At 45.8% G+C, this 245,156-nt stretch overlaps 20 protein-coding genes and 2 long non-coding RNA genes across 49 annotated transcripts; 11 read left to right on the top strand and 11 right to left on the bottom strand.

Annotated features, from left to right (window-relative positions):
- The first annotated feature begins 22,269 nt into the window (after nucleotides 1-22,269).
- On the top strand, nucleotides 22,270-34,052 carry gpr146 (G protein-coupled receptor 146). 3 transcript variants are annotated; one of them, XM_076038624.1, is made up of 3 exons: nucleotides 25,168-25,500; nucleotides 28,873-28,946; nucleotides 31,510-34,052. In XM_076038624.1, exon 3 carries the CDS (start codon nucleotides 31,550-31,552, stop codon nucleotides 32,552-32,554), a length of 1,005 nt encoding a protein of 334 aa, XP_075894739.1. In that variant the 5' UTR covers nucleotides 25,168-25,500; nucleotides 28,873-28,946; nucleotides 31,510-31,549; the 3' UTR covers nucleotides 32,555-34,052. The 3 variants fall into 3 exon arrangements, with proteins under 3 accessions (XP_075894740.1, XP_075894739.1, XP_075894736.1); XM_076038625.1 differs by lacking the exons at nucleotides 25,168-25,500; nucleotides 28,873-28,946 and adding an exon at nucleotides 22,270-22,304; XM_076038621.1 differs by lacking the exon at nucleotides 28,873-28,946 and having other exon boundaries at nucleotides 25,169-25,504.
- A 4,523-nt stretch (nucleotides 34,053-38,575) lies between these two features.
- Nucleotides 38,576-43,224, top strand: gper1 (G protein-coupled estrogen receptor 1). Its single transcript, XM_076038815.1, has 3 exons — nucleotides 38,576-38,816; nucleotides 39,917-40,204; nucleotides 41,302-43,224. Exon 3 carries the CDS (start codon nucleotides 41,685-41,687, stop codon nucleotides 42,747-42,749), a length of 1,065 nt encoding a protein of 354 aa, XP_075894930.1. The 5' UTR covers nucleotides 38,576-38,816; nucleotides 39,917-40,204; nucleotides 41,302-41,684; the 3' UTR covers nucleotides 42,750-43,224.
- A 2,632-nt stretch (nucleotides 43,225-45,856) lies between these two features.
- Nucleotides 45,857-59,384, top strand: unkl (unk like zinc finger). Of its 6 annotated transcripts, none has more exons than XM_076038808.1 (16): nucleotides 45,857-46,016; nucleotides 46,714-46,923; nucleotides 48,439-48,615; nucleotides 48,817-48,950; nucleotides 49,036-49,171; nucleotides 49,253-49,370; nucleotides 49,497-49,581; nucleotides 49,687-49,853; nucleotides 50,363-50,551; nucleotides 51,256-51,306; nucleotides 51,399-51,576; nucleotides 51,671-51,760; nucleotides 52,035-52,271; nucleotides 52,809-52,999; nucleotides 53,082-53,339; nucleotides 59,280-59,384. In XM_076038808.1, exons 1-16 carry the CDS (start codon nucleotides 45,952-45,954, stop codon nucleotides 59,289-59,291), a joined length of 2,298 nt encoding a protein of 765 aa, XP_075894923.1. In that variant the 5' UTR covers nucleotides 45,857-45,951; the 3' UTR covers nucleotides 59,292-59,384. The 6 variants fall into 6 exon arrangements, with proteins under 6 accessions (XP_075894923.1, XP_075894920.1, XP_075894921.1 ...); XM_076038805.1 differs by lacking the exon at nucleotides 59,280-59,384 and adding an exon at nucleotides 53,539-59,062; XM_076038806.1 differs by lacking the exons at nucleotides 51,256-51,306; nucleotides 59,280-59,384 and adding an exon at nucleotides 53,539-59,062.
- A 352-nt stretch (nucleotides 59,385-59,736) lies between these two features.
- On the top strand, nucleotides 59,737-113,507 carry mrtfbb (myocardin related transcription factor Bb). 4 transcript variants are annotated; one of them, XM_076038804.1, is made up of 16 exons: nucleotides 59,737-59,965; nucleotides 65,510-65,667; nucleotides 97,451-98,825; nucleotides 101,904-101,969; nucleotides 103,523-103,578; nucleotides 103,686-103,761; nucleotides 104,004-104,165; nucleotides 104,270-104,484; nucleotides 104,859-104,888; nucleotides 105,837-106,081; nucleotides 106,508-106,649; nucleotides 106,800-107,555; nucleotides 108,677-108,763; nucleotides 108,860-108,988; nucleotides 109,752-109,815; nucleotides 109,947-113,507. In XM_076038804.1, the coding sequence occupies exons 3-16, from the start codon at nucleotides 98,726-98,728 to the stop codon at nucleotides 110,339-110,341; spliced, it is 2,523 nt and encodes an 840-aa protein (XP_075894919.1). In that variant the 5' UTR covers nucleotides 59,737-59,965; nucleotides 65,510-65,667; nucleotides 97,451-98,725; the 3' UTR covers nucleotides 110,342-113,507. The 4 variants fall into 4 exon arrangements, with proteins under 4 accessions (XP_075894919.1, XP_075894917.1, XP_075894918.1 ...); XM_076038802.1 differs by having other exon boundaries at nucleotides 59,738-59,965; nucleotides 104,859-104,969; nucleotides 109,755-109,815; XM_076038801.1 differs by having other exon boundaries at nucleotides 59,739-59,965; nucleotides 104,859-104,969.
- igfals (insulin-like growth factor binding protein, acid labile subunit) lies at nucleotides 60,454-62,797 on the bottom strand. The gene is made up of 2 exons (XM_076038811.1): nucleotides 62,644-62,797; nucleotides 60,454-62,544 (listed from the first exon to the last, which is right to left on the bottom strand). Exon 2 carries the CDS (start codon nucleotides 62,537-62,539, stop codon nucleotides 60,806-60,808), a length of 1,734 nt encoding a protein of 577 aa, XP_075894926.1. The 5' UTR covers nucleotides 62,540-62,544; nucleotides 62,644-62,797; the 3' UTR covers nucleotides 60,454-60,805.
- On the bottom strand, nucleotides 69,009-77,865 carry shisa9b (shisa family member 9b). Of its 2 annotated transcripts, none has more exons than XM_076038813.1 (4): nucleotides 77,002-77,865; nucleotides 76,358-76,464; nucleotides 71,225-71,359; nucleotides 69,009-70,313 (listed from the first exon to the last, which is right to left on the bottom strand). In XM_076038813.1, exons 1-4 carry the CDS (start codon nucleotides 77,526-77,528, stop codon nucleotides 69,928-69,930), a joined length of 1,155 nt encoding a protein of 384 aa, XP_075894928.1. In that variant the 5' UTR covers nucleotides 77,529-77,865; the 3' UTR covers nucleotides 69,009-69,927. The 2 variants fall into 2 exon arrangements, with proteins under 2 accessions (XP_075894928.1, XP_075894927.1); XM_076038812.1 differs by having other exon boundaries at nucleotides 69,009-70,316.
- Nucleotides 82,425-84,817, top strand: LOC142896753 (uncharacterized). Its single transcript, XR_012928388.1, has 3 exons — nucleotides 82,425-83,163; nucleotides 83,440-83,813; nucleotides 83,920-84,817. It is a non-coding gene; the product is annotated as an uncharacterized LOC142896753 (long non-coding RNA).
- LOC142896861 (lipopolysaccharide-induced tumor necrosis factor-alpha factor homolog) lies at nucleotides 111,475-112,592 on the bottom strand. The gene is made up of 4 exons (XM_076038817.1): nucleotides 112,444-112,592; nucleotides 112,294-112,380; nucleotides 111,857-112,004; nucleotides 111,475-111,767 (listed from the first exon to the last, which is right to left on the bottom strand). The coding sequence occupies exons 3-4, from the start codon at nucleotides 111,994-111,996 to the stop codon at nucleotides 111,659-111,661; spliced, it is 249 nt and encodes an 82-aa protein (XP_075894932.1). The 5' UTR covers nucleotides 111,997-112,004; nucleotides 112,294-112,380; nucleotides 112,444-112,592; the 3' UTR covers nucleotides 111,475-111,658.
- On the bottom strand, nucleotides 113,374-114,888 carry snrnp25 (small nuclear ribonucleoprotein 25). The gene is made up of 5 exons (XM_076038816.1): nucleotides 114,357-114,888; nucleotides 114,139-114,229; nucleotides 113,951-114,056; nucleotides 113,756-113,830; nucleotides 113,374-113,665 (listed from the first exon to the last, which is right to left on the bottom strand). Exons 1-5 carry the CDS (start codon nucleotides 114,558-114,560, stop codon nucleotides 113,608-113,610), a joined length of 534 nt encoding a protein of 177 aa, XP_075894931.1. The 5' UTR covers nucleotides 114,561-114,888; the 3' UTR covers nucleotides 113,374-113,607.
- Nucleotides 114,889-114,926: 38 nt separating this feature from the next.
- polr3k (polymerase (RNA) III (DNA directed) polypeptide K) lies at nucleotides 114,927-115,847 on the top strand. Its single transcript, XM_076038830.1, has 3 exons — nucleotides 114,927-115,199; nucleotides 115,326-115,395; nucleotides 115,517-115,847. The coding sequence occupies exons 1-3, from the start codon at nucleotides 115,089-115,091 to the stop codon at nucleotides 115,615-115,617; spliced, it is 282 nt and encodes a 93-aa protein (XP_075894945.1). The 5' UTR covers nucleotides 114,927-115,088; the 3' UTR covers nucleotides 115,618-115,847.
- Nucleotides 115,848-116,665: 818 nt separating this feature from the next.
- Nucleotides 116,666-120,954, bottom strand: cdip1 (cell death-inducing p53 target 1). 3 transcript variants are annotated; one of them, XM_076038826.1, is made up of 5 exons: nucleotides 120,751-120,954; nucleotides 119,348-119,480; nucleotides 118,820-118,978; nucleotides 118,054-118,327; nucleotides 116,666-117,608 (listed from the first exon to the last, which is right to left on the bottom strand). In XM_076038826.1, the coding sequence occupies exons 2-5, from the start codon at nucleotides 119,421-119,423 to the stop codon at nucleotides 117,497-117,499; spliced, it is 621 nt and encodes a 206-aa protein (XP_075894941.1). In that variant the 5' UTR covers nucleotides 119,424-119,480; nucleotides 120,751-120,954; the 3' UTR covers nucleotides 116,666-117,496. The 3 variants fall into 3 exon arrangements, with proteins under 3 accessions (XP_075894941.1, XP_075894940.1, XP_075894943.1); XM_076038825.1 differs by having other exon boundaries at nucleotides 119,348-119,493; XM_076038828.1 differs by lacking the exon at nucleotides 120,751-120,954 and adding an exon at nucleotides 120,107-120,735.
- Nucleotides 120,955-121,900: 946 nt separating this feature from the next.
- On the top strand, nucleotides 121,901-128,751 carry mgrn1b (mahogunin, ring finger 1b). 2 transcript variants are annotated; one of them, XM_076038824.1, is made up of 17 exons: nucleotides 121,901-122,255; nucleotides 123,089-123,207; nucleotides 123,302-123,390; nucleotides 123,475-123,621; nucleotides 124,231-124,348; nucleotides 124,434-124,500; nucleotides 124,581-124,624; nucleotides 124,727-124,774; nucleotides 124,871-124,939; nucleotides 125,040-125,199; nucleotides 125,293-125,402; nucleotides 125,778-125,992; nucleotides 126,218-126,329; nucleotides 126,435-126,480; nucleotides 126,575-126,679; nucleotides 126,906-126,951; nucleotides 127,090-128,751. In XM_076038824.1, exons 1-16 carry the CDS (start codon nucleotides 122,168-122,170, stop codon nucleotides 126,944-126,946), a joined length of 1,578 nt encoding a protein of 525 aa, XP_075894939.1. In that variant the 5' UTR covers nucleotides 121,901-122,167; the 3' UTR covers nucleotides 126,947-126,951; nucleotides 127,090-128,751. The 2 variants fall into 2 exon arrangements, with proteins under 2 accessions (XP_075894939.1, XP_075894938.1); XM_076038823.1 differs by lacking the exon at nucleotides 126,906-126,951.
- Nucleotides 128,752-138,474: 9,723 nt separating this feature from the next.
- On the top strand, nucleotides 138,475-139,904 carry aanat2 (arylalkylamine N-acetyltransferase 2). The gene is made up of 3 exons (XM_076038691.1): nucleotides 138,475-138,645; nucleotides 139,078-139,232; nucleotides 139,317-139,904. The coding sequence occupies exons 1-3, from the start codon at nucleotides 138,489-138,491 to the stop codon at nucleotides 139,620-139,622; spliced, it is 618 nt and encodes a 205-aa protein (XP_075894806.1). The 5' UTR covers nucleotides 138,475-138,488; the 3' UTR covers nucleotides 139,623-139,904.
- A 606-nt stretch (nucleotides 139,905-140,510) lies between these two features.
- Nucleotides 140,511-172,715, bottom strand: rhbdf1a (rhomboid 5 homolog 1a (Drosophila)). 6 transcript variants are annotated; one of them, XM_076038683.1, is made up of 20 exons: nucleotides 172,635-172,711; nucleotides 168,922-169,103; nucleotides 148,314-148,458; nucleotides 148,050-148,192; nucleotides 147,528-147,635; nucleotides 146,035-146,248; nucleotides 145,694-145,900; nucleotides 145,481-145,603; nucleotides 145,165-145,328; nucleotides 144,759-145,010; nucleotides 144,568-144,679; nucleotides 144,402-144,476; nucleotides 144,144-144,305; nucleotides 143,937-144,037; nucleotides 143,791-143,854; nucleotides 143,512-143,606; nucleotides 143,330-143,405; nucleotides 143,141-143,241; nucleotides 142,127-142,280; nucleotides 140,511-141,559 (listed from the first exon to the last, which is right to left on the bottom strand). In XM_076038683.1, the coding sequence occupies exons 3-20, from the start codon at nucleotides 148,428-148,430 to the stop codon at nucleotides 141,140-141,142; spliced, it is 2,688 nt and encodes an 895-aa protein (XP_075894798.1). In that variant the 5' UTR covers nucleotides 148,431-148,458; nucleotides 168,922-169,103; nucleotides 172,635-172,711; the 3' UTR covers nucleotides 140,511-141,139. The 6 variants fall into 6 exon arrangements, with proteins under 6 accessions (XP_075894798.1, XP_075894799.1, XP_075894797.1 ...); XM_076038684.1 differs by lacking the exon at nucleotides 168,922-169,103 and having other exon boundaries at nucleotides 172,635-172,715; XM_076038682.1 differs by lacking the exons at nucleotides 168,922-169,103; nucleotides 172,635-172,711 and adding an exon at nucleotides 167,415-168,079.
- An 849-nt stretch (nucleotides 172,716-173,564) lies between these two features.
- On the top strand, nucleotides 173,565-175,511 carry mpg (N-methylpurine DNA glycosylase). Its single transcript, XM_076038690.1, has 3 exons — nucleotides 173,565-174,053; nucleotides 174,158-174,362; nucleotides 174,758-175,511. Exons 1-3 carry the CDS (start codon nucleotides 173,781-173,783, stop codon nucleotides 175,141-175,143), a joined length of 864 nt encoding a protein of 287 aa, XP_075894805.1. The 5' UTR covers nucleotides 173,565-173,780; the 3' UTR covers nucleotides 175,144-175,511.
- A 370-nt stretch (nucleotides 175,512-175,881) lies between these two features.
- Nucleotides 175,882-183,905, bottom strand: nprl3 (NPR3-like, GATOR1 complex subunit). Of its 4 annotated transcripts, none has more exons than XM_076038689.1 (14): nucleotides 183,887-183,902; nucleotides 182,926-182,995; nucleotides 182,467-182,505; nucleotides 181,382-181,514; nucleotides 180,992-181,066; nucleotides 180,050-180,203; nucleotides 179,851-179,932; nucleotides 179,613-179,750; nucleotides 178,980-179,136; nucleotides 178,531-178,637; nucleotides 178,156-178,285; nucleotides 177,236-177,425; nucleotides 176,963-177,155; nucleotides 175,882-176,258 (listed from the first exon to the last, which is right to left on the bottom strand). In XM_076038689.1, exons 4-14 carry the CDS (start codon nucleotides 181,466-181,468, stop codon nucleotides 176,093-176,095), a joined length of 1,479 nt encoding a protein of 492 aa, XP_075894804.1. In that variant the 5' UTR covers nucleotides 181,469-181,514; nucleotides 182,467-182,505; nucleotides 182,926-182,995; nucleotides 183,887-183,902; the 3' UTR covers nucleotides 175,882-176,092. The 4 variants fall into 4 exon arrangements, with proteins under 4 accessions (XP_075894804.1, XP_075894801.1, XP_075894803.1 ...); XM_076038686.1 differs by lacking the exon at nucleotides 183,887-183,902 and adding an exon at nucleotides 183,304-183,767; XM_076038688.1 differs by lacking the exon at nucleotides 182,467-182,505 and having other exon boundaries at nucleotides 183,887-183,905.
- A 629-nt stretch (nucleotides 183,906-184,534) lies between these two features.
- Nucleotides 184,535-185,390, bottom strand: LOC142896790 (hemoglobin subunit alpha-2-like). Its single transcript, XM_076038694.1, has 3 exons — nucleotides 185,232-185,390; nucleotides 184,874-185,081; nucleotides 184,535-184,780 (listed from the first exon to the last, which is right to left on the bottom strand). Exons 1-3 carry the CDS (start codon nucleotides 185,324-185,326, stop codon nucleotides 184,652-184,654), a joined length of 432 nt encoding a protein of 143 aa, XP_075894809.1. The 5' UTR covers nucleotides 185,327-185,390; the 3' UTR covers nucleotides 184,535-184,651.
- A 1,898-nt stretch (nucleotides 185,391-187,288) lies between these two features.
- Nucleotides 187,289-188,878, bottom strand: LOC142896789 (hemoglobin embryonic subunit alpha-like). Its single transcript, XM_076038692.1, has 3 exons — nucleotides 188,721-188,878; nucleotides 188,326-188,533; nucleotides 187,289-187,508 (listed from the first exon to the last, which is right to left on the bottom strand). Exons 1-3 carry the CDS (start codon nucleotides 188,816-188,818, stop codon nucleotides 187,380-187,382), a joined length of 435 nt encoding a protein of 144 aa, XP_075894807.1. The 5' UTR covers nucleotides 188,819-188,878; the 3' UTR covers nucleotides 187,289-187,379.
- On the top strand, nucleotides 187,504-188,433 carry LOC142896791 (uncharacterized). The gene is made up of 2 exons (XR_012928390.1): nucleotides 187,504-188,103; nucleotides 188,170-188,433. It is a non-coding gene; the product is annotated as an uncharacterized LOC142896791 (long non-coding RNA).
- A 3,666-nt stretch (nucleotides 188,879-192,544) lies between the features above and the next one.
- kank2 (KN motif and ankyrin repeat domains 2) lies at nucleotides 192,545-210,717 on the bottom strand. Of its 2 annotated transcripts, XM_076038530.1 has the most exons (13): nucleotides 210,606-210,717; nucleotides 203,102-203,187; nucleotides 199,190-199,260; nucleotides 197,563-198,936; nucleotides 196,767-196,976; nucleotides 196,560-196,665; nucleotides 195,757-196,308; nucleotides 195,540-195,627; nucleotides 194,626-194,845; nucleotides 194,402-194,544; nucleotides 193,645-193,845; nucleotides 193,460-193,558; nucleotides 192,545-193,286 (listed from the first exon to the last, which is right to left on the bottom strand). In XM_076038530.1, exons 3-13 carry the CDS (start codon nucleotides 199,224-199,226, stop codon nucleotides 193,230-193,232), a joined length of 3,087 nt encoding a protein of 1,028 aa, XP_075894645.1. In that variant the 5' UTR covers nucleotides 199,227-199,260; nucleotides 203,102-203,187; nucleotides 210,606-210,717; the 3' UTR covers nucleotides 192,545-193,229. The 2 variants fall into 2 exon arrangements, with proteins under 2 accessions (XP_075894645.1, XP_075894646.1); XM_076038531.1 differs by lacking the exon at nucleotides 203,102-203,187 and having other exon boundaries at nucleotides 210,606-210,673.
- A 920-nt stretch (nucleotides 210,718-211,637) lies between these two features.
- Nucleotides 211,638-236,358, bottom strand: dock6 (dedicator of cytokinesis 6). Of its 5 annotated transcripts, XM_076038818.1 has the most exons (50): nucleotides 236,132-236,354; nucleotides 233,979-234,066; nucleotides 232,579-232,757; nucleotides 232,259-232,327; nucleotides 231,972-232,098; nucleotides 231,348-231,560; nucleotides 230,521-230,606; nucleotides 230,332-230,398; nucleotides 229,952-230,101; nucleotides 229,767-229,847; nucleotides 229,468-229,624; nucleotides 229,230-229,360; nucleotides 228,789-228,882; nucleotides 228,472-228,634; nucleotides 226,111-226,228; nucleotides 225,822-225,892; nucleotides 225,573-225,711; nucleotides 225,307-225,408; nucleotides 225,101-225,187; nucleotides 224,557-224,788; nucleotides 224,243-224,407; nucleotides 223,973-224,145; nucleotides 223,270-223,371; nucleotides 222,865-222,951; nucleotides 222,038-222,133; nucleotides 221,803-221,943; nucleotides 221,150-221,263; nucleotides 220,888-221,058; nucleotides 220,649-220,788; nucleotides 220,323-220,492; nucleotides 220,043-220,194; nucleotides 219,517-219,699; nucleotides 219,176-219,302; nucleotides 218,958-219,042; nucleotides 218,700-218,796; nucleotides 218,447-218,581; nucleotides 218,157-218,309; nucleotides 217,854-218,012; nucleotides 217,674-217,774; nucleotides 217,386-217,578; nucleotides 217,135-217,278; nucleotides 216,872-217,003; nucleotides 216,734-216,748; nucleotides 216,243-216,368; nucleotides 216,046-216,135; nucleotides 215,634-215,870; nucleotides 215,169-215,312; nucleotides 214,182-214,288; nucleotides 213,911-214,084; nucleotides 211,638-213,065 (listed from the first exon to the last, which is right to left on the bottom strand). In XM_076038818.1, exons 1-50 carry the CDS (start codon nucleotides 236,179-236,181, stop codon nucleotides 213,035-213,037), a joined length of 6,348 nt encoding a protein of 2,115 aa, XP_075894933.1. In that variant the 5' UTR covers nucleotides 236,182-236,354; the 3' UTR covers nucleotides 211,638-213,034. The 5 variants fall into 5 exon arrangements, with proteins under 5 accessions (XP_075894933.1, XP_075894936.1, XP_075894935.1 ...); XM_076038821.1 differs by lacking the exon at nucleotides 223,270-223,371; XM_076038820.1 differs by lacking the exon at nucleotides 222,865-222,951.
- On the top strand, nucleotides 226,717-228,489 carry angptl8 (angiopoietin like 8). The gene is made up of 3 exons (XM_076038829.1): nucleotides 226,717-227,081; nucleotides 227,623-227,772; nucleotides 227,876-228,489. Exons 1-3 carry the CDS (start codon nucleotides 226,785-226,787, stop codon nucleotides 228,023-228,025), a joined length of 597 nt encoding a protein of 198 aa, XP_075894944.1. The 5' UTR covers nucleotides 226,717-226,784; the 3' UTR covers nucleotides 228,026-228,489.
- Nucleotides 236,359-245,156: the final 8,798 nt, after the last annotated feature.

The raw sequence follows: 245,156 nt of genomic DNA on the forward strand, positions 1-245,156 counted from the left end.
AATTACATTTCAGGCGTGCTGTATAGTCAAGGCTCACTGATTCGCTGCTGCCATGGCAACGCAGTTGAGCAAAGTCTGAGTATTGAGAGAGAAACAAAAGGTGTACAGTTCTTCTTTCTCCATGAGTGGAATTTGGGGGCGATGTTACACCTGCGTTATTGACTGTTCATCGTTGGCCGCAGTGACACAGCCTCGCTCCATTGAAAACCCCAAACAAAACGGCACAGATTTTTATAAAACATGGATGTTTTATAAACTTTCTGAATGAAGTAATGCCTTGTTGGACCTTCACATATCCGGAAGGTGACAAAAAGAAGGCAGAGCTCAAAAAACAGAACCCAGCACTTTGTTGTGGGTGTTGACGCTAACCCAGGAGAGGAACACTCCACTTTGTGACATCACAAGCCTCCAGTTTCACTGTGAGAAACAGACTTGGAAGCTGTAGCAATGCACTGCACCTCTTTGAATTGTCTGAGTGACCACTGGGCAATATGTTTGTATATTTTTTGAGGTGTTTGTAGCTATCATGAGCTTTTGTCCGCTGCAGGTGTCCTCCAGGTCAGAGAGGTGGGAGTCTTCGGCTGGTGTCGATCCTCAGAAATATTGGCAGTGGCTCCTGTCGTGTTGCCTTCCTGCTGCTGGCTGTGGAAGACACATTTAACAGCGCTGTGATCATTCTGTGTTGTCTTATCTGCCTTCAGACAACCCTAATCCGCCCTACCACACACACACACACACACATAGAAATATTACACCACAGAGGCCTGGCCCCTCCCACTGCAGCAGCCGAAACTCTTTCTACTGTGTGTGTGTGTGTGTGTGTGTGTGTGTGTGTGTGTGTGTGTGTGTGAGTGCGCACGTGTGTACGTGTGTGTTTTTGTAACATTTTTGATTGCACACATTCTGTGAAGTGGCACTGCCTGCCTCCACTTTGAAGACGATAAAACTTCCCTCAAAACGGAATTGTGTCCCAAACACCTGCCAAACCAAAAAAAAAAGGCCTTCAAGATTCAGCCTCACCGGGCCATCAAGTGCACGGTGTGTGCGCTTGTGAAGCTGCATGTGCTTGCTTGCTTGTGAGCGTGAAACCGTTTCAAGTGTGTTCAAACAAGTTTGCGGGGTCGTGGGGGAATCAATACTCTTGATGCACTTCCAGGGCCGGCTAATGGGTTTGATGGGCCGCAGGCAAGATATTTAACCGCAGCCCTTGTGGCCCCGCGATACGCTGTGCTGTCTCGCTAAACTCCTGCCAAAGACTCTTTGGAGTGCAGTGCAAGTACGTGTTCCACCAAGAAAAGCCATTAGCGCTCCTCTTTGGTCCTTTTTGAATGTGAGAATGCCGCCCACTTCTGACAAAACTGCTCTCACTGCAGCGTCTGTGCTAATATTGTTAGCACCAGCTAGCTTTTATCACTTGTCTCCCAAGTGTTGCTTCCTGCTTATTGAATCCAGTGCAATTCATGCTTTCTGCTGTAAGTTAGCAAGGTTACGAAGCATAATTTCCAGGTTGATTTATACGAATATTCGCCTCGCGCTAGCTCTGTAGAGGACAACTTCAGCCGCAAAAAAATTGCATTTTCGCGTTATTCGCGTCGCTTCGCTTATTGACCTGTGTGTAAGGACCATTGGAACACTTCCTAGGCTCCACGTAATGAGTGTCTGCCACCTGCACGCCCTGCGCTGTTTGAAATTAAAGCAAAGCCACACACGGAAGCTCCGAGCACCTGTTGTCTGCAGGTGCATCCTGCGCTGTAATTACGCGCCTCAGAAGTCGACCCTCGTCAAGGCCAGGGTGAGGAGAGGCCGGCACAGCGGGTCCTTTGTGGCTTCCGGGAGGCCAAAGTCGGGCCGGGCGCAGATAACACTGGACAGCTCAGGAATGCAACGCAGCGCAGCGTCTTCTGAGCTGTCTTCTGAGCTGTGCTCGGCTGTCACACTCACAGTGTGACAGCCGAGCACCTGACTGAGCAGCCCAGTCAGAACACATCTGCACGAGTTCAGGCTGCCGACTTGAAAAAGTCACTCACTGCCCGGGGGGGGGGGGGATCTCCCCTCGATTTATAGCTGTGTTGCATTACAACATGGAATCACAGGGGAAGTCCAGACTTCTGCTGGAAAAGGCTATTGCAGGATGAGACACATGTCGTTTGCTCCCAGTAAGACTTGAGAACTTGTTGAATCACTTGTTCCCATGTTCAGCTCAGATGTGAGATGGAAAGATGAGAAAACAAGAACTGACATTGATGTTGTTTGTACTTTGCTGTCTTACCATTAGATGTCGCTAAATCTTGCAAAACGCTCCTTTAAGGCCCAGCTATGAAATCTATTTTAGTATTTCGCGTGCAAAAACTGTCAGAAGACACAATGCATCCTGGACGCTCTGCAGGTAGACGAGCGTCTCAGTCTTGGAGCAGGGCGACATTCTGCGGAAAAAGAAAATGTAAACTGCGGAGGTCGACCGCAGCCGGGGTTTGATGTGGGGCGAGCTGTGGGACTTCAGTGAAAACATAATGCTTTCCTCATGGACTGGCCTTTGAAGAATTCATTGTTGTGGCAGCGAGTTGTCCGCATGAATCCTCTGTTTATCCTCTCAGCTTGGCGAGGGCACCGGCCATGGTCGCCGCGGTCTGTCCCCAAACCCGCTCGATATCGTTGCTTCTGACAAGCACTTCCATCAACCCCCGGGAGCATGTTTTCTGCTGCTTTCAACAAAACAACAGATAACTGGGAAGAATTTTCATGATTTCCCCTTCAAATTCACATTTTCTTCATTGGGTTCTGCAGAAAGTGAGGCGTCTAAATTGGAGATGATAGCCGAAGAATCTGCAACTTCTTGTGTTTTTTTTTGTTTTGTTTTCTTTGCTAAGAGAGACTTGAATCGGCATGGTAATAATAAAGCTTCTGGCCTATACAGCTAAAAACATCCAGCCTGCTCTACGTGCTGAGTGCCTCCCCTGGAGCTCCCGATTTTCCCCAGCACAAAAAGGAGGTTTTTACTAGAACTTAATGCCGCAGCGGACAATGCTGGGGCCGAGTGGGAGCTATAAAACTCTCTGTAAAAAAAGTTGAAAAAACGAACTGCATGGGAACTTGCACGACTCTGTGTACATGGAACGCCAGAGGAGGGAAGGAAGGAATCGAGGGAATGTAGTAGTGCGAGGAAAATAAAGCTACCGTCAGAGCTCGTTGCGTGCGTCTACGACGACTCCGCATGAAATGCGTGCCGACTTTAGCGAATGAAAGACTTTCTCTCATCCAGAGCACCTCCACAACACCACTAGCACACTGGGTTCCATCCTGAGCATAAAAAGTGGGACTATATCAACACTTAAAATGTGAGCCTTTTCTAGAACTGCTGCGTCTCGCTGTTTTCTCTGGCACGGCCAACAGCAAAAGTGGCAGAGTGGGAGGAAAACTGAATACAGGGATCGTGTCAGTCAGTCGCCTGGCCTCGACAAAAGATTGGAGGTTATTTTTCCTTCGGTCTGTCTATTTCTCATCAGAGACTTTTGCCTTTTTCAACACTTATATAAGCAAATAGAAAATAAACATAAAAGCTCCCATGTTATTCAATAATTTTTCGCCACTTTTTGTGGGGTTTTTTCATCCCAAACCACAATCGAGTAGAACATGCAAAAAAAAACAACAACTCAGTTGAACTCTCCAGAAGACAGCAACATTTATCCTTCTGTTTACAGAAAATCTGCCCTTAAACTTCCTGCTAAAACTGACACTTTGCTGAACCTTTCACCGTATTGGAAGGCGACAAAAATCTCAAAAAAAAGCCAACATCTGGCTGTGGGTGTCGTGACTAACCTGGGGGGAGGTCACCATGAGGTGTCAGTACCTCTTGTGACATCACAAAGGGCATATTTCTAGAACTGGTTTATTAACAGGTTTATAGTAGGGTAGTAACATGTATGCTGTTAGAAGACATCCATCCATCCATCCATCTTCAATACCCACTTCTTCCTGAGCACAGAGGATGGGGGTCTGCTGGAGCCTCTGCCAGCTGTCATAGGGTGAAGGCAGGATGACACCCTGGACAAGTCGCCGGTTCTTCGCAGGGCCACACAGAGACAAACACACAGCGCTAACCACTGCACCACTGTTGTTAGAAGACACGAGTCACTAAAAATTGTTTTAAAATCCGTCGAGCTGTTTCACTGGGGGTGTAGCAAAAGTTCAGGAGTGCGACGGGAGGGGAGACGTTGAAGTGATGTGGTGGTGGTGGTGGGGGGGGGGACCTCTAACGCTAATCAAAGCCTGCCCTTCATGAGTGATGGCGATGACATTTGGAACAGAGGCGGCGTCGCCCCTTCGCCATTAATCCCCCGTCACTAGTGCCATTTCCAGCGAAATAACAGCCCCCAAAGTCTGCAGTAGCTGCCAAAAGTAGCGGCCGCGCCACCCAAAGTCACTATTAATTGAATCTTGGAGGAACACCGCCCTGGACTTCATCTCTGAAAAAGGCCAGCGAGGTCCTTTCGTTAATATCCTTCCGTGCTCCCCCGCTTTTTTTATTCAACCCCTTGACTGATTGCGGTGGGAGTTCATTTCCTATAGCGATGCTTTGCACATGCGGGGCCGTGCGAGGGTCAAGTGGTCAGCGGTCGAGCTAAAGTCTCCCCGCTTCTCCCCTTTGAAGTCTTTGAAGGGCCACAAACTAACAAAGGCCACTGTATCCATGGCCACCGCTGCTTTAAGGGGGAGAATGCCACCAAGTTGGCGGCGATTAAAAACTCCTGGTTCACTCCAAGGTCAGCGAAAGAAAAAAAAATGTTTCCCCTGGTTTGCCCCCAGTAACACCTTCCAAACACTGTCGGACAAGGAAGACATTCTGTACCGGATGCGGCTGCACCTTTGAAAAAAAAAGAAATGCCGATGTTATGATTGAACACAGGAAGCCCTCGCTCGGGCCGGCCGGCCGGCGGCAGTGCAGACTTCCACACAATGTGCTTCCTCTGCTGGGTTTTGGTCTTCTCAGCTGGAAGCTTTCCACCGGGATCACATGAGGAATATCACGCTGCCTATAATTCCATGCATTAATGTGCTTTGCGCTGTCGACTCGGATGTAAGAAGTTCATTTTCTTTTCTTTTCTTTTTTTCTTTTTTGTTGGCCAACAATTGCTGCAGTCAGGGTTTCCCAGGCCTGGGAGGTAGAGCTCTATGAAGCTCTCTGTCTCTCTCCCTGTGGCCGACCCTTTGCATGGAGGCTGTGGGAAAGGGCGGAAGCAATCCTCCCAACGGGAGAAAAAGGGTGAGAAAGAAAAATCCAAAGGGAACCTCTGTGGTCACGGGCTCGCCGGGTACAGTTTGACAGGATCGACGCCACCCTCTCATGCCCTCAGACCTTCGTACGAGCGGCTGCAGCCTTTTGTGTCAAAGCAACCCTGGCAGAGAGAAAAACACGCTGAAAATGTATTTGGCCTTTAGGTTTTTCCCTTGTTTTTCTCCCCCTGGACAGGAGCAGCTGTTAAAACGTTACTCCATCCTCCTGTCCCGACGCACACTGGTTCACAAGCAGGTCAGCTGACCCGTGTTTTGCTTTTGCTGTTGTTTTGCTGTGTTCCTCTCTGAAAGCCAGTTTAGCCTCCTGGAAGTGGATGTGACACAAGGAACTCTGTTTAGATGCTGAGCTTGGAACTGGTCAGCATTATAGAGGTAATTTCCATTACCTCTATAATTGTGCAAAACCTAAATATTGCAATAAAAACTGGCAATAGAAACACCTAAACTTGGAATAGCCTCTCAGATATGGCTAAAAGGTTTTGACGCTCTGGTGGTTTTTCAGACGTACCCATATAGAGGCATATCGCAAAAGTTATTTGTCCTGTTATCGCAAAAGTTTGTTCAGGACTCAGTAACCAATCATCTTGACCAGGATCTGGAAGAAAACCTCAGAAGACACAGAACAGGAAGTAGCTGCTGCTCTTTGCATGCCATATAGTAGTCAATGTTTTATCATTTTCACATTATGGTAACAGTGCTAACTCGTTTTTGCATTTGTTTATTTAAACACTGCCCACCACACCCCAAAAAAACTGGGTCACATGACTGTGATGCATGGCCAATGTCGCTCATTGCGCAATCAGAGCCCCAGAAGCTGCGGCTACCTGGCTGAGTGAGCTGTGATAAATCTCCCTCCTAACCTCCCAAACACTCTCTCTCTGCGCACCAGCCTTAACCAGATGGATGGAAGAGACGTCTCCAAATGATCCACAGAAAGTTCCATCCGTCCTGCCAGGTTAGTTGTGTATGTCTCTGAAATGTATAAACAACCCTCGCGAGCCAACGGGCGTGATTGCCTTGTTTTCATTTCACCTCCTCAGCTTTCCCACGTCTTTGGCGGAATAATCACAAAGCCCTGACTAAACATTTCTTGGCTAGCACGATCACTTAGCCGCTGGAATATGCTAGCAGGCCTGAAAATAAACTATCATGTTCTCCTCGTCTTTCACGTTTTTCCACGGCGAAAGGGGGCGGCCATTCAAAATGAAGGCGACGCCTCAAGTTTAAGGTGAAACTGTGGAGCGTGCCCCTCCTCCACACCTACTCAGGCTCCACCCCCTTAAAAAAAAGCATTGTCGCTCCCCTTTCAGTAGTGTTGTAGTAGTCATCGGTCATCATTGGTCTTGGTCTCAAGACCACTTTCTTAGGGTCTCTGTCTCATCTCGGACTCGGAGGCATTTTTACTGGGTCTTGTCTTGGTCTCTGACTGGACAGATTCGGGATTTTTGATCAAGACCAGTTGAGACTCAGCCAACACTGCAATGACACGATAATAACAGAAAAGAATCCAGCTGCTGCTGTTTTACGCTCTGCTTGTGGCACCCAGAGTGATACAACCCCTTAGCAAAGCTGTTTTTTTTGTTTGTTTTAAAAAAACAATCAGCAAATTGGCAACTCAGCCAAATGTTAAAGAAAATTATTTAAAGATACCTTGCTGAAGGGAGATGTTGCTGTTCCATTTAGAAGCAAACTTGAATTAAAAAAAGATACTGGTCTTTTTTTTTTATTTTGTTGTTATTTTTCTTTGATATATAAAGTCTTGGTCTTGCCTCGATCTCGATACTCTCTAGTCTTGATAATGTCTTGGTCTCAGTCGGTGCGGTCTTGACTACAACACTACCTTTGATCCTGATGGATATCGCTGACCAGTCTCCAACCCTCAGTGCTTTTCAGCTCTGACGTGGCTGCTGGCAAACTCTTCAGACATTGTTTTTTTTTCTTTCCCAGTCATGTGGACATCATGTGGTAAGGCCTTTTCAAAAGAACCTGCCGTCCTGCATCCCAGCAGAACAGTAGCTCAGCCTCAACACCTCCAGCCTCCCTCACTCCCTCCATCCCTCCCTCCCCGCCTCTCCTTGCAAAAGGATCCAGGAGCTAATGCCTGGTAATTTGAGGGGTGCACTCAGTCTGGGTGAAAAGAGGCTTTGCCAGCTCACAGCGAGGCAACGTCTCACTCTGGTGTCACCTTGCACTTGTTTGCTCTAAGCCCGGCGAAATGCCACAAAGCCTTTTTTTTTTTCCTTTTTTTTTAAACTAGTAGGCGCTCAAGTGTTTACACAGCACCATCTGCCCCAAACCACCCCCCCCGACCCCCTTTCCCCATCCTCCCATTAATGTGTAAACAAATTGGGCACCTCCATTCTGAGTACAAATGGTACCAATAGAGAAATTAATTAAGATGCAAATTACAGTGACAAACTGATGCACTGGCAGTCCCTCCTTAAAGCTACGAGAGAGCGCGAGAGAGAGAGAGAGAGAGAGAGAGAGAGAGAGAGAGAAGAAACGGCGCTGAGCTCCGTCTCTCACTGCTAATGATGCTTTTCCTGCTGCCAACCACAGCCCTCATATACAGTGCAAGTGATTAGAACTGGCCTTTTGACAAGCACGCATGAAATGAGCGCACATGTGCGCAGGCGCCGACCCCCCCCCTTCACCCAACCCCCACCCTCTCTGGTTCCAATCAGAGTTGTGTTGCTTGTTTGGCGAGGCACCATCTGCCGAGGACCCCGGCCCTCAACAAGGATGAAACTCGATCCAGATGCCGGCTCTTTGGCAACGCCTGCCGCTGCCTCGTCCTGTAGGCCTCCACCGGCTCCCATAAACACGGCGGCGTCTCCGCTCGTGGCATAAGCAATCTGTCATTTGCACATCTTGACTTTGGAAGTTCATTGAGACGATCTGTCGGTTCTCCCCCTCCCAAAGAAAATCCTGAGCGGTGTGACGACAAAGACCGGCTGCACGCACAGACATCAAGCACTGGAGGTGTTACGGGACATCTCGTCCACAGCGTAAATATGGATTTTACAGCCGGGATACGATGGCCCGTCCGCATCTGCTTCTCCCTCGTGTGACGCAGGTTGCGGGTTCTGTCAAACTCGGCAGTGTGCTCCACTTGTCATAGTTATTTATTTATGCACATTTAATGCTTGCAAGCCTTGATTGCTTGTAATTTAATTTCACTGCAGGAAACCAAGCGAGCACGCAGTCCCACCCTGACGCAGGACAACTGTGCTTCCTGCGAGATTTCCTCCTCGCCCCTCCCAACCTATTAAATTGTGTTTCTGATGGAGCGTTTCCTCATCTCGATGAAAACACAACGGGTGTGTCCCCAACGGCAACGCCATGTTTTTGAGCACAGTGCACTGATGTTGAAACTGAGTTTTGTTTTTTTTAACCCCAGATCCTGCACTGAAATTTTGCAACAACCAGTGGTGATTATTTTTCATTTTTATCACCACTTCTTTTTCCACAAGTCTTTTTCGCAATGTTAGCTTGCCCGCGAACACCACCCAACCATTTCCTCTACTTTAGTGATAAGGCATCTGTCGGGTGTGGAAAGTGTTTCACACTCTTTCGACGCTGTTTTGAATGCGTAATTAGTTCACTGCATGTTTTTCCCGACTTATAAAAGAATGCACGTCTAGAGTCAAGTATTAACCAGGAAGTACAGAATCTCAAAGCGCAAAAAAAATGTGCAATGGAATAAATAATAATGTGTTCAATATTGAGGCTTTATTACATCAACTGCCAAAAAGATGATTGAATCCTTGTATCCTGTTTACTGACAGCAGCTGTAAACCAAGAGCCAGACATTGACTTGGATACGGTGACCCAGAATGTGACCCAGTTCACATTGTGGCGCAGTCTACATGTCTCCCTCAGACTCTGACCTCAGTGTCGGGATTCCTCGCACGTTCACGTGCTCGCTGTGACGCAAAAGTTATCAAAAGGTCCCATGCACGCCGCGCCTAAACCCGTCAGAAAGCGCCGCGCGGATTAGCAGCGCCTTCGTGGAAAAAAGCGCCACTTTTTATCGGATCAAGTGCGCTCACCCGCGCACTCCAACCTTTCCTGTCGAAATCCTCGAAAACCCCCCTCCCGCTCCCGTTACACAAGCGCAAAATCCCGCGGCCCACCCCCCGCAGAATGCACTGCTCCCTTTGAAGCAAGGAGTGATGTGCTGCGGCGTCTCGGGGAGAAGCCCAGCTGTAATACCAAGCTGTCTGTTTGCTGGTCTCTCTATATGTTTTCAGCCTGGCCCTCCTCCTCCACCCCCACCATCTCCTCCCTCCGCCATCACTTAGATTTGTAGCTGCAGCAGATGTCTGAGAGGCAGATGACATATGGGGTTACTTTAGCCCAGCTCAGGTTTTAACTACCCAACAAACATCCCATATCAGTTGACAAATACAAGTTGGAAAACTCTGCCATGATGTAACCTCTGGCAGCCCCTCAGCCCTTTGAGGCATTTTAAAACAACTTGGCAAAACCATCTTTGGTATCTGAACCATGTTTCAGTTTTATTAGCTGGTCATTTTGTTTTCTTGGATGCACTTCATCATCATATTGGAACTTCAAGGCCCTGTGTTAAACTCACTTCTCTTCAAACCTTCCATTATCCAAAAACCTCTATAGTTCTCGAAGTAAACTGATGCTTTGCTGGGACTTCCACATGATTGGAGGAGGACAAAAACAAGTCTCAGGTCTCAGGGGGTGGAACACCTGGCTAAGGGTTGGAACTTAACAATATGGAATCAGCAGATGCTTTCTGGTGAAGGAAGAAAATTGGGAACAGCTTCTGGGTTTTAGAACTTGCTGCAGTTCACCTAGGGGCCACTCTGGGAGGCTGTAGACACTTATCCAGGATAAACAGAGGTCTTCAGAGGATTCTACATTTAAGAAGGCCAGTGATTTATTTTTTTATTTTTTTGCTTTTGCTTCCTTGATGTGTTTGATAGAATGGCCCAATACAGTAAACACTTCGGTCGGCTCTTTCCTTTTTTAGCTTTAAACCACAAATGTATGGTGTTAATTACACACAACACGTTTTCCCTCCAATAGTCTCGAAACAGTCATGTGATTAGATCGGACATGCGTGACGCCTTCCTGTGTCACATTTGTCACGCTGCGTGGTTGTAGAAACACAAGCACTGGGGCGGCTACCTCAGCAGCTTCCTTTGATTCCTGATTTTGAATTGCAGGACGTTTAAAAAATAATCAGCGCCATTAATCTCTGTCGCCGTGGCCCAATGGCTGGATTGCAGCATTGTAAACACATTTTAAAGAGCCATACATCAAACTCTGCGCACACACGCAACCACTGCGAGTAAACAAGCTATTAGAGGTAATGAAGTATCATTCATAGCAAGCCAACTTTGGAGGGGAAATTAAAAAAAGGCAAAAATAATGATGGAGGGTACTAATGAGATGGAAACACTTATTTTGACATTTTCATACATCAGCCAAACCCCAGCAGGGCGGTGTCATAAACAGGGAAAAGTTGTAACAGCAACTATTAATAATAAGCAGATCGGAAACAAGCGTGTGTAACCCTGAGAGCCTGAGCGTGTTTGCAAATGTGGATTCATCAAATGGCAATTGGGGGGATTAGGTTTCTGTGAGATGAGAACACAGAAAAATTAATGGCACAGTGGATAATAAGTTTAAGTCCTGAACACCGTTTGTTTTAGTTTGAAAACACCGCCCAGCTCTGATAAAAGTTCCTGTTCATCCATTCTGAAAACTGACTACTGGCTGCTGAAATGCCCTTGACTGGAGGCTGGCAAGATGCATGTGCAAGATTGAGTGACTTATAGATCCTCCTGGCGTGCATCGTTTTCCGATGGCTTCAAATGTTGCTGGCAGACAAAAGCCGCCTTGTGCAGCAGCAGCACAGCAGCAGCAGAGGTGGTGGAGGAGAAGGTAGGAGAAGAGGGCTAGGTGGAGGACGAGGAGTAGGAGGAAGAGGAGGAGGAAGGGGGGAGGAGGAAGAGGAATGCTCGGGGAAGTCGGCGCTTGCTCCCCGGACTAACCCCTTATCTGATTGAAAGTGCAGGGAGGCTCGTGCATTTATTTAGGCTTTTCTTACACAAGCTGGTTAAGCCAGAAGTCTGGCTGTTCTGCTGCAGCTGCAGCTCAGAGTGAAGGAGGCAAAGAAAAACAAACCCAGAGGTTTGGAGAACATTGCGGTGACTCTCACTCTGGCTTTGTGTCTCTGGACGGAGCTGATCCGCCGTGTTTGCATTCTAGTCATGTGTTTTTGGGTGTGAAGGAAATTGTGGCTGATGTAAGAAAAGCAGTGTAATGACGCCCGTGCACGGTTCACCGATCTCACACAATGTCCTCCATGTGTCGGCTGTACACACACACCTTCACGCCACGACCCTCAACCAACGTGATCCTTCCTTTAAACGCATAACAGAACGTGATCGTGAAGCTCGTGAGGCTCGCGAGGACGATGGCTTACACACTGCTGCTTTTCCCCCCAAAAGAAAGTCTGCATGCGCGCTAGAAAATCCTCCTGCGGTGGATGCAGACCTCCCATAAAACAGGGGCGGGCGACCACCTCGGCTCTACCTCCACGCAAACCTCCCACAATGCTTTAAAAAGGCCAATAAACACAGCCGCTGGCAGGCCGAGTGGGAATTGTCCGGGGAGTGAAGATGAGAGCGGCAACATGAGATGGACGCAGGCAGTAATTTTGCTGCTTATGGCGTCTCAATGCATGTGCGTACGTGTGTGGTTGTGGTTGTGCGTGAACAGAGAGGTTGCGGCCCACGTATCTAAATAAGGGGAAAAGGCCTTCCAACACAAAACGCCAAACACAAGAACAATAGAGAGTTGGAGGGCTCTGGATGAGGGGACAGGGGCCCCAGAGAGGGGGAGGCTGAAAAGTCCACATTGGAGCAGCACAGAGTGAGCGGGGGGGGCAGGGTGGGAGCTGCACCATGCTGACAGCAGCTCTGGAAACACAGCAAACACCGACGTCTGTCAGCACATCAGCTCGCCCACTTTGTTGTTGCGCCAACGTTTTTGGGACCCAAAACATGAACCAGGAAAAAAAAAAACCTGAGAGAAACGTCCCCGCAGGGCTGAAAAACATGTGAATGAAAACAACAAAAATTCCAGAGTTGCACCCACGAGCTCGCAAATTCTTTTTGCAGCCTTTACCCACTGGCTGTTCTCGTGGCTGCGCTCGCTGCATGCTTGCTAACAGCAGCCGAGCGCTGCGTTGCGTCGTGGTCCTCGACGTCAGCGCCGAGGCAGCCTGAGAGGATCCACAGGTAGAAACACTGCAGGAGCCATTGTTTCCATGACACTGGGGGAGAGCGAGAGGAGGTTTTGTGAATGGGAGGCCGGCCCGGGTTGACAGGGGCTGGAACTGGAATCTAGAATTCTTTTTCCATTATTTGGATCAAGTCATTGCCAAAGTGAACCACGTCTTTGGAGAGAGAGTGATGATGCAGATCAGTTCCTTCAACTTTCTGAAAATGACCAACAATATTTGGGCAAGATGTCAGCAGGTCGATGTTTTTCTTAGATCTTTTGTTTTTCCGCTCCCAAGGGACGATTTCCCCAGAATAGAATCTTATTTCTCGAGTTGACCAAACTATCCAATTGCGTCTTCCAATGTAACAAAACGGGTCTTATTAGTGGTTGGAGCAGCGATCGAGGCTGATTTCACATCACGTCCAAGTACCGGCGGCCAAGTCTGTCGGTGTCCTCCTCCCAGAAATACATTTGACAACTTTACGTGACACTTTGAAAGCGAGACAGGGCAGCGTGTCCTTTCTTCGTGTAATAACTGTGATGAACGCGAGAGAACCTCTGACTTTGGCGGCCAGTGAATGTCAGCAATCTTCTTCGAGGACACGAGGAAACGTGGTTTCATCCCTCGTGTTTGTGGGATTTCTTTTTGTTTTTTGTTTTTTGTTTTTTATTTTCACCCCAATGTGACTCAGAGCCCCATTGTGTTCCTTGCAGTGGAGGCAAATGATGATGAGTCTTTTGGCAGCTTGCAGCAGGAAACCCGCCCATTCTCTAATGAATGCTAGCCGATCGCCTTTGTCCATATTTTTGCGTCAGAGCAGCCTCCCTTTGGGAGTGAGACAGAGAGAACGAGAAGCAAGAAGAACTCTTATGTGCAAATGTGAAAGTTGTTTTGTTTTTTTTCACTGACAAATGCTGGCGAGGCCGTCTGTTCGGCGTCACGTCGCTGCGCACAGCATATGTTTTAATTTGAGGGTTTCTTTCTCTCTTTTTTGGTGCAACTAATAAAGCCTGTTAGCTCTCAAATGTACCGAGAGATTTCTTGCAGCCAGCCAAGCATGTGATTTGCATCAGGGCCAGATCGGCGCGGATCACGGTGCACGTCGCTTCGTATTCTCCACAGCGCCACAACAGCTCAGGCCCCGGTGGGAGAAGTGGCACACTTTGAACTTTAGACCAGCACGAGCAGAGCAGCAACGGATTACCGCCGCTTGAAGCCGGTTATGTAAAGCCGCGCGTTTTCTGGCCTGAGAGGGTTGACAGAGTTTTTTCTCCTTCACTTGAAAAGGCAGCTCAAGGCTGAGAATTCGCAATTGCCATTAAGGGTTATTGCATGGTGTGTGTGTGTGTGTGTGTGTGTGTGTGTGTGTGTGTTTGTCGAGGGCAAAAACGCGAAACGCTGGAAAGCAAAGGACAGCGCACTTATAAGGCTCTTGAAATGAGAAAGTAACTCTCGAGATGGAGAGAGAGGATTTCTCAACAATGCGCGCAGTCACTCAGCTTGAATAGCGACGTTTACCGACACATTTTTCTTTTTTCTTTCATTTTTTCTTTTCTTTTTTCTTTCTGTCTATTGTGCAGCGACATTTGTGAACGTCAATATTTGACACCTGCTGGCCAATGAAGAGAAAAAGTACACAGAATAACCTTGATGTTGTGTTTAGTGTGTGTGTGTGTGTGTGTGTGTGTGTGTAAAATGTTTCTTTTTTTTCCTCCCTCTCCCTCTGACGTATGGCTTCCAGACCTGGCAGGAAACAGTTAAAGTCTGAAATATATTTTATATGTGAGCGTTACTGCATAATAACGTGTGTATTTTGCTGCACTTCAGTTGCGGTCTCTCTCCAAAGCCTTTTTTTATAATACGGCGTATATGTTCCGTAGCTAGAAAAATCACCGATGCTTATAACTTTCAAGACTTACACACACCTACTATAACTGTGAAACATGTGGTGCTGCTCAACGACTTTTCTTTCTCTTGCACACACACACACACACACACACACCCTCTCTCTCTCTCCCTCTCCCTCTCCCTCGCCCTCTCTCCCTCGGCTGGTTGAACTTGGCTCCCCCGCTGGTTGCCGTTTGGTACGCCACAAGGCTGTAGAAAGATAAATCTCCTGGAAACTGCGGCTTCTATGTCTGATCTGGTGGTGAAAAGACAACATGAGCCAGAACCACAACAAGAAGATATGGAGCGTTCTTGATTTTTATTTTTTTCATTTTTTACAAAACATGTGGGCATCACGTGGAAGGGTGACAATATGAAATGTGCTGCTTTTTATTTTCTTTAGAAAACCAAACCAACTGGGTTATTGAAAGGAAGGCAACCGCATAATAGAAAAACAAAAATCAACAGGTGTCAGAGGCACTTAGTAATGCAGCAGGGATTCCGAGACAATAACACACCTCTCCAAGCTCTGGCAGGCTGAATGCAACAAATCAGCAGGTTGGATCGAGCTGGAGATGGACACACTTCTTGTGAAAAGCTCAGGAAAGTTTTCCTGCGGTGATGGAAAAGACGAGTCACTGCCGCTTTAAAAGTAGGACCTCCCACTGGGAGGCAGGTAGACAGACCTTATCAGTCACAGTGCCTGGCTGTCTGCTATCTCCCAAAAGCCATCTCATGAGTCTTGGCTGTGGACGAGGAGGCACAGGAGGGGAAGGAGAGACGCTGTTCTGGCCCATTAGAGGGCTGCAGAAGGAGGTCTGGTTCCTCCTCCTGCCAACTGTTGCCCCCAAACCCAAACCCCTGCCTCCTTTAAAACCCAGAGTGCTGTTGTCTGCCGACAAAGTGCAACATGGCCTGCGCGACGTGATTAAACACACACACAGGAACACACACTCACGCACAGGTCAGTGGCTGCGAGATAAAAGAGAAAATCGATACCATGACAACAGATAACACACACACCCATATGTCTTGAATGAACGTGGGAGTGCGTCACCACGGCTGAATGTGGAGTCTGGACACTATTCAGTGACCGGCGCTGTTTCAGAATCATGGCGAGCACAAAACATTCTGGTTTCCTGGAAGAGAATAAACGACCAGGACGAGGTTGTTTTAAATAGCCAGAGCCAGAGAATCTCACCACTTCTGTCTTCTGTTCTTCTTCATCTTGACCTCTGCACACACACACACACACACACACACACACACACACACACACACACACACACACACACAGATTCCTAGTGTAACCGAATCGCCCCCGGAGGTCATGCACGTCTCTCAGCTCGGAGATATATGTCCTGTTTATTGGCCATAAAAGATCATTAGCATTTCCTCCCCTGCTGCCATCCCTTTGCCCTGTGCAAACACTCGCACCGCTCCGATTCTCCACGCTCACAGGGAACTGACCTGATTCACCGAGCCGCTCAGACAGCCATGACGCCGAGACCAGCTCCATGTGCAGCCCAGAGAGTCATCAAGTTCCAGGTCCACGGGCTCTATTGTTCTCCTCTCCAACGTGGTCCCTGACTGGTTGAAACACTCTGAAAATGTTATTTTTTCATACCCCCCTTCCTGCACAGAATTTGGCACGTCCTTGAACATGTGTGCTTTAAGTGTCAGCACGAGTAAAATATGATGGCTCTGCGTTTTTGGAAAAGCTCGGCTGTGTCAGCAATGGTGATAAATTATTCAGCGCTCAGGCAAGATGGTGGAAAAAACATACGGGGAACGTACAAGATACGACGTAAGAGTTCGTTGAGGCCGAGACAGAACGCCGGCGGCACTGACGCTTGTGTGAACACTTTGACGGTATGCGGCCTGCGCTGATGTGAAAGTGATGGCCTCGTTCTTCCAGAGGCCCTTCGGCTCTCAGAGTCGTTCTCAACGCAAATCACCACGAGTGCGTCGATGCATGAACGTTTTGAAGATGAGATCACAGCATTCGACCGACCGAGCAAGTTTTTCCAGTTTTAAACTGATAATCTTGCATTTAGAACCCTTATACAGTTGCCTTCAAAGCACAACATTAGTTTCCAAGGTCTGGTATTGTGCAGAAATTCATTCCAATGGTAATTAGGTTGTCAGGTTAGGGGCTAAATATTCTGTTTTCTGGGTCTGTATTGTGATTTCTGATGATTAATCCTGCAGGGCTGCTGCACCAGAGGTTGAGATGAAAAGCAAAGAATCTGAAAACAGGCTCAATGTAGGACCTTCAACCTATTTATAGATATGGCGACCTTGGCGGTTAGTACTTCTCTATCAACAAGACCTTTACTGTCAGAGCGACAATAGATCCAAAAGTGGATTCTGGCTCAGCTGCCGCTGGGGATGCACACTGACTTCACTGCTTCTCTACCATCAGCTGCAGCTCTGACTCTTCCCGATGGCTCCCAAAAGAGAGCCATGCACAAGTTCTATACGTGGTCATCGTCCTCGGGCCGGCTAAGGCGTTGCAGCTCACAATGATCAGTGCCGAAAATCAACAATTAACTGACAGAAAGTTAGTCGGCGGACCAGAGACTACGCTGCATGCTTCGCCCGGGCTGCCGCAGAGTGCAGAGGCCCGAAGCAGTCACGCAGAGAACAACATAAAAATGTGGCAGAGTTAGTTTACTGCGGGATCGAGAATAGTTGCGCGCAGTAAAACAGCGTGCGGACGGAGAGAGAGAGAGAGAGAGAGAGAGAGAGAGAGAGAGAGAGAGAGAGAGAGAGAGAGAGACACACACACACACACACACACATCAACCAGCAGTTATTGTAGTGGATGGTAGACCGCAGGGTGTAGGCAGACAGCCAGCCAGTCACAACCAGGCCCGGGGTAACCGCTCCGAAATGAGCGCTTTAGAGGACAGCCAAAACCACGACATCAAACACACACAGGCAGCCAGAAGGAGAGACACTGCTGCCGCTGCTGCTGCCGCTGCTGCTGCTGCTGCTGCTGCTGCTGGAGATGTTGTGTACAGGCTGCGGCCTTTTCGAGAGAAAAACATTTGGGACGGGCAGCATTTATTTTTTTCCCCCTCCAAATTGTTCCACATCTTTGAGGAAAAGTGTTTCTAGAGAGAGAAAAAATTTTGCAGCAGCCCAGGTTTAAAAACAAAACGTCTGCTCGGTGAGGAAAATAGGTCAGGTGCCTTGGAGGCTGCAAGTTATTTTTTTTTAATCTATCTATACTTTATTTTGTTGTTATTCTTTTTTGAGGGTGCTTTTGTAAAAAATAAACTAAACACAAGGAGTTAATTATCTTCATATGGAGGTCGGATTGAAAATGGAGAACCCACATTGTTATGTTACGAGTCCCTTGTTTAGTTCATCTGTCACAGCCAAATTGGTCTGACTTGGTTTGACCTGACTGAAGCTCAGAACAACATCTTTAACAATCTCAATTTCAACATCTCTATTTCTGTGAAAGCAACTTGTTTTATTGCTAATAATGAAAAACTGCTCCGATATCTTTGTTGTTTTTATGAGTGAGACATTCATCATCTAACGTTTTCCATCAACTATTTTGTTTTTTCCACATGGGGATTGTTTTCCATAAATAGAAGCTGTCACCTGGTAACAGCTGCTGCAGCGGGACTTGAAACGGAACCAGAGAATCCTGAGAGGACGTCAGCAAAAGTTGGTAGCGTCATCCTGCACAGAAGCAATTGTCGTTGCCTGCGGTGACACCGGTGCATCTCCGAAACGTATTTCTGTCCGTCTTTAATCGCTGCCAATAATCTCACTGAATTGCTGTTTCCCGCAATAATAAACATTGGCTCGTATCCCTTCCTGCGCAATCACATCTCGTGCCTGCTTGATGGATGCCTCGGATGCTCCAAGCTGTTAAAAGCCCCAAACAAACGCAGCTGCCGAAATGAAGACAACGCTCTCAGACCGTGCGGCGCACTCTTCCGAGCGCTTCCCGCCCCCAGGTCTTGGGAGGAGGTGGGCGGGAGGGGGGTGACAGGAGGGAGTCGTGTTTCTTTGAAAAGCTTTCATGTCGTTCCAGAAATTTTCGGAGATTCCCGCCGCCTGCGGTCCGAGAGCTCCCCGAAGTGTGAGGTCAGCGGGTGGGACAGGGGGGGGTTCAGGTCTGGAGCCAAAGCCGTAGACGAGCCGGAGGCCAGAGCATTATGAAACACACAAACACACAGCTGTGTGTGGACAGCGTCCCACTGTTCGTTGCCGAATCCACCGCAACAGGCCGCTAATCCCTCTTAGATCTGCTCGCTGGGGCCAGACAGTGGCGCGGCCGCATCTGGTGGAACCAAACAGTGGAATAATCTTGGCTTATGGCCGGAGCAGAATAGAGCACAGGGCCCCGAGAGGCAGGAGACCTGGGGGCCCTCACCGGGTCCCCTGCTGCCCTCAAACCACACACACAAAAAAAAAAGAGTCAGTCTGCACAAGGACATAAGAACCTTGTAAAAGAGTCCTCACAACATCACACCCAACACTGAAGAAATAAAAAGGAAGCAGGTCAGTGGAGGTCTCTTTTGAAAGAAAAGTCTCTAAATTCAAGTTACATTTGCAACAAATACATTCATCACTATAACTGACCCCACCAGGCTGACACATTTAAGTATCACCAGCGAGTAAAAAGAAAGGAAAAGGCTGCCAGCAATCTGTCCAGAACTCCAAATCACAGCGACGACAGCAATGATCTGCGCAGAAAGATGGCAAACTAAAAATTAACTGCCGTCTACTGGCTTGCATTCATTTCCAGAGGACTCGCACCAGCTGGGCCGACTCAAGCTCCTCTCCTGTGACAAAGGGCAACAAATAAATTTCCCCGGAGAGACAAAAGAAAGTCCCGGGAAAAATCTTTAAAACGACTGTGAAAGCGTACGGCCGTGGTGGATGTTATTGAAAAGGGTACATTACAAGGCTGACCTGAGGTCAGTGCTCATTCTTTCTCTGGGAGCATGTTAACTCCAATGCGGTAGGTGGAAATAGCTTTCCCCGTGTTATTTTTTTTTTTTTTTTCATTTTCCTGAACTTGAGGACCACCTCGGTAACTCAACTTTTTTAAGAGGTCGAATTAAAACGCCAGCTATCCTTCCTACCGACAGTATGAGGGTTATTGATGTGCAGGCCTTTCTGGAGCTATGCGCGCTGCTGGAGATCATTCTAGCGGCATGCTGACCCACGCAAGAAGGAGGTCAGCCATGATTTGTGCATTGAACAGACCACCAACGAAAATGCACAGCGCGTTACAAGCTGCTTTAGATTTAAAAAAAAAAAAAAGGAAACCGTAGCTGGAAAACAAATCCTGACGACCACAATAGACATGTTTGAATTCTTCCTGTAGGTTAGTTGGAAACATATCTCACTTGCCAATTGCTTTTGTATCATAAAAGGGGGGTGTTGCATAAGAGGAACCCCGATTTGTGTTCCGTTGCTCTCAGCAATGTTTGATCAACCAGTGTCCTTTTAGAGGCACTGAAAACAGGAGCTGCCTTTAATAACCACCGAAGAAGACGCATATGCATGAGAAGGCAGCATGAGGCTAACTGCTGCTAGAGAGACGAGCATGAATCCTGCAGTGGTGAGAGAGTTGATTGGAATGGATGGGATTAGAACATGTTTTTGCTTCACCCCCGACTGGCATGTCTGGTGTCAGCCCGCACGCCATCAGAAAGCCGGGAACTGGTGCTACCTGCCTCAACTGGCAGCAAAAATCTGATTGACTCCGACAAGGCAGAAAGTTGCTCCAATCACATTCCATTCATCATCATGAGCCTCACCTTTCCAAATATTTCCAAAAAGACTCTTTAATGGGTGAATAAATGAAGTTGTTCCATCCTGGGATAAAATATTCCTTTAAAAATTAAACTCACCCAGAATAAAAGAGAACTGGATCTCCAGTACGGCCTGGTTGCAAATGTACTTTGATGTACTCAGAGGGGCAATAGAAAAAAGTGCATCATTGCCTGCACGTTGCATTACTGTTGCCTATGAAATTTGTGTCTGTAAGTCTGTGTAATGCCTCACAAAACCCACCCAAACAGTATCTCAGGCGAATAGAGAAGAATGACAGATGGGAGGAGAATATTAAAATTCATCATCAAAAAAACATTTCCAAAGCATCATTTGTTCCAGCAGGGAAGCACACAAGCGCATGTGGGCTAATGTGATTTTAATCCAGGCTCCGCCGCTGTTTTTTCCTTCCTTTTTTTCCACTCTGTCTCTGCGAGGACACCGTTTATCTGTTTACACGGTCGGAGCCACATTTAACCTTTCCACGTTGCAGGACTCTAATCCACTTCGGGTGACACAAACACTTTTTGAATATTTACTGAGAACCTTCCCACAGGAACCTGCCCCGGCGGTTGTCGGCTCTCAGCGTGGTGCCGAGTTGCTCGTGATGCCAAAACAAATAACTGAGGTATCTCCTGCTGGAGACAGTCTGCCTGGTCTGCACACGTCTGGCAACCCCCAGCTCTCTCCCCTGGATAGAACATCAGCTTTTCTCACACGCAGTTCCGGGACTATCATGCATTTTGTTTTGGATCATTGTGCAAAGTGTTTTGTCTGCACACATCTCCACCAGTGCAGTTAGCAAGACTTTTCTCCCACTTCCCATGAGGCTTGTGAGAACGAGGAGACGCTGCAGCTACTGGACGCCGGTGCCCGGCCTACAAAACACACCATAATCTCCGCCGCAGACCCTAATGAGCTTAATGTGCACTCTCAGGCCTCAAAGCTGAAAGGCATTTGCACACCGTGCACTGTGCTGCTGTGTTGCGCTGTCTGCCTGTTTGCATGCGTGCAAAGCGATGTAAAAGTCACAAGAGCGAGGAAATGTTGAGTGCATCTGGTCGTGAGTGCATCTGGTCGTAGCCATGGGACAGCCTTATTTTTCACACAGTTGCAATTGAATAGTTTAGTGGCAGTTCATGGTGAATAAAAACACACACTTTAAGTGATAATATGATTTTTTTTTTCCCTTTAAGATCAATGTGATCACGAAACACTGCAGTTTAATCATGAAAATTAAAACCCACATTACGTGTCCGGGACCATCTGGTGCCAAGCTGACTATGCAAACAGCTGACATGCATCCAGGGCTGAGCGAGGCTGACCGTGGACTCTCATTTATAAACAAGCCATATGTTGTCATGCAGCAGCAGCAGCAAGTAAATGCAGACCCAGAGTCTTACCCTGTTGCCCAGCGGCTTCCAAGAATAGGAGCAGATTTGAGAGCTTGATTGGGGATAAAGTGTGGTTTAGTCCCTCCGGGCCCACGGTCCACTCTGCCCCCGACCTCAAATGCCCACTTTCTCTCTCCTCCAGCAAAAAAGGACCACAACACAGGCAGGCACCTGGCATGGAAAGCGACATTTGCAGTCGAGAGTCCTGGTGTGACTTTTGTTGTTCAAATGGACGACAGACCAATGAAACTATGATAACAGTTCTCAGTAAAAAACAGTGCAGTGACTGTTATAAACAGCAAAAGTGAGATTTCTTTCTGTTATTATTGATAAGAAATGTTTATTTTGAGATGTAACTTTTGATATGGGGAAGAAGACTAGAGAGCTGAATCCTTAAATTGCCTTGAAACTGAATTCCTCGGAACAACATTAAAGTTGCATTCTACCTTTGCAGGCTTCCTTCCTGTATGTCTGCTAGGGAGAGCCAAGAGATAAAAGACACAGGTGGAGACAAGCTAGCCAACGACCCCAAAGATTTTTCCATCCAGCTGTCAATCTGTGTGCTATTTTGTCTGGCTTCGCTAAATCTTTTTCCCCCTCCTGTCTACTGGATCCTGTAAGACTTTTCAGCACAGATCAAACTTCACATGTAAGTGTCTTCTGTTTGTAGTATCTGATGTGCCCTAAAAACCTGACAATTAAAATTGTTTTTTTTTAATATTGTTGATTGAAATACAGAACAAAAGACGTGCAGGGTCTCCCAGTAAAGTGCAGTTTGGTGAACATCTCCCACTTCCTTCTTTTTTGGCTTTTTTGAATCAGCCTCCCCCAATGATTGCAGATGGGGAAGTGTAAGAGGTTGCTGCCATTTCAGACTTACTCCCGGGAGGTGAAGTACTTAAACTTGCATTAGTGATCACTATAGCACATGTAAAAGGAAAGACTGCACATTTCCACTTTAATAATGTCATTGCTGAGGACCGATAGGACATAAAATTACGCCCGGAATGGGCAGAGTGGATATCACAGAGCTCAGCGAGATCTGCAATCGATTGTTTATCCACAGAAACACATCTAGAGGGCGTAAAACAACCAAGTGAAGATCTGGGAGGGAGGAGGGGGTGAAAAGCTGTTCCTGAATTATTTCATAACTCTCTCTTTGCTCCAGTTCTTTCATAGTGGCACAAGGGAATTCTTTTTGCGGCACTCCCACACACCCTCGACACAGCTCGAGTACTCTCGCTGAACCGCACTCAGACATTTTGTTTTGGAACTACACATTCCATGAAAAAAAAAAAATCTTTTTATTGCTGTTTTTCATTTTCATTGCTCACCTAGAAATCCATTACTCGCAGGAAGAGCTGACGGGGCACAGATGCATTTCCTGAGACGGAGGGGGTTAAATGAAATATCTGCTTCCAGATTATATATTATATATGTCTTTCTTTCTTTTTTTCTTATTTTATCACTGTCGACCTTCAGGGCCTCACTTGAGGGCCTGTCGCTGTATTCCTCTTTTCCCTGCGGCACTGCACAGGAAATTAAGGGAAGGATCTGCACACTGCAACGCACTGATTAGTACCTGATGTTACCATCCAACATGTGCAGCCTTATCTTGGGCCTCATGCAATGATTAAATAAGCCTTTTGGGTTTGCTATAAAACTCAGGATGATATTTCCTCGCTATCTGCATGACTCACTCGCACCTACTAAAAAAGTGGATGCAGCCCCGTCAGGGTCGTGGTTAAGGGTCCGTGACATCATTGCGAGGAGGTTGTTAAAACTGCACTCAGGTTCAGCATCAGAGAATTAGGACAAATTAGCTGCTGCCCAAATGAGACACACACAGACAGAGAGTTACACACAGTTCTCTGTGTCAGGATTACAATATATGCGGCGAGAATTTACATCATAATCCATAATCCTCTTAGCGAACTTGGGCTGCCTAATTAAAGTCTCCAGGCAGAGGAACAACACAAAGACATGTCATTGTTGCAAGGCTTTGTGTTTTCCCAAAGCAGCGATCAAAACAGCCTTACTGAGAACCGAAGTGAGCGCCATTATTTTTTTCCACGCCTGACATTTCAAGCCCTTGTTAATTTCCTTCCATCGGCGAGAACAGAACCTTCTTCGTGTCTTTCCTGAAGACACAAAGAACCTTGAGCTTATTAATTTTGCATTGATTTGTTCCCTGTGGGGCCATATTAAGTTAAATGCAATAAATCTCGGGCAGATAAGGAATGTAACTCATGAGCGCTTTACTTAAACAGGTCCTTCATTGATCATATTTCATATCTCACTGGACCCTGAAACCACATGAACCAGCTAACCTTGGGGAAGGTTTTAGGGCAGGGCCACAATTCAGTCTGAGCTTATGTCACAGAGAGCAGCGGTGAGGTGAGGGTTAGAGAGTAGGGTTGCAATTTAGGATGTCTGACTGACTTTAAACATGTTGGCCAAGTCTGTGCTTGCAATGGCAGGGTAGAGCAATGTATTGTTGTTAGAAAACATTGGCGGTGTTATTTTGCACTATATTTGGAACTCATCTGCGTAATTCTCAAAACTACTTTGTTGAAGATTTTACTAGGTTTTACTGCGATGAACTGGCCACTTGTCTAGGGTATCACCCTGCCCTGCACCTTGATGGATGGAAGACTATGTTTTGGCTTTGATCATCTTACATAATAAAACAGAACCTGCATATTAATTTAAATAAAGCTTACGAAAACACAAATCCTGATGTGAATTATATACCCATGAAAAACAACAAAGGAGCTTTCCAAATACTAGTGTTGTAACACTCAAGATTGGTCGAGGTCTCCAGACCACTTTTTAAGGGTCTCGGGCTTGGAGGCATTTTTACTCTGCCTTGTCTCTGTCTCGGACTGGGTGGGACTCTGGATTTTTGATAAGACCGGTCGAGACTCAGCTTGCACTGCAATGACAGAAAATGAAAAGTAATGAATGTTTGTGACACCCAGAGTAACACACACCCTAGCTGTTTTGTTTTGTTTTGTTTTTTTGAAAATGATTCAAAATAGTTGGCAAAGTCGCAAAATGTTAAATTATTAAAATATACCTTTCTAAAAAAGAGATGTTACTGTTCGATTTAGAGGCAAACTTGAATTTAAAAGGGTACTGGTCATTGTTCTGTTTTGTTGTTATTTTTTCCTTGATATGTAAAGTCTTGATAATGTATTGGTCTCCGTTGGTGCGGTCTTGACTACAACACTACCAAAAACGCAAGCGTCAACAAAAGCATGAAACAAAACAAAAAAAAGCTCTTTAAAAAAAAAAAAAAAAAAAAAACATTCGCTAGTAACGAGGAAAGTGCAGGCGCGTGCCCGTTGCTTCCTCACTCGCCCTCCGTATCCTTTCGTCGCCCCACCCCTTTTTCCCCTCTGACCAATCAGCTCGCGCAGTCGCCATTCGGGCCCCGAGAGGAAGAGAGAGAGAGAGAGACGGAGGCGGGCGGGGAGAGAGCTCGGAGGGCGAGGGGGAGGGTCACGTGTGTACACAGTGTCGGGCTCGCGGCTCTCCAGCAGTAGTAAAGTCTGTAACGGACGCCCCCCCACCTCCACATTACTCTACTGTGCAGAGAGAACGAGCGTCGTTCAGAAAAGTTCGGAAATGAACTCCGGCCAGTGAAACCCGCTCTTTGTCGCCGTGCCGAAGGCTTCGAGAAGGTGCCGGGAGGCGCAGCCCGCAGCGTAGTTTGTTTTTTTGTTTTTCCTCTTTTTTTTCATGTTGGACATGTTGTTTCGCCGGACGAGAAAATGCCCGTGGAAATGCTAAACACGAACCCCATGCCACCGTAGGGGTTTCGTACGCCGAATCTATACGCTTCTGGTAAGTTCTGCGCTCGTTACTGCGTCACTATCTGTCCGCACCGTCCGTGGATGGGATGTTTTGCCGGGTTTTAGGACGGTAAAGCGGCGGCGGAGTGGGTCGGTTCTTCCCTGTGTGTGTGCGTGTGTGTGTGTGTGTGTGTGTGTGTGTGTGTGTGTGTGTGTGTGGCCGGCCCCAACAATAGCCCGCAGAAATGTCTGAATAACAGCGGAGCCGTGACAGCAATCCGCGCTTTAATCTGTGCAGCCGAGTGTGATGGAGACACACAATGTCCGCGCCAACAAACTCACACACACACACACACACACACACACGCATACGCGCGCGCGCAGCGCCGCGGAAATTAGGAGCGAGTGGCTTTTAAAGCGGCTCTCGTAATGTATATTAAAACAGCGACGTTCCTCACGAGATGTGCTCCAGTGAAAGAGTGGGGAAAGTCACTTCAGTCCGACTGCATCATCAACATTGAGAGTCAAAGAGTAGTTGGAGCGATAAAAGTCACGCTGCCCCCTTACATGAATTAGAGCCCCCATATCAGTTGGCGTGACTGCCGAGGGCACCTTTTAGCTGATGAAATGCCACAGTCTGTCGTTGTTTTTGTTTTTTTGCTCTGCGGAGTTTCTCCCCAGGTAAACACAGGCCTTGTCATCCCTTATTCCACACTCATTACCCATGTATTAACTCACCAGATATACACTACCAGTCAAAAGTTTGGGTAAGCCTTCTCATTTGGTCATTTTTCTTTCATTTCAATGACTGTTTACAGAGATTCTCACTTGAGGGATCTAAACAATGAACAAATCAAATGTGTATGGTATTATGGAGTAAACAAAAAAGTGTGGTGGCATAACTCGAAAACGTTTCATATTTTAATTTCTTCTAAATAGCCACCATTCACATAACAGTTATTTAACAATGTTTTCTTTGCTACACAATTTCATATGTATTGCCCATGTATTTGAGGTATGTATCTACAGTGTGGAAAGGAGTGAAGATAAAGAAAAAACATTGCATGAGAAGATGTGTCCGAACTTCTGACTGGCCGTTGCACTTTCTCCAAATCCCAGGCCAGAAATCAATCTCGACATTTCAACTTAAAGTTGAGTTTCAGTCAGAACATACAGATGAATCCCTACAATGTCCAATTTTAGATCTAGTTGTTCATTAGCCAGATCTCTCACTCGCCTAGTTTGGCTCTCCCAAGTTCAATGTCTCTAGAGATTTTAGGCTTTGCACTTGTTGTCCTCGTCTCCCCTGCATGTGACACAAGGCCAGCACAGCCATGTGTGCCCTGGCTTAATGGCAGTAAGCCTGCTTTGTGGCGACCACTGTGTTCTGACCCTGTTGATTCCGGTGACAGTTCAACACGAGGCGCCAAAAGACCCCACGGTGGCCGCCGACACGCGCGCTAACCCTCTCTCGACCCACCGCCTCTGCGATAGGGAGGCGCTGCGATTGGTCTGGTCGCTCTCCCCACCTTAGCTCATGAGTCGAGATTAATGAGTTAAGTTTTAGTTGGCAGGTACATCGTTAAACTTTTGGGTAAATATTTAGCTGGCAAGGAAATCAAGGCTGTGATCTGTGGGGAAGGTAATTATTTTGGATGCATGTTCTGGATTATATCAAAAGCCCTCCGCGGAATTGCAGTTAATGGCGGAGTTTTGGTAATCACCCCCGAGAGCTTCGTCATTTTAGCATCCGTAATGTCATGCAGCACACTCAGGCAGTCGGATCTGTTATTAATAACCCAAGTCTGCTTTCTAACAATAAGAAGCAGCTGAGAAACCTTTACTAAAGCCTGGGCTGCACCATTGAATGTCCTCATGTTCTCAGACTGTAGTTTCAGAGTTCTGCAATGGTTGAAATGAACTATGCCGTACTGGTAATATGTAGCCACAACTTGCCTAAATGTGAGGCTTGTTTCCTTCCCTGCACTTATTTCTCCTCCGCTACACGGTGCACCTCTGCAGATGCCTGTCGTGAGTGAGTCATGTGACATCATTTTTTGCTTTCCTAGAAGAGCCTGTACATTCCAGTCAGCGTATATGAGGGGCGTGGCCTTGCGATGTCACACTACTCCCATCGGCCTGTGAAATCCAGGCCTCAGAACGCTGAGACGCCGAGCATGTGGGCGTCTCTCTGACGAGATCGTGTTTGGGAGGGCTGCAGCATGCCGAAGCAGGGCCTCCTCTCCCTCTGGAAATATTTAACGTATCGCTTTTGACGTGCAGCTCAGATGGGACTTTTATTAAATCTGCAACTGGAGTCAGCGTCATGCAGCAAGAATCAAACAGGCATGTTTTCTTGTGATTTAGGGTTTCGACTAGCTCTGTTAATTCGAAACATTTTAGATGCAGATACAACCTCCAACCCCCTCATTTTTTTTAACTCGTAAAGGACCAATGAGATTTGTATCATGCTGTGAGTGTACTGTTATTAGTACGTAAGATGAATGACCATTACTATTTGCAAAGTCCTGACAATTGTTGATCATGTGAAATGCCAAACAATCTGGCACACCAAAAATAAAATCTTGCCGGGTCGGATAAGATCCAACTGTTAAGATTCCATTCTAGCTGCACTACCTCAGTTTACTGCTTTGGGTTTTTCTTTTTTTTTTTACAACTTGGGCCAAAAAATGTGAACGTCGTAGCAGCTGCATTAGTGCATGAAGATGAAGAAGCATTTCCCAGATGATTTTAGGGCCTTATTCCACTGATGTATATGATTTTTGACAGAAGACAGGATTAAGTGCACTGGCACATGAGGTCGTCTTTGCCACTGGCGTCATCAGACCAGCTTGTCAGAGCAGTTGGACACTGCACCAGTGCCAGCCTCTGCTGTAGCCTCAGGAAGAACTTGCTGAAATGTAAATATTGACCAGGAAGGAATCTGAAACAGTTTCCTTCACAAAGACTTTGCCCCCCCCTTTTTTTTCATTTTAAATTCTGATTTGCAGTGGAAGGGTAGACTGTAGTCATTAGAAACAACACAGGACCCAAGGTAATTATATAGACAGTATCTCGAGGAATCAATGTCATAAATGATACATCAGTAATGAGGCGGATGCTGGAGAATTACATCGATTCATCCAATCGATTGTGTCCATTCCTGACCAAGACAAGACAAGATTAATGAAAGTGTTGCTCTTTAATCTGGTGACATGCGGAGGCGACTGACGGACAAATAGCGGAAGGAACTTCAGCTAAACACATTTCAGATTTCCTTTGACCTTTTCAAGTATCGAGTCAGCGTTAAAGTGCGTCAGCTCTGGAGTGAAGTCCGCCTCCCAGAAGAAGCTTGTGTCTTCTTACAATCATTCACTTTTCTGCTCTCGGCCAAAACCTACAGAAATATCCTCTGCTTTACCAGGAAGCAGTAGCTAATCCCAAGGTTTTTTTATCCATTCCACTCCACTTCGGGCTTTCACCTTGGCTCAGTGGTAAGTATTAACAGCAAAAGTTATTTTCCTTTGAGTGCGAATAAACACTCTAATGCTATGTACGTTGCTCTCAGTTTTGCTTTCTCCAAAACGAGAAACAAGCACTGCAGCTTTGTGTTGCTGGAGGTCACACTTAGACCGTACTAGCAAGTAAAAGCAGTGTTTGTTGGCTTATCGCTAAGCTTTTCCCAGGCTCGACCACATCTCAGGATCTGAAAGAGGCGAGACAGGGCGAACATGTCGTTTCACTCAATTTAAAAACAACATATCAGTTTTATGCAACAATTACATTTCTTCCAGCCGTGGTGTTATGATTTGTGCAGAACATGTTTTTATGCCCACTTTTTGTGTTGTTGTTGTTTTTTTTTTTGCCGTTTCAAGGCGAGTGCTTGCAGCAGGAAACAGGAAGCGAAGCTTTCAGAAAGTCAGTAGTTGGAGTAATTAAACACCGGGGCGTCATAAACTGATGACTCCTTCTCTTGCCGACTTTAAGGCACCCTGCAGCTATGGCACGCTACAAAGGGAGCCAACGCTGTAATGAAAGGGTGGCTGAAATATCAGCACACAACAGGTGCCAATGAGTGGGAACAACCAGCCACAATGCGCCGCGCTCTCTAATTATCGCCAACTTCACCGAGCCATTTTCTCATTACGGGATCAGAGGTTGTCCGAGAAGTGCAGGTTGAACAAAAATGATGTAAAAGCCCTTATTGTACTGCGTTGGCCCATTTTGTCAATTATGCAGCTTTTTTTTTTTTTGTCAAGGCCAGGTTTAGTCAATGAGTCACCGAGTCGCTGGTGTCAGACAGGATCGCGTTCACAAAACGGTCCGACCGGCAGCGGCCGTCGGTGAAAGATTCTTTGTTTGTCGAAAGTATCTCTGCACTTTCTTTCCCCCCTGATCCGCTTCCAGTCCACCTCTGAGCTGCAGAGCTTCCACTGTAGTCTCATTACAGCCAATTGGATTAGTATAGGGGAGGGACTGAGCCCTTGTGTGTGTGTGTGTGTGTGTGTGTGTGTGTGTGTGTGTGTGTGTGTGTGTGTGTGTGTGTGTGTGTGTGCGCGCGTTTGCGTCTGTGTCTGAGGCTCGGGGCCAAGCAGACCCACTGTAGTGGTGTTACGTAAGTGGCCGGAAGAATGTTTCCTCTCCGCTGGCACCATTACTCACTGTCCTCAAAACAAAGCTGCCTCTTCCCGCACACGCAAGTCACCAACCGTTCAACGGACACTTCCTTAGAATCATCGTTCATCAATCCGAAAAAAAAAAAAACCCTGTGTAGCACAGTTCACCTCCCTGACTTGAACCCGCCGTCGCACTGTAGCCGTATGATCTTTTCCCCACCAGCTCTGAATAATTTATGTTAAACGACCTGATTTAATTATGCATGGCTGCACCGAGCTCTCGCCGTCCCGCCGCGCTCACATCACAAACACTTCTGAAGTGTGCTGCCCTGAACTCCAACCCCCGCAACCCCTCCGTGAGACTCGGTCCTCGCTGACCCCTTTTGCTGGGGCCTGACTCACATTTCACTCTTTATAAATCTACCCATCACCACGGCCCTTCCCCCTTACTTCCCCCCAGTCCTCTTGGCAGTAACCTGAACGTGGAGGGTGCGTTGCTCTTGACTGGAAGCATGAACGCCCCAAATGGTCGGCCAAGAAAATTTCTTTCTTAATCTGGCTGCTTGACCGTGAGAAACATCCAAGGGCAGGACGGTCTGTGCGGCCGCGGTGTCCCTGTGTCCCTGTGTGAAGGTGAAAAGTATTGTGTTTTTTGGTCGTGCTGTATTGCTTGAGATTGGTCTTGAGCTCAAGACCACTTTTTCTGGGTCTTGTCTCGGTCTCGGACATCTTTTTTTTTTTTTTTTTTTATCAAGACCAGTCAAGGCTCAGCCAACACTGCAATGACAGATAATAACTGCAACCTGCAACCATAATTTATTCTTTCATTTCTGGAAGCAAAGTTGTTTTTTTGAAAATTGTTCAAAATAGTTGGCAAAGCTGCAAAATGTGAAAGAAAATTTTGGACAAAACGTTGCTGTAATCATCATCTTTTTACATCCAGGTGGTGGTTTGAAGTTTGCTTTTTAAGAAAATAATTGTTTTCCATTTTACTGCACAGACTCTTTTTTATATGGGTTTGAATGGACTTCCTTCTACTTCCTTCTACTTGGGCTGAAAGACAGTAAACCAGCAGAGCAAAGCGTTGCAACATTGTTGCCTGTGTGTAGCGTATTGATTCAAGGGCAGTATCAGCGGTGTCGGTATTGTGTTACGTAAATTCCCGGTAAATGTTGCTGACACATATTCTATTTTTTACTGCGCTAATAAGATTAACTTCGGCACCCTATGTGCTGCTAAGTGCTCGCTGTCTGTTTAGGTGGGTTACATAAAGCAGTTTAACGTGACCGTGTTTGTCTTTGGTTATTCTGTCATTACCGGCTTGTTGTTGTTTTTTGTGTTATTTCTAATAATAAACCGCTCTAATGAGGATTCACCTTTGCAGAAACCTGGCGGTCAGTCTTTGATCATCCCAAATAACAACTGGTTTCCTCCTCTCGCTGCAGTCGGCCTGTGGAGAGACGCCCCCGGTGTCCGCGCCCAGCGATGTGGATCTGCATCGTCTACAATGAGACGGACACGAGCGTGGACTTCCGCCTGTGCCAGGACTACGGGCTCATCTTGTCTATCCTCTCGCTCGTCTACCTCCTGGTGTGCTTCCCGCTGGGCCTGTGCTACAACGTGCTGCTGGTGGCCGTCAACCTGTCCAACAAGGTGTCCATGACGATGCCGGACGTCTACTTCGTCAACATGGCCATCGCAGGCCTGGTCCTCAGCCTGGTGGCGCCCGCCGAGCTGCTCAGCTCCACCTTCACCCGCTGGCACGCCTGGGAGTACAACAACGAGGTGTACATCACGCTGCTCATCCTCTTCAACATCTCCTCGCTGGTGGTCATGTACTCCACCACGCTGCTCAGCCTGGACTACTACATCGAGCGGGCGCTGCCGCGCACGTACATGTCGAGCGTGTACAACACCAAGCACGTGTGCGGCTTCATCTGGGGCGGCGCCGTGCTCACCAGCTTCTCGTCGCTGCTCTTCTACGTGTGCAACCACATCTCCACCAAGATGGTGGAGTGCTCCAAGATGCAGAACAAGGAGGCGGCCGACGCCATCATGATGTTCATCGGCTACGCCGTGCCGGCCGTGGCCGTCCTCTACGCCTTCGTGCTCATCCTGCGCATACGCAAGGAGTCCACGCCGCTGGACCAGGACTCGGCGCGCCTGGACCCCTCCATCCACCGGCTGCTGCTGGCCTCGGTCTGCGTGCAGTTCGTGCTGTGGACGCCCTACTACATGACCCTGCTGGTGCACACCGTGGCGGGCGCGCCGGGCTACATCAGCAACGCACATTACTTCCCCACCTACTACTTCCTGCGCTGCGTGTCCAAGCTGCTGGCCTTCTCCAGCAGCTTCGTCATGCCCCTCATGTACCGGCAGATGAACAAGAACTTCTCCAACAAGCTGCAGCGGCTCCTCAGGCGGCTAAACTGCAGCAGAGACCAGTCGTGTCCTCACGAACACTCCACAGTGCAGCAGGTGGTGACGTGAACCCCACCCCCTTTTATTTTCCACCTCCTCGACCCAGCTGGCACTTATCCCTCCCCTCCCGATCCCCACACCCCCACCCATGGAGCCAATATCTGACTGGGCTCCCGTCGCTGCTCTGGACTGCGTTAAGAGCGACATAGCTGACTATGGAATTTCCTGCCGACTTCCTCAACCTGATCTGATCTGTGCGGCGTTCCAGAGAGGACAAAGCCCCAGCGAAACAAAGAAAAAAAAAACAACAACAACAAAAAATTAACCAACAAAACCACTAAGTGCTGTTATCGTGTGTCACCGTATGACGTTCTCCACACGGATATTTCAGCCTCTCGTTTGGTAGAATGTGGTAACAATATGTGCGGTAGCTACCAGATTTGCTCCAGACGTTGCGTCGTTGAGATGTCGATATGGTGGCAGAGTGTCGCTGCCTCCAGCGTCGGGTTGTGATGAGCTCTCTGTCCGCAGCACGCTGCTCCGACCGATGTGTGTCTGGCTGCTTGGAATTCCCCAAATATTTCAATAGAACTAACCTGCAATACTTGCTAAGAAGAAAAATGAGGTAATAATTGCAAAGTGGGGGACGGTGGCCGGTCCTGCAACATCACACAATGCACTGCTGGAGCACATCCGCCTTTTCCGCGTTACTGGGCTGCGCCGCCGATGGTTCCTTCCTGTGAGGGTCAGCCATAGAGCTGCTCCCGACACCAGAAGCTACGAGTGAAGGGATGCTCTCATCCCACTTTTATCACGTCGACGGGCTTTGATTCACTCGCAGCAGACACACAAAAGTCCCCCTGCATACATTAGAACGCTCCACAGTCAAACTGCATTTTATGAATAATACATCGGCAGCGCAGCGGCGCCGACACAAAGCTCGTATTCAGGTTCCACATGTAACCGGTAAAATACCTCTTAGGATCCCACTGCTGAAATCACGTCGCCCCGTCGTTCAGGGGTCAGAGGTGATCGACTTCCTTAAAGGGTTAGTTCACCCCAAAACTGCTCAGTGCTGATGGAGACTCTGGGGACAAGTTCAAATCCACCTTCTAGACTGGAATTTCACCCGATGGCCGTGCGTTGGGAAAAACTTTCGCCACACTGTGGTGGGTTTTCATCAAGTGTATCAAGGCTCGGCGGTCCAGTGCGACTTTGGACAGCGGCCTTAGCACCGTGTTTGTGGCCTCCCAGCCAGGAGGTCGCATTCATGCCGGCCCTGAGGAGAACCACACGGTGTGGTTGTGTGTAAACTACCAGCTGTGTGTGTTGAGTCTGACAAAAGAGCTAAAAGCTAAGCAGAAAACCAGTGTTAACGTTGCTGTTTTGAGATCAGTCAGACTGCAGAATGGAGCAGCAACTCCACAACACTAATGTGGATTTTAGAAAATGTGACCAGAGCCTCCATCCTCCAACACACCGGTGTGTTGGAGGATGGGTGTAATTTTATTTTTGGGGTGAAGTAACTCATAAAACAGTTATGTAACAGTAACTCATAAAACAGTCATATATGTGTGTATATATATATATATATATATATATATATATATATATATATATATATATATATATATATATATATATATATATATATATATATATATATACATATATATATATATATATATCTTTGTGTTTGGTCCAGCACGTGATTGTTGATGGTTCAGCTGTGTGTATGGAGAGTCCTGCCTGGTGTCAGTGAAGTCCAGCAGAGAGGAAGAGGGCCCTGCAAAGGTGGCCCGCACATTCCCTGAATTGCATGAGCGCTCATGAGTGGTTTTATTATTTTATTTTATTTTTTATTTTTTTACAGCGTGACTCCTGACTGCATCCCTCTCACGGCACTGACAAACAAAAGATTCCCGCGAAGTATAACAGAGCCGCCTGCCAAGCTGGTGTATACAGTGTGTTTGAAGCGTAACGCTGCTCAGATGCGTTGGCAGAGCTCTCTCGGCTCTCTACTCCGGCCTCTTGGTGAACAGGCAGAAGAAAATGTGGGCGACGCTTCGTGATATAAAAACAACGGCAACACAAAAAAGAGATTCTTAAAAAAAAAAAAAGTTGCTTTTGGGATCAGGCCAGTCAGATGGCCGCGTTAGCGTTGTTTTCTTTGTAAAGGAGAGGGGCCAGGATAGTAATCATCAGCCTGTGTGCGGTTACATTACGTGCAATGAGTCAAGCTTTGTGTTTATTGTTGAAGTTGAAGACGGTCAAATACACCAACCTGTTCTGAGCTTCATCTGGCAGGAACAAAACGGACCACGCTGTAGAATCCCAGCCGAGTCAGACGTACATTTACACAACAGTCACTGTTATTTTAGCACGATTCCACTTGCAGGCCATGCGCAGCGAACCTGCTGCACCTCAGTGCACTCCAGCTATCGGAACAAGAAAACCTCAGAAGTCCGGCTTCAAATCCGCCTCTCGTGTGTGACGCTTCTGTGACCGCGTGTGTTAAAGCGAGCCGCGCAAAATGATGTGTGTGTATATATTGAATGTGAGAGATTTACGAGAAGCTGTCGCGCGCTCTTTCAAAAAAAAATGAGAAATTAAAAGTACAGTATTATTTTCTGAGAGATATATATTAGATGGTGTAAGCTTCACTATTGTCATCTGAGTCTGACAGATTAAACAATATACTAACATGCCTGTGTGCTGAGCCTTCTTTGCCGTATGTATATTTTTTTACTTGATACGAGGTTATTGGGCATTTTATATTATATTCATTATTTTTATTGTTAAAGTTTAATATTTTGACTCAAGACTTAAAGGGCCAATATTATAAATTTGGTTAGATCTGTTTTCATTCTGGACTTCTATGTTGCAGCACCATTACACATCAAAGCTTCAAAAAACAAACAGCATACTTAACCCTCTGTTTACAGCCTCCCCTCCCTTTAGCTTCCTAGTTTTATTAACACTGATCTGAAAACATCAGCGAATGGATTTGCGACCTTGCGTTTCCAGCAGGTTGCCGAGGTTCAGCCCTCCCTCTTGTCTGGGAGTGAAAAGCGGCTCTAGTTTTTTTCTTCTTCCTTGCTCGCCACACTGCTGACAGTGGGTCGCTTGTGGCGCGACCCTTCAACCGCACCACTCAGACCGGGGAAACAGCGGCATTCCAAGCATGCTGCGAATTGTTCTGTCCTCTGCTGATGTGACAGCCGCTCTGCCCTTCACTGCCGCCCGGGCTCAGTGACAACAGTGTTGTGTCGGCCACATCTGATTCAGGGAGGGAGACGCACACCGGGAAGTGGGTGACACTGCAGAGGTCCCTGTCCAAACGACACACTTTTTAAAATTGGATTCCATTTAGAGTTTTGTGGAAAACAAACCAAACACATTAGCAGTGTTGCTAAACTGCTACATCATGATCGCACAATGCTGTGAGTGTTTTACAGCCAAAAGAGGACAGGTGACGGCCCGGAGTTACGCAAAGAGGTCTTGAATCCTTTGCAGCGTCCCTGGAAAGTAAATGATTATGGACTTGATAAATACTGGCCCGACATAACTGACTTCTGTCCGCCAAAATAGGACCCATGACTCAGAGAGAAGTGCACAAGTCCAGCCTGAGCACTTGCCGTCACGCCGCCACATAATTGTGTCCGGAATGCACAACATTTGCACAGCTTTGTTTTCATGCTATTTGGGGTAATCGCATAATTCTGTAAGAACAATAACGACAACGCAACATGCAGAACAACATGATGTCATGGTGTTTTCCATCGAGCTGGACAGAGAAAAGCAACAATACAGCAATTTATGATCTTCATAAATGTTCCAAGAAATAGACATTAATTAGCTTAGCTAGCTTTGTACTGAAATGACTCTTAAAACACTGAAAAAGTGGATGAAATACAGCTATTTTATGACTTACTCACTGTTATATCATTTCTTCCAGGTCGGCAGGCCAGATTAAAAAGCTTAACCCCAGGCCATAATTTGCACATGCCTGGTCTATGGAGTAAAAGATTAGGCTAAATATGAAGCTAATCTGGTAGCTGCTGTCAGTGATGTGTGTCACAGCCACCGGTGTCCACTTATCGAATGGTCAACTTTAAATTTAGAAACTATCTGGAAAACAGAGGGACGATTCTGCACAAGACACTGACATCCTTCACAGCAAATTCCCGCCGTGCACCCCAGCAGTCAACCCTGGCTGCAGACCAGCCACTATCAAAAGCTCTTAACTGTACAACATCCGTCTGGGAAGCGTTTATTGCTGACCGAGCACGCTTTTTTTGTGTCTGCGCCATTAGTCTTAATGCAGTTTTCTCCATTAAGACGCTCAGCCAGACCAAAAGTATGAGGGTCAGCGTCAGTCAAACGGCCCCGGCGTTGCACTTCAGACCACCTAAGAAGCAAGGAACATTTGGCCTGTGGCTTTAAATGTTTTATCTGGCTGTCAACCAGATGTAACGCACTCTCGCGCACATGCCAGCCCCGCTGTTGGGTCAGATTAGGATGCGGAATGTGAAGGAGCAGCGCGAGACAAAACAACAAGACAGGTAGGTTTGTGCAGCGTAGTTCAAACACACACACACACACACACACACACACACGCTCAGTTGGTGATCCAGGAATGTTCCAGGAGGGGGACACCATGATCCTGGATCTTTGGGAGTCTTGAACAGTCAGAAGTCAGTTGCAATGACATTCAGATGACTGCACACAAAAGGAAAAACAGAGTGAGTGATTCAAGTGAAAAGGTTGTGGCGCTGCAGGTAAAAGCTGGTGCCATCTGTTTGACCGAACTGTTCCTCTTTTTTTTTTCTCTGTACGCACTCCTGAGAGTTGTGAAGGAACAACAACAATTCTTCTTCCTCTACGTGATCTAAAGATGTCCTCAACAACAGCTCCCACCCTATGAGTCATCCGGCACCGAGTGGGGACCCTCGGAAAGGAACGTTCCTCGTGGAACCAACACGTCACTTCAGCTCCGGGGAGTCAAGTGTACCGGGGCTGATACTTTAAAAAAAACAAAAAAAACAACAACCAAAAAAGCAAAAACAGCAACCCACCTCTCTCTGCCTGCCAGTTTCCTCCTTCTTCCCCTCTCTCTGGACACAGAAAACTGAGAATTCTAAAGGGGGAAAAGCCAGGGAGTGGAGAGGGGAATAGTCAAACAATGAAATCTCAGCATCAGCCAAATATCAAACACAGGCCCTGGAAGCGTGCAGCGCTGGATGTCTCAGGCATTTGGCAGTTGTGGTTGCGGCTGCTGGAGATGGATGGATGGAGCCAGGAGCACGACTGACGGCTAAGTGGAGGCAGATGATGGTCTAATAATCTTCCTCTGCTCCAGACCTCCCATCCTCTACCCGGCAACAACTGCTCTTGCCACTAAATGAGATGATTAATAAAATATATATATATATTTTTTTTTTTGGAGGGGGGAGGGTATTATAAAATAACATCAAACCTCTTTAGGTTTGATGAACATCTCCTACTTGTGTGGCCTCAGCTTCAAGTTAATGCAGAGATTTTCTCTGCAACAGACCACAGACATTATTACAGGTTTATGCCAGTGCGTCATCCAGTGGACATGATTAGGAAGTGCATCCTCTCCAACAACAAAAAAATCGCTGTCTGAGGAACGCATGCTATATTTAAAATAGTAGTTTTGCAGTTTTCTCCAGTAGTTGTATAGAGAATAAAGGGAAGGGCGTTTATTAAATAATGATGCGGCTTTAATTATTTCCACTTTAACCTTCTAACCTTTGCAACTCCGACTACACTTTTATTGTATCGCTTGGCAGGCTTGTTTGAAACAAGTTCATGTGCAAGTTCCTGCACGCCCCCCTCCTTCCTCACTATCTGTCGCACATTTCCCCCCACGCTGACCTACACACACACACACACACACACATCTCTTCTTTCCCCTTATCTCTGTGCAGTCATGTGTGCCGAATGATAAAATCTCACTGGTGCATCTCATTCTGTCTGCCGTCCTCCTCCCCACCACAACTTCCCTTCACAGATCTCAGAAACCGCTTTCTGATTCTTCGATATCAATGTTTCATGCAGCAGGCTCTGAAAGCAGCTGTTTGATTATTTTTGCATCATTGTTGCAGCAGTTTCTTGACGATTTCTTGAAGATGCAAATAATTTTGTCACGGTTATGGAAAATTTGAATCCAGATATGATGCTGACTTTATGCAGATTTTGCTGTGTATATCAGTCCAGTGCACACATCATTTCTAGAACCCTGCACGCTACGGCAGGACCGTGGACGCCACAATCCTGCATTTAACCTCTAACTGCCCTCTGCCAAGTAAGTTTTGATGTTATTACTGAGGTAAATGCATTTTAACTAAGATATTGAACTTTAACTCACGGCTGATTAATCACATTTGCTAATGTGTATTGGATGGGTAACACAATTTCTTTTAACATTTTGGAGGCTGCTCTGCCGTCATGCAGCTCTTTCTGCCCTCTATCTATTTTCTTTATGTTTTTATGTTATGCAGTTAATTCCCATGTTTTTACAGTAGCATCCAGAATTTCCAAGGGAATTTCCAAGGAAATCTTTACGGAAAGTTTTCCTTTCCCTCAGCAAATGGTGCTTCCCTTAAGATAAAACTGTTGTTCACGAGCTGACAAATGCATTTAGTTCACTGTCTCTCAGTTAAACAAAGCTGCCAAATGAGCTGCAACCGGGATGCCTCAAGGCCTCGACTCCAGCGTTGACTCTGGCAATGACTTCTGTCTGCCCCCTGGCTGTCAGCGCAGGAAGTGACCTCCTCACCCTGACAGGACCTCGCTCATAGTCCTGTCTGTCTGAGGCAGGACAGCACAGGCAGCTGATTAAATCAATAGACGATGTCGGCATAAATGAGATCATATTATTTTCTAACAGGATTTTGTTTCGTAATCTGCCTTGATGCGGCCCAGTCTGCTCAGCATCAGGGCGCCGCGCACGGCTTTGCTGTAGCAGGTGGTTATTGGATGTCAGGCATCTGTAGTTAATGTAACCATAAGACATGACACTGGCAGATATACAGGATATATATATATTTCAATGCCAGGCCCTAATGGTTGCAGCACAGACTCATGGACAAGTTCAAATTATATGACTGCATCTCCAGGGGCAAGTCGGTTCTGTTTCCCCCCATCAGGAATGAAGCATCACACTTTGAGAGTTCATCTAAAGAGAATTAAAATATTTTCCACAATAATATCAGTTTAAAAGTTGTGCATGCAGTTGATCCAGAATGTTCAGAATTAGAGGACACGCTATTAAAACTCAGGTGGACAAACACCATTACAGAGAAAAAAAAAAATGTTTTTGTTCAAGCATGCCAGCTGGACAGGGCAAACCCATCCTTCTGTCCAAACTCTCCTTTGTGTTTGTGCTGATTGTTCTGATCCCAGACCTTCACCGATGCCCAGTCAACACCTGGAATCACAAACTGAGGCTGAGAGGAGGGATTTTGATGGAGCACAGTGACAAACCGAGGGCGACAGATCGTCTCTTCCTTGCCTTGTCGGCTCTCCCGCCCCTCCCCTCCCACTCTTCACCCCTCCAGACAGGGTTGGGCCAAACAGCAGGTGGTGCAGAAGAGGAGCCCGGACATGGGACTTAGAAATCTCTGTCCCTCTGACATCTGCACTGGACAAGCGGTGACTGCAAACCTCAAATTTAAAAAACAAAAAGTAAGTGTTGCTGCTTTTGACTCCAGTTTCTCTAGTGCAATGATGATCTTTTTTGTCAAACAGTGCTTTATATTGATGCAAGTTAATGTCCAGCACAGGGAGCGATGGAAATAAAATCACAGGTTTGTTAGTTTGCATTTGATGTGGTGTCTGTTAAATGATATGAAAAATTCATGTCACTTCCCGAAGACACTGTTAGCATGAAATCTTCAGCTTAGTTGCTCCTCAAAGTTGCACCTTCTTTTGTTTCGGAAAATGATACAATAAGAGCCTATGTGTTATCTTGTGGTCTGGCCAATGGAGTCGGACTGGATTGAGTAGGAAATATGTAGGATTTCCCCATCATACAAGAATGCAGAATTTAGATTGCAAAGCGGGGGTAAGACAAATATTTATGTGACCGGAAACTTTTGTCCTGATCCTCTAAATATAGCAATGTTTGGCAATAAATAAATACAAAGACTAAATAAAAAAAAAATAATGATGTGACTCTTTGTAAAAAGTGTTTTTATGCCTTGTATGTTTTTCTGATATATGCTGGTAAAATTGAAGGTTTCCTGCGTGTGATGGAGATCGAACCCTGCGGGCTTGAACGTCTGCTGAAGGTCATGTTTTCCAAACAGGCTGCGATCTCTCCATCTCCCGGGAAAGTCTGACATTTTTAGGGGGCCCCCCGAAAAATTGTTGATTAAGACGAAAGGATTGTTCCAGATGCAACATCTTCATAGTACTATAAGACATGAGTGAGGTGGTGGCGGGTTGGGGGTGGTGTGTTTGGACTGAAAAGGGTGGTTAAATGTTAATGACCTATGTGTTTTTCTACGTCAGTGATGAATAAGCCATCCAGACTGGAGAGAGCTCAGATTGGCCTAGGATTTCAAAAGAGGGATTTCAATGCATCTCTTTAAGGCCGGCACTTGAATGTTAATGTGTTATTCACTTGACTGTCGTCTATTTTGGAGCCTTATGGGGGTAAACTTTCTCCAAAATTAGACCACGTTTTCACACGAGGCCCCTCAATGAGTTGTACAGACGCCAGCTCTGATCAATCTGCGTATTTAACTTGTTTTCCTGCTATTGTCTTCTCTTTCTCCGCAGATCAGGTGTCGCAGCGTCACAGCCCGATGCTCTACTGAATAAAGACGTGCAAGGGCCGGGATAGACAAAGAGCTTGAACCAGATTACTCAAGAGGTGGAGGTGGCGTCAAATATCGGGATCTCGCCGTTTGTTTAATAATGTGATTCTTCGGGTCGTTGAGGTCAACAGCATGGAGGCACGTCTCGGCTTAGAGAGGATTCCGCCCGTCTGTCCCTGAACCTCGATGACAGGTCAAGCTGACCTCTGAGCGAGTGGTCAGCGCGTCACGGCGGCATACATGGTTCACCCCTCTGGGAGACGCCAGCGGGAACTACCAGGCTCCAGAGATGTAGACGCTGCGGGCGGGTTGCACGTGGCCTCCGCTGACACACTCCAACCTCAGGCAGTATGGAGGTGCAGACGACCTCCCTGGTGTGGATGTACGCAAACAGTACTGATGGACTCAACGTGTCCATCGAGGACAACACCACAAGTCTGATGGAAGAGTCGGAGAAGTACCACTCATACATCATCGGACTCTTCCTGTCCTGCCTCTACACCATCCTGCTCTTCCCCATCGGATTTATCGGCAACATCCTGATCCTGGTGGTCAACCTGAACCACCGGGAGAAGATGACCATCCCGGACCTCTACTTTGTCAACCTGGCCGTGGCCGACCTCATCCTGGTGGCCGACTCCCTCATCGAGGTCTTCAACCTTAACGAGAAGTACTACGACTACGCCGTCCTCTGCACCTTCATGTCCCTCTTCCTGCAGGTCAACATGTACAGCAGCATCTTCTTCCTCACTTGGATGAGCTTCGACCGCTACGTGGCCCTGGCCAGCTCTGTGAGCAGCAGCCCGCTGAGGACTATGCAGCACGCCAAGCTCAGCTGCGGCCTCATCTGGATGGCCTCCATTCTGGCCACGCTCCTCCCCTTTACCATCGTGCAAACGCAGCACAGGGGCGAGCTGCACTTCTGCTTCGCCAACGTCTTCGAGATCCAGTGGCTGGAGGTGACCATCGGCTTCCTGGTGCCCTTCTCCGTCATCGGCCTGTGCTACTCCCTCATCGGGCGGATCCTCATGAGGTCCCGGAAGCACCGCGGGCTGTGGCCGAGGCGGCAGAAGGCCCTGCGCATGATCGTGGTGGTGGTCCTGGTGTTCTTCATCTGCTGGCTACCGGAGAACGTCTTCATCAGCATCCAGCTGCTGCAGGGCACGGCCGACCCCTCGCAGAGGACTGCTACCACCCTGTGGCACGACTACCCACTCACGGGCCACATCGTGAATTTGGCGGCGTTCTCCAACAGCTGCCTCAACCCCATCATCTACAGCTTTCTCGGAGAGACCTTCCGGGACAAGCTGCGGCTCTTTGTCAAGCAGAAGGCCAGCTGGTCGGTGGTGAACCGCTTCTGTCGCCACGGCCTCGATTTGCGGCTGCCCGTCAGGAGCGAGGTGTCAGAGGTGTGATGGTCAGTGAAGAGAGACGACCTTCGCCAAGTCGTGCGCACAGAAATGGCTCAGAAGCATCAACATCAGCTCTCTGCCTGTCAATGAGCTTTACTAGCTTTTTAGCAAAACAAGTGTGACAGTGGCAGTCCTGTCGCAATGCCTCCAATTGATCATGCACCCTGGCTACTTGGCCAAAGGGATATCCCTTTGGCTGAATGGTTAAGCGCGCATGGCTATTACCCGCGAGTCTGGGGTCCGAAGCCCGCCCAGGCCCTCTGCCCCTTGCCACACACTCTTTGAACAAAGACAAAAAAGCTTTACGAAATTTTGCTAAAAAAAAAAATTCAAAAATGGTTGAGTGTGTGTGGCTTTTTCTGTGTTCCTCTACATGGATATTTCTTTTTCTTCAAGTATCTTTTCTTTGAGAAGTGGATGCATGGAAGAGCTGCTAACAGTTAATGAAATGCCATTAAAAAAAAAAAGGTCAAGTTCAGCTGCAGAAGAATGTTCATTTCCATCTGAAGCAACATGTAATACCACAACATATTCACACATACATACATGAAAAAACACATTGGAGTGACTTAAAGATATTTACATTCTAAATCCCTGCTTTGTGTGCTGCATGCTACTGAAACGAGAGAAAATGGACCTGTGTGTTACAACATTAATGAGCTCACATATAGTTGTTTGTTTTAATTGTTTTTTTGGATTTTTTTTTAGAAATAAAGGAAAAGTCCCATTGTGTAATTTTGCCACTTCCTGTTGTCATGATAAGACAGAGAGGAGTCAGCCATTGTCTTGCCACCTGGAAACCGAGGCAAACGCATCATTTGTATTCAGCAACATCACGCTGCTTTATTTAACCTGCTGTTTCTTACCTTTAACACATGCTAAGATAATAAAACAACAACCTGCCAAACAGAGTCAAGCAGGCTTGCGTTAGAACAAAATCCTGCATTTATTCCTTTATTTATTGCACCTTTTCAGTTGCCACAGTGGAACATTCCCACCCAGCGAGAGAGTTAAATGCATGTTGAAGAGCCTGTTTGTGCAGACATGTTTGCATCCAGGCCTGAAGATTTTACACCATTATATAAAAGCAGTATATTGCCAGTGTGTGGTAGAGCTAAGCTATGTACGAGCCAGGCAGAGATGTTAGCACGACTGGGAAAAAAACAGGAGTCCAAACCACAAACTGTTATTCCAGCTGCGACTGTCCCAGCAGCCTGGGAAAACAGCGCCGAGGATCATTTTTCCCTCGTTGTTTATTGGAGGTCGGCAGAAATGCAAAACTTGTTGTGGAACACGATGCCAGAGTTGTTTGTTTTTTGTTTTCTTCGGCTGTCAGCTGCACAAATTGTTTTGTACCACGTTGATGTGACGGCAAGAGACATCCTTTAATTTTCAGAGTTCAAGCTTTTAAACCAAAAGAAAAAAATCTCTGAAAAGACAGGTTTAAAGACATGTTTTCTGCCTGTGGTTTGGACTGTTTGGAGGCTGGAAACTCGTGTAAACAGTAAATTGCTAGATCCTATGCCAGAAGCACGTGTGATACAATACACTCACGTGGCATTTCATCCCTAGGCACAAACACCGGAGCAACGAAACTCTCAAATTCATCACCGAAAGAGACAAATTGTACGTCACACAAACAGAAACACACGGGATGCTGCGTGAGAAGAGGTGGCCGACAGCTTGTGTGCACAGCTGAGGAGGCTGAGTTGAGGTGAAAGGTTTTAAGTGACTGACGTCACAGAACCAAGGAGGGTGTGACTTTTCCCTCTGGTTTAATACAGTAGCTCCACTAAATCATGCTGGATTAGGCAACCAAACAAACCAATGATTTCTTGAGTCTGAAATAGTCAAATATTTAAAGAGAAGTTTGGTTATTTTTAAGTAAGTATTTTGGGGATTTCTAAAGCCCATGTTTTGAACTCTCAAACTACTTTTTGCAATATTTCCACAATAACCTTTATTTTAAAAGCCAGTTCACTGCAAATGGTGCCAGAATTCAGACCAGCTCAGCTGGACCATGCTCGACCTTCAGCTTTGGGTTCACTGATTTAAAGAGCACGCAAGGTGCTGAACCCCAACCCTAGGCACATTTGGCAAACCGCGCGACACTAACTTATCTCTGTTTGTCAAAGCGCTGACCTTTACCTTGTATCCCCTGATGTTTTAACAGAGTTTGGAAAGTGTTTGGACTCGCAGCAAAACCTGACATGTGTTTGAACCTCCCACCAGACAAGTTCTGATTGCGTTCAGGTTTCTGGACATCCTTAAAAGCATCTATGAAGTGTTTGAGCAATCACTGCTACATCATCGTAACGGTTGACCAAATTCTTAAGGTCAACAGACATCCAAGAGAAATGATGGCATCTTAGTTTTTCACATGGTTTCTTGCTAAGATGATTGTTAACAGACCTGTGGCACACCCCACCTTAAGATGTGTTTTATGTAAGAACGTTGTGAGCTGTTTTCTCACTGTGAGCTAAGGACTTATCAAAGCAATTACAACTGGTTTATGCATAATTACATGGCAGCGCACTCACCGGACCTCTGTGGCTGAATAATGGATTAGACATATAATTGCATTTGTAAATGAAAATCCCTCAAAGGAAAAAAAAAAAAAAAGAGAGAGAGAGAAACGTACCCAGGAAAGACTGTTGTACCCACAGCCGCCGAGGGAAGACAGAGGTTGTGTTGTATAGATGAAGTTCTTATTCTTCATAAGTGCTTATCATACTTTCTGTACATTTACAATTGTTTTCATATCGCAGGAAATGGAACAGCATGGGGACAGGATTGGAACTAAGTGCCACAAGGGCTTCTGTGAAAACAGGGACACACAAATAGTTTTAAGAGTTACAATGTTCACCTGTGAGGAGTTTAAACCTAAATCCATGACGTAGCTGAATTATAATGGAGTATAGCTAGCCTTGGGTTAAATTAAAGGAGTAATTATTATTACATGCTGCGTCACGAATTGAAATGTGGAATTCGGAAAAATGAAGGAGACATCTCTTCAAGCCGTAGTTTTATTGACATACAACACAACATTAACATACAACGCAACAAACCACAGGAATGAACCTCGGGGCGACAGTCACTGAAGAGTGTCTCCTCTTCCAGCTCCAGCGCGCCGTGCGTGCCGACGTGCACGCGGCTCGAGCAACAGATCCGGCGGCGCATGCGCACTGGATTGTTTTGACTGAAAATGCCGTCGGTTTCGAAAACGGCGGCCAACGCGTCCCCCCAGACGGAAAAACCAACACACTATACGTGAGTAGAGCCGCGGCGCAGTAAACGGTGTCGCCGCGTCGCCCCGAGAGACGTCGTGTTCGCCGCGCACGTCGGCTGCATCTTTCGCATTCCTCAACTCCTGTGCGTGCGTGTGTGTGTTGGTGGTGGTGTGTGTGTGTGGGGGGGAACATGGGTGCTTTTCCTGGCTTTGTGACTGGCTGACGTTACATTTAGCCGAGGCGACGCTCGCTGAGCTGCTGGACTTTCCGCAAAACCGCTCGATTCGGCGCGAGCAATTCGACGGTGGCGCGGTTTTTGTTGAGCCGCGAGCTCGAGCACGAGACGTCCAGCCGCTGTGCTAAGTGATTAGCCCGGGAAGTCGCTAACCAGCCCGTGCTTGTAAATAGCTCGGCCTTATTTTTGAGTTCCCCCCTTGCTACGCACATTTATAGACGTACGCTCGGTCGCTATCAACAAGTGTTACGTCGAAATATGTGCGTAGCTGACTCCGTGCATGCCACGCTTACGCTGGTGACCCAAAAATAAACAGTATGCTAACAGCGCTGACGCAACAACTTGACAATTAAGTGTCCCGAAACTTTTTTATTATTATTATTTATTTTTTTTACACTTTTCGTTTTTCAAATATTTCATACTCTTTTGCCGTTCTTTCGGTAATATGTATTTTATAAACAGCTCTTGGTTTTGTGCTTTCGACATCTTATCCCTGTCGCAGATACTTGAAGGAGTTCAGGACCGAGCAGTGCCCGTTGTTCCTTCAGCACAAGTGCACGCAACACCGACCCTTTACGTGCTTCAACTGGCATTTTCTCAACCAGCGGCGGAGGAGACCTATTCGGAGGAGAGACGGCACATTCAATTACAGTCCCGACGTGTACTGCACGAAGTACGACGAGACCACAGGCATCTGCCCCGATGGAGACGAGTAAGTTGTCAGCCGCTGTTGAGCTTGTTAACTAATGCTTTGTCTGTGTGCTGCCTGCGGCCTCGAAACAGTTCCAGTGCGGTCATAGAAGCTGAAAAACAGACAGTTTTGGGCTATGTCTCCCTTTCACAAGAAACACTGTATACGCCCAGAATATTTAGCCCTTTAGCTACAGCCTCCTACAAAAAACACTGTTGTTGTTGTTGTTTGTTTTTTTATTAGCTTCTGTCCAAACGAACGTGTTGAAAATAATTGGTTTGTCATGTTTAGAATGTGACAATTGCTACATTCCATTCCGTTTTCTATTGGGGTTAGTGTTGTATTGTCTTATGAAATTAAAAAATAGTTTCAATTCAGATTTACTATGAGTATGTACCTTTCCCAGAGCATTGTGGGAAGAGAGTGTGATGGATTGTTGAAGTTTTTATACTGTGAAAGAGCAACGTCAGCTAAGATTTTCTCTTGAGCTGCCATTTTTTCCCTGACAATCAACTTGGAGATGACTTGCACGTAGTCACTAAAATGAACATATAATTAATGAATTGACTTTGCTTTATTGGGGACTTTAGGATAGTTTGTTTGTTTGTCTGTTGTTGTTGTTGTTTAAGCGATCCTCTACCTGACAGACTAAAAGGCAAATTTGTTTCTGCAAATGCATGTTCTGTGGTTGAAAGGATGAATGAAAAAGGCCCAGATGCTCGATGGTAAAGTCTGAAAAGTGATGCCACTGTCTCTTCCGTCTTGTTTGCAGCTGCCTCTCAGTGTGACTCTGAATGGCATCGGGTTCTGTTTTTCCTATGTATTGAATTAAATTTAAAAAAAGAAAAAGCAGAAGTAGTATTATGAACTTAAGGGAAAGCGAATGACTGCAGTCCTTGGAAATCCATTTTTGCCAAAGGCAGCTATTTTAGTATGACATTATGTGTTGCCATAGCAACTGTTGCTACTGAAGAAAGGAGAAAATGGTTTATTCAAGGGGCTCATTGGTCTTACAGTTGTTCTTTTATCATGAAATCTATCAACTACAGTGGTTCCTTTATTACAATGTAATTCATGGGGTTTATTAATCAATTCGTTTCTCTACTCTTTAGTCTTTGGTTGGTTAAACCAATTCAGACCTGATGCTGCCTATGAGCATTTTAACAGTTGTACCCTGATGTGCCGTCTGACTCTAATATTAGTGCTGGATGCTAACTGTGGAATATTGTTAACTGTGTGTAAACACTGTCACTTTGTTTTCACTTTGTTGTACATTAATGGAGTGTCTGTTGACTTTTTCTGACCCACATAATGATACGGGTGGTTCACGGAGCAAAAGAATGCCACCCAGTCCAGTGCAGTGTTGTTTTTATTTCCTTCTGTCAATGGTTAACTTCATTAAAATGTCACTGGAGACTTAATTGACACTATTAAAATAATTAAAAACAAAAAACATATTTTAAAGCATTTGTTTGCTGTGTTCATATTATATGTTCGTTATTTTTTTAGTGAATATTCTATACCTCTCTTCCCTAGCTGTCCCTATTTGCACCGGACCACCGGTGACACGGAGCGCAAGTACCACCTCCGCTATTACAAGACAGGCACCTGCATCCATGAGACAGATGCCCGAGGGCATTGTGTGAAGAACGGCCTCCACTGTGCTTTTGCTCACGGTCCACATGATCTCAGACCACCAGTATACGATATCAGGTGACACGCAAAGCAAATATTGGCCCGTTGCCTTTGGCTGCCATGGTTTTCACAGAGCAGCTGTGTAATGGAAAAAAAGCAAATCAGGAAGTTGAATATAACAGAATATAAAGAAGAAAATTGAGAATATTGTAACATAATTATATATTTAATTGGTTAAATAATTGAGTGTTAACTTTACGGTATTTCTACTATTTACAGAGAGATCCAAGCACAGGAGGCTCTTCAGAATGGACAGTTGGGATCTGGAGAAGGTATTCCTGATCTGCAGCCTGGGGTATTAGCCAGTCAAGCAATGATTGAGAAGACTCTGACAGAAGACCCACGGTGGCAAGGTGAGGAACCTCTACTTCCAGTGATACTTCAATCAGGTGCAGGGCTAAAAAAAAAAAAAAAAAAACATTTTTTTTTTCTCCCCAGATACAAATTTTGTTTTAGCCAATTATAAAACAGACCAGTGTACAAAACCCCCAAGACTATGCAGACAGGGCTACGCCTGCCCTCACTACCACAACAGTCGAGATCGAAGACGGAACCCCAGAAAGTACAAGTATAGGTGAGTTTTGTCTCATTTTAAAAGCAGATTTTAAAAAATGATTGAATTGCACAGATTCAAAATGTTGAACTCTAAATGCAGGTCAACTCCCTGCCCTAATGTGAAACATGGCGATGAATGGGGCGAGCCCTCGAAGTGTGAGAGCGGAGACAGCTGCCAGTACTGTCACTCACGCACTGAGCAGCAGTTCCACCCAGAGGTGAGACGGTCTACCATGGGTTGTTGTTCAAGGACAAGGGAGATGAAAACCGTAGGAATTTTGCAATTTACTCGCCACCAAAACAGCCATGATAAGAAACTTTTTATCACTTGTTTCTCCTTTAAGATTTACAAATCAACCAAATGCAATGACATGCGTCAAACTGGATACTGTCCCAGAGGGCCATTCTGTGCTTTTGCACATGTTGAAAGTAAGTGAAGGTTTATCTCCACGTTTCAGAGGTGGGAAAAAAAGAGGATCGTGAATTTACACATACTGTCTTTTTTTGTTTTGTTTTATTTGTTTTGTCTTTCAGGAATTCCTTCTTCCGAGGAGACGATGAGCTCGCTGCTGACGGTGATACAGACCAGCTCACAGTCTCAGCTGGGCCCACAACAGTACTCGGAGTGTCCAGTCAGCGAGTGGAACAGTGGGGGCAACTCCACCACCAACGCAACAAGCTGCAATGGACAAGTCGGCAGTGTGAGTTTTCTGTGTTGGTGCTGCTGCCTTTCAGTAGGCCGTTCAGTCCATAAAAGGCGTTCAGTCCATAAAAGTTAAAAACAGGCTTGGACCTTTAGAATAAAAAATACAAAGCACTGGTATGAAGCCAGCTGGCGTAGTACCACTGATAACCAAAGCAGGAGCCAAAAAAAAATGTCCAATGTTGTAAAATACTCATCAAAAATTTAATTTGTCCAATTAGAGTTCTTTAAAGAATTAAACCTATTCAGCTTTATCCTTCACTGGTCCGTTCCTCAGCGCTCTAACTTGTTGCTCACACAATCAATTTTTTTTATTTGCCAGTTCTTTTTATTATCATTAATTGTCTTTACTTGGTTTTAATAATGCGTTCAAGAACAGAATAACATAATTACTGGGGGTTCATAGGCTCCACTTGTGCTGGGTCATCCTCATCGTCCACTTACATTTTTTTTTTTCCCCCCACCTTCATCTTTTTTCTCAATCTCATGTGCGCTTCTCTTTCCCAGGTGTCATGTTCTAATAGCGCTGAAGTAACTTCGAGCTCAGGATGCAACACTTTGTTATCCCCTGTGGGATCCATCAGCAGGCCCAAATCCTTACCTAGCAGTAGTTTATGTTCAGAGTCCAGCACATCCAGTCTGTCACCTCTGACGTCTCACTATCCCAAAGCTCCGGGCTTTGAACGTGACGATCAGGTACACTCGGTGCTCTCCTCAGAGCTTCTGTAACACCACAACACCTAGATGACTTAGGGCTCTGCGCTAAACTTATGATTATATGATCATATTAGTGCCAGTCACACTTTTGTTTGCCTCTCATTCATTTTTTTGTTTTTTTTGGTGCCATACCATTTTCATTTTATTATATTTTTAACATGTTTTGGCTAATTTGTATTGTTTGTCGGGGGGATTCTTTGGTTTACCATTCAGTTAGATCATGTTGCAACAAAATAAATCAAAATTGCGGGGTGATTTATACCCTAAATATAATTTCATTAATATCAAATTAGGTAATTTATATTCAATTTATACTCAAAAACGTTTTTCTTACCACAAACCTGTAATAATCATAATCATAATGAAATATTTACTATAAAATATCTTATTCTATCAATTAAGTCTAAAAACACAGACCTACTCCAAAACATTGTGAGGTTGCACAAAGCATACATTTGGTTAATGTGAAGGGAACCGGTGTAATTTTATCTGGAAAAAGTGTGCCGGGGCCTTTTTAAACTGACTATAACTGCAGAAACCAATAATTAGAGTAATGAGACACGACTGGAATAATTCTGAAAAGTGTCAGAGTTGCATCCAATATCAATAATTTTAACTTTAATCATCAGCGTTAAAATTTTATTAGATTTAGCTAAAAGAGTGCTGTTTCTGTGTGGTTTTAGATCAAAAACAAGTTTTCAATGGAGCAGAAATATGTGGACCAAGACAAGCAGGTTTGTGTTCTTGGTACGTTACTGTGACTTCACTGGGTGCACTGGGACTTACACATCGCATCTTTTTTTTCTTTTTTTTTTTTAAATTCCAGACACAAAACAGCGTCTTCTCTGTGGTGAACCCTTTGGCATCGAGCTTTACCTCCAGCATCACGTCCAGCTTGGCCTCCAGCATCGGCTCAGAGAGCTCCTCACCAACCACCTTATCAACCATGAATGCAAAAGCTACCCCCTTTTATCCCGGGAGCAACACGGTGGAGTCCGTCATTGGTGCGTCCCTGTAGAGTTGTTCTGTCTGAGTGAATACATTTGTTTTTGTCGCTGTTGTTGTTAACTGTCTGTGTCGTATTTCCGTTCCCGCCAGGATCCGCTCTGGATCTCAACTTCAGCGACATCAACGTTGCATCTCTCGAGAAAGAGCTGGAGGAGCAGGACAACAGTGTCGGGTTGCCAAGTGAGGACATAGATATTTTCTGCAAATGTTCTTTGTCCATAGAAATCAAAATCTCACAGTACGATGATCCCTTATTAATATATTATTAACAAATAAAAATCCAATATTGAAAAAAAAAATAGTGCTGTTTGCTTCCGTTAAACAACAACTGAACTTTGAATATCACCCCTCATATTTAATCTCTTTTTGTTTGTTGGACCACTTGACCATTAATTATTGATCATTATGTTTGGACAGAAGTTATTTGAAAAAAAAAAAAATTCTCTCCCTGCAGGTCAAAGGCTCCTCGTTGGCTCTGCTCCTGTCAACATTCCCGGCTCGCTGGCGCGATCCTCATCCTTCAACTCCTCGTCTTCTCTCTCCACGTCCCCGCTCAGCTCCCTCTCCCAGTCTCTGTCACAGTCGCTGCTCTCGGCAGCCGTGTCACAACACAACCCAACATCAAACATGCTCGCCAAGCAGGAGCACGGCCTGCTGGGGACGGCCAACTCTTCCTCCCAGAACTCTCTGGGTAAGCCCACAGCTACATAAGCTACGTTTCCGTTACAGTTTTTTCACAAAATAAAAGCGATATTTCTAAGATTTTGACAAAGTGCAGTTGCAATTTGCAGGTGTTTCCATTTACGAGATGTACCAGAATTACAATTGCTTTTGTTTGTTTACATTTGTTCGCTGTCAAGAATAGTTGTTATATTTTTCTTTGATTACTTGTAAAAAAATATTCTCCTCCTTCGTCCAAACATAACGTGGCATTTTGACTTGAAGTGAATTGGTCATGTGACCCCCATACCGCACGTCCACTGACGCGTCAATGTCAGTGTTTCCATGACACTTTTGTGATATGCCTCTATATCAATCCACCTCATGAGAGCGTCAAAACCTTTTAGCCATATTTGAGAGGTTTTTCCAAGTTAAGGTGTTTCCATGACAGTTTTTTATTGCCATATTTAGGTTTTGCGCAATTCTAGGGGTAACGGAAACGCAGCTAGAGATTCTCCTTGGCCGGAGAACATGTCAGTCACACTGACTTTTCCTTTTCCCTCACCAGGATTGAATGGAGGTGCCGGCAGTATTTGGGACTTTGTTAGCGGCAACTTTTCCCCAAGTCCGTCCCCAGTTTTCAGCAGCCTGGCCTCGAGCGGCGGCAGCGGAGGCGACGTGGCTCGACTCTTTCGAGAGCTGGACGAGGCCAAGAAAAAGATCAAACAGTGGGAGGAGGCCTGGCACCATGTCAAACAAGTAAGTCACAAAACATTTCCTCCCTCTGGCAGTTTATCCCTCCTTTCGGGGTGAATGACGTGAAGGATCGAACCCGTTCCAGGCTTGCGAGGCGTGCCAGAAAGACGCGCACGAGGCGAAGGAGCAGGCGAAGATGGCCGAAGCCGAGCGGCAGCTGGCCGAGCAGAAGTGGGAGGAGTCGGAGCGCAAGCTGAAAGAGCTGCAGGGGGACTTTGACGCGCTGTGTCGCGCCTCGGGCACGCCCCTCCTGCGCAGTTACGGCGACGTAGACCAGCTCCCTTTGTCAAAGCTTCACTCCATCCAGAGTCAGCTGCGTAGTGACCTAGACCTTGTAGACGGGGTAAGAAAGACTAGACCACACACGGCATTTCATTTGTAGCATGTGCATAGTCGGGCGAGCATCCAGATCTTGTGCTAAGCCATGAAGCATGCTCACCTGCAGAGAGAGAGAGAGAGAAAACACACAAAAAAAATCTGCATGAAGTGTCTTCTTTTTTTTTATAAAGGCGGCTGATACTCATTCTTTTCTCCCCCAACAGGTAATTTATCAGCTTCAGTCAAAGAAATGTATAGTTTGCCAAAAGCATGATCGTTGCATTATCCTGCAGCCTTGCCAGCATTATGTGCTATGCGAGAACTGTGCACCTAGTCAGACAGAATGTCCCTACTGTAGAACAAAAATATTGAAGTGGTGATGTACACTTAGGTGAGGTACTTATTTAAAGATTTAGCCTTTTTCTTATTTTTTTTACATTTTTAAAAATCTAATTGTAGAGAATACAATATTTCTAAAAAAAAAAAAAAAAAAAAAAAAAAATAGCAATGTCTGTTTCTTAATTTGATTTCAATTTGTTTCAAATGATGTTTGACTGACAAAAAAAACAAGCAATTGTGATGGTTAAGAATCTGATTCAGTCTGCACGACTTTTGCTCATTTCATGTTTTACCATTACAGTTACAGTCAAATTCCTGAATGACATTTCCAGCCCAACGTAGGCATAGACCAAAAGTTAAAATTAGAAGGGAAGCAAACCAGGCTGAAAAAACAGGAAGTGGTAGACAGACAGAACCACAGCCACAAAGAGCGAGTTTTGGTTTATGCATCTTCACAAACAGGACAACGTTGCACTTTGCGAATCAGCGTGATCAGACCTCTGGCCTGCTGCCGCTGCCTCATTAGGATGATGGCGCTTAATTAATACAGAGGCCGCAGCTTTTGAGACGTCTCAGGTTTTAAGACGAGAGAGAGAGAACTTAGTTTTTCATCCTGGACAGATAAAGTGGCAAAGCTCCCCTAGTGGTGATGTCACAAAATATTCTGGTTGATGCAATAAATCTTAGTACAACTAAAACTTTGATCTGAGGAAATGTGAAATGGGCAAAATTCTTTTCGGAACGAATCCAATATCTGAATGTGACTGTCTTTATAATGACCCTATATTCTTTTATTGTTTACCATTTATTCTGTATTTCCAGTAAATAATAACGTATGTACTCATTTTTAATTAGCAAAGTCTACAACCCCAGAAGCACTTAGAGACTCTAGACACTAAGGAATAGTTGCATAATCACACGTAGGAATTGAAAATATTATTGGAGAACATGATATTATCCTGCAATACAGACTATGTACTCAGTGTGTTCTAATCAGGTATTATTGCTAACCCATTGAAAAGTTTCTCTTTATTATCCAATCAATATTGGAATTTGTAGGCCACATGACCAGTCAAACATCTTTTTTTTTTTTTGCGACATAGAATTTTTGTTTTCTTACTAAAGCACTTTGTTGACCTGGGACTTTACTAAAGGGTAAATAGAACTTTGCTTTAAGCTGCTTTGTAGGTATTCTTATGTGTCTTTTGTTTTTTTAATAGTTTCTTTTTTCTATATGAAGCTTTTGTCTGAAGCTTTTGTGCGTACTGTGAAACTGAATCTAGATATTTCCTGTTTCGTATCGTCAAATCATAGCATGGTTCCATATATTACCGAGGTTTCACGGAGAAGTACTTCATAGTTTCTACTTTCATAGCTAGATTTGTAAGAAAGGACAAAATAAAATTTCAATCAGAGTAAAAGTGCAAAACTTTTCAATGCATTTTTAGGCGTAACCAGCAGCTGTACCGTCGTTAAGGCACACGCTTCGCGTTACGGCTGGTGTTCGATCACTTCTGTTCAGTTTGCCTAGTTTTTAATGTAGCCTCGCCAGTAGAGAAGCATGTATTGCATTTAGCGAAAGCCTGATTTGTTGATCGTTTGTGTTAATCTTTGAACTCAATGTTCCATTTTGTAGGACTCTAGCCTCTCTAGAACATATCGGCCTCTAACTCTAAAGTGCCTTGCCTTAGTCCAGAAGGTTATGTATAGAATTTTAAAACGCAAGTAGGCGGAGCTTGCACACAGGTTTCTGCATAATGTGTCTTGTTTTAACTATTGCAGAGACCCACTTACGTGTATGACTACGTATGTATATACATAAATATATATGTATATACATATACATATATGTCTATATATAGGTTGATTTTGCGGTGCATTTGGCCCGATCCTATAAAAGTGTTTCTGCTGAGGATAATTGGAAAACAAACGTGGTCAGTGCCTGTGTCCTGACTTCTTGTCCCGCCCATTCCTCAGCCGTGGTGCTCTTTTAGTGCAGCTGCAGTCTCAGAAATTAGGCTCTTATAAACTATAAACACTTGGGTGTATGCAAAGAAAGGATGCAGGAGTTTGTACACAAACACATTTAAGAAGAAAAAAAAAACGTGCTTTTATAAATTAAAACTAGTCCAGCAACTTTGATTTGTTACGTTGTTATAGCAGTTAATGAATTCTCTGGTTATCTTGTCAGCTGGATATTTGTATAGGAGTTTTGTGTTTTAGGTTCCTCTAATTGAAATGACCTTCTACTGTGTCAAAAGGTTTTAAAAAAAAAAAAATCATTTTATTCTCGCTTTAAACTGAATAGAGACTAGTGTATCTCCAGGTTTTTGCTAGATATAAAGATAAACGGGAAGATGCATTGTTTACATTCACTATTAATGGCTATTAAGCAACTCAGAGGAATAATATTGAAATAGTTTATGCTACTTTAGTGTTTTCATGATTATATTGCGCCATTCAAAGCGTACCTGGCATTGCATGTCATGCGATTAAGTAAACCAGCTACAAAACAAGAGATAAAAAAGATAAAAAGGTTGCACTGTGTATCACTGCCAGAATATTTCTATCAACTTACTTTTTGTGTAGTCAAGGCTTAAAACAACTTCTGCAAGCTTTGCAGCAGCCGGGTGAGGTGTTAAACGAAGTAGGGTTTTCTTTTTCTTGTGTTAGACGTTTAGATTTTTGAATGTTGTCGTTCAGCCACAGCTCAGCTTGGCCTCTCTTGACTTCAGTCTCATTTTGATGCAACAGTTCACAGTCGTGAAAGAGTCGATGCTTCAGTTCTTTGCTCAAACGACGTCTCAAGCCTTTACTGGTGTTGGTTGATCCTTTTCTTTCTTTCTTTCTTTCTTTCTTTCAAAAAGTGATTGAAGGATTTTGTGTTGGGACTTGTGTTCTCCACTGCACTGGACGGGGGCTAAAACGAAGCAGCTAATTTCACAGGGTTCGTTTTTTTTCTTCTTTTTTCCGATTCGCCCGTGAAGCCAACTGAATTAATGATGTCTTGTAATTGTGTTAATCTGTGTTGAAAACCAAAGTGGTGTTCTAGTACATTAGCTGTGCAGATAAGTTCCATCAAAGAAAAAAGAAAAGTACCCTTATTCAGCAGTCAGGCTGCTGCTGCTCTTAATGTTTGAAATGTCCGAGGCCGTTGAGGTGGAAGTGCGCTGTGAGCAGGAGTTTTTCTATCTTTATTTCATTCACTTGGTTAAAAAAAAAAAGAAAAAGAAAAAATACTGTAGATTCTCTAACAGGACTGTGCTGATATTAATTCAAATAGACCACATTTTTCTTTTGAAGTACACTTTTTCTTTTTGTTTGTTTTTCATATTTTTTTTAACCAAAGACCTTTTCTGTCATGTCTTTTTTTGTACATTTCATAGTTTGTTTGATTTTTACCACAGAACCTAAATTAACTTTTCAAAAGTAAATCACCTAGTACCTTAAATGATAATTTTCTAAGTTTTGTCTTTGTCTAGCTTTAGAGAGATGATATGCATATTTCTTTCTTTTTTTTAATGCATGGGTCCTTAAAAAGGTTTTTTGATTTTGCGCTAGTAGACGTTGATGGGTAGCTTGTGCAATCGTGGCTCACACATGCTGCCCTTTAGCGAGAGTTGTAGTCGTGTTTTTTCTTGTCTACAGTGAAGGAATGTCAGAGCAAAATGACATTTGTGCTTCTGAAGTGGCCATAAAGACTTCACTACAGCTACTGTTCTGAAGTGTCATCACTCTTTTTCATGTTGTTTTTGATTATAATAATTTCACTAAAACACTCTAGTTATTGATGGTTATGGATCCTATGCTGTTGTGATAGGCCTGCAGGGACTGTGAGGTGCTCACTTCCTGTCTGTTGACTTAAAGACGTGGTCCACATTTTTTTTTTTTTTCAATTATTGTGGTTGAAAATAAAAAGATGAAATACACACGGACAGGCGATGATTGTGACAAACACTAATGGCAGATACAGACTTGATTTTATTGTTCAGACAATTTGTTTTGGGTTTTCCTAAATCAAGATTAGATTTTTTTTTTTCTAAAATAAGTCAAACATAAGCACAATTTCATGACAATTCTTTGAAAAAAAATCTGTTCTGTTTTCAGCTGCATCTGTGCCTTTTTATTAATTGCATTATCATGATTAGTATTCAGTTTGTCAGTTTGTGTCCATCCGGCGACGACAACATTGTGATAAAAATCAAATTAGCAGTGCCTTACAGTATTTTTGTGGACCATCATGTGATCGCGATACAAATCAGTGCATCCTACTGGCTGCAGCTAAAAAGATTAAACATAAACCTCATTTGCTTCAACGGTTGCATGGCAACAGATCACGATTATAATTGTCTGGTATTTGGTCAGTTTCAGTCTGTATTTGCCATGATCGTAATTTTTTTATTGCAATATTTTCATATTAAACGCACATTGCCCCGATTAGTCATTTGGCACCAAATTAAATATTTACACGACAGTAAAAAGCACCAAACAGGAAGAATCTTGTATATGACCTGTAATTGATGTATCATTATGCTCTGCATATGCGTTGGAGTAGTTCAATCTATTTTGCATTAATGTTAGTTGTTGTGTTGTCTTTTTTTGTTCATCTTTTTTTTTTTTAATATTGTGAAATGGATCCTGAAGATTTATGCAATCTTGTACATGTAAATGATTATGACGTGTGAAGACTCAAATTAATTTTAAATGCTATTGTGCATCAAGTGTTGTCTAAAGTTAATGATCTGAATGTGGAGCCAGCTGTTCCATATGCATATACAGTATATTTAGAGAATTTAAGTAGAAATGTTATTTTAACATAAAAGCCCTGAATTATTGAATGTATTATCCTAAATTTAGATATTCAATGAATAGGTCACTGGAAGACGGAGCAAAGTTAAGTCATTACGATGTAGCATCTAGTTGTGAACTGCTATCCAACAAAAACAATTTTATTCGAAGGAAAAACGTATTCAAGTTTGTACTTGTCAGCAGAGAAATGTGCTTTTCTCAGCGGAACAAAAAGGATGTGTCCAATCTGAGGATACGAAATTTCGCGGTTCATCCACTCACTGTTAGTGGCTTTATACACAGTAGATTTTTCCAAAAACATATTTCCCTTACTTTGTGAAAACTGTTTGGTTCTGTATTGAAATTCTCTACTGATAATTGTCAAAACAATTATATTACGATATTGATTTTGTTTTTTTGTGTTGTGAACACAAAAATAGGTGCAAGTCTTATTTTTTTTTCCCTTTCTTTTCTACATTAAGGATTGTGTATGCATATTTTCTGTAGTGTATTACTAGTTTAACACTTACAAATTGTTACACTGCAGTTATGCAATGGTTTACAAAGTTCACAAAGTTATTTTTATCATCTTGGTAATTAAAATAATTTTTTCATCTGAAATGTGTCACTACTGTTTGTCTATCTATCTGCCTGTCTATCTATCTCACTTTATTTCAATTTCAAATATGATCATTATATACATCATCAGCCAGAACAGTATAAAACTGCACATATATATAGCAAGACAATGCAATCACAATAGAATCAGATAGCAAAAAAAAAAGGCAATGAAATAAGCCATTTCTTCTTTCTGCTATATCTTACTTTCTGCCACTAGGTGGAAGTCTAGACCTCCGCAGCCTTTTGCGTCTCCTGGTGCTTAGTTCAGGGCCGGATCTGTGAAAGGAACTAGCAGCCAGCTCCAGGAACTGTGGAACTAGTTAACACACAAAACATCGGTGTTGTCCTGCACAGTTGTCTAGTAATCAGGAAACAAGACATTGCTGATCGAACTTTGCCAACTACAAGAACACATGAATAAACAAACACATCTTAAAAGGTGAAACTTGAATTTGCAGTACTTTTTGTTGTTAGTACGACAATATTAGTCGCGGGTTTAAAAACAGAGAAATTCATTATGAGAAATTATTCGGGTGAATTAAAGCTGAAGACAAATTAAGTTTGTCCATTATCGGTTCGGTCGAAGTTGCCACGGGCAACAAACGCCTTTCCCGTGGCACTTTCTACAAAATGATGCCTTCAGGATGATGCGGAAGTTGAACAAACGAACGTATACGTAGCATAGCATGGGGCCAAAATTGTGAATGAACCAAACGATTTGACTGCACAATGCAACAACAGTATGAGTGTGACTAATGATAGTCGACGTTAATAAACCTTGATGTTATGATTTATGAACACGGCAATCCTCTTTTTATCCTATATTTGTGTAAATGACTAAGCTAATTGGGAGAGTGTCGTCGACTCGATTCAGCTAAACGATGCTGAAGTTAATTTACTCAGGTAAGTTTCATCGTTTGTCATCAACTATTTTAACGTTAATGTTAGCGTAGCATGTCACTGTAAATGTAACTTGTGTTTTATGAGGAAGTGGTAGATGAACAGACAAACTGATTTAAGTCAAGTGTGGGTTTTGTGTGTGTGTGTGTGTGTGTGTGTGTGTGTGTGTGTGTGTGTGTGTGTGTTTCGGGAGGTTAGGGGGAGCGGTTTCAAAACACCGCTAAAAAGCAAACGTCACGGCACACAGATTAAAGAACATTTATTGCACTGTTTCAAACATTTGAGCTACCAAACCACCAACCAAATATTACACACGTAAATTGATATTTTAGGCATTGACGTCAGAATGGCTCACACATTTGCAAACCATCCACTATAGCTCATTTTAAATAATTGATTAGCGAACATATGACTTACAGATGAAATTTAATGAAGTGCTTATTTCCTTTTTTTTTTTTCCTTTTTAGATTGCAAACAAAGAAACAAAGCATATCTTGGTTTTAGCAGTTGAACAGTTTGGTATTAAAATTTTGCTTCACAAATTTTCTTCACTTCATGCTATAAAGACACCTATATTAAATATATGTATAGAAGATACGGTTGCTGTACTGTTCTACTATTAGACAGTTACAGTACTATTAGTATGCATAGATCCATCTGGTTTAAGGAAAACAAACTTGTGTAGGTTGTTTATCATTGCAATTAAAAAAAAAAAACGTAGAATGAATGGGTGGAATATATTTTGTGAATATTGCGTAGTACAATTATCTATAAGTGAACTGTGAACAGCTGAGATAATGACGATGACATGCAAGCTAACTCCCCTAACCCCTTAGTGATTGCTTAGCAGCTTTGGAAGGTTGCACTATCAACATCCCTCAAGTCCTGACCAGCTACACGTAGTGGGCCTATACATGTAATATTGTTGTAGATGGTTATTGTTGTGTCCGGCTCTTCACCCTCTGCATGGGTCTCCACCTGGCGTGGCGTCACCATTGGATAACCCAAACTGTAGTTTCTGAGTGGCAAGGAACTGCAGTCACATTTCCATCGGTTCCCAGACAGCAGAAGTTTTTCCATACCTTCAGGGAGATCGGGGACAAAGCTAGACAGTGAATTAGCTCTTATGTCGAGATAACGCAACCTGGGCAGTATCTGCTTTGTGCCGTTGTGCAAAAAATGGTGACAGTCATTGTTGGATAGCAATAAGTACTCCAAATTTCTGAGTCCAAAGAATGTATGGCTTGTGAGAACCTCCAGCTTGTTGAAACTCAAGTCAAGTCCCACAAGGCCTGCAAGGTCTGAAAAGCTTTGGTGTTCCACCACTGAGATGTTGTTGTGCTGCAAGAAAAGTCTCCGTAGAGAGGAGAGTCCACTGAATGCTTGAGTTGTAATCCTAGCCAGACACCCTTTATCAAGATGAAGGCTGTGGAGCTTTAACAGACCTCTGAAAACTTGGTCTGGCAGACTTTGGAAGCAGCTCCCTGCCAGGTTGATGACAGCTACATGAGAAAGGCCTTTGAAACTGCCTACTTGTGCCTCATGCACTTGGTTGTGCTCTAGTTCTAAGACTTCCAGATGACCAAGTCCCTCAAACATCTTTTCCCCCAAGACTCTGATCCTGTTGTGGCTGAGTCGGAGCTCTTCTAAAAACTGCAGGTCACGAAAAGTCCTGGGCCTTATCCTAGTAATTGAGTTGTTGGAAAGCCGTAGCACATGAAGATTGTGAAGGCCCAAGAAAGTGTCCTCATTCAAGGAAGTCAGTCTATTGTTTGTGAGATCCAGCCATCTTAGTGACTTCATACTGAGAAAGGCCCTCGGTACAACTGTTGTGATCTGATTCTGGGCCAGGTAAAGCTTCTGCAGTTTAATGAGCTTAACAAACACGTTTGCTTTGATGACCCTGAGGTAATTTCCACTTAGATCCAACTCTTTAAGCTCAACAAGATTCTGGAAGAGTGGTGCCTGCAAGTAGGCAAGTCTGTTCCCTGCAAGAATGAGTTCCCTCAGCCCATGCAATTCATGGAAAACCGTTTCAGGTAAAACTACAATCGAGTTCCTCCCTAGATTGAGTAGCCACATGTGTGAGAGTCCAGCGAATAGTCGATCCTCAATACGACTGAGATGGTTATTGTGCAGACTGAGGGAAGCAAGATTTGATGTATTCTGGAAGACATTCCGTGGTAACACCCGCAGACGATTTCGCTCAAGATGGATGTGGGCTACTGACCTAAGTCCTTGGAATGCTTGCGGGTCAAGTGTCACTAGTTGGCCATTCTGCAAATTCAGAAAGTCCAGGTTGGCAAGATCTTTGAAAGCACCTGGGGGGAGCGAGGTAAACAGATTCCCGTCCAGCCAAATGGAATGGGTGGATATTGGAATATCAGCTGGAACTTGGGTGAGGTTACGGCCACTGCAGTACATACTGAGCTCCAAGCTGTAGTCATCATGCAAGCAGGTGCAGCCCCTAGAGCAAGGGATGGGTTCCTCTGTTGCTCTCTCCCCAGCAGGGTCCGGGTCTGGCAACACCGCAGATGTTCCCAGGACCCACACCACCAGCAGTGTAACGGTTCTCATAACAGCTGTGGATGGAAAAGTCTGTCAGATGCTCCACAGGAGACACAACTGTTCAAATCAAAGGCTTCTAGTTTTAAAACATTCAGATTGTTTTAATTGCTTACCTCAAGTGTGAGAGGTCTGAATCGTGAAAAAGTAAGGCTGCGAAATGCCGGATGACTAACCCCTGTGCAAATGTTTGTATGTGGAATGGAGTCTGCCAAGCCCCCAAAACCTCTTTCAACCCTGGTGTACTGAATATGCACTTTAACCCATTCTTGACCATTTCACTGAATTCTCCTATAAAATTTGACGCACTGAGGTAATTTTAAACTTCTACATCAACTTGAACAATTTAATTTTCATTATTTTCATTTCTTGTTTTTTCAGTGTTATCTCTCTCATTTGTAAAAAGCACCGGTGGAGAATCAAATTCATGTTACATCAATTCAGTTTTATTCACAATATTTAAACTAAATTTTGAGCATATACAGCTAATTTATCCTAAAAGTATAGTAGCCTACACTTATTGTATTGTCAACATATTAAGAATCAGCGTGTTGAAAGTCAGGGCCCTGTCACTGTGTGCAACCCCCCCGCTCACTGCTCCCTCAGGGAATGGGTCACCAGTGCAGAAAACAAACTTCACATTCTTAGGTATGGGACAATCAGTGGGACTTTAATGTTTAACTTTACAGTGGCTTTAATTTAAACTCTTGTCTAATCTTATTTAAGTTTCATCAGAACAGCTGGTCGTTACCGGATGTTCTTAAATACAAAAGTCCATTTCCAAATCAAATATGTGAATGTAATGACTAACTTTCTGTTTACTCTTTTTCTTGGTATCTGGGTTTGTTTGAACATCCATGAACCGGCTGTGCTCCTAAGGACAGTCAAATGGAGATAACACTGTGTACACGCAATCATTTTGATCGATCGGCTTCACGTCATGTTTAACAATATATGATTCCTTTAGACACAATCTCATCCAATCAAATATGCTCTTGCTCTGCTGTGACGGTAGTCAGGTGTGCAGTTCAGGCTACGTGATGCATGACACTTCCATGACCCCCGGTCTCAGGGCAGCCCCTGTATCACTGTCACCTAAATATTTTCTAATTTCACCAGAAGAGGGCACTGCAGGCAACTTGTGTCTGACCTCCTCTCTTCTGCTTGTCAATGTCAATAAGTGACCATAAGTCATGTATGGTTGTCAATATCAATAAGTTACCATAAGTAACCTTGCATGACATTCAAAATGATTGATATCTTGGAAAAGCACATAAATTAATTTGTGAAACGTTAAATTGCGAAATTAATATAATTTTGCTTCCTCTGTAGAATGGCGGAATTAATTCTCTTACATGCAGAAATATGACACCCTGAAAGTCCATCCAAATAACTGCCACATCAAATGTTGGCTGTGGTAAATTGTTTTACCACTGCTGCTCACTGGAAAAACAGCTCTAATTGGCTCATTATGTGGCTCTCAATCAGCCGCAGAGGTTTTCAGCTTTGTCATTTGTTACGGAGGAAGAGGAAATTTCATGGAGTGCAGCCGAGCCCACTGCTGCGGCTGTAAATGCTCAATGGGGCTTTTCCCAACTCCTGGTAGGATAATTTCCTCAGTTAATTGTAGATAATTTTTACGCCTCCTCATTGGTGGAGAGCATGTCTTCAGGGCCACACTGATGAGTGTTTAAAACTCTCATATGTCTCCTTTACTCTATTACAGTCTGTACAAATAAGAATTTCACAGTCTTTTAATTTGTTCATTGCAAACACCTCCATTTGCAAAAGAATATTTTTCCATCCCAAGCAATGTCACAAAAAAAAATCCTTAGGCTTGGCTTCTGAATTAAACTGTCAATAAAGTTAACTTTGAATGATGTGGCAATGTGGGAACAAACAGGTAGATGTTAAAGTCCACCTTTTTTCTTGTTAGAAAACCAACGGATGTCTCTGTCGTTTTATTTGTTTTGTGCTAATTTAGGCTCCTTTCCATTTGAAGCCTACAAAATTCGGATAAATCATCCCATTATCTCGCCATTGTGAAAATAACCCATCGTTCCAAAAACATCTAGCAGGGCATTACGTCCAAGACAGGCTGAATGACCCAAGAGCATTCCTGAGTGACTCTCAAGCAGGAATCTAAAAGCAGGTTGCATGCAGTGAGAACAGATAGTCAGCTGACAGGACATGCATCCTGGGCTCTGAGGCGGCCTTCACATCTCCCTGATAACATACAGAAGGAGCAGGATAGATCGTCTGTTATTTGTATTGGATTTGTACCGTCTGCTAGTAAATACAAATCCATAAGAGTTAAGCAGGAGAAGTTGTCAAAGACAAAACACAACAACAGCAACAACCTGTCAGACACATTCAGGCATGAGTTCTGAGACTCTGAGCTCAGTCAGCAGCGCCATCAGCTGGCTGGCTACTTCTCATTCACTGTGTGGCGTGGAAACAGCTGAGTTTCCTCATGGAACCAAGTGATGATGTTTCAGCACCATCCTGCGACTTCAGCATATGTCCGTTGCCTTTGACAGCCAAATGACGCCCATGCATGAGATGATGAAAGTGATTGAATTAGGCAAATTTTGTGGGTTTTATGAGTTATTGAATTATTTCTAAATTATTTTTTGTAAAACTGTGCAACACTGGCTGAAACACACACTTATTGTGTCATTAATCGGTAACAATATTTTGGTTGCACCTGTTAATTTTGATTTCCCTCAGGGCACTGTATCCCTCAGTGGCTGGCTTTTAATATTTCATCCCAATTTAATTAGTTTTCTTCAGCCCCTCTACAAGGTTTCCATCCGACAACTTACTCTGTTGGATTGAACATTGATTTTTTTTTTTTTTTTTCAAATGCCAGTTTGTTGGCTGTCAAACACAGTGTATTTGTGTTGTCTTTATTCTTTAATTTAACTCTAAAATAACTTTGTTCAACTTTAGTTATTTGTCTGTTTGTACCCTGTGAAATAGATTCATCATGACTGGAGCAAACCCAGGCATTACTTTCTAAGGTTTGGAAGAAGACAGGTAAAAGACGCCTCATGCGCTCTGATGCACTGTGTCAACTGGCTGCCAGTCCTCTGAATCATCGAGAAGACCTGGATCCCATTCAGAGCAGGAAAGAAAAAGTAAGTGATGAATCCCAGGAGAAGGCCAGAAAATATATCTCAGCCTCTTTTTCCTCTCTCTCATTTTTTTAATTCATGTCAAATGGCTTTTAGAGTAATGGCCAAACTTCTTCAGACAAAAATACACAACTAGTGTATGTATTTATTTGGTGTATATAAATGGATAAATGGATTTTGACCCAAAAAGTAGTTGCAAGTCCACTGCTCCAATCTAATTGTTGTTTATACGCGCTGCACTCTTCATCCCAATGTCATTCTGGAGGCAGAGAGGATTTCTCATTTTCTTGTGCAGCTGTGTCCAGGTGAGGGAGCGATCCAATTCTGCAGGGGACTGTCATTCACGTCTTCTTATAACTGGGGCAAACAGGAAACACATTTATAGCAACAGGCTCCGCTAAAGCAAAGTCACTAAAGCTCCCGTCAGAGTCCAATGACACATATTGAATATGCATCAGTGTCACACTGCCGCAAGTCTTTTCCTGACGTCTTCAGCGCTTTGTTTGTAGCAGAGAAGACAGACGTACCTGCACTCATCCAGCTGCACTTGTGTCTTTTCCTTATTTCCGGCTGTGTTCCCCACACTGAAAATGCACAAAGTCAATTTAGTTAAAGATACTTCGTATTAACTTAAGCTTAATTTTAGCCTCATAAGACAGGCATGAAGTAACATGTCATTTTCCCCTCACAGTTTAGTTGAGAGTTAGATAGTTCATTATAAAACTGTACATTTTGTTCTGTCAGGTTTATTTTGGATAAGTGTTTCTTGTCAAGAGCTGCTGGGATTTTAACGCTTATTTTGGCTTTCGCAACCGGCCCCAAAGTGCGGATACGCCTTTGATTAAAAACCCTCCACGTCTTAATTTGCTTCTCATTTATTTGCTGCGAAAACGGACTGAGATTTCCATTCTTGTTTTCTCAGCTCACACTGAGATGCCAAGTCCCCCTAATGGGATTGTAATGTAATTTCAATACCCAGCGTCTCTTCTATAATAACAGCCAAGACAGAAATAATTCATTTTCTCATCTATGGTGAAAAAACAAACAAAAAAATCAAAAATAAAATCAGCAGCAAATGATTAAGCAGGCTGAGGCATCTAAGCGTGTTCTTTTTTTCACTGATCCTTTTTATGAGCACTCATCATGTACTTGTCCACTTGTGCTGCTACTTCATTACTGCTGCATTTCATAGACCAGTTTTCTCTGTGTAACCCCCCTTGACCAATGTCTCGCCTCATGCATTACAACCCCCCCACCCTAGACAGAAGAAAGACAAACTGAAACTTGGACAAAATCAGGCCTGCCTTCTTAACAGTCTTACTCGGAAGAGCTGCGAGGTCTGCCTGATCTCTGCAGCTTTGGAGTGGCTGCCAAACCAAAGGTGAGAAGTCCATTATTAAAATGGATAATGGCGATAAGGAGGTGCAGCTGGTCCGAAAGCACAAAGACGAAGAGGTTATTAGCTACGTCTGTGGCCTGAATGTATAAGCGATGATTGGATAGAGAGACAGAAAGATGAATGGTGAAATTAAACTGATACATTAACATATACCAACCTCAAATTTTAGAGCACACTACTGATGCACAGCCTCCTCTTTTTTTAATCCTCAGCAACGACAACTCCGCCTGTTCTGATTTTATATTCCAGCCAACTTTTTGCACTTCTGTTCCTGTTTATTTTTCTAACTTAAAAATGTTATCAATAAGAACAATTTTGCACCTGCTAAAAAAAAAGGAAGAGGGGAGTGGCAGTAAATATAGTTTTTGTTTCTAAAGCGGAGTTTCTATATTGATCTACGGCGCACTTCTCTCTATTTACTGTAGGATCATGATTCTCCACACTGCGGGACACGGCTGTATCCCGGTGTCTGACTGAATTAGGTTATTGTGCCAATTTAATTTCCAGGGGGAACCACCCCAGTGGTAGGAAACATCGTTTGCTAATTAACAAGAATGTCTCCTGGCGTTTTTGTGAAAATGAGGCTTGTTAATACCCAAGTTCTGACAGAAAGCACAGCTGTAAACAGGAGTAACTTCCAAGGGACATGGGAGGGGTATGCGGGGGGGGGGGGGGGGGGGCTTCAACTTGGACAAATTGCTGTTTATGGATATAAGTGGATATAGTTTCATATTGTTAATCAACAACAACAATCTGAGTCAAAAATGATTTGGGGGTTATTTAAAAAATAATTTAATGTTAGACACTAATAATAACTTATTACACTTTTTTTCAGTACACTGAAACCAAGAGTGCCTTTGAGTGAAGTAAGTTTAACGGAATGACGTCCACATTGTCATAATTCCATCAGCTGCGTTGAGGATAGGATCTAATAGAATCATAAATGATATTTAACCAAGAAAAACAAAAAACACCAAGAAATGATACAGACAGCCCACCTCTGTATTCAACAGTCAGATTATACAACACTGCTCACCAACCATTTTGGACTCTCACTGAAACCCAGCCACATGCAGTAGTTCGCACTGACAAACCAAACACGTGAACATGGGTTGCCAGTAACAGGCTGCCAGAGAGCCTCCTGACATTCAGAGGCCGCTTCGTAAAACCTTGGACTTCTCCCGAGTGCACTGAACCATCGGCCCCCGGTGAAATTAGAATACTGATTGAACTGTAAGTCTGTGCAGTTTCGCTGTAGGGAAAGATGCAATTGACAAAGTAGAACACATCAAACAATACATTTCCATAGTGCAGAGGCGGGTTGATGCAACTTTAACAAAGCAAACCTTATTGGCACCAAGGGCCACTGTGGCTTCCCTCAGAGGGCCAGCTGTGACCTTAACACTGTATAAACATACTATGACATAACTGTCTCTGCATTTGGTCATTATTTATTAACGTTACCAATATTGTATATGCATTTGCATGGATGTAAACAATATGTAAGCACGTAGTTGTGTTCTTATGACTTAAATTATTTCAAATTGTCAGGTTGCGAATCCCACATCACTCCAGCGATCACCAATCACACTTTTAAAGTCAATAAGAAAGACAAATGTCATCAAACACAAGTTATCACTTTGACTTTGATCAAATGTTTCATGACAATTTCCCTCATTTCGTATAAACTGTTCTCCTCTTGGACATCTTTTGATTATTCTCTCGCATTTATCAACTCCACTTGTTGGAGATTAAAAAAAAAACTGATGTGGAGTGGTTGTCACTTTGTGGGTCACTGAATCAACATGCATGCACATCAATGTTTTGATAACCAGTGTTATAGGACTTGACATCCATCCCAGTCAACCGCATAAGTCCTGCAATCGTGAGCTGCTGCTTCCTTTTTAAGTTCTACCAAAACAAAGAAATATGACATACACTCTGTTGTGTGTGTGTGTGTGTGTGTGTGTGTGTGTGCGTGTGTGTGTGCGTGTGTGCATGTGTGCGTGTGTGCGTGTGTGTGTTTGATCCACACCTGGGAAAAAATGTGCAGCAGCAATAATGTCCTTTAGTTCGTTTTTTTTTTTGTTTTTGTTTTTTTTTTTACTCGAGGTTCTCTAACTAGTTCTAACTTTTACACCGACAACGCAATAATTAATATTTTGTCACAACACAATACTGTGTATGGATTTTAAAATTTCCTCTGTACCTGTAACTCAGTGCTCATACGGTTTTATAGGTTGTTTTTTTTATACAAGTGCAACGCTGGATACTACGTGGTCAGACGGTGCGGTGCACGTACATGCACATACTTTGGAAGGTTGTGCATAACGGTTGGTACGATGTGTGTGTGAGCGAGCGAGTGAATAAATGCATGTGATGTGATGCATTCCAGAATACATAAGTACACATTGTGTGTGTTGATATTGTCCACAACTTGTTTGTGTCTCCCCGTCGTCCTGCCTTGACTTTTTTCCAACAAGGCCAAACCAAAGAAACAACAACCATTCACTGCGCTTTCCATCAAACTGTGTCTCAATTTAAAACAAAACAAAAAAAAACCCCACTAGATGTGCACCTGTTTGTGTGGTTTTAGCTGAAGTACTCTCTTAAGTTTAATTGAGGTTGTGGCCCCTATCAGTGACAACACAGACCTTTACACTCTGTGTAGACAACTCAAGACGCCATCCAACAGTCCATCGATATGTCCAGTAAAGACTTGATGCCTTGTTGGTACTGCACTTCATGCTGAGTTCTTGCAGTTACATTGGCAGCGCTGATGCCCCGCCCCCACGGCCTCAGCCAGTCAGTCCCTGTCCGCTCAACCAAGACTTCTGAACGCTGCGACCCGCCCGCCAGCAGCCTCATACTGTCACCTCCGTCTTGCTGTTGGTGACAAAGTATGGCTGTGGCGGCAGGTAGCGGGTGGTGTGCACCTCCTTCTCGATGATGCAGAGTTTTTTGGGGACGTAGCTCTGGGGCCGCAGTCCCAGCGAGTCTTTGCTCTGCCAGGATCTCACCGGCGCCGCCGGGCTGGCGGCCGTGTTGAAGCTGTAGCACAGAGACTGCGAGCTGTGACTCCGGGGGCTTTTGTACTTGTGTCCATTCTGCTTGGCGGCCGGCTGCCTGGCTGGGCTGTAAGGGTTGCTCGGCTCCGGCTCCATGTCCAGGGCTTCCATGGGGAGGCTGCCTTTCGACGCCATGGCCATCATCTGCCGCCGGTTGCTGTAGAAGCTGTCGTTAGCTTTCTCTGCTAGCAAATGCAGATAAACAACGAGGTTATTAAATATAATTTGTCCTAAGTTCAATAGACAAGAGAAGTCAATCTAATAGTATTGTATAAGGTGATCGGTGTGAACTTTCTGCAAATACACATTGATTGATTGATTGATTGATTGAAACGTTTATCATCATCATCAACAACTTTATTTATGTAGCACATTTTAAAGTCAGAAGAAGCCACATCATCACATTGCTTGTCATTCATGGACTGCAAATCTAAACATCCTTGTCCAAAACACGCTGGGCTTCTGTTCTGCACCATATGTCCCACTAAACCACTGGGCTTTACGTTCTTTATGTTCACTGTAGTTCAGTCGTTGCGTCTCCCATCAGGCGCAGGCTGCAAGTCGACAGTATCCGCCTGAACAGTAATTTGCGCCTGAGCTCGCTACGTTGCAGCCGTCCGCTCTCATCTCTCTCAGGTAACCTCTCTCCAGCCATTTCCTCATTAGCAAGCTGGTCGTACTCGTGCCTCAGCGTGAAGCTGTTCAGGAAGGAGATGATGAGCGGCGCGTCCTTCTACTTCACGACAAAATGCATCTGTGCGAAGGCAAGTGGACCTCTGAGGAGCACACAGCCTCCTCGCACTTCTCGTGCTCGTGATTGTCTCACGTCCGCCATCTCATTAGGGAAAGATTTGCTCTCTTTTTATTTTGGGTCTAATTATCAGTTTGTTTGAGAAGCAGTCAGCTGCCCGTGTACATCATAAATAGTAAAGGGCTCCTTGGATCCACTGCAGTCCTGCTGAGAGCTGTCACCTTTCCAAACACAGCTTGCTGATGGAGACTGAACGTATAAAAAGCCTCTTGCCAGGCTAATAATAAGGACCAGTGATTCTGGTTGTGCATTTGTAAAGTTAAAAAAAAATCTGATTCTTACCCACGGCCTTTAGTGTGGCATAGGTGTTGAGGTCCTTGGCAGGCTGCTCGTAGGGGCTGCTGATCTGTCCCACGGCAGGATACGGCTGCGCTATCATCATAGACGTCTGGGCCATGTTGTTCAGGTGCTCACTGTCTGAAAAAAACAGAGGTTGGTCATTTAGGGACTCAATTTGCACTGGCTAAAAACATTTGGGAGAGTTGCATCTAAAAAAGTCATGGCAAAACAACCACTTTTTGTAAAAACACAGTGATCGAACACGTTACTAACGTTATTTTGGCAATATTCAACCAGTTATAACCACAGTTGTGCATGAACCCAAAGTCAAGTGTTTCTATTTATTAAATTAATTTGTAAGTAGCCTTTGGGGCCTGCCAGCCAATATAAAATATTGCCCAGTGAACATGATGGATGGATTGTCTCTCGCATGGTGTCACTTTCCCTGAAGTGATTTTCTTCTTCTTCTTCTTCTTCTTCTTCTTCTTCTTCTTCTTCTTCTTCTTCTTCTTCTCTTGGGGAACCAGCTGGGGAGGCATGGCTGCTTTGCACTAATCCCATAGCAGACATCTGGTAAATTAAAGGGTGCTGGGCAAATAGACTGGCCTCCTGCCTCCTGGCACGGCAGAACAAACAGATGTTCGGAGTGTCGTCGCTCTTGTTTAGGTGGGAGGGGATTATTAGAATACCCATTTGTATGCGGCAGACTGGAGACTGTTACGTGGTCGCTACGCTGAAGACAATGTAACTCACAATGTAATTTTGATCACAATGGAACAATGATATCAAAACATACGCTTGCCAGTCGTCGACGTGGACATATTATTTATTCATATTTGTAAGAATGCACATTTGTATTCCATGGATGGAACCTCGCATAGATTTATAAGAGTTTTTCAAACTCTCCACCACCTCGTGGGTCTGTCATGCATTTGATAAAAACAGATCATTAATATGGGAAATAGGTTAATTAAGCTCTTATTCCCCGCTGGTCAGCAAGAAACTTTGATACTGTGCTAATTACTGTGGAAAGTCTCAAAGTATGATTGATGCCGCCCCATGAAAACATGCGAGAAACGGCTTTGATTTCAGGACGGCGCAACACGGGGGAGGGGTCGTCGGCGAGATCAGATGTTGAGGTTGTGAGTGGGGAGGCGATTGAGGGCGCCGCTCCTCAGATGTCTTCAACACCAAGTTCCTGTTTTTCCAGATCAGATTGAAATGGTTTCAGATGTATAAATAATAACTACTCAAACCCAGTGATTCCTCTCATGACATGCGAGGCATACGATTGTGAAGTTCATTAGGTTTTTTTCTGCAGCTGGCCAAAACACTTCTCTATTGGATCTTTCAGAAGGTCCCACTGACCACCTTTGGCTGACGTGCCAATTGGAATAATGCAGAAACAGGAAGTCACTGACTGTAACCAGTTGGTGTCTTACTTTGCGATATTCCTTTTTCGGCGAGATGACCTGTTTCCGTTTCCCACAATTGAACACAAATGGGCCACACGCTCTTTCTCACCGCCATGTCTCTCATTTCTAACACTGATCTAATGTTTTGACACTGTCTACTACTCTGTTCTAAGAACTACAAACAATTTTGGAAAATAAATAAATAAATATACATATACATAAATGTGTTTATGTACATAAATAAAGTATGTTGTAGTTTTGGTGAGAGTAAAAAATAAGACACAAATGCCTTTGAGAAGGCAGTCATGCTTTTTCAAAGATTAGCTTCAAAGTTAGCTCTAATTAGCTACCCATGGTACTGTTCAGCTCACATGAGCTGCACCTATGTAGGTTAATATTGCATCAGATTTAACAGACACAGACAGTGGCCTTCCTGGCTAAAATCTGGCAAAACTTAAAAGTTAGATTTCGTGAAGCATCTCTGTGTGCTCGTTTATCTCTGTCTTCGCTCTTAACCGGACGCTGTGTCTTTTGTCCTGGTTTCATTGCCAGAGTCGCCACTTGACTGTCCGCAGTGGAAAGAAAAACAATGATAGTAAAAAAAAAAAAAAAAAAGTAGGTCACTCCTGGAGAGTATTAAGGTTAAAGACTCCACAGTTGTTGCAGGAAATAAGCAATAGAACGCTCCAGACACAGACACCTCGTCGGAACTCATAAAAGATTTAACAGGGTATTTTGGGAGCTATATGCCCCCGAAATAAACGGTGCGAGGAGAAGGCCGCTTCTATTTACAGGCAGACTACTTTCAAGTCCGTGATGAAATATTCTGTTGAATATTTTCAAATTGCTGTCACTCTCAGGGAAGTGTTGACATCAAATACAACTTTTGTATCAGAAGGGGCTCTCCAGAGAATATATTGGGTATTGATAAGATTATCAACTCGCTGGTTTGCAGAGGAATGATTGAAACATTATCTTTAAATATAAATATACAACATTTTTTTTAATCTAATAATAATCATTTCATTTATATAGATGAGTTAGCATTGCACTGATAATCTTATTTATTTATTCCTCACTTTGTAATTTTATTAATACTTGTACTTTTGACTTTCACTGCATTTTTTTCTCTACATTAATTAATTTCTCTGACAATCTCCTAAATTTTACTTCTCTTCATCTCCCTCTGTGAACGGGGTGGTCCTGTCCCAAGGCATCACCAGCTCAGCTACTGTATGATTAGCACGCCCGGACGCCTGCAGTTCTCTCTGAAAAGATTACGACACTCTGCGTTTTCAGAACACATAAAGTGCCTGCCGAGAAATGTTTCCGTCACTGTATAGTGCACGGACGGACTACACACCTCTCAGCTGCTGTCGGAGATAATGCTGCTGAAATACTTCCCGATACCTGGCGCAGGGGAAGTGGACTGTCATGCACCAGTGGAGTGCTGGCTGGCAGTGTGCAGAGACTTTGTTCTCTGGCTGACTGCCTGGAGTAAAAAAAAGAGGCCACACTTCACAATTGCCCTGTGTTCCCACACAACAATGTGGCAGCACACGGGTATGATATGACTCGCAGGTTGTCTCCAGGAAAATAACGCCCCACTTTGAACAACAGCAGTTCTTCTGGTTCCCTCTACAGTCTTTATCAACACTGGAGTTGCTGTTCCAGCTGGATTACAGACACACCTGCAACCAGGAGACGCAGCTGTGGAGGACGCAGAAAAAACCACCTGACCTTTTGTCACATGGCGAGGATGGCTGTCAAGAAAAAACAGCCAACATCTCCTGGCTGCTGCCATGACCGTAACTCAGAATCCCAAGATGTGTTTCTGTAGACGTCTAGTGCACCCAGTTCACCACATATTCAGTTTCAATGTCCGATAACATTATTATAAATGCTGGTTGATGAAGGCACAACAGACTTCCCAAATCTTCAGGATTTTTTTGCTCAGTTTGTTTATTTTTTTTTATGTGTTTTTTATGAAATAGCATTCATGCTAATATGATTAGCACTCAGCAGCAGCCATCTCATCTAACTAAAAACAATCTTCTTCTTCCTGGTCTTCGTCTTGATCTTCAACTCACAGCAGTCGCTTCTCTCTCTCTTACCGCCTCTTTAAAGGAAGCTGATTGGTTCACAGAATCCACTGAAATTTTAATACCCGCCTTGGTGGGTTTGGCAAGATGGACGAGCGAGAATTTAAGTTCAGACCGGAGTGCTGCAGCTGCAGCTGTGCAAAGTCTTCTGGCCGCTCCGCTTTATGGGTTTTCTCTTCTTACCGCTTTCCTTGTTGTCAAGGTTGCAAGTCCGCAGATGCCTTTGTGGTCCTTTTAATCTTCTGCCCAATCCAGTTCAAAAAAAGTCCCCCATTAATAAGAAATGATGCCATACTTTTTGGTCACTTTCCTTGCATTTAAAGACATCAACCCTGAGACCTCATGGCATTGGAGTTTGTCTCCAGTTCAGCCCCCCCTGGCTGCAACAGGTATAGACATTTAAATGAAGAACACTACTCCTAATTTGCTGTTGTTGTTTTTTTTGTTTTGCTTTTTAAATAGATTCTATATATCAGCTTTAATTACACAGCTGCCAGGGAGGAGAGACTGCAAGCCCGTACGGATCGGAGCTGCCATGCCGTTTAGCATTAATAATTCTTTAATTTCAGCGTGGGAGTGTGTGGGTGGTGATGAAGGGAGAAAACCTGTGCGTGACACAATGTGTAAGACCCTTACAAATGTGGGGTTTTTTTGGGGGGGAGGGGGGTTTTGAACAGCTTTAGGACGGCGGAGGTAATTAATGCGTATGTTAAGTGCTGGCTGAGGCTGTGACTAATCCGTTCCCAGGAAGTGTGTTTTAACCTTTCCTTACCACTGGTCTATTTCCTGTTTTGACTCTAATTATAAATGCTGGGAAAGCTCACGGCTTGAGGTTTTAGAATATGAATGCAATAAACGGCGGATTTGCTGTTGTAATGGTGCCACTGTGGTTGGTGGAAGCTGTGACAAGCAGATGGCGGCAGGATTTAATGGCCAGATAAATAGTGGCCAGTGTATGAGCCATTTACATAAATAAAGAAGGCTTCCACTTCCCACCATTTTGCAGAAACTGATCCCAGCAAACAGTCGTGCCATCTTGAGCTGGACGAGTCCCTCTGGCCCACAGCGAGTTGCACTGCCTGCGCATTGACTACTCGTTATGTTTTGGTCTTTGTAGAAAGACTAAACATGGAAAGACTAAACATCATTACAGCATGATTGTAACAAAACTAACTGTAATCAATTTAAATCCGTTTTCAGATCTTTATTTCTCATTTTATTTCTTCGCAGCTTATGACTAATTAGCAAAAAAAAAACAAAAAAAACAGGATTTTAGCCCTCTGTTTGCTGCCTCCTTTTAAAATCTGGGGTTTGGGCTACTGCCAAAACTGATGCTGATTTTGACCTTACACAAATCTGGAAGGAGGACAAAAACAATGCGGTATGTTAAGAATGATTTCCAAAATTCCATGTTTTAGCATAGACTCTGGAAAGTGGAGCAAAAGGACTTGGTGTGTTCACTGACAGGCCAGAGACACAGATTTTTGCTGCAAAAGTCAACATAAGGCAATGTCTCTGAGGGGTGTGGCCTGCTGTGTTGCCTGCCGCCGAGCAAAGATGGAGGCATTTCTGTCCTACATCCTCATTAGTCATGATGCTCCAAGGTGTTTGTTACTTACTGAGACTTTTCACCGTGACTCTCGTGTGTATGTTCTCATAGTGCTGGCCGAGTCCAATTTCGTCCCCATGTTCGGAGGCAGGATGGCGAATGACGTGCGCCAGGGCTCTGAAAGGATTAATGCAAAGATTTTTGGGTGTTAGACAGTTAGAAAGGTTTGCTTCACCTTCTTTTCTTCCTGCTAGTCGCTAATGGGAGCAAATGAGGTGCCTGCAGTGATGCAGTGTGTTCCTGCAATAAGAACCTTTTTCGCATTTGTTTGCTCGAAATCAACATTGTCATTGCTTTCTTCACTTTCAACCATTGAAAATGTTAAAGCACATTTTGCCACTTGTGTAACATTCAGAATGACAGACTCAGGTCAGAATGTAGGTCACTCAGAAATTGCAATGAACTAATAATAATAATTTGTCACAGACCCTGGAGGATAATATTATTTAAGTCTGGTTCTCTTCAAAGTCATTATTTAGTTGTGTTGGACTGTTTTTATGAGGTTCTGTTCAAAATAAGACATCTGCACGCTCAGTCACACACCTTTTTTTTTTATGGTTCTGCACCTCTGCCTTCACCATCATTTTCAGTTCACTTGTTGCTTTGTGACTTATTTTTGAAACGACCTCTTTTATTATCTACCACAAAACCCACCTGGACATGTTCTCCCGGTTTGGCCGGTGCGACTTCTCCAAACCGAGCTTGGTGAAAATCCCGATCAGCGCCACGATGGCCACGACCCCGCAGATTACATACACGATCAGGTTGGTTTTATCCTTGGCGTTCTCCAGCGACACGTCCACCTTGGGCGGGGGTCGCCCCGTCATCATCCACGGCGGCGTGTCGTAGTTCTTACAGGTTGTCTGGTCCAGCCGAGAGGTCCTGAAGGCGCAGCAGAACCGGAAGCCACAGGTGCCGCAGCAGTACAGGTAGCTGCCCGTCCGACACACGAACGGCGGGTCCCACTGGCCCATCACGTCGTAGTAGCCCCGGCACTTGTCCTCGACGTGCGGGCTCTCCGTCACCGCGCTCTCCGCCACCGCGCTCTCCACCACGGACTCGTTGTAGTTGCCGGTCACCATGATGAGGTCGTCGGAGTCGCGGCCCATCTCTCCCTCCGCGTCGCACCACACCGTAACTTTCACCAGGAAGTAGCCGAGCAGTAGCTCCGCGCCCCGCATCGTGCGTCGTGTCTTGTTCCAGCCCGGGGGAAGCGCTCATAAATCCAGACGCATCCTCCGCGCAGAGCCATGCGTAAATGAGACTCCAAGTTCCATGCGTAAAAGGCGCAGCGCGAGGCTACCGCGAGCTTCCCAACGGCGGCGCGTCCTCCGCTCTCCTCTCAGGCGCCACTGCCTTTCTTTGTTTTGGGACGAGTAGTTGGGGACCGTTGGGTCGCGTCAGAGAAGCTCCGAGGCTGCCTGCCGCTCTCTGACAGAGCCGACGTGAGACGGACAGACAGACAGGCAGACAGATTGAGTAAGAGAGGGACAAGACGAAGAGGAGGACGGCTGCACCAGGGAGAGAAGGGCGAGTGAGAGGAGGAGGAGGTGCACAACGGCTCTAATTACATCGCTCACAGCCGTTTATTATGACGAGGCTTGAAATTCTAAAGGTTCAATCCATGACCCAAATCCCTCCAGAATCAAGAGCTGGACGCCTGGAATATTCAGCTTTATAATAAGTCTCCAGTCCCCAAATCATCTAGTTACTGGTGACAGTGAAAATGATTTATTTTAGGTGAGTGCCAAGTGTTGGTGGAAAGAAATAGCTTGTGTCACTTACTAATGTATAGCTGTTCATTCACATAACTTAAAAGAAACAGATCTATGGTGTTGCTAAACAAAGCTATATTATAGGTCACAGGCACTGATTTCTTTGAATCTGCTGCCGAGTGGACCGTGCGTGTGATTCGATCTCCAGAAATCAGCATTTAGCCTTCTGTTTACAGTCTTCCACTTAAATAATGGGATTTATCTTCCTGCTAAAACCGATGCATTGTTGCACCTTTTGGAAGCGAATACAAACAAAATTGGAATATAGATAAATATTACTTAGACGTTAGTGCCTCGCACTAACGTATGGCACAAATCACATGGCATTGACATCTTCTAAGATGCTAGTATGTGTATTTGCACCGGCAAAGGCAACAAATTGACCAGAGTTGTTGGATAGAGTCCAAAATGTGGCCAGCAGGGGGTGATGTTTCAAAAGCACGAGTGTCATCTACCCATCTATGAACTGCCCAACCTTTTTTTCAGATACAGGGACAATTCTCGTCCAGCAGGTTGATGTTTGCCTGAGAGATCATTGAGACAAAAAAAATGACTTCTGGTCTTTAATTTTACTCTTTTCACAGCTTGGCTGGTTCACTCGATTGTGGTAACCACAAGCGATGTCAAAGTTATCTCAAAAAATTCAATAAATTCACGAATATAACAGAAAAAAGGAATTCATATTTTAATCAACCTTTTCTGCCATTATGCCTCCAACAGAATGAGGAGTAGATCAAGCTCACAGTTTTTGTTTTAATAAGGTGTGATCTTCCCAGTATGTCTAAGTATAACAGTTTGAGGTGGAGCCGTCGCCCTTCTAGCCTTTGTTATTAGCACTCGTCCCACACAGCCTGAAGGTTTGGGTGCGCTCCGCTCCCTGGGAGAATCAATCTCTGCAACTCTTTGCAACAGTGAAACCAATTATCTGCTCATAAACATTTTGGCAAATGATGTAATAAAACATGTTGTGATGATTAATATAGCGGCAGTCTGGCATTACACACCCCTGTTGCTCTGGCTTGATTTAAGCACACGCTCAACTTAGTTCACAGCTTTGTATAAATGACACGTCATAGCACCAAATGGTGAGTTTACTCACAGGCGGAAGGTTAGGGTGCAGCCTGGATGCTAAATATTTTGTGTGTGTGTGTGTGTGTACATATGTATATATGATGGGAACAGAATGAGGGTTTAATTATAAGGTTTAAGTACTCCAGTTATGACAGTTACAGATATACAGTACATATGTACACACATATATATATATATATATATATATATATATATATATATATATATATATATATATATACAATGTATATATATACATATATATATATGTATATATATATGTATATATATATATATTTATATATATATATATATATATATATTTATATATATATATATATATATATATATATATATATACAATGTATATATATACATATATATATATATATATATATATATACATATATATATACATATATATATATGTGTATATATATATGTGTATATATATATATATATACATATATATATATATGTATATATATATATATATATATATATATATATATATATATATATATATATATATATATATATATATATATATGTATATATGTATATATATATATATATGTATATATATATACTGTATATCTGTAACTGTCATAACTGGAGTACTTAAACCTTATAATTAAACCCTCATTCTGTTCCCATCATAGGAAAAGTGTCTATCTCAGTGTTTTTACTGCAATGTGCCACTTCACTCATTAATCATCCATCGTTTACAAACAGTCAGGGATAATGAAGGAGCCTTGACAGGCGGAAGAGCTGCAAAAAAAAAACTCTCACACACAGACACTCAAGATCGTTGGCAATTTATTTTTGGAGAAACCTTTTTATCTATAATTACGATAAGTGAACGGAGGCTCACCATCTGCCACTGGAGAAATGTCTCTGTGTTTATCTTTGATGTGGAGTCGTCTTTGCCGTGTGAGGCTACTTTTACTTGCAATTGGTTGTCAGGAGAGCTTTTCGCCCGTCTTGTCTTTGGGCATCTTTAAAGCGTCCTAAAAATAGTTTCCTCGCTCCCTAAAGGAGGAAACTTCAGACTTAGATTAAAATAAAATAATAAAAAAGAACATCAACAATGCAGCTTTTTTTGGACTGACTAAACTCTAGTGGCAACTTTTTTTTCAATCTAAATGTTGGATTGCATAAAGACCAAAACAGCAAATGAGCTTTAGCTCACTCACACACACACAAACACACACACGCAGTGTTGTTGTTTATTCCCTGCACCAGTTGGTAGAGCCTTACTTGCTGGCAGGTCGGTGTTACTGCCACCCACTAAAACAGTTTTGATGAGTCACTTTTGCATGTTATTTTTTAAATTATATATATATTTATATATATACATATATATCTTATTTGTTTGTTTTCATCCCAAAAATGTCCGGCTTTAATTTTAAAACTACATCTGAGTAATCATATACAGCTGCAAAGATGTCAGTGTGCTGCCCTATAAGGCTGGTCAGCATATTTATGAAACTGTGCATTGTTGTTGTTTTTTAGAAGTCTCTCTTTTTTTTCTTTTTTTTTTTTAGAAAGCAGTAATGTGTTTTTGCACATGTTGAAAAGATGCTGCTGTGTTTCTCGATGAAGGGTCGATGAAGGGTCTCTCAGACGAAACACTTCTTCTTTACCTGGGTGTATTCATCATCTCTGATTTGTCTACACAGATTTATTTGACCGAGTCGGAAGCAGTCCAGTGGACTTCTTCAGATGTGACCACGTGGCCACCCTGTTTATGTAACTCATCGCCTCTGAGCAAAAAAAGTTACCATCGCCTGATGCGATTTCGTATCCGAGTGAATGACCGTATCCGGATAAAATGACTCTGTTGTTATATTTTTCGAATGAAGCATCTGGCCAAGGAGAATATGGACGCATGTCACAGCTGACTCCTTCACGCCTTCACGCGTGAACCTCTCTGTCACCGAGGCATTTTATCTTCTCTCATGCTAATGCTGTCACGTCCTGTGTTCTTTTTATTTCTTTCCCCCGTCTCACCTCGTGCCTGCTCATTAGGGATCTAAATTTATCAGTTCTTCTTTAATCCTTTGGTCTCCATGTCATTTTAACAACAGCGTTAAGATGGAAGGAGGAGCACGGTCTGTCTTTTGTGGAGCTCACAGCGTTGGACGAATATTGTTTCGTTTTCGACAACCGTTTCTCTTGCACCGGGGTGGCGGGGGCTGCTGGAGCTTATCACACTTTAAAATACAAACAATATTTAGATTATGGACGGTGTGAGGATGCCGGGGGTACCTGCAGAGAAGCGCAGCAGACACAGGGAGAAAATGCAGGCCCAGGGATCGAACCCGCAACCTTCTTGTAGTGAGGAGACTGAAAGATTGACTGGCACTTTACACATTTATCATCTCGTTCTTCTTTCTGTCTTCTCTATTCAGAGATTTGTTGAGGGTGGCGACCAGGACTCAAACTTCTCTTTTACTTTAATATGTTGACACATTTAAAATTCCTCTATTTTATTTATTTTATTTTGCCAACAGTTTTTTTTTTTTAAGTTGTTTGGGATATTTGGCACAGCTAAACGCCACGGCTACATCTCGGCACACTTTGCCTGAGACAGATGGGCTTTTGTCATGAGACCCCTGGGTTGTGTGACCTGTGCTTGCAGCTGTATGACTTATTCATGGCGTCGTGGCTCGAAGCTCTCCACTTCAAAGTGGGACACACAAACAGATGTACATGACCTTCGGATTTGACTCTCTTGATCCCGGTGGTTCCTTTTCATCTCCGGGTTCTCTTGATTCGGAATGAGTCGGATGGAAAACAGACATCGTGAGCACACGAGAAGAGGAAGGCTTTGTTTTGCAGTCGGCACCGGAATCAAAACAGCGGATTTTGATCAGCTAAATCTCATCTGGCTCGATACTGATGAGTAAACAGCTGTTATTAGAAACCTTAAAAATGTGCAATCAAACGCACGATTAGATTTTGGTGTCATCTCTCCCATGCTGGAACTTTTATTCTGTTGTTTTAGCATATTTAGAATCTTTTGGTTGTGATCAACAGAAGCATCATGATTCTTTGAAGAATCGATCCTGGTGAGATACCTCCAAGCATGGCGCCTTAAGCTTTGGTTGGTTGAGCCCAGAACTGCTCTTAAAGGTTACAACTGGCAGGAAAGGCTGTGATTGGTTCAATTTCAATGTGGTAAACAGATTGGTGTTCCACCACTCACAACAGACCTTCCAAATGTTGTTATGAGCTCTTTTGCCAGAAAAGTACAATGTTCCTAGTGCACCTGCAAGCTTTTAAAAACATGTTAATGAAATGTCCGTGAAGTGAGGTACTCGGTCATAAACATTTTATAACATCTAAACTAAAAAAAGACTATAAATATTTTAGAGTGCCTTTTTTCCCCTCCTTGTGCTGTATGAGTCTATACTTTTTAGTGCTAATGTATCCGCACTAGGAAATTTGTACTTCTAGTCAGGCATTGCGTCACTTTTTAAAGACATGAGGATATTTTGCTTCCTCTGAATCCTTAAAAAAAAAAAAAAAAAAAGCAGATCTGAGTTTCACGCTGTGTGACTGCTCCTATTAATGTGGGATGACAGTGAAGGATTGGCCTCGCAAAAGACAGAGCGACACACTTTTCCACCACTATAGATAGCCGAGAACAATGAGACTAAAATTGGTGAGATCTGCAACATCTTCCGACACATCAAGCCGAGCCTTTAAGCGATCCTGTCGCCAAAGTAGGCCAGTTGGCGGCGGCTGTTTGTCTGTGCTTAGTCGCCGCGGCTGCCTGACTTACTTCTTTTTTTTCCCCCACCCTTTTGTCTGCATGTGCATCTTCCTGGTCGGGAGGCAGAGGAGTGCTGGTTGCCACAGTAACAAATAAGCTGCCAGGATGACCAGCAGTGAGGCGATCTGATGGCTCCGCTGCACGGCTCAGAGCGGCCCGATGCACGACCCGGCGCTGCAGCCGCTCGGAGTCAGTGTGATAATTCATACAGATGAGATTCAGATACAGATTAGCACTTTATGGTCTCGTTAATACGTGTGTCCGCGTTGCAAAGTGGCGTAATTCAAAAGTCGTTTGCATCAAAGTGCAACGTCTCTTTCATCCCCGCGTTCCTTCTGTGCTTCCAAGGCGGCCCGTTAGAGAAATGTACGTGATTTAGTTTCATGTGTTGTCAGAACTAATCTCTAGACGGGCTCGCTGCGTTTTTTAATTCATTTTATTTTTTATTTTTCCCATTTGTCTCAGATAGCGTTTTGTGGTTATGACACACTTCTGAAATGAGCGTGGAAGATCCGAGCGTCTTCGAGAAAAGAGTCCTCTCAGCAGTGAAAACCGATCTGATTGGTCGATTAGACCCCCACAGCAAGTTGCGTAGATTGTACAGTCTTGGTGGATTTAGATTTAGATTATAGCAATTCGTACCAATTTCTACATTTCATCAGACTTTCCAGCGTTGCTCATGCATATCGGACGAGTCCGCATGTACTGAAGGGTGCACAAACCAAGCTGGGAGTGTTGTCAGTCACTAACCTGGGAGAGGAAGTCCTGCCCTTTGTGACATCACAAAGTGCTGTTTTCCAGACCTGCGTGTGTTTCAGCACAGAGTCTGTGGAAAAGTGGTGGGTGTGGGTGGCGACCAAAGTCACACGCCGTCTAACGGTCTAATGTAAAAGTTCTTACGCTATTCCTCCAGGCGACAAACTTTAAACGACTTTAATCGTGCAGGTCAGTAACTGGAGGACGTCCAACTTTAGCCGCAACCGGCCGCCAGACCCCCGAGGCTCCCACGACGCTCGTGCGGCGGCGGCAGCACTTCAGCCAAATAAAAGAAGCACTGCCGAGGATTCTTTTTTTTTTTTTTTGCTCCCTCCAGAATCACAGCTGCAGGTGGTTATTTTCAGATGTCATTGACTATTCACCTTGACTGCCCAAAAACATTCTCACCACAGGCGACGCATTATGTGTGCGAGACCCAGATATGCAGGTCTGCTGGCCGGGGGGAGGGGACGTGTAATGCTTCTGGTGCTCAGGAACATTGGCGGCTTGAAGGGGGAAATAATAAACCAGTGGACCTGCCATGGCATCAGAGATATGTAGAAATGGCCTGCCAACCTTGGCACACAGCCTGGAGAATTCTGACCGGACAGTAGCAATCATGTTCTAATGTCGGTCCGCTCCACCGGGGACCGGGCCGAGCAGAGTGCTCCACAAACGGCCCATTACTTTGTCTGCGCCGCCCGTGGCCATTTTTGTTTTTGTGTTTTGTTGGCTTTCAAAGCCGATGCACAAAAGGCCAAATTCGGATTCATTTTTATATCAGTAAGAGACAACGTTCTCATGGAAAAACAAGCACCATGTCACTGCAGAGACACGGATGACTCACAGTTTGGAGCCACGCGAAGACGAAAGGGGGAAATTTTCTTTTCTGGGAACATAAGTCTAATCCTGCAAAGAAAGAATTGTATTGTTGTTGTTTGGTTTGTGTGTCGTTGTTCAGGAATGTGCTCGCAGGGAAAATCACCCCGTGAAAGGGTCAAGAGTTGTCGTTCAGCTACTCCAGTGCAGCAATATGTTCTTTTAAAGTAAACAAACATCTTTTATCATGGACCAAGGGACTAATTGACAATTTTTTTTTGTTTAATTTTCTCATGGAAAACGCAACATTACCAAAATTAATATTTGTTGAATCCTTTTTTTTTTTTTTTTTTTTTTTAAATAAAATTCACTACTTTAATTATCAACTCCATACACTAAACTTTGCATAATGTTTTGAGCACTTTTTTTATTGTCCAAAGTAATGCTTGCTTTGTATATATAGTAATGATTAACAGTTTTGTGTGTGCCATGTATTCAAACCTACTCATCTGTGCGCAGCCAACTGATTTTCTTTTGGTTTTTTTTGACCACGTTGAGATTTTGCATTCTTGCTCTCCATTTCTTGCGACGCTGTCTTGGCTCAGCCTATATTACCTCAGAACAGTCCTCCCAGTGAGTTTTTGCATTCTATGACTCTTTTTCTTGCTCCGCTGTCGTGGAACAGTGTGTAATATAATGTTTGAAATCCCACATCATTCAGAGGAGATGTAATTGTTTATGTTTAATCTTGACATCTGGCCAAGATTATCAGGAACCAAACGGTTCCTGAGGGTTCCACAGAAGTGAGTATTTCCACCGCCTGGTGTCTGGTGTCTGGTGACCTTGGCTGAGTCTCAGCGCCTGCGGCCCTGGACACCTGTGTCTCGAGAAGTTGAAGGGGACATCAGTAAGAGCTTTATAGCCGCTGCCCGGCTCTCCTGTGCAATCTAATGTGAAACACTATTCTCTTTCGATCAGGCCTATTTTTGGCCCGCACATTTTACTGGAGCAGAAGCTGATCCCCCCCCCCCCATCGGCGACGGTGGTGGCAGAATTCTCCCTGGGAGAATTTAGGAAAAACAAGCACATGCTCAGAAACCCAAACAATCACACAAATATGACCTTCGATGAGCGCCTGTTCTTCTTCTGTCAGGTTACGTCACATTAGCCCACCTTGAAGAGCCACTCCGGCTGCAGATCACACTTCTGGTGTCGTGATCTAGCGGCCCAATTTGTGTCGGAGCTGCAGCGCATTTTCGAGGGGCGACAAATTGTCCCTTTATGTGTCTGAGCTGCTGCTCGGGCGGCGTTTCCCAGAAGCCAAGATGGACTATTGTCTCCCCTCTCTGCAGATTCATAAATACCCCCTGACCCTCCACCCTCCTCATACGTTCACTCACTCACTCACTCACACAGACACACACAGAGACACACACACACACACACACACACACACACACACACACACACACACACACACACACACACAGTGTCCCCTCTGGCCAGTAATTCTTTTCTTTTTCTGGCGTCAACGCTTTCGTAGTTTAAGACTTATTAGCCCGTCTCGCTTCCCCGCTACATGTCACTGTATGATAACTGGCATCTGGAGTGTTGTTTTCCAAGGGAATTGTTTCTCGTTGAGTCACGGCATCCAACAAACAAACAAACAGTATAATTATATGTATAAAATTGCTCTCTGAAAAACAAGTTAGAACTAAAACAAAAATTGCACAAAATTCCCCACTAAACAAGCTTAATTTGAGCAAAATGGTAATGGTTAAAAAAAAAAAAAAAAAAAAAAAAACAAGGGAGAATTTACAAGCTAAATGAAACAGTGACTTTCACTGTTTTCGAGTCATGGTGGAAACAATGACGACATTTCAACACAAATCACAAATGGAAAATAAAAAAAAAAAAGACTGAAAAGGCTAATAAGCTTTTTTTTTCCGGACTCTGCACGCAGAGGGATTTCATATCAACCCTTCAACTCTTATCTATTTATAACAAATGCCTTCTCCAGATGACAGAGCTCAGAAGTCTGGCTGCTGGAGATTTTTTTTTTTTTTGATGCCGCATGACAGTGTCCCAACAACTTTCAAATCGTTCTGACATTTACATTCAGTCAGAGTCAAGTCCAAGGCCGCCGCATTTGCATTTCCACCATCACATGATGCCCCTGAATATACTGTAAAAACTGAAGGTCCCACTACTATTTCGCCCTATGCCCCCCCACAGTATAATGTTTAGAGTGTCAGTGATGAATAACCCTTGAATTATGTACCCTCTCTCTACAAAACCACCCAAAACTAGCTTGTTATATGCCAACACTCTTGCTGCTGTCTTTCATTTAGCTTATGTATGTATTTATTTAGGAAAACTTTCATTCCATAACTTTCTAAAAATGCGTCTTTTTGAAAGTCATTTGATTTCTCATCTTCCTGCGCCACTTTTGAATCTTGCTCCCAGTATCAGGCTATACTTAGCCATTTTTTAGGGAGACCAATCACGATGGCTTCAATCCAGAGACTCGCCTCCGAAGCGGAGAGCTCACTGACTCACAATTGTCACACTCTTGTGGCTCCGAGCTCGGCTCTATATTTGGACGGAGGACATATGGACCAAAAAGATTTTTTAAAACGATCGCCGCATGGCGCCAAGGTAGGAAGACGCCAGCAGAGGAGCTGCGTCTTCACCCAGACGTCACTGCCCTCTTATGTCGGTGATGAGACTGTCAGAGCGTGAGAAGCTCAACATCATTATTATTCTTGTAGAAAAAGAGATTTGAGGCACTCATGAGGGTGATACTTCAAAATACTTAATTGTAACTTTGCTAATCCACTGAAAACAAGCCAATGCGTTTCAGCCACCCTGGCCTTCGTCGGGGCAAGGATAAAATGTTTATCTTTATTATTCCTTTTGCTATCTGGTTCATTTATTACGATTCGGTTAAACCCCTCCAACTCCTCGTCCTCAGTCCTCTGCGATAATTTTCTCTAAGTGAAATTGCCAGAATAATTGCAGTGCCGTCCAGATTTAAGAAGAAATCTTTTGGTCTGATTCCTGAAGATTGAATCATCATTTCTCAGCCTCTTAGTGAAAGTTCAAGCATTATGTGATGGATTTGGTGCTAAAACTTTATCTGATCTTTGACTCCTTTATCTTTGTCCAGAAATACAAATATTCTTCCTTCCAAGGGATGAAACATAAATATTTTTTTGATAGCAATGAAAGGTTTACTCCCACTAGTTTTGTTCATGTCCAGCACATTTGGTTTTGAGCTACATGGTCATTATGGGCTGTTGAGGACTGTCAATGTGTGTTTTAGAAGATCAGTAACGCTTTTTACGGCTTGCTGTTGACCAAGTGGTAGTTTTTCCCTTTCACCACACTAGATGGCAGCGTTGGTGATACATGGAGTCAGTGCATGGCCAGAGGCGGTCGCATCCAACAAGCTCATATTTAAAATTTGCATAATTGGATAATCATCTTAAATATATATATTTTTAAAAATCACCTAAGACCAAGTTTTTCTCTCTTTTATGTTTTGTTTTGTGATTTTCCTGTAAATTGGTTTAAAAGTTCCACTATAGGAGGCGCTTCACCTCCAGGGGAGCTCCCGCTCATCTTGAGTCTGCAGTGCCCTCCTCTGGAGAGAATAATGTAATATGTCTAAAATTGCTTTAGCGTGTCTGATGTCATGTAACTCTGGCTGACCCGCTGCTCTGGAAGCAGGTGTAGTGGCCTCATTGTTTGTGACCGTGGCTCTCTGAAGCGCCGCCACCGTCACTGTCTCTGTCCCTAATTTAGCCCTGCGAGTGCGCCCTCTCACAGAGGATGATATTATTTTATCGACATTCCAGGCAATGGGTCACGTCAGCGTCCAGTGAGACTGCACCCACGGAGGCCTCGTCAAAACAACAGGAGCTCCACAAAAAGGGGGCATATAAACTTTTTACACTGTTGATGGGAGACCAATGCAGGGAGGATATTTGCTCCAACAATGTCATCAGAGGCGCAGCAGCAGTTTCCACAGCTCTCGGCTTCTGGAATCCCATCCAGCAGACCATCGACCGGCCTGTCGTGCTGCTGACTGTTTCTTTTTGCGTTTTTTTGCCATCGAGAAGAATCACTCTCCCAGGAACCCCATGGCCCTTTTTTTTTTTTTGCGGCCCGTGATGCACATGCCATGTGGGTGTGGGATCCGCAGTTTACCGCTTCGGGCCTGTGTAAATACTGCAGCCATTCCAGGCATGGCTGTGAACAGCGGAGGAAGGAAGTGTCCGCAATCGGGGTAACCTCACTGCTTCCCACAGCGACGCGGGGAAGTAAATCAGTTTGCAGTTGGTGGGTGGATGTATTGTAAGTGGCAAACTGGAGCGAAGGGGAGGGGTTAATTGTAGTCGCTTACAAACGTGTATGTTTGGTTGTGAGCTGCTCAATATTTCACATTTTCGCACCATGCTTGTGTCGGGGGGGGGGGGGGGGGGGGGGTTGACAGCTCGTGTGTGACAGAGCACCTCATGCTTGGTCTGATAGCAGAGCTGCACATGGTTCTGTCACCCACAGAGCGGTTAGTGCTTCCCCTGCGGTTTGGACTGCACTCCAACTGTCCGTCTCTCCCGAGGCGGAGGCCTCCTTCACACTGTTTCTGTTACCTGTTAAACCAATGGAGGGAAAGAAAGTGCTACAGATTCCACACGTTTCCGCATGCTGATGGAGAATGTTCCCAATTAAGATTTTCATGCTGCCCTGCGTTGCGGCGGCTCCCTGGAATTAAGATTCAAGCGCGTCTCCCGAGTCCAGTTGGAGACTTGGATCCTGGTAACTGGAGAACTTTTCTCTGTTTTCCAGCTCTGGCATGGAAAAGTGATCAGTGCCAAACGTCTCCCCCCCCCCCCCCCCCCCCCCCAGCCCTCTGCGTAAACCACTGCATTAAAGGCAATTTGGATTAATGGCTTTTTTTTTCTTCACACTTTGGGAAACTTTAAACTCTGCTTTTCTGTACCTGCAGCAGATGCCAAAACCAGGTGTCTGCTAACATCGTTAGGACTCAAACATCTGATGTGGTTTCTGGCTGACATAAGGTGAGAAGTGTTCCGCTTGAGTCAGCGGCGAGGCGCTGACTGCACTGCGCAAACTTAGCAATGTCGGCCCCCCCCCAAAAAAAATTGTTGTGCCAGTTTTGTAAAAAATCCAATGAAGTTTGTTCATAGAAATGATGTAACGCCTTATTTTAATCTTTTAAAGGCCCCGTAGTGAAACCTCTTTCACAGCTCTGCTTTTCGTCCAAGATTCCAGAGGGGCACGATTACTTGCCAACCAGGAGGAACGAGCACTTGACGAGGGATTATGACACTCAATTTAGCAGGGGTATCAGTGCCCTCTGTGACATCACAATGGGTTGATCGGATTTATACTATGTGTCTTGAGTGGAACATGCAAAAGAAGTCGGGGACTGACCTTTTCTCATTTCCTCCGAGTTCATTGATCAGCAGGAGAGATATTTTTGGAAAACATGGCTAAAGTGAAGTTGCCCTCTTAGGTGACCTTTAAAAACATTACAGATAAGTCATTTTTATGATGTTTACTCATGGGATTTGTTCAAGCCTTTACAGCTGTGGCATGTGCATATAATATCATCCAAATCATATTTACAATCAGCAGAGGTTCTCAAAAGAACTTCTGCAAACTGGAATTTCCTTGGTTTTTTTCTTGTTTAACGATGGCTAAAATCTCTTAAACTAACGAGAAACAAGTTAAAAAAAAGAAAAAAAAAGAAAAGAAAAGAAAAAAACAGAATCTGAACATCTTGTTGTGTGACACTGTGAGTTATAACATACTGGTGAGAAAACGAGGTTATTTCTGGAGGCGACGGCGGTGGCGGCAGACCCCGATCTGACCCACGCCAAGCAGACTCCCCACCCGGTCCAGCAGGGAGGGGTGTGGGAGCAGGAGCAGGAGCAGGAGCAGGAGCAGGAGCAGGAGCAGGAGGTGGTGGGGTCGTGTCGTGTGAGTAACGGCCACCAGAGGGTTCATTAGACTTATGGGAACGTTACGGCTGCTGAAATCAGGGAATGTTTTTGGGGAAGTGCGAAGTTGTCGTCAGCCCGTCACCACAGCTGCAACGTTTGGTTTCCTCGTTCCAAGCCCAGACTGCGGCCGACGTCGTCATCCCCCAACACACACACACACACACACACACACACATACATGCATACATACATAAACAGGCGTGGAAAATGTTCTTCTTCCTCTTCTTCTCCCCTCCCCTCGTCCAGCTGCCGACTCTGGCTATACAATCAGGCTATTTTTAGCCTGCGCCTGCTTTATCTTGACAGAGTTAATCGCTGGATAATGTGGTGCATGTGTTTCTCTCTTCTCTTTTTTTTTTTGTTCGCAGCGAGGTATTTTTACCTCTTTTGAAAACATTCACGCTGTTCCTCACAACTGTGCACACAACGCGATGTTTTCTCCCACTTACGAGTTTAGAACAGCGTCAACAGCCCGTTTTATTGGGAGGAATAATATACTTTTTTTTCCCCCCTAAATGTGCCTTGATGTTATGTTTTGCTTTTTCGCCGGGTATACAGGCCAGTCATGCCGTCTCCTTCGTATCAGGCAGTTTTTCAAACAACAGAGTCAGATGCAGAGCTGTGAACACACGTGGCCCTCTGCTTTTTCCTCAAGCTAAGCTAAATGAGGCAAAAATATTTTACTTCTTTGACGTCAAAAAAATGTGAAGGTCACAGCTACATTCTTTTCTCTGGATATCAAACTCTCAGATCTTACTCTTGTCTTAATTAAATTTACCCGGAATTGTCTGTAGAGCAGAACTTGACCTGTCAGGGTTATTGACTATTCTCATACCAGGTGGTTTACAGCATCCTGGGTGTAAGAGCTTAGCTTCAAATACCAGACTTGTTGATTGATGTACTTTTTTTTAGACCTTTTCCCTTTGAATTTTGAGAAAATTCCAGAAAATTTCTGGTTTTAATTATATATTTGCGAAGAAGTAATATTTGAATGTTTCCATTATTATGGTCCCCGATTATGGAACAGCCTGCCGGAGAGCCTCATGGAGGCAGAGACTGTTGATGCTTTTTTTTTTTTTTTTTTTTTTTTTCAAAAAGGCTCAAGACTCATCTTTTTAGTCAGGAGTTGTCTTTGGTCTACCCATGGGGGTGCTGCCCCGTGGACGGCTCTGGCGCGGGTGGCCGGGCGGCTCTGCACCTTGGTGTGGGGCCTCCTTTCGGATGAATGTAGGAAAAGTGCCATACAAATAAATAAAGTTTGAAGTTTAAAGTTGAAGAACTGTTATTTAAACCGCAGAGGCTGTCGTCCAGCACATCGGGATCGTCTGCATTAAGTGTTTTAGCTGGAAGTGTTTTGGGAATCTTGGCTCGGATTTTGTCGTTGACTGTTTCTGCACAATTATATCCAGTGCATAGTGACACGGTGACGGAGCATAACAGTGGCTCAGGAACAAATAGATCTTGTCAGAGTTAGGGGTACCGTCGCGGCACCATTTTTTGAAACAAGTTCATCGGTCTATATATGGTAATTATGGTGAATCAACCTTTAATTCGTTTTCACTGGAAGCGGATATCATGGAAAAAAAGCACATCTCTAATTTGAGTGATCATCTCGTTTTTTTTCTAATTATTTGTCTTGGAGAAGCGGTCAGACAAACTGGCACTGCGAATATCTGCCAACGTCAGAAATGCACTAAGGAATGCCAATGTGTGATTGCTCTCTGCGTTGCGGCTCGCCCGAATTGCGCAACGTAAATGTTGTTTGGCCACGCGTGTGTTGACGTTTGGGCTTAAACGGCATAAGAGCTTTGCCTCCGGGCGACAGCGAGAATGTTTGCTTTTTTGTGTAAGTGTTTTTTGCGCCGATGATGTTACGGTGCCATATTTAGCCCCCCCGGTGGCAGCTGCCTGTAGCGCCACTTCAAAGAAACAGCGGGGCCTGCAGGGATTTCCTCCTGGCTTTCCCACCATCTGCTGAGGCCTTCGGTGGCTGGTGCGAAGACTCCCTCCCTGGAAAATGAATATGCAGCTTCACTGTGTCGTCCTTCAGCACATGCAAGTCCTCCTCTTTAAAGGACCCATATTGTGCACATCTCACTCTATAGTGTCATGTATTTCTGGCCTCTCAGTGAACTCTCCAGAATGAAGAAAGAGCTATTTGTTTTTGTTGTTTTGCCTCGTTTCTCAAAAAGTGTGAAACTGTTCTGCAACTCATCACTGTTGCGATGTCACTAGGGGATCCTGAAACCACACTGGGAAAAAAAAAAAAAAAAAATCTAAATTCAATCATTTCAGAAATCATCTATGTCCCCTTCCAAACATGTGGAGCATTAGGTTTAGCAGGAGGCAAACCTACAGCTATTTTAACAGGAGGATGTAGAAAGAGGTTTAAATATGCTTTTTATGTAAGCATTTTTATTATGGGCCCTCTGAAAGCTGGAAAAAAGCCTGGATATTACTTCTATAAACAAACTTGAATAGATTTTTGAAAAAACTAGTACAAGACGTTCTTTGGGGACGACATTACTACGTGAGGTTTTGTGCAGTACAGTCAGTGCCTCGCTGATGACTCAAGTGGAACACTTCTCATGATTTATGGTTCATGTGCCACTGCAGCCATGGATGCAAAATCAAAACCAAAAACATAGAGATAGCAGTCTTGCATATCACTGATCTGAAAATGGGCGAGACATGGAACCTTTAAATAAGATACAGATCCCAAGATGCAGAACAGTTTTATCTGCAAATTATCAATCAAACTGTTTCAATTATTTTCAGCATTGTTTTTCTTTTACCAAACTTGTGTTCTGGTGTAACTGGATAGATTTTATGGATTCAGTGGAGATAAGCCGTGGCAGCAGCTAAAACCTTTTACAGTTGTGATTTACAACTCTCAGGGCTAAAATGCCACAGTTTTATAGCTGTGCAATCGCTCTTTTACAACCCAACACCTGATCCTCACGAACACAAACGCTACAGATGACGATAGCCTGATTAAAATATTCGTAGTTTGGGAACATCTGTCTCTGCCGCAGCACGCGCTCAGAAAACTTTTCTTTCTTACCTCAGACCTCAGATCTTGTTCCGTCTTGGCTCAGCCGTGTGCCCAGATCTTCTATGGGATTTTTTTTCCAGGAATCACCCCAATGAGAGTCCACGTGGAATTTGATATTTATAGGCAACGCCCTGGTGAGCTGCAGCGGGGCTGTATAGCTGACTGCTCAGGCAGCAGAGTTGCTCCCAAAGCCTTTAAGTGGTGATTTGAAATCAGCTTAAAAGGCCCTTTAAGAATGTTTTTGACCTCTCCTTCTGTGTCAGTTGGTCTCTGCTTGTCACAACATTTAGTTTGACCTTTACGCTTTAACTAGAAAAATGATCTAAGTGTGGTATCGTAAAGTGACGTCTCAACTTTAAAGACCCACTGAGTAAGATTTAGTGGCACCTAATGGTCAGAAAGAATACTGCAAACAATGTTAATGTTAATGCCTTATTTCTTGATGTGGCTTTTGACCTCATACTTTAAATGTCACAGCCGTGTTGTCAAAGTAAAATCACAAAGCCCTCTGCAGGGAAGCCATACATATATGGCTAGGGTCAAAGATAGGTAGGTAGGTAGGTAGATAGATAGATAGATAGATAGATAGATAGATAGATAGATAGATAGATAGATAGACTTACTTTATTAATCCCAAATTGGGAAACTCCACTAATCCAACATTTACTGTAAGTGTATGAACATGACTAATCTAATGACATCTAAATCTAAATAAAGCATATTTAATTTCATGACAGTACAAGTAGGGGAACAGAGTCAAAACAAGGAGTTTTTTGACCAAACAAATTCTGTTTATTGCTGAATGTAGACCACCAAAAGTAATTTATTAAACCCAGAAATGTCGATAAAGGTCCCCATTAAATGACTTTATTTAAAAAAACAACGTGTTGATTTGTGGTTCTGCAGAAACGTTCAGCATCACGGATCAAAGGTTGGATGAGATCTTGCCAAACACAGCACACTTTCTCACAATAAAAACACACAGTGTTCGCACGGAGGTCCTAACATCGCATATCGCTGTGAAGATGTGGAACAGCAAACGTCATGGCTTGAGTAATACAAATTGGTATTTACTGATATTGCACGCTGTAGTCTTCCTCAGAAATCATTGCACCATAATTAATTGTAATTTGGAAAAATATCCTGACGTCTGTGTCCCAAATGAAACAGGAAGTTTACACATAAAGCATCTGAAGTTTTTGCGCTGAAGCGGTTAAAAGTCTAATGGAAACACGCAAGCACACACCCAGACATAAAGAAACATGTTGCAGGCACATTTTTGCAATTCTACCAGCCGTAAATCAGAAGGATCAAGGAGATAAAATATTTTGGACGGATTATGTTTTACGTTCAGCTTTTCATGAAGCTGTCAGTGGATGAGCTGAGAATAAAGTGTTGCGACTATTTGAGCAGTGCAGTACGTTGCAGGTTGTAAAGCATTTCAGGAATTTCAGCATCTCAGGTACCGTTCTGCTTAAAATGTGGTATAATGTTCAGTTTGCTCAGGTGACACAAACAACTTTCTGGCTTATAACATCATTAATGAATCAGAGGCGCATCAGCTTTGACATGATGTCAAAACGCGATGACATTTTGTACATTAAAACAAAAGAAAGTGGGGAAAGGACGCAGCCCTGAGGCCCATCATATATTGTCTGGGAATTTGTGTTTCCTTTCAATAAATGTGCCTGGACTGGGAACCAAGACAAAAATAAGACATTAGGGGATTTCTTTGTTCAGTGGGTCAGGATGGGACGCCCAGCCTTGTGAAATCTCAGCTTCATAATATTTGTAATATTCTCATCTCAAGTGGGAGGCTTGGATAAACTTGTGCAATGTTTGGCCCACAGAAATTACTCATCCCAGTGTCACTGTGCCTGTGTTTTTCACATGGAGCCAATCTGAGTCCGATTCTTGACGTCACATGGAGAGGGTTCAGGCACTTCTCATCTCAAGGGCCACATCTGATTGTTGAAACGATTTTGAAGAGCAAACTTTTCTAAACAAATAAGTCGTACATAAAGTTAAGCTAACAGTAGCCTGATCACACAAAGGTTTCACCTCGACCTACCTGCTGGGTATTTAGGAGCTCAACTTTAATCATGTCGGGTAGAATTTCCTTCAATCTATTAAACATGTGAATAAATGTGGTATTAGTCCGTCAGTTCAAAATGTTAATATGATTATTCCTGCAGAGTCTTGTATGGAGCTTGAAGTAACAACGTCTCCCGCTGCCTGCAGGAGCAGCAAGTTAACCTCCCTCAATTGGCCATCGAAACAGTGGCCAGGACATCATATTTTTGTTCGACATAGTCACAGTTGACCATTTAAGAGCAAGTACTCTTTAAGAAAATAAACTCTTTTCAGTGATTTGTTTGTGGAGTCAAGTCGGGAATTGTATTAGCATTGCTTTTGGAAGCCGGCACATAATCAGGGTTCGTTGGAATTGGATGGATTTTGTCCTTGGGAATGTGGATTAGAATTTGTTTTTAACAGAGATACCTTGCATTACTTCATCTGGGAAATATACTGTTTGTGGTTTTTTGTTTTGTTTTTTTAACACTCATTATCTTAACACGTTCACGTCCATAATCTGTAGTAATCCAGTTAATATATAAAAAAAATCTGTTTAACGCTGTTGACACTTTTTTTGCATTTAGGGATTGCATCCCTGCTCATTAATCATGCCAAGTGGTTTACTCTAGTTTGTTAAGGCGGGTGCGAAAGTGTCATGTCACGTGCCTCTTTTATGCCACAATAAAAACCCAACCATAGTCCTGTAATTATGGTGTGGAATAAACAAGCACAGCCGCCTCCTGAGTCTCTTCTGCGGGCTCCTGTTTGGGCTCGGACGACAGTGAGGACAAACCACACACCATGAAAGTTCTATGGAACTTTAGAGACAGGATAATGCAGAATGATTGCAATGTTGGCAAAAGAAACACCAAGTGAGTGTCTCGGTGCAGCCAGAGACGTGGAACGAAGCTTCTCGGGAATCGTTGGGCCCACTTTACAGGATTAATTTGATGCATAACTGTGTGAATCATACAATGCTAATTAAAAGCCTTTTATTTTTTTCACTGTCCTCCATGTGCGTCGCAACAAAATGAATAACATCCTGGGACTGATGCAAAGCAGATGGATGGGTTGTTCTAATGAGTGTGGTAACGATTAGGCTTACAGGCTTCATTGCTGCAGCAAATCCAGTCAGATTGTGCCAAAAGATATAAAATCTAAAGTGCAGTTCGACCTGATGAAATGTTTTCCGAACTCCATTGGCTTTATCTCATATACCCACCTTGGTGAATAGCCCATATAGAGTTTGGAAAAGTTAGAAAGTGATGAGATGACCCTCCAGACCGCCAGTCAAGAGCACGTTCTAATAATTCTGTTACAACTCACAGCGGCTTTCACTTCTCCCTGGTCTTCTGTGGAAACGCTTTCTTTTGAAGGCCGTCAAGGTGGATGAGCGAGTTTCCAAAGTTGGAATCTGACCAATCCAGCCGCCGTCCAAGGTCAAACACAATAAGTGTGTTTTTTTTTTTCAGTCATGCCTAACTTTTTTGAGTTTTAGTATTAATTCTAAGTACTTCAGCAGAAAAAGTCACTGTTCCACAACTTACATCACTGTTTACTACATTAAATATTTATTAACTTCTATTTTTTTAATTTGCTGCATATGAGAAATATGTTTTTTTTTCCCTTTCAGACATTAATGGAGTTTCTAATCCTGTTTTGAACTTTGGTTTGGAATGACCATTGAATTGAAATGCATTGAGTGACACTTCCAATGAGCTCTGCTGTTTTAAAACAGGTAATTCCACTTGGGCTGAAATGTTACCAAAGGTCACAAACAGCATCGCTTTGGATCTGGAAGGCACTTGGACAACCCGCAGCGAGCTTCAAGGAGATTTTCCACACAGGTGCATCGAGCATCCCCATAAATCTGCCAACACACCTGTGAAACGTGCACGTGCGCCATCCGTGGGGTTCGTTTTTCCACATTCCTAAATTCTCCAGCTGCTTCCCGGACTCCCCACGCCTCTGTGTTTTTTTAGCCCTTGTCGACGTTATCCAATGCCGCCAGCGCGCTGTCACCACAGATTGTACCTGACTGTCACGTTTACTTTATCCGCCCCCCCAACCCTACACCTCCCTGCTGTATGCCTGCCCCGTGCTGTTTGACATCCACGTTTCCTGGTTCCACCAGTGAATTTAGTGAATCTGCTCCTTTCCCAGCATGCACCACACAGCTCAGTCACATCCAGAGAACACGCAGATCCCCGAGAGCTCTTTGTCCGCGTCTGGACTTTGTCAGCAGGTCCGGCCGTATTTTTTAGCGCACAGCCCCTCCATGGATCCACTGAGACACAATGAACTTACCCCAAATTGCTGTAATTTCCTATTATCTCACTTCCTGCCAGCGCGTTTGTAGTGGTGGGGCTCGTGGCTTCTAGCTCTAGGAAACTACTGCGTGGTTTCCAAGCACCAGGGTTTTGCGTTCAAGTTTTCACCTCCTTTGAGTTTCGCCTTTACTCATCAAACAAAGTGTATCAAATGCATGAATCTGCGGTTTTGCAAAATGAAAAGATTCGTCCAAGAGTCATCAACACACATGGAAAAAAACTGAAGAACTTCAAAAAAAAAAAAAAAAAAGGAATCAGCATAAACCTTCCTGTCTCTGAGGGCTTCAATGACTGGTCATTGTTTCTTTTCTTTTTTTCATTTTAATTGCAGCAGATTTATTTCTGGATAAAACAATTCCCAGCAGCTCGTCCTGACTGGTAAACAGAGAAGCGTTTGATTAGTCTGAAAACAAGAACACATGTTGAGCCGTTTGTGCTGTGATGCGATCGGTGCTCTCAGGGAACATTACCTAGCGAGGGTTAACACATGAGCAGCACTGTGTTCCCTCCTCCTGACATCGACTCAGCACACACACGCACACACGCCTGCTCTCTGCTGAAGCCAGCACGCAGTCAGACAAGAGAGGAGAGAGGAGGGACTGTTCGCAGCTCTGAGAGCCAGCTGTCGGTTCGCTCAGAGCTCAGTCCTCTCTTCTCCTTCTCCACCGGGCCCTGGTCGCTCCATGGGACTCCAGAGTCGGCCGCCCAGCACACCGCCGCTCTCTGCCATGGCCTGCCTTGACGTGGAGAGCCCTTCCCTCTGCAGGGGTCAATTCAAATCAGGTGACTTTTTAATATTTTTTTAGTTTTTAAAGTTGTGTACTTTTTTCCATGCTTTGATTCAAACTTGATAGAAAATCCGCTCTATCTGGAGGTATGGGGGGCGGGGGGGCTTCAGGGTTTACTCCTGTTCATCTTTATCAGCTGTGTCAGCAGCAGCGGCAGCAGTGACGCAGCCCCGACAGGAAATGACAGAGCAACAGTTTTAAAGCTCCTCCGAGTGATTCATGCCGAGCGTCGCTGGTGCAGGGGAGCCTGTTGTCTGGGACACTCATAAATCAAACCCCACTGCGCTGAAGCTGTCAGTCAGTGCGGAGGAGCCGGCCATCATCGCTGTTGTTGGCACGCCACCGCTGAAGTGACGTCATGCTTCCTCTGCTTTAACTTGGCAGGGACTCGTGTGCAAAGTGATTTTTATAATGAGCTGGGGATACTGAGTTTGCACGTGGCATCATCTGCACCGCAGCTTTCAAAAGGCGAAAAAGTGGAGAGCAACAAGAATAATGATGCATGTAAAAGTTCCAAAACTCGATGACTTTTCATTCTAGAGGTGCGTAACTGTGAGTCATGGAGATTCTGCCGCCCAGACCAGACCAGACCAGAACAGACCTCTGGCAAACATGGGATTTCAGGCAATTCATTTAAATTGTGTGTCAATACATTGATATCCACTCAGTTGTGACTGAATGCAACTACGGCCAGATCCAAAACCAGTTTGTCAACACAGAGTTTGCGGACACGCCCACTCATGCTGGGAGGATTTGTTTGTTTTCTCATCACTTTCCTCCAAATTGCCTTCGACAATGCGAAGAATTTCACCTCCTCTTTTTACTTCCTGTGACTGCCTCTGTTTTTTTTTTTCGCTGCTTGTGTAGGGTGAAGCACAAAGTGCCGCAAACCTTTTAGGAACGTGTGACGAGCCGCTTTTTTCATGCCGCATAAAAACATCCCCAGCAAGATGAACTCGTCAGTTGACAGCACTTCAACTGAACCGCACACACGCCTTTTCTTTTCGGATTAAGCTGGCAGACCTGGTAAAGCAGGTCTCAGTCCATGTTGTTAAATTCAGGATTTTTACAGACAAAAGGTCACCTGTAACTGCACCAAACTGCTTTTTCAAAATAACAAGAAAAAAACAGCGTTGTTCAGCAGGGAGACCTCCAGGGATGATTTGCTGAGAACAACGGTGCTCTGAGATTAGAGATTACATCAGTGGGCAGGGATTTTCAGAGGAGGCTTCTCTCTCTCTCTCTCTCTCTCTCTCTCTCTCTCTCTCTCTCTCTCTCTCTCTCCGTGTTTCTCCAACAAGGTCTGTTTACGCTCCGCTGGCGAGCCAGTTTGCATCAGGCCGAGGTGAAGCAGGGTTCAGCTGGAACAGCAGACGACGCAGAGTTTGAGGAGGACCCCCCGGAGTGGTGGGGATGGGGTGGTGGGGGGGATGTGAGGTGTACCCTCTATATTCAGGCCCAGATTAAAGCCCTGGGAGGCAGCTGCCGCTGTTATCGATATGCACTCTCATAAATCTCGCCACCGCCGCCGGCTTTTTTCTTCTGCTTCCCCCTCGCAGAGGAGTCGCGTTAGATATGAATATTGAGACAAAGCAATGGCATTTTTTTTTTTTTTTTTTTTGCACAAACCCCCCCCCCCGACTACCACCACCACTACCACCACCCCTCTGATAGGATCTGTCTCAGGCTGTGGCTTTTGTAATAGGAAACACAGCAGGCGAGTCCAGCACACTGTGTTCTCTGCTACACACTTTTGTGGGGCTTCTCTTCTGAGACCGGACCCCTCGGGCCGTACCCGCCCCCCCTTCCTTCCCCCACCACCTCCCAACGTCCACCTTCTCCCCCACCCTCCGCTCCACCTCGCTGCCTGGCCTGTCACTCTGCGTTCGTGTTGCCCACCACTGGACTGGAAGCCCACCAGCGTCCGTCCCTCCCCCCCCCCACCGCTGACCCTCTCCTCTGCGTACGGTCTGTAGGTCCCGCCCCCCCACCCCCACCTCCCTTAACTACCCCCTAAAAATTCATGGTTCCCAGGCCTTGTTCTCACAGCTGCCCAGTTTATTTTTGCTGGAGTGAGTCACAGAGGCCTGCTCAGACGCAGCAGCAACAGTCCCGGGAGAATTGAGCAGGTCTCCCTCTGTGTGTGCGTGTGTGTGTGTGTCGTGTGCATGTGTGCATGTGTGCGCGTGTACGTGTGGGAGTTGCTGTTTCCCCAGAGCCAAAGTACCATGGGTCGCTCTCGCAAAGCCCGGCATCACAGTTTTTTTTTTTGTTGTTGTATTTTTTTGTTCAGTTTTTTTTTAATGCTCCAGTGATGACAAAAAAACAGCCCTCGCGTTCCTTCACGCTGCCGCCTCATTCTTCAACTCTCTTCTCCTTTTTTAAACTGTTTCCCTTTGTAAGGAGCAATGTTATTCTGTGCGCACGCTCACCTGTTTGTAAATGTTTAAACTGGGATCTCGCTACGGTTTATACTGATGGGAGGCTGCGAAAGTGTGTGTGTGTGTGTGTGTGTGTGTGTGTGTGTGTGTGTGTGTGTGTGAGGGGGGGGGGGTTCTGCAGCCAGATAGCCAGGTCTTTATAGCACTGATGTCTGCTTATCCAGCCGAGGCAGCAGCCCCGACATCACAAACGCGCAAACGTGCTTCAACTACTCTACTTACAATCGCCCGTCCCGTGCTGACATAATGATTCTCACTGGAAGGCTCCACATCCAATCAGATTTCACCTTTCTGTAGTGTGACACCAACCCCTCGTCCACCCCTTTCCCGTCCAGCTTGTGGTGCCGCTGGAGAAACAAGCACAAGAAAAAGACACGGAGGAAGTGAACAGGATGTCTGTGGTGGCGGAAGGGTTGGTGGGTGGTGGGTGTGTGTGTGTGTGTGTGGGGGGGGTGGTAGACTGTCGGCCCTCCGGGGGTAGATTGAGAAATAATAAGTACTTTGTTTTATTTGAAGTGCGGCCGGTTTCGCAGTTTCTTCTGCGCCAGAGATGGTTTTGGGTTGACTCAGTTGGACTTCTGGCTCCGAGTGGTTTTAACCCCCCCGACCTCTGTGTCTCTGCTCTCTCACAGTCCTGCAGCTCTGTCTGCAGCAGAGGAGGACGCGGGAGCAGCTAGTGGAGCAAGGCATCATGCCACGTGAGTCTTTGCATCACACGGACGGCGCACAGATTTCTGGAGCTGGCTTTGTCCCTCGTGCATCGATGCCTTTTCCTCAAACTTTGAACCACCGCGATGTGATTTGATGCTCCGAATGGCCCCACGCAACAACAACAAAAAAACCCTCCCTTTGTGATGTCATTAAGGGCACCCGACTGTTGCTCACCACTTGTGGCTTCAGTTTCGAGGACACCGCATGGTTTATATAATTTCACGTTGAATCATCAAAGTACGTAAAAATGCACAAATCTGCAGTTTTGAAATGAAAAGATTTTGCCTGCAGACACAAACACATGAAAAAACAAGAGTTTATCCTTGGAAAATGCAACCGGGATAAACTTTTATGTGGCTCAGGACGTCAGGACGGATCTTAGAGCAACGAAAACATCTTAATGGAGCTGTTGGAAAACGTGGCAGACGTTCGCTTTAGCGATTAAACCACCCGATTGCGGTGAGCGTGCGGATCCTTAAAAAGCAACACATGGGTTTCAGGAGCGTCGCCTGTTCACGGAGACATTAAGCACACTCATGTAAACACGGACCGCCAGAACCAGCCCCACCCCCTCTGATCTCATCTGTCCTGCAGCTAAACCTCTTGACAGGGTCGCGATCTGATCGATGGTGGAGAAGAAACATTCGAGGATAAAAGCTCCTCCACCTCCCCGCTGAGCGCTCTCCTGCCGTCAGGCCTTTCTTTAGCAGAATAAGAACCATGACTCAGCGGCTGAGCCTCGGCCGGGGATCAACGGTCGCGCTAGCCAAGCGTGGCCTGCAAACAAACTGGCCGCCACCACCTCCGCTCCACTTCCAGTCCCCAGACGCTGCGTTACCCTCATGGGCTTTAGGTGACACACAGGAAGGCTTCTCTTTGTCGATGTGACACACTGGTCAGAGCGCCCACTCACAGGCTACATCCAGACGGTGGTCGTCACACAGCGGTGAGTGACTGGTCAGGGATGAGCTGCTGCTGCTGCTGCTGCTGCTGCTGCTGCTGCTGCTGCTGCTGCTGCTGCACGAGATGGGAACCATCCCTCTGCTGGAGTCACGAAAGCTGGCACTTCCTGTTTCACTGCCCACGACCTCCGGTTTGATGTCACGCACCTCAGACTGAGCTGTTGAGTCAATAGTTGCATCAACTCAACATCTTTGTCCAAGATATCCAAGATTCTGAAGTCATTGTGATTCAGTGGCCTGCTGTAGACGTTGGAGGGAGAAAGTCCTGCCTCTTTAATCTGCTCTCCCGCTGTGTCCTTTGAGAACGAGTGAATTATAGTTCCGGTTTCAGGCAGAATGTGTTTTGTCGTCGTCTGCAAGTCATGTGCACGTGGCACTAGCCTTGGAGTCCGTGCCCTCTGTGATGTCACAAAGAGACGTTGTTGGGTGGGGGTTTCAGACTTGTGCGTTTCACTAAACACTCTCTGAAAAGTGGAGGAAACCGGAGAAGCATATGCTGGATTTTTTTTTTGTCTTTCATTTCTGGTGAGTTCACTGACCATCATTAGTATTAAAAGAATGAATTCCTCTTTTCCCAGCTCTGAAAACACCTGCTGCCTTTCATGAGAAGATTCGCAGCCTGGAGAGAGCCAGGGTGAGTCGCCAGCTCTCCTCTCCGCTCTGCAGCTCCATGATTTTATTCACCTAAATCTATTAAGAATAAATCTAAATTTGTTTTGTTTTGTTTTTGTTTTTTTGCAGACTGGCAGCTTCCTGAAGCACAAGCTCTGCAGCAGACCCGAGCGCTCCGAGCTGGTCCGTATGCACATCCTGCAAGGTAACCCCTCCTCCTCCTCATTATCCCATCCTCCCTACTCCCCCCACCCCCCGGCCCGGGGCCCTCTTGCTCATCCAGCCACACTCGGTTTGTGTTTTCTACCAAGTCAGAGCCAGATGTACGGTGTCAGGCGTTTGTGAGGTCTGTGGCTGAGCAGCCAGTGAGTCACCCTGATGAGGCCGTCGAGCCAACAGATGCTCGCCCGGCTCTGACGATCTCGTCCGTGTGTGTGTGTTTATCAGAGACGCAGGCCCAGCCCTCTCTGCAGGCCACGCAGATGGCGCTGAAGAGGGCCCGGCTGACCGACGACCTCAACGAGAAGATCGCCCAGCGACCGGGACCCATGGAGCTGGTGGAGAAGAACATCCTGGCCGTGGAGCCGGCCGTCAAAGAAGCTGCCCAAGGTAGATCATCGGATGGTCAGACAGCAGAGCCTGAGCCTTTAAAGACAGAGATGTTGGAAAAAGAAAACGCTGCTAAGCTGCTCTGATTGTGTTTGACCCTGCAGGCGAGCAGACAAACGACTCCAAGTCACCAGATATTTACAGCTTTGATGAGGACAGCGGCGATGCCTCGTCGCCGCAGCGGCCCGGCAGTCAGCCGTCACCGCCCGGCTCCACCCCGGCCTCCCCGGCCCAGTCCGGAGGCCCCGAGGCCACCGCCGCCGCCGCCGCCGCTGCTGCTGCTGCTGCTACCTGCCCTCAAATTAGCTCAGCTGTGCAGGTACAGACTTACCACGTCATAAAACACGTGCTCACCAACTGTCTCATCAAGACTCAAGTCATAAGGCTTCCTTGAAAGAAAATCTTTCTCAGATCTTCCAGCTGAGCAGCATTGCACAATAAACTATTCAAGAAGTTTTGAAAAAAAAAACAGTGTGTTCGGTTTGGTTTTCCATATTTTGTAGCATATTTTTGCCCTTTTGATTTTATTTTCTCAGGGTTTGTCATCCGCTGCCTGTTTATATTTATGTTACGGGGATGTTTTTCTGTCCCCAGTGGAATGCTGACTGGAGGGCATTGTGGCTGAAACCCACTGATCGTGTTTTTTGTCTTGTTTTTTTGTTTTTGTCTTGTCGTATTGTTTTCTGCCCTCAGCCCCCTACAGACTCCGTCACCGTCGAGCAGGTGAGCATCAAGGCATCGCCGCCTCGGCCGGCCACCGCCGTCCTCCCTGCCGTCACGCCGTTGGGTTCGGTTCTTGTGAAGGTGAGTGAGTGTTGGGACGGGCCGCTGGAAAATAGTCTGTAAGAGTCTGTTAAAAATGTGCCGCTGAGCCGCTGCTGAGCATTTTTGATTTACTGGTCCCGTTTGTTTGTCGTTGCCGTCAGGGGCGCGAGGCGAGATGTGATCGCAACGGACGCGCAGTCTGCGTTTTGTCACGCTGAAAGTCACACCAGCTCTTTTTTCTCCTCCCCTCCTTCTTTTTCTCGTCGGGTTGAACAGAATGTCAGCACTCAGCCAAGTCAAACACAGTTCAAAGAACAACAGGGTTTAAAAGTCATCTAGCAAATCCTCTGGCTTAAATCTGGGCCTGCCACAGTTTGTCTTCAATTAGGGTCAAATGACAGGCCGGCCTTCCTCATACGGACTTTGTGTATTTGTCATAATCCAGTTATCCTCTGAGCATAAAATAAACCATGCCTCCCCCAGAATATCGAAGGGAGTGATCTCGACAAATTGCACCGTGCGTGCACTTCCTCGTGTTTCTGCCCTCGTACCTTGGAACTCGTTGCTCTTGCGCCAGGCAGTCTTCATGCGTATCCTGTTAAAGCAAGTGGCAGAACAATGAGGGTCAACTTTCCACCGCCTGTTTCCTTGCTCAACTGTTACCCCCTTCTCGTGTCAGATCGGCGTTCCACCTTCACACTTCAAGCTGTTTTGAAGCAAATCCAGCGTCGGTTTCCGAGTCTGGCAGCGACCGACGCTGGCGACGCTAATTGAATTTCCCAATAAACTGGATCTAGATCAGTCTCGGGGATCAAATGTCCTCCAGATGGCCCTCTGCGGTTTTAACATGCTCTCTTTTTGACTTTTTTCTTCCTCTTCTCCTCCTCCTTTTTTTTGGGGTTGCAGCAAAGCCTCGCCAAGCTGCCCGCCGACAAAAACCGCAGCAAACGGAGCAAAGAGCCCAAACCGCGGGTGAAGAAGTTGAAGTACCATCAGTACATCCCCCCCGACCAGAAGCAGGAGCTCAACGAGGTGCCGATGGACTCAACGTACGCCCGCCTCCTGCAGCAGCAGCAGCACTTCCTGCAGCTCCAGATCCTAAGCCAGCAGCAGCAGTTCGGCTACCAGCCCGTCCCACCGGCTGCAGTCAAGTACGGCTGCTTTAGTAGCTCAGCCCAGAGTCTCTGACCTTGAAGGCTGGGCGGCATTTGTTGCACTCATCTGATAAGACTGTTGGGAAAACATTAATTTTGCAGCCTAGTGACATCTAGAACACAAAGATTGTTTTAGAAAAGTTTTAGCTGGAAGTTCTAAACACAGTGGTAAATAATAAGCCAGGAATCCAGGATGAATGATACTGATCTGTCATTGGTTGCACTGGGGCCACTGGTAACATTTTATTTTTGCGGTTTCCACCTGGAAACCGAGAGCAGAGCGACTGCGGCACCAACAGCTGCTGTTTGTCCAAGAACTATTTTCGTTCTGAACAGTAGCTGCAGGGAAAAATGGATAATGGTGCAGATTTCCTGTCTAATCTGCACTCCCCTTTTTTTTCTTCCTGTCTTGTTACACAAAAGAGCAACAACTGAGGTACAAACCAGCTGTTCCGCCGTCGTCCTGAGTGCAAACGCTGCGCCTGCTGCCCCCGCGAAGCCCCAGCAGGGCCAGCAGACGAGCCACAGGCCAGATCACTTACCGGCTAATCTGGACGAGATGAAGGTGACACGACTCCCTCCTCCTCCTCCTCCTCCTCCGGCCTCCTTCGTCTCACCTTCTGCACCGCCCGCCTGCTGCAGGAGTGGGATAGCTCTACGTTCTGAGAGGAATTTTACGCAAACGTGTTGTACTTTTTCTTCCTCCCTATGGCAGGTGGCCGAGCTGAAAATGGAACTAAAACTCCGATCGTTGCCCGTTTCTGGGACAAAGATTGATCTGATAGAGAGGCTGAAGGCGTACCAGGAGAACTCCAGCACCCACACAGCCGCTGAGAAGGTGGCCGAAAACACAAAGTCCAGCCCGCCCGTGTCCCCCGTGGCTTCCAAGGTGTCCAGTCTGGCCTTGGAGGACGGACACTCAGCGGACAGTCCGTCCAAACCTGCAGACGCCGCTCCTCCAGCTGCCTGCGAGAACCCTGCGCAGCCATCTCCGGGGCGGGAGGAGGCTCCTGCCGAGCAGAGAGACTCCGACAAGGACAAGCGCCTGTACGAGAAGGAGCGTCAGATCGAGGAGCTGATGAGGAAGCTGGAGCATGAGCAGCGGCTGGTGGAGGAGCTGAAGATGCAGCTGGAGGTGGAGAAGAGGAGCCAGCAGGGCGACTCCCCGCCCCACCCCGGCCTGCTCCAGGTCAAGGAGGAGAAGGCGGCCACGCCGTCGTCGTGCTCGGCCTCGTCCAGTCCGCTCCACCTGGCCGCAGCCGTCAAGCAGGAGGAGGCCGACGACGGGTGCCGCTTGTCTCCTCCGAATCGGTTCATCGTCGGCAGCGACCTCCAGGAAGTGGAGGCCGGAGCTCGCATCCTCCTGGCAGCGTCACTTCCTGTCACGGTCCCGGCCCTCATTCAGACGTCACAGAAAATAGAGGCTTCAGTCGCATCACAGCAGCCGTGCAGCATCCAGCCGCTGACCAAGGTGAGAAAGCACTAACTGCGTTTCCATTCAATGGTAATGGAAATACCTAAACTTCGAAAACCTCTCAGATATCGATAAAGGGTTTTAACAGCAAACAACATAAACAAACAAAAGCTCACGTAATTCTCATAAATCTCTTGGACGAGATTTGACAAGAATTAACGGCCGCAAATTGCAAAATGCACTTTGTCGAAATTTTAGAAATATCGCGTTTTTTGGGGGGAAAACGTAATGGAAATGCAGCTACTGTCAACTCTACTACTACTACTGCTGCTGCTGCTGTTGCTGCTGCTGCTGCTGGCAGCTGCAAATTGCAGCAAATAGGCGGAATCTGGAGTGAGCTAGTTGATACTAGCATTTGCTAGCACACTAATGTCATTATGCATCTTCTGCTCCATCACCAGTCAATGGTCTGATTTTAGGCTGTGAAGTTTCTATTGTTTTCCAAGCCCAGTTCTTTAGTATGTGTAACAGTACTCTGTATTTTTGAATACTTCTCACACTAAGGCGTCTAAAATGTGAAGCGTTTAGCACAGGAGTAACATAAGCAGCAAATCAAATACAGATTGTGTTGGACCTAATGCATGGTGTAAAAAAAAAAAAAAAAAAGCTTCTGAACTGCGCCGACTGATCTTACATTTGACAATTAGGACGCTTCGTTGTCAGTTAAGGCACGGAAAAGCACCGAGATCGTCCTAGTCTTTCCGTATACGTGTCAGAAAGGATGGAAAGTTGTGTCACTGGAGCAAGTGTTGAGAGACGCCGGCAGTTGTGCACCGGCTGACCTCTGCCGAATTTAGCAACAGAAACCACCGCGCCGCTGTGGGCTGGGCTGCAGTTGTAAGAGTTGGAGAGGCTCTGAATGAAATTAAACTCCAGTAACGTTGTTTAAAAAAAAAAACAGCTGGAAGTGCAGATCAATCTCCTTTTAGATGCCGCCCGCAGCTTCCAGGATTTGCTGCTACGACAAAAGCTATCAGTGTGTGTGTGTGTGTGTGTGTGTGTGTGTGTGTGTGTGTGTGTGTGCGCGCGCGCCCGTGCTTGTGCGTGCCTCTGATGGCATTTTTGCGTTTGTTAACGCACGGCCCCTCCTTGCTGAGCTGCCTGTTTCTCCTCTGCAGACCTGGAGAGTGGAAAGTGCAACAGCGAGCTTACTCAACACATTCCCGGTGAGTGGACGTCCTGCAGGAGCCCAAGAATCCGCTGAGGTAGAAGACGATGCCGCCGGCCCGTCCGCTTCTTCTTGCTCTCTGCCGCTGTTTCTCACGTCACTTCTCCGCGCTGCTCTTTTGTGCGATGTGCAGTCCGCCAGGCCCAGCCCACCCGCTTTCCTGCTACGGCAAAAGGCAGCGCACTGTGCGCCCAAGTCGAGGGACCCGCCCCCTTACGAGGATGCAGTGAAGCAGAAGCGCAGCCTGCTGACGGCTGTTCAGGTGAGGAAGCAGGTGTGAATAATTTCACGCTGCGCTTTAAACAAAACCAGTCTTTGAATTGAATTGAATTGAATTGAATTGAATTGTTTTTATTGAAATTGCACAGGAGATACAACAAAATTCAATGCACTCACGCGCTGGGCTCTGTAAAAAATACTCTAAAAACAAGAAGTCACAATAGATATTCATATTACAATCTCATCCATCCTGTCACATTCATGGAGTCGTTCACCATACCGTTCACTCGGTGCCTTTAAAACTGAACGCTGTATGATGAGGTAAAGTGTATAACTGCATTGCACAAAAGAAAGAGTGCGTTTCATGGGTACGGTGCAGGAGTTGACAGATGTTGGGGGTTTATTTTCAGGTGAGAGTTGAGTATGGTGACAGCTCTGGCATAGAAATTCTTGTGGTGCGAGTTGTGATGGGTCTGTAACGTGTGAAGCAGATGATTAGCAGGATGGGATGAGTCTTTATGAATGTTCTGTGTTTTCTAGGCTAGGCTAGGTAGCTGTTGGTTGGTGATGTTCTGTGCAGTTTCTATGATCCTTTGTAGTGGCTTTCTGTCTGCTGCCACACGATGCCAGGATGCCGTAGGTGAGCACACAATGGAACAGCGGTAGAAGGATGTCAGGTGCTGCTGAGAGAGGTTGACCTTTTTCAGTCTAGCTGCTGTGGTGCTTTGACCGCTTTGACCGCTCTTCTGAGATGTGCGTTCCCAGCAATTTGAAAGTTGTGTCTCTCTCCACCTCTGCTTTGCCAGCAGGCGCCGAGCGCAGCCAGCCAGCACATGGACGACCTGTTCGACGTCCTGATCGAGAGCGGCGGTGAGCCAGGGTTCAGGGCAGCTCTCGGGGGGGTGTTGGGAGGGGTGGTAGGGTAGTGAGGGTGGGGGAGGGGCAGCTCTCACCAGGTGGCGCCCGGCTTCTTCTCACGCTGCGTCCTGCTGCCGTTGCAGAGATCTCCCCCTTCGTGCGGCTCGATCCTCCCTGCCAGGAGAAGCCCCTGCCGGTCACGGCCAGCGTCACCACCCTCCCCGTCAACACCGTCCTGTCCCGCCCCCCGCCCATGGTGCACATGGCCCAGCTGCCCCTGGCCCCCCCGACGGCCGGCGGCCGCGCCGAGCCACAGACTCTGAAGCTGATGGAGGAGCTGCACTCGTCGATGGAGGTGGACTTCGACGACAGCACGCTGCCCTCCGCCTTGAACCTGCAACAGGACAACATGGACTGGCTGGACCTGACGCTGTCCGTGCCAGCAGAGGGCGTCACCTCTTTGGACATGTCGTCGCCCGTGGGCGTCTTCTCCTCCGACTTCCTGGACTCGCACGAGCTGCAGCTGAACTGGGAGTGAGCGCGCTCACTCGTCATTCTCCGGATGCTCTCTGCACTCTCAGCCGAGTGAGGACACTTTTCCGTTCCCCTCGTTGAAAAATGGGAGTTTTCGGGGGGCAGCAGGGCAGCAGCGAGGAGATAAATCAGACTGGTAATAATCTGCTTTTGTAGCTTTGCTTTGCTGAAGGCTTTTAGATGAGCAGGCTAAAAGTGCACTGTTATCCCGAACAGAAAACAGAAGATGTAGCCCTTTGTTCAGAGGCCCCTGCAAACGCCTTGTGTTTTAGCTTCCTGCTAGAACTGGCTGGGGAGGTTCTTACTAAACTCAGACAAGTATCAGGCAAAGGATGAAATGGTGGACTTTTTTCATTTCTAAAAAAAAAAAAAAAAAATCACTGACAGGCAGGCAGGAGACCTATGTTGTAAGTAAATATTGTTACGGTCAACTTTTGTGGAAGCTTTTATCTCTGCAGATGAGGTCAGACTGTGTTTGTCCTCAGGACGTCTCGGATGGACAGCGACACTCAGATGGAATGAGCAGGAAAAGGTCCGAATCCTGGTTAAAGAAATATTGGACTCTTTTTTTTCCGTAGCCGAGGACTCCTGAAGTTCACTCCACCACGTCTTGGTTGTCTTTTTTTTTATACTATAGTTAAAACACTAAATGTTTAATGTGTATATAGACCATATAAAGCCTAAAGACGGGGGTGTTAACATCCTGAATGTTCCGGATGTCTCCGACCAAACCAGCCAGAAATAGCAACCAAGTCACAATTAGACTGTGCACAGTGCGCAGAGCAGCCAAATCTTCTCTGCTGCATCTCCAGGTTGGTCTGTGCACTGTGTAAAACGCACTGCACATGATGTTGTTGTTTTTCTATGTACAAGTGAGGAGTCGAGGAGTTTCCCTCCAAACAAAAAAATAAAACACATTTCTACAAACTTTATTCAACAACTTCAGCAAAGACACATACAGAAAAAAAATAATAAACACGTCCCTCACTGAACCAGAACCAGCGCTCACTTGTGCTTTGAATTCACTGCCCATCAACCTGCACTCGCCGTTGGTTTGCGTTATTGTGACATCTGCTGGTCACGTCTGGATCTGATCTGCTCGAGCAGATTTAAAAATTCAAAATCTAAATTTTAGGATTAAAAAAAACAAAGTGTGTGTGTGTGTGTGTGTGTGTGTGTGTGTGTGTGTGTGTGTGTGTGTGTGTGTGTGTGTGTGTGTGTGTGTGTGTGTGTGTGTGTGAGAGAGAGAGAGAGCTGGTCTTGTCAGTCGGAGTTCTTGGCTTTCTGTCACCGTGCATAAAAACAAAGACGCTTCTTTCTCTCAGAACTTTTTTATGGTGTGGATGCACACTCGACACTTGGGACACGTGTGTGTGATGTCTTTGAACCTGTCGCAGCAGAAGGGGATGAGGCAGCAACCGGCTACGCAGCTGCGAAAAGAGGAAACAGGAAGTAAGTAAGCAAATGTGGAAAGGCAGATCAGGCCTGATAGGATCTGTGTGCAGGGAGACTCTCCTACCCGATCAAGGCCGTCATGAAGCAAATCAGGCAGGTCACACTGCTGACCGAGGTCGAAGTCTCAGTCGTGACGAACTGCCGACACTCTGGACATTGTGTCTGACATGGATGTGCTGGAAATTTGTCCAAGTCCAGGATCATTGTCGGGGCTGTAGGGGCCAGGGGGGTCCTTTTTAATCAAGTGCTTTATTTCTTTGTTCTGTTCGGTTGTAATTACTGGACGATTTAGCAGAGTCACAGGTTTTACAGAATTTTAAAAATGTTTATCATTTCAGCCACTTCCACTGCAACTGGGATGTGAAAATCTGGTGAAACTTGTCTACAGCATCACAAAAGGACTCCACAAATACACTTTGCAACATTCAAATGTTCTTTCAGCATTGGAGTTTTACCAAAGGACGGCAAAAAGGCCAAATTCATGTGGGTTTGTTGTCTTACCAGGAACAGTTGGTGGAGCCTCAACGAAAAACACAGAGACAGCAGCAGGACCTTCAGGGGCCGTCGGAGCGGAGGGCAAGCTGGCCTCTAACAAGGAGGAGAAACCAGTTAGAGGCCAGTCAAGCTTTCCTTCGGTGAAGTCAGTCTCACCCTTCACTTTGCTCTTTTCCTTTGGAACGTCAATGCTTTCGATCCTCTCCTTCAGCTCGGCCGCCCTCGCCGTCAGCTGACTGAGCTGCACGTCGATGCTGTCGATCTCTTGCTGCTTTGAGGTAGACGCGTCTTTAAAACACAAAGAATTTGCCCACAACGGAGGTTCCAATATTAATGGATGCAAGTATCTCTCAAGCATCTGCAACATAAATATGGCAAAATTCTCTTGTAGCAGCTTCACCTGCTGCTTGCTTAAATTCAGCGCGATCCCTCAGCTCCTCGAATATGCACTGGACTTTTTTCCTCTCCAGAAGTTGCTGCCTCTTGAACGAAAGGTGCTTCAGCTCCTCAACAGCGCTGTTCAGCTGGTTGTTTCTTGAAGTCATGGTGGACGCCGGTGACAGGGGAAGATGTTTTGCAGGGTGTGGCTCCAGAGTTTGTAATGGGTTATGAGCTTTAAAAAGCAGTTAAAGCAGTTTGTTTGTACCAAAACATTTCTTTAAATTGAAGAAATATCATCAAAGCCAATCAAAGGCCTGGTGTTTGGTAGCATCTAATGGCATGAAAGAATATGATGGTCAATATTAATGTTAATCCCTGTTTAAATGACAATTCAATCGCTAGAGTTGAAGATGCCTTATTGAACAGCAAGAAAAACACAGTTATCTGCAAAAAGAAAACCCGCAAAGAGCTCAACATTACCCTCTAGAAAGTTCACACAAATACCAAAAAATATCATAAATAAACGAGAGAGGTTGTGTGTTACCTTTGTTCAGCGTTTCCCTGAAAGGCAACATTCAAACTGGTTTCAAAAGGACTCAGGCTTTACTTCAGGAAATATTCAAATCACTCGACTGGCAACGGCTGCTATTGTTTAACTGGAATTTGCAAAGGTTGGTGGGTTGAATAAAGCATCACATGGTGAAATATTTTATCATACTTTATTTATTAAAAAAAATTTTTTTACAAAATCCCTGCACGCTGGCAGAGTGGCTGAACATTGATCATTTTATTTACACGTTATTTTAATGAAGATAAACTGGTGTTCAAACAGTCATGTTTTTTAAAAAAACAGAACATCCAATGAAAGCCATTTAAATTAAGACCAGAATGGAGGAAGTGATGTGTCTTCCATGCTCGCCGTTCATTGGTTCTCATCTCTCACTTCTTCCGGAGTTTCTTCATGAACGCCACCTCGTCTCTGTTTTTGACCCCATAGCTAAAAGACAGAGGTAACAGTCAGTCAGTCCAGCAGAGCAGGTGACAGCAAGCATTGTGCCAGAGCCGCGTGTTTGATTTACACACTTACTCCTTTAACCTCATCTTGTCTTCTTCAAGCTTCTCCCCTTGGAAAACCAGGTGGTAAGATCTCCAAACATATCTCCTGGAAAAGAAAGGGGGAAAAAAAGAGGGGATGAAAGAGAGTGAGTCTGACCTTGTGTGTGTGTGTGTGTGTGTGTGTGTGTGTGTGTGTGTGTGTGTGTGTGTGTGTGTGTGTGTTTACCAGCTGACATGTTTCACTCCTCCTTCTCGTTGTTGTTTCAGCTCCATGAATCTGGCGATGGCCTTCTTCAGGTCGAGAACGGTGGCGTTCTGCACCACCACTATGGCTTGGGGAGGAGCGATTGGAGGGAATTCGTAAAATGCACAGCACTTGTTGAACTGGAATGTGCAAAACAAATGAAGACTTACGCATCACTTCACCGTCAGCCTTCAGCACCCTGACAGTCATGGCCTGGCCGTACTCCAAAGCTATCTGAGAATTCACCTCCTCCAGAGTCACCTGACAGTAAAGTGGAAAACATATGTTCTACGGTTTTCCTTAAATGCAACGCGCCCCCCACTAGTCCCACATCGAGACAGAAAGCATGACAGAACCGAGGGTAAATGTGGTGAGATATTTGGGCCACCTGGATTGGTAGATCACAGAGTAAAGGGTCCTGCACAAGTTGAGCAAGTCCCTCTTCAAAAATGTCCAAGATCTCTGAGTGAGGAAGATCATCCTGGTCTTCCTCCTGTTCAAAAGTCTCATCCTTCACAGAGTCGTCTCCTCCTTCTCTCTCTCCTCCTCCGGTTTCTGCCCCAACACTGACTTGATTCTGCTCCTCCATCATCACTACCAGGCTCGGTGATCGGTCATTCGTTTTCTTGGCCGCTCCAAATTATTCCCGAAACGAAACATAGGACATCGGACATCAACGATACAGCGAACAAACCATTTTGAAGGAAAGTCGCGCTGTAGAAAACAGAAGTCCAAGCACGGAGGAGCTGCGAAAACATTTAGTGTGTACAGCAGTTAATGCGTACCGGAAGGAAACCGAGACATTGTAAGACGTGAGAGCAATTTAGTCTGTACCAAATTGTTTTTCATTACCTTGATCGGTTTCTTAGTAATGTTTACATGTATTTGAATAATATTGAAATTTATTCATATTCGAAAGTAGTTTTATCTTTAACTTATAAGTTGCAGTAAGCTTTGTTTCCCACCGATTGATAAAGAGTGTTGCACCAGTTTTCATCAGCTTCCTGTTAGTCTTCGGTCACGTTTACAGCCGACCGGGAAGGTCTGACGTTGGCTGATATGAAGTACACTTGATTTTGTTTTATTTAGTTAATAGTTTATTGGACGTTCCGCCGCCAACATGCTTCTATTTTGTCCGACTTGCGGGAACGTTTTAATCGTCGAAGAAGGACAGAAGTGCTTGAGATTCGCCTGCAATACCTGCCCGTACGTACACAACATCACCCGGAAGGTGAGTGGAGTCGTACTATACAATTGAGTTTGAGTTTTTAATCGGTGTTCTTTTTTTCTTTTTTTAACCCTGTTAGGAATAATGTGGTCCTAGTGTTGTTTAAATCGGGCTTGTTCGTCGCTGCAGGTAAACAACAGGAAATATCCAAAGCTGAAAGAGGTGGATGACGTGCTAGGCGGCGCTGCAGCGTGGGAAAACGTGGACTCGACTCCTGGTATTTTCATTCATTTATTTATTTAGCTAGTTCGTTAGTTATACTTTATTTTATTTATTGCACTTTCACAGTTTGCTGCAGTTAGCTGCGTGCTAACCAAGACCTATTACGTCCCACTTGTGTTTACAGAAAAATGTCCAAAGTGTGAGCACCCGCGGGCTTACTTCATGCAAATTCAGACCAGATCAGCTGATGAGCCGATGACCACTTTCTACAAATGCTGCAATGCCCAGTGTGGACACAGATGGAGAGACTGACACCTTTGCATCCTTTAGTTATTTAAAATCCACTTTGTTTTTGTTGTGTAGTTTCCTTTCTTCGCAACGGTTCCCTCATCTGTGCCTTTATTTATTGAGCTGAAACTTTAATTCTAACGTTCACGTTTCAAGTATTTGCAACTTTCTGTGGAGCAATAAAGAGCGTGAGCACAGACAGACATGTTTGGATTTTTTTTTATTGATAAAATAGTACCTGTATACAACCGTCAAACAAAATTTGACTAAGATAGTTTTACATATCACGGACAAAGAGCGATGCAGACGAGCATAACCCAAGATGACGGCGTACATCACTTCATGGTAAGTTTCAAAGCAAGTCTTTCCTTCACAAACCTCAAAGAAAACCAAAAACAACCCAGACAGACACTGAGTAAAGGAGCTAGCTGGTGAGAACTACTGGCTCTGATGTGTGGCTCATGCAGACCGATTCTGCACCTGGTGGGTGGATGGCAGTTTGGGCATGCTGTGGTTCCTTCAAAGTACTAGTAGTCCTAGAAGTAGTGGTGACTTCTATAGAATCATGATGTCGTTTTTGCAAATCCTAAAACAATCACTTGTTAGAAGCTTATTCTCAGCAGAGAGGTCACAATTTAGTAGTTAATAAATTATCTGTCTTATCTAACATGCATTTGATAAGATGCAGCTACTCTGTGTGTGCTGAACCCTTTTTAGTAGCTAAAATATTAACTGAAAATAACTCCCAACACGTCAAACATTTGGGTAACTGGTTTAAACTAACAACCTGTTTACTGTGGCAATAACAGACAATCAGCCAACAGTATGAGTGACTCAAGATAGGCAGGACGAGAAAGATGCAATAAAATGTTCATCAGTAGCTGCAACACTCTACTGGCTCAGTTCCAAGTTTGTTTGTTTTTTTACTCTGATCAAGTGCATATATTGGAAAAAGAAAATTTCACTTGGACAATAAACCCGAGTAAAGGCAACATTTTAAACTGCTTTTACTCAATCAGGAGGTCGATCACATTTTGTCCTTCAAACAAAATCCTTCAAAATAAAGTAGCTTCCATTTATAAGTCTTAAATGCATCAGAAGAAAACTTGTGAAATCCAACTTAAAGTGCAAGTTCCGGCTTTATCATCAAAAGTAGAAAGAGAATTAAGACGTAGCCCTGATGAGCAAAAATCCTCAGGAACATCTGAGCTGTGTTTCTTCCAGCAAGCAAAAACGTGAAACCGAGCTGAATTTAGTTTGCTCACATTCAAAGGGAGATAAAAAGGAAAAGAAAACATGAGAGGAACAAAACAAATGGTCACAGTTGTCAATAATAACTTGTTAAAATAGTGACTAAAATTCTGAAATTAAAATAAATAAAAAATAACAAAGGTAACCAGGTATGATGGACTTGAATCCACTTGCAGCTCTGCAAGTTTCACAGACTTCAAAACAATAAAGTGACAGTTTTTTCACAGCTTTCTCCAACTGAGGCTGTTGAAACCTGGTGTTGTTTTTTTTTTGTTTCCTGAAACGTAATGTGTGAAACATTACGAGGCTTTCCTCCGGCTTCAACGTAGCCCGAGTGCCCAGATATCTCAGTGCTAGTGAACTACATTTCAAAAGCTTGTTTGTACATGAAAGAATTCCGCTTAAAAGATATATACAGTAAATATTCTGCCAACCAAAAAAGTAAACTGCATCAACAATTTGGGAGGGCTACACAACACATTGCAACAAAAAGAAAAGAGAGAAAAAGTGGGGAGCGGGCCTGTTTTCTACCTGCAGAAGAACAATGTGAATCAATGTGTGTGCATGTACATGTCTCTTATGTATGCAGCTGTCGGTGGTTAGCATATACGCTTGTATGTGTAGATGTAGCCCTTGCAGTACGGGCAGGTGTGTGTCACATCCTTGAGGTCGTCGATCAGGCAGGGAATCAAACAGCAGCCGAGGTCGCACCTGTGGGGATGGGCCAGATGCACAAATTATCACTCAGAGTACAAAACGCAAAGATAGACAGATAGATGTACTTTATTGATGCATAATTGGGAAACTACGCTGTTGCAGCACTAAAAATACATTATGCCCACACTTAACCTGAATTTGAAGAGCATAAACAAAATGAATGGATTGGAAAATTATCTGAGTAAACACAGGTTTGCATCCTGAGCGTCTCCACAGGCGTTTTCTGATTTGCATGCAGTGTAAACATGAGGAAAACAAGGTGAGCCTTCTTTTGCATGCAGTCACTGTTACATAACCAAATAGGATGTGGGCAAAGAGACAATAACGAGGCAACAGTTCCGCTAGTCTAGTGTTTCTTGCCATTAACCTCCCTTTTTAGGTGCATTTTTAGGTATTTTGACGACGTGAAGATGTGTTCGCGTTTCCAGTCGCCACTCACCCAACGAAGAAGCAGAAGAGGCAGAACAGCGTGTTCATGAGTCCCACGTCGTGAGAGATGCGGGTGACGATGGCCTGCTGACAGTGTGGACACACAGTCTGCACCGGCGAGGTCTGGAACATCTCCCCCTGCAGCACCGTCACGGTGGTGGCGCCGCCTGGGGTCAGGACGGTCGCCGTGTGGCCTCCCATGTGGACGAAGGGCCCCGGCCCGGCACCCATATGTCCGGGCGCCGGATGAGGGAAGTGGCCAGGTGGAGGAATGTAGGCGCCACCTGTGCAGACAGTAAGAACACTTTTTATTCCAGACTGGTGACTTTCAGATTTAAAACAATTCAAGGACTATTCAAGGAGTTTTTTTAAACAGCATTTTTATGGCAGAGCTACAACCTTTTTTTTTTTTTAATGTTCCCAACAAAAAAATTAACTGAATCTACTGAAATAGACCTTGAACTTCCCAATGCCCTGATTAGAAATCTGTCTGTCTGAATTTTGCTTTTCATCCATACCCAAGAAAACAAGCGAGCCAGCAGGTTGAATTTCCTGAGAAAACAGTAATGTAAAAAGAATCCACCACCTACCATGGAAGTTTTTGGCATTACATCACAGCTGGTGAAATCATGGCATGACAAAAAAAATAAAACACACACGCAGACGCTGTTCTGTCCAAAAGCATTGAACACATTTTCCAGAAAATCCCTGCAGCATGTTTATCTGCCGGCTTTGCGATTGGATAATGTTTTTAATGTGCGGACAATGAGCAGCACCTGGTGGAGGCTGAGACATTGCCATGGGCATGGGCATGGGCATGGGCATGGGGCCTTCTCCCGGGACGTGTGGGGGAAGGAAGCCCGGCTGCGAGGCCTCGTAGGGTGGAGGGCCGTAGTCTGGAGGCAGGGGCTGCCCCTGAATGGGGGCAGTGGTCACTGTTAAAGAGACAGAATCAGAAGAAAGAGGCGTTTAGCACCATTGTTTCGCTTCTCTCTCACTCTGTGCTATGACAGTTTGCGGGTTGTCCTTACACGACATCCCAGAGCGGCACAATGCGCCATCTGCTCCACGAAAAGTGTGCAAGTGAATTGTTACAGCACTGAGTGAAGCATTAGAGACAAACAGAATGCTCTGTATTATCTGTAAACACAGAGCTGGACATTGCCCTCGTATTTCTACAGTTTGGTCAATCTGTTAACAGAACTACTGTATGTTTTCCAGAGTTCTGTTTGTTCTGTACAAATTTATTGGAGAAAAAAAATGTTCCGGTCGTGTGTGCAACCCTGCATGTGTGCTGCCATTACCAGGCTGTCCATTCTTCTGCTCAATGAGGGGGGCGCTGGGACCTCCCGGGTACGGAGGAGGGGGGTCACTGGACATACTGGCCGGACTGGTGCTCAGGGAATATAGCAGGATGTGAAACTCCCCTCACAACTCCTGAAAGGCAAATCTTATTTTGACAATTGGGGAAAAAAAATATACAGTAATGATGAAGTAATAAAATAAAGCAATCGTGGTTTGGTATTAATGACCATGCAAAACACAACCTGGCAATCAGTAGCTGAAGAACAGAGTGTGGCCAAGATGCCCATTTGATGACAATAAAAAATACTATGGTATTTTGATGTTCATTTTCAGAGAATTCATTCTCATGACTACTGACATTGCAGTTTCTCACTGAAGGCATCAAAACTATGTATGAACACACATGGAATTATGTAGGAAACAATAAAAGTGTCAAATAACTCAAAACACATTTTATATTTAAATTCTTCAAAAATAGCCACCTTACATAAAAAGCATATTTAGAGTTATTCAACGTTTTTTTTTTTTTATTTGCTGCATAATTATATATAGAACGTTGTAAAGATTTAAAGAAAAATGCATGGGGTGGGTCCACACTTTTCACTGATAGTGTTTTTGTATGTAGTTTTATTTTTATTTTATTTTATTTTTATTTATTTATTTTTTAATATATAGTATTTTCACTTTTCGAACGTGCATTAAAAGTGACAACAGAAAACAGACACGCTGTGACTGATGTTGGGGGCAGGGCAGGTTACATGCTGGAAACCGAAGCAAACCTTCTTCAAACAGCGAGCCACCGCCTCTGGGCGAACATACTAGCAAACTGCCTTGGATTTTTTTTTTTTTTTTTAAATTCCCTCCCAAGCTAATCCAGCTCAACGCTACTTGCACAACTAAACACTAATAACTCGATTACGTAACGGAGGCCGCCAAAGACAATAACTGACGTTACGATCACACGAGTCGCATATCTGGTGCAAGTGTCAACGCTGAATGTCATGTTATTAATGACAGGTTCGCGAACGGATATGAAGCCGGGGGGTTTAAGGGCTTGATGTGACGGCTGTTAGCGTTAGCCAACTGGCAGGTCGAGGGATATAAACCTACATTTGCTACACTGCATCTACCCATTAAAATCGCGATGTGTACTTACTAAGTCCTAAACACGGGAGGCGATGTTGTCTTTTCCCCGTTTGACGTGGCGGGGTGTGTATGTTTGCTGACTATCGACAGCTAACATCGCCGTTCAGGGCAACAAAAAAAAGCACAACAAACTCGAGCTAATGCTCTACTTACAAATACGCCGAGCAAAACGTCAGCAGTCCCGCTAAATGTTATTTCGACCGACGACAACGGCGACACAGCAGCTGTCAAACGGGATAACGGCTCAAAAATTTACCTGGCGTTGTGGGAATTTGCAGCCTGTCCGCAGTTTAGCGCAACTTGTTTGACGTTAGCCACGACCCTGCCGCTAACAGTCAACATCCGATGGGGCGGATTTGCGGTCGACGTCATTATTATTGGAGCTTGGACTATAGCTGAAATGTGCTTGCTGGATATTTTTCCGCATTCTTGCAAACGAACCTTGACGCCACAGCGTGAATTCAAAACGTGTAACTTCTTTTAAAATGTTTTTTTTTCTTCGCTTTCTTTTCGCTTTTTTTTTTTTTTTTAATTATTACAATATAATGACATCGTGTGACATCGTCAACCACCAACCCAACATCAGTGGCAACACAAACATATTATTGCTTTGCGCTCAATATAAGTAGCGAAATGTGACTTTTTATCTTTCAGTATTTATGCCACATTGTTTTGAACCGTCAATTACAAACACAACATAATGTTTACACCCAGAGTAAAGGTTGGGCACAATTTATAAATACATATTAATAAATAAATCTGCATCGCTGTGTAGTTTCTACAACTCGACATTTCCTTAAATGGAAATTAATCTGTGTCCATCATCAGATGATTTGGCAGTGAACCTGAGAGAACATGAAAAAGTGTGTTCAGCGCCATCTTGTGGTATAATGCGCCATTGCAATTGAAGAACGACTATTTTCAACGTGCACTGGCAGGGAAGTGTTTAAAAAGAAAAACCTGAGTATGTTACTGTACATGTTTGATATTTTTTATATGGTGCACTCGAATCGTTTGACAAGGATTCTGTTCCATTCTTTAAGCGATGGATATGTATCGAGATGTATCGTATTTTCCATTGTAAGAATACAAGTGTGCGTTTGTTTACACTCACTTCGCTGTTGCAGTTATTCACTACGACGTCGAGATGGAGGTAAAAGCTCGTGACTTATCTACAATTAGTGTCGAGTTTTCAGTTCTACTATTCGTGTTTGGGTTGTTGTTGTTGTTGTTGTTGTTAGGACACGACTATTGAACGATTATGGTTCAAACAAGTTCACGGTTGAAAATTGTGAGACATGACAGTCTTGATAGACTCTGCCAGCAGATCTCTCCGCCCCGCCGGGCGGCCCCAACACCGAGAGCGAACGACTGGAATTTTGGAAACCGCTTGGAAACAGCCAATCAGCGTCTCCGCCCGCTGCGCTAGCACACCTCTGGCAAAACAACAGCCCGTCTCAGCTCGCTTCCTGTTAGCTTCGCCTTGAGCGACATTCGCACGGACTCACACAACGCGCAAACATGAGACATTAACAGCGACGTTCGTGTGTGCCGGGGGTTGTCGTCTGTGTTGGCGCCGGTGAAGCTCAAGGCGGAGCCGCTCGGAGCCGCGTAGCCTCTGTTAGCCGCTCGCTAGCCGCTTCGTTAGCTCGCAGAAGATCCAGCGGAGGAAGATGGGCTCCATCCTGAGTCGCAGGATCGCTGGTGTCGAGGATATCGACATCCAGGCCAACTCGGCCTATCGATTCCCACCCAAGTCGGGTAAGTGACTGTGGCAGCATCTCTATTTTGGATTGTGAACAGCCACAAATTGTCAAAGGGAAGTGAGACGTTGTTTATTTTTTGAAAGTGGTGATGACGTATTAACAAGTAGCGGTGGCGAGCTTCCATCGATCTTCCTTGGAGCGTCAGCCAGCGTGTTTGTTGCTCTCCAGAGACAATTCTCAACTGATAAGATGCGACAGCTATCATAATTGACCCCCGCATTTATAATTTTGAATGGAATGGTCGGTTATTTAACACGTCGCTGACGTAAGGCTAATTGCTAACAAGCTGACGTTAATATAATTGCCTCTAATGGGGACGCTGTGTGGTAACAGTAGGTCAGTGGTCATTGGGCATGAAAAATGTTGCATTTCTTTTACCAGAATTGTTTTTATTTATTTTTTTTATTATTATTATTTTTTATTTTTTTGAGATTACAAACGTTCTAAAAATGTTAGATCTCCATCGCGGATTGATGGTCATCAAGCATCTGTGTAAACAAACCAGGTGTATTAGAAGCACAAACGTTCAATGGCTTCTTCATTGCGCTTTTATTGTCTTATTAAATCATCCCTATCACCTAGGATTTGCCCAGATCACTTTATTGTCATTATCTGAGTTTATTTTTGGAATTTTGGTCTCATTATGGCTCCTTTTTATATAACTGCAATTTCAAGTTTGAAAAATGGATCTTCATAAATAATTAGATAAATCTTTTTTCCCCACAGTAATGCTTTTTGGGGCCACTCTTTCCCAGACAGCTCATTTAAAGTTACAAATGTCTTGCTCGAGGCGATCTTCCCAGTCATTTTCTTTTCTGCCTTCCTCAGGGAATTACTTTGCGAGCCACTTTTTCATGGGAGGAGAGAAGTTTGACACTCCACATCCTGAGGGATACCTCTTTGGAGAAAATATGGACCTGAATTTCCTTGGAAACAGGCCGGTGCAGGTGAGGACGGACAGACAAACTGTCACCTGTTTTTTTTTTTAGCATTGCATATTATGCTGAGCTTCGGTGCTTACCCTGCTGTTCTCTGCACCAGTTTCCATATGTGACACCTGCGCCTCACGAGCCTGTGAAAACCCTGAGGAGCCTGGTCAACATTAGAAAGGATTCTCTGCGACTGGTCAGGTAAGTGTTGTCAGAAGTAGCACTGAAGGTTCCCAACAGTCACTTCCCTGTTGGCTGATTCAGACTTGTCTCATATACATGTAGGTACAAAGATGATTCTGACGCTCCGGTGGAGGAGGGCGGAAAACCAAAGGTCCAGTACGGTGTGGAGTTCACCTTTGATGCCGATGCTCGGGTGGCCATCACCCTTTACTGCCAGGCCTTTGAGGAGTTCTCCAACGGGATGGCAGTGTATGAAATCATTTTTAAATTTAAGCTCTTTGGAGCACTTTGCAGAAAAGTATTTTTTCAATAAGACAGGCACCAAAAACATCCTTTGCACATCCAGACTTGCGAGGCAAAGCTGCGGCTTTATAGAATAGATGAAAAGCACTGTGCCACAGAGACCGAAACCGAGCGATGTAAGCCTGAGAGCACAAAGACCAGAATAGATGCTGTGTCTCCTTAGCAGCCACTGGTAACCATGGATACTGCTGTCAAGTCTTGGAGGTAGAGGATCAAATAATAGTTCACAGAGAAGTTGTATTTTTTCAGGATGACTGTGCGGTTTGGCTCTCCAAACAGTCTGACTGGAATGTTTTTGCTTTGTTTTGTTTAGTTTTCGCCCCCCCCCCCAGTCCGACAGTCTTTGTCATGGGAACACATTTCCGAGATGCAAACATTTGATCTGGCTCAGCCTTTTATTGTGGGATTTTTTTTTTTTTAATTGTGATTCAAGCACATGTTGAAAATAAACCCCATAGAAATGTAGTTTTGTTCATTTAGTTCAGTTAATCGGTCTAAATCTCAAATGGACAAGTAGTCCTTCACTACCTTTGCTCTCCTCCCGTCTCCCTGCAGTTACAGCCCGAAGAATCCCTCTCTGGTCTCTGAAACTGTCCACTACAAGCGGGGCGTGAGCCAGCAGTTCTCCATGCCGTCCTTCAAGATCGACTTCAGCGAGTGGAAGGAGGAAGACGTAAGTATCGGCAAGCGAAGGTGATTTTCCCCACGGTTTGACGCAGGTTCTCCGTTTCTAAACGTGCACATCCGTTCCCTCCAAGTTGAACTTTGACCTTGACCGAGGAGTGTTTCCCATGGTGATTCAAGCTGTGGTCGATGAAGGAGATGGTAAGTTGGCCAGACAAGTCAGCAGATATTTGGCTGTTGAAAGCACTTTTAAAAAAATCCATGTATTTTTTTTTCCCTAGATTGCCTGGGACATGCTCACGTTCTTTTAGCCGCCTTTGAGCGAGTACGTATACAGAAGAATTAAAGGAAGTGGTTTCATTTTTAATGAGGCCTTGTTAAGTTAAAATTGTTTTGTTTCCTCTCTTTCTTTTTTTTTAACCTGCAGCACGTCGATGGCAGTTTCTCTGTCAAGCCACTCAAGCAGAAGCAAATTGTAGGTCCTCATGTCAACACTTTATTGTGTGACAATTTTAGGTCACACTTTGGTTGTGTTTGCCTGTTCAAATCTAACGGAGTGTGTGTGGGGCAGGTGGACCGCGTGAGCTACCTCTTACAGGAGATCTATGGGATCGAGAACAAGAACAACCAAGAAACAAAGGTTTTAGTGCAGACGTCGCCGCTTCACCCTTTTAACGAACCGAGTTCCCTGCGGTCGCGTTGCTTTGAGGTCTAATCGGATGCGTTTGTCCATCATCCAGCCCTCGGATGACGAGAACAGCGACAACAGCAACGAGTGTGTTGTGTGTCTGTCGGACCTGCGAGACACCCTCATCCTCCCCTGCAGGCATCTGTGCCTCTGCAACTCGTGTGCCGACACGCTGCGCTACCAGGCCAACAACTGTCCCATCTGCAGGCTGCGTAAGAGCCGCTTTCTTTTTAAAAGCAGTCATGTTTACTATGGTAATGAGAGATGAAAAAACAATGTTTCCATGCCTGCGTTTCTCCAACCAGCCTTCAGGGCCCTGCTGCAGATCCGAGCTGTGAGGAAAAAGCCCGGCGCGCTCTCCCCCGTGTCCTTCAGCCCAGTTCTGGCCCAGACGATGGACCATGACGAGCACTCGGTGAGACTCGTGCACACGTGCGTTTAATCACGCATGAAGTGCAAATGTTGGCTTGAGGCGTGTGGCAGCAGGGCGTGATGAAGGGAGGGATACCTCCGCCAGGTTATGCAGTTTGTTTGGTTTTTTTTACTTAGAAACCAGATAAACACAGAGAATGTTGTGAAACTAAAGCAGAAGTTCAGCTCTCTCTGCTGTTTGCAGTCTTTACATGTGGCAGGAAGTCCTGCAAAAGAAGAAGAGGAAGTTGACCGCATACTGAATTTTTTTTGCTGCTTTTTTTTTTTTATTATTGGATATTGTTATCAAATTATAGTGCGCGAGCAAATGTAAATAAAAAATTTCATACGTTCACTTCTCATCTGCACCTGCTTGCAGAGCACCGACTCGGTCCCTCCGGGCTTCGAGCCCATCTCCCTGCTGGAGGCTCTGAACGGCCTGCGCGCCGTGTCCCCCGCCATCCCGTCGGCCCCCCTGTACGACGAAATCAACTTCACGGGCGGCCTGGGGAACGACGGCCGGCAGCTGAGCTCCCCGGAGCATTTGAGCGACGGCAGCCTGCAGAAGGGCAAAGTCAGCAAGTCACCTGACAGGTAATTCAGGAAGTCCGTGTGTGACTCAGTTGGGGCTCAATCATGACTGGGTGGGTTTTTTTTCTGGATGTAATTGCGTGTCACTTGGACGTTTTCCTGTCCTGCAACAGGGTTTTTTTTTTTTTTTTTTTTTTGTCTTTTCTCTCAAGGCTGTAATAATTTCACCAGAAGCCTCCCCAGTTGCCTCTCCCGCTCACTGATCTCATGCCTTGTCCCTCCCTCCAGCACCCTGAGGTCCCCGTCCTCGCCCATCCAGGAGGAGGACGAAGAGAAACTGTCGGAGATGTCGGACGCGCAGCCACACACCATGCTGTCCAGCAGCCCCGCCCCCACAGATGTAAGCCAGCCCTCCGCCGGCCGGCTGACCGCCTGACACCTCGACGACTCTGCAGCAGGTTTCTAAACACACTGTCCTGCTTCTTTTCCTCTCCTCTTACTCCAGGCCACAGCCACAGAGGACGCAGCAGAGTCCCTGTCCCCGGATGATGGTGAGTTTTTGTGTTTATGTGGCGATGGGAAGGGAGACGTTCCGTCTCTTCAAGCCCTAAATGAATTGATGTGACTTCTACTGCTGGGCTGCAGAAGACAGGATGCACCCGGGAGGAGACATCCTGCAGGACTGCAGCAGCGAACACAGCAGCTTGACCAAAACGGAGAGCGATCCGCCCGGCGACCTCTCGCTGCCAGGTAACAACAAGTCCTACACCTGAGAACAAAGGGGTTTTTTTCCATCTGTGTCAGATTGACGGATGCAGATTCCAAGATTTCACAGCATCTCTCTTCTTTACTCAAAAGCTTCGTTGCTGTGATTCTGTGCCTCTGTGCATCTAACCTGTGTGCTCTCCGCCTTGTCTTCTTCCTAACACTCTGTTTCCGGCCGTCCTGTCTCTTCGTCCCGCTTCACTCTGGGCAGCTCTAGGTCCTGATGAATGCTCTATTGGTATGGAGGAGTAACTCTGGTATGTAGGCTTCCCTTTCCTCTCTGCTGCGCTCCTCCCTATCTCAGCTCCACAGCTAGAAGGAGAAAGTGTTTTGTTTTGTTTTTCAGCCCCTCTGCTGAGCCGTGTTGTCTGATCTGTTGCTGCCTCCTTCTCCAGGGTCCTCAGAGTCTACGGAGAGTCTGAAAAGCCAGAGCACCAACTGCTCCAGCCAGCCTCTCCTCTGTCCCTCCAGCAGCCTTCACATGGAGGATGAACACCTCAACCCCTGACTCTGACCCCAGTATCTCCCTCTCATTGTCCATCTTAGAAAGTTTCATGCTTTGCAAAGATCGGCCAGACCCCCTTTCTGATTTCAAGCTGCCGCTGTGGGTAAAGGAGGGTCCTCCTCATGTGATTGACATAGAAAAAGCAATTAGACTTTGGTTTTTCACCCTATGACTGATTTTTTTCTTCTTTTTTTTGAAGACCAACATTGTTTCCGATACATTTCTATCATCGTAAGCTGGTGTTGATTCCAGACGACGTCACCGCCTGTCACGGCGGTGCTTTTAAGCACATGTAATTTAAATTTAATGTGTATCAAGTGCAACACTATAAAGAATTTATGAAGGAGGTTGAGGATGTGTTGAGCTATTTTACTTGCTTCCCTGTCAGGTTCATTCTTGGGATTTCAAGGCAGTTATTTGAATTGTTTCTTAACGTACCTACCTGTGTGTCTGTCTGAAGTGATTTTGCCCACTGACAAAATCTTTAATAATCCATTCCTTATAACGAGCTTTCAAGAGGAGACTAGTCGCCGCTGTACGCAGTCTTAATCATTTACACGCCACTTTCAGCCCTACGAGAAACTATGTGGTATACCCCTGTATCATACTTGTTAAAGAATCCAGTGTAGTTACTTGTATACTTGTATTACATAGAGTTTAAAAACAAATGCGATTAATACTGATAGTGAAGTATGTGACCGAGCTTCAATGAACATTATTTAGGATTCGTCTAAGAGCTGCCAGACAACAAGTGTAGACGCTCCGCCTGCATGCACGCTGACTCGTAGTTGCGCCGTGCGCGTGCTTCTCGTCGTGGCTGTGGAGCATCTCTGCAGAGTCCCAAACTGGCGTCCTGCTTCTGTGATGTAGAGCTGCGAGACGGAGGAGGAGGAGGCGGCAGCAGCGAGGCGTTGACCTTGGCTGACCTCGCTCGTGTACGTGTTGCATCATCATGCGTCTAGATCTCTGTGCCTTGAACCGACTCGGCTGCCTGCTCGTTCTGTTGGACGTGAGTGCTCTTTGAAAACGAAATGCTCCGGAATACTCTTGTTTTTTCTTTAACCCATCGACAGGACTTATATACAATATCCGTGTGCAGAGTCCTGTGTTTTCTCTTGTTATTGTTACTGCAATATTTCATAAGCTGTTTATTTACTGTGTTTGCGCCATGTGCCGTTATGCGTTTGACATAAGCATTTAGGTTCAAGTGGATTCTTTTGAAAACCAAAAAGGTGAAACGAACTTCCATGCTCTGGATTCTGTTAATTCTCTAAAAGCAAACGGCCTGGCTTTTGCATGTGGAGCCGCTGGAGTCTTCAGCCCCTTGCAGCTCTTCAGTCGCCTGTTGATTTGGCTCCATCCCCCTTCTCCATCTCCTTCTTTGTGCCATTTCAACTCGACACTGTGCCTTCCTGTTCTGACCACTATTGACCTGGTATCCAGGAAAAACTCCCAACAGATGGTTTGTGGCTCTCTGTAAAATCGATATCTGTCTCTCCTCGTGTGTACAGCAGCATGTGTATAACAATAAAGAACAAAGCTTCAGAACATAGTTTTTGTTTGATGTCTTTTTTTCCCCCCTGTAATCTCACGCATTTTGTATTGATGACAGAAGCGGGAGTGGTCTGCATTTTGTCAAATATACAGTCAGCCCAAGAATGTCTAGACATAGAATGTTAAAATGCACATACTAAATTTGTTTTAGCTATCATAAGAATAATACAATTTACCTTTGGCATCTACAAAGGAAACAAAATGTTAATGCTGAACTTAGTTTTAAAAGATTCATACAAATTATTTTCTTGAAGTGTAAATTTGGACTGTATGTAGATTATTGTGGGTGATATATGAGTTTTTGTATTCTGAGGTTGCAAAAATTACAACAGTGAATGTTGGCATAAGTGAAAATCTACATATATAGAGATAGATATAGATATAAATCACACAGCACCAAGCAGCAGAGTCCTCCATTGAGTGAAACAATGCCTCCTGCTGGTGAAAAATGGAGTAGACATGCATTTAAAATAAATAAATAAATAAATAAATAAACATCAAGAGAGGCTGCGTGTCTTTGTCCAGTAAAAAGAAAGATCCAGATACTGAAATATTAGTTTGTTAGGAAGCTCTCGGCAGGGGCGTAGCCAGCATTTTACAAGTGATGGGGACAAATTGTTCAGAGGTCTATTGAGTGATTAATCATCCTCTCGCATTCAATTGCACCTCCCCTTAGCAGCTTAAGAACCACACAAACACAAACAGCACAGCACTAGGTAACCGACCTGAAGCTCTTTAAAAATTATATACTATCAAAGTGAAAATCTAAACTCTAAAGCTACCTAACTCTGGTGTGTTGACATAGAACATAGGTGTAACTACTGCGGACGACTCTGAAGTTAGCACCACATTCGCTGCGGTGCTTCTTAGGTTTCGATTCCACCTTAAAAAATAATCCCACAATTTGACCGCAAGATGGCTGTGCTTATCCCAACACTTTTCAACACATAAAATTCAACGAATTATTATTATGTTGAGGTAGATTTTTTCCAAAATTATACAGTAGAAATGGACATGTGAGGTATCATTGTAAAGACTGGGAGCTCTACTATCACAATCAGTTGACGTATTTTTTGGGAAATCCGTTTTGGCATTACAAAAATGATTTCCCATAAATCATAAGCAATACAAGTCTATGGGGGTCAAAAGTCAACTTTGTCCAAGAGACAGGCCACTTGCTTTGTCAGCAGGATCCCTGGAGAAGCACCCATGCCAAATTTGGAGGTTCTAGTACTCGAGGAACCCCGAAACTGTAACCCTAACCCTAGTTTCAGCCTTATCATTAACCCTAATTCAATGCAAGTCTATGGGGGGGAATTTCAACTTTGTCCTAGAGACATGGGGCCACTTGCTTTTTCACCAGGAGGCCCCAAGAAGCGCCCACGCCAAATTTGGGGCTTCTAGCACTTGAGGAACCCCGAAACCCTAACCCTAACCCTAACCCTAGTTTCAGCCTTATCGTTAACCCTAATTCAATGCAAGTCTATGGGGGGAAATTTCAACTTTGTCCTAGAGACATGGGGCCACTTGCTTTTTCACCAGGAGGCCCCAAGAAGCGCCCACGCCAAATTTGGGGCTTCTAGCACTTGAGGAACCCCGAAACCCTAACCCTAACCCTAACCCTAGTTTCAGCCTTATCGTTAACCCTAATTCAATGCAAGTCTATGGGGGGAAATTTCAACTTTGTCCTAGAGACATGGGGCCACTTGCTTTTACACCAGGAGGCCCCAAGAAGCGCCCACGCCAAATTTGGGGCTTCTAGCACTTGAGGAACCCCGAAACCCTAACCCTAACCCTAACCCTAACCCTAGTTTCAGCCTTATCGTTAACCCTAATTCAATGCAAGTCTATGGGGGGAGATTTCAACTTTGTCCTAGAGACATGGGGCCACTTGCTTTTTCACCAGGAGGCCCCAAGAAGCGCCCACGCCAAATTTGGGGCTTCTAGCACTTGAGGAACCCCGAAACCCTAACCCTAACCCTAACCCTAGTTTCAGCCTTATCGTTAACCCTAATTCAATGCAAGTCTATGGGGGGAAATTTCAACTTTGTCCTAGAGACATGGGGCCACTTGCTTTTACACCAGGAGGCCCCAAGAAGCGCCCACGCCAAATTTGGGGCTTCTAGCACTTGAGGAACCCCGAAACCCTAACCCTAACCCTAACCCTAACCCTAGTTTCAGCCTTATCGTTAACCCTAATTCAATGCAAGTCTATGGGGGGAGATTTCAACTTTGTCCTAGAGACATGGGGCCACTTGCTTTTTCACCAGGAGGCCCCAAGAAGCGCCCACGCCAAATTTGGGGCTTCTAGCACTTGAGGAACCCCGAAACCCTAACCCTAACCCTAACCCTAGTTTCAGCCTTATCGTTAACCCTAATTCAATGCAAGTCTATGGGGGGAAATTTCAACTTTGTCCTAGAGACATGGGGCCACTTGCTTTTTCACCAGGAGGCCCCAAGAAGCGCCCACGCCAAATTTGGGGCTTCTAGCACTTGAGGAACCCCGAAACCCTAACCCTAACCCTAACCCTAGTTTCAGCCTTATCGTTAACCCTAATTCAATGCAAGTCTATGGGGGGAAATTTCAACTTTGTCCTAGAGACATGGGGCCACTTGCTTTTTCACCAGGAGGCCCCAAGAAGCGCCCACGCCAAATTTGGGGCTTCTAGCACTTGAGGAACCCCGAAACCCTAACCCTAACCCTAACCCTAGTTTCAGCCTTATCGTTAACCCTAATTCAATGCAAGTCTATGGGGGGGAATTTCAACTTTGTCCTAGAGACATGGGGCCACTTGCTTTTTCACCAGGAGGCCCCAAGAAGCGCCCACGCCAAATTTGGGGCTTCTAGCACTTGAGGAACCCCGAAACCCTAACCCTAACCCTAACCCTAGTTTCAGCCTTATCGTTAACCCTAATTCAATGCAAGTCTATGGGGGGAAATTTCAACTTTGTTCTAGAGACATGGGGCCACTTGCTTTTTCACCAGGAGGCCCCAAGAAGCGCCCACGCCAAATTTGGGGCTTCTAGCACTTGAGGAACCCCGAAACCCTAACCCTAACCCTAACCCTAGTTTCAGCCTTATCGTTAACCCTAATTCAATGCAAGTCTATGGGGGGAAATTTCAACTTTGTCCTAGAGACATGGGGCCACTTGCTTTTTCACCAGGAGGCCCCAAGAAGCGCCCACGCCAAATTTGGGGCTTCTAGCACTTGAGGAACCCCGAAACCCTAACCCTAACCCTAACCCTAGTTTCAGCCTTATCGTTAACCCTAATTCAATGCAAGTCTATGGGGGGGAATTTCAACTTTGTCCTAGAGACATGGGGCCACTTGCTTTTTCACCAGGAGGCCCCAAGAAGCGCCCACGCCAAATTTGGGGCTTCTAGCACTTGAGGAACCCCGAAACCCTAACCCTAACCCTAACCCTAGTTTCAGCCTTATCGTTAACCCTAATTCAATGCAAGTCTATGGGGGGAAATTTCAACTTTGTCCTAGAGACATGGGGCCACTTGCTTTTTCACCAGGAGGCCCCAAGAAGCGCCCACGCCAAATTTGGGGCTTCTAGCACTTGAGGAACCCCGAAACCCTAACCCTAACCCTAACCCTAGTTTCAGCCTTATCGTTAACCCTAATTCAATGCAAGTCTATGGGGGGAAATTTCAACTTTGTCCTAGAGACATGGGGCCACTTGCTTTTTCACCAGGAGGCCCCAAGAAGCGCCCACGCCAAATTTGGGGCTTCTAGCACTTGAGGAACCCCGAAACCCTAACCCTAACCCTAACCCTAGTTTCAGCCTTATCGTTAACCCTAATTCAATGCAAGTCTATGGGGGGAAATTTCAACTTTGTCCTAGAGACATGGGGCCACTTGCTTTTTCACCAGGAGGCCCCAAGAAGCGCCCACGCCAAATTTGGGGCTTCTAGTACTTGAGGAACCCCGAAACCCTAACCCTAACCCTAACCCTAGTTTCAGTCTTATCGTTAACCCTAATTCAATGCAAGTCTATGGGGGGAGATTTCAACTTTGTCCTAGAGAGATGGGGCCACTTGCTTTTTCACCAGGAGGCCCCAAGAAGCGCCCACGCCAAATTTGGGGCTTCTAGCACTTGAGGAACCCCGAAACCCTAACCCTAACCCTAACCCTAGTTTCAGCCTTATCGTTAACCCTAATTCAATGCAAGTCTATGGGGGGAGATTTCAACTTTGTCCTAGAGACATGGGGCCACTTGCTTTTTCACCAGGAGGCCCCAAGAAGCGCCCACGCCAAATTTGGGGCTTCTAGCACTTGAGGAACCCCGAAACCCTAACCCTAACCCTAACCCTAGTTTCAGCCTTATCGTTAACCCTAATTCAATGCAAGTCTATGGGGGGAGATTTCAACTTTGTCCTAGAGACATGGGGCCACTTGCTTTTTCACCAGGAGGCCCCAAGAAGCGCCCACGCCAAATTTGGGGCTTCTAGCACTTGAGGAACCCCGAAACCCTAACCCTAACCCTAACCCTAGTTTCAGCCTTATCGTTAACCCTAATTCAATGCAAGTCTATGGGGGGAGATTTCAACTTTGTCCTAGAGACATGGGGCCACTTGCTTTTTCACCAGGAGGCCCCAAGAAGCGCCCACGCCAAATTTGGGGCTTCTAGCACTTGAGGAACCCCGAAACCCTAACCCTAACCCTAACCCTAAACCTAGTTTCAGCCCTATCGTTAACCCTAATTCAATGCAAGTCTATGGGGGGAGATTTCAACTTTGTCCTAGAGACATGGGGCCACTTGCTTTTTCACCAGGAGGCCCCAAGAAGCGCCCACGCCAAATTTGGGGCTTCTAGCACTTGAGGAACCCCGAAACCCTAACCCTAACCCTAACCCTAGTTTCAGCCTTATCGTTAACCCTAATTCAATGCAAGTCTATGGGGGGAAATTTCAACTTTGTCCTAGAGACATGGGGCCACTTGCTTTTTCACCAGGAGGCCCCAAGAAGCGCCCACGCCAAATTTGGGGCTTCTAGCACTTGAGGAACCCCGAAACCCTAACCCTAACCCTAACCCTAGTTTCAGCCTTATCGTTAACCCTAATTCAATGCAAGTCTATGGGGGGAAATTTCAACTTTGTCCTAGAGACATGGGGCCACTTGCTTTTTCACCAGGAGGCCCCAAGAAGCGCCCACGCCAAATTTGGGGCTTCTAGTACTTGAGGAACCCCGAAACCCTAACCCTAACCCTAACCCTAGTTTCAGTCTTATCGTTAACCCTAATTCAATGCAAGTCTATGGGGGGAGATTTCAACTTTGTCCTAGAGAGATGGGGCCACTTGCTTTTTCACCAGGAGGCCCCAAGAAGCGCCCACGCCAAATTTGGGGCTTCTAGCACTTGAGGAACCCCGAAACCCTAACCCTAACCCTAACCCTAGTTTCAGCCTTATCGTTAACCCTAATTCAATGCAAGTCTATGGGGGGAGATTTCAACTTTGTCCTAGAGACATGGGGCCACTTGCTTTTTCACCAGGAGGCCCCAAGAAGCGCCCACGCCAAATTTGGGGCTTCTAGCACTTGAGGAACCCCGAAACCCTAACCCTAACCCTAACCCTAGTTTCAGCCTTATCGTTAACCCTAATTCAATGCAAGTCTATGGGGGGAGATTTCAACTTTGTCCTAGAGACATGGGGCCACTTGCTTTTTCACCAGGAGGCCCCAAGAAGCGCCCACGCCAAATTTGGGGCTTCTAGCACTTGAGGAACCCCGAAACCCTAACCCTAACCCTAACCCTAGTTTCAGCCTTATCGTTAACCCTAATTCAATGCAAGTCTATGGGGGGAGATTTCAACTTTGTCCTAGAGACATGGGGCCACTTGCTTTTTCACCAGGAGGCCCCAAGAAGCGCCCACGCCAAATTTGGGGCTTCTAGCACTTGAGGAACCCCGAAACCCTAACCCTAACCCTAACCGTAAACCTAGTTTCAGCCCTATCGTTAACCCTAATTCAATGCAAGTCTATGGGGGGAGATTTCAACTTTGTCCTAGAGACATGGGGCCACTTGCTTTTTCACCAGGAGGCCCCAAGAAGCGCCCACGCCAAATTTGGGGCTTCTAGCACTTGAGGAACCCCGAAACCCTAACCCTAACCCTAACCCTAGTTTCAGCCTTATCGTTAACCCTAATTCAATGCAAGTCTATGGGGGGAAATTTCAACTTTGTCCTAGAGACATGGGGCCACTTGCTTTTTCACCAGGAGGCCCCAAGAAGCGCCCACGCCAAATTTGGGGCTTCTAGCACTTGAGGAACCCCGAAACCCTAACCCTAACCCTAACCCTAGTTTCAGCCTTATCGTTAACCCTAATTCAATGCAAGTCTATGGGGGGAGATTTCAACTTTGTCCTAGAGACATGGGGCCACTTGCTTTTTCACCAGGAGACCCCAAGAAGCGCCCACGCCAAATTTGGGGCTTCTAGCACTTGAGGAACCCCGAAACCCTAACCCTAACCCTAACCCTAAACCTAGTTTCAGCCCTATCGTTAACCCTAATTCAATGCAAGTCTATGGGGGGAGATTTCAACTTTGTCCTAGAGACATGGGGCCACTTGCTTTTTCACCAGGAGGCCCCAAGAAGCGCCCACGCCAAATTTGGGGCTTCTAGCACTTGAGGAACCCCGAAACCCTAACCCTAACCCTAACCCTAGTTTCAGCCTTATCGTTAACCCTAATTCAATGCAAGTCTATGGGGGGAAATTTCAACTTTGTCCTAGAGACATGGGGCCACTTGCTTTTTCACCAGGAGGCCCCAAGAAGCGCCCACGCCAAATTTGGGGCTTCTAGCACTTGAGGAACCCCGAAACCCTAACCCTAACCCTAACCCTAGTTTCAGCCTTATCGTTAACCCTAATTCAATGCAAGTCTATGGGGGGAAATTTCAACTTTGTCCTAGAGACATGGGGCCACTTGCTTTTTCACCAGGAGGCCCCAAGAAGCGCCCACGCCAAATTTGGGGCTTCTAGCACTTGAGGAACCCCGAAACCCTAACCCTAACCCTAACCCTAACCCTAGTTTCAGCCTTATCGTTAACCCTAATTCAATGCAAGTCTATGGGGGGAGATTTCAACTTTGTCCTAGAGACATGGGGCCACTTGCTTTTTCACCAGGAGGCCCCAAGAAGCGCCCACGCCAAATTTGGGGCTTCTAGCACTTGAGGAACCCCGAAACCCTAACCCTAACCCTAACCCTAGTTTCAGCCTTATCGTTAACCCTAATTCAATGCAAGTCTATGGGGGGAGATTTCAACTTTGTCCTAGAGACATGGGGCCACTTGCTTTTTCACCAGGAGGCCCCAAGAAGCGCCCACGCCAAATTTGGGGCTTCTAGCACTTGAGGAACCCCGAAACCCTAACCCTAACCCTAACCCTAGTTTCAGCCTTATCGTTAACCCTAATTCAATGCAAGTCTATGGGGGGAGATTTCAACTTTGTCCTAGAGACATGGGGCCACTTGCTTTTTCACCAGGAGGCCCCAAGAAGCGCCCACGCCAAATTTGGGGCTTCTAGCACTTGAGGAACCCCGAAACCCTAACCCTAACCCTAACCCTAAACCTAGTTTCAGCCCTATCGTTAACCCTAATTCAATGCAAGTCTATGGGGGGAGATTTCAACTTTGTCCTAGAGACATGGGGCCACTTGCTTTTTCACCAGGAGGCCCCAAGAAGCGCCCACGCCAAATTTGGGGCTTCTAGCACTTGAGGAACCCCGAAACCCTAACCCTAACCCTAACCCTAGTTTCAGCCTTATCGTTAACCCTAATTCAATGCAAGTCTATGGGGGGAGATTTCAACTTTGTCCTAGAGACATGGGGCCACTTGCTTTTTCACCAGGAGGCCCCAAGAAGCGCCCACGCCAAATTTGGAGGTTCTAGCACTTGAGGAACCCCGAAACCCTAACCCTAACCCTAACCCTAAACCTAGTTTCAGCCCTATCGTTAACCCTAATTCAATGCAAGTCTATGGGGGGAAATTTCAACTTTGTCCTAGAGACATGGGGCCACTTGCTTTTTCACCAGGAGGCCCCAAGAAGCGCCCACGCCAAATTTGGGGCTTCTAGCACTTGAGGAACCCCGAAACCCTAACCCTAACCCTAACCCATAGTTTCAGCCTTATTGTTAACCCTAATTCAATGCAAGTCTTTCAACTTGAAACTTTTGCTCTGCGCCGTCAGTTCTTCTTCGCCGTCTCGCTCTCACTCGCGCTCTTCACTGCTTCCGCCTGGCGGACATCGACATCCAAATAAAAGTCACTGGAAAAACATAAATACAATGCATAATTATGACTTACCATAGCGCTTTTTTTACTGGCAGAAATGTACGGTCTTCCATAATAAACAAATAAATAAAAAAATAAATAAAAAGAGGAATAAAATAAATCAATTAATAAATACAAATATAAAAGGTACATTTTGTCTTCGTCCTTTCCATTTTGTCATTGTAAACTAAAACATGTTGCAATTTTGTCATTCAGCTTCATGTTAAACTACCTTATAAAAGTCATCTGAGTGAGTGATCTGGATCTATTAAATTTTTTAAACAAAAAAACAAACAAACAATTACACGCGATTAAACAAAACTATTTGTGTATAGTATGACGTTTTTTGGTAGTTAAAAAAGCACAGCAAAGAAAATCTATGTCACTGAATGTCATTTTTTTTTTATTTGTATTTTTTTTACTTTATTTTAATCTTCCTCCTATACCCTAGTAATATTCTAAATTAATAATGCGCAGCTGGCAACAGGTTTTCATTCTGCTGCAGACTTGAGTGGTCACAGTCAGGCGCGTCTGTGTAAACAAGTGTCGAGAGGTCATCCGGGTCAAGCGCTCTCTTTAATTAGTTGCTGCTAAACCTCTTTGAAGTCCAAATTCTCCACAATGGCAATCCACACAAATCTGCGCGGCTGCTAGCTATACACGGTGACATTAGCCCACCGCGGCCCCCACACCACATCACTTCTTCCGGAGAAACAACCCCTCCCTCCTCCATACCTAAACACCCACGCAGACATGTGCGGTATACATGTGCGCGGGGTGGGAAGCAGATGCTAATCTCTCTTTGTCGGATTTCTGCACTGTTGATGGGAAACCAGAAAATGTGAAACCTGGAAACCAGGTCCCTTAATCGCTCATCAAACCCTAAATGTCGCAAAAAGATGCATTTTTTGTGACATATGTTATAGCAACATTTATTTAAGGTGATTGATTGATTTACTTATTTAACTGCAGAGGACTCAATTTGATGTACAATCATCTGCTGTTCATAAATTAGAGGTGAATCTAAATGAGGTTTTGTCATTTATTCATTCCTTCATTCATTCATTTTCCATACGGAAAAACACGGAGGTGGAACAAGAGAAGTGTCTGTGACTGGCTAATTGCACACAAATGAAAAAAGCGGCCCAGGGAATTGCTTTGTCCGTCATTTGAGTGCAGCAGCGGATTTAGAGACTTTGGCGGCACGTGTGCAGACGGCTCGTGCACTTTGAGATGACCACTTTACTGTATGAGAGCTACAGGAGGTGAAGGAGGAGAGAGAGGTCAGCTGCGTCTCAACCCGAGGGAGAGACACACTCGAGTCAAAGCTGCAGGACGGAGAGCACAAGGTGCAGCTGGCAGAGCCGCTTTTACTGCAGCGCACAACATAGGAAGAGACAGAGAATAGAGAGGGAAAGTTCTCCACATTTCCTGCTTCAGAACATCTGGTAGAGAACATCGTCATGACTCATCAGGTCAGTTACTCACCTTTCCTCAAGCCCTTCTTCCTGAAGACGCCGATCAGCCCGCTGCGACAGAGGCGACACACGCTGCCGGCCAGCGAGTTCAGGAACCTGACGCCGCAGGACGCCATCAGCGTGTTTGAGATCGAGAGGGAGGGTGAGTCAAGTTTCAGAGCCTTTTTTTCAGAGATTTTATCTGTCTTTGTAAAAGCCGACTGACTCCCCAACATTTCATTATGCTTACGTAATGACAATAGAAGATCTTGAATCTTGAATTTCAATTCTTTCCATGTTCCAGTTCATATCTTTTGAGATTTTTTTCATTTCTTTTTTTTGACCATCCACACCCCAACAATAAAAAAAAAAACCTAAGTAACTGGTGCAGTTTACTTTAAACAAGGTTATATTTCAGTAAAATATTACAATATTTCCACTGTCCCCCCCCCCCCATCGTCAGGATAGCAATAAATACTGTGTTTACATTGTTATTAAGCACCTCCGTGCCACCAGAGAGGGGATTTTCTTTGTTTTTGTTTTCTTGTTTTTTGCACATTACCTGATCTTCCTCTTCTCTCTTGCCTGCCCTCAGCCTTCGTGTCTGTGTCGGGCGAGTGTCCTCTGAATCTGGATGACGTGCTCAACTTCCTGGGCCAGTGTCCCGAGCTGTCGCTGGGCTGGTTCGAGGAAGGCCAGCTGGTGGCCTTCATCATCGGCTCTGGGTGGGACAAGGACAGGCTGGCGCAGGTATGTAGGCAAAAAGATTTCTTCTTCTCACCTTGACAAGCAACTTGAGATCCTGTTTCAACTTCAGCCATCTTCCCTCTCCAGGAGGCCATGACCCAGCACGTCCCCGACTCGCCCACCGTGCACATCCACGTGCTGTCGGTGCACCGCCACTGCCGCCAGCAAGGCAAGGGCTCCATCCTGCTGTGGCGCTACCTGCAGTACCTGCGCTGCGTGCCGGGCCTCCGTCGTGCGCTACTCATCTGCGAGGATTTCCTGGTGCCCTTCTACCGCAAGGCAGGCTTCAAGAAGAGGGGCCCCTCCGCCATCTCCATATCTAACATGCGCTTCCAGGAGATGGAGTACATGCTCTGCGGGCAGGCATACGCACGGCGGAATAGCGGCTGCTAGTCGGCCGGTCACCATCCTCTTCACTCATCCACATAAAGTACAATCACATGGCACAAGCAAAAGATTAACCTGGTTACAAAAGCAGACAACAGCAGAGGGCAGCGGACTGGGACCTAGCGTCTGAAGATGTCGTGATGTTGTGGCAGAAGAATTTTTTTTATCCTTCTTTTATAGGTAGAATTTTGTGAGCTTAATGTTGTTGTCCCCTGTATTTCCAGTTTGATTTCAGAAATATCTAAAGCGTGAGCTTTTTGGAGATGTAATTACTGGTTTGAAGTCAATAAAAAAGGAGGCAGTGAATTAAACGTTTGCTTACTGTGAAGGAGCCACGTACTGACTGGGTAAGTCCACAATGTCCTCGACACCCACGACTTCAGAAGTGACACACCGTTTCCAAAAGTTGACTCGACGTCAAGGTCGCTCTGACTGTTCCCTCTGTTCCTACTTAAAGTGGCCTTTCTGATGCCACGCAATAAGGTCACAAACTCAGAAAATCAAGAGTTTTGAAGTATAATGTGATGTACAGTGACCTGCTGCAATACGTTGATGGTTAAAAAAGAAAATGGTCAATTGAAAACTTCAACCAAAGGAAGTCCTCAGTGCTGTTCTCTCTTCTTCCTTTAATACAAAAGACCGCTCTGCTGTAATAAAAGTGCTAAAAAAAAAAAAAAAAAGAATTCACAGCCCGCAGTCAGTCACACCTTGCCTTTTAAATGTGAGCTAACTCTTGTTTTTTCTCCCTCAATAACCGAGCCCGTCACAAAAACGATTCCCATCAGGGACGTTTGAAGGTGGATGAGCGAGATTTGCCACCCGCCAAAGCCGGTGATCCGCCGGCGCCTGCGAGGTTAAGACAAAAGAGTCCCAGACCATTTTCATTTGTTGCTTTTTTTTTCTTTTTTTTTCTTTACTGTTCAGTTACACGTGAGTAGACTGGTAGCTAAAACACTACCGTACACAAGACAAAACCATCACTTCTCGTGAAGCAATAAACGAAAAAAAAAGAGAAAAAAAAACATTTGAGTGCTCAGCATAATGTAACAAAAATATGGCAGTAGTTGGTACATTTCTCAACAAGGCACCAAAGGTATCAATATTTGATATTGTCCCTGCTTCTGTATGAGGTTGCCTGGATAATAGAATAAAAAACCTTTGCTATCTGGAGTGTAAATGTAAATTAAAAACTAAAAAAAAACAAACAAAACAAAAACAAATCCTCTGTACCAGTGCTGGCGTCTCAAACTCCTTCCTCACGTGTAAAGGGCAGCTGGGAGCTTTAATGAGGTTCAGAAGTGCCGTAACCTTTGTTCCACTGGACAGTGCAGGAGTGACAGCGACTGCCGGTGAACAGGGAGGTGATTCAAGCGAGTCCTCAAGATTGGCGAGTGGCATAGGTTTCCATACACACAGAGTAAAAAAACATAAACAGAAACACAAGCATATTCTCATCGTTCACAGAAAAACAAGTGGGACAGTAATACACGCTAACCACCGGACCCGACGCCGCCACCTGTCTCTCAGTGGAGGTGAGCGTTGAGGTCGTACTTCTCGCAGAACTTGTCCGTGAAGGGGATGCAGGTGAGCAGCTCGCACCACTCGCACTTAATGGGGTAGACATAGAAGAGCACCACCAGGCCCGAGAAGAGCCCAACGAACACCAGCAAGAAGACGATGATCTGACAGCGCTTGCGGTACAAGTCCATGCGGCCGAAGCTGATGTACGGCAGGAAGGCGAAGGACAGGAAGAAGCCCGACACGAAGCCGCAGATGTGGGCAAAATTGTCGATCCAGGGCAGCAGGCCGAAGGCAAAGAGGAAGAGGACCACGCAGAGCAGCTTGGTGAAGGCCCTCCAGGGCTGCGCCAGGATCTGCCAGCTCTGGAACAGCTCCACAAACAGGCAGGCCAGGATCCCGAACTGGGAGCCGGCGGGCCCGACCTGGGACGCAGCAGACAGACATGGAGGGAGGAGGTGTGAGGCTGGGACTCGCCTGCTAGCACGTGATGTTGAGGGGCCGTTTACGCGGAGATGGACTTTTTTTTTTTTTTTTTGAACCGCACATTTTCGAAAACGCTTAAAAAATAAAACGCGTTTACACGAAGCCGTCTTCAAAATTTTCCAGATAACACAGAGACGCTGGAAACGACTGAAAACAATGTAGTACCTATGTCAGGCCTGGTGTGGCGCCACCAGTTTACTCCGCGAAGGCGGAAGGAGAAGAACGCCTGGAGCACGCCGTGTTTAAAGAAGCAGAAGCTTGCTAACAACATTAGCACCACGGAGAGGAGAAAGAAAGGTCGCTCGTGAAAAGACGGTGTGGATAAACCTCTGCTTCGAGTTACTTTAGAACACAAAGACTTAAAAGGTCCATGTTAAGGTTGACTGGGAGTCGTACTAGTAAAGGTTTGCTAACATTTTTTGTCATTTACTGGGATACTGCCTCAGTTTGCAAATCGTGTTTCTGCACACAGGTTGAAGTTAGGGGGTGGTGGGTGGTTTCTTTACCTCGGCTCTGTAGGGCAGGAATATGGCCGAGGCCAAGTTGCCCGTGATGCCGCTCAGGATGTAAATGATGGAGATGCGCAGCCAGCCAGCCAGCTTCTCCAAGTCCCTCAGGATGGTCATCTGGAAAGCCACGGACACCAGGCAGTGGAGGATCCTGGGAGGAGGGGAAAAGGAACCAGGTGCTCAGGCGCGGGCGCACGGCGACATGTGTGCACTCAATGAGAAGAAAGAATAAAAAAAGAAAAGAAAAGCTGCACGTGTCGGGAGGATAATTCCTTCTCAGAGATGAGGGGAGCCTCTCAGCAGCCTCTATCTGGCTGAGGCCTGATGAGTTCGTGCAGCGAGGGCACTTTGCTTAATTACCCCAGAGGCAGATAACAGACGACGGCCCGCTCCTCTCCACAAAAGGTCGGCTCTTAGCGCTGATTGGCCGCCTCATTGTGACACATAATAGCAAAGAAGTACTTTGGAAAAAGCGCTTTTCCATTTCCAGAAGAAATTCCGACAGAGAGCTTTCACCAATCACCACTCTCACCCCTGTCAACACATTGTTCATGCACGTAATTGCACGTGTGTGTGTATTCACCTTGTGTTTCCAAGGGCAATAAATATATTGTTTGAATGTCTCCTTATCTGATTAAATATTTGTACAATAAAACTGAGGTCTGATTTTGATCTTTTCATCAGCTTTGCTTCCAGTCTGGCTGATACTGAACTGACAAAATAAACATCAATAAATAAATCAAGTTCAGGCCATGAATCATTTCTGATTTCCTTGAAAAAATGAAGCACAAAATAGTGCAAAGTACAACAATACAAACTCTTATTACTTTTGGTATCAAGTTTATTAAAAAAAAATGAATGCTGAATGTTTATTCATAAACACTGATCATTGATAAAAAAAATAAATTAAAAAAAAGCACTGATTGCGTTGTATATAGTCAAAAGGAAATCAATGGATCTGATCTGAAATGTAATAAAGAATCCCATTCAAAGAGGCATTTACTGACTCACCCAGCGTGCAGGAAAAGTGAGAGCCAGAGCCTGTAAAACTGATCTGGGATCTCCGGGTTGAGGAAAGGCAACAGTCCACAGACATCATCCATGCAGTGCACCTGAAAGGGGGCACGGTTAGAATAAAAAATCTGACCATCAGAAGAGAGGATGTGACTGTTTCAACCTTTCTTCCTCCTGCTTTCTTACTTGAGAGCAGAGAGTGGCCTCTTCATGAAAGTAGCCCATCATAAAGTCGCAGTACTCTCGGGATGTGATTTCACACCTTGGCAAAAAAACACAGAACGACAACAACGGACAAAAATAAACAAGCTGCATGTTGTAGTCGGACTAATTTACCATCTTGTCCAACTCATTCGCTGCTTTCTCACCTTCCTTTGGTTCCGATGCAGCAGGGTCGGCCCGTGATGGTGCAGTCGATGTGAGGCAGGTTGGTGTGGTTCCCTGTGTTGTACCTGGTACAGATCTGCAGGGCCACAGCAGCAGCGGCCTTTTAGAAAACAGCTTGGCAATAGAGTCGAACGGTCTGTTTAAAAGTCAAACTCAAACAAAATCAGCCGAGAGGAGAGAATTCTTAAGATTGACTCTTAAGAATCTCACACAGTTGGTCTTTTAAAGTCTGTAAGCAAACGGGCTTTGAATGCACTCACTGGCCACTTGGTGATGTCGTCGGGCCACTCGTGAGGTGAAACTGAGGCAGGCTCAAGGCAAATCCTGGATACACAAAAACACCCTCTTAACAACAACAACGACAACAAAAGTCAGAGCAGACTGCGCTCGCAGTATTTGATGCTACCTGGGGTCCTGATGGCAAACAGAGCCGTGCTGTCTGTCTTTACCGTTGAGCTGGGGAGTGCTGGAATGCTTGGGCCACTTCACCCACACGGCCAAAGTACTCTAGAGGGGGCCAAGAACCACAAAACAGATGGAGGTCAGGGCTGCACGTCGGCGGAGGATTCCGGGGAAACGAGGCTTCGGAGTGGACTCGTTGTTTCAGACCGACCGAACACTCCTCCTCCGACGTCTGGACGCAGCCGGAGCGATCGTTGCGCACGCAGCAGGCAGAGTTGCGTTCGACGGCTCGCTTTTCCCTGATGAGTTCGTGCACCTGCTTGTCCTGCCGCATGCAGGGAGAGTATTTGGCCCCCAAGTGGATCAGAGATTCCTGCCAAAGGGGAAATAAAATGAGTTTATGGAATTGCAAAAGGGACGCGTAGCCTGGAATTCTTTAATTTTCTTTTTTTAAATTTTTGGTTCTTACCGAACCCGGTCCGATCCAGAAGTTCTCCTGCTGCACAAACTTCACATTTTCATACACCCCTTTGTTTCTTAAAACCTGCATGAAATAACATGTCTGACGTGAGTGACGGGAAAAAACACTTCCGCATTGAAAAAGACGCTAGTTCCGTCGCGGCGCTGCCACTCACAGAATCAACCGTCTCGTGCTGGGAGAAGCCGACCGGCGCGATGCCGTAGATGCACACGGCCAGGATGGTGATGAGCAAGTGGACAAAGGTGATCCAGTAGGTGAAAAAGGGCCTGGAGGTGGAGAGGATGCAGGTTAGCGGGGGCGGCGGGAGGGGAAGCTGCGATTATTTCCACCCAGAGGGACGAGGACCTGTGGTCGTCCATGTCCTCGATCTGCCGCTTGACGTAGCTGTCGATGCGCTTGCGGTAGGTGCGGTTGGTCAGCTTGCCCACCATGCCCAGTCCGTAAGGCCTCTTCTCGCGGGCAAACAGCTTCTTGACGGGCACCACGATGCGCTGGCCGCGCCGCTGCCCGGTGACGCTCACCACTTCCTGCCGCAGGGGGACCTTGGGCGGCCCCGGAGTTCCTTCTTTGGCTTTGCGCCAGCCTCGCTCCAGAGGTCTGCGGAGGCGCCCGGCGGAATTAACACACAGGACGGCAGCGTTCATGCTTTCACGTATCGACTGATGTCAGATTGTGCAACGCTCCCGCTGGTGTGCGTCGCTATGACAGGAGAGGCTGAGCACGAGGCAGCCGGTGTGGCCGCGTGACTTACAGCATGAGGTGACTTCTCTCCAGCTCCGTCTTATCTAGGGCGCTGCCTGTCAGCTCCGTCTCATCGTTCTTGCCGCTGGGCTCCGCCTCCTTCATGGCCTCCTCGGACGGCGACTCGAACACCTCGTCGGCGTAGGTGGACAGCTCCTCCTGCATCAGAATGTCCTAGGAAAAGCAGGTTGCAAAAAAAAAAAGGAAAGAAAAATCTGAGCGACGTGAAGGAAAATGAGGATTAACATGATTAAATCATGAGGAAACATGGTTATGTAACAACATCTGCTCTTGTCAGGTTTTTTTTTTTTTTTTTTCTGTCTCACTCTGGCAAAGAAGGACGTGTCCAGCTCGTCGGGAAAGTCGACCATGTCCTCCTCCATGAAGCTGGCCGGAGTGAAGCTGCGTCTTTGGGCTCGCCTGAGAGTGCTTTCCCGCAGCGAGCGGCCCTGATGGACGGAACAGAGGAGTTCAGGCTCTGCGTTCAGGGGGGTTCAGCTTCCCGCCTGAACTCACACATTGCGTTTCTCTCCTCCCACCTTGACGAGCGCCGCCGCCGCCCTGAAGCTCATCTTGGCCACGGACTCCCTCTTGCGGCGGCGTGGCAGCCGGTTGAGACCTGAGCGGGAGCTGGTGAAGGAGCAGAGCGAGGCGGCGCCGGGGGTGATGGGGGTCTGAGGCACGCTGTAGCCGTCCACCTCCTCCACCATGCGGAAGGCTCGCCCTCGCGCCAGCGGGTCCACGATCTGGGCGACAGAAAAGAAGAAGAGCTTCGGCTCCAGTCTGACGCCTCATCTGTCCTAAAACACTTGGATGCATGAACTCAAAACACAAATCGATGGATCAATCATTAATCAGGGAGGCCTGCCTCCTCTTTTACCTTTTGCATGCCATGCTGGGACGAGGGGACGTAGAGAGGAGGCGGAGTCTCAGTGCTGGTTAAGGAGATGTTGTCCTGGCTGGGCAGGTCCATCTCCCGGATCACCTGCGGCTTCAGCTTGCCGTAGCGCAGGCTGCAGTGTCGCAGGCTCTTCCTCTGCCATCTCTGAGTGGCGTCGCCGTCCTTGCTGACCCCGAACCAGTCCGCCGTGCCCCTGGCAGCGCAAACAAACGGCCTTTTAGCGCCGCCTCACATAAGCAAAAGCACCTGCTGCCTCTGCAGACTGAGTGGCTGAAGGCCATCTGAGGCATGGCGAGGCATGTTGCACAGATGGGCCCATTGATGAGCCGCACCGTGAACCTTGTATTCGCCAGAAGTCGGTCGGCAAACATGTGAGGGACTGATAAGACTGAACTTCCCAGGATCAGGGTGTAAAAAAAAATAAATGGCCCAGATAGTGCCGACTGCGGGCATTCGAGCAGGCATGTCTGGACTAGTCAGTGTCCAAGTGCACGGAGGGAAACCAGGTTCAGACAGGATGAAAAGGCACAGAGTAAAGAATCAATTTTCCAAGAAAAGATAAAAAGAAAACAGCCTGGAAATGAAAACAAAATTATCCCCCTTAAATGTCAAACAACAAATTCAATTGTTTAAATAAATAAATAAATAAATGAATAAGGGGTTTTAATGATGCCGAACCCTCAGCCCACACATAGCAACATACCTCCGTGAATATACATGAAGCCACATTGTTGCAGCCCATTAAGCACCAGAGCAAACAATGTTACTGCGCCCCGAGGGCAGGAAGTGGAGGTGGAAACATACTTCAAAGGGAAAAGTTGGAGCTCCCTCCATCCTCATTACCAGCTGCGGGAGGAATGCTCAGCAAAGTCTGCCTCATTCTTGCTAGCTCAGCTCACACTCTCTCCCAGCTAATGGGCTCAGCTAAGTGCCGGGGGGCCTCCGCTTTAAAAATATACATAAGTGACATAATTCCAGGCCAGGCGCCTTTTAATACGCAGCTGGTCAGGCAATTACTAGTTTTAGGGGTGTTTTTTTTCATAGGTTCCTTGCATCATGCAAAAGTCACTTTGACTATGTTTTCTCATAATGATATGCAGTGTGAACTCCCATGGAGCTTGTGCTAAACATGATGTCGCAAAGGGCGCTGACACCTCTCCTGGATCAGTTGCAACGCCCCAAACTAGGGGCTGGCTCCGCCCAAACATGGACCCTTAACGTCACGCTGGCTGCCGACAGCTGCCTTGTTACTGTTCTAAACAAAGAGCAGTTTATAAGACCGAGAAGGAAGTGGGAACTTTCAGTGTCAGGCTTATGGAAAAAAAGGAGAAGTCTTGTGGCAGCACCATGTGACTTTCTGTAAGAAGTGTGACGAGCAGCCAAAGCGAGAGTCATTTGGAGTGAAAATGCACATAAACCACTGTGTGTCCCCCAGTGACCCAGCCAAAGCGTGCGAGGTCGTCCTGCCGTACCTGAGCAGCGTTCTGGAGAGCGAGTGGTGTCTCCTGGTGCTGCGGCGAGCAGCCCGCTGCCCCTTAATGGGCACCGTGTTAATCCGCTCAAAGTGCACCCTTCTGCTGCTGTGACCAGGCAGAGCGAGGAGGTGGGCGTCAGAGGTGGCGAGTGGGAAGAGAAGAAAGGAGAAGGAGAGAGAAAAGACAAGGAGAGCCATTGAGTGGGAAAAGTGAGGCTGCTGCACAGCGCTCCAGTCGGCATGCAGAAAGAGTGAAGCAGAGGATTTAGGATTAGGATTTTCTTCTTTTTCACACACCAGGATCAAGAACATTAGGGGAGTTATTAAAAAAAGGCAGATATAAAGGTTTCAGAGGAAGCCGTGCAATTTGGGAAAACAAAGGGTTAGAAACGCCAGAATAAGCCTGCCGACATCCTTCAGCGTCACACCGAAGTACAAAACGCTTCGAATTACTCCCGCAAGTTCTTCACGTGAATCCTGCAGTGATACCAGGCGGCAGCGTGTGGCCGGCGGCGCTCACCTCTTGATGGTCTGAGTGATGGACGACTGGCGCTGCAGGACGGGCCGCCGGGTGTCGAAGAAGAAGTCCCGGGGCGGCGACGGCAGGTGAGTGGTCTCCACCGGCATGCTGATGCTGCGCAGGAAGCCCTGCCTCTTCACCGGCTGCACCCAGAGCAAGTAGGGAAGAAAGAAATGAGGCGGGGCATCAATGCAATTTCAAACGCTTGGAGAGTGTTAGCGAAAGGAGGAAGAAGGTAATGCGCAGAGAGAGGCCGAGCGTCACCTGGACGAAGGTGGGAGGCTCGTCCAGCGACATCTGAGCCGTGGGAATGTCCAGCCGCAGCCAGGGAGGTTTCTTCCGCTGCAGGCTGCTGGTGCTCTCGCGCCGTGGTTCAGCCATGTTCCCTGTCGCACCCTGGGCCTGCCAGCTGCAGAGGTGGAGGAGAGTGCGAGTCTGATTAAACGGACGGGGGGGAAAAAAGACGATGTAGTGAGCAGTTTGGTGTTTCGACTTCAAAAAGGGCATTTCCTTAAAAATGGAGACGTAGCCAGAGTCAGGCAAAGTAATTTATACACACATTCTTTTGTTTGATGAAATTACGATAACACTATACAATAACACCCATGACCCAAGCAGGAGTTCACCTTACACGGAAATGTATGGAAACCAGTGGCCACCACTTTGCGCTGAGGTCAAAGGTAACTCGTATTAATATTTTGATGTCTAAATAAAATTGGTGTTGAAATATTTATGCAATTTTTTCCCCCACTAATGGTCAATAATTTAATTGCGTTGCTCAATGAATCTGCCGATAAAAAGATGCAAAAATAACAACTCTATATTTGCACCAGCAGTTGCCCTCCTTGCTAACTACGGTTTTCTTTGCTCAATCTTGTCTGAATTAGTTCCTGGGCCAACGCCTCAAAACTAATCTCCGCTCCAGAATATCCTGGAGCTTTTTGAGAGTCGCAAAAGGTCACATACTGCTGGCGCATTGAGCTCCCTGAGAAAAAAAGAAGGTCCACGTTTTTCTAGCGGTCACATCTGCTTCGCATTTCTCCGCACCGCAGGCTTCTGTTTTAGCTCGAGCGGCGATGAGAAGCGACGTCGGTTGATCTCAGCAAAGACGGAAGGAAAAGAAAAAACAGACGGAGGGCGTTGGAGGTCATCGCCGGTGTGTTAATGGTTAAGCAGCTTCAAACTCTCACTGTCCACTTTGTCTTCGGTGGTCGGTTCACAGGAGGTCACTGATACGGTTACCATGGCACTTGGGAACAATCAGGCCACTGCGAGATCTGCAGGACGCAGGGCCACCAAAATATAGTCGAGGTTATTTCAGATTATTTAAAAAACAACACACTGGGTGTATTTGTGCACTTACAGCAAGTTTATTGGCTGTCCCCTCCGGAGGGGTTTTTGGCTTAGTCGGGCTCTAATACTGACCTACAGTGACATTGTCTGGACTGTGATACCAGATTAGCAAGGCAGACTGGACCAAAGCTGGCTGGTACCGAGTCAGCTACTATTAAAGGTCTCATATCTTGCCCATGTTTAGATCTTTGCTTTTCATCCTGCACTGCGGCGCTGCAGCCTCGCATGACTGATCACCCAAAAAGCAAGACGAGCATGTTTAGCTCTCTGTTTGCAGCCTCCCGCTAAAAAGGGGGAGAGGTATCGGTGAGGCACAAAAGGCCAATTCCCAGAATTCAGTGTTTTCATAACATGTATTTGGAGAAGTGAAGCAAGCCAAAGAAGTCAAAGCCCTTTATGCATTCTCTTGTCACAGTTTTGCTACGGTGGATTTTGCATAACACAGACTCTTAAAAAGTGGGAAACCACATAGAGAAATGAGGGCAATTGCAACATATTTGCATCTTCCTTTAAAAAAAAAAAAACACACACCAAGGAGAATCCTCACAGACATCACGGCACTGGCTATGGATGGGAAATGCGAGTCAGAAAATGTACAAACCACCAGCATCTCTGGCCGTGCACCATCGCCCCTGTCACTTCCCCGAGGCTAGAACACCCATAATTTAATTTCTTTCACCATCAGTTCAGACGGCAGGACTTTGGATACACAGCAGATCAGCGACAGGGGGGTTTGGAGGGATTATTAGCGTCGCGGCTGCAGATTGGAACAGACTGGTGAGGGCAAGGGCGAGAGACAGAGAGAGAGAGAGAGAGAGAGAGAGAGAGAGAGAGAGAAGCAAGAGGAGCGCCGCACAACATCTGATTGCTCAAACTTCAGCTCTTCCAGCTTTGACTTTGTTTTTGTTTTTTCCTGAGCGCTTTGTTGATGCCTCTGCCTGCGACCAGGAGGACGGATGGCAGAAAACTAAACAAGCCTTTTGTCCCTCCGCTTGTGCTTTTTCCTCACGCTTTCATCAGATCAAGCCGCCCGCCGCCTCACCGCTCGCGAGCATGTGGTCGCCATGTGAGAGTGCAAATGCCATTCACGGGCAATTACTGCTTCATGGCTTCTTTATGTACATTTGCCGGCAGCCAAAAAAAAAAAAAATCCCTGCAGACGGGCCTTAAAGAACAGACAAACCATGTGCAACAAAGTGTCATGCTAACTCTAACAATCAAACTTCTTACAAAGCGACATCTGCGGCAAACATGGCCGCGGCAAAACCCCTGCGAGAACTCAGAGCAGATTCATGTCGAGAAGCTCAGATCTGGAGATCTTTCAGCTGCCAAGTAGTAGAATGAATTCTGTTAGACGAGAGATGTGGGGAGCAACCACAGGGATTCATGGTGCATTCTCTTTAGTAGCTAAAAATGAACTCACACTGGGGTCGACAAGTTGCCACGGAGCATTGTTAGCCTTGTTAGCCCACAGTGCTATAACTGCGCAGTGCAGGATAGTTGGCGTTAGCGCAGAATTGTCAATATAACTTTTTCAAGACTCAAACGCATCTGCAACTGGAGGAGGATGTATCTTTTTCTGGCCGGTGTGCTTTGAATGTGACCTAGATTTTGCAGTTTGCACCTCCTGCTGACCAAAACAAACCGGCTACCTGCACGTCCCCAGTGACCGTCGCGGTTTTAGCGGACGGTATCGAGTGATAAAGTTTAGCACATAATAGCGTAAGCAAGGGGAAGTATTTCGTCTTTCAGCCAGGCAGCTACGTTTTCCCAACTGTGGATCGTGAAGAGTTGAAAGTGGGTTGAACTTTTTCAAATGTGACAGGCGTCAAAGCCGATCCTTGTCTGTGGCTCTTTACGGTAACAAAGTCCCTCAGACGGGGAGATATCCTTGGGGAAGGGGAGCTGATTGATTCTGCACTGGGCAATTACCCAGGTTGGAGGATTAGCCCTCCTCGCCACCGCTTGTTATCTGCTCGTGGTAAAGCCGGAGAGAGAGGAAGAAAATCAGCTTTTAAAGAAACCGTTCTTTTCCGAGGAGTAACAGAATCAACCCGGCCAGACCCGCTGCCCGGCTGAAGCGCCGTGACGTCTTATCTCGCTCTCAAGGTGATCGGGCGCTCGTACCGCGCCGTCTGGCAACAATTTCAAGCGTAAAATTGTTCCCCACTGTGTTTACATTCCCCCGAGCTGATTGCGAGACGCGTGCATTCTCCTCGCCGCTGCCATTTCTTCTCAAAAGGGGGTTTTGTTTTGACGTCAAGGTTGCTAATGAGGCAGCCCGCCTAAGGCTTCACTCTGGAGATTTAAGTTTAGCGCTACATGTTGTCTTATCCTTATGAATCACAGGCCTACATTTAGTTATTTACTTTTTTTTTTTTAAATTCCAAGCCAACGTCGCCTCTCGAGAGTCGCGCCACCACTCCCTGATTAGTCAGAGGGAGACAGACACGTCAACACAGAGGACACGCAGGCGTCCCTCCAGGTGCAGCTGAGATGTCCAGCAGGCCGAGCAGCCTGGAGCTGACGGGAGCGGGCAGCACACACTCTCTCGGTCTGAGAGAGCTGCGATTTACAGCTGCGGGGCTGAGCCACGTGAACCTTTCCATGCCATCACTTAATGATGCTAAAGAATCGCTCGGTAATGGTCTTCAGTCATGCAAATGAAAAGGCACCAGCTTGAATGAGAAGACTTCCAGCAGCTGGAACAGGTGAGTGTCGGGGTCAAACAGAAGGGGTGAGGGAGAGGGGAAAAAAAGTGTCAAGTCGAAGCCCGATTCCTTTCGCGCTGTTTGACTCTGCACAACACTCCCTTTTATTCTCCTTTTTCGCTTTGGCCTCGTGTTGCACATTCATCATGGGGGACTGCAGTTCCTTCTCTGTGAAAATGCCTCCACGGTGAGAGCGGAAGCACTTATGCAAATATTCAGCTTCACTAATGTTTTCTAACAACAAAAATAAAACTTGCCCTTCTAGCCTGCCAAAAAAATGCCCCAGAAATGAGAAAAGTTAATAATTCAAGTTTTTTTGCTTGCTCCACTTTTCAGTGTGGGTGAAAATTACATGAGCTTGAAATTTGGACCTTTTACGATGTCACAAAGGGCACCAATAGCACTCACAGGGTAGTGAAGACACCTCAGGCCGGCTGTTTGTATTGACGTTCTGAGAGCACCTTGTTTGTTATTCCAATGGAAAGAAAAACCCAAATGGAGGCTGTAAACACAGGGCTAACGAGTCCACGATGAAAGATGAAGATGCAGAAAAGAAACGGCTGAAGCATGAGAGCGCTCACAGAAATCACGCTCTCTGAAGATCTGATTGGTATCTGGACAAGACATACAGAGGAGATCATTTTTCCGCTCGACTCCTGTGAAATATTTCAACACTGTTCGTAAAATCTTTGAAAGGTTTCTCCTTCCACGGCCGACATATAATTCCTCACATTCTGATCTCACAACACGGCCGCGGCTGCATTCCTCAGGATCTCTGGCTGGAGGAGAGCCGAGCCCAGCAGGAAACCGCACGCAGCCTAACCATTATGGCCAGGAGCCGGCTGGGCGGCTGGTTTCCGGGCAGCGTGTCCTCCACCGCAGGAGGAGCAGCAGCGGCAGCAGCAGCAGCAGCCGCAGCAGCAGCAGCAGCAGCAGCAGCAGCAGCTCCAGCAGGCCGACTGAGGGCTGTTGGAGGACGAGGAGTCAAGAGGAGACATGGCTAAGGTGGACGGTGGACAGGGGGGCTGATTCCACCCAGGGGACAGCACGACGGATGACCTCATTAATCTATGTGTGTGTGTGTGTGTGTGTGTGTTGGTTGGGGGGGGGGGGGGGGTTCCTCCGGATGGTTCATTCTTAAAGGCTGCAGCACTTCCTGACCCTCAAGTCTCCAGCCCTCCCCTGCTTTCATCCTCCCACATCCTGCCTGTTGCTTCTGCTTCCTTGTCCGTTAAGTCACCGTCGCATCATGGGATCAAACCAGCGCACGGTCGACCAACCCCTCCTCCCTCACCCCACCTCTCTTGCCGTTCTTCCTACAAACCCGACTTTAAGCGCCGAGGCCGGAAGCGGTGTCACGATTGGCCTCGTCACCGCCGCACTTGGCGAGAGCTCCCGCGATCCATTGTCAAGTTTGTTTTCATCGCTGAGGCGGCGCACGACTGGAGACAATCGAGGGAAACGAGGCCGTTTCAGGCTCTCTTGCTAATATAAGACAAAACACTCTTGGCAAACACAAGCGGACGTGACATCCAGACATGACGCCCTAATGAGGTCACTGCGAAATCAACCAGAGTGCAGCAGCAGCGGCAGCAGCAGCAGCGGTAGCAGCAGCAGCAGCGGCAGCGGTTCTCTCGAAGTGGGGGAAGATTTCTAAACGATGAGTGAGAACTCGTGACAACTGCCGTCCCCCGTGACTGGGTGTGGGCGCCCGGCGTGAAAGAGCAACTCAGTCTGATTCACCGCGACACACAAACATAAACACGGTGGCGTGGAAACAATCCAGGCGTGTGTGTCATGTGGCCGCTCCAGGCTCCTCAGGTGGGGAGGAACACTTTGAAGGTTCCAGGTCAAAATCTTTTTTTTTATTTTTTTTTTTAAATCTTCTATTTTCCATCTCAGGGTCCCACTGGAGCGGCCTTGCATGAAAACTCATTCATAGAATCCATATCACAGCATATTTAGCCCTCTGTTTTCAGCCTCCCATTAAAAATGCTGTTACTGCTACAACTAAGGCTTTCTTGTAGCTGTGAGAGGAAAGGTGGAGTTTGTGACATCACAAAGGGCCAATTTCCACATATTTCTTTCAAAAGGTTAATCATGGACATGAAGTGAAGGATAAGGATTGCACATTACTAGAGAACACTAGCGAGGTGAGTTTAGAATCACATGGCAGCTTTAAATCTTCACGTAGCCAATCGTGTTTCTGCGGGAACAATTAGGAATCTGACAAAGCCACAAAGATTTTGTGTTCGGCCAACAGAAACAGAACAAAAAACGGTTCCTAATGACATACAGTGCAGAGCAGACGTTAATCACAGTTCTCCCTGACTGGACGTTGGATACAGAATTACAACCAAGGGAGGAACTGACGTGACTTTTGACAAACGCTTCCGAGCTCAAGTCGCTCCATTAGGAAAAAAAACGACAAGCAAATCTTCGGTCCACGGGCCGCAATCTATTCTGTCTACCCTTGACACGACGACAGAGGTAAAGTGCGACCGAGCTCCAGCAGTGCCAGATGACTATCTGAGGTGACCCCGGTGACATGTGTCAGGCTGTCACATCAAGCCAGCGCTTACGACATGTAGAAAAAAAAGAAAAAAGAAAAAAAAACACACACACGCAGCAGAAAGTATCCGACGCAGCTGACCCCGGGATCAAGTGTCGCAGCTCGCTCGGGTGGCAGGCGGGCAGAGCTGCTCTGGCTGCCACGGTGGGTGAGTGGCGGTGGTGGGGGGTGGGGTGGGTGCAGCTAAAGGACCCAGTGACTCAGATTGTCAGCACTCAATAATGGGATTTCACACCAAAAAAAGAGACCTTTTTGCCTCCAGTCTGGGCTCATAGACTTTTTTTCTTTTCACATTTAAATCCTGCGGCCGCTGCCAGACTCTCTCGCAGTCTGTTTACTTCATGATAAGGTTGTGTGCCAGGGATATGAATAGCTCATGAAAGTAAAAATGGCCTCTAACAGCAGGCTCTGCGCCGGCGTTATATTTTTAGAGCTTTGCGAGAGTACGTCTGGGGACCGACATGAAAAACATCCTCTTTAAGATCCCCTGCGAGATCCCTCCCTCACTTATTATTTTCTGCAATCAGAATCGAGCTGTGCACGTCAGGCCATGTGGATGAGTCCCTTTATCTCTGTGTGAGAAATCTCCACCAGCCCTATCTGGTTTCTACATCAAAAAACTGCGTGTGATGCTTCCTGTCTCCGACTACAGAGCCTCATATTGTCGAGCGAATGCAGGTCCTGCAAAATTGAACTCTGTCTTATTTATATATATATTTTTTCAGCCCAGGACACAGTGCTCCTATGTGCAGGCAATATCCTGCACAGGAAATCAATGTGTAGGACAACACAACACACACAGCGAGAATAACAAACAATGGCCTGAACATGAAGGTGCGATATTACGAGGGAGAACTCCACCCTGCTTAGCACAAAGTTTGTCCTCCCTCCTTCCTCCGCAGGACACTTTAATACATGTGCGGCTAATTCAGCACTTGAATTATTAATTTGCACACTGCACAGGTGAATAATTCAACGCGTCAAAGCCACCTGGAGCTGGCGTGCACCCAGCAGAGCCCCCCCCCCCCCCAGCTTGGGCGCCTCTTTCCTCAGCGTTGTTAACAGGCCTGGGTAATTTCATAACAGATTAAACAGGGGCCGGCTTTGCCTCAGTGGAAAAATGAGGCTCATTCTGTGAGATCTGCGTCGTGTCTCGGCCTGGAGATGTTTGTGTTTCTAATCTTGTTAAAAAAAAAAAAAAAAAAAAGGCTGACGGTAAAAAAACAAAAAAACATTCCCTGGGCGGACGCTATTTATAGTGCACAGGCGGAGACAACTAGCTAGGGATCTTTACTAATACAATAATGACGACGCTGTGTGTGTGTGTGTGTGTACTCTACGATGACTTCAGTCAGATCAGGTAACACCCTGTTGAATCAGCTCACAGTGAAACTGCTTTCGCCGCTCGGGGGGGATAAAGCTGTTGATAAGCGCCTGGCGCTAGCTTCCAAACCTCTTTGTTTACTGTGGAAGCTTATCTTTCACCTCTCGGTATCAGCAGCTGCAGCCTTAAAGGAAGCCCGCTCGCTCCCTACCGCTGGGTGGGGGAGAGGGGAGTAAAAAAAAAAAAAGATTGGAAAAAAAGCTCTCATCACCTCTGCATGACTCCAACGCTGTGGCGCTAACAGTATGAGCATGACAATCACGGGCAATTAGCGAAATTCAAGACGGCAGCGATACTCTGACTCCCTGACTTCATGCGGAAGGCCTCCGTTTGCCGGGAGCTGCAGTGGATGTTCGATACGGCAGGTGGACGCAGCCGCAACAAGATACAGACGGAGCGACGCGTCAGGCCTCCGCGGCGACCGAGCGTTTCTTCGGTCGGCGGGGTCAAAAAACATATTTGTGACGGGCCCTAACGTTGACTTTCAGGACGAGGGCTTGTTATATTAATCTGATTCAGCCTTTGAATTATGAGAAGCAGATGATAATAATCTGAATTTAAGCAGATCCCAAATGTAATTTAGTGTGTAATTGGTAATCTTACAGATTTATAGCTAAAAACTCAGGCTGAGTCGTTCCCTTTAGCAAGGAACGGGGACTTGTGTCAATTAAGGAGACATCTGTGTTGGATTTTTCTGAATCTATATTTGCAATCTATAAATAAAAGAAAATCAAGAGGAGCAGTGGGCCTTTGTGACAAAGTAGCAGCGTTGTGATCGCCAGCTGATCCATCCTGAAGAAAAACATCTGCCCATAACTCGGACTGACTCTCATAACAAACACCTCTGGACAATAAAGGGAGCCCAGCCGGCTCTCCTGTAGCGCCCGGTCCTTCCCCGATGGGTCCTCGGACTACAAACAGGCCCCTCATTGTCTGAAAGAGGTTTGGCATTCTCTGGGTAAGTGAGTAAGAGGAGAATCTCAGAAAGTGCGTGCTCCAACAACATGTGATCCCCATCTAAATAGTTTCCACCATGATATCAGCCTCGATCTGGGCAACAAAAGGCGGCATTGTCGGGCAAGGAACCGTGTGGCCTGAACAACGCACATTGTGCAGCCCAGACTGGAGTAAAAGCCTGACTTTCTTTATGCCTCCGTCCATATAAAAGTAGCGCACTAAGCAAATTCCCAGTTGAAGTAATTGTCTAAAGTGAGGCACAGGACAAGATAACTCCATTAGCACACGCAACAGCCAACAGTGTTGAGGGCTGAACTTCCCAGCTACATGATGTAAGTTGTAAGAATACATTTTTCTTTTTTAATTTAAATTAAAGCCACAGTGCGCGCTTGTGTCGCCGCTCTTTTTTTCTCGACCCAATCTGTCAACGGAGGTAAAAATACCTCACAAAGGAGTGCCATCAACAATGTCATCTCACATCCTCTGTGGGAGACCACCAGCACAGAGGGAGGTCGGGTTACTGCTTGTTCTACCCGGCGACTGCTGAGGGGAAGGAAGTGCAGCGCAGCGGAGGGGGGGGGACAGGAAGCGCCACTCGCAAAAGACCGCCGCATTCTGTGTGTCCGGTCCACACAACCGCGGAAACAACATCAGCCACATGCACGCTCGGGAGCGCTCGTAGCGCCACCGCGCCACCACCCGAACAAAATGAAAGGCCCAGTTTTGGATGAAGGCCTGGAGGCTTGGAGGCCTGGAGGCCTGGAGGCGAGCCGTCCACAGAGTGAGACCTCAGCACAGTGTGACATCCAGGCTGACACGTCCATTGAACAGAGCAGATGAAGTGTGGCCGGTACTTGCAGCACAATGGGATCCGGGCGTGTTAGCATGCAGCGCAGGACACAACCGGGGCTGACAGTTTTATTTTCCAAAAAGTCAGCCAGTGGCTGGCCTGAAGCTCAGAGGCACCAGTGTGTGAGATTTATACGTCTCTAATGGTCAGAACCACATTACGGCTTATTTTCATGTGCTTCTTGTGCCAGCTGTGTCAAAAGTTTAGACACACCTTCTCACGCAATTTTTTCTTTTTTTATCTTTACAACTTTCTAGACGGCAGATAGATACTGAGGACATCAAATAAATGAGCAAGATATATGTAATTAGCAGCAAAGAAAAACACTTTACATATCCTTTTTTTTATGAAAGGTGGCTATTGAAGAATTCAAATATAAAACGTGTTTAAGTTATTTTAAATTTTTATTGTTTCTGCCATAATTCCATGTGTGTTCATACATAGTTTTGATGCCTTCAGTGAGAAACTGCAATGTCAATAGTCATGAGAATGAGAGAAGAGACAATAAATTCATAGGGTGTATGCTTATCTGTTTATCAAAAGTGATCAGAAGCGCAAGAGTAATTTATTGTCACTAAATGCATCTGTTAATCTATATTCTTCTTCGTTACATGGCATCAGACCCCCATTGGCTGCGACACGTTGGGCCTCCAAAGATTTAATAATGTTCGCACAATCAGCTAATATGAATTTAATGTTAGATTCAGATGTGTCTCCTTCATGGAAGTCATTCCCGGCATGCCGGCCTCACGCTAAACCGACACTGCGGCAATTAACGCTCCTTCAGTTCTACTGGATTTAAGGAAATTGCTTGTGAGCGGGAAAAAAAAATTAATTAACCAAATCCCTCCCATTGATCTCAACGCTGACGAGAGAACGCTGAGCAAGTAAGCAGAGAGAGGGAGAGAAAGAAAAAAAAAGCCCCTTCCGTTTGCTTATCCTTGTTGACAGCAGCTGCTGGCCTTCGCTGCTAAATCTTTCTGAAAGCAAAAACCAAACTGAACCGGAACCAACAGGAGAGGAGCAACGCCCAAATCAAGGCTGTGGTAAAAGATAAAAGCTCACTTGATTAAAGCACATCAGATGTCTGGAGAGTGCACAGTGCACATACCACCGCCTCAAAAAAAGCCTGAATCATTTTTCATAGCTAGCCCTAATTGAGGTTTTCCCCTCTTCTAAATTTTTCAGCAGCTTGATTTTGCACACCGGCTTAAATGAGAAAAGAGAGGGAAAAACACACTCGTGATGGATGCGACCTTCACACGCAATGCTGGAAAAATGCCTCGCAAGATTTCCAGACCTTCCCTCGGCCTGGGTGAACATTATTGACCGCATCGATTTTCAAGCGCGCGCGTGTGGACGCGCACAAGTGGGTGGGGGAGTGCACGTGCTCGTGCGTCGCAGACCGTGTGTAGGTGTGCGCAGCCTGCATCACGTCCAAGCGAAGGCGGTGGAAATCTCAATTGAGGCCTGCAGCCTCAAGAGTCAGTGTAATAAGACAACATCAATTATCTGCTTCTTACAAAAGTAGAAGATTGTTTATTTTTCATGTTGAGTCTTGGTTTGCTTTTGAAGAAGCTCCAGCCTAATAACTTATTTCCCAATTGAGCTGGCCCAGCATTTAGCCTTGTGTTTTAATCCCTTCACAACATATTTTGTGAGACCTGTCACTTGTGTGGGTCGGGACTTGGGCAATGACTCACTGAGGCGTCCCAACACGTTGTTTGTGGCTTTGCAGATGGAAACGCAAAGGTACAAGGAAAAACTCATTCTTGGGATGGAATTGTGAGTTGGCCAGCAATGGTGAACCTAAGTGAACCATCTGGTCTGCAGGACCTTCTCCAGATTGAGGGCAAGCTCGCGCCAATGTTGATTGCGCAAAGAAGCTCCAGGTCATTTTAATAAAGCTCGTGTTTGAATCCCTCTCCTCTGCGGCGGCCACGCAGATGAAAGCGAGAGAAGAAGAAGCAGATAGTCATCAGCAAACTACGCAAAGCAAACCCAAGGCCGACGGTCACAAAGTGGATCTGGCTGGTCATGATATGCGGTCGATAAAGTGGTCGAGCCAACAGACGTGGCCTTGTTCACAGCTCCAGCTTGTGTTCCTCTTCCCAGCGCGCTCAACAAAAAGTCTGACCGACGTCAGGAGACTCAATCATGGAAAGACACGAGAATGTGGGTCAAGGTTCCTTGCGGGAGAGGCTTGCTAACGTGTGTGGGCCACTGACACACAGTGACTCAGAGAGGTGAGATTTAGGACTCTGCGTCAAGTCACATGAGAAGCGGCTCATCGAGGAGGTGACATTTTCTGTGCAAGCGTTACCATACACACAGGCCGTGATTCACAAGTTTGAAAAGCACTGACTCAGGACCGGACGGCCGAAATCCGAGAAGACGTTCACATCTGTGCAACAAATTGTTCTTCTGATTGAATATCATTTGCCGTATATGACGACCATTTGCCTGAACAATTGCATATTTCAGATAAGAGGATTTCTGTTCATTCCGAGTTTATTCTCAGACATTTGCTTTGCAATGAACTTCTTTGTCTTAGCGACGATTCTTTCCCCAAAATAAAGATGATGACACGACAGGAAAAGTTGCAAAACACCGCACACAGTTACAGATTTAAGTCAACAATAAACACAATTAGTAATTAGTAATAATAAAAAAGAAAGTCATTTTGCAAGTATTTTTGTTTCTTGACATCCGTCCAATGCAGCTAATACTGAAAGTCTATGTTTGTTAACAGAATTCTATTATTGTTGTAGTGATGTAATGTGTTAAACTCACACAAACAGCTTAAGGTTTTCAAATGAAATATATCACACTAGACCGAGAAGAGGACAAATAAACAGCTACACCATCCGGACATTTGGCTGTATAGTCAAATACAGATTGTGCTGCATTTGAAGAACCCTCAGAAAGAAAAAAAAACACGATGTAGGACATGAATGAGGAAATGAGTTTAAATAGAGAAAGAAGTGCAGGGGACGGAGGGGCACACTACAGGAAGTGCAAGGGAAGTGTCCAACACGGCCTCCACATCCACTGGGTACATAGTGTCTGCTGGCTGTGGACTGGCAGGAAGTCTTGGCGATCATCCGCGTGAATTGCAAAATGTCAGTGGATGTTTAATAAAACTCACACCACTTGTTTGCTTTGAGAGTAAAATATCTACTGGCTAAGAACAAACACGCCGGTGGCGTACAATCAGCTCACTCATGCACGTACGCACGCACGCCGTCTCAAACTCCCCTGCAGCTCGGGCGAGGGCCAGCGCAACCTACACAGCGAGCTGCCGTACGTCTGCTACCCGATGAATAAATTAGCTCAGGATCAGGCCTGACGCTGATACGGAGACGCTGTTACTCACTTCACTTCATGAATCTACAAGCTCTGACACAACATTATCCCAGAGAACTGCAGGGAGCTTCCTGGGAAGCTCCTCGAGGGGGAAGTCAAGGTCTCCAGGCAGGGAATCGAGGAGATCAGCAAAAAAAAAAAAAAAGAAGGGAGGGTGATGGCCAGGAAGGAGGGAAGGGGAGAGAATGAAGCCATGCAGCTGGGGCCAAGAAATCAGTGGAAAAGTCCCTGACAAAGGCACAGGAAAACTGGGGAAGGCTGGGTCAGGTCCTCTGGGACGGTCACAAGCCTGGCCGGGAGGGAGGAGGAGTGGCGGAGGGAGGGTCGGGGGGGGTGGGGTGGATGGTGGGTTCCTTCGAACCCGACTCGGCTGGAGAAAACACACACACAGACTCTTTGTCCAAGATAATAAAGTCGCACAGCACAAACCGCCCTGACTGTGCTCACCGTTTGACAGCAGGCAAACACTGTCACGCCGGAGACGACGGATGTTGGTTGATGGAGGTGTAAGAATGACGAGGCTGCGTTAAAGTTAAAGTCAGAGCGATTCTCACATCCTGCAGAATGTGAAATTTGTCGCATGGAATTAAAACGGAAGTTGGAATTAAAACCTCGACAGTCTTAAAGATGAAGGCAACTTCTGTGTTCCTCTTTGTTTGCTTTGCCAAGTCCTTTTCTTTTTTTTTTTGGCAAAACGAGCTCAACCGCATGTCAGGGTTTCAAACCCGACTCCTTCACTGGGCGTGATCGACTGGGCGCCGTGAATTAAAAAACGGCTTTACATCATTTTTTCCTGCCGTTACAAAGCTCCATTCAAACGTGGAGAGGACCGCTGGTGCAGGGGAACAGTGGAGCCGGGGGAAGGAAAGTTGCTGTACTGGTTCAGGCAGCTGAGTGCCAACACAGTGCCTTGCTCAACGCCACGTCAATCCGTCAAAACAAAAAAAAAAAAAAAAAGGAAGGGGAAAAAAATGAGCAAACTTGCACAATGGCCACGCTTTGTTGACCTCGGTAGCGCTTGTATTTTAGGACGTGCGCGCTCGGTTGAACGGCGAAGGGGGGGGAAAGAAGAACATTCAAGCTCCCTGAGATCCACCTCTTCCTGGCTAGAAAGAAAAGAAAAAAAGAAAAGGCAGTAAAAGCCAAGCCGCAGAGGAGTCCAACACACGCCCCTCACTTCTGGAAAAAGCGGCAGGAAGGAGTTTGGTGCCTGGTGTGTGATGTCGGTGGGACCGTTTGAAACTGTCCAGACAGAACAGCGACTCCCTTCAGGGAAGCAGTCAACTTGACTTGCAAGGAGACACAGCCTGAGGCTGAGAGGGGGGGGGGGGGGTTGACAGTCGCTGCCCTGCTCTGGGAATCACGAGTGTAAAGGTCAAAGACGCAACGCGGTGCCTTCACGGCCGCAGTAAAATCCTGCGTTGCTCGCTGGGAGAGGCCACTACATCATCATCTGCTGCGTGATTATAAAAAAAAAAAAGAAGGTCTGCGCGAGATCCAGCCTCGCCGCCGGAAGCTTCCGCTTGCGCGGCGGCCGTCTTCTTGACCTCCGCCGGCTCACGCTGGTTCTCACCCAAGCCGACAGTCGCTGCTGGCTGAAGTTGAGCTGCCGTCTCCTTCTTCTTCTTAGCGTGTTTAAATCCCCCCACAGCGGCAGATCTTATCTGGCATCGCGCTGGCACGCCAGCATTCCCTTCCATTCCATCCTGCCAATCCCGACTTCATCACCGCCACTACAGGTGGAATATTGCGGAGGGCCCGACACGGTTTTTAATTGTTTTGTTTTTTTCAGCATTTTACGACACGTTTACAAGCGTTTCCAAACTTTCATTTGCGTCAGATGAACAACAACATTTCTTTTAAAATTCCTAACAAATGGGACTGAGAAAAAAAAAACAAAGTCTTCTCACAAAGCGACCGCAATCATTTTGACTGTCACATTTATTTTCTCCGGCGCTGAAACCAAATCCGCTCTCGGGAGATTTGATTTCGCACGTGTGCGCCGCAAAATTGCAACATTCCCCCACATATACATTCCCACCTCAAGGCACCAACCCAAGCAGTCAGAGGAGGTATTTATTGGTTTATCTGCAGACACGCCCTCCCGCCCTCTCTCCCTCCCTCCCTCCTTCTCGCCCTCCCTCCCCGGCGCTTCACGCTTTAAAGAGGAAGATCAAAGTTCAGGGAAGCTCCGTGGTGGCGGCGCTCTGACAGAGAGACCATTCCCACAAGCACGAAAAATGAGCTTTGTCCTGAGGTTAGCCAGCCTCAGACACCATGTGAGTGACAACACTGGGCAGAACTACCAACTCACTAACTACCACCCCTCACCTCCCCTCAACCCCCCTAAATTAGATGTTTTCCAACTGTGCTGCAACTTGCCCAAATCACAGCCAGAACAAACGCGCACATGGCACTCCGACTTGTTGGAGTCGCTCGGCGGGGTTCCGAGTCAACTCTGCGAAGGGCCGCTGGACGTGCGAGCGTCTCCGGCCCCTGACGGATGAGGTGCTGACGGAGAGAAGCACAGGGTGGCGAGCCGGCGGCTCCGAGCTTCGGGAGGAGCTGGACCCTGAAATAGCCGCGCTGTTGCGTTACAGCATTACATCATGACTTCGTGACTTCACGGCCTGCGGCTCCTGCGGCTCCTGCGGCTCCTGAGGCGCTGCACCGGGCCGCCGCCGCCACCACCAGGGTGTCCTGGGACGGGAACAATTGAGTGCAGCGGCTGTGAGTCACACACCACTGAGAGGAATCAACCGGCAACACAAGCCAAAGATTGTGCAACGTTGCACATACTTCATTCTCACGGTGGAAAGACGGACAGACGGACATCAGCGTTTTGTCTTCTCGCTTCCATTTGTTTTGTTTTTTTCACGTCGGACACGTCAAGACACAACACGCGTCTCTGGTTTCCGCCCTCGCTGCCGCACCACCATCTGACGTGCCAGACAATTCACTTTTCCTGCTTCCGACAAGTCCCTTAAAAAGCGTAAGAACCACATCAAAGTGGCAGAAAAGAAAAGGTGCGACAGCTCGACGAGTCCCCGCCCCTCCCCCCCCCCCCCGGTGAGGACCAGATCAAACGCTGCCGGCCGGGTTCTGTCGTCGGCTAAAACCATTCCTGGCATGCTTTTTGTCGGTCCTGACGTCTGTTTGAGCGCAGCGGAGGGAACAGTTGTAGCTTATATATTTAGAAGGAACTCACGTGTATTGTTCCTGAAGCGGCAGAACAAGTCGGTTAACATGTCTCCAGATACTGCCGCCGTGCCCCACATTCGCAGATCGGCTCAGACGTCTGCTGCAGCCACAGTTACGCCACAGCCTCCGAGACGTTTGCAGTTCGGCTCAATGATATTTTAAATTTGTTAGCCTTTTACAAACTCTGCATAATACCTAGCGCTTCAAAAGTCACAGAAACTGGGCCATTCCCTGCGGATTTAAAGTTTAAGACCTACCAGATCTGAGTTGAAATGAATTTCAAAGGACTACCTTAAGCGTTTGCGACACAAAGAGCAAACACCAAACTTTTATCATTTCGCTTTCAGTGTTCATTTAGACACAATGAATATGCTTCAGCCAAGCTGGCCTGCAGCGGGGAAATCTAAATTAGGCACACAAAAGAACTCATTATCAATTATAAGACCAAACACACGTCTGCTCAAGTTAAGCCCTACATAAAGGAAAAACATCAAACATCATCACATGCCACTTGGCTATTTAGAAAAAAACATTCTATATGCTCAGCGGTTCTTCCGATCACAGTGTCAAGTTGCGTGGTGAACTGTGAGAAGAGAAAAGATCAAGTTGACACGTTTTCAAATGAAGATACAGTGAAACTGCCCGAGGTAACCGAGAAGAGAATCCGGCGTTGTTCCGCCCTCTGACACCCTGACTTGATCTTTGAAGCCATCAATCACAAAGAAGGCAAACTTGTTAAGGAAACAGGCAGACTGCAGGGGAATTCTTCCAAGGCATGAAGCGTCATCTGCACCACCAACTACATCGCCATCTGCGCCAGCTTCCCCATCAAAATTACGAGAAGTGTCAATAGCGTTAGTTCATAGCGTTGCTATATTTTATTCTAATTTCCGTTCTATCATGCACTGGATGGAGCTGTGCTCCCAATTCCATTGTGTGCACGGTCATATAATGACAATAAAGGCTTTGACTTGACTTGACTGGCTCTCTGTGATGTCACAATGGGCACTGAGAGCTCCAGGTTAGTGACATATTCCTGCCTCTGAAGCGGCCTCTCTCGTTTGCGGAAGGTCAGACGAAGCTTCAATTTTAGCAGTAAGATAAAAAAAAATAAAAAAATAAAAAAATAAAAACTTTTGCAGGAGGCTGGAAACAGAGGGCTAAAGACGTTGTTTTTGTAGATCTCATAGTGCTTCAGAGCTAATGAATCCTGTGTGGCTGCTTCGAGTGAATGACTGTCATAACCCTTTAATGCATCGTCATAAATTTGATCAGCAAAAAAACACTACGATCAGTGCTCTTCTAAGGAGCAGCCGTGCCATCGAACGACGGTGGTGCTTCTGAGGACAGTAGTAGTAGTACCCGCTGAGCTCTTGGCGGGACTGACAAATATATAAAGACACTGTGACATGAGTCATAAGAGCATGACCACAACCCACCCAGCCACCCACCCTCCAGAAACTCACATACCAGCCAGTCAACACAAGCTGGTGGTGGATGTTCCACCTGCCTCAGCGGAGCTTCTCCCAGCGACCGGGTGTCACGTACCCGCACGCACGCCACGTAAACATCCAATCACACGCACGCATTCGGGAGACTCTCCCAGCAGGTGGGGGTGGGGGTGGGGGGGTTGGAGGGGTGCAGCCGGAGGGGACACCGAGGGTGAGCCGACACGGCCCACTGCCACCCTCCCCACTTTATCAGTGCGATTACATCACCGGAGCCATGAAATGCCACCCCCACCCCCCAACCCCCAACACACCCACCCTCACCCCACCTCCCTGCCACCCACCCACCCACCAAAATGTGATACGGTTTCAGGAACACTGGGCACACAAACGGGGCCATGTGCTGCCACTGTCCCCGTCTGCCAAAATAACTCAGCAGTTTGTAAAACAGTGAGTCTACGGTTTCACTCCCGTCTGAAGCAGGTAGCGGTGGGACACTGGAGGGGCTGCGTCAACCCACGTAAACAAGTCTGTGGCTCATTAGCGAGCTCTGAGACCCTCCTCCCCCCCACTCCTCCCCCTTAAAATGAGTCTACATACACCAGAGACCACTTGCGGTGGTGGTCCCTCCGTCTGCTTTTTTGGTTTGTTTCACGAGAATTTCCTGCCCTTCAGTGAGCGTCTGAGTGCCGTGAGTCACTTTTGAGTCACGGCAAAAGTTCCTCCAGCAATGCAAAACAAAAACTAAAAGGCACTTTTAAAGAAGAGGTAGTGGTGGTCGAGGACAGCGGGGGTTAAAATGTCACTGGTATGTCTCACTGCACGCACATCAGGCGTGAAAGCCATTTCTGGTTCCCACGGCACCTCGCGCCCGCTTCTTAAAGGTGATGCTGATGCTGCTGCTGACGAGGAGGAGGAGGAGGAGGAGGAAGGAGGAGTGGGAGGTGGACGAGGGGATGAGTGGGGGGTCGCGGCGAGGTGGGCGACCGATGAGTCCAGGGTGTATTCCCCTCGTCCGCACCATCATGCAGACGCCCACAGGAATCTATCAACCCTGACAGGTGGCGCTGGTGCAGCACAAACCCAACGATCCCCTGAATCTGAACCAAGAGAATCTCATTCACTCCACTCTCAACATCTTGACCGACAAGCCTGTTTCACCCGTACTCACTGGGCCTCGTCGTTATATCACAAGAGCACCTGACTCGTCCTCATTCATGACAGAACTCCGCCACATCAGCAGCCCAGAGGCCAACAGCACTCCACCCGGCTGATGCTGCTCCGCCTGTGTGTGTGTGTGTGTGTGTGTGTGTGTGTGTGTGTGTGTGTGTGTGTGTGTGTGTGTGTGTGTGTGTGTGTGTGTGTGTGAAGGACTCCCGAGAGGAGCCGGAGTGGAGCTCGTGGCTCCCTCGGGATGATCCCGGGCACGGTCACGACGCGAGGAGGCGCTTCCCCCGCGGGCTGCCTCTACGAACCTGGCGTCATGGGCGGACGCGGAGGGAAAAGCATGACACACAACTTACCCTCAGAATCGAGCAGCTGAGTCGGTCTCTTCACCACCGACCACCCCGACCCGCCGGGTCCGTGTGCGCGTCCACCGGTTCTGTTCCTCCCAGGAAAAGCAGCGGCGGTGCTGGCGGCTCGGTTGGTCACATCATCCCGAGAGCAGCGCCCAAGCAAGCGACACACGCAGGGTTTACAAACGCGCTCCCACGCCGCAGATGTCTTTAATTCCTCTAATTATTATTATTATTTAAAAAGGCGAGCCGAGCCGAGCCGAGCCGAGCCGAGCGCCGCGGTGAAAGGCGCAACGCCGCTGGTGTCCGCAGCCGCTCTACGGCAGTCCGGGCTGATGTGGCCGAAATGTGGCTTCCCGTCCGGCTCGCTGCTTCCCACCTACGGACACAGCATTCCCACACTGCTCCATGGATCGACCCGGGTTAAGTTTTTCCCCTTCTGCCGGCCGTAGCCTAGTTCACGTTGGCGGAGGCTGAGCCCCGCCCTGCGCTGGAGACGGTTTGTGGAGAAGGCGAGCCCGACGTGACGCGCGGCCAATCGTTGCGCGCACAGGGAGGCGCTGCTGCTGCTGCTGCTGCTGCTGCTGCTGCTGCCGGCCCCGAGCGGTGACTAAGCGATAAGACGAGCCGTATTAGTGGGACTCCGAGACTTGAAAAATCACTTTTGGAGTCTGTGATTTCCCATCATGGGAAATGTAAAATCATCCCTCCCGGCCCCTCCCACACACGAGGGTTAAATAAATTGGCAGACGAGGAAATAGATTTAGACAACGGCTCATTGTGCAGGAAGCAAATGATTGCATAATAACTACACGCAGTGGGAGGAATCAGATGTTCAGCTGCACTGTTGTATGTTTTTTTGTTTTTGTTTTTTGTTTTTTTGTCAAGGACTCTAAGAAAGGACAGTGATGCAGGATTTCATTATTGAGCCCCGCTGTGGTTTATCTGGTGTAACGACAAGATTGTGGATTTAATTTGCTTATAAGTAATGGAATATCAAAAAATACCAAAGCAAGTCATTTTTTTTTTCTCATTTCAGATTGAAGTATAATCCCTACACCACCACATTCAAATGAGCTAATTCAAAGAGCTTCCAATTTCCAGCCCGTTTTATTTGTTTGTTTGTTTACTTATTTTTATTTTAATGAAATGCAACACATGCAATGGTGCCGCATGACATCATTGTGCAACCGTGAATCCACTCAGCTCACAGAACATGTTTCCTTTGACTCATTTTGCGCAGCTTCTTACTGAACTGATTCCAACACAGATACACACAGACACGCAGCGTCACCGGGTCACATGAGGCTGAGGTTTGAGTCTTCTGATGTCAGCATGGCTGACTGAGACAAATTTGTTTAGCCTGAATTGTCTCATTGTGTAAACTCAGACTTGCCACTTGGTCCAAGGGTGTTAATACGCTGACGCCACAACGACATTAAGTTTGCTCATCTAAAAGTAGTAAAACAGTGACTCGTGTCTTAGCGATAGACTTTGAATGGAGAAAACTGACCTCTGTGTGTTCCGTCATGTTTTCCCACACGGGAACATTTTCCAGGAGAAGGATGAATGTTAGGAGCAGAAGGTTTCTTGTGGTGATGACAGGAGGAACTGAGCACCACTCGTCTCCTCAGATGGGTTTACAAGGGGCACAGGCGGCCCAGGTTCATGGAATATCTTACTTTGAAGCACCACCTGATGAAGCCATTCAAAAATAATTATTCCGTCAAAAAATGAACTTCAAAGATTTTTACAAAAAAAAAAGGGGGGGGGGGTTTACTATGCACTTTAAATTCCATGTTCTGATGGATTGTTTCAGTAAGAATACAGTATATCTAATGCACAATATGGAAAAATACCTGGAATGTGAGTTTGCAAGAGAGACATCAACCTTAAATTTGTTCTAAATTTGTCTAAATACAGTCTCATCCCAACCACCTCCTACTATTCTTAGTGTAATAACCCCTGTATTATTTCTTGTTTAAAGGTGTCATCTGCACATAAACACTAGCCAGCAGCTTTTCTCCTAAACAGGAAGAAAAGGTTGCTGGCAGTTTCTCTATCACCTAAGTCCCACATAAAGGCCAGCTTTAAGTGATTTAGAATGCGAGGGACGGACAAAATACCCAGCAGACACATTGCAGACAAGTATGACAGCTGTTCTTGTAGTTCCCAGCATGCTGGAGCTTCCTCTAAGGTCATGTGTCTGCGTTGACTCGCACCCATGGGTCTGAAAGTCCCACTGCAAATCAAGTGGATTTTCGGACGGGTCCTAAAAAGCGGACAAAGGATTTTTTTTTTTTCCCCTCTTCACCACAGAAAAAATGAGCATGGTGGACTTAACATGCCCTGAGCTGCGTGGGGATCTGACCCGTGCCGGGAACCTCTGATTGGTATGAAGCTGCGGTAATTAACGGTCAGGTTTCCCCTGGGACGGAGGAGGGTTTAAGTCCAGGCCAAGGCAGCAATTAGGAAGCGACGCAGGGCCCTGTCGGAGCACTCAGGGCTCCCTGAAGGCTCATCGCTCAAACGCAAAGATAAAAGGGTTGAGCACAAGAATATGTTTTAACCAAAAGACGTTGTCAGACGGCCCATAAACGGCTTCCTCTCTCTTATTTTTTTTATATCCAAGAAGACGAGTGAAGGGACAATCCATTGTAGCAGGGTTAAGACCACAGAGGGGTTTTCACTCATGCGCTGGTGACAGGGTTAACTTCTCCTCCACACTGTTCGCTAGCATGTGACTTTTATAGAAAGGTTATTATAGGTCTGTTGGTTTGGGCTTTGACAAAGAAATTATACTCCAGTCAGTGATTACTGGAGAGCTTGCAGAAAGTTTTACCGGTAATTAATTTGAATTGACCGTTAAAAGAGAGAGAGAGAGAGAGAGAGAGAGAGAGAGAGAGAGAGAGAGAAGAGAGAGAGACATCTGAAGGACCAACAGAGGACATTTATAAGGATCTCTTTTCATAAAATGAAACAAAAGCACACATGTATCTAGATATACATTATTAAACGTAAGAAAGCAGTTTCTTATGTACTGAGAGGCCATGTTATGCTACCATGTTTTTATTCAAGCCCAGAAAACAGATCTGCTCACTAGCTGGCGCTAATGTGACAACATGGCTACAAATACAAGATAAAGGAATGGGTTTTCATTTGTATGCATTTTGCATTCTTACTACTAGGTATTGCTAAATCTTACATAATGGGCCTTTAGGTTACAATTTTCTTTAAAATTAAAGTAAATCACATCAATATCATTAATATGATGTGCAATATTGTTTGTCAAACAGCCCAGACTCTGCCTTAAGTGGGAAAAAAAGAAAAAAAAAATAGGGAGAGGCTGCTGAAAAAAAATAAATAAATTGAAAAGCTTCTGCTCTGGGGTTGTGTCAAGCAGTTTTATAATCCCTTGTTTTTGTGTCAAGACCAGTGAGTGAGTCTACAGAGAGTCTCGGCTCCCTGCCTGACTCACGGCTTCTCCCCATTGGGAGCCACAGGTGTGAGCCCAGACATGGAAGCTGTTATCAGTTACAGAAAGGCCACGGAGCCGGAGATTTAAGCCCAGGCCCAATCGATAAACTGCTGGAGGGTTCCGTTTGTGTCTTTTAATGATCTACTAAAACTGCCGACGTGGTGAAACTGTTGCTGAAAGTGGCAAAACCTGCCTCCGTGGAAAAATGTATTTTGCAGCTTAATGGTGCCATGTTGTCTCGTGGGGGAAATCTCTGTGTCCTGACAAAGGAGAGTTTGTGGAGCAAAACAAAGTCATTATCCAATATGAAAAGCCTCTAAAAAAAGAAAGTAAGTTCTATAGATAGAAACAAACGTACAAATTTAGCTACAACGCCGAGCTTCTTCCATTCACCTGCAGCAACAGGCTCATGAACAGACGGCAAGGAAGGACAGCCATTTACCATTCTTCAGGCACAGAATGATGATGTATAGTATAGATCAATGGAACAGAATGATGTGAAAATGTGTTCCAAATATAAAGATGCCATACAAATTTAAGTGCTGCCTTATACGGATTGTTGACTCTGAGCGAAACACGATGAGCACATTTCCATTAATAAGTTGTGTTTATTTGCAACATGAAACTCTTTTTTAATATGATGACGCTCATGTTAAAGCAATGATACCCATTATTATTGGAACACAGATACAGACAGGAGCGGAACTATATTCCACATGCAGCGTTCCAACAAAGGCAACTCAACGTCGAGATCAAAGTGTCATTTTGGTTGTGGTTTCCTCCATAACGACTTCCTGCACGACAAGAAGATATTGTATCCTGCTAATCGACACCCGTTCACCGTGGGATTCTCTGACTCATGTTGTTGCAAGATATTTTCAGTCTGCCTGCATTCTGCTCGTCCATCTGCACACAGTTTCTGGCACCGGCGCGGAGCACGGAGAACCAGCGCGGGGGAATGCAGGAGGCTGAAAGTAATCCAGAGAGCGACACCGCAGCCAAGCCGCGGCTGCCGAAAATATTTGGTGGCAGCGGCAATGAAAGCTGGCCGGGCTTCCAGACCTCGCCATCACCACTGACAGGCAATGGAAACACAGTCAAAGCAAACAATGGCCTTCAGCCGTCCGGCAGACATAACAAAGTCAACCATCCATACCAGGATGGTTCTAGTGCACGTGTTCAGCAGATTTCTGTCTGGATCATATCCTGGATCGACTTCATATGCTGTTGTATATGCACCAGTTTGTGTTCTTAATCATCTGTATCCTTATGCTTAACAACAAGATAACAATATCTATTGTCACATGATTTTTTTTTTTTTTTTTACTCTATTGCCACACATTTTACAGCTCCACTCGATTAAAGTCAGGTAATAAGCGATGACGCAGCAGCAGTCAGGAGTGTAAATACCTGAGCTTGGAATTTAACCGTACTTTCTTCCTCAGCAACAGCAGTAAGTCAAGCTAACTCACCCTTGATTGAATTATATAAGCCCTTCATTTGCAATAAAATGTGAGCGCACACACACACACACACACACACACACACACACACACACACACACACACACACACACACACACACACACACACACACACACAATCATTGCTTTACAAGAATTCTTTCGTCCTAAATTTACCTAAAAAGGAGAGGAGTGTGTTTTCTTTCTTTGTGAAACTGAAATTATACTAAAAAAAAAAACATACTTTACATCTGAAAGTTAACAAGAAGTTCAAAGGATTACTCACCCTCAAAATAGAATTTCTATTCTGCGTCATGATCTTGGCAATCATGCACTCCACTGCCTTCTGACAAAAAATAAAAACAAAAACAAATGAGCACTGATGATTTCCTGTTGACAACATTAAACTCTATCAAAGACCAAGCAGCAGCAGGAGGAGGAAAAAAAACAACATATCACAAGGCAGGCAGAATGTCTGAGTCGCTTCCAAGTCCACATAATGAAGAAGGGCAATGAATCAGTGAGCGAAGCTGCAGAATCCCAGCAAACAGCAGGAACTGAGACAGTCAGTCTGCATCTTGAACACCGCAAAGTATGTGTACTGAGAGACACATGAAAGAAAAGAAAGAACCTCATTATGCCATAACCTCGTGAGAGAGAGAGAGAGAGAGAGAGAGAGAGAGAGAGAGAGAGAGAGAGAGTGAGAGAGTGGTGTTTTTCTTTTTCATAATCTGTGCACTTGCCATTTTGTGCACATAGGATTCACCCCTAGAATTAGCACAGTGCTTCGACAATACAAGCATAGCATACTTGATCTCGAGTGATAAAGATAAGACCTGTGGCATGGCACGGTGTCACAAACTGTTCGTATTCCAGAAGGCCACATGGAGCCACACGCCTCAGGGCCAAACTGGCGCCATGCACTTCCTGGGTACAGGCAGGCATGAGCACACCAGTTCTATTTATAAACTCTTGTAAGGGTGGAGTGTTTTCAAATGAGGTTGAAAAGATAAGACACAGCAGCAGCTGTCAGGAAGGGTTTTTGTTTGTTTGTTTGTTTAATCTAGGTACATTTCTGCATCATCTGTGGTATGAAAGACAAATTCAGATGCAAAGGTAAAAGTTGAAAGATGTGCATAAACACAAAATCGATGTTTTACTTCCTATTCTGGGTAGTTTTTTTTTTTTTTTTTTTTTTTTTGCTGCTTGGAATACAAATACAAGAATGGCGCGGTCCCTTTAAGAGAAACGAAAACACTCCGGCACTTCCTGTTTGCCAGTGTTAGCATGGCTTTCAACAGGACAGGAGAGAATGACGGAGATGTTTTAAAGGGCATTCTTTAACTATGATGACGCAACTAAAGAAACAACTCTTAAGATTGTCTTTCCCCCTTTTTGCCTTCCTCGTGCTTCTTCTGCAGCCAGTGACGTGATGGCGGGGAGGAAACGAAAGACCACAGCGTTGACCGAAACCGCAGCAGCAGCAGCAGCAGCAGCACCTGTTAAAGCAGGAAGTCAACACAGAAAGTGGACAGCGCGAACGGTTCCGCCTGCCAAACTGAAAAAGCCTCAGTGTAGTTCCAACGACCAAAGTATCGAAACGGAGACCAGCTGTTATTTCACTAAAAATGGCCCACAGCACAAAATGGGTGCGGACTTTTTCAGGCAGCCGTGCATCAGCCTGGCCAAAGCGCTGCTGGGCAAAGTAAGGATGCACATTTCAGGATGAATGCCTTGATCAGTAAAAAAAAACAAACAAAAAAACAAAATCGTAATTAATAATTGAATCAAACCTCTGTGTGTGTGCAGGTGCTGGCTCGCAGGTGTGCAGATGGCACCGAGCTGAGGGGGAGAATCGTGGAGACTGAAGCCTACCTCGGCGGGGAGGACAAGGCGTCGCACTCGGCAGGGGGTAAACGCACCGCGAGGAACACGGCCATGTTCATGACGGCCGGCACCATCTATGTGTACCCGATCTACGGCATCTACCTCTGCATGAACATATCTAGTGAAGGTAAACGCAGCAGCAGTCTTCTTCTTCTACCTCTGCATGAACATATCTAGTGAAGGTAAACGCAGCAGCAGTCTTCTTCTTCTTCTTCTTCTTCTTCTTCTTCTTCTTCTTCTTCAGACTTTGCCATTGGTTGGGGGCGACCAATGATCTTCTGTGCAGTCATTTCTACATGCTTATGTATCTTTTTATTTTACAGTCCACCTCATCACCCTGTGGACTGTAATGTACCAGGGCCTTGCGTGTGTGTGCGTGTGTGTGTGTGTGTGTGTGTGTGTGTGTGTGTGTGTGTGTGTGTGTACGCGTCCTAACAGTTTCCTGATTCTCACTCACTCACCCACAAGGAGATTTGGAGTCGGTCACTGACTGACGAGTGCTTCTCCTGGTTCTCCTTTCAGGGGAGGGTGCCGCCGTGCTCCTGCGCTCCCTGGAGTCCCTGCAGGGTCAGCCCACCATGAGGCAGCTGAGGGCCGCCAGGCGCAAAGAAGGGGCCCGTCCGCTCAAGGACAAAGAGCTGTGCAACGGGCCGTCCAAGCTGTGCCAGGCGTTGGATATACTGCGCTGCTTCGACCGCCGTGACCTGGCGTCTGACGCTCAGGTGTGGCTGGAGAGGGACCCCGACGCGCACCCCACACAGCCCGGCGACGTAGTGTCAGCGTCTCGCATCGGCGTCGACTCCCACGGGGAGTGGGCCAAGAAGCCGCTGCGGTTTTATCTACGCAGCCACCCGTGTGTCAGTGTCGTGGACAGAGAAGCTGAGAGAGTCTGTCTGGAAATGAAATGAAATGAAGTTCCTCCCCACCAACACCTGATCTTCCGTACAATGACCAGAGGACTGAAGAGCAGAGTTCCTCATACTGGTCTGCCACTGATTCACGTCAACAGACGGCATCATTTAGACAGAATACAAATACACCCAGTATCTTTTACACTACTTCTTCTCAACACATGTGAAATTAATACATTTGTTTTCCCTTTCCAGTCCGACTTGCCAATCAGTATGAGTCACGGCTGATGTTAACATAATAAACACGAGCATCAGTTTCGAAAACTGCTGGGAGTGACACTGTAAAAAAAAAAAAAAAAAATAGACTTGAACACTTAAAAAGATTTAAATGATCAATTTCTATTAAAAAAAATGTCTTCTACCAACCAGTGACTTTTTCTTTTTCCTTTCCCGAAGGTGTCATCAGCAATTTATGATAAACATTAATAGTTGATACATTCTCTTCACAGTGATTTCCCAGATGTTTGAAATTACCTGCTTCCCTTGAAGCCAAAATCAGTCCGTCTGATGTTTGGGAGTCTTCTCTGCCGCCTTGCTCCCCCTCCACTCCCCCCCCCCCACCTCTGGGATTCCTGAGGAGAGGTAGTTGGACGTCTGGAATGATCATTACCCAGCATGCCTCACTGCAGTCAGCATAAACGATCTGATACGTGTGGGACAAGGGGAAAACAATCATGCTGAACCCCCCGCTGCACAAATCTTTGTAATACTCAGAATAAACACTTGGGGCCTTGCTGGTCTGTACAAAATAATTTAATAAAGTAACACGACAATGGCTTTTAAAGAAAAAAAAAAAAAATCTCTCCATAAATCTGCAAAACATTCATGCAATCAGTTCACTTCACAATGTTGATTGGCGGCACTTAGTGGTGAGCGCAGCAGGTTGTTATCTGCTTTTAAACCTGACATGTTTTCCACTTTGGGGAGCAGCTACTCCGCCGAGCAGTCACTCCGTGGGTGACTGGAAGATTGCGATAATGGGATCCTCGTGGTTGGTCACAACAAGGACACTGCGGAACTTGTCAAACAAAGTCTTAAGCTGCGAGCGCCTCATGTTCTCGTTGTACATAATCTCTTCCAGGTGGTGGTGCCCTCGGAAATAGTGAAGCAGCCTGGAAGCGGTCATCAAGACAGGAAAGGGAGAAAAGAAGAAAACAAGAGGTTGAGAGCCAGGACTTGATGGATCATTAGCCGCGCATCTCAACCATGAGGGTGAAATTCAGTTTGCAGGCTTTGATGGCATTCATTACCGTGCAATAGGTAGCATACGACACTGATTGCCTCGCAACACATTGTTTTCATTTTGAAGTGCGCAACAACACTTTCTCAGACAGAATCTTTCTGTAGCTGCGGTTCCATTAACCCTAGAATTGCTCAATACCTGAATATTGCTGGTCATGGAAACGCCTAAACTTGGAAAACCTCTCAAATATCGCTAAGAGGTTTTTACGCTGTCATGAGGTGGTTTTTCAGACGTATCAATATAGAGGTCTATGGCAAAGGTGTCCTGGAAAGACGCATTTATTTACACGTCAGCGGACGTGACGTATGGGGTCATGTGACCAGTTCGCTTCAAGTGAAAATGGTGCGTTACGTTTGGACGGAGGAGGAGACAGAATATTTTTTACAAGTAATCAAAGAGAAGAATATAGCAACCGTTCTTGACAGCAAACAACACGGAAATGCAGATTTATACAAGGAGTTATAAATGGAAATGAGGGAGAAGGGCAGTGGCAAACTACAGGCAAATTTCCTTCTTTGATGAGCCAATAAATCACAGCACAGGGCACTCGACACCTGCTGTGGGCTTGATTACCTGGCAAACATCCGGAGATCTTCTGGGTTTTGTGCGGCAGGGATGTTGAGGATAACCTGCCGCTCGTGCTCCGACAGACTGGCCAGCAGCGTCTCCGTGATCCGCTTGTTGAGCGGCGAGTCGCCACCGGGCAGCAGCTCGGCGCTGGAGTTGTCCATGCTGGGACTGGTGAGGGTCATGTCATCGCTGCTGGCTGCATAAAGGTGAGAGACACACTATGACACTGTTCTTAGTTAAGGGGCTGGCGATGGGAAGCACTTTGCGAGCACATACTCGGGGAGCCGAAGCTGAGAGCGCTGGGCGTGCTCAGACTGCGGCCTCCGACGCGGGCAGGCGGCGGCGGCTCCTCGTCTCTCGGTCCGGGCTCGTCCTCGCCGGGCGGCACCAGCAGGCAGACGTAGGTGTGCAGCTGGATCAGCAGACGGCGCTGGAGCATCCACACCACCATCTGGATCAGCTGGGCCTGGTCAGGAGAGACGAGCCGGCCGAAGTCAACACCGCGACGCCACAAAACAAGGTCACGTGATGAGTTCATTTGGCCCTGCAGCCTCCTCCTCAAAAAGAGCTGCGGCTCTGCTCTTGTCCTCATGAAAAATGGAGACGCCAGACGTCGGAGCCGATGTACCTTCGGCATTTATTATTCATCACTTGAGCTCAAGCAGCTCTGCCAAAACAAAATGGGTCGGAGGAGAACAGCAGATGGTTCTGCTCTTACAATGCAGTATTTTTAAATGGGGGCGTAGGCACAATATTTCAAGAACTGGCCATGTAGAAATCAAACAAACCTGCTTCAACCAACTTTAGGACGTCTCAATTTAGTTTTTGCAGGCAGGAACTATGCAGACGCAGCCGCCGATACTTGTTTACGTTTGCTTTAATGCAAATACAAGCATTACTAGCTAGTTTATTTTAAGTCAAACAATATTACTAAATACCAAAAAGTAAACAAAACCTCTTCCAAATGTTTTACTCATCCATAAATCACAAAAAGTTAACATTATAAATTCAGTTGTTTTCAAACAGCCAATTTTGAAGTTAGAAGAATTTGCACCAAGGTGTATATATGAGATGCCTGCAGAACAGCAAAGTCAAGGGACTGATTCTTGAAAAAAAAACTGAAAACTTCAGAGTAAGATTTTTTTGACCGCATTCTCATAAAATAATGACCATATGTACTGGTAGACCAGCCTCACCTCCTGTGCAGGAGCCTCCAGAGGGTTTCTGAACTCAGCCAGCGAAACCGGGAGCGAGAACTTCGCCAACATGGAGGGCAGATCGTTCCCGGGGAACTGCTGGGAGAACTGCTCGGCTAGTGCCGAGTACCTGGTCAGAGAGAGAGAAAGTTAATCAGACAAAGAGGGACTTTTTTTCCTTCTTTTTTTTTTTTTATTAAATAACTGGACATAATTAAAGACAGCAATGACCATGAAAACTCCTGCTGTTCTATGTTTCTTGTACATGCTTTGTAAAACCTTTATATGATTTTTCTACAGCATGTGTATGAGGCAGTGGTGAGGCTGGATGCTTGATAATATCCGTTTTAAATAGAACTGCTAGAAAACACTCACAGGCTGATGTTGGCATGGGGTGACAGCATATAGACGTTGTTCTCACACAGTGGGTAGATGATGATGGCTTTGCCCCAGTACACCAAGTGAGCCGCAATCTGAAATATCTAAAATGGAAAAACTGGTCATCATTATTTTTGGATTATAGCGACAGTTTACAGCACAAAGTATGAGGTTCTGTTTATCTTTGATCAATTGCAAAATACAGTTGCCTCAGCTTCACACATTGCCCACTAGAGGGCAGTGCAGACATCGCCATAGTCTGTGTACACTGCAGTATTTGTTTTTGTGTCCACTATAAGTGGGGGGAAATAGGTTTTACAATCAATTCACAAAACGACCAGATGTATGAATAATAAACTGTTCAATAATGAAAGGTGCTTTGGATTTTAATACAGCTTTTCCATTGGTGACTCAAATTGAAATGTGAAAATGCAGCCGCTCCGCACCTGAAGTAAGGCCAGGTCGGCATCCTGTGCCAGCTGCTGCAGGTTTTTCACAGCTGAGCAGGTTTTGATGAGACGAACCATTGCAGGCGAACAGTCCAGGGGAAGCTGGCTCAGCAGAGCCTTCTCACTCTCCAGCAGCAGCAGGGCATGATAGGGCCTGGGACACAACGTCACAACTGACTCAGCACCAGCCTTATCTAAAGGTCGGGGCAACCAAACTGAAGATCCTTCATTTGGAACAAGAAGGTTGCTGTATGATTTCATTTTTTGAAGCGATCCTTCAACTGGCTACTACAACTTCATGGCTTTGAGACATTTGAACGCAGTTGCAAAATTAGCAGGGAAACAAAATCACAGTTTGCATTGCTGTCAGCCGAGTCAGATGAGGGCTTTGACACCACGGGCAGTCAAGTGAGATTCAGACATTATCAGAAAAATATTTAATAAAACAAAAAGAAAAAGAAAAAGGAGGCTATGCATAACAACCTATTTATATAGTCACTTTTCAATAAGTGGAACAATATTTGTAATGATGAATGAACTTACAGCTCTCTTTTCTCGTCCACTGCCCAATTATTTCAATACAAATGCACCAAAAAACAGAAAAGCCCTGCAGAGGAACTAGAATCGCACCTGATGGCCTTGAGGCTGCGCTCTAAGGCCTCTGGGGGGATGTAGTTGCCACCGATTCTGTGGATTTTGTGCGGTAAGCAGAAGCTCACCTCCAGCCAGCTGTTGATGTGTAGTCGCACTACACCTGTTGTACACAGGCTGCAAGAAAAAAAACAACAATAACAATCATATATTCAATGCTGACCATGTGCATTAAGAAAACATAAATCACAATAACATACTCAACACACACACACACCTGTCATAGGCTTCCTTCACATCTCTGGCCAACTTGCATTTGGGAAGAATTTGTCTAAACGGGGACTGAGGGCTTCCATCGCCTTCAAATCAGGACAGAAAACACACGTGTGAGGTGCAACACATGATCACAACAACAGACTGTTCAGTGCAGAAGAGCAGAGCTACGCTGATCCTCGTGTGACAGCTTTGCATCTCACTCTCAGTGCCCGTGGTGATCTCCTCCTGGACGGCCAGCATCAGCTTGGCCTCTCTGGTCAGGTACTGGCAGCGCCGCTCCTCGTGCTGCAGCGCGATGGCGATGCGACGCGACAGGTTGTGCATGCAGCAGATGACGGACGCGTCGGCGTTTGCCTACAAGGGCCAATGAATGACGACAGACTCCAGGTTACACAGAAAAGCTATTGGGAAAATAAATTACAGCTTTGTGTGACTGAAATTCTAACTGACCAAACAGCAACAATTATACTGGTATTATTGCCACATACAGTATATAAATTTAATAAATGCCTGAGTAATCATATCTATGTACAGTGTTGCTATGGTACAACCCGGTATTTTTCACATGTTGCTCTTCTTATCTAATGAAAGAGGATGGAAACAAACTGCTCAAACTGATCGGCAGGATCTATTTGGCCTTTAAATAACAGTAAAAAAAAGATAATTCTAATTTATTTGAACGGATCAAATCGACAATTTGAAAAATCCAGCCTTGTGACAGAAATTTTACACCAGGCTGAAAAAAAAAACTTTGATGATGTAAAAACAACCAAAACACGTGATGAATTTAAATAAATTCCTAGGTTAGTTGCTTAGGCAACAATGTTGACTCAACATGACTGAGCACTTTCAGCTCCTCTCAGTTAAGAGACTTCTTGGTAACCATGACTCAGCATAGGCATTGCCCTACCAACTAATATGATTATGATAAGCGACCCCGCCTTCCTCCGAGCCTCTGCGTAGCCCCAGATAGACCTCATGGCGGTATTATCTCTCTCTCACACACACACACACCCACAAATATGTGCCTTTAATTCACTAAGTGCAACACACCCCACCCACAGGCAGCTGACTTTATTGTGCCATTTGCCACATAAAACTATGATGTGTTTTAATTCTAGATTTAGTGAGTTTTGACATACCCTGAGTGCGAACACCACGTTAAATAAGATCATGGTGGGCATTTCTCTCTTCGGAGAAGGATCCGTCTTGGACACCTGCACAGAAAAAACACGGACTAGAATTTGTTTATGTAACAGATCAATACACTTATTGTGTGTAAACCTGGAGGTTGAGACAATGATATTTATTCAACAAGGATGCCAGCTTTGCAATAACTCGTGTACTTTAATAGCTGTAGTAACAAATCTATGTAAAAACCTAATCATCAGTCATCATTTTCAAGTTTTCTTTCTTTTTTTAAGCAGTACTTAAACGCAAACTACAACGACTTGAACAACCATATTTATGAGCACTCTGGGATGACTTCAGATTGTTTCCTTTGTCTGTCTCACACTGGGGAATTTCCCTACCTGAACGGTGCCCGGATGCTGTAGAAGCGTCGGGTGGCCGACGAATCGAACGTTGTCAATCTTCAGTTCAAATTTCTTCCCACACATGTCTGATTTGGTGGCCAGAATTGTGGCCAGGATGTTGTCAGAGAACCTTCAGCAGGGAAGAAGATGTTTCATGAGAAATGTCTGTAAGTTGGTTGTAGATGGCACGGCACGGAAACAAAGAGTGGGGAAATTGAGAGTTGAAATTAGCCCAGTGAACATTCTTCATATTAATGTCTTCATGTTTTGCAAAAAGTCCAATGTTATGTAAAATTAACTGAACCAATTGTTCACTATCGGCATTAGGCTTCTTCTGCTTGCTACGCTGTCAATCTTTTTGTGATGCCACACAGGGAAGTGATACCTCTCAGAGGTTAGTCACAACATCTCCAGCCAAGTGTTGATCACCTTGTTTTTGGAACCCTCCAAACATGCTGTTTAGTGTTATAGGAGGTTGTAAACATGGGGCTAAATTTTCCTGGAGATCTTTTTGGATAATTAATTGAGTAAGGATGCTGCATGGGAGTGTGGGATAAAAAAAACAAAAAATACCAATCTGAACACTTTGTATAACACTGGATCTATGACTGAACGCATCTGCTGTTGTAACCCAACAGGAAGAAGAGATGATGCTTATCAGTCAATCATTCTGTAATCTAATTTTTTTTTTATTTTTTATTTTTTTTTAACTTTCCCACCAGCAGAATTTGCAAAGAATGTTTGATTGTCATACCCTACATTTGACTTGTATGTTTATGTGACTGAGTCAGCATGCTAGACAGAGTGGCTAAAATTACTTTGAATAAAATTGTGATTGTAATTGCAAAGTATTTCAGTGAGATAGAGAAAAGAGAAAAACCGACGCCCAAGTAAAAAAACACATGATTGATTCACAGGATTTGCTACAAGGATTTTCTTCTTGTGATTGGAGTTGGGAATCCATATAGGACACGAAAAGGGGAGAAAAGGAGTCTGTGTTTTTATTTTATTTGTTTTTTTTAAAAAAAAGAGGGGTTATCTATGTGGAGAAAAAAAAGTGTTTTAGATTGATTTGATCTTACCCTGCTACCAACTGTTCATCAGTTAGCGGAGATTGTTCTCTGAAATGGGAATTGGGCCATAAAAAAGAAGAAAACAGCAAACAAAAAAGGAAAATGCAACACACACAGATGGGCTAAATGCATTAAAGGTGATATGGACAACATTTACACCTGCCACTCAGTGGGGGTCACGTTGAGCTTCTGAGGTCACAGGCTCAAATATTTTTGCTTCAAATCGTTGTCCATACCACCTTTAAATTGACATTTAAACATTCCAGACACACCCGGCAATACTTGATTTGACAGTGACAGACCGCATTGCGTTTCAAACTGAGTTGATTCTGACCATGAATGCCAGTCAAGTCCTTACTTAGATAGATAGATAGATAGATAGATAGATAGATAGATAGATAGATGACAATGAATGAATAAACTGATAAACTGGTTCGTGCAGATAACATAAAGACTGGGAGCAAGTACCTCGAGTCCCCCTCCTGGTCTTCAAGGCCATCTCCTGTGGTGTTGAGCGCATATGGACTCCTTTGTTTGCCTAAAAGACGGAGAGATAATACAACATGCTGATAAGACGTTTAGATTCCAATTTCAAAAAGTCTCCTTTTTTGGCTTTATCAAAGTTTTCCAACAAGTAAATGTCAACAACTGTGTGTATCTGATGTCTGACACGTCAGAAAGGCACGTTTTCAAATCGAACGGAATGGATGTGAAGTGACACAATAAACAAGTCAACTGCAGCCTGGTAAGAATATATAATCTACATCTACCTGGCAGTTAAAGAAAAAGAAAAGATTAACGCTGACAAAGTTTGGCGTGTACGCTTGCTGATAAATGCAATCCCACCTGCAGGAGATGACGGACATTCGGCCACTCTTTGGAAAGGGTATCGGAACAGAAGTTTGTTTCCTCGGCTGCCGGAGCTGACGAGTATGACGCTGATCGGGCTTGTTTTATCTCCAGTTTTATATGCCTCGTTTTTTGACCGACTGTACATTGATATTTGGTCTGGCAATCCCGTTACTGAGTTGAACATCATGTCAGCTAACTGTGCGCTAGCTCTCCTTGCGAGTTACAGCGACGAGCATACGGGAAACGCGAGCGTTTACCAGGCGAACAATTTTGTCGAATGCGCGCCATATACGAAAAATATATTTTAAAGTTAAATTCTATCTAATGACGTTACGTGGGCAGTTTGATATTCCGCACTACCATCTGCACCTGTAAGCATCCCTGCACATAAGACGTGATTGTTTTGTGTCTCTTCGAATAATGTCCGGCGGAAACAAAGACAGACTAATAAAGGATTCCATGTTTGTGAGTGACATTCAGCGCTATCTCTGTCGCTGTTTACTTAAATTGAAATGCTGCATTATGAAATAAACTGTTAAGAGTGAACCTTTACTTGTTGTCGATCTGAAATACGTACTTGTTCTTTGTAACAAATGTGTCCCCTCCAAAAAGTGTCGACTTGGTTTGGTGTGATGTAAATGCTTTCTGACTGCCAGCCCACTGCTTCAAAGACGGGTAAAATCATTTTTCTGGGGATTTTTGGGAACTTTTCAGAAGTTCATCGTTGGGTCGGCGTCGTTGGGAATCTGATAATTTGCCTAAATCCTCCTGTATTTGTCTAACTTGTAGAAATTAAACCTTCAACAAAATCTGTAAGTTACGTTTGCTGCTTTGAAATGCCATAATATCTCACTCTCTGTAATGTCAAACACCTCGTCGTAGAAAAAACAAAATGTTCAAAAATATATGTAATTATACATTATATATCCAAATGAAGCAGCTGTAATTATTGTTGTGTTTAATGAACAAGAGATTATATATATATATATGTATATATATATATATATATATATATATATATATATATATATATATATATATATATATATATATATATATATATATATATATATATATATATATATATATATATATACATATAAAAAGCAGGAACACCTGCTGCCCACTGGCTCGAAAGATTCAACTGACAGTCAAGATACATTGAATGAAAATCTATTTGAAATCAGCAACAATGGCAGAAACACATTCAGAGACACAGGAGCGGTTTCATTGCATTATGTCTTTTATTCTCACTCTGACTGACAGAAAAACAGAGAACCAATGCTGACGCCACTGTTGTTGTCCGTCCGCCTCCTGTCCCCTGTCTGTTCTGGGTTGCAGCTTATCGGTACTTCTCAGAAAGAGCACGGGTCAAGGCGGCCAGGAACTTATCCATAACCATGTGGACCTCAGGGGTGAAATCGTCAGGGAACTTCATGGAAAGGACCACAAGGATGCAGTGGGAGAACAGCTGCAGGGGGAGGAGTGAATATTAGACCCTCCAGTTAAATAAATAAATACATTTGAAAGATTTAAATTATTCATTATTGAAGTTCATGACTACCTTGAAGTTGGCCGGGTCCACACGCAGGGTGAAGGCGTGCAGCTCGCTGAGGCTCAGGAGACCTCCCTTCATGTCATCAATTTTGGCCACAGCCTCGGCAACTCCCTTGAAAATAGTGACTCCGTGCTTCCTGATAGGAGCAGAGCCGGACCTCAAGTCCTTCCAGTGGGAGAAGTAGGTCTTGCTCTGGGGGTACGCCACCAACAGCCTGTGCGGGTTTTTAGAGAAAAAAAAAAAAAAAAAAAAAAGGAGATTGTGATACAAAAAGAGATTTTGACAAAATACACACACACACACACACACACACACACACACACACACACACACACACATGCACGCACAGCAGCTTAATGCTTACCTGGTGAGAGCATCGGCACCGACGTCATCGCCCTTGCCGGCGATTTTGTTCCAGAAGGCCTTGACTAGGGTCTTGTCTTGACTGCTGAGACTCATGTTGGCTTGGTTTGAGATGAAATGGTAACAGACAGTCTTTATATAAAATAAACAGGTCCGGGCACACCCCACGCCCCTCCTCTGTGATAGGCTTGGAATTTGGAAGTATTCCAAATTGTGTAGCTAGCATGCGATAAAGACCCAAAAAATATTTAGGGTAGCACCGAAGTTTGATTTGAAACGTAACAATTTTGGCACTTCTTTTCAGGAAAAGTCAGTCAATAATGATGCATTTAAATATTCTGAGGTAGAAGTGAAGTATCACTATGATGGATGTGGAAGCTTTAAGGTCAGACGTGAAAAGTGAAACTGAACAGTCCATATTACAGTGAGGGGAGGCGGGGGTCATTCGAGGTGCACTTTGCTGCCAACAGGCTGGCGATTATCTGGCAAGAACTGGAGGGCGGGTCCACTCAGAGAGGAGCAAGATAATTAAAAAAAAAAAAAAAACTGTTCTGTGAATGCAGACCAAAGACACCAGCGGCAACAGCAGTGAAAGTTTTTACTCCAATTTTGTTTATGCAGTTTAGGTTTGATTCAAGTGACCATGACAGCTCTTGCGTAATGATGGTTTCACAAAAACAAAGATAGGGGGCTAATCCCAGGTGTTTTTGATTTTCTATTCATCCAGGTATGAAACAATAGACAGTGGAAACGCCAGGTAAAATATAAAATGCGTATAAATAAAAATGTGTGTGTGTGTGTGTGTGTGTGTGTGTGTTTCCTGGTTTTGTTTTAAATTTCTTTTGGACAATAGACATACAAATTAAATCCAAACAAAACTTTAGCATGTCTGTTCTCCTTTTTAAAAGGTTTGCTGATATTTATCGTCACACACACAAACAATAATGACATTCTGATGCCCTTGATGACAGTCTGTTCAATATCTTACTGAAAGATTTAACAGCAGGGGAAAATGAAGAACCTTTCATCTGAGGCAGCTAGTCTTCTTCTGCAGCTGTGTGTGTGGCTGGGAGCTGTCCAAGGTCACTGAGTCACTCTCAGAGCAGCGACCTTGACGGTTTCCTTCACGCGGAGGATCTACATTTGATTTTCCTTACATTCAATTACTTCTGATAGCTGAGTCCTCTTACCAAAGCACATTTAATAACAAGAAAAAAAGCAAAAATAGAATCCGAAGTAAACGGTTTCAATGGGGAAGGTGAATAATCTTGAGGCAGCTGTATCTCTTTGGCCAACTTGATAAAAGGCAAACGTTTAAAGACCTGGCGAAGAACCGATAAGGGCCAGTCTTCCCGCTGAGCTAATGTGGGACTTGTGGCTGTGCCAAGTAGTGCCATCAGACAGTGACCAAATACCAGTCAAGCACCCTCTGCTGGTCATTTTAATGCATTCATCCGATTAAGTTTTGGTCTGAACGACTCACCTTCTGACGTAGCAAATCACTTATGACTTATAGTAGGTATGCGTACATTTTAAAATTGTCGTTTGAACTCTGCAAGAAAGCCACAAAACTCATGTTTATGTGGTCAGATATGTGTTGTGCTGCGACTGTCTCATAGGTCTCAGTTTGTTTCTTGATAAACAAAAAAAGAAGTGATTTTTTTTTTTTTAACCCTAACACTAACCCTTTTTTTTTTTTTTTTTTTTTTTTTTTTTAGCGTTTTATGTTATTACACACTGAGCCATGCCAAAACCAAATAATCAATTTTACATGAGAATCACTGATGACTGCTTCTCACTTGACATTTCTCGCATGACATTCATACGGCAGCCAAGTGTTATAATGATAATTGCACATTCCTATTCTTTTTTTTGGTAGATAGTATGGAGTTAATTAAATGGCAGGTCTAATTTTCACAAGGCATGAAAAGCTCAAAATATTAAACTGCAGTGGAAAAACTCAGGATGTTAGACCAGAAGAAGTACTTGTGCCCATAAGCTTTGTACAAGACTCTCACTAATTGCCAAAGAAGAAACAGACTTGAGGGATTGCGTTGGTTTTGTTGTGCTTCCATTTATTTTTTATTACGATTTCTCATTCTGCGATGAAAAAGCTCATGATGCAGCCTCTGTCATCTTCTCCAACTGTTTATCGGTACTTCTCGGCCAGGGCCAGAGCCAGGGCAGCCAGGAACTTGTCCATGGCCACGTGGACCTCGGGGGTGAAGTCGACGGGGAACATGATGGCCATGACCACCAGGATGCAGTGAGCGATAAGCTGTGGAAAAAGCACCATCCTGTGAGAACTGGCTCCCTGTGCATCCATCTAGTATCATCAGTGTTGTTTTTTAAAGATCCAATATCAGGCCCATCACTGTTTAACATCCCAGAGTCGAGGGAAAAAGCTTCTCACAATTGCAAAAAGAAGAACCCTCGAGAAATATCGAGAAATCAGCGTATTTAGTTGTGTGTTCTTCTGCTGAAGATTAATGAATTACTGTGATCCCAGGAAACTGAAACAGTGAAAGCTGTGATGTGGTTTCAGACAACAAAACACACGCCGGGCTGAGAGAACGCTCTACCCACAGGGGATCGAAGTGCCTGTTGTGACGTCACAAAGGGCTGATTTCTAGTGCTATATGTTTTAGCTTACATTTTCTGAAAAATGGTAGACAATGGACTTTTCTGACTTCTGACAGCATTGAGACACATTATTAGCAATAACATTGATCAACTAGTCAATTTTGCACAATACAGAACTTTAATTAATTGCGATCTGATCAAAATGTTGGAAATTTACAGCATGCTGCATCTTGAAGCCAAGAGCTTATAATGTTTTGTTTTGCCTTGCATGTTTTTTGACGTAAACAATTGTCTACAAAACAGCACTAATAAAATTGTGTATTATACAATAATATTGAATTATATTATTGGTTTAGATTAAGATACCTAAATAATTAGTCAAATTTGGAAAAGTGGACTGAATAAGCTGTGACCCTGTACATTTTTTTTTTAATTTTTTTTTTGTGCGTATGTGTGTTTGTTTGATAGCATTGTGCTCCCTTCCAATATGAAAGTTATAATCACATTATTACCTTGAAGTTAGCAGGGTCCACACGCAGGGTGAAGGCGTGCAGCTCGCTGAGGGTCAGCAGACCTCCCTTCAGATCGTCGATCTTGGACACAGCATCGGCAACTCCGTTCATCACGGTGATTCCGTGCTTCCTGACTGGGGCAGAGTTGGGGCTTGTGTCCTTCCAGTGGGCGAAGTAGGTCTTGGTCTGGGGGTACACACACACGAGCCTGGGGAGGAAACAATAACATCAACATCAACATCAACACAAAATGAAATTGCCAATAGTAGTAGTAGTAGTAATAATAATAATAATAATAATAATAATAATAATAATAATAATAATAATAATAATAACACATGCATGACTAAATTCTGCAATCCCGAGTGGCCCAGAAGGGGTTGAGTTGTGATTACCTGGCCAGAGCACCGGTGCCGATTTCATCAGCCTTTCCAGACACTTTGGCCCAGAAGGCCTTGACGGCGGCCTTGTCCTTAGCGGTGAGAGTGGTCATGTTGTCGTTGTTGTCTTCCGATGGGGAGATGCGTGCCAACTCCGGCGGTGGGCTTTTATGTCTGAAGCGGAGGGCACGCCCACGCCCAATCGGCGAGATAGACGCCGCAAGGCGTGCGCGTAACGTCGCGTTGTGTTGGAGATAAAGCTGTTGTCTGATGACGCTGATTCTGCCCCGCTAACGTTATAATTCATCGGACTGAGCTAACTTGTGTCCTTTGAGCATTGAACTGGATTTTAAAACAGGGCAGAGAGTATCAGCGGTTCTGTAACTCTGTGGCGATGACTGCATCGATTGTGATGGATTTCTTTGAAATAAATATATATTGTTTATTGTATTTTATATGTTCATATTATAGAAAATTATTTTTGTGACGGTCTGCCTTTCATTCTTTCCTTCTCAAATGCCTCGTGAAATTATTTTGAATTTTGAATCAAAATCTGCTAAATCAAATGATATATAATGTGTTATATTAAATGTATATAAACTCAAAATGGCCAAATGTTAAGTGAACCCACTGAACCATTTACACTCCGTCTATCGGCTACAGAACATCAGAGGTGTCGATCATTTTATTCCTTTTTTTTATATTAAACATGGCCCTTTTTGAGCTCGTCCAATCACTTGAGGAGTCAAAGGGGTCAGAAGCTTAAACAACCTTGTAGACTATACATGAAAGATGTGACAGTGTTTGAGAGGTCTGACTTAGAGTGCAGCACCATCCAGCATGAGGAGCTTCTCTGCACAGTGAAGACATGATGCAACTGGTGGCTCCCTGCAGGTGAGATGTTTGACTCCGATATTTTATTAGTTGTGTGAAAGTCTGCTGCAGCCACGTCGTGGAGATGTGCTGCTCCATGGACTGGACTGGACTGGACTGTGAAGACCATGCACAACATCGAGGGGGACGTCTGTGAGAAGCATGTTAAAATGATCAGCACCATGTGCATTTCTGAGCCCATGTTGATGTTTTTCATTGTTTCTGATGTGTTGAAGCTGCTGTCTGACTGCCTGACCACGATTGTTTCTGCGTGGATGCAAGATCACTGGTGACTGGTGAGAGCTGCAGACCGCCGCATCATAATAAAGGTCTGTGCTTTGCAAAATAGTAGAGACAGATTTAAGCAAACTCACATGGTGTACATTCACCAAAATGCATGTTAATATTGAAAAATTTTGACTTGAGAGCTGAGCAAATTAATACATGAGAATCTCAGAAATTATGCTCATGCTCAGAAGGACAAAAATCTGTGATTATTATTATTATTATTATTATTATTATTATTATTATCATTATTATTATTATTATCATCATTATTATTATTATTAGGCTGTTGGTATAAAATAAGCTGACCACATAAAGGGTTTCTATAAAAGAAACACAGAAAGTGACATAAATACTACGACTACGACTACTACTACTAATAATAAGGCTTGTAACCTAACCTAATTGGTTTGGCCCGAGTCACCAGTTGAAACAGACTTGCTGAGTTTAAAAAAAATAATAATAATAAGTATAATAATAATAATAATAATAATAATAATAATAATAATAATAATAATAATAATAATAATAATAAAAATAAGAAGACTCCACCAATTCACCTCACATGCATGTTTTTTAGCTTTGTGAGGAAGCTGGAGAAGCCAGGTAAACACAGGGAGAACTTGCCAACTCCACACAGAAAGGTCCCAGGCCGGGAATCTAACTCACATTTTAAAATTAAAAATCTGGTCTGGTTTGTCCATGAAAGAGTACATTTGAGAATTATTATTAGCTGTGATGCTTATTTCAGTTTACACAGTCACATTTTCTCTGCATTTTACACATTCACCCAGATTTTAAATCTAAGTCTGGTCAATTAATGGATTTGTGTGTATCAATTGGTAATCTTCCAAACAGGAGATTGAAACACTTCCAGTGTTTGGTGCCAAATGGTGGTAGGCGTGTTTGTGGGGCCAATCTCACCCTGCAGTGCAGCGGTAGACCGCTGAGAGGGTGGAGCCGTTTCCACTGGCAGATAGGTGGGGCCCCCGACCTCCCCCCCCTGCTCGGAACTGTTGCTCAGCTGATAGCAGGCGGCCTTATGTCATTGCACAATATTGCAGCGGGCTCATGCCAAATGAGCTGACTAATGATCAGCAGCTGAAAGACTGAACAGGAAGGCAGCTGGCTGGTAAAATGTCTCACTGTGACGTTTCTCGTTGAAGATGTGAGGTGAAACCACATGAATGGAGGCAAGTATGTAGACAAACACTTTTGACTAATAATGTAATCACCCACCGTCACCACTAATATTGCTGAATCTTCAGTAAGCAGTAATAATGGGCACTGGCGACACTGGGGTGTTGTCTCACGCACTCCACCCAAAGATAAGCAGCTGCCTGGAGGAGGAAACAGCTGGGCGTCCGTCACAGTCGGCCCACAACACTGAGACTCCCAGGCAGCGTCACTTTCAAAAACACTGTGTGAGGTCACATGTTCGACCCATTTTCAAGAGCTACATTGTTGATCCCAGACCTCAGTGGAGCAGACTCGGATGATTGGTGCCACGGCAAGAATCTCTAAATCTTCATTCAAAAAAAAAAAAAAAAAAAAAAAAAAAAAAGCGTATGTAGCCCTCTGTTTACAGCCTCCCGCAAAAAAAAAGAAGAAGCAAAACTGATGCTTTGTCGGACCTTCCGCATGTTTGGAAGGTGACAAAAACACGCCAGCCTCACAGACAACATCTGAAGGAAAGACACGCGCTTCTGGTGCCGTCACAGTGAACGACTTGGGAGAGTTAGTTCATTGTTGGTTTGTGTTACTGCACCCTCTAGTGGACACAGCCCAGCATACAAACCTGGGATCGAAGATCGCAGTGAATGACAAAGTGCCAACTGTTTCTAATCATTTTGACTTTTGACAGGCGTGTGACGGCGGCTGTTAAATAAAAGCACGAAGAAAAATAAAATCAGTGTGGTCTATATTTATTAAACAAACACGATTGGAAAATTTTACACAAACCTTCGTAAAAATCATAAACCACATGGGCTGTGTGATTACATAAAGTGGGCGTGAGCTTTAAAATTCTGACGGTATAAAAAAAGATAGATGCTTAAATTAAAAAGTTGACACTTCATTTAAAAAAAAAAGTCAGTGAGTAGTAAAAGTAGTAAAATAAAGTGTGATAAAATCTTCTTCCTTCTTTTTTTTTTTTTTTTTTTAGAAAAAAAATCAATACAAATTTTGACATCAACTGCCTATGTACTTTTCCTCAGGGTGCTTGATTTCAGGCGTAATTACCAGCTGACATATATTATTTTGGTATTAACATTTTACACAGCACATACTTGAAAGACTCCGTCAGTCACTTTCTGCTTCCCAGACTAATATCTCACTGAAACAATGAGGCAGGAAGTTCCCCCACGCCGCTGCTCTCAGTCACTCCTACGACATCCTGCTATACGCTGAAAACACAGAATATTACAAACACAAGCAAATCTTCCTCTACAGCCATCCAACATACCGTCACATATAAAAAATACACACATCATAGTACCGCAGCCCTCAGAGAGGAGCTGTGAGCCGTGACCTCCCTGGACCTTCAGACGGATGTCGGGCCCGTTCCGGCGAAATCAACCCATCACATGGCGTCACAGAGCTGATTAACGAGGTACATCTTTTGGTTTATTTTGAGAAATACCGCCGATTTATAAACAGACTCCTTTCCATTTAGTTAAAAAAAAAAAGGTATAATAAGTTAAAAAGTTAAAATGTCTAACACATAAAATCTTGTTTCTCAGAGGTCCGGAGGGGGAAAACAAAGCTGTAATAAAAATACTCTAAATAAATCTTGAGTAAAAATATTCATACACTGCTGGAGTGGTGTTTTCTGTTCTATACCATTGTAGCACCAATGAGGCAATCGATGCAAGGACACTTTCTCTAAGACGGGTGGCTTCTGTTATTCCTACATGGAAGTGGCACACAGAGGTCACACACAGGAAAGGACGCCGCTGTGTGTGAGCTATTGTTGTCACACAAAAAGGCAACAAACACAATGCTCCAAACGGCAACTAACACAACATTTACATGGGATTAAAACAAGCGTGTTGTAATGAGTTGCATAAGTTTAGACCGGGCTGTTCCTTTTCTCAGACTGTACAACAGGAGAAGAAATCCACTTTTATTTTTTTGAACCGCTGCTGGTATTTTGAAATGACTACCGTGTAGAAAAATAAAGAAAGTGAATAACAGTGATGCAAGCCGTCATACTGGTGCAGTGATAACACCGTTACATCGTATTGGGGTGATATTAAATGCACGCACAAACTCGGATGAGAGAAAAATAAACGAGTCACACATGGAAGGAGCAGGTCCCGTGGATTGGCTGTAGTGCCGTATGGTCGCCAGTAGGTGGAGCTGGATTTATTTCAAGTCCCCCGCAGGAGGAGAGGAGCCCAGCAGAGGAGACTTCGGTGAGACCTGCAGATTTGATGTTTTTATGTTTACTAAATTTGACATTTCTCAGTTCTCTTGCAATCACCTTTTAAAAATAGGGAAACAGCAGCTGTCTTTTTTCAATAATTTGTTGTTTTTTTTTATATTATTTTAATTATTATTATTTTTTTTTAGTAATTTCACAGCCGGTTACTCACAGGTGAAGGAGGCTTTGCGAAATTGAGGTGAGCGTATAACAGCACGGCGATGTCGTTCTGACTGGCTTCCAGGGCGATGGACAGAGCAGTGCTTCCATCCTGGCAGCAACAAACAGGAGGAAGATGAATTTGACAAACAAGACGGGAATCAAGGTTGAGAAAGGGGAGTAAAACTCGCGACTCACGTTGTCGGTGAGAGTGGCGTCGCAGCCCGGCACGGACAGCAGCTGCCGTACGATGTCCACGTGGCCGTGCTCGCAGGCACACATGAGCGCGGTGGAGCCGTCGTCGTCGCGGATGTTGACCTGCGCCCCGCACGAGAGCAGCGCACGCACCATGTCGCCACGGCCGTGGCTCACCGCCAACATCAGCGCCGTCTGCCCCGCCTGCAAACACGAGCGACTGTTAATCCTCAGTGGGGTGATCGGATGCCGATACTGAATGCTGTCGTTGGATGCGGTCGAGCCCATCACAGAGTTGAGATCAGTTCAGAAACTAGCACTGCAGCTTCTGATCTACTGTGAAAGGTGAGCTGACCACAAAGGATGATGGGATGATTGCATAACTTTCCCAATTGCTCATTTTAACCCATTGGCAAGAAGTGGATACCAGACTAGCATTATAGCGCAGTGGTTTATTCCCCAGTGGCCACTGCGGTACTGCAGCGAAAAATTCCTTGCGGCCCAAAAAGCATTTTTCCAATAGACTGTATACTGTTTAACGGTTGACAGGACCTATTTTTAAGTGACAGACTTTCTTTTAAAAAAAAATTATAAAGGCTAGAAAAAACACGTTTACAGCATTGTACATGTATCTCTGCTTGTTCTGATTGGCTGATGTGTCCTGATGTGACAACCCTATAACCCATCAAATCCCTTCCAGTGAGCGGGAGTTTTGCAACGTGACCCTTGTCAGGACCAGGGCGAGCAGTAGGGGGCGCACCTGGCTGGCCTTGGCGTTGACGTCCCCGGTGCGCAGCAGCTGCAGGACGGTTTGAAGGTCGCTGTCGGAGTGGAAGGCGGCGAGAGCCGTCAGCATGATGGCCGTGTAGCCGGCCTTGTTCTGCTTGTCGGCGTTGCACAGGCCTGCGGGGCGATCGAGGATGGGCGGTGAGACAGGAGAGAAAGGAACGGGGAGGGGGAAAAAACAACCTGGAAGCAACTGACCGGTGTCGAGCAGCAGTTTGACCACGGGGAAGTTGGAGTGCGAGACGGTGTAGTGCAGCGCCGTGTTTCCGTTGCCGTCGGCCATGTTGATGACAAACTCCAGCAGCTGCGGCGAAACGGCAGCGAAGGCGACCATGTGGGCCCTGACCTCGGCTGTGTCGGCTGCCTTGTGGCAGGAGACACGCAGCCACTCCTGCAGCACGCTGGTGTATGCCGCACGCTGAAGGGTGGCGGGGGGTGGGGGGGGGGGCAGGAAAAAAAGACCGTCAGACACGCACAAACACGCACACGGCCTTCAACATCAAGCGTTTGGTGGAAATTATGCCAGATCAAATGCTGCAGATCTCTCGACCTCTGCTTACAGCCTCCTGCGTCCAGGGTGGGGTTTTTAGCCTCGTGCTACAACTGAAACTTTGCTGGACCCTCCACATGTTTGGAACACGGGGACAAAGACAAGGCGGTCTGGGAGAGAGGAGCCTACACCTGGGTATCATCAGGTAATAGTGCTCTTTGTGACATCACAAAGGGATCCCTTTTCACTCTTGAGGTACAGTTTCAACCTGACAGTGAGCACAGTTACAGCCAAAGCAGTTATCTTGATGTCTTTAGGGCAAAATGGGAATTTCAGTTTGATCTTCTCCGCTTGTTTTTGCCTATTTGACTCCTTCTTGGAAAGAACAGCAGCTCATTTTCCCACGCCCACCATTGACAATTACGCCATTTAGTTCAAACTAACTTCCCCCGCAAACGAATTAAAACATGCAATCAACCGGAGTCAAGTGACGGTGGTAATTATCACATTTCTCCCCGCCGCAGCTCTCTAGTGTCAGCATCTCCAGGACCCTGGAGAATTCTTAAGGTGGAAACACCACACAGCTAGCACGCTGGGAAAGACAAAGCAAGGCGTCACTCACTGCCCCCTGCTGGCTGAAGGCGTTGGGCTCCCCGAGGGCTTTCTGCAGCGTGTGAAGGGCCGCGGTCAGACTGTCGCTCAGCTCCAGCCTGAGACAGACGGAGGGAGAACATCAGCCACCGGTGATCCACAAACATAACCATCGCCTCTGGATCTGTCTGTCTGTGGGTCTGTCTGTGTGCCTGTCTGTCTGTCTGTGGGTCTGTCTGTGTGTTTACCTGGTTTGCATGGAGGCTGTGTCGCCCCCGCTGCTGGTGGCTGCTGGCTTCAGGTCGGCTGGTTCCGATTGGACAGTGTATTGCTGCTGGGCGACCTGGCTGGCTTTGGGGGCGGAGCTCTGCTGAGGGGCAGGTCCAGTGCTTGCTGATGTGACCTCCTGCATTGACGTGTTGCTGACCTCCTTGGCGATGGGATCTTCACTGGGCGCGGAGGCAACGGTGTCTATTGCTGATACTGCTGGTGACCGTGGTGGCTTCTCTGGTGGCTTCGTGTCGGCTGGTGCAGGCTGGTTGGAGGCCGAGTCTGGAAGGACGACTGCTGGTGTGGTTGTGGTGGCAGTGGTGGCAGTGGCGGCAGTGGCGGCAGCGGCTGCGTGCTGAGGTACAGTGTTGCTCTCCGGAGGCTGGGCGGCGGCCTGGCTGTGGCCCGTCGTCTGCCGGTGCTGGCCGGAGGATTCTGGAAGTTTCTCACGGGCTTCGTGATATTCGCTGGAGTCACTCGCCTCGTCCGAGCTCTCGCTGCTGCTGTCGTCCGAAGACGTGGACTCGTACCTACAAGATGAGTTTTTTTTAATTTTGTTTTATTGTCACATTTTTAACTCCGATATCATGCAAAATTCACTCAATCATGATCATCTTTTACTTCTTTGGCATTGCCCATTTTTCAGAAAGAAAACTTAGTTCTTGAAGTCAGCCTCCTGTGATGTCACAAAGGGCACGGATGCCGCTGTTTCTGCCAGGTGAGTGACCACAACCCCAAGAGGAGAAGAAAAAGAGGAGTTTCCGCTTCTACTGATATTTACCCTCCGTTCACCCCAATGAACTGCAGGTTTTTCTTCGTGGAGGGAGATCCTGGTTCTCCTTCTGCTTTCCGCTTCATGATGGAGCGCAGAGACTGTGGCGATGATGCTTTAAAAAAAAAAAAAAAATCTCAATTCACGATCACTCACACGGCAAGAAAATGCAATGATTAAACACTATGTGGATGATACTGCGCTCAGCGTAGCCACCTGGCTTTGAGGCTTCCTGTGGAAGGGCGCCCTCTGCTGGTGTGTGTAGGTGTCTCTCCCCCTCTTTGGACGGCAGCGGTGCAGCCTGGTTGCTGGATGCACCCACGGCGATGACTGGAGTGGCTACGGGCACCGAGGTGGACAGTTCGCTCTTGAGGACATCGCGCACCTGCTTGGAAGTGACGGCAATCGGCAACTCACGTGGCCCATCTGTCAGGAGGTAAAAGTGATTACTAAATACCGAATCTTGTTTTTGTGAACACAAGCACCCTGAACAGGGCTAATGCTCGCCTATATTCTGTGTATTTATCCACAAGCCTCTTCAGTGGTTATGAAAACATGGAGGTTGAGAACCGCTGAGTGACCTTTGGATGATGAATCAGGAAAGCTGACTCTAAACAAAGTATTCAGTCTAAATTCAGAAGTGTTTTGGCCCGTTGACGAGGACCGAATAGAGCGGCTGTTTAAATTTCATGTTTGCTGGTTTCATTTCTGGAACTTGGGGGGGAAAAAAAACTATCAGCGGGATTTATCCGTTTAGTAACGTTTACACAACGTCTCAAGAAGAAGGCGTCTTTGTGTTATTGTTACGGCTTTATGACATGATTATATTATCAAATCAACAAATCAATTGATGTTGATTATGCTGGCCAGTCATATAGCAATATGATCTTAGCTTCAACTTTCAATGTGTTGGTGCAGCTCTGCAGCAGATTACAAAAAGATTGTATTTTCTTTTGTAAATCATCCTTTAAATTGCACATACAGTTGTGCTATAGCCCCTCTGGGTGCTGACCTTCTGCTTGCACTCGGTGCTCCACGGTGGCGGTGGCGGCTGGCTGAAGACAGGGGGCGCTGCAGGTCTCGGCTCGCAGCAGAGTGGCCACCTCCACCACGGTGGGCTGCTCCAGTGTGTACACCTGGATCCCCACAGTCCTCTGCTGCCTGTGCTGGGGCGCCTGCGTGAAGCTGACCAGGGTGTGCAGGCTGCAGCCCTGCGGCTCCTGCCAGCCCAGGCTGGTGGCCATGACCGGGTGCTCCGGCCTGGGGCCGCTCCGGCCCGCCGTCACCTGCTGCTGGGCCGCCTGCAGCTCCTGCATCGTCCTCCTCAGCTGGCCCTCCAGCTGGCCCACCTGGCTCTTGAGTGCCGCGGCTTCGGGCAGCAGCCCCAGGTCTTCCTCCCGAACTCCCACCCCCACGTGCCGGGTGCCTCTCGTCTCCTCTGGTCCCACCGCCACGGTGCGCACCTCCCGTTTGGCGTCCGGCCGTGCTCCGCCCACAATGACCGTGTCCTCGATCTCGCAGCCGGAGTCTTGCTTGGAGCCCTCTGGCGTGCCGGGTGACAGCGGCCCCGCTGTCTTGTTGCCGCTACTGCTCTTGGCTGCACCGTCGCCGCCGCTCACCTCCTCCTCGGGGATGTCGATGTAGAGCTCCCCCCTGGTTCGACCTCGGCCGAAGCCCAGAGTGTGACCCAGGAACTTCTGGCTCTTGAGCTGCACGCTGAGCTGCCGCTTCTCCTCTTGAAGCACGGAGATCTTCACCTGCAGCACGGGGATGGTCTTCACCTGATCCTCCAGCTCTTTGATTTTCCTGAGGGCCGCCGCCATCTGCTCCCTGACGTGCTGCAGGTGCGCTGGCGTCGGGCTCACGGGCGTGGACAGGCCGGAATTCATGGGGGTGAAGGAGCCGGTGCCGCCGTGGGCTCGGTTGTAGCTGTGCGCGCTGCTGAGGGAGGTGTTGGAGCCGGCCACGCTGCTGTGCATGCTGCCCAGGTTGGAGAATCTGCGGCTCTCTTTCTCCTCTTCCAGCTTCCGGCGAGCATCCAGCAGGGTCTTCTCCACCCGGGCGGTGCTGAAGCTGGGCCGCTGCGACGTGTGGTAGCCCGGGGCGCAGTAGGAGAAGGAGGAGTGGCGGCTGTCCACGCTAGTGTTGGAGCACAGGGACTCGGTGGAGGTCCACCAGGAGCCGGTGTAGCCGTAGCCCCGCGGCAAGGAGCCGTAGCGCGGCCGCCGCTGGACGGGGACCTTCTTGATGGTGTTTCCCTTCTCGATGTCGTTGACATATTTCAGGAAGTCCAGGTCCAGACGGTAGCCGTAGGGAGTCTCCACTGAGTAGGGTGCCTCCTGCTCCTTGCCGTGCAGGGCGGGGGGAGCGGGCGGGTTGAGCTTCCCTGAAGGGAAGGAAATCAACTTTGAACAAACGGAAATCTGCGTCTAATCTCGGGCTCAGACTTTAGAAAAAAAATGCATTTGCTTTGGCCCATTTGTGCATTTAAGAAACAATCAGCTAATAAGGGGGCAGAGAGAGAGCGAGAGGTCGTGGTGGTGTCAACATCCCTCGTACATCAGAGCTAACGACTAATTTTATCACATTTTCCTTGTGTGGAGGGAAGAATTGGTTAAAAAAAAAATGCAGAGACGCACCTGGGAAACAAGGGTCCATGTGCAACACCTGAGCCATGATGGCGCAAACTCGGAAGCCCGCTAACTCTCACCTGCGGAGACAGAAACGGTACTTTTAGAGCTGCAGACAAACATTTCTGAAGTAAACCATTGCATTGAAGCGACAGGATCAGATGGAAATTTCAGAAGCTGAAAATATAGCACAGAATACTTGCAGAGAATACAGAACACAGTTTATTTTCCCAAAAGAGAAATTTATTTTGGGTTCTTGTGGTTTTTGAAACTTTTAGCCTTAAAATTTCAAGGATTCTTTAACTAATCCGTTCCCTTAGAGGAAGTCACTGCCGCTGGCTGAACCCTTCCAAAAAAAAATAAAACAAACAAGAAAAAAAACTCAGGGAGTGAAAACAGGAAGTGAACGCAAGCCTCGCTGCTGCTAATGAGAATCACCTGGACAGAATTTGCACTTTAAAAGGAGATCGAGGCTGATGGCTTTTTGCAGTGGATAAAGATGCTTTTGCTAATTTGCGACTTTGGCGAGAGTTGCACATTGCAGCAACCTTGAGGCGGCGACATGCAGCTGACCAATGGGAACTCTTGTTCAGGTCTCCCTTTTCCAAACACTTTCTATAGACGCTAAACCAGATGGATACATTAGGTAAGTCCAAAGGATTTGAGAAATGTTCTTTAGGGAGCGGAAGGCTAAAAATATTCCGTTTCTTTTTTTCACCCACTCTTGCTCCCCGTCCCGTGTCCCCCTCTAACTTTAAAGAGTGGATTGGGTCACATTCAATCGTGACTTTGTTTCTGTTCTGAGCTCTGAGAGCCGAGGAGTAACGGGGGAAACTTTCCTGGCAGCCGCCTCCGGGACAGAGGTTTGAGACTGCCAGTTGCAACCTTATTAGGAATCATCTGTGCACGCCAACGTCGCCGCTCAATTTAGGGTTTAGGCAGACACTTGCCTTTTTTCCCTCCCCTCCACTTTCCCCACATCTTTCCCTCCTGACTGTTCCTCCTCTGTTCTTCTTCTCCTCCTCCTCCTCCTCATGTTTCCCTACCGCCTTCCTCACCGTCAGCTGACGATCAGGAGGTTTCTCCGGCTGGGTTCTCTCCTCGCGCTAAGATTGCTCAAACGCAAAAAAGCACAGCGAACATCAAGAAAAGTCAAAAGTGCATTTTTTTTTGTTTTCTAATACCAAAGGTAAATCATTCTGTACCAAAACAAACCGCGATAAGCCCTCCTGCGGAGAGGAACGTCGTGCACGTGAAGCCGACAGCCGGCGTCGGCCTTGAGTTTGTGTCTGCTTGGAAAAGATTAACTTTCTAGGTCATCACTTTGTGGGAACCAAAGTATGTAGCGATCAAGCCAGGCGCTGCTGCCTTAGTCAGTCGAACATCATCTCATGACTTCATGGAGTTTTGAACTTTGGACTGCGAACCTCCCTGCAGGTTTCCAGAGGGAATATCAACTTTTCCCGTCGCCTCCTTGGGCAGCGAGACGCGGAGCCTCCCCCATCGCCTCCCCCATCGCCTCCCCATCGCCTCCCGAGGTCCGGCTATGTCTTTGCCGAACGCGCGCGCACGCTATCTTGTGATCCTCAGCGGTGCTCGCTCATTTGTGAAAAGTAGGGCACTTGGAAACACTGACGAAGTTGACTCGGTATTTGTGAAAGTCCTGCAGTCGCTTTAATATCTTTGGCCTTATCTGTGCCCCTTCATCAGCCTCTTATGGCGAGATTAGAAGGCGTGCACAGGCACACACAAGACACACACACGCCCGCAGGCCATGAAGTGCAGATATGGGAGCACGTTCAGACCCACTTCCACACTGATTGAATTTAAAGCACTTTTCACGCCAGCATGATAAGAAAACACGAGTTATTAACTGGTGAGGCCACCGACGCTCAGAGGGTTCCTTCTGCCTTCATTTCAAAACTTTTGCACGTGAAAAGACAGTCACCACAACAGCAACGACACAAAAACAAGCAAACTGTAGAGCTGCCCTCGCTTTAAGGTAATCTGGCTTGTTTATCTCCTGTGTGGGATGAGTGTTTTCATGCTGGTTGTAAGCACAGCGCAGTCTGGAGACGAGTGCGTGTGTGAGAAAGTGAGAAGAGAGAAGATGGGAAGAAGAGGGGAGTGGTTTGCGAGAAAAACGAGCGCTGTGTGTGCGCGTGTGTTGCGGCAGGGCGGTGCTGACAGAGGACACTGGATGATGAGATATAATTAGAATGTGCAGTTTATGGAACCAAACAACCCGGCTCAGACAGCTGACCTCCGCCTGAATCCTGGTCGAGTCTCCACAATGCGGCTTTCTGGCTCTTCAAATCATGTCGACACAAAAGCAAACAAAGGCGAACATCCCGCCCCCCCGATCGCTTCCAAATTACCCCATCAAAGATTGCAGCTGGGGGGGAAATCACTGCAGCACGCAATCACAATATTTTGGGTCAGAATACTGTATTTAATTAGCTTTTTCTAAAGTCTTTTCTTGATTTATTTTGCTGGCTCGGCTTGTCAGAAAGTATCTGCTGCATCACACAATTCTGCAATACAGCCCTCTGTGATGGCACAGAGGCCAGCTCGTTTTTCAATCCCCTTCCAAACACGTGGACGACCCAACAAAACACAAGTTGAAGCTGAAAGCCAAAACTCAGCAGATCTTTACAGCATGGTGTAAATTTGAGAGCTAAATATGCTGTTTTTCTACTGATCTGCATTTACACGACCAGGCAAAAGTTTGGACACACCCTATGAATTTAATGTCTTTTCTTTCATTCATATTGACATTGCAGGAAACAATAAAAGTGTAAAATAACTCAAACACGTTTTATATTTAAATTCTTCAAAATAGCCACCTTTTATAAAAAGCGTATTTAGAGTTATTGATCGGTTTTTCTTTGCTCCATAATTACTTTAATCTTTCTCATCATATATTTGATGTCTTCAGTATCTGCAGTGGAGAAAGTTGTAAAGCTGAAAAAAAAAAAAAAAAGCATGAGAGGGTGTGTCCAAACTTTTGACTGGTAGTGCAGATGTTGCAATATTGATTACAATAATGGAGAATCCCCAGCCTTCTTTCTCCTCTTGAATGATAACATGCTAATGCATTAAGATAGCATTGTGCTAATGTTGCATCACAGGGTCTCTGGGAAGTTTCCACCGCTAATTCCTGCTGCGCCTGGAATTTACATCAGCTCCCCTAACAGTAGCTGATGTGTTGGCATTGCATGTGTGTGTGTGTGTCTCCCCCTCCAGCAGGCCCCCAAAACAGAGTTTCTTTGAGGTGACATGTGAACAGATCCCACTGTTAACCCCTTCCCCAACACAGCCACATACCAAACCACCGGAAGTGTCACCGGCCCTGGTCTCACTCCCTGCAACCCCCTCCCACCAGATTAAGACAAACCTCAGGGGAGGTAAGATGCAGGTCACCCAGCACAAATTACCGCTCTGTGGAATGTCCTGTAAGATATGTGGAGAGCAGCTAAGAAACACATCGTCATGACACCGGAGTGGCGGAAAATGTTTTTTTCACGCATGCCGGGCGGCTCCGAGTTAATCCCGTTAGGAGCAAACTTCATCGTGCGTGACTAGCCGGTGGATTATAAACCTCCACTTGATTTACAGCGTCTGTATGGATTCACCGTGCATCAGGAGGAGGATTGAGACCACCCGGGAAAGGGTTCAGTTTGAGGGTCAGCTCTGCCGAGTGTATCAAACTCCGCCGCCTCCACTCACCGCGTCGCCTTATTATTATTGCCATGACAAGGGATTAGCTCCTCAAAGTGTTGCAAAGTCAGAAATACCCGCCACCCAGAGAAGATCTCTGCGGATTTTTCCACCGACTTCCTGACTGCTCGGCCTGCGGTGATGGCGGGCCGTGCCGCTCGAGAATTAGGGAAAAGAGCGGATTTAGTTTCCGCTTCGTACCAGCTGCTTTGCGCTGCAGGGACGGGATCTGTCCTGCCGGGGCTCCTTGCTCTCTCCCACCTCCTCCTTCTTCGCACTCTCAGCACCTAAAACAACAAGAATGCAGGGTGAACTTTCATTTCCTATTTTCTGCCCATTTCCAGATCATATTCGTTTACATCCTGGACTCTGGCGGGGAATCCGCGCACAGTCCCTTATCTCAAAACTTTTGTCGATCTCTAGAAAACTGATATATTTAACCCTGTGTTTGCAGCTTTTCTTATCTCCTCGAAGCTTCGTTGAATCGTCCGCATGTTTGAGAATGGTGGACAAAACGAGGCGAGCGGAACTCGGACTAGATGGGGGATGTTGTCATTATCCTGTGACATAATAAAGGGCTGCTTTCCAGAACTCGTCTGAGTAGCGCAAGCAAAGGACGTACTTTTCTCATTTGTGGGGCGTTGACTGCCAACGCAGGTCACGTCAACTTTGCCAGGACCTTTAAAAAGCGATTCGTCATTCTGACAGGTTGTCATCAGGGCCGGGCGCTAACGCTTCATTAGAGAAAAATAAAATAGAGGACGTGTCGCTCCGTGGACAGAGAGATGAAAACATACATACGACAGGTTACAGAAGAGTGGAGGCACCAGGTTGCGCAGCAAGAAAAAAAAAAACATTCCGGTGCAGTTTTTTTTTCGTCTTTTTTTGACTGACACACCGGATGTGAACAATATGACCCCCATGAAATGCCAATCACACTCTGACCTCCAGGCAGAGCAGCAGGGATGAAGGGCGACCCAGGAGCTTTCGGGGAAAAAAAAACAAAGGAAAATACACTCCCCGACACCTTAAATTCGTCTCTGAAGCGAGACCCTCATGAATCCAAGGCCGTGAGTCTCGCTGCCGTGTCATTGGGCGACGGCTTGTGTTGTTTTTTCCCCTCTCAGTGTGACTAACACCTCCAAATCCACTGGCGCTCGCACTCCCTCCGGTTTTTCAAGTGGGAGTGTGGGAACATCTGTACAGCCTGCCCGACAGCCGGGGGCCGATTTCACGACGTGCTCCTTTCATGGACAACACACACACTCAAACAATGCGCCGCATCCGCTGCATGCGTACGTACACGTCGGCCAGATAAGCAGCATGACGGCGCCTGCTGACCGTCACACGTCGGCTCCGGCTGGCTCGGCAAGTTCTTTTTTTTTGTCGGGGTGTGTGTGTGTGTGTGGGGGCGGGGTGGTCATACAGCGCCGAAGACCTTTGATATCGCAACAGTAGCCGCCGTTGTTCGTCAGACTGTCATGTCATATTGTCATGAGAGTGGGAGGGTGGAGGGGGGTGAGAGAGGGAGACCTTTCCAGCTGGAACGAAAGCCAATCACAAAGAGCCATTCATTCGCCCTCTGGTTTCACAGCTGGTTCTAATATAAAGCAAAGGAGGGTGGGGCTTCTGGGGTGGAGGAGGGAGGGAGGAAGGGTGAGGAGGAGGAGGAGGAGGGGGGAGAGAAAGAGTGCGTTTGAGTGTCTGGCAGGAAAACTCGCCTCAAACAAATAAACAGCTTAGAAGTGCCGTTATGGTCCCGTGGACACACACACGCGCACACAAACACACACACACACAAACACAATCCGAGGGGGGGGACTGAGTGAGGGACGTGCACGTCAACAAGTGTTTGAAAATTTGCACCAGATCGGTGCAGGAATCCAGCTGTCGGATGGAGGATCAAGGACCTGGTGACCTGCGCACAGAGTTCAGCTCTGCCGCCCAGGCAGGCGGCCGCAGAGGGCAAATACTTGTATCAGACAAGTTGCAGGAGAACAGCAACACCGGCTGCCTCCCGAAGAAGAAGAAGAAGAAGAAGAAGAAGAAGAAGAAGAAGAAGAAGAAGAAGAAGAAGAAGAAGAAGAAGAAGAAGAAGAAGAAGAAGAAGAAGAAGAAGAAGAAGAAGAAGAAGAAGAAGAAGAAGAAGAAGAAGAAGAAGAAGAAGAAGAAGACTCCCACACCTCAACAACAACAACACAGCTGTTGCTTTTAAATTGATTTATTCAGGTACGGCTGCCAACCGTGCCCGAGCAGGGTGATTTAGCTGCTTTCACTTCCTCCGTCACGTGGACATTAAATCCAACTGCCAGGTTTTGATAGCGAGTGTCAAGACGCACTTCCGTCTCTATTAACAAGACGCATATGCCTCCTTGGTCGGGCTGAGCTTAATGATGTGGCAGAAACAATATTCCCTCGGCCCGATGAAGAGAGGGTTACAGGAAAGAGAGCTTCATTTCCAAGTCCCGAAGGATCCACAAACAAACCCAGTCACTTCCTCCCCCTGGCCCAGGAGAAAAAGGAGCAAGGAGGAGGTGGATCAGGAGGAGGAGGAGGAGGGGAGTAAAGTAAGACGGAGAGAAAACAGTAACAGTATGTGAGGCAGCAGGGTGGGAGAGAAAGACTGGGAATGCGATGAAAGAAAGGCCAAACTGCAAGAGAAGGGGGAAAGAAAAACATTTTAAAGCGAAAAAAAAAAGCACATTTCCATCTTAAGAGGAGTTCAATCGTGGAAACTTCTTTAAGTAATGGGATGATGGTTCTCACTTGGTCTCCCAGCGGTCGGGTTTGGTGAAAATCCTGCAGCTGAGACTTGGAGGTACTTTAGCTGCTGTCAGTGCACCAACAAGTTCATTAGTACTTTATTCTAGGGAAGACGTATCGAAAAGCAAACTAACTATAGAGTCCTAATACTGTTTGGCCAAGCTTTTGTGAGAATCATTAGTGAATAAATTGTAAAGAAAGAAATTTCGAAGTAAGTGTCCATGCAGCGGGTTAACTCAGGTTTCCAGCCTCGGTCCTCCGAACATATTCCAACCCTTTATTCCACCGTCTCAACTGTTCAAACTCTTCATTTTCTGACTTACTGACTTATAATTTCCACTTCTGGAATGGAATATCGCTTACTGCGGATGTCCAGTTAATGGACAACGGTGAAGTCAAAAAGTTCAGGCCGCGGCCAGTAAAAGCACCTCAGGGAGGAGAAGAGAATGTTTTAAAAGGAGTTTTCTCCCAGAACCTTCGATGGCTCCGCCTCGAAGATTACCATCGTTTGTACATTCCAGTCCTAAAAATAGGCAGACAATGGAGAATCCCTACAGCAGGCTGTGCATTGTCTAACCTAAAAAAGCTGACTTTTTTTTTACCCCCCCCCCCCCCCCCCCCTTGCCCCTCAAACGCAGCAGACCTTCAAAAGGACCTCCATATGGACGCGCAGAAGACTGTGTTTTTTTTTTCTTAAACGTTGCACAGACGTCTCAACGGGACACTCGCTGTTTGTTGACCAATCCAGCAAGACGTCTTTGTCCTCCTCCTCACGCTGCAGGACAGATGGCCTCATTCAGCCAACTGGTCCATAATGAATAATAAATAAGAGAAAAATTACAACTAATCTCTGTCGCAAAGTTTGTCGCCGGAGCAAAATCAGGGCCGAGCGGCGGTGACGTGCTCTCCAGGGGAACTCTGCCATGCGCATCGAGGCCAGATGACCTCATATCGACACGCAGAGCCAGGACTTGGACTTTGGCTGCTGGTGGACATGTGTTTTTTAGACATATTCAGGCGTTTAACCCTGGACGGTGACATCATCACCCAGAGGGACCTTCCCTGCAGGACGCTCCGCTGGCCTGGTTTGTGCGTTAAGGAGCGGCGGTAGCCAGGAGCAGACGAGGGGAGCGGGGGGGGGGGCCTCCGGGGCTCCCATTACTCCTGGAACAGCGGCAGAGTAAACACCCCGCCGAGTCGGCGATTGGACATTGTGCTGACCTCCAACAGGAAACTGGGCAAGGGCGGGGTCGAGCTGCGAGGAGCGGTGCCGGAAAAAGGACGCACAAACACACACAAGAAAAGGAGCCATTCGTGAAGAAGAAAAAAAACTACTTTCTGTGCACTTTAGAAGAGGAGGTGGGGGAGGTGGGGATAAAAAATGATGGCGGGGCAGGGAGTCAGCGCAGGGGGAGTAAGACAAAGTCCAGACGGCAGTCGGAGGGGTGTTGGGGAGCCTGTCAGAGCAGCAGCGCTGGGGTTAAAAGCTCAGGTCAGTGCATGTTGTGGTAGCGAGCGAGCGAGCGGCGGCACATCGCAGGAAGTCATCTCCCAGCGGCGGTGGGGTTGGAAAGTGGTTCCCTCTCGGGGATTTCATCAATTACTTCCTGATTGTGGGCTGAGACGATGGATCAACAGACAACAACAACACGGAGCAGGAAAACATCCATAAGGCCGAGTGAAACCCTGTTTGTCAGTCTGGACGAGGACGGCAAAGTCCATCCGGCCCCTTTCAAGTGATTACTGTACTAAAGGAGATCAAGTCAGATTATTCCATCAGATAATGAATTAGCAGAGCCTATGAAGCCTTGGAAGCCTGATTAAGCCATATGTTCCCTGAAAAGATGACTCTGCCGGTTTCCGCTCAATCAGTCTAGTTAAGTAGGAGTATCAACCCCACCAGCTCCGGATGACATTACTTCAGTAATACTGCACTGCTTGTCTACTTTATAAGATGGTCTGCAATGAGTACAAAGAACTTTGGGTTCACTGACTAAGTCGAGACTCATTCACCTGATTACAGCTCTCAAGTTTGTTTTCTTTTTTTTTTCTTGTGAGCACAATCTATTTTATTTCGTAAACCTTAATTCCACATTGGGATACTTAAATATTATTACTGTTACTATTATTATTATTATTATTATTATTATTATGATTATTATTATGACTGCTATTACTATTCAGGATGTAACTTCACAATGCCCGTGACCTGAGGCACTCTTGCTCTGCATCTTTTGAGCTGCTCATACGACGGAAACATCAAAACCGAAAAGGAAAACCACCGTAAACCTTAAAAATCAGGACCTCGCACAGGACCAACTGTGTGAAAACTGTTTTACGAGAAAAGCATACGACCACGCGACGATCGGCGAGGAGGAGGAGCCGCGCAATGCCGTACCCGCTTTTAGTTCCAACGTTCAACGCTAAAATGAGCTAATTCGCCAACAAAGTGCAACCATCCGGCTGATCAGTGCTTGAGACAGTGACAGACAGTCTCATGTGGCTTCATGGTGTAATTTCATTAGCCTGGCTAAACCATTTAAATGCCCGGCGTGTGGCCTGCTGTGCAAATGGGGGGTTTATAACCCTGCATTCCACCGCAGCACCCCTGGGTCCAAATGCTGTATTAAGACAATCACATTCCGGCTCGGTTGAAAAAAAAAAGAGGAGCGGCTGAACGAGACTCCAGCTGCTCACAAACCTGGCCGGATTATTTCCAAACTGCTGCAGTCTTTTTGGGGAGGGGTGGTTGGCGGTAGGTGGGGGTTGTGTGGGTTCCACGGGTTGCCCCCCAAGGCAAAAGGGGGAGGAGTCAGTCGTCACCGCTTTTACTCGTACATTTACTGACTCTTGAAACAATAAGGGGGAGAAAAAAACAACCCAATGAGCTGCTCCGTAGGGCAATCTGGCAATAAATCCTCGTGTAAAAAAAAAAAGTCGACTACAATGTGGAGCCGATCTTTCAACTGCTGCGAATCACATGATTGCTGGCGGACCGCAGACCGCCGTCCTGCCCGCGCCAAAAGACGAGAATGACAGGAAAGTGACGGTCGGGAGTGCCGAGCAGCAGCAGCTGCTGCGATCTGTGGATGTTCACTGGCAGGGTGATTGGACACGACCAGCAGCTCATTACACAACTGCAGCAGCAGCGGCGGCGGCGGCGGCAGCGACAGTGGTGTATTGTGCGCCGCAGCGTCCTCCACCCCCTCCGGGGGGCCACATCCTGCCAAGCTCGCCAATGTCTTTCGTCAGAACAACGTCTGATGTGTTCGCCGATGGGTCCAGACAGTCTACCGCAGGTCACATGACTCCAATAGAGTGAAACGGAAAAAAACAACAACAAATGCATGTATTTTGTGTAAAGAAATATGTTGAAATTTCACCCATTCAATTTTTCTCCCAACGTGAGGACGACGGTGAAGAACGACAGCCAATGGGAACCCTCGGCTGGTCATGTACGCCAACGCCACACACAGCAGGTCCGGTTTATCTCTCAACGCCAACATTAACTCCTGGTCAAGAGTCGTGTTGGGTTCCAGTTGGCTTTTGCAAACACTGCAAGTTCTGGTCGCAAGTAAAATAACTTAATTGGATGTTTTGGCGACAAAAGACACAATGACAAACTGGAGTGTTGCTGACTGACGCTTCTTTTCTTGCAGTCCTTGGCAACAGTGGGATGAGAGCGGATGGTTTCTTGTCTCCGTGAAACTCCCTGAGGGTCACACGGATTGGAAAAAGGCCACTGAGTGACCTCAGTGTAAAGAATGGGTGTAATTTCACTTCTGAGAGTTTATCCCTGGAGGTGAAACCAGCTCATTTTGTTTAGCCGCGAACAAAAGTCCCCACTGTTGGGCTGATTGACCCTACGGCTCCTCATCTATCTTCAGGGCAAATCATCTCCTCCTGAGTGACCAGCTATATACAGGCGGCCAGACAGGCGAATACCAGCAACAACAGCAAAAAAAAAAAAAAAGAAAGGAAGGAAGAAAGGAAGGAAGGAAGGAGAGAAGGAGAGGAGAGAAGGCTGATGAACATCTGGAAGCAATGAAAAAGTCTCAGAAAGTAACAGACCCACCCTCTCCCGTGAGCCTGGAGACTTCACTCTGCTCTTTCCCCTCACTTTTCTCTTAAAAAAAATAATGAAAAATTAAATAATAAATTCAAACTCTGGTCAGATCGGTGCTATGAATGAAGTGAGACACGAAAGGAGGCAAAAGTTTCCCAGAAAAAAGAAAGAAAACACATACACACAATTGCGTTGCTTGATCCGTGGGGAAATGTTGAAGGAAATGCAACACAATGCGACTGTCTGCGACTCGTGCTGTTAATCCGGCGAGACAAAAGTTGAGGCCGCGTGGCGTAATCCGTCTCCCCGCAAGAATGACCCTGGAGGTTGCACGATTGGACCCAAAGACTGGAGACATTTAACCCCGGCATTGTAAGCAATTAACCCGTTAGTCACATTTGCAGTCAACAGAGTGTCGCAAAAAGAAAATCCAATTTTCAGATCGTCAAATATTACGAGTATGGTAATAAAATTATCATTATTTTTTTTTTGTTGTTCGTTCTTACAGCGCGGCGCGATCCGGTGACACACTGTACCACAAAAGCGTCACAGAATTGAGCTCAGCGTCATAAAGGCAGAAGGAAAAAACAAACAAACCCCAAAACAAATTAAATGTCGCACCGAAAAATGTGCAATTATCGAACAATGAAGCCGTATAATTGAGGATGCTGAGGATAAGTGGAGCCGGCTGCTGCTTCTCGGAGGATAAAGGCGCCGCTACTTGCTCCGGAATCAGCGCGTCACAAAAAGAAGTCGCGCTCCCGCGAAGAGACGCGCCAATCCGGCGCAACGCTCTTCTAAACTCAGCGCAAACGACGAGACGCGTTTCACGTCGACGAACTGGAACTTATTTGTGTGGTTTTATTTCTGACCTACCTGCCCTCCGGAGATCCTTTCAGCCGCCGCGGCCCCAGGAGCGCTCACTGACAGCGAGACAAAAACACCGCAGCCAAGATGCTCCGCTCGGCCCCGCCCTCTCCTCTTAAAGGGCCAGTACAGCGGGATGAAGGAAGGAGGGGTCAGATTATCCCACATGGCTGCGTCCCTTCGCCATCACGTGAGGAGCATTCGGTTGCCTCCGAGGATCCACACTTGTCCAGAAGAATCTCCGATCCAAACCAGAATGGCAAGACTCCCTTTAAACCCTTTAAAAAGTCTTTCGAGGCCTCACTTTTTTTTTTTTTTAAAACGCATTTCTCAAATGTTTGTTTTCTATCCTGGACTATATGGGAGAAGAGCCACACAAGTCATTTCCAGTATAAATCAACTCTTACCGAAGACAAATTAAAATGTTGGTGCCATTAATCGAGTGTTTGCAGCATGAAACTAAACAGAAAAAAAAGAACCAAACAGAAGTTTATGTTTCTAAAAAAGTAATTAACTTTACAATTGGGGAAAAAATACAAAAAAATTAGGAAAAGGGAAAAATTGATTTACTCAAAGTATCATATGACATAAGATCTCCAAACCTGATAGTATGTTTATTGTATCCTGGATTTGCTTTTATTGGCTATATTAACTTTTGAAAGCCAGGTGAGGTCCTGATTCAGAATCTCTTGTATCCTAGCGTGTTTGTTATCACTTGGTCTTGTGCTTCAGTTAAAATACACAGTAAAAACCTGACGGCTAAAAATCTCCCTCAAAACAACAAATTCACCAATTCTGACCTGAAGTGATCCCGCTGGAACAAAACACAGCAACCTGAAAGCATAACAGAAATTATGGAGAGCGCACAAGACATTTCAAATACACAAGGTTGTATTATTGTGATTCAGGCCAACGGCATGATACTAGAGTAACTCTCAAGAGAAATTAAAATACTTGAATGTTTCTAAAAAGTGTTCTTTTTAAACGTAATCGTCACTGAAATGAGCACAAACGCCGTCACAAAACACTGCTGACAAAGGATGTTGGAAACATTTGTTTTTTTAATAGTAAGCAGTAAAAAAAAAGGTTGTAAATAAATAAAAATCATCTAATTGGTAAAAAAAAAGAAGCTTTTTCCAGCTTTGTCAGTTTAGAAAACTTGAGATATCTTAGCAGTTACAGTGTTAATGTGCCAAAGTGTGTTTACAATAGTGCAATTACAAACAGATACAGTAGTTGGGAAACAGCTACATTGACTGTATAAACTTGGTGTTAAGACGATATACAAGGACGTTTCTGTCGGCAGCTCAGTCGCAGTGATTGACAGGCGGACTTGCCTCGCGCCACACGGGTCCGACTGCGCTCTCTCACGGCTGAGCTGCAGGATCGGAAGCGAATGCCAGTTTTTTATTTATTTAAAAAAAATGCTTTGAGAGATATTCAGGCTGAGAGCCTGGAGTCTGAGATAAACATCTGATGTGACTGCAGTGCATTAAAGGAGAATTTCACAGTTTGAATTTTTTTCTTTTAAACTGTCCTGCCTTTCCCTTTTATCAAAATTAATTTCCTTCTTATTTAAAGCCTGAGCTTTGGCGGCGAGATCCCACTTCCACTCTATAATAATGAACTCTGCTACCCAGAGAAAGGCGGGCAGAATGTGACAGCAGGAGGCTGAAGGAATGTTAGTTATTTGGTCTGTTGATAACAAAAGAAAACTCCCTGCGACTGATCTAATAACCTCCGTCTACCAGGCAGTGTTCAAGAGTTTAATTCTTCACAATATATAAAAAAAAAAGAGCCGTGACATAAAACAGACGGACTTTGCAGCCTCCACTGGCCGCAAAAAGACAAAACAGATCAGTTTGGGATTGGGAGCGTCATTCCATTCGTGGTCCTCTTACAATGTAAGAAGAAAACACTAAGATTAAGATGAGGGATTACGGTGAGCGGGCTCAACCTCTGAGCTTGTTTGAAACGCCAATGTGTTGCGGGGGCTTTGCTCCAAAAGCCAGTGTTTACAGTGCAGATCACCCTCCAGAATAAACAGCCGCTGATTTCTCTTGCTGAGGTGTGAGAGCGGCCACGACGCAGCAGATGCTTCCGGGTGGAGGTGGTGGAGGGGGGGACGGAGGGGGGACGGAGGGCTGACACAGGTGTGTGTTTGTCTGTTTGCATGTATGCAGTGATGACAGGAGGGATTATAGCGTGACTGGGTGGCCGGTGGGTGGCTAAAACAACGAGCCTGACGGAGGAGAGCAGGACGGCGCGACTGCGCCTGGAACAGTTGGTGGTGTTCAGTGGGAGGGGGTGGGGGGCTGGGCCGGGGCGGGGAACAGACGGAACAGGGCTAATGTCTAAAGCTTGTTTTTGTGTTTTGTTTTTTTTGTTTTGGTCTGAGTTGCTGTCCTGTTTTGTTTTGGTGCATCTCCACAGTGGACTCAGCGGAGGCTGGACCGAGTGAAGGAGTTTCTGTGAGGGGGGGAAAAAGCAAGACGACAAACATTTTTTTTTTTTGGGGGGGGGATATGAAAAGACCTGAAAAGAAATTTAGGTGCAAAAGGAACAAATGAACAATCATGTTTCATGTTGTCCAACATATTGTATATGCTTCTACATCAAAACTATTTTCGGATTTACTAGAAGAACAAAGATCACATGATTAATACTCCCAAAAACTCAATAGATACACAGAAAACTTGATTTGAATGATCTATTTTTCCTGTATTTATTGGTCTTCATCCATTGTTCTCATTCCTGCATTGTTTTTTTGTTTTTTTCAATGCATGCAACTTTTCAATGCAATGCATTGTGGATGGTTCTTTTGTTATTGATGCTGTCATTTAATGATGCTGTCAAGACGTTTTAAAAAATCTTGTTTTGGTTTACTGTTAAAACTGCTAATCCCACACGTTTGGAATTTATACTTCTAGGATAAAGACAGGAGAGAAAAACTTTCAAATTGCATATTTTCAAAATAAGGCAACTGCCATCAGCAGAATACTGTAAATGTCTTGTTCTGAGCTTGCAGTTCTCACACGTTCAAAAGCAGCCAAAACAATGTGGCGATAGTTTAATCTGTCCAAGAGGATAAAAAACTTATTACGTTATTAATTATTTCACAGCAAACATCTGATAAACGCTGCAGGTTTCAGGGATTGCGTCACTCGCTGGTGACACAAACTATGCATATGACCCGTGAGTGACATGAAGTTTGGTTTTATGTTGCTGCTGCGTTGCTTTGATGCTGCGCGGATGAGCTCACAGTGAGTGTCTGCGCGTGGGTGTGCGATTGTGTGCTCAGTGTCTCGAGTTACCGTTGTGTTTGTGTAGCCTGAGCTGGCAGGGTTCTGTACAGCTGGGGGATCTTGCGGTTGATGAGAGGACCCAAAGATTCTTTCAGCTTGTTGAAGTTCCTCTCCAACTCCCGGTGGTACTCCTTCTGATCCTGGCCAATCAGAGTCTTATTCTTCCTCAGGGCATCCTCACACCTGCGTGACAAAAACAACAAGAGAGCGCACAGCCGTTTGGGAGCAGTTTTTTTTTTTTTTTTATGAGTTGCGAGTGAGTCACAGAGTGTGTCATCACCTCTTGGTGAAGTCTTTAAAGCAGAGGCGCAGTTTGTTGTGATGGCGAAACAGCTTCGGGTCATCAGGAATGTCGGAGAGAAAGACCTGTGCCACCTCTAGGGGGCCCTGTGAGGGGGAAAAAAACCTGTTATTTATCTGTTGAGGAATGTCTGCCTCTGCTTAAACACTATTCCAGACCTTGCAGCACAAATAGGATGGGATTCATATTCCAGAGGGCGCTTCACTACAGCTTCTGGCGTTCTAGTCTCTGAGATAGGCTGGATTTACATTAACAAGCCTCAATGTCCAATTTGGATTCTTGCATCTATCTGTTTTTTTCCGCTGTGTGTTTGCGTCTGCTTTTAAAAATGACCCAATCCTGATTATTGGCATTTACAGCTCCTTAATCTATGCTTACGCTCAAAGCATCCCGAGACATAATTAAGCAACCAGCATCAACCAGAAACCTGTAAACAGCGTTTTGCAACGGACAATGGTGGGTGGGTGGATGGATGGGTGGATGGATGGATGGATGGATGGATGGTGAGGAACAATGTTCTAGCCCTTCCTGTGGATGAATTTTAGCGAAACGCTGATTGAGTAACATGGAGAAAGGCGTCTGTTTGGAATGTTGATAAATGTTAAATAAAGTCAGGTGTGTGTGTGAAAGAGTACACATGTGTTAACCATACATTCTGTAGGACCCGAGATGAGCAGAACAGAATGAAACAATTTGCCCAATAATGTGGAGGATGAAGCAGCGATCCCCCAGTAAAGCCTGGGCGTGTGCAGCAGCCGTCTCAAGCTCAATCTGCATCTGCCTGGGAACATCCCGTCTGTCTGCTGAGAATACAGACGCACTGGCAAACACTGTGGTTGGATTTCCACATGCGAAGGAGGCGCCGGCAATATACAAATTCCTGCCTTCTTTGTTTTTGCGCCACTTGAGAGGAAAGACAAACAAGCAGGGCCGGCGTATTGCGTCTGTCCAGCCTTAAACGAGCACCTGGTTGACGGTGGTGCCCACACAGCCCTGCAGCACCATCTGCAACATCTTGGAGTCTGCAGGGTCCTGGGTGGTGGCGAAGGCCAGCTCCTGAGTCTTCTTCTGCATGTCCTCGATGGCCACCTCCATGGGAACCAGGATGATCTGGAGGAGCGACAGACAAGAGTCACGGCTGACTCGTCCCTCGGCAGACGGGATGAGGTGATGAAGCCTCCAGGTGAGGCGCACGCACGAAACGCACCAACCCCCCTCCACAGTAAAATCCAGCACACATAAAAATTAAATCCAGCACATTGTATATTATGATGAAAATCAACCGGATCCACTGTGTTTTCACATCATTGACTTCCTGCCTGAACAATTCTACCCGCTGCGATTGATGTGTTCGCTACACATGGAAGCATCAAAAATTAAACGGTGGAAATGGGCTGCAGACGCTGTTGGTGCAACCTCTGGGCAACGCACCTCCTCCTTGTGAATGATGTTGATGCGTGTCTTGATGTACGGGAAGGCGTGCGACGTGGTGAGGATGGTTTTCCGCTTGTACTGCTCGATCAGGTCGCCGTGCGCACGGCCGTCCAGCGTGAACGGCGTGCAGTACATGAAGGTGCGCAGGTTGTAGTTCTTGTCAAAGTAGGTGACCCTCTCCTTCAGCTCGTAGGTGTCGAAGAACGGCTCCACGTAGGTGATCTGGAGGTAGGCCTGGAGCACAAGAAGCTTTCAGTGTTGCACAATGTGCACACAGCGGCCCTTCCACACACACACACACACACACACACACACACACACACACACACACACACACACACACACACACACACACACACACACACACACACACACACACACACACACACACACACACGCCTGACGTTACCTTGTTGGGATCCAGTTTGTTTTTGTCAACCGGATTGGAGTCTTTTATTATTTCGACCGCGTCATCACCGAACCTCTCAGAGTAAAACTCCTGTGCCACAAAGATCCAGAGTTGAGGTTGTTAAAAAAAACAAAAACAAAACTTGTTGGTCATAAATCCCGACGACACTTTTATGGATTGTGGAGGAGTGAACATGCCTCCAGCCTGTGGGAGATCTCAGACAGCTTGGTGATTGACGGCTCCTTGTAGACAAACTCCTGCTCGTCCAGGTCTCCGAACCGGGAACCATAGAAACCAACCCGGAAGTAGGTCCCGAACATTCTCTAAACACTGAGGGGAGACGGGGGGGAGAAGTTCTGACATGGAACTTTATTTGATGTTACAACACTTTGGGATTTCTTCTTTTGTTTCCTTTAGAATCATACAAATACATGAAAAGGCTCAAAATAATAGTTATTTTAAGTTTCACAATGACAAAACGTTAACATCAGAAACGGAAGAACACTTCTGTCAGCGAGTGTTTCAACTAAACTACATCAAAAAGTAAAACTTCAGTACAACTCACCAGAAACATGCCAATCACAGAGGCAGGTGAGAACGGAACAAGCAAACAGGAAGACAGAAAACAGTCATTAGAAAGGAAAACTGTATCCTAGAATGTCATCACTGTGATAAAATGATTTCTTACCTCCCATCCTGAACTCTGGAGGATTAAAAAAAAGGGAAGAACAGAGACACTGAATAAGTAAACATGCGGGAATGCAACATTTTACCATTGTTGAACATTATCACAGAGATTTGCAGGCGACTTTGGGCTCTGACTCACTTGGTTGTAGACTTTGTTGAAGGCGTCCTGCAGCTTCCCGTGGACAGTGGCCAGTTTTTTGAAGTCCCTGTTGGCTTCGTGGATGGGCAGCAAAAGTTTGTACACTTCATTTATGGCTTCGTACATGGCGGCCTGGAGGAGTCGGAGGACAAGGCAATGAAGTTCATTCAACGCTGAAGCATCTGCCCCCCCACTGCGCAATGGTTTCCTCAGCCGTGGTGATGCCGGCCTGTCACCGTGTGGTTGGAGAATGTGAGTCGTACCATGTGAAAAGAGGCCGCCGCTTGCTCCAGGAGGCCCACCAAACCCGACTCGCTGAAGTACTTTCCAGCGCAGATTCCCTCCTCCTCCGGAGACAGGATGTCATCGGACACGGCTGACTCCTCCAGGACGTTGGAGGAGATGTTCTGGGAGCGAAGGCAGACCAATCAGAGGAGCGGTTGGCCAGCGGCAGTAATAACGGGCTTAGCTTGCGGCTCGCGCTTTCCGCTTTTTTCCCTCCCCCTCAACTGACTTGAAACGTAACGCAGCCGATGGGCAGGTAGCGACAGTCCTCCAGCATGTTGAGGTACTCCGCCACCAGGGCCGCGCTGTGGACCAGGCAGTGGGCCGCTTCGGCGTGGTTGCCTCGCTCGCAGTGTTTCCCCGCCATGTTCTGCAGCCATGTCAGACGCAGGTCCGGGGAGTTTTGGTAGCCCTTTGCAATCCTGGCGACATAAAAAACAAAAAACAAAGGCAAAACATCTGTAGTCTAGATTTTATTTTTCCATATACAAGTGTTGCTGTTGTGCACCGCATTTACCTGTACATTAAGTCAATGAGCATCTCCGGATCCTGCTGATGCTCCTTCATCTTCACAGTGTCGGTAAGAATCATGTGCAAGTTGAACACCAGATCCTGAACCTGAATGTTTCAAACACAAAACATCAGTAAAGCTTGAACAGTCCCTAAAGAAGAGCCTCGCGTGAGACGCACAACATGCCTGCTCTGGAAAAGGTGTGTCACGCAGCTCCACATCCTCCTCGGCGTAAGTCAGGATGGTCTTGAGCGAGCGGCGGAGATGTTCCTCATTAAAATTTTGTGAAGTTCCCACGAGCGATGACAGGGACATGGTGACCTGCATCTTCACTCGAGCAAAGTTCTGGTTGAGAGAAGAAAAAAAATACAAAAAAAATGAGGACAAGTTGTGACTCATTATACACAAACAACCTGAGCCCGTTCCAGAGACCACTGCTGCCTCTGGGGTTTATTGTGCAGCTTCGGTGTGAAGTCAGTGCAGACCTACATTTCCAATCTCAAAGTTCTGCCTCATGAGGAGGTAGAGCGAGGCGGAGGCGTGACTCCTGACTGAGCCGACGCTGCTGCTGCAGTGACGCAGGAGACGCAGGCACAGGTCGGCACACAGCTCTGTGTCCTCTTCAAACAGCATCTCTGGGAACTAGACGAGCACACGCAAGTTTTTACATAACATGGGTCCTCACAAACCAATGAATTAACATTAACGTTGTACTAGAAAGATCCATTACGGAGATTGTGAGGAAAAATGACAAAGAAGAAGCAAAAACGGAACTTCACCTTGAAAACTAGAGCCCTTTGTGTAGTGAAGCAGTGCTGCAAGAAGAGGGCGCTCTGGTTTCCTGCCATGCTGTGGAGAAGCACACGCAGCACTCCGCCCAGAACGCTTTCCTTGAGCTCTGAAGCCACCACAGTCTGTCGACACACATGCACACACATACACTAAATCAACAGATAATTCTGCAGAACACACTCATTACTTCCAGAGAATAGCTGGAAAAAAACAACATGTTGTTAATATGGTCAAAGTTACCTTGACCACAATCTCCAGTGTATCTAGAACGATCAGAGAGGCCTCAGTCGACAGGTTTCCATCCACCACAGACTCCTGTTCCATCTCGGCTTTGGTCCTGTTCACGTGGACCAGAATCACATCTCAGCATCATAAAAAAATGCCACAATTTCAGCATCTGGGCAATAAAACTACTTGTGTAATTTTTTCCAACCATACTGGGCAAACTGGCCAAGTCGGCCCTGAGCTGGCACAACTGATTTAATGTAAAGAACATACTTGTCCACTCGGTCTGCGTTCTGCCGCCAGTGAGTCACGTTCTTCTTCCACCTCACATTTTCCTGGCTGCCATAGGGGCTCCTCTCTGTACGGGCAAACACGCAAATGTTTCCACCAAGGTAAACTTGTAAACACCTCAGATGAGAGCAGCCGCACACGCCAAACGTGAGGCAACACCACAGCTCAGCTCAGCTCAGCTCAGCTGTGGCGAGGCTCACCTCTGCAGCGTCGAACCATCTCCTGACGGGCCCCAATGGTTCCCAGTATGGCCTCCTCCAGCCGGGCCTTCATGTCCTGGGACTTTTTGAAGGTCAGGCTGTTGATCCTCTCCAGAGTCCTCTTCCCCTGCAAGGGTTCATCAAACGTTAGAGGACAAAGGCCAGACAAAAGAGCAACAGCAACACAACATTACAGCATTCAAGCCAACTAGTTGCAGATATTTTATGAGGTTGAAGGACATACCCGCCTAAATTAGGCCTCTATATATCAACATGCCAACTTTGCGCTTAATGATTAACGCAGTCCGATTCTACCCGTGACAGTGGGAGGTTTATTGCACCTTGTATTCAAAGCAGGAGACACAGAGGTGCAGCAGATCCAGCAGGCGGTTGATTTGCAGCACAGACAAGTCAGACACCCAGCGCTCCAGGAGTGCTGCATCTGCATTCTTCAGCACCCACAGGAAACACACCAGCAGGGTTCTGCTGCACTCGGCAGACAGCGAGCTGGACTGGCGCCCGGGCTGGTGAAGACAAACACACAGAACTCAGTGGCGGTCCCGATCAGCATGGGCAGAAAACACAACAACAACAACAACTGGCTTTTTACGAAGGAAAAGTTTGTGAAGGGACAGAGAGCCCCCTACAGGCAAACAGAGGGAAGTATTGACTCAGAGGAGGGGAGCAATGTGGAAATAATTCACATGCTTTTTGAATGACTGTCTGTCGTTAGAGGAAAAGGCCAGAGAGATTCTTCATTCCAACTGAGGCAGAAGCCTCCTACGCAAAGACTCATGTGTGACCTGTCAGACTGCACAGCCCCGGCGGAGGGGAGCAGCCTGACCCCGACCTTTATCACTCACTCACCACTGTTGGCAGCGCGAAGGGGTTCGCTTTGGCGTGCGGCAATGGGGAGCCAGCGATCGCCATGGCAACAGACTGACTGATAGTGCTGCCGCTGTCTGGGTCAGCGTCGTCGGCGTGGGTGGGGGCATGGCGGACCCTTACGGGCGAGAAATCTGCAGACATGTGAAGAAGCGTTCAGTCAGGTGCAACACAAGCCTGGAATAAAATTAAAGTGAGTGAAAAAAAAAAAAAAAAAAAAAATGTATAGAAGTCAGTAAGTAAGTAAGTGTAATATCCTGACCGGAGAAATCGTGGAGCTGATGCAACGTCTCCATGATGACGGAGATGAGTGGCAGGTAGAGCTGAGCCACATGGGCTCTGACCTGAGGTTCAGTGAAGCGAGAGTCTGAATCATGGCTGCACAGCAGGGAGTGTACGGCGCTGATGGCCTTTTTGTGGAGGAAGAACACACTGTAGAGAAGTGAGAAAAGAAAAAATGATATAATTGTGTTTTTCACCACAGCAAACGCGCATCATCAAAACATTTCCAGCATAATTTCTGATAAACTCCAGGGGGGCAGATTTAATATCAATTCCCGATGGTCAGCTCAGGATTCAAGAACCTACCCCTCTCCTTCAGGATCCAGGATGAGTGAGAGCTCAGTGAGCACCAGGCCAGACAGGAAGTGCTGCTGGCGAAATGGGACGGACAGTTCAAACATGGTGGCCACTCCCTGGTCTTGCACCATGTTGGAGAACGCCGAGCTCTGCGGGCGCGACAACAGCCAAACAAGAAGCGGCGTTAAGGTAACAGGAGAGGAGAAGTCGTGCTAACAAGTGCTTTGAACAGCAGCCTGCGTCCGCACCTGCGATGTGGTGGAGGATGTGGACGGCGAGGGCGAGGACGGAGGGCTGAGGGTGGAGCACGGCAGGTTGAGGGTGACGTAGTGCTCGTGGCTGCACACAATTCGAAGAAAGTCCATCCTGAGGGCGTTGAGGGCGCTGGGGTTGGGTGACGTATGAAGTTTGTTGCTGATCTGCTTAACACAAACACGTGTGAGATGTTGGCATCAAGGTGATTCTTAAAAAAACTAAAAAAAAAAATAAGGGCTGGGAAACAACTGGCACCTGTTTGTAGTAGGAACGGATGAGGTTGAAGACAAAGCCACGGTCCATGAGGGAGAGCAGGCTGTTCAGGAAGAAAGCCAGACTGCTATTTAACCTCTCCACCAGCTCTACGTCCTGCAGGGAAACAGAGGGGAGGATGTTTATGAGAACGGGGAGAGGAAGAGCAAGTGGAAGTGGGGAAGGGCGTGATTTCAAATACATGTGGGATGATGACACCTGGTCATTCCATGTTGGCCGACTTAATATTCCTGTCAGAAAGATTCACATATAAAGCAAAAATCACTTCACAATGTTTCCTCAGATATGAGAAAAAAAAGTGATGCATTTTCCACTTGACCCCTCCCCCAGTCAGGCGTTGGAGCCGTGTTTTTGTCTGGATGCTGAAGGTCCAATTAACCAATTTCTTTTAGCCAGAAGATACAATCAACTGTTTTGCAGAAGGCCATAAACAGAGGGGTAAATATACCATTAACACTGAGAGATTTTTGAATAATCTTATCTTTTGAATAACCTTATTTATGTAAGGATGTTTCACTCAAGTGCATGAAAAAAAAGTATTTTGAAAGTGAGAATATTATGGATTCTTTGAAAAAGGAAAAATGGGAAGAAAGTATTAACTTTCAGTTAGCTTGCTAATGTTGCTCTACATTTACCTTGTGGTATCGATTGGCTATGTCTGCGCTGATGGCACACACGAGGGCAGCAATGTCGTCCACAAAGCGGTCTGGGAACCGCTGACGCCGAGGAACGTCCAACTTGGAGGTCAGGAATAAATGGTGCGACATGCTCTTAGTCTGGAGTGGAAGGCAAGAATAATACAGCAGCTTAGTGCATGAGCTGTGTTGGCAGGTCAAAGTATCACATAAATAGAATAATAATAATAATCACCATGAGCTGGAAGAAGAACCAGGCTTGCTGAAGTGCTGCTTCCCTCACAGTGCTGGTGCTGACCACCCACTGCAATGCCAGCTCCTCATGGAGCAGCTGCTCCAGTCAACACAAAGACAATTTCAGTTTACACCAGGAAACCATCAAAGTGTCTACACCCCTGATCATGACAAAGTCCCAACGCTGTGCAAAACATAAATAAAACTGGGGGTTTTACAGAGTTTTCTAATTATGTGTTTTTGACAAAGCTGCAGTTGCCAAACCTTTGGAGACCAGGTTTCTCACGGCACTACTGTCAGTTACCAGCTGAGAAGCTTACTCGTACACCGTTTCTAAGAAAGTTGCACACAAACTATGACAACCTAAGCACAGAGATTGATCAGTGGTTATTCTTGGAGTTTTTTTTATTTATGTATTTATTTATTTTAAACTTCTTCAATCAACAAGAAACTAAAAGTGGGGAGAGACTAATCTTATGAATTCAATGCTTGAACCAGAACAAAATAGTACAACAATGTCCAAGTATGTGTTCCCACTTCTTCTATGCATTGTTGTGCATCAGTCTTCAACCTACACAACCTTTGAAACATGTCAAGGTACTGAAAAGACACATCTCGGCTTTATTAAAGAAAAAGCAAAAAACGTTTAAAATCAAAGACATAATGCCCTTTTTGGGCCTCAGTTTTTCACATCCATTATAGGAGAAACATATAAATGGAGATGTGGGTTAATGAGACAGACAGCTGATGAGTGGTCAAGGAATTCGGAATGTATTTGTCGTGAAGAATGGCACGTTTGTATGTGGTTACGGTCAGAGTCAGTGTTACCTTCTTGGCAATCTGCCTTGTGGGAACTGAAAACAAGGCCGTGCTCTCCAGGAAGGCAGACATGCGATTGCAGCTGCGGTCTACTGCCTGATACAGGGTGATGGGTGAGGTGAACACACATACACATGAGGGTTTAAGTGACGTGAGAACGGGTGAATGGAAACGGGCCGGTCGTGGCCAGAGAGCTCCCTACGATGGCCGCAAGGCCGATGAGAAGTGTGATGAGCCCCGGGTGGAGGAAGCGATGATTATAGAAGAAAGTTGCATGAAACAAGCAAGCCGAGACGAGTGTTAGCCGGAGGTGACGACAAGAGGTGAGTGGCATGAGAAAAGGACTCATGAGAAAGACAGTGACAGAGATGAGTGGTTGGGGATGAGCGGTGGGAGGACGGAGGGATTTGGCACCTGCTTGAGATCACAGCTGGAGTTGGGGTTCCGGCGGAGCACAGATCTGGAACCCCCGGGCGCATAAGCAGAATTTACCCAGGAGTGGGAGCGGTCAATGCCCTGCCATAAGCCACCACGGACAAACACACACACACAGACACGCAAACACAAACACACACACACACACACACACACACACACAGTGGCAAGAGGCAAGTGCGCAACGGTGAGTAACGAGGGGAAAGTAATTACCACACGAGAGACTTGATTTGAAGCGGGGAAACAATAGTGGAGGGGGTCGGGCGAGAGGAGGAGGAAGGAGGGAGAACTGTGGGGTCCAATATGATACACAACAGGATGAAGAAGAGGAGGAAGGCACAGCATATAACAGCACAGAGAGAAGGGTTCTCAGTCAACCCAAGCCACAGCAATCAATGCATTAAAGGAACAGCCAACGACATTCAAAAACAGTTGTTCTGTAAAAAAAATAAAATTATATTTTCTTTAGCTACTTAGGCAGAATTCATGATATTGTTTCTACAGTTGTTTCTTGTACAAAGAAAAATACGAGACAAATAAAAATATACATCAAATATACAATGTACATATATATAAACAAATATAACAGAGAACAATAAAGTTTTCAGAAAAAAAAATCATATTGTACTACAATATTGTACCATAAGTACCACAAAAACTTCACTATGACGACAAAGCTTACCTTGCTCCCTATGATTCTCTGCACCTCCTCATCAGGAGACACTGGGCTGCTGGCCAGGTCCGGGTTCGAGTTGCTGATGCTCTTGGAGCGAGACAGATGCAAACTGCTGGGACGGGCCGTTGCTCTCGATATGGTGGCGTATTGCATGGGCATATCGAAGGACTGTGAGCCAGCTGCTCCAGCAGAAAAAATTAATGATTTTAGCGATACTGTCAAACAAAACGATGAACAGCAGCGGCCATGTTGAGCTCAGACAGAGTAGTGAACAACCTGAGGGGGGCACTGCAGGTTCAGCAGTGGGCAGACGGAAGCAGTACTGGATGTAGGAAGATAAGAGGTTGTTGCGGCCGTGCTGGTCCTGATTGCCCTCCAGGTTCTTGTGGATCTGATTGACCAATAGGGCCATAGCTTCAAAGGCAGTCCGGCCCAGGTTTACTGTAGACACAGTTCAAAACGATTGGGTCGAAAATACATCTCGATTATTATAGTAACAAGGTGAAATACGCGTTGTAACAGCATAAAACATGATTGCATTAAAAATACAAATGTTCTGAGAAATGCACTTTATAGCTGAGTTCAATTACCAATTTGTCCAGCGATGACTGGCGGGTAGACGATGAGCTGAATGAGCTTGTTGAGCAGCTGGTGCAGAAACCTGACGCAAGTGTCAAGCAGAGCCCCTCTCAGCGCCGCCATACTGGCCTTCAGCTCCCCCTCCATGTTGGCCTCGGTGATGATGACGTCCTTCAGGCGGAAGGGGAAGGAGTACTCCTCTAGAACGTACACTAAGGTGAAGAACTTGTCCAGGTGGGGGTCCTGGGGGGAGAAACAGAAGTTGAGAAATTGTGAACTATAGATAACATTTGCTTTCTTAAAAAATTTACTAACATTTGCTGAAATGGCCCAGGTGTTATAAACAGTCTACGTTAAATTTTTAGCTTAAAGTACCATTTCTGCCTGGTTAAAATATATACATTGTGCTTTTATTGTAAGCTCGCCTTAGTTGAGCATCTCTTTCCATAAATAGCTTTAAAGCAGAGAAGAGCTTGAAAAGAGGAGGTTGAAGGTGGATGGCCAAAGCCAAAGAAAAGGCAAAACACTTGAGATTGAAGATGATGATTGTGATACCTGAGTGTGAACCGAGGAGGCCGCTGACACGGTGACATTGAACACTCCTTTGTGATTATCCACCCACTTCATGCCTGGGAGCTGAACCTGTGACAGAGCCCAGTCCTTCTCATTGAACAGCCAGTCACATCACAATGGAGCAAAGAGGGGGAGGAATGGCCGGGCAAACTGAGGTGAAACTCAGTCTACCTTTGCGACTGACTTACGTCAGGGGTGAGCACCGAGTAGCTCGCAGGAGGCTTCTCCACCGAGACGGGCAAGCTGAAAGAGCCGGTGCGCAGCCGGCCGTGTTGCATCAGAGGGATCCACTGCAGCCGGGAAGAAAGGCACGGGGGTTTCTCAGCCATGGCAAGACAACAGAGGGAGCCATCTGATCATGTGTGTGTCGGTGTGTGTGTGTGTGTGTGTGTGTGTGTGTGTGTGTGTGTGTGTGAGTGGGAAGGGAGTGTTAAACGCGGGCCAGTGTACTCACGGTGTAGCCCACAGGGCTCTCCAGAGGAGTGTTCTGTTTGGGCTGGCAGCTGATGTGGTAGAAGGTGAACAGCAGGTGGTGGTTGTCTGTCAGGTTGGCAGGGATCTTCATCTTCATCTCCTCATAGAACTCAGGAGACCTTCAGGAAGAGACACGACATTTAGAAAAGTTAAAAAGCAAAAAAGTTGGACGGGCTCCAGGTGGAGGGAGGCAGCGAGGGGCCAGGAGGAGGAGGAGGAGGAGTTTTACTTGTTGTGGTAGATGATAGGAGTGTAGGCTTCATTCATGAACTCGGCGCAGCTCGACTTGCCAAAGATGACCTAGCCAATCCAGGGAGAAGAAAACCTATGTTATAACTGACCCGAAGAACAGGAAATCTTTGTGCAAAAACACATTTGCATGATTTGATGAGTTGAAACTTTCAAAGGAAAATCAAGGAATTTCTCTCCCTTGAGAATAACGTGTGTACTGTGCCTCAACCTGTTTTTTTTTTTAGAGAATGAAATCCCTCTTTTGATTTTGCTCCACTGGGACTCACCGGCAGCGCTTGGCTGGGGTCCTCTGCAGCCATGAACTGAACTTTGACAGCGATGTTCCTCACTGAGCCCTGACGGCTGCTGAAGTTCAGGCTTTGAGGGTAAACATAGAGCAAGTTCCTAGAAAACACACAGTGAGAAGAATGCCGAATGATCAGAGAGCCGACTGACAAGTGACAACGGGAGACAGATTCAGTCAACTACTACTATTAATATTTCCTCAAAGGCAATTTAGAATCTTATCAGTGTTGACTTTGTGTCACTTCTACAGGGTAAACATCTGGGGTAACATTAGTTAGTATTTTGAAACAGCTGGATTTTATCCACTCCTGGAGAATCAATGATGACACAATAATCACAAGTCTTCAAAAGACAAGTCACAGATCATCACGCTGCGCTTGTGTTTTCGACATCAAACACATGTGCAGTTGCATCACACACTGTTATGTATGTCACATATTTTTGTGACCTACATGTCAAAATTAGTAGGTGTGGAGGTTAAACTTCAAGGCGAGGTCAATGACAAGACCTGTGATCGAACCTCGACCGAGCTAATGTTTCACTATGGGACTGCGTGCACAGGCCCGATATAAGACAAGGTGACCGCCCTCCAAATTTAACATATCACAATTGCACTCGGCGGTCGGACTATAGTGGTGCCGACAGTGACACTGCTATGAAGCCCATCTTGGTCCTGTTTCTACTTTTTTTGGCCGCCCACGCAGGTCCGGTCACGAAGGCCAGAAAGACAGAAGCTGCCGGCGCTACACAGCAGGAGGTCAACCTGCTCATGTTTGGCATCATACAGTTCAGCCAGGCCTTTAAATACGTGCACGAAACCACCGAGGCAAAGATGGAGAAAATCGGCCAAATTCTGCGACGCCAAGAGGAGACTCTACAAACGCTCGGGACGCAGACTGAGCAGGCGGCAGAGGTGGAGAAGGAGATGAAAGAAGTGCTGCAGAGGATTCAGGTGAGGGAATATGGAGGAAATATGTAAACAAGGAGAGTTGGATTTTTAATCAAGCTGCACATCTGAAACGGCACAACATGCAGGGGGAGAAGGAGGCAGGAAAAAATAACAAAAAAAAAAAATTCCCCCACAGATTAAATGTCTGAATCCTTCAGGCTTCAGGGGAAGGAAACTACTGAAAAGACACAACAAAGAAGCTTTTGGCTATATGGGGGGAAAAAAGACAAACCTCACAAAGACGTGTTATGACTACCACAACTCTTTAGCCATCTTTCATTTTTGGCATTTATAAGATCCTATAGCCTCAAAACAATCAGTCTTCTAACGTTTGCAATATCCAGGTTTGACTGTCCCTCTTATGTTAGATAAGACTGAGATTGTGTCATTAGGAAGCTGTGTGTGTGTGTGTGTGTGTGTGTGTGTGTGTGTGTGTGTGTGTGTGTGTGTGTGTGTGTGTGTGTGTGTGTGTCGGGCAGCTGCCAGCTGCACTGCAGTCGTCGTTGGAGGAAGAGGATAATAAAGACAGATGCTCTTTTGACAGGCCCAGATGGCCGAGCAACAGGCTCGGACCAGAATGACGAAGGACTGGTTGGCCGGCGTGGAGCAGGAAGAGGCGGAGCTACAGACAAAAGTGAAGAGGCTGGAGATGAACGTCAACAGCTCCGCACCCGGCAGCGTCAAAGAACTGCAGGTACTAGAAAAACGGTCTGAATGAATAATGAGCACAATTGAGAGGTTGCTGTTTTTGTTGTCGCGATTGTTGTACAAATTTGTCTCTCTTCCTCTTCTTTTAGGGGAGAGCCCAGGAACACGGCTACATCCTGAGAGGCTTGCAGGAACTGATACAGCTCCAGAGAGAGAACATTAACAGTCAGGACGATCAGCTCCTTAAACTGCAGCGGAAGGTGAAGCGCTCCTCCTCAACATCTGTCAGTAGTGTTTAATATAAAACGCCAGTTTTCCTTTCATGACACCAGAGCAAAGCTTTGGAGTAGTCACTTGAAGGTTTTCCCACCAATGTCTTCAGCCCCATGCAGCTCTGATGCCAACATCACTGCACTCCTATCTAATCCTGCCACATTTATTTTCACTCTAGGGACAGTACACTTTTTGTTACGGCTGCTTTCTAGTGTGTATAAGTTTTTGTTCTTTTTTTGTTTAGCAAAAGGTGCTTTGCAGCTAAGTTTTAAAAATAACTACCGGAACTTAAATTAAATATTTAACTGTCAGTATTTGTGTGTTCACCAGGAAATTATTTATGATACAAAATGACTATGGCTATAAATGTGTATAAATACTATATACTATAAGCAAAAACTATAAGTGTGTCTTCTGTTATTCTAGAAGTCATTCTCTTGGTCGTGCACGAGTGAATGTTCACAGTACTGACCTGTAGGTGGTGTGTGGGGTGTACACGTATCGAGCTGGGAACTCCAGCACGTCCTTGGTCGGGCGAACCCGTGGGTCCGGGTAGGGTTTCACATGAAGCAGCTCAGGTGACAGACAGTAATGCGGTGAGTCCGGAGCTGGAGAGATGTCAATCTTCAACTGAGCTAGAGGGACAAGAGAGGACGCCAAGTCACTCTGTGCTGCAGACGACTTTGAAGTTTTTCGAGTAACAATGATATTACATTAAATTGGTTTCAAAATTACTTGACCGACATTTGAGATCCCAGGGGAGCGTTTGCCAAAAATGTCTCTGTTTACCTGTGACGGGCCTCAGTCTTCTCAGAACAGAGGAGGGTCTCCGCATATCTGCCAGAAACTTGTAGAGGTCCTCGTCACTCAGTCTATCGCCCTCCTTCAAGGAGTCGAAACAGAGAAGCACCATATGCAGTGGGAATACTGTTGCTTTTTATATCTCTCACAACATAGTTTTATTGGTAAAACTCCAAGATGTAAAATAAACGAAACAATATTGAATAGTGTCATAAATAATATTACTAGAAAAAGGCCAAGTCCACTTTAAAAAATATTCATTCATTATTCATCTTTTGGAAAGGCTATGAGGCAATCTCTACTTTCCAGGAGACCGGCCAGATATTGGCGTCATTTTGTGATTCAGGGTAACTGCAACAAGATGGAGCAAGGAGCGAGCCATCATTATAAGGAGCGAGCCATCATTGTCAGCAACAGAGGGAGCCCGACCTGTTTGAAGAAATTGGTGACGGTCAGTGTTGCTGGCCGGAAAGTGGCAAAGTTGCACATGTCTTCCGCGATGCTCATCCGCTCAAAGCCTTTCTTCTTTCTCTCGTTCCACGTCCCAAGACCTTTTTTCTCTGCGTGGAAAATGTTTTTAAGAAAATTGCTATGTTAGCGATGCACACGCCTGCACACTGGTCTCACATGATGCAAATTAAATGTGATGTGACTGAATTGGCAGCACCAGAGTCGGAGTCCGGGTCTGAGCGGTCCAGACCTCCCACGCTGCTCACGATGTTGAGGAGGTGAATGGCCGTCCAGGCAAAAGGCATGCGGAAGCGGCCCAGGCGACTGCAGGACTGTTCGGCCTGCTGCCGCAGCTTCTCCAGCTTCTCCTTGTGCTGAAGTTAAAGAGCAGACATGGTAGAAAAGCACAATCAAATACAGAACAGCTTTAAATGGGTGTGTTTAACAGTTAGCCTGCAGAGTAGGTGTTATATGCTGTAGGTGTGGATTCAAAAAGTGAGAAGTACGTTGTTCTACCTTGGAGGAATCCGACTCCTTCATGACCATATATGGCTCGCAGCACTCACCGATGTCGCCTTGCTGAAGGACTTTCTCCAGCTGAAATATATGCACCGTGTTAGGATTTTTCTATGCACATATCAAAATGTCACATAAGAAAACGTGGTCAAATGTAAAGCGGAACCAATTTTTAATGCACAAACCTTAATGACCAAGAAGATGTCTGCAGACGGGTATGTGATGGAGAAAATTGCAGAACGGGCAAGTGTTGATATGGCAGCATGGGGCGTGTGTGACTTAAGCAGCCCTTTCATCTGATCCGAGTTCAGGTCAAAGTAGAAATTCTCAGAGATCTGCACGAGAGAAGATGGAGATAAACGGGAAGCGGAGGCGAGAGGGGAGTGGGCGAGGATGCGCGTCAAGGGATTTTAATTCACTTTTGATTCGGGTGATCTAAGCAGCAGAACCACTAAAACCTTTTCAGACAAGGGAAATTTAATTAGACGGGCATGATCTCAGCATTACGTAAGTGGTTTAACTGAATAAGAGCTATCTAATGAGAGAAGGGGGGGAAAGAAAATACCTTTTTCTTTTCCTTGACATCATACAGAGCCAGTGTTCCAAATATCGGCTCGATTTCTATTTCAAACCTGAAGAAAAAATGCACAAGAGCCTTATTAATATCGCACAACATGGCGTCCATAAGACGCATACGGCGAACATGTCGGTTGCTGTGTGGTTTTTTTTTTGTCCTTTTTTTAATGCGACTCACTTGAGAGACAGACACTTGACCATGATTCTCTGGCCGCAGTGTTCTTTGGGCACTTCGATAGCAGAGCATCGCTCTACAGCTTCATCCTACCACACACACACACACACACCAGCATAACATTTACACAGATGTCATGGTAACAAAGCAGCAGAGAAAGTGACGCTGTGTACACAGACGCAATGCGAGGATGAAGTGAGAGGAGGAGGAGGAGGAGGAGAAAAAAAAAGACCTCAGAAAGTGGCCGAGTTGCAAAGCCAGTGCAGACACTACTTATTGGAAAGGCGTTCGGCATTCTTCAGAGCTGAGCACATGGCAACGCTCTCGTCCACAATTCAAACACAGAGTTCACGCTGACACGTCATTTCAATAAGACTGCAGCGCTCAGTTCCTATTCTGAAATCTCCGTCTTGTCAGCCACCAAGTGAAAACATTTTTTCAATCTACAATAACATTTCATGGATTTCACGACTATTTTGTTTGCGGCAAAGCAAAGAAGAAAATGTATTGCTGTTAGCTGTCCTAAAAAAGAACAAGGAAGAAAAACAGTAGATCAAACTGAAAACGGTTTATCTTATCTTATCTTATCTTAAAATCTCCTCATGCTTTTACAATGACTGAGCTGAACTTCGAGGACAATTCTGGGTAAACTGAAGTGATTTAAACACTAGTGGTGTTAATTCGGCTGCCATGTTTATGTGTTGACTTCATTCCAGCTGCATGTTTAGCCTTCAGCTAATCAAGCCAGCCCATTAAATGAAGTGAAAGCTAGTCTGTAATAGACCATACTGCTAGTTGAGCAATTTAGCAGCAAATCATTTTACACAAACCTCATCGGGGGAAGGGTACAGCCCGAGCAGGTCACCGTGGCGCCCCTGCTGACGGGCTTTGGTATTGCGCCGGTCCATGTCCTCGGCTGCCGTGCGTTCCAGCACGGAGGGCAGGAGGACGTCCGGGGAGGAGTTCTTCAGGTCAAAGATGCTGGAGGCCCAGCTGCCCCGAGGAGTCTCGTCGAGGCTGACCGACCGCCGCTTTGCATCATCCTTGGAAACACAAGAGGAGTGAGGTCATGTGTTGTTTTTTCCCCTCCTTCCAGGCAAACATGCCATCACTAAGTGCTCCCAGCTGATGCAGGAGAGATAGGAAGAACAATACGCTGCAGATCCCATTACCTTATTACCATTTATTATGACTCATCTGGGGAATGTGGGAAGGATAATGGACCAGGTTGATCAATGTATGCATTACTCACAGTACATTTGTAGCGTTCTCCTTATGAGATATAAGATGCGCTCTCATCCCATCTACTCGCATATCATAGATGATAACTTATAAAAGCTTTTATTCCAGGCAATATTGTGTCTTTTGGGAGGATCAATATTGCGTGTAAAAATAAACCTTGAGTGAAAAAGCTTTTAAGATGCATGCGCTTCCAACAGCTCTCCATTAGCTACCTGCTCATCCTGGCGCTCGGCGGCAGCAGCCTCGTCCAGTTCAAAGGTCTGTTTGACTAGACCACGCTGCCTCTCCCTCTGGCGCTCAGAGCCGTGAGGGCTGAACATGGTGCTAAAGTGCTGATATCTGCGGCAGGAAAAAAAAAAAAGAGAGGAAGGAACCCTTTCATAATGTAAAAGTTGATTAAATTACAGCGAAGTGCAGAAAGTGGAGCTCGTTATCATGCCATGGATGAAACATGTGTGCTTAGCCAAGTGAACTTTGTAGCAGAACTGTCACAGCTTACTTTCTCTGAATGATGAGCCAGTCATCTGTGTAGACTGCCAGGGCATCTCTCACTCTGGGATCCAGTGAACTGCACAGAAAAAAACACATTAATAATTGAGCTGAGTTGGCTTTAATGTGTCTGTTCAGTGTGACAGAGAGAGACTTTGTTCCCATCTGTAGCAATGTGTGTGTACTCAACGAGCAAGGATATTAGTGTGTGTGTGTGTGTGTGTGTGTGTGTGTGTGTGTGTGTGTGTGTGTGTGTGTGTGTGTGGACAGACTTGACACCACTGAGGGAGGTGTACGTCACTGTACAAGGCTGTTGGCAGCTGTACTCACTCCTCCTCCTCAGGCAGCGGGGGTTCCAGTGTAATGCATTCTTTATCCTGGTGGAGGAGCTCCAGGTCGTCCTGGGGGAACTCCATTAGCTGTCTGAGGGGACCCGGCTCCACCCCAGGAGCATGACTGCTCACATATTCCTCAAAGTCGACCGGCTCAACCACCTCTGTCAGGGGCAACTGCAAAAAAAAGCAGGAGGGGATTATGAATAAATAACCAAGGTACAGCCTGAATTATGATTTTAATCTGATGGGAATGACTTGGAAAGTACAGAGCAGAAAGGCAAATGTTTTCGTCATCTACTATGAATACCAGGTGCTATGTAAGGGTAAAATAAATGATTTTGGTATCTGCATTTTCAGTGAAATTCCAGAGATGTCATGTTTATCTTGCATTTTTATCTTTTTATCTTGACATACCAGTGCATGACTACAATGTTTAACTGGGTGGAATTATTTTTATCCATGAAGAAAATTTCACCAGAGCCTGAAAGCACTTCAAGAATTTCAGTGCAACACATGATACAATTTGTTTCAAGAATATCAACAGGCAATCTTGACTGAAATCTGACCAAAAAAAAGTTGCATTTTGATTGAAAACTATTTCCCGCTTGTTGCAAAGAAACAGAAACAATAAATGCTGTTGGCTTTGACAGTCTGCTTTCAGTTCTCCATTTTTTCTTTTGTCAAGTACGTGTTGTTTACACGTTGAGGCCACTTCTGCGAGCAGTCGCATATTATTAGCCAGTAATAACCTTCCAATTTTGATGCACGTCTATAATGAAGACATATATTCACTTCTCAAGTGGACTACTGCAGAAGACACAACAACTCTGTTTCGCAACCTGTTTTTAACAGATAGGAGACTGCAGGATTCCCTATAAGTTATCCTAACTGCAGAGGCCCGAGGGTTTGGCATTCGCAGTGAAGCAAACATTACCAGAAGTCAGCAAGGCATTCCGCAGAGTTACTTCAGCTAAGCATCATTCACTTTGTGTCTGTCAGTTTCCTCTAACATTATCTAGAGTGGAGAATGCTCCACAACATTAACTTGCTTTAAGTGCTTCCCCTTTCCAATCTGTCGGTTTCACCGTGCCGCACAGTGCATTTGCTGATTTGTTTGTCTTGTAGTTGCAATCAGCAAAGTAATTCTGGTGTAAATGCATTTTTAAAAAAAAACACGAATCAAGTTGAAAATGTGCACCTGTTTATGTATGCACAAAGAAAAGTACACCTTGTCACAAAAAGCCTATGAGGTAATGCTTGTTTGCACTGCTTTTGTCCAGATGCATCCTCAACCAAATTCGCCAAGTCACACCCATCAGACTGTGATGTCACTAATTAAAGAGCTGTACGCCGTCTGTTCCAAAGCTCCTGCAGGTTAAACACAGGGTGACTCACAGGGTGGTGCGCTCCTCCTCGTTTTTTGCCAAGCTGGGGCGAACCATAGTCTCTGGACACTTGCTTCCTCACCTCTGCGGCAACGGTCCTGAGACAAGGAGCAAAGATTTGTTTGCTTGTCAAAACCAGAAGAGAAACACAGTTTGCAGAAATGAAAACAAGCAGGTAAAATATTGCTCAAGAATTTAAAATTAGTTCACAGCTACAAAAATCTGTTTTGCCAAAAATAAGTGTGATACAGTGCTTGTTTACGTTAAAAATAAATAAAAAAATAAATAAAAAATATGTGCACAGCCCAACCAGGGCAGAGCCAAGCTAATTTGCACTCGCATGCCCCATATAATCGGAAAATTCCTCTTCCTTCCTATCAGCAAGTTTCAGCTTCTGGTACCGGTCAGGATTCTGAAAGCAAGCAGCTGTTACGCACAGGGATTTCAAGCGAAATCTCACAGAACAGTGGCTCTAGGGAGTAGGCATGGAGCCAGAACTCTTTCCATGGCCTTTATGGACCAACGGCAACTGGAGGCTTAAAAAGAGACAAAGCCAGAAAAAAAGAAAACAATCTTTTCAAAGAGACAGCAAACAGCTGCTCCTTAGGAAACCACAAAATGTCTGTTTTTCTCTTATACACAGCTGCTCAGGCTTTAACGTTTCCCAAACCATGGCCCTCCTAACTATAGATCTAAAGTTTACATCTTTAATCCATCAATACACTTGGACTCCATCCAGCTCTGACCAGTGGTCAGACTTTTAATGAGTAGCCATCTCTAAGTCAGGATTTTTGCATGGTTACTTTTGTGTGATATGAACGCCAAGCACAGCTTTGCACAGCCCAATTTAAAACAGGAAAAAGGAAAACTATCGACTGCATGTACAATAAGCAGAACACCCATTCCCACCCTTTTCCTGCATCCTGCATGGAACAATGGTCAGGGCCCATCAGAATGAGACTGACATGGTTCCGAGAATGCACCCAAGAGTGAGCTTAATGAAACATATCTTTCTAGGACACATCAACAGGGGTCAACAAGCATTAGTTAGGAGACGCTTAACTGGCTTCGAGGGCTACCGCAGATTTAAAAAGTCAGTTCAAAACCACTAATGTATATACCCCCCCCCCCACTGTGGCTTGAGCTGCCCTCACACAGGAATTCCATCGTCCACTGCAGCGTAAACAAACACCATTGTTATTATTAGATTGAGATTGTTTTACCATAACCGACAGGTTTACTAATTACTTAGAATATGTTACACAGTGTGTGTAATATTAATAGTGCAGCAATAAACATTTGAAAATTGAAAGTGACATATGCACACAACTTTTTTTTAAATTTATTTTAAGTTTACCATTAGTAGAAGTCTGTTGTTACTCTATTAAGTTTGTAAACGCAGGGAAAAGCACTAAACAAGTGGATAAAATCTGCAAAGAAATTGTCACAAAGCCAAAATTCTCTCTTCAAAAAGGAATAGATTTCTCTGTTCACCCACAGGTTTATTGCTGCAAACCTCAGCACATTATCAGGTGGTGGTGGTGTGTGTGTGTCATCAATAAGCATTAATCACGACGAGAGTCGTACTATATACTTCGGTGTGCTGGGAGAAAACCGGTTCACAACATGTAGTAACAGGTAGCCACAATGACGCTGCGCAGCGTTCACACGCCTCAAAAATAAACGCATCTAAATCGATGATACTTTATTTCAAAACATGCGCTTTGCGGAACGGTAGGCGGCTAACCCCGGTACTTTACTAAGCCGTTTCGCTTAAGGTACGAGTATTAGACGGGAAACCACCGGGATTAGCTTCCAGCATGACAACGTTGCCGCTGCGCAGCTCTGTCATTGTTGATAACAATGCTCGAGAGACAACGCAAGAGGCTAAAGTGACGCGATATTTAACTCTCCAACGCCTCAGAGAACACTAGTGAAAGCATTCCAGGGAGCGCAAACAAAAGCGTGGCCGATGAGATGAGAAATTCAAAACTTTCTGCCGTTTTAGACCGACCGCTGAACAGCCAGTGAGTGAGTGGAGAGTCGAGGAACGACTCCTAGCATGCGGGCTAGACGCGCCGTCCGTCCAGCAGCTCATTCCCAGGCTCGGCCGAGCGGCAAAACTGTAACCTGTCAAACCAACAACTTCTCTCAGCGTCTCACCGGTTGATTTTATGAGCAAACGCCCTCCTTTCGCTCGCTGTGGATGTCATGTCTCATCTCCATTTACAGAAGCCCGTCCAGGTCAAAATGAAAGTTCTCTCTTCCCCCTACTCTCGCTTGACTTTGGCTAAGCGTGTCCTGTCTTGAGCGAGCAGAACGGGGATGCAGACTCTCTCTACTCCCCGCTTCCTCCTCCACGCGCCGGGACTGGCCAAAGATCCCTCCCTGTTTCACCAGCCCCCAGCGGCCGGGAACTGAACTGCATCTGTTAGAGGCCGCCAAACACAACGGCCAGTAATACTTCAAAAATAAAAGCATCAGTGCTGTTTTAGTCTTTCATTTATTTATTTATTTGAACCACGGTTGTTGTGCTGTATATAAAAAATAACGGATTCTTTAAATGTGATTCTGCAACGAAGATCGATAAGATATGTCAATCTTTCTTCCAAGTTCAGTATTTATTCCGCTTTCGGTCGTGTTAAAAAAAATAAAAATAAAAATCGTTAAAACGGTTCCACTTACTTCCGGTCGTCAAATTCTTTCTTAGTAATATGACCAGCTTGTTCCAGCAAGGTAAACGTAAACGCCATTTGTTAACGTGGAAATCTTGCCTGACCGGTTTAGACTGACCTGGCGATGACACGTATTCACCCCAGATTTAGTAGTTTTACTTCTTTTATGGGAAATAGAAACCAACCACCAGGGGTTTTTCCCTCGATCGTGCTATAAAGTTAGAATGTTCCATAACAGAGACATTGCCATACGATTGACATCATAAAACTACAATAACGTATTTTGAGTAGTGCTGGATTAATACTTGTGTTGCCAAAGATCAATAAATTGTTTTAAGAAAATGTATCATTTAATGTCGTTAGAAGAAGAAGGGAAAAAAAGGTTATGCACAATAGCGGCGCCTAAAGGGCAGAGCAGCAACGCCTTGCTGTCAAGTACACGTTTCGGCATCACACCAGTAGGTGGGGCTATTCACCATGGATAAAATAAGAACGCAGCATTGCCTCAACAGCGATGCTTTAACATTCAGTCGTCAAATTTGACCTCTACAGGAGGATACACAGCAGCTACCACCTTTGTTTAGTCTTCGTCTGCTGAATACCAAATGATAATGGAACACCTGACTAGAAATTATATTGGAATATGCTGTATAAGAGTGCTATCATGGCCTTCATTGGTATGAATGATTGGTATGGATGAAACGAAAAGGTGAATTTTTGCATATTTGAGTGAGCAGACGCTCCTTCTTTCACGTATGGCTTCCAAAGAAGAGAATTTGTTCGCGTGCTGATAGCGGCTCGCCTGAATCTTCCTCATTTTGCCCGCAACCGCTCACACTCCCATTTCTACCATGAAGATTTCATATGTCAATTCTCACTGCTGCAGCCTGCCCAGCCCCCAACCCCCAACCCCACCATCCAGCCGTACCATCCAGCACCCTGGAGAGTTGCTGCAGGTAGTCAGGCAGTCCACCACGAGGCGGCTGATGAATTGCATGAAATGTATAGTAGACATGTGAAAAATGGATGGAGTGGGGGAGGGGGAGGAGGTAAAGTTAACCTTGCGTGACAGGGGTTTGGCTGTTGCTGAGCAAGGACGGACGTCTCCGGGATATATGTTTATGCACTGAGGGTGACGCTCCGAAGAGCTGCGTGAGAGGAGGCAGGAGTGTGGCCTGTGCACTGCTAATGAAAATAAATGAAGCTCACACTCTCCATCCATCCCCCATAACGGCATGTTTCCATCATAATGCCATTTTCCCCCCTCTCTCCCTGCGGCACTGGGATTCAAATAGCAATTTATTGTGCTTTCCCTCTATTCATTTGTTTAATAATGAAGTATAATTTATTCTTTGCCTTGCATTTGCATGTAAATAAATCTTGAACATATGGAAGTAAGTCTGAAGACGTACATGTGTATGTGTAAATATGTATAGCAAAAAAATGGATTCATGGCGTAGATATGCCCTCTTTGTGTGACATTGCCGCGTCCCTGTGTCGTTGTAAAAAAATCCACCTCTAGTAAGTGGGCTGTCGCCACGCCTGCCTCACCCTCCTGATCCTGCTTCCCTGCCTGCTTCTTTGCCTTTCTGTTCATCGAAAGCTTTCAGTTCCTACATCGGCACCATTGTTTGTGTGCCCAGCCCCCACGGCAGCGAGAGCCCACCCCCCCGAACACCACCACCACCACCATGACTGCTGCGTTACCGAAGAACAAAAGAGAGAGTGTCAGACACCACCCACTAGATCTCTTTCACACTAGAGCCCCCACCTCAGTTCCAGATGGGGTTGCGTTTTTTCAGGGGTTTCTTTCAACCCCAAGAGTCCTCCAAAATGGAAGACCCCCCTCCCCCACAGGAGCCCACTACTCAGCTGCCCCTCATCCACCTGCTCCGCCGCCACGCGCCCGTGGCCAGGGCACGTCCCCTCTCTATCCCACCCCAATGGGGAGTCTTATTAAAACCATTAACCACACTATTTTAAAACTAGGGTCTGTTTGCGGGATATTATTCAGCTGCCAGTAAAAACTTCCACAGTGATTCCTAAGGCTGAATGTGATTTAAAAAACAAAAAACAAACAACAAAAAAAAAACATCCATATCCTTTGAAAAAATGTTTTCAGTTTTTTGTGTTGTATTTAGATATATTCAAATTGGATATAATAATAATATTTTTTCCTATTTGCCATTTTGCAATTCTTTGCCCTTAAAGAATAAAGAGAGGCTTTGGACCAAAGCAGATACCATAATCAATAATGGTAATTTGATTCTCTCTCCTATGGTGATGTCCTTTGCAAGAGGTGGGCAGATGCTTATTTGTTTATTGCTCTCAAAGCAGCAACATGTAGCATCTTCAAGAGGACCTCAGCCTTAACCCCCCCAACACCCTCTGTCCATGCCCTGACCTTTAGCCTCCAGGGGCAGCGAGTGAGGTGCAGAAACAGCAAACATCTGCTACAAGACAGCTGTTAAGTTCCCTAATGTTGTTGGTGGTGGTGGGGGCCCAGGGGGTTGGAGGTAGGTTAAAGGTAATTGTTGCTCACTAAGATTTACTTAATTGCTGCAGAATACACAAACCTTATAAATCTTTCTTATTCAGCTTCCATTCAATCTAATTAAACCCCAACACATTAATTAAGATAATTCGCCAAAAGGGGGGAAAGTTGCATTTCTGTGCTCAGCAGCTCATAAATGGCTGTTAATAGAGGGTAGTTTGAGCATGCAACATATTACCAGTGTGCACAGCCGCACACCATATTACGTGCACTGATGCGGGCAACGCTGTTACTCACTAACTAAGATTTATGGAAATGTTCCATCACCATCTCCACATCGCACAGTTCAGCACGGGCAGCACTCTGCTGTTAATGTGTTCCATGTTTCAATATATGCAGATATATGCATCCAATATGTTTATTAGCTCTTTCCAGTGTCTGCCTTTGACTTTTTACAGGCGCTGTGCAGCAGGAAACGTCTGAGGCCCCCACCCGCCCCAATCACCATTACCACCACCCCATCCCGCCGCCACCCACTGGTCCCTGAGGGTTTAAGCACCCAAATCAATTGAAAGAAAGAGGAGTGCACTGTGGTCCTCCCCCTACATCTGTCAGGAAGGGAAAGCAGGAGGGGCTGCACTCTCGGGCCGTGGAGGGGAACAATATCACTCCATCTGTCACAAACCGTTTCATCTTTGATGGGATGAAATATAGCTCGCAAATACATCTACTTTTATATATCATCAGCGTGTATTAGCTTACCCTCACCCAAGCGCTCTGCCAATTCCCAGAAGTAAGCGCAGTGGCTTCTCGTCTCAGATTACTCTCCTCCCACCAGCCAGCACTCTCCAACCACCCTGCAAATTATGCTTTTATGTCAAACTGTGTAAAAAGTGAAATTATAGCCGTTTATGTGCTGAACTGTTAATGAAAGGGAGAGAATAGCAGGTTGGAAATTTGCATCTTAACATTTACAAAATGGTTTCGCAGAGCAGCCGACCTGAAAGCTCAGCTGAGAGAAACATAAATTGCCTACAGACAGGGGGGAAAGAGTAAGATGCAATCTGCTAATAACAAGGGAGCTCTTTCATATTCAAATGCTTCTGCTGCGTCTGGAGGATGGGTGTGGCCACTTGACTCTTTCGTGCCTCGTGAGCTGTCGCATCTCTGTGACGTGCACAATCCCATTTGCTCTATCAGATCATACCATCGGACCGATCACCGTTCAGTGCCAGGAACAAAATGGCAAACGTCCAACAAAATTTAGCAAACTCCACAGTGCTGCGCACTGATCTGCAACGCAACAAGGTGGCTCAGCCATCCAGCGAGCTGAAAGAGCAACACAAAATGGCCTGGCTGTTTACTGGAGGAAGGGATGGAAAACAAAAAAAAAATGCCCCATATCCTCAAGAGCCATCATGCACCTCTCTCTCTCTCTCTCAGCAGCAGGTATTGCTGCAATCTCAGTCATTCATATTTAATTCTGCAAGAGTTTCCGGCCAGACTAATGTGCTATTGATTTCAAGTCTCCTGTTACTGAAATGGGGGAGGGCCTTGAGGAGCGGGGAGAGGGAGCTAGACTACAGGGAGTGAGAGCAAGAGATTGAAAGAAGAGAGGAGGGAGAGGGAGAAAATGGAGTTTTGTCAGAGGCATTATTCCATTTATCCAGCACACATTAGCTATCTAATAATCTACTCCATCAAATCAATGATGAGCAATTAGCGCATCAGATGCTCACGCAGGATGTGTTTTATATTATTTGTTTGTTTTGAAAAAAATCCAAGCTTTTGCACAGCTGACGGGGCTTTTGGTTTCACTTGCGCCTCTACTATTATTTTTGTGTCTGTCGTATGTGGTAGATTTTTTTTTTAAAGGCAGGCAGGAAGAGGAGCGAGAGAAAACAAAGAGAATGTCTAAGAGCTTTGTGTATTTAAGGTCTGTCCCTAGATACCGTCTCAGACAGGACAATATGAAAGATTAATAACCAAGGCTTTATATCTTAAGAGATTTTCTGTAAAACACGCTCTCTGTAAAAGAGGCTCATATACTGCTTTATTCAACCATAAACTCAAACGAGTCGCTTCATGTGCATATTCAAATTTACAAAGCAGAAACAATGTTTTGGTACTTATTAATATATACTGGTATGCATTTCCGCCCCCCTTTGAGAATATTAATGAGAACGTGGTAGCAAAAACTGCCTGCGCAGGTGCCACATATCTCTTGCCGCACTGAGTAAACAAAAGACAGATAACCGTTCAGTGAGAATTAAACGGGCACACGGAAAGCAGAATATAATCCATAAATAAAAAGATGACAAGAGCGTCTACTTCAGAGACTTCCTCCCACCAGCCTGTCTACTCTAATAATAGCCCAGAGACAACACATCCAGACAGACAGAGGGAGAGAAAGATATAGAGGAAGAGAAATAGAGAGAGGGAGACGAGGGAGAAAGTGCAAGAATGGTGCCATGAGGGAGACCACGAGAAAATCGCGAAATAATACATAAAGGGTTGAATTAGGCCAGTTGCCACTATCAACAAATGCCCCTTCTTAAAAGGAGGCTAATTTAAATTTGGATCCTTTCCTGAAAGCAGTGACTGGCTCAGTGCTGCTGCCACAAAAAAAAAACAAAAACAAATTGCCGAGAGCCAGGCCTCATGGAGAGATCAGAAGTAACCAGACCTGAGGCTGGATCATCCTACCCATCCCCCAGATACACTGTCATAATGTCACTCTGTCACTCTCCTTCTCTAGCCCTTCTGTCAGTCTCTCTGCAGCCCTCCTCCCCCCGACCCCTCATACACACACACACACACACACACACACACACACACACACTCACACACACACTCACGCACGCACGCACACAAACGGCTGCCACCTTACCGCAGGGCAATGGCAACAGGCCCTCAATTTGATGTAATACCACTAGAATAATGGACAAGGGAATTGGAAAAAATATGAGGGTAAAATATTTTCACCTTTTAGGGTTTAGGAAATTTACCAAGTAGAATAGTATTACGATAAGTCGCAGACACTTCTGCCATATTGTTGATGCGTTGCGTGTCCTTTGCTCCCCCAGCTGATAGAACAGTGGACTCCTTTTGCGAATGCTGAAGCGTTCATCCCACTGATACTGTGGAGCGTTCCTGCAGATGCAAAAGAGAAAAAGCACAACTGCTGCAGGACTCCTGGAGAAATTCAAAACAAAGTAAGTAAATTTTGAGCAAAAAAGCAAAAAAAAAAAAAAGGCAAAAAAAAGAAAGGCTTTCAAGCAAAACCAAAGCTTGATCCTCAAATTCAATAACCTATAATGGATGCTTCAAACACCCTCTTACCCATACAGGGGATTCAGCGACTGCGCTGCTAAACAGCGCTGTAATGAGGGGCCACAATTAAGCCCATTTATTCACATTAAGTGTGAACTGTAAGTGGGGCTGCAGTCAGTTGACAGACCTGGGCACCTTTGTGTTACAAGAGCCGCTTTTATCCTGCAAACAAAGATGGGAAAAAAACACAAGCACCTAATGACCAAATCTCGTGGCCTCCTCTCAGACATCCCCACACACACGCAGGCAGAAGCAGGCAGAAGCACATACACACACAGACACACACACATGAACGCGCACACTCTCGTCCTCCTTCTCAAACAAACTGACTCAAAGGCTCCAACACATCCAGGCTGAGTTGAGTCACTGCTTGACAGAACGGTGGGGGCGGGGTTAAGACAGACTGACAGTGGGGCTCCATCTCTATCCTCTTATTAACGCTTAACGAGTGCTTTCCTCATGCAATATTCATCTGCGCTAATATCATCCAAGCTCTGAGCCGAGCTCGCTACTTATGTAAGGCAATTATGTAAAATATCAGACAGGGCCCATGCTCAAAATCTGACTGGAAGGGAGCAGCGGGACAACGACAGGAAAGGGAGAAAAAAAAAGGGGGGGGGGGGCGCGAGATTGGCTTGACTTGGATGGAATGGATGTACAGTATGAGGAAAGTTGCAAGTTGTGTGTCTAGCCCTGGTCTTTCAGGGCACATCAACAAATGTCCACAGTTGCAACATATCATTGCAGATGTTTTCATCTTGTGATAGTAATGTACTTGCCAATGTCAATTTTCAATAACTGACTATCCATAATTGCATCCTGGACAGAAGCGGAGCCACCTCGCTCCACACAAAACCTGCATACCGTTAGCACCCTGCTAAAACGGAGCTTAGTAATATCTTCCACTAGTGTTGTAGTCAAGACCACAACAACCGAGACCAAGATATTACCAAGACTAGAGAGTATCGAGATCGAGACAAGACCAAGACTCTATATATATAAAATAAAATAACAACAAAACAGAAAAAAATGACCAGTATCTTTTTTAAATTCAAGTTTGCTTCTAAAATCAAAACAGCAACATCTCTTTTCAGCAACATTTTGTTGCTTTGCCAACTATTTTGAACCATTTTCAAAAAAAACTACTTTGCTTCATAAAATTAAAAATAAAGTAACAAGAAATAAGGGGACAGGATGTCACTCTGGGTGTCACCGACAGAGCGCAAAACTGCTGCAACTGCAGGATTCTTTTCTGTTATTATCATGTCATTCCAGCGTTGGCTGAGTCTCGACTGGTCCTGACCAAAAATCCCCAGTCTGCCCATGTCAGAGACCGAGACAAGCCTGAGTAAAAATGCCTCAGAGTCCAAGACAAAACCCTTAAAAAAGAGGTCTCGAGAGCAAGACCAATCTCCAGTACTACAACACTGTCTTCCACATGTCTGGAAGGGGACAGCAAGGTTGTATGACTGAGTTACCAGTACCCTCTGTGACATCATGGAGGGTTCACTACCATAACAATGTATTTCAGAACACACTCTTTGCATTTGGCGGTCAGAAAACATGAGTAAACTGAATTTTGCATAATGTGGGGCCTTGAAACTAGCGCTCCTTTGAGCCACAAATGCCTGATGACTGCTCAAGGTCAGCTGCGGAGAGAAGAGCAGAGCAACTGATTTATTTTATAACACAGTTCAAATAAGCGCCGCTTGTCCACTCACCACACACAAAAAAACAGAGTGTCAACAAAACCAATAACACCACACCTTCCATTCACCGTTACACCTCCTCAGAAAACCCAGTACTCATTATTAGACGAGTAAACAAACACACACTGATTTACGCACACACACACACGCACACACACACAAACACACACCGTCCCCCTCAGGTCAAGGCCCTATGGGGGTCTGCACAGAAATAGGTCATTTGTCACACATGATGTCCCGGGGCTGAGGATGCATTATAGATGAGCCCAAACAGCATGTCTCAGTGAGCACTCACCATACAGCTAGACACAGGAGGAGGCAGCAGGATGCGGACTGAGAGGAGAGGAGAACTCAACAGGAAGGGGATGTTGGGATGTCGTAAAGTAGGACCAAAATAAAAAAGTGAGAAAAGAAATCAGTGCTGGTCACATTTGTGTGAAGGAAGACAGCGCAGATCATGTGCAGAGCTGTGCTGGACCAGCACCTTCTCAACTTTATTTTAGAGGACAGCCTTGTAATAATTCAGGGGCCGCCTAATTTGTTATTCACATGTCTGCACCTGACCACATAGCTGGCCATCTGCTTTGCACGCGAGTGCTCCAGAAATCACCCAGTCATTAGTCCTAGTTGTGGATTTAGTGCTTTGTTTCAAGCCTCACTTCACAGCCACTTATTGGTGATTTGTTGTGTTTCCCTCATCCGGGAAATTTTCCCTTTCCAGTTCTGAGATTTGTTTTTCCACAAAGTCCGCCCCATCTACCATTCTTTGCAAAGACAAAAGTGTGAAAAATGGAAGTTTGCTGTGAATTCGCACCGGTCCTAATGGGGAGTGAGAAAGAAAGGAAAAAGTGCGAGTGCAAAAGTGTAAGAAAGAGAGAGGGAAAGACAAGTCTGCTGTCTTTTGCTGCACCCATCTGTTCTGAGAGTGCAGGTGGAGCCCTATTCACTCGGCGCTGCATGTGTGTGTGAAGAGGGGG

Source organism: Nelusetta ayraudi, unplaced genomic scaffold (genome assembly GCF_046127955.1).
Source record: "Nelusetta ayraudi isolate G7.1 ecotype Tasmania unplaced genomic scaffold, CSIRO-AGI_Nayr_v1 ptg000057l, whole genome shotgun sequence".
Lineage (NCBI taxonomy): Eukaryota > Metazoa > Chordata > Actinopteri > Tetraodontiformes > Monacanthidae > Nelusetta > Nelusetta ayraudi.

Coding starts and splice junctions, on each gene's coding strand:
- igfals (XM_076038811.1), bottom strand. CDS start 62,539: ATGAGAACCGTTACACTGCTGGTGGTGTGGGTCCTGGGAACATCTGCG.
- LOC142896789 (XM_076038692.1), bottom strand. CDS start 188,818: ATGACCACTCTCACCGCTAAGGACAAGGCCGCCGTCAAGGCCTTCTGG. Junction 188,534..188,720: donor GGCACCGGTGCTCTGGCCAG/GTAATCACAACT, acceptor TTTCCTCCCCAG/GCTCGTGTGTGTGTACCCCC. Junction 187,509..188,325: donor TGGACCCTGCTAACTTCAAG/GTAATAATGTGA, acceptor CTTTTTCCACAG/CTTATCGCTCACTGCATCCT.
- aanat2 (XM_076038691.1), top strand. CDS start 138,489: ATGACTCATCAGGTCAGTTACTCACCTTTCCTCAAGCCCTTCTTCCTG. Junction 138,646..139,077: donor GTTTGAGATCGAGAGGGAGG/GTGAGTCAAGTT, acceptor GCCTGCCCTCAG/CCTTCGTGTCTGTGTCGGGC. Junction 139,233..139,316: donor ACAAGGACAGGCTGGCGCAG/GTATGTAGGCAA, acceptor TTCCCTCTCCAG/GAGGCCATGACCCAGCACGT.
- unkl (XM_076038805.1), top strand. CDS start 45,952: ATGCCGTCGGTTTCGAAAACGGCGGCCAACGCGTCCCCCCAGACGGAA. Junction 46,924..48,438: donor ATCTGCCCCGATGGAGACGA/GTAAGTTGTCAG, acceptor TCTCTTCCCTAG/CTGTCCCTATTTGCACCGGA. Junction 53,000..53,081: donor CCTGGCACCATGTCAAACAA/GTAAGTCACAAA, acceptor AACCCGTTCCAG/GCTTGCGAGGCGTGCCAGAA.
- angptl8 (XM_076038829.1), top strand. CDS start 226,785: ATGAAGCCCATCTTGGTCCTGTTTCTACTTTTTTTGGCCGCCCACGCA. Junction 227,082..227,622: donor AAGTGCTGCAGAGGATTCAG/GTGAGGGAATAT, acceptor CTCTTTTGACAG/GCCCAGATGGCCGAGCAACA. Junction 227,773..227,875: donor GCAGCGTCAAAGAACTGCAG/GTACTAGAAAAA, acceptor CTCTTCTTTTAG/GGGAGAGCCCAGGAACACGG.
- mgrn1b (XM_076038823.1), top strand. CDS start 122,168: ATGGGCTCCATCCTGAGTCGCAGGATCGCTGGTGTCGAGGATATCGAC. Junction 125,993..126,217: donor GTCAGCAAGTCACCTGACAG/GTAATTCAGGAA, acceptor CCCTCCCTCCAG/CACCCTGAGGTCCCCGTCCT. Junction 126,330..126,434: donor GCAGCCCCGCCCCCACAGAT/GTAAGCCAGCCC, acceptor CTCTTACTCCAG/GCCACAGCCACAGAGGACGC.
- snrnp25 (XM_076038816.1), bottom strand. CDS start 114,560: ATGATGGAGGAGCAGAATCAAGTCAGTGTTGGGGCAGAAACCGGAGGA. Junction 114,230..114,356: donor TCTGTGATCTACCAATCCAG/GTGGCCCAAATA, acceptor CTTTACTGTCAG/GTGACTCTGGAGGAGGTGAA. Junction 113,666..113,755: donor GACAAGATGAGGTTAAAGGA/GTAAGTGTGTAA, acceptor TCTGTCTTTTAG/CTATGGGGTCAAAAACAGAG.
- nprl3 (XM_076038686.1), bottom strand. CDS start 183,496: ATGATGTTCAACTCAGTAACGGGATTGCCAGACCAAATATCAATGTAC. Junction 182,996..183,303: donor ATGTCCGTCATCTCCTGCAG/GTGGGATTGCAT, acceptor TCCGTCTTTTAG/GCAAACAAAGGAGTCCATAT. Junction 178,638..178,979: donor CCGACCTGGCCTTACTTCAG/GTGCGGAGCGGC, acceptor TTTCCATTTTAG/ATATTTCAGATTGCGGCTCA.
- LOC142896790 (XM_076038694.1), bottom strand. CDS start 185,326: ATGAGTCTCAGCAGTCAAGACAAGACCCTAGTCAAGGCCTTCTGGAAC. Junction 185,082..185,231: donor GGTGCCGATGCTCTCACCAG/GTAAGCATTAAG, acceptor AAACCCGCACAG/GCTGTTGGTGGCGTACCCCC. Junction 184,781..184,873: donor TGGACCCGGCCAACTTCAAG/GTAGTCATGAAC, acceptor CTCCCCCTGCAG/CTGTTCTCCCACTGCATCCT.
- shisa9b (XM_076038812.1), bottom strand. CDS start 77,528: ATGCGGGGCGCGGAGCTACTGCTCGGCTACTTCCTGGTGAAAGTTACG. Junction 76,465..77,001: donor AACCGGGAGAACATGTCCAG/GTGGGTTTTGTG, acceptor TAATCCTTTCAG/AGCCCTGGCGCACGTCATTC. Junction 71,360..76,357: donor AGTCACGGTGAAAAGTCTCA/GTAAGTAACAAA, acceptor TGTTTTTTTCAG/ACAGTGAGCACCTGAACAAC.
- cdip1 (XM_076038826.1), bottom strand. CDS start 119,423: ATGTCCAGTGACCCCCCTCCTCCGTACCCGGGAGGTCCCAGCGCCCCC. Junction 118,979..119,347: donor GCAGAAGAATGGACAGCCTG/GTAATGGCAGCA, acceptor TCTCTTTAACAG/TGACCACTGCCCCCATTCAG. Junction 117,609..118,053: donor CTCTTCTGCTTCTTCGTTGG/GTGAGTGGCGAC, acceptor CCATCCCCACAG/GTGCGACCTCGGCTGCTGTT.
- rhbdf1a (XM_076038679.1), bottom strand. CDS start 152,876: ATGCAGCCGCGGCCGTGTTGTGAGATCAGAAT. Junction 148,459..152,844: donor CCGTGTTGTGAGATCAGAAT/GTGAGGAATTAT, acceptor CCACCTCTGCAG/CTGGCAGGCCCAGGGTGCGA. Junction 145,901..146,034: donor CCCAGCATGGCATGCAAAAG/GTAAAAGAGGAG, acceptor TCTGTCGCCCAG/ATCGTGGACCCGCTGGCGCG.
- mrtfbb (XM_076038801.1), top strand. CDS start 98,726: ATGGGACTCCAGAGTCGGCCGCCCAGCACACCGCCGCTCTCTGCCATG. Junction 104,970..105,836: donor TGGGTTCGGTTCTTGTGAAG/GTGAGTGAGTGT, acceptor TTGGGGTTGCAG/CAAAGCCTCGCCAAGCTGCC. Junction 109,816..109,946: donor CGTCCTGATCGAGAGCGGCG/GTGAGCCAGGGT, acceptor CTGCCGTTGCAG/AGATCTCCCCCTTCGTGCGG.
- polr3k (XM_076038830.1), top strand. CDS start 115,089: ATGCTTCTATTTTGTCCGACTTGCGGGAACGTTTTAATCGTCGAAGAA. Junction 115,200..115,325: donor TACACAACATCACCCGGAAG/GTGAGTGGAGTC, acceptor TCGTCGCTGCAG/GTAAACAACAGGAAATATCC. Junction 115,396..115,516: donor CGGCGCTGCAGCGTGGGAAA/ACGTGGACTCGA, acceptor GCTAACCAAGAC/CTATTACGTCCCACTTGTGT.
- mpg (XM_076038690.1), top strand. CDS start 173,781: ATGGCGGGGAGGAAACGAAAGACCACAGCGTTGACCGAAACCGCAGCA. Junction 174,054..174,157: donor CCAAAGCGCTGCTGGGCAAA/GTAAGGATGCAC, acceptor GTGTGTGTGCAG/GTGCTGGCTCGCAGGTGTGC. Junction 174,363..174,757: donor CATGAACATATCTAGTGAAG/GTAAACGCAGCA, acceptor TTCTCCTTTCAG/GGGAGGGTGCCGCCGTGCTC.
- kank2 (XM_076038530.1), bottom strand. CDS start 199,226: ATGGCTCAGGTGTTGCACATGGACCCTTGTTTCCCAG. Junction 194,545..194,625: donor CAAACTGCTGCTCGACACCG/GTCAGTTGCTTC, acceptor ATCGCCCCGCAG/GCCTGTGCAACGCCGACAAG. Junction 193,559..193,644: donor ACGCCACTCTCACCGACAAC/GTGAGTCGCGAG, acceptor TGTTGCTGCCAG/GATGGAAGCACTGCTCTGTC.
- LOC142896861 (XM_076038817.1), bottom strand. CDS start 111,996: ATGATCCTGGACTTGGACAAATTTCCAGCACATCCATGTCAGACACAA. Junction 111,768..111,856: donor TTCATGACGGCCTTGATCGG/GTAGGAGAGTCT, acceptor CTCTTTTCGCAG/CTGCGTAGCCGGTTGCTGCC.
- gper1 (XM_076038815.1), top strand. CDS start 41,685: ATGGAGGTGCAGACGACCTCCCTGGTGTGGATGTACGCAAACAGTACT.
- gpr146 (XM_076038625.1), top strand. CDS start 31,550: ATGTGGATCTGCATCGTCTACAATGAGACGGACACGAGCGTGGACTTC.
- dock6 (XM_076038818.1), bottom strand. CDS start 236,181: ATGACATCCACAGCGAGCGAAAGGAGGGCGTTTGCTCATAAAATCAAC. Junction 230,102..230,331: donor ATGTCAAGGAAAAGAAAAAG/GTATTTTCTTTC, acceptor TCTCTCGTGCAG/ATCTCTGAGAATTTCTACTT. Junction 218,582..218,699: donor CACTGGAGATTGTGGTCAAG/GTAACTTTGACC, acceptor GTGTGTCGACAG/ACTGTGGTGGCTTCAGAGCT.